Source organism: Calonectris borealis, chromosome 24 (genome assembly GCF_964195595.1).
Source record: "Calonectris borealis chromosome 24, bCalBor7.hap1.2, whole genome shotgun sequence".
Taxonomy (NCBI): domain Eukaryota; kingdom Metazoa; phylum Chordata; class Aves; order Procellariiformes; family Procellariidae; genus Calonectris; species Calonectris borealis.
Window position 1 is genome coordinate 3,596,561 of NC_134335.1, and position 243,648 is coordinate 3,840,208.

The 243,648-nt window shown below is 48.1% G+C and overlaps 2 protein-coding genes across 4 annotated transcripts; both read left to right on the forward strand.

Moving 5' to 3' along the window:
* The first annotated feature begins 68,218 nt into the window (after window positions 1-68,218).
* Window positions 68,219-205,294, forward strand: GRIK4 (glutamate ionotropic receptor kainate type subunit 4). The gene is made up of 19 exons (XM_075172956.1): window positions 68,219-68,350; window positions 126,440-126,604; window positions 133,769-133,866; window positions 137,310-137,475; window positions 143,464-143,642; window positions 146,836-146,889; window positions 159,025-159,186; window positions 166,077-166,229; window positions 167,454-167,558; window positions 175,890-175,997; window positions 177,033-177,236; window positions 186,265-186,378; window positions 194,506-194,615; window positions 196,728-196,901; window positions 197,050-197,215; window positions 199,585-199,810; window positions 201,237-201,365; window positions 204,157-204,275; window positions 204,815-205,294. Exons 1-19 carry the CDS (start codon window positions 68,269-68,271, stop codon window positions 205,178-205,180), a joined length of 2,880 nt encoding a protein of 959 aa, XP_075029057.1. The 5' UTR covers window positions 68,219-68,268; the 3' UTR covers window positions 205,181-205,294.
* Window positions 205,295-217,383: 12,089 nt separating this feature from the next.
* On the forward strand, window positions 217,384-238,896 carry TBCEL (tubulin folding cofactor E like). 3 transcript variants are annotated; one of them, XM_075172964.1, is made up of 8 exons: window positions 217,384-217,480; window positions 221,343-221,492; window positions 223,773-223,912; window positions 227,047-227,228; window positions 228,284-228,540; window positions 231,316-231,442; window positions 231,895-232,011; window positions 237,232-238,896. In XM_075172964.1, exons 2-8 carry the CDS (start codon window positions 221,360-221,362, stop codon window positions 237,548-237,550), a joined length of 1,275 nt encoding a protein of 424 aa, XP_075029065.1. In that variant the 5' UTR covers window positions 217,384-217,480; window positions 221,343-221,359; the 3' UTR covers window positions 237,551-238,896. The 3 variants fall into 3 exon arrangements, with proteins under 3 accessions (XP_075029065.1, XP_075029064.1, XP_075029066.1); XM_075172963.1 differs by lacking the exon at window positions 217,384-217,480 and adding an exon at window positions 217,633-217,999; XM_075172965.1 differs by lacking the exon at window positions 217,384-217,480 and adding an exon at window positions 219,621-220,632.
* Window positions 238,897-243,648: the final 4,752 nt, after the last annotated feature.

Genomic DNA, 243,648 nt, shown 5'->3' on the forward strand with positions numbered 1-243,648 from the left:
TCTGCTTTGTTTGCTCATTGCTCTGTCTCTGTGGGAGATTTGCTGGGGCTGGGAAAAGTCTCCTCGTGTTCCTGGGTGTAGCGTGGCATAAGCAGTGCTGCGTAGGTGGTGTCTAACACGGCTAAGCAACTGTAGGATGCCGAAATGCCTCCCAGGGCAATAAGAGTGAATGGAGGCTGCCTGAGCCCCAGGAGGTATGAGGAGCTGTGGCAGAGAGAAGAGTTGGCTGGGGAAAAGGGGAGTCATTTCCAGGATGTTGAGGAAATCCCCATTTGCAGGAAATTAGCAACGATTGAATTGTTTAAAGAGGAAGTAATGGACCAAAGGAAGAAACCTGGGTGTTGTAAATCAGTAGGACTGGGGATGGTTCATCCGAGGGCCCTGAAGTAAATAAAGTGTGAAATAACAGCAGGTGTTAACATGAAAGGGACAGCTCTTCCTCCTCTCTGGGAAGTTTCCAAGACAGGAACCCGGGCGGTCAAAGGGAACTGCCAGGTACAACAGGAGTGGTTTTGCCACGCTATGCCTTTACAGAAATCAAACCTGAGAAAGAGCTGCGATATCGGGCAGGTGAGTTTTGCTTCTGTTGTGTGCCAGCTGGGAAGGCCTAATTATCACTCAGGTATTTGGATGGGTCTAACCTTGGGGGTCAGATCACCACACCTTGTATGAAGAAGATGGGTGTGCGGTATAGAGACCTACCTTCCTAATGCTGCTTGCAGTTTGGAAAGCTAATGAAATGGGAACTGAAAATGTACCAATGGACCTAATTTATTTGGATTTTTAATTAGATCCACCCAAAAGAGACTATTTTAGGAAATAAATAGCAGAATGTGGGCAATAAATAGCTGTAGGGTAAGGGGCAGAGTTCGGTGCCGGCTTTCCTAGTTAAGCTGTAGAAAATAGAAGCGTAACGGAGGAATGCTGATCGGAGCATAGACAGGTGATTATGTGAAGGCTCCTCACACTGAGGCTAGGCTTATTTATTATCTTTAATGATTTGGAGGTGGAAATGGATCAGAGCTGGGTTACCGAGAGGAGCATGCCAACAACAAAGGGTTTGCTTTTTGCTGCTAAACATTGGGAAGAATTGAGAGACAAGGCTGCTGGATTTGAGCGTGCCAGTGGTTCAGCGCGTGTAGCAGCAGTCAGGGTGTAACTCAGACTTGAGCGTTACAAACATGTGAAAAAGGAAAAACCTGAGCAAATCTTTTCCTAATGATGTAGCCAGCAGTGCTTCTGTGGGCCTCTACCCGGAGAATGTGCAGGTTCGTGCGGTTTGTGTGTGCGGCTTACGAGGCGCAGTGGCTGTGTGGGTACGCCGCGGGTGGCGGGCAGCCCCAGGAGGTGCTCTGGTCTGGCAAACAGTGCTCTCCATCTCGGGCTCTGTGTGCTCCCGGTGCTCTGGGGAGAGTGGTGTCTGCAGTGACACAGCGGTGACAGTCAGCTCTTCCCAAAGCCTCTCACGTCAGACCAGGGATTCTTTGCTGCTGGTCTGCTCTGGTGCCGCTCTGGCTGGGGCAGGGACTGTGGGCATCCAGACTGTGCCAGCATCCAGCTGGACTGGCTGGCTTTAAAATGAATTGAGGGGAGCTTTGCTGAGTCCTGGTGAGCTCCTCCTTGACCATCTGGTGGGACCTTCTCCTGGATTCTCCAAGGGGATAGGTACCATGTTACTGATTTGTCAGGGAAGAAGGAGCCAAGATACAAGCTGTCCATCTACATGGGTGATTTCCTACCCAGATCCACAGTGCCTCCTACCCAGAGACTTGGGAAGTGTTGGCAGTGTTTGAAGGGGAGTGTTACTGTTAAGTGTCTGAAGTGCAGTTTCTGAAGAGGCTGTGGTCTCACAGTGGTGGGAGAGAGATTGGAGAGCCCAGAGGGTTTGTGTTGCTACTTGATTGCAAATCCCTGAGCCAGGTCTCAGTCAGGTGGCAGGGTAACAATATCTATTCTGACCATCCTTTGCATGGAAGCGGTTGCATAATGCAATACCCAAGCAGTGTCTCAACCGAGCACCCGGTGAGCCATCCCGCACAAGGGGATTTTCATCTCTACTGAGATCTCCTGGCTTCAAAGTCTGCAGAATTTATTTGCATCCTTCATGAGGGAGAGAGCCAGGCATACGTTTTTTCCTTAGTCTCTCTGTTCCTTCCCCCCTTCCCCACTCGCTTTCCAGTTTGTTTATTTGGTTAGCTCGGCATCAGCACAATGATGTGGAAATAAAGCAAAGGAGCTTCATCTCAGCCTTATTGCATATGCATAAATGAGAGAAATAGATCATGCTGGCAATCCCTAGCAAAGCTACAGTTAATGGAAATTCTTCTGTGACCTTATAAACCCTGCTTTGCAAGGGTTTATAATGAGTCTGCAAAAATTCATTCTGGGCACAAATAAGTCATCTGAGGTCTTAGACCCTGTGAGCATAAAGTAATAATACTACTAATTTCCCACCCACTCTGGCATGTGCTCAGCTCCTTAAAGATTTTGCTATTTTTAAAAAGCAGGTTTTTCCTTTCTGGGACTGTCATAATGTCTGTGTGTGTCGGGGGGGAGGAGGATGACTGGTGGCAAACAGCTCTTTCCGTGCAGCGTAACGCCGGTTCCCCTGCATCGCCTCCCTTGGGAGAGTCACTGTGGGTCCTTCCCGTGGCTCTACTGAAGCGGTTTACGTCATTAACATTGCAGACTGATGAACTGTGTGATCGCACCTCAGCTGTTTCAGCAGAAAATCAGCTCTTTCTACGTGATCATGACTCTGCACCCTTCTCTCCCCTTCCTACACGGACATCTGAATCGAAGATAGTCTGGGCCTGGATTGTTAAAAATCCCTGCAACATTTTGTTCAGCCTTAACATTTTTTTTTTAACTTCTTGCTGAAAACCAGTCAGTTTTTGGTTCAATGACAGAAGTTGACATTTTTCTGAAGAACGTGTTGCATTTTGATGCTGAAGGTTTTTTAATGGCTCTCTGGGCCTGCTCAGAGACAGAAGAATTGCAAGGCTAGTCGTCACTGATGTTTGAGTCTGTAGTGGGATTCATGTTGGGCATCAGCCCTGTGCTTTCTCTTTGTAGACTATGATGAAGCAGCAAATTGATGTGTCTGGTAGAGTTGCTCTTAATGTGGCTCATCTCGGGTGAAGTGGCAAGGCTGGGAAGTAACCAAGTCAGGGGCAGAGCCTGGCCGCAAACACGCTAGTGCGGTATAGCACTGCTAGTACGCAGTTCATGGAAACCAGCGCCGATCTGCAAACTGTTACATGTGCCAAATCTGCTTTTTTCACCCAAAAGTTTGATCAAAATATATTTTACTCCACCTGTACTCATTGTTTGCCCTTGCTCTTTTCTTGCTTGGTCTCCACTTATTTTCCATTTTTGCTCCACCTTGTGTGTGATCTGGTAACATCTGGTGTTCAAAGAGTGTATGTGTGCATGGACAGCTTTGAAAGCAGGCTATCACATCTCTTTTTAGACTGAAAAATGTTTGGGGCAGAGACTGTGCTAACGTTCACAGAGCATCTGGTCCTCTCCAGGTCCAATTCATCACTGTCTTGCGGTTTGCATTATTGTTCACACCAAGGGAAAGTGGGTGTGAAGCTGGAATAATAATGTTTCACACTTGCTTTGCATTGGTTTTGATATCGAACAGCATTTTAACCTATCAGAAAAGGCATAAAGAAATTGAGTAGTTGGAAGCTGAAAACACAGCTTACAAATAATGTGTTAGTTACCCTTACTGAGAATATGACCCCTGTGCTTGATCCTGTACCAATGGCAAATTTAAAATCAGAATGGGATTTTTAAATTCTAACTTAAGGGTTCAAATCATCACACAGGAATTAGTGGGTGAGGGCAGCAGCAGAGCTCAGTGCAATGGTTCCCCCAACTTCAACCTTCTCGTGCTGTACAGCTCTTCCAAACTTAACTCTAGCCTGGCTGGGCAACAGTGATCTTTTCCTGAGAATGCAGAGAGCCTTGAACAATATCTCTGTAGTATAATATGCCTTGCTCATTTAAAAAGGGGTTGGTGGGAATACTAGTTGTTAAACGTTGGATGTCAACATTGTAGTTTCTTTAATGAAACCTAATGGCATAAACATAGAAAGAATTTAATGCTACATGGCGTATCTGAAGTTTTGTGTTTGGGAAACAGGGCCTTTTGGTATTATGGTAGTTGGACTTCCCAAGGGTCTTTAAGGAGATATATCTTTCAGTGATTTGGACTGACATGCCTTTTGTTCTGTTCCTGCTGAGTGTTAAATAAGATTTATGTCTCCTCAGCCACTATTTAGTTATTGAAGAACATCACAGCTAACACAAATGCAAACAAAACTGTCTGGATGTTTGTTTATGCAACAGATCATTAGAAAGTCTGCAGGAAAAAAAATGTTCTGGCCTGTTAGATAATTAATCTGCATTTTTAAGAATTGTCTAAAGACATATTTGCAAGCTAGTCCATTGAGCTGCTGCTCATCTAGTCAATAATTCCCATATTTAATAGTCCCTAAGAATGTATTTCCATAATGTGCTGCGAACGGTTGAGAAATCTGCATCTTTTTTGTCTTAAGATGTCAGTGCTTGCACATTTTCTGTGACAAATTTTTTTCTGACTATTGGTGAAAAATCCAGGCACGTTAGCTTCCAACTGGTAGGGCTGGGGATAGGGAGAGAGAAGGCTTCTTAAAGCAAACCCCTGGGACCAGATCCCTTCAAACGCTGAATGAGTTTGCAATTTCCATCTGGCGTCGGATGTCAGTGTCATGGCGTGAGCCTGCAACGTGCTGGAAGCATTGCCCAAAACGCACCTCTTGGCTAGCGGGCATGGGGAGAGGGGCTTTGCTGGCTCTCGAAGGTCCCGGCTCCTTGTCCCGTGGGTGTCAGAGAAGCAGGAGCATGTCTCTGGAAGGAGGATCTGAGGTATGTCTTGAGCTACATCTGAACTAGTGCTGTGTTGTAGAGGTAGCTCTGTTGGAAGGGGTGTGAAATGCTGTAGTCCTTGTGTGGTAGATTTATTCTGGCAGGAGCCTGGAGCGCAGATACACTGGCACTGCTTGGCTTTGACTGATGGAGCTTGTTTGGCTCCTGGGAGCTGGCCTTACTGCAGTAGCACAAAGCGCGGCTTGGGACCTGCGGCTGTGACTGGGCAATGAATGCCCTGTTTCTGCCTGGGATCCTGACAGCAGGCAAGTTCGCTCATGGATGGTGGACCAGGCTCTGGTTTTGGGGCATCTGCGGCATAACCAGCTACCCATGTCATCTGAGCCAAGGTAACCCATGTTCCCATACCGTGAAAAATGTGAGGGTTTGAGAAGGGGCGTGAAGTTTAGTCAAGTTATCTTGCATTTATAGTGGAAAATGGGTAAATGTACGGACAGCTCTTGCAGCATGGCTGGCATGTGATAACTTACTAATCCACATTAACGAGAGTAGGGAGTAAAACCCACGCTTTGAGAGAGGAACCCCTGGAAGTCGCTGCATCAAGGTGAGAAGCTGGAGCTTAATTTCATTATCTTATCAATAACTAGCTGGTCTTGTGCTGTGTTGTGAATTCTCAGGAGTGTTAATGCTATTTGGGCTGTCTAAGCAAAGAAATAATGAATACAAGTAGGAAGAGCATTGTGTGCAGTCATGGTATCTATACCTTAAAAATGATGTTGGCAATCTGGCGAGAGATAAGCGAAGAGCTACAAGGATGATGTGAGATCTGTAAAGCATGCTGGAGAGAGAGAGACTGAAGCTCACTCTGTTTCTTTTAACAGAGAGAAGGTTAAGGGTGATTTGGTTATTGTCTGTAAGTACTTAACTAGGGGAAGAGACTTCTGCTAGCCAAAGGTACGAAGGCAGGACATGGTTCTGTGGCTGGATGCTCAAGCTAGATACATTCAGATGAGAAAAAGGCGTGTTTTATTTTTGTTCAGCTTTATATTTAAGCACAGGAGCAAATTACCCAGGACTTGGTACATTTGCTGTTTTTAAATTGAAATGATACATCTTGTGGAGTTCCTTTAGGTCAACTGCAGTCTGTGGAGGCTTGGTGTGGGAAAACTCAGCATGAGTCAGTAACAAGTAAAACAAGATTTTCAAAACGGTCATTATTGTCCTTCAAATCTTTCAGTTACGTCGTGAATCTCTTATCTTCTTTTTCTTCTTTCTTTTTTCTTTTTTTTTTTGGGGGGGGGGAAGCAAAATCCAGCAGGGCTTTGGGCTGTAGTTTAGAAAGGATTGGGTTGGTGTCAGCTGAGCCCGTTTCTAGGTCTTGGACAGCAGCTTAGGCCGTAATAGCACAGTGCCAGAGGTCCTTTTATGTGCTAAACCGTCACCCTTGCTGAGTTTTTGTTTGTGAGGATGACTTCTTTATTTGAACAACAATTAAAGGATCCCCTCTTCCCCCTGCTGTTAGGACGGGAACAGACAGCATAAGCTTTGTCCAAAAACTGACTTGCTTCTACCATGACTTTACAGCTGGGACTTGAAGTGTCGTGGCCAGAATTACTCTCTATGGAGGGCAGAAGGTGGCTAGAAATCTGCAGTTACCACTGTAGGGCACTTGGGACGAACGGAGTCATATATTTACTGTATGAGGCAAGGAAGTTCTGTCCCTTTGGACAATGATGTAGAGCAAAGTCCCAGAGTTTCCTGTGCACTAAATTTCAATACAGTTCTTTTACCCCTGAATCGCCTGTCTTCCTTCCCTGACTGACTTCTCCAGCAAGCTTCCTCCCCTTCCCCTGCTCCTCCCCTGGTTTTCTTCTGTCTGAGAAAGCTGGTGTTCGGACATGCTCAGGGTGGCTGAAGGGGTCCTGCTTTCATCAGATCCACTTTCCTTTTACTCTTCCATGAGACACACCAACCTTCAAAGCCTCCAGCATGTGCCTGCACAGAAACAAAGGATGCTGCAGCCACAAATCCCTTATGCCACCGCCTGAGACATGTTCAGCAGACTCAGGGAGAGAGATTAAGAAGGTATCATTACCATGCAGTCAGTGGCTGGCGTGTTAATTAGGGCTCAGGAAGGTTACTTTCACGTAATACCTAGCTCCTCACCAACTTTAAAGCTGCAAAGCAAGGCAAAAATGGAAAAGGAGCAATGGCAAGAAAATGCAGTGACACGTTGCACCTTGGAACAAAGTTTGTTTCACAAGTGATTGTGGCAGGGGGGTGGCTGAGTCTCTGTCTCCAGGCTGTCAAGCCAGTGCCCTCTTGTAGGACTGTGCTGCCTCTCCCTTCTAGGTGGAAGGTGTTGCCAGGTGGTCATCCTGCAGCCTTGTCTTGTCTCCTTCCACCCCTTTGACTCAGCTCTTTGCAGAATGGAAGGGTATTTCCTTTCAGATGGTAGCATCTGAATTTTTTTCTTTCAATGTTTGATGTTGGTGCATTGAAGAAAATTAAATTAGGGTTATATCAGTATGAGGGAGAGACTACCGTTTGCAAAAACACCTTTTGCTTAAGTTAGTAATATTGAAACTGTTAATTGAGTGTTCATTGATTGTCTGTCACTACTTTGATGTAATCTGTTATTCTCCTTTCAGGCGGATGGCCTACGGCTGATTAAATAGTATAGCTGCTCTTGCACCGCTTAACTGTCTGGACTGTTCAGTTTTTCTCCCCCCAGTGATTCCATTTTATCAGCAGTATAATTAGCATCATCACCTCCTCTTTGGAGTGATCTCAGCCTCCATGCCATCCTTGTTTTCTCCCAAGTACCTTTAATGCACCTAATACTTCTGGGTTTTTAAGCGGCCTGAGACAAGAATTTAAGCAGGGGATGCATTTGAACTCAGTCCAAGACCTGTTGTCTGCGTGGATTTAGGGTCCAAGTTTCCCCAGAAATTGCTTCATTCGTTAGAGGTTCTTTGTTGCTGATGGTTCAATTATGGAAGTGGGAGGCGGGGGGGAAGAAAACCCAAAACCTAGGTCTCCTATGGCATCTTTCCTGTAAATGGCTCCATAGTCAGGTAATGATGGACAAGTCGTTCGGGGTAACTGGTGTGTAGCAATGAGACTACGTGTGTGCTCATGTAATGCTTTTCACTGGAAACCTGTCAAAGCCTTTTTCAGCACTTCAGGGAAGCTCTTCAGGCTCCCTGGGGACGTTGTGAGTGTACAGGTGTGGAAAGATTCCTGTGCAGGATGCACATGCCGGTGAGCAAAGGCAAGGGCTGGTGCAGCAGCTTGGCTGAGCCCTTGCACAGCACGTCGGCGGCAGGGCCAGGCAGATGCAGCAGGCAGGAGAGCAGGGGGGTTTGATGTAGCACCCGCATCTGCAAGCCCTTGAGTCCTCCGACTACTTCTGTAACACAAGACGAGGAGCTGGCAGCACATTCCAGTAATCCCCTGCACTAAACGATGCTCCTCTTCTGTATCCACTGAGTGATCCAACATGTCCAAAGTAATTGCCTTTTTTCTCAAAGAATGAGACTCATGGCATAATGTGGTGTGCTTTTGCATATTCAATTCTTTCTTCTCTGCCAGATTTTGCAGGAAATCTCTAAGATTTACACTGGGCTTTCCTGAAGCCACGGGCTGGTCTTTAAGATCTTTCTGCTGTGTGTTTGGTGGACTCGAGCACTTTTGAAAGATTAATTAACCCTAGGTGAGAGACTATGATTTAACACTTATGGAGAGGGGGGGAAATTAATATTCTTTCCGCCATGCTGAGTATGTTTAAACTTCTGCTTTCAGCTTGTCTGACTTGGAATATCTTCTAACTAGTACAAATGATAGAACAATTTATTTTAGATGATGAGTTATGAGAATATTGCTCATACACCCAGAACATGACATTTTCAATCACATCTTCATTGCACTGGTAAGAAAAAAATGATTTTTGTATCTTGACATGTTTATCCTTTGGAGACTGATTCAATTATCATATTGTGTAAGAAATCACTCTATAGCCCTTAGGTCTCTGGGAATATCATCATGTCAAGAGGAAGATCCTGCAGGGTTTATTCCAGCTGTTATAAAGTTGGGAGGACAGAACAAGTTAAGAGATATCTACAGGTGGCATTCAGGAATAGGAAAAAGACTTAATAAAAGGTGCTGTTAACATATGTAAGTTAGAACCCGTTAAATTCCATGGAAAAGCTTTCATGGGGAAGCAAATTTGTCCTCAAATACTTTTTTGATTTAGCCTACTTTAATTTCATGAGTATAGCCATGCAGACAAAGTCTTAAAGGGACTGGGGATTACCTGGTCAGCCGCTCTGCCAACTTATTATTGCACTATTAATGTCAGCTCCCCTGATAGCAGTGATGGCTCTGGCCATGCTGGGCTGCTGGGGACTTTGTTGTAGGCTCTGAGCAAAGGATGGTTTGCTGCTGGGTGGTCCTGAGAGTCCCTGTGTGCTTCCCGATTGCTCTCCCTCCCTCTCTGGCTCCAAAGTTGGGGTGCAGGTGACTTCCCCCCCGTGCAGTGTGTCAGGGCTGGCAGAGCTTTGCCAACGTGTCCGAGAGTGGTGCTACAGAGTGGCTCTGTGCATCCTGCTGACATCTTCTTTCAACCGTTCTGCGGACGAAAGCAAGGAAAGGGGACTCCTTACAGGAGGCTCCTGTAGGCTCCTGAATCCCTCATCACAGTGATGTTTCTTCAGTTTCCCTTTCCGGTGCACTGAACTTCTGGCTCTCTTTTTGTGGTCTTCTTCCAAATGCTGCAGGGCAGGGAGAGATGCTGGAAAACGATGCAAAGTGGCTGTTCAGGCGGAGCATTCACATCACTGTCTTTCACTGTTGCAAAGATGATGAGCTTGGTCAGCCCAAATATTGATTGGTGTCCCCTGAGAACAGGTCCTTGTATGAGATTACCCAGACTGCAGGACGTGAGTGCTGCCACTTCCCAAAAAGGCCCTGAAAGAACAGATCAGCTTAGAAACAAGCAATGAATTCAGCCTTGTTTATCTTACGTGCCCAGGACGTATTCTGGTGCCCACCTCCTCCCCACTCCGTGGTTACGTCCCGACGCCAGCCTCATTTCAGAAAGCGCGGTGGCAGCAGGGTGCGAGGGGACAGGGCTGTGCTGCACTGGGCTCAGCTGGCCTGACTCGGGAGCACGGGGGAGGCAGATACGGCAGTGTGTGTGCGTGGCGAGCTCGGCGGGACTGGGAAGAAACCTGTAGCAGGGAGGTTAAAGCTTCAAAGAGAAAACAGTGCTGTCTTTTTTTTATTATTTTATTTTTATTATTAATTTCACCTCTTCGGTTTTTGGCGGTGTGCAGCTTTAAACTTTTCTTCAGGGCCACAAGAACCAGAAACTTGCTTTCCATCAGCCTGTTAAAATGAAGGTGGAGATTCTCTTGCAAACTCTTGAGCTCGGGATCCGGGGCTTTTGGCAATATATCAGAAATCATGAGTTGAACGATCAAATCAGCTTTGGCTTAAAGCTTTTTATAGCTCTTAGCTGAGGTAATTGATGGAATTTGTGCATTGCTAGCAGTGGTCTGCAGGGTTCATCCTTCTGCGAATTACAGCAGTTTGGGTTGTTCTTTCTGTGCTGGTACATTTGCTGGTTGGTTGGTAGGGGGCTCTGTACTGGAAAGCCTCTCCTCGCTTCTCTCTGCATGCAAAGCATTGACAAGACTGTGCTCCTGGAACGTGGCAGATAAAGATGGGTCGATGCTACAGGAGGTGGAAATGCTGTTCTGAAAGTACAACTCAAAGCAGTTTTCTCCTTGACTGTTATGTTGAGCAAATTTCCAGTCACAGCAACAAAAATATCTGAGTCCCATTTGCAGACACTGGTGTTAATACAGTGCAGCTGATATGCTCCATTTGCTTGCATAAATGCAGCTTTTAAAGCTGTCACATATGCTAGATAGAGCCACTACCCCTCACCTGCTTCTTCTTGGAATGACAATGTTTAGAAGGGATTCCCAAGACGATGGTGACAATGGTTGTATCTATGCATTTGTGCATATATCAGGACTAGAAAACCACTATTTCCAAGCTGGTGTGTATAGCAACACTTCAGATGAAATGCTCAAAATGCAGTTATACAGATGGAATTTTGAGCTATATACCTTGGCTCAAGTGCTCCTGTTTCTGTGGCTTTGTTTACGTGGAGGTTTTGTGCTGGCTTTTGATTTTCCTATTATTGAGGCTGTTATGTTTTTATAGTGTTGCATTACTCATTGGTTCCCTTTATTCATTTCAAGTTTGCCAGCCATGACTAATGAAGAGTTTTGCTGCAGCCCTGTTATGGAGTGGAGGCTGAAGCTGGATTAAGGGCGGCCTTTTCTTTTGCTTTCCCACCACCAAAATTTGATACTGAAGAGTTGGTGCTTTCAGTGGGAAGCTGCAAGCTGAGAAGTTGTGACTCCTCTCTCCCCCGCAGCCAGCCCAGGAGGGGATGATTCAGGAGTGCTGGTGTGGTGTCTCCAGTTTGGACGTGGCGTGCTGCAGGCTGGTCTTTCTAGTCAGACTAGTGCATCCCTTGGTAAAGAACCATCCCCATATCCTGGGAGTCCCTGACCGAGGGAGAGCTGTGTTTTATGGGACCATTAGGACTCATGATGGATGGCAGGGGTTTGAGCAAATGTGCTACCTTTTCCTGGAGCAGTGGCAAGAGGTTTCTAGTTCACTTTATTTCCATTACTGGGGTGTTTGTGCTTTAATGAAGAGCTCGAATCTGGTAAAGAAATTAGTCTCTTTCTTGGTGAAGGGATGAACTTTTGTTCAAGTGAAAATCTGAAGCATTGAACCTTTCAGCAACTGACCTGGCTTTGCAGTGTGAGGATCATTATCTCCCAAGCTATTGCTGTGGGATGCCTTTGGTGTCACTGCACGTCCTCTCTGTTCCCAGCATAGCTAATAACCTATTTGGGATCATTTAATGCAAACACTGTTGGTGCTTTTTGTTTAGCAGTGGCCACAGTCATGAGCACTGGCCCTGAACATTTTGGCAAGGTCAAATGCAGGAACCCACACCTGTGTTGGGGACAGTTGAGTTATTTCTACTTCACTACTGAGCTGGTGCCAGAATTTTTATCTTTCTCTGCCTCTCTTATGCAAGGCTTTGTCTTCCACACTGAGAAGCTCAGCAGATGACCTGGAGTCTGTTATGCCATCTGTTTGGGTCACGTCCCCATGCCCCCAACTCTTGCTGGTTGAACTGATGCTTTCTTGGCACCATGTATTTCAGAAGTCAGTCAACCCTGGGAATTCTCCTGAGGAATAGGATGTGAGCAACAAAAAAGAGAAGGGAAGTTAACAGTACTTTAAATGTGAATAATTCTCCCCTGCTCCTAAAACACAGCTGCTTTGCCTGGACAGCTCTGCCTTGCCTGTCATGGGGATGTTGTTTCTGCAGGAAACCCTCTTGGTCTGATGGGAGCACTGGAGTAAAGGTGCTTCCCAGCGACCCAGAATCGCAATCTATTGAGCTGGTTGAGCAGCAAGAAAGGGGCAGCAGCTGTTTTTTTGCTGCAGTTGGTGTGCCTTCAGGTGACAGAGTAGAACACTTTGTACTAGAGGTACCTTAAACAGTAGGCCCTGGGCTAAAATTTTGGCATTTTCTCCCAGTTGGAAGACATTGAGTTTATGATGGAGACAGTGGAGAAGGAATAAAACATGGATTGTTGCTTGCTCAGTGTTGATGCCCGTGGGCTGGGGAAGGCTAGCAAGCAGAAGACACGGAGGTGTGGAATGTGGCTGGTGCCACAGCACTGGCCACTGTGCATAGCTGCCAAAAATGTACTGCCTTTAGATGAGGGGGTTGTCCTTACCCCTTTTCTTCACAAAGGCATTGCAGGAGGATGAAGTGATCTGCCTGGGACAAAATGGAAAACCCTGGGGCAGAACTGAGAGTTGAATGCACATCTCCCGATCTGTCAAAATTGGCCCTGCTCATCCCGCAGACCTCCCAAACTGCTGCTGTAAACATGAAGTCACCGCTCGGAAATTAAATTTTTGTGCATGTTTCTTCTGCCAGCCTTTGGCTAATCTTATTTCTTTTTTTTTTTCTGTACCTCCTTCTCTCTGTGTCACACATAGCCTGTCTAACAAGAACTGCGTAATAGACTTTTTAAAGGCCACTTAATGATGCAAACTTAAAAGTGCAGAGAAGGCACGGCAAGACAAAGCAGAGGAGCTTGCACAGGGACAGGGAAGATACCAGGCTCCTATCTAATCTCTAAGAGCCTCCTGTAGTGCAGGTGAGTGTAGGAGGGCCTCACGGGAGCAGGTAATAAACTGTGCTTAGGAGGGCTGTGATCACTGCTTTGCATGTGTAGCATGCTCACCCCGGGTGGCCCCGTGTGCATCCATTCTGTATTCTGGCTTTTTAAACCCTCTTGTAATTAAGAGGGCTGTGGTTGCCACAAGCATCCCAGAGAGCAGGAGCTCTGCTGCTTTTCAAGGCCAGGGCATGCTGATACAAGGCATGATTTACAGGTTGAAGAGGCTTGGGGCTGGGAAAAAGAAGGAATATCTGCAGGTAGGGCTTGGTTGTGTACAAAGGCTAGTTCCTGGGTGTCATTGTGAAAACCTGGATCTAGGTGGAGAAGTGACATGCAAGAAAAAGCTTGCTGGATAGGAGTGACCTTCTCAGGTGACTGTAAATGCCTTCTGGCTGCTTGTTGTCTGTCTCACTAGCTGCTTCATGCACACCAGCTCTAGCAGCCAAACTGAATGACCTAACCTTGAGTGAGATGGGCTACAACAGTACAGGGCTAAGCAAAGCCAGGTCTCTCTACATAGAGAGCTTTGGTGGAGACTAGGAAGATCCCCTTCAGCACTTTTATACTGCCGTAGCATCAGCTTGGTTAGAGGTAGAGGCCAAGCAAGCATGGCCAGGCTGTGGGAGCCTCTGAACTCTGCTGGACGTGCATAAGACCCTAATCTGGTCCTCAGCAAAGAAACCCAGCCCTGCTTCTTGCTCTTTCTCTCCTGTTTGTGCAAGCAGTCCCTGAAGTCCTGATTCAGAAAAGTGCGTGAGTGGGTGAGTTCAGGCGCTATACTTCAAATATCTTTTCTGAACAGGGAAGCTCTTTTGAACTGGGACATGAATCCATGAGCTTTTCTGGGCAGAAGCTGTCCTGTAGCTGTAGAGCACCTACAACCAGAGCACTCTGAGCACCAGTGAGGGACTCTGGTTGCATGGCATCCCAGTACAAAGGATTAAATGGTTGGAAAAAACTGAATTCAGTTTTAGAAAACATCTATGAAGTTCAGTTTTATAATGAAAGACAACCTGAGTTCATTAACGCTTGTGGTATGCTTTGGGGTCATGGCATGTTCGGGTCTTGACAGTGTTAGGAACAGCAAGTGCTGCAAGCGGGTACTGTTTCAGATGGTCTTTCACTCCATCTTCAAAGAACAATGGATATATCTATTCATAAAGGATGTTTTCTTTGTGAGAATTTGGATCTGTACGACCCTATGTCACCCTTTTTAACTGTGAATAATCTGGGATGTGGAAACAGGTAGCTTTGGACAAGCAGGCGTTACTTAATTTCTATTCAAATACACTTCCTATCCTTAAAAGAAGAACAAAAAAGGCAGTGGAAAACAGATGATGAGATGACTTTTTTTTAATTAAAGGAAGTTGTTGACTTGTGTACTTGGATGTTCCCACTGAGATGACTAGCTTTTGAGTTTTAATTCACGGCTCAGTTTTTGTTCACTTTTTTTCCAGATTCTCTTACTGAACTTTGCCCTGTGGGTGGAACTAGTGTTAGCCTTGTTAGAGCATCTAAAACCTCTAATTATTGGAGAAGTGGCTTTCAGTGGATGAGAATTATCAAGCCAGCTGCTGTGTATGTGTTGGCTTTTTTTCCCCCCCCCCTAGGTGTGGATGTATCTACTTAATTTAAACAACAGGGAGCATGTAAGTGTGGCGTGATTGGTGTGTCTGCATTACCGGTCTAGTCTAGCAGAATGAGGTGTACTTGTGTGTGTGTATGTTTTCATGTCGTATATCCACTCCTGTCCAAGAGAGTTCAGAATTGTTTTGTATTTGGGGTATTGTTATTTTGCAACTGAAATGAAGGAACACGGAATTTTTTTAAAAGGCACAGAGTAACGTGGAGCCACCGGGAGCAGTTAGTCAGTGAATACGAAAAGGCACAAGCCCTAATGATGACAGGGGAAAGTTCTTTATGGGATCTGAGAGCAAAAGGCAGGAAACAAATGGATACAGCCTGCAGAGGCACAGGATGGAATTCATCAGGGAAACAGGGCTTGCAAATAATTGCATATGCAGTTGTTAATGTCTCAGGTGATTAGTTAGGGCCTGCTGTCCCATCCTTCTTGGGCAAAGTGCCTGCAAGAAGGAAAAAGAAGGTTGCATGAGCTAAAGAGAGATAAAGAAGCGACACAAAGGGTGTAACAGCATTATAGAGTAGTCTGGAAGAATGAAAAAGAGGAGGAAAGTATTATAATGGAGGCATCTATCTGGATTCTAGCTATTTGCAGTCAAGCAGTTATTGGCGAGATGTTTCGTGTACGTGTGTGAAAGCAAGCCTCCGGCACATAAAATGGGGAGCACAGGACGGTTTGCTGCCTTGTTTTCTTTTCCTGTTTGTCTATGAAAATGCTAAGCTTTTGAGTCCCGTGGTCCTTGCAGTGTTGGGCATAGGAAAGCCAGGCAGGAGAAGGCAGGACTTGCTGATTTAAGAGCAGGGAGCTGGTGAGTGTCCTCCCTGTCCTTAAAGCATGGCACAGCGATGGTTGCTGGGAGGCTGCTACAAATGAGCAGGACAAGCTGAATTGCTAAAGCAATCCTACAGGCTTGTGCAAAGATGTCATTGAGCAGAAGGGTGCTGCCTAGAGGTGGTGAGGGCCGCACAAACAGCAAGTACAGGGATGCGCAAGCACGTGCTGAGGACTTGTTCTTGCTCCCACTGTGTCCGGTAAGGGAGCTCTGGTGCAGTGGAAAATCCTGTTGCTGTTGTGGAGTCGGCTGGGCCCCGCTGAAGCTACGAGCAGCACTGTGTTGGTGCTGCACCTGAGCCAGCCGAGCCGTGGCACGAGTCGCGTGGCGCAGCTGGGTGCAGGCTGTGCGCCCCTGTGGCGTGGGATGCTATGCTGGGGCCCCGAGACAGACAAAGAAATCTCAGGACACACAGTGTAACGTTGCTTGGTGTTATGGGCCAGCCAAGGTTGAGGACCACAGCTCTGCCCTGCGTTGGGGCACAGTGACCTCAATAGTCCTCGGTAGGGGCTGATGGGGAAGGGCAAGGACCACGGGCTGCCTTTGGGTGGCTGGGTGCGATGGGGTCAGCAAAGCAGTGCCATTTCTTTACAAATGAGATGTGGACAGTTCCCTTCATCATACAGTGCTTGTTTCGTGGTGAAATAGAAAGGGTGGCAGAAAGGAGCTGGGTTCTGCGCAGGACCACACGCAAAACTGTCGAAGCGGGCTCTGGCTATGGGGCAGGAGTACAGCCCGGGTCGGCAGAGTCGCGTCCCTTTCGGAGCTGAGTGGGTAGAAGGAAGGGGGCGTAGAGCTGGCTCAGCAAGGAAGGTCTCCGTGCGCAGGGAGGCGTTGGAGCAGAGAGGCTGCTCAGCAGTCCTGCTTCGGCAACAGGTGTGAGATCGAGCCCGTCCCTTTGCACTGTGGTCACCCGGAGCGCTCTGCTTCTCTTTCATTTGCTTCCCAGCATGCTCCCATTTTTTCCACCTATTACTTTGTTTAAAAACTAGCTTGTGCTGCCTTGGCCCTGATTGGCAGTTGCTAGGTCCCAGCTATCTGGCACGGCACTGCTTTCCTCTCCTGGTTTCCCAAGGCCACAAGCCAATGTTTCAAAGCTGGGAGTTTAAGGCTGAACTCCAATGTCCACAGTTTAAGCACAAAAATAACCCTTTGACTGTTGCATCTCTGAAGGTAATTAGCCTGTCTGAAACAGAAACTGATTCTCTGGGTGCCTGAATCTGGGTACCGGGGTCTGCCTTCTCTGTGGCCAGCATAAGGGAAAATTGGGCCAGTGCCTTTAGAGAGTGGCTGTTTCTAACTGTTGCAACTTTGGTTGCCAGTTTGAGACTCTAATACACAGGGCTCCTATTTGTGCTGTTGCTTTAGCTGTGCCATATGCATAGGCTTGGATGGCGATACAATGACAGCAAATTTCTGAGCTGGGCTTGCAGAGGGCAGTTCAAATAAGATGGCCCATCAATTCTGTTCTGCAATGTTTGATTTATTAAAGCATGGGAACCTGCGGCCATCTCAGCACTGAACACATGCCCACAGGAATCAAAGAGAAACAATCTCAAAGAAAGGGAATGAACTCTTCTCAACAGCATAAATTGCAGCAAGAAAAATTGAGGCTGGACATCAGGAAACGTTGTTGAACAGTAAAAATAGTGAAGCACTAAAATAGATTGCTAAGGGAGTTTGCAGAGTATCTGTCACTGGAGATTTTAAAGAACAGATTAGACAAATGGCGTGGAAGGATTGAGGTTGTTGGATAGACGGGGGGACTAAGAGAGCTCTTCATTTACTCCCTGTTTCCCACGCTTCCTCCATCCGTGTGACGGCAACCCGAACTGCCCCAGTGGCGGGCAGGGCACCGCTGCATTTCTCCCCGTGCCTGGCTGAGGCTGTACAGAGAGCGCTTAACTTAACCTCTGCTTGGCACAGCCTGGTTCTGGGGCATACAGACCCCTGGAGGCAGGGAATTTGGGGTTACCTTGCTCTTTCTTAGTACCTTAGCCTTCTGACCGCTGAGGATTCTGTGCCAGGTATCAACAATAATACATGAGCAGCAGCCCTGGGCTACTGCAAACTTAGGTTTAATTCATAGCTCTGCCAGAGACCTCTCATGTAACCTTGGGCAAGTCATATTAACCTCTTGAACATGGGCCAAACTTTAAGCAACAAGTAGAGGCATCCACGTTAGGGATCTGAGATGAGTTATGTTCTTTTGCAGTCAATGGATGATTGAGATAGTGGTGATAAAGTGGAAAAGATCTCGACCTGTGTCCCATGATTCCTGAGAATAAAAGCAGGGCCAAACTTTACAGTCATAAACTGGTTTTGCTCTGTATCAACACCTCTGCACCCCTTCTTGTACACGCTGGGAGTGGTTCTGCTCCCTGTGGTGTGCAGGTTTTATGTAAATTGGGATGGGTGTCATATGAAAACGTTATACCTCAAGACTTTCAGGACCCCTGGAAGGAAAAAAAATACATTTGGAAAATTAAATATTTCTGTCAAGAGCATGATAAATCTTTTGCTGTTTAGGAAGGTGAGAAATTAAAATTGCAAAACAGGCAGCAAGGGAGCAAGTCAGTGTGCGTGGCAGGGTTGTCTGGGGCATCAGCAGAGAGACAGAGCTCATTCATATTCAGAGAAGTCTAAGAGCTCTGGTATGGCATGGCTGTGGTCTTCATTTGCATGTGTAGGATAACGCAAGCTCTTACCATGCAATGCTGAGCCTGCTTGTGTCTATAGTTATTTGACTTACGTATGAGTGTTTTCCCTTGTCTTTGTAGTGCTATGATACGAGAGTGCTGAGAAGACTGAGGGGCATATATTTGTGTCCTTTCACTGTCTGTTTAAATCTACAAAATCTCTACAAAGATAAATTATGGAGTGAGTTGAGTAGTAGGTTACAGATGAAAAACCAATTTACAAATATATAAGTATGGGGAGAGGGAAAGGAGAGAAATGCATTGGTTGTCTGGTGATCTGCTAAGCGCTGGAGTATACTGTATGGCTTAAGGATCGGATGTGCGATGGGGTAACTTCTGACTTGTCCTCCCTTTAAAAGGAAAATCACAGGGTGTTTTATTTGGTCTGGAGAGACTGCATTCTCTGTCTTAGAGGGCTGTGTTAGCACTCTCAATGTACAAAGCACAAATTATGTCCTCCGTGTCTAAGAAAACCACTTCTGTTCAGCCTTTGCTGGTCTGTTGGATCCCTAAGGCCAGGTTTTGCTATATAAAGCAGAACACATCGTTGTGTTTTATTTCAGACTGAAGTACATTCTCGGAGAGATAGCTGACGCGTTAACCTGGGGAGCATCCTTACTGCGATCATGTTCAGTTGTATGTCCAGGCCCTCGAATGGGGAAAAGCCTTTGGAAAACCTGGGTTATAATCTCTGGGACTGCAGTGAGGGGTAGATAGGTGATTTGGTCAGGTCAGAGACCCTGGTCTGAAACATGAAGCTCTGGCTGGGTCCTAAGGGTGGGCTTGGAGCAGGGTGGCAAAGTGGCATTGGTGTCCCCATTTTACAGGGGGATGGAGTGACCGGTCCAGAGTCACTTGAGGACATCTCCAGCAGATGCCAGGGGCTGATTCTGCATTTCCAGGGGCCTCTTCCTTTTCCCACTCTCCCTTTTCCCACTTTGGGGGCCGAGCTCACCCTGCAGAGGGGCTGGGGGACCCCTTACCCATCTCCCCAGCCCTCCGCAGGGTGGTGGCAAGCAGGGTGCCAGGCAGCAGCCCCTTCCCTCCCCTGAAGCGTGGCCCTGGCAGCTCCAGCACCTCCGTTACTCTGGCAACAAACTGCGATCAGACAGCACCAAGCAGCTGAATTCAGCCCCTTGTTCCAGGAAAAATGCTCTCATTGAAGCCGAGCCGGAGCAAAACTCTCCTGCCTTCATTCTGCTGAATGACACCGACATCCATTCGTGCACTTATTAGTTAGTGCGTGTGCGGTGGGGAGCGCAGGAGGAGGTGCCCCGCGGAGAGGGAGCGGTGGGCACAGCCGCATCCTAGTCAGGGCCACCAAGTTGCTCGCCCCGTGCTGTGTCGCTGGTATTCGGAGGTGGCCGAGCCCCGGGGGATGTCGAAAGGAGATGAAGGCTGGGGGAGGCGAGAGTGCAAGAGAGCCCAGGGATGAACAGAGTGGGGAGATGCTGGGGAAGAGGTAAGAGCAGGGAGACCCGCTGGCAGCGCGGGGAGCTGTCACCCAGGCAGAGGGTTTGACGTATGAGGGAGATGGAAATTCTGCCTCATCCCGCCAGAATAAAGAAAGTCTTGCAAAGCACTTCTCTCTCTCTGCTTGTTTGTCAGCTTACAGCGGTAACAAAGGCATTTGTGGCACTGGGGATGTGCTGCTTCTCTGGGATCGAGAGAGCTGCCCAGAATGATAATTGGGTCCTTTTTCATTTTTTTTTTAAGAAGCCAACAGGCTACTGCACAAAGTAATTAACTGGACAGATGGATACAGCAGAATTTGTAAATGTCGACAGCAACAATAAGGCACTTTTTCTTTTTTTTTTTTTTTTTTTTTTTAAAGGCCTTGTGTCAGCAGAAGGACTCCAAGTTGGGGCTAGCTTTCAGGGAAGCAGCTAAAATAAATGAGACTTTAAAAAATTAATAATCTTGATAGCTGCATATGATGCAGGTGTCTGGTGATGGCTGCAAGGCTAGCCAAAAGATGGAGGGGAGAGCAAAAAGGCCAGGATTTCACTATACCTCCTCGCTTGTGTGTATGTTTTGTTTTGTCTATGCAGAACATTCCCTCTTTGTGCATGCAAAGGGGTAGTTTCTCACCAAATGTATGAGAGGACTGAAAAAATATGGTTGCTGCAGTACCAAATCCAACCGATGGGGTTTTTAGATTGTTACCTATAGTCCTGGGACTGTCAGATCTATTTCAAGATGTCTGTAACGGGTGATCAAAATGCTTATTTTGCTCCCGCCTGGTAGAGTTTGCTTAAAGAGGGAAGGCGTGTGTTTCTCCCACACTTGCTAACCAGTCCTTTCAAATGTCTGGGTCTTTCCTGTGCAGCGCGTCAGTCTCTTCAATCCTTGCCGTTTGCTGGTTTCTTGTGGCAGTGAGCCCCACAGGTTTAATTATGTGTGGGGTGTCCTTCACTTTGTGTTGAAGAAATGCCGGTCACTTCCCACAGCAGCAGCCTCCCAGTTGATGGCCTGTCAACATAATACCAAAGGCGCATAAAATACGAGGTGGAGGGCATGGCTGTAGGCAAGCAGCTCATGCAGAGCTTGCATGGGCACCTCTGGACCGTGCTGCATTGTGCAATCAGTCTGACCTAAACAGGAGCGAAGTACTGATGTTGACTTGTAACAGGTTATTGGCTCTGTGCTGATGTGGGTCCCTCCAGCAAGACTTGGAGGATGTTGTCCTCCAGCATCAGCATCCCAGGAGACGGGTTAAAAGCTAGGCGAGAAGCCCATTTTCCCGGACAGCTCAGTGTATATCAGAAGAACATCCAACCTCCAGATGAAACATTGTAGACACAGGGAAAGAAACTTGTTGCAAACGTGTCCCTGTGAATACAGCCAGGAAACAGGTTTTTGGGCTTGTTGGCAGCTCCAGCCCCGTTCCCACCTGCCGGCGGTTGTAGCTCTGTCTGTGGTGCTGGGCTCGGCCGGAGACGGGGCGGCCTGGTGCCCCGGGGGGACCTTGCCCCAGGCCCAGAGGGAGTGGTTTGGTTTTGGGGTTTTGTTTGCTTATTTGTTTGTTTTTAGCAGCATAAATATGTGCCCTCATTAGGGCTGGAATAGTGTGGTTTACGGCATGGGGGTTATGGTAACGTCACAGTAAGCACAAAGTCACCGCAAAGATTTGATTCTGCAACCGAAGGAGAACATCTCCCCGATCATCTACAGACTCTTCCTTTTCTTTAATTAGCAGGTAGGAATTGGGATAAGTTGTACCCCTGTAAGTGGGGGCGTACAGGGAAAGAAACTGCTAAAAACTGGCGTTGTGTTAGTGTGGCAAACTTTATTAGGGAGAGAGGGTGAGTGAAACATGAGAGGCGAGTGGTGTGTAACGATCCCTGCCTGGTGCAACAGCCTCTCGCTGGCAGAGGGAATGCAAAGCATTTGACAGATCAAACCCTGTCAGAGAAACAAGGAACAGCGGTGGGGGAACCTTGCCTAAATCATGCTTGGCTAATCTAGTTAACTGTTTAATGGGATTGTGTTTAGAGCTTTCAATACATTGATGACAGGAGCACCTTTCCTATGGTTTGCACTTCTCGTTTCCTTGTAGAGGTCCCCTGCTTTTCCTCACCTGAGAAAGTTTTGTTTTTTTTTTTTTTTTAAAGACGTGTTTGAAAAGGCTTGGTTTTCAATTTTTTTAAGAGGAAAAAAACTAAAAGTCCTGTCTTTCTCCCCTGGGGAAAAAAAAAAAGAGGAAAAAGAGAAGCATCATGATTTCCTGGGTTTGGATGCAACAGTTCGAATTATTGTTGAAGGCTGGTTTGGTTTTGGTTTTTTTCCCTGCCCTGCTGTAGGGCTGAAGAACCTTATTCTGATGTAAATTGTATTGTCTTCACTAATTTTGGAGATGAATTGAGAGTTTCTCTTACTTTCCACTTTCATTAGTTGAAACTCCTGGCAACGAGGAGATATGTTGGGCTGATGTGCCAGGGATTACATACCCTCTGCAGAAGCAGGGCAGGGCGAGTGCACTAGCATCCCCTCTTGTATTGTCAGAGGGTTTTGGCTGCGGTCTCATGGACAGGGGGCCTCTGCGGGAGTGGGGGCCTCTGCTCTGTGGCTGAGACTCCATGTGGGCACTGAATTCATCTTTTTTTATGTAAGGCAGCGTCTGCCTGCAGACCTGATCACTACAAGATGTCTTTGAGTTCAAAGTCATTCAGACTGGGCACTTGCAGGGATAACGGGAGAATCGGAACCGAGAAGAACAAGTATTATGCAGTCAGGGTTTTTTTTTTTTTTTTTTTTTAAAGAATGGAAATCTTTCTGATGCTGGACGTGGCAAAGGCTAGGCATAATTCTCCCAGGTTAATCTGTTTTTCCTTGCAACTTCTTCCAAATCTTCCAGTTTGATCGGAGACCAGGTCTAGGACTGGGCAAGCCAGCACTCTAGTTTTGTGGAGCAATTTATACATTTTGATGGTGAACTATTCGCTTCTAGAAACTGAGATCCAGCAAACTCATGGGCCACTATACTTCATATAAGCAGCAGGCAAAGGAAACAATCTTGAAATCTTTCCAGCTTTGATAGCTATAAAACAAGCTTTACAACAAACTGTCTGTTGTGGATGAATTGTCTCCAATTAGACTAACTGCTCATTCCCCTTTTATCGGAAAAGCCTCCAGCCATTTCTGGGTGGCTTTACTGTTAAAAGCAAGATGATGTGAACAGGTAAAGTCCCATTTATCTGAAGGCTCTTTCATAGGCAGAGGGATTCCTGGGAGCACAATACCAGTCTTACATCCCTTGGATTTTTGTGCTCTATGCCAAAATGTTCAGGTCACTGATTCATAAGATAAAAGACTCCTGACTTGAACATAATAGCTCTGCTACAAACTGCTTTAGTTCATTACGGTTGGGTAATTAATAGATGCTCTTTCAAATTTACTGAAGCTCAGAGCTGTAGGGAGCGGGGGTAGGTTGTGAGCCTTTCTGCAAAACAGAGGACACAAACCAAAGCAAAAAACTGTCCATGTTCATGCAGGGGCCAGGCATGGCTGATCTGGAGGCAGCCTGTGCTTGTGGCACTGCCTCGGTCCCGGCCGTGCCAGCGTGAGTTGAAACTGGTCCTGGAGCTGAAGGAAGCGTACATCTGCCCGGGCTGTGCTCCAGAGCGCCAGGAGCAGGGGGAGGGTTGGGTTGGAGGAGGGAGGCAGCGGACAGGGACACGAGCACACGTACGTAGCACCCTTGATGGGCTGCTTCTTGCATAGCACTGGGCTTTTTCTTGCAGTTCTGCTGTTTGCTGCAGCTTTTGCCAGTAGTGAATAGATAACAAGGGAATGGAAATATCCTTAGGAATATATAGCAAGTCAGCAACAGCATCTGGAATAAACCTGACTCTGTCCATTGACACCTTTCCTGGGTCAAAATGTGGAGGAGCGTAGCCCAGTAGCAAAGAAGGGCCAGGCTGGGCATCAGCATCCAGGCAGAGGAGAAAGGTTCTGAGCTGTTATTACAGGAAACTTCTTCAAGCCATTAAAGTGGAAGGGAAAGCAGTAAAATTTTATATGTAAAAGTATATGAGTAGTATAATCACCTGGAGGATTAGCTTGTATTAGCAAGCTAGAAGTACTGCTGTGCCCCTGAATTGAGGCACTTGCCTTCTGGGTCACGGGAACAATTGCACTGGGGAGAGGAGGCAAATGCGGGTCGTGTCCCCGCTGCTTGTCAGCCCCCTCCCTCTCCATCTGCTCTGTCAATTTGTGTGCAAATATAGGGCAGGGATAGCTGCTGACTATGAGCATGTTTGGCACCTTCCTCAGAAGGGGCTCTCCTTCTTGCTGTGCTGGAAATGTATATCCCCATCACCCTGCGGTCTCGTTCCTGTGGGCAGGGGAGCCTCTTCTGCTTCAGCCTGGGGCTGACCCAGCCGGGGAGCACATGTGGCACAGAGGAACCCGAGTTATCCCGTCTGCCTCCTGCTCTGTGTAGGCTTGCGTAAACCCCTGAGAGTTGGAGGAGGCTCCAAAATGGCAAAAATACATACATGGAAAAATAGGTGCAGTTTTGGAGGTGAAAAACATGGCCTCTTTTCCCTTCTGCTCTTTTTTTTTTCTTTTTTTAAATTTTTTTTTTCCCTTTTTGGTAAGAGCTTTTGTCTCCAGTAACCCCTAATAAAGGAGATAAAAACTGAGTGTGTTACTTGAGGGGCTTGTGGAAAAAGTTGGAAACTTCTTGGTGAGGGGGCTGAATTGCAAAAATTATCAATTTTTGGAAGAAGGCCATTCTTTTGACAAAAACTATTTGAGAAATTCTCCCCGGCTCTAGCTATAATGTGTTTTGGCCACCATCCTGTGTAATCACAGTTCATTATTTCTGAAGCACGGATGCTGCTTCATCTGAAATATTCCTCACGTGAGGAATGATTATGCCTCAGTCGGGTGGCAGCAGAGACCTGCTCTCCCCTTCTGACCCTGCTGACGAGATGCGATGGCTCCCCTCTACCCCGGACATCTCAGCTCTGCAGGCAATCTGGGAACAATCTGATGGCTCAATAAAACATGGCATGCTTTGCCTGGTGGAGACTGGGCTGTGCAAGATTTCAGGGTCACAGGGATGCTATCAAAACCACTTGGTCGTACCTTCATCGTAGTGTAGCGAGCATGGGCTGGGCAGAGCAGCATGGCTATTGAAGCGACAAGGAGCTCTGTTTGGACCTGGCTCTGTTGCAGAGCGTGGCTACTGTCTTTCCCCGTCTTGCTGCCACCTTCCTTCCCTCTCGTACGAAGCTCTTGGAAGGTTTAGAAGCCAATCAAAGGAAGGAAAAAAAAGGAAAAAAAAAAAAAGTTTAAGGCATGAGGTTCTGTCCTGTTGCTTTGAAGCAGGAGTGTTCCTGCCTCCCTCCCCTCTGCCCCTTTTCCTGCCATCACCTCCCTCTGTCCCAGAAAGGCCTCCGGCTTCTGCTGTGCTCCTGCCTCTCCACTGGTCCCCCCAACCCAACTGAAGGCGCCTCTGCCCGTCTGGCAGTGCGGCTTCCCTGACCTCTGCCTCCGCAGCACGGCCAGAACAGAGCGAAGACATAGTTTTTCTTTGACTCTTGGTGATGGGTTGATTATGCAGTTTAAAGCTCCTTCTATTTCTTCTCCTTGAAGCAGACATGAACATTTTGCAAATGTTTTGAAGTGCCAGTGACAGCAGTACAATACTGGTACCATTCTATTTAGTTGCTTACTCTACCTCTCCTGCCTTCCCCCTCCCCTCAGCCTTCACTCCTCCCCGAACACCTGCCTTTTATCCAATTTAATTTTCACACCTCCTCCTGCTGCTGCTGTGTCCTTGCCAGTTTTCTCTGTGGCTCTGCAGTGGGTGTCTCTTTCCCTTATTGGAGCGATTGCCTTGAAGACTCCCCTCCCATCCCAAACTGGCTTCCATGAGCCCGGGAGATCTGGTCCCTGCTGCAGCTTCCCTCTGTCCTCGGGGAAAACACTGCAGATCCCCACCAAGACAGTACTAAAGCATAAGGTTAACTTAAAATTTGTGTTGAAGTCATGTTGATTTCATTATAAACAAGTCCCTTCATCAGTTTTGTCGTCTGTGTGTTATTGCCAGACTGGTACGGTGGAGAGAATGGCGCGTTCCTCCTCTGCCAACTTGTCTAGTGGTTGCTGTCGGTGCAGCTGCTGTTGCAAAGGCATCAGTCTGGGTACCGATTACCCTGTCTGGGAAGGAGAAGAAACTTTATTGCTAAGACATCTTTAACAGCTCTCTTTGAAGTTCTGATTGTGAATGTGGGGAGAGTGGTTAGCATGGGTTTTCTTAGTGGGGCATAGCCATTTCCATTTCAACCACAGTACCTAACGATTCTCTTAGACATGTGCATCTCTTCTTGATGGCAGTGACCATCTCATAGTCACTTTAGTATGGTTTCATCCTTAAGACACCTGTCTGCTTTTAGTCAGACCTGTCTGTGTTTATTCTCCTCCTTGCTCCTGCTAGCCCTGCAGAAACAGCACAGCAGCTGGAGAAGTCATCATCTGCTCTGGCTTGGGCATCACCAGAAGTGCTAATGAAGTCTCAGCTGAAGGGCCAGGCAATTGCACTTCTATATCCCCGAAAACAGAGCCAGATTCTCCTGGGCCCCGTGGCCTCGCAGGCTGCATTTGGCTTGCGTGATCTTTATGACTCATAATGGCCAAAAAGGAAAGGACCCAGCATGAGTCTCCAGCTCCCATCTGAGTTTGCAGGATTGGCAGTTAAGAAGAGGAGAGAGAGCGAGAGAATGATGTGCTCTTAGCAGAGAAATCTGGGCTCATTTGGGCAGAGTAACTAATGTGCCAACAGGGATGCTTGCTCTACCATCTCATTTTTCAGACTGCTGTTACCTTTTAAACAGGGCTGGGAAGGCAGAGTCTGAATAGCAAGGCCCAGAAAGGCGGCAGGTTGTGCACAACCTCATCTAGAGAGGAGCATCCTGTTTTTCATTAACCTCTGGTTGAGGATTTCTGAGCACCTTTCTTTTACGCTAGTGAGGTGCTCAGAAATCCTCAACCAGAGGTCAATAACAAACAGGATGCTCCTCACTAGATGAGGGACCTATTCCCTTTCAGTTTAGTCCCCAGTGCCCCAGAGAGGATGCAGTAACTTGTGTAGGACTCTGCCTTGTCTCTGCAGAAGACTTTTCCAGCTCAGCTGGAACAAGGCTAGAAGAAATGGGAGGGAAGTGTTGGTACTGCTCTGTGCAGGACCTTGTAACCATTGTCCTCGAGGTACAGGTGTAGTATAGAAGAAGGAAAAAGACTCAAAGCATGACAGTTATGTCCACGTATCCCCTTTTAAAATGGATAACTGTATCCCCCAGCTATTCTTCTAAATAGTGTTTTTGCTCTGTGCATAATATTGAGCACTTGCATGAAATAATGTGATCTAGCCATCACTTGGAGAGGACAGCAAGGATTTCTAATTCGCTGCTGAGGACACAGTGGCATAGAGGGGTGGTGACACCTCCAGGAATGGAGAGGCACCCTGGGGGAGCATCCAGGACTGCTGTCTCTCCAGCCATTGTCACTGTACTAGTGATCTCTGTCCTTGCCTTGCCTTGCCTCTATCGAGATCTGAGCTAGGGTGATTGCAGCGGGACAGCTAGCGTACATGTGCTGCATACTACCTGTAACACCAGGACAGTTCCCTACTGAGCCGAAATCTCTGTGTGAATGTGTCTGCAGCCCCACGCTGATTTATTCAATAAAGGATGCAGTCCGAGATCATTATGAGGGACCTTGATCAAAAAGACAGAGGTTATCCTAACTGGGAGGAAGAAAAGATGGCACCTGCACAGCAGGGCTGTCTGCAGCTGGTAACCTGCCTTACATCCCCAGAGTGCCCTTTCTAACGGGGGAAGCAGGGAAGGGGGAAAATTGCCATCTTTTTGCTAGGATGAAAAGAAAACAAAGTATGAATGGTCATAATTTAGTGGGCTCCTGGGTAAGTTTGTATTTCATTCTGATTATTGAGTGCATTCCCTAATTGCAGCAATAAAAAGGAATAGTTCATCTTCTAAATGCAAACGGTAGTGCTGATTGTTATTTAATTAGTTGATTCCAGTGGTCGAGGGGTGAGCTTGGAATTACAATTGCAGCTTGTATTATTTCACTGAGATTGCTGAATTAATTAGGAGAACAATGGGGTTCTTCATTGTTGACGTCTTAAGAACTTGTGACAATAACTTTAAAACTGATGGAATAACAAAAGGCCGTAATGGGTTTTTCTCCTGACACAGGGAGCACTGCAGAGAGACACGAGGGAACTGTAGTCCCCCCATCTCCTCTTTCCTCCTCCACTGCCCTTCCCTGTTCTAGAAGACGAGATGTTTACAGTGAAGTTTCTAGCCTTGCTAGGGAGAGTGTCGGAGTAATGTTGTAGGAGAGAAGGAGCAGCTCTGCCACTCTGCAGCCATATGATTAGGTGTGCTTGTAATAGCAATAGCCGCGGTGGGCTCAGCATCAGGTGCCGGAGCAGAGCTTGCTGTTGGGATGGCACGGGAGAAAGGAGTCCTACAGCACAGAGGGAGGAGCAGCGTGCATCTCTTGCTCGCCGGTGTGCAAGGCTCGTCTTCACTTCGTCACGCTTTCCCTCTCCCCCGTGGCTGCGTTGGACCTAGGGAAGGTCAGGCAGGGTCAGTACCTGGGCAAGGAAACCTAGTGCGGGAGGTGATGCTGCGATGGCTGGTGCTGGTGCGGGAGGTGACCTGGTTGCTGCGTGACTTTGCTCCGCTTGGTGCGAGGGGGCACAATGCCGCTGAAGCTCCTGCCTGCTGCAGACCCAACTCCCCTGGGCTCGCTAGCTCGTCTGCAGTTAGCCAGGCAGGCAGGAGGCACGCTCTGAAACAGCGGCATAGTGGCTGCAGTAGTTGTGTGGGTGATTGTGTTAGATCTGAGGAGGTTTGCTAATGGGATCTGGAGACCAAACCCTACATGATAAGACAAGTTCACAAAAAAAAATTCCTTTTGCTGCATTTGATGTGCAAGGTTTCCTCTATGATGAGCCGGCAAAAATGTGTGGATGGATCATTCGGGCAAAAGTGTCAGGAAAGACTAGGTAATTTAAAGTCAAACTTGAGTTGCTGACGTGGATTTATTCCTAAGCATCGTGGAAAAATAGCCTGTGGTATTCATTGTCACACAGTATAATTGAAGCTGAGAGTAGATATTTGTGTGGCTTATCAGACTTTTTACAGAGTTGTAAGTGTAAAAGCATAAATGAATAGAAAGTTATAAATTCTTATGCTTCAGGAGATGACCTAACTTCTGCTTAATGAGAGCTGAGCAGAAATTTAACCTCAGGACAAGCTGTCTCTCCTCTGCCTTTGCACTTTCTTCTCAAGTACTCGGTGCTGGCTGCTGTCAGGCCCTGACAGCCAGACCAAAGAGAGCACTACTCTGTCCCAAGGGAGGCTGGGCCCATGTAGGGAAGTGTTAGTTTAGCTTAATCATCTGCTGGCCCTCCACCCCAGAAGGTGCTGCCTTTCAAGGCATCTGACTGATGGTTTTGTACAACTGAGGAAAAAATCAGGAAAATCACATGGAATCATAGAATAGTTTGGGTTGGAAGGGACCTTTACAGGTCATCTAGTCCAACCCCCCTGCCGTGGACAGGGACATCTGTAACTAGATCAGGTTGCTCAGAGCTCCGTCCAACCTGACCCGGAATGTTCCCAGGGATGGGGCATCTACCACCTCTCTGGGCAACCTGTTCCAGTGTTTTACCACCCTCACTGTAAAAAATGTCTTCCTTATACCTAGTCTAAACCTACCCTCTTTTAGTTTAAAACCATTCCCCCTTGTCCTGTTGCAACAGGTCCTGCTAAAAAGTTGGCCGCTGTCTTTCTCATAAGGCCCCTTTAAGTACTGAAAGGCTGCGATAAGGTCTCCCCAGAGCCGCCTTTTCTCCAGGCTGAACAACCCCAACTCTCTCAGCCTTTCCTCATAGCAGAGGCGTTCCATCCCCCTGATCGTTTTCGTGGCCGCCTCTGGACCCGCTCCAACAGGTCCATGTCTGTCTGGTGCTGAGGGCTCCAGAGCTGGACGCAGCGCTGCAGGGGGGTCTCACCAGAGCAGAGCAGAGGTCTCACATGCCCCATTCTCATTGCTGTGCCAGCTAAGGAGTTTGCATCCCTGTCAGTAAATTGGTCAAGAAAACAAGGTCTTGCCCTCTCCTGCCATCATCCAGATGCACTGCCTGGGAATGCAGGCTTGTGGGAAAGTGTATTTCCCTGAGGGCTGCTAATGACCTGCAAAAAGCTATTCCTGAAGTGAAAAACAGAGAAGTCTCTAAGAACTGAGGCAATTTGCAAGTGTGTCCATGAAAGTGATGGGCAAGAAGCATTGAGATTTTGCTCTGAAAATGTTGGCTTTATTGTTTTTTCTCTCTTTTTTTTTTATTTTATTGAAAATGTGTTTCATATAATGGCCTTTCGGCTGGTTTATTGTGATGTGGCTTTTATTGTAGCTGACTGAGTATTTGTGGGGATATTACAGCCTTGCAGTAGAAGAAAACACAAAACAGGTTTTCTCAAAATACATGGGGGGGAATTATTATTTTAAAGTAATCATCTTTCCTGACCAAACTGAGCTTCCTCTTTCATGGGTGCTCTGCAGAGAGTTGTTCCTTTCTTGTGTATGTCTTTGTATTGTCAGGATTAATTTTTCAGAGGGAGAAGTCTTCATAAGCTAAGTGTTATCCACTTCTTCCTTTTTAGAGGCATGAGGTTAGATTTTTTTTCTTTCCCCTGCAGAAATACTGTGGCTTGAATCTACTACGCTGCTCACTTTCTTCCCTTCCAGGGCTTGCTACCAACCTCTCTGTTTTCCACTCTCCTTTTATACAAGTTTTCTGTGTTGATTGGAAGTACTTTGAGGTAGGCTCCTTTCCTCCTGATTGCTCCTTTGTGGGAATTTGTAGGGCCATCTTAGATGGAGGGGAGCTCATGAAAGGCTGGTGTGCCCAGAGTAAAGCAGCTGGTACGGCTGGTCCTGGGGCTGCCTGCCCGGCTGTAGCAGCAGCAGTGGGGCTTTTGTGTCCCGCTCTGCTCCCTCAGAGCTGTCTGAGCCAGTGCGGAGCTGGGAACCCTCTGCCCGGTCTGCAGGTGCCAAGACGGGCGATGCTGAACAGAGAGAGATGGAAAATGATATGAATGAACGATATGGTAAATATTCAGATATTTACCAGGGTGCTCCTTGGCGGGCATTTGTCTTCATCTACTTAACATCGGGCAGAAATGCATCCCCTGCTTTCACAACCACCTGCCCTTCTTCCCCTCCTCTCTCCAGCTCCCGCATCCCCCTGCCCCTCTCTTTGGCGTGGCTTAGCTCTCCTGCTTCCAGCTCATCCCAGGGGTTGTATTTCACCTGCCAGCAAGACCTCTTCACTCTGGCTGTGCTTCAGCTGAGCTTTTAGCCAGGCATGAGTAGCTGCCTGTATCTCAGCGTAGCCAGGAGCTTAGTGAAGGAGAGCTATGCCAGAGCCGCCGGGAAATGGGGCGGCATGTGCAGCCCCGGCCCCGGAGGCTGCAGCCGCAGCCAGGACATTCTCCTGGTACCCTTGACCAGCAGCAGCGAGCATCCCCTGTGATAGGGGAGGAGGCTGGCTGCTTTTTGGGGTTTGGGAGCTAGAAGGAGGTGAATCTGTGGGCTGAGGAGGAGGGGATAATGTTGGGGGCAGGAATGGGGTAGAAATCTGTCTGTGTCCCTGCAGGTTTCTTGGGAGGGGAGAAGGAAGGGCTGAGCAATAGCGGGACTTTGGGGGAGCCTTTGGGAAGGATGGCATGGAGCCGGGTGCGGGGTTTGGGCAGATCTGTCCCTGTCAGGTCTGTCACTTTTCAATGTCTCGGCAAGCAGCAAACCCTCCTGAGCCTAAAGTGTGGTCCAGGAGCCAGGGAGAAAGTGTGTGCCTGTGTGTGTATACACGGGGAGAGGGAGGGGGGCTGCGCTGGATGGTTGGTGTGAGGGCATGGCGATGGGGAGTGCGAATGATAGAGAGAATACAATTTCCCCCTGCCCCCCTCTGTTTTTGATGTTAGAATGCTTCAAGCTCTGTTTGCTCACATCAGAAGGAAGAAGCTTGTGGCATCGGTTTCTTCTCTTTACTCAAAATCGGTTTGTAGTACAGGGCAGAATAGTTTGCAATATCTTCTCTTTGTAGTCTGGTTTCCCCTTTCTGCTGTCCCTTCTTACTTCTCAGCCCATTTTCTCCCCTTAGCTTCTACTTGTACCTGACAAGCAAATGTCTCCTCTCCTTCTCCGCAAGTAACTTTTCTCTCTCCGTTCACTGATTTTTCTCTTCAGACTCCAGAACATCTCTAATCTCTCTTCCCGCACCGATAAGGAAAATGAGTTCTTCTTTTCCCCAGCCAGCAACAGCTCAACTTGAACAGGGCTGAAGGGCAGTTTTGGTCAGGCTGTGATTGATAGGGGATCTTTGGGATATTGTGGGCTGTGTTGATATATTTCCCTCTTTCCCCCTCCCTTCCTCTGGGAGTTTGCCACCTGCAGAAGAAAGGGCAACTAAGCTCTGTTCCCAGAGTGCAAAGAGCAAGGGGAAGGAGACACCGACCCGACAGGGGCATGGGTGAGATCAGCCTTGCTGGGCGTTGGTGGTCATGAGTCCATCAGCCAGGAGCTGTGGAGATAAAGAAACCTCAGGGGAGAGTGGGGTGAACTGGAGAGGTGAAGAAAAGAGAGCAGCAAGGAGGAGGAGGGGAAAAAAAAAAAAAGGCACCCTGGAGATCTGGAAAAGAGCCAGAAAGAGCAGTGCACAAAATACCAGGGAACTGACAGTTAATTCAGTCTCCAGGAGAGAAAAGGGAAAAAATGTCTTTGTTGCGAAGAAGCAAGTGATACAGAAGAGAGTCGATGGTGGTGTGGAAATATGTGGCATCTTCCTGACTCCTGGGTTTTCTCCTCTTTCTCCTGCAGTAGTCCTAGGTGTCCTAGTCAATGCAAATTGCATCCTCCTGAAGATCTGAGGGAAACCCTTGCCCAGGAGCTCTCCCCTGCCACCACGGGGAGGTTCTAGGTTAGACAAAGATAATGGAAGAAATACAAGGGCTGAAGCGGGACCATGAACAGGAGGCTGTTCGCAGTTACAGTGCAAAGCTGGGACTTGGGTATATCTGTTTTTGCTACAGATTGGATTTGAAGGGGGTCATCCCCTGCAGTGGGCACCTGCCCATCTCCCTTGTCCAGCACTGAGATCAAAGCGTGTGCATGTGTACGTGTGGGGAAGTGTGGTTTCTTGTTTCTGTGTCTGCTTCTGCCCCTGAGAGGGTCAGCAGTTTGCCCTCTGATCTGGCTTTAAGCTTTGCCTGCTGCCATTTTCTCCTGCTGCCTTCCTGTACAATAGTTTCTGGATTTGCTGAGCCTTTGCCCAAATACACTCCAGGGTCTGTTCCTCAAGGAACCCCTGGGAGTTGTGCTTGCTTACTTCAGAGCTAGGGTTGACTTTTAACCTGTGCATCGAGGTTTTGAGGGATAAAATGGATCTTGTGTACCCAGTGATGGAAAACCCTGCATTCTTCCTGAAGGTGGCATGCGTCCCCAGAAGCAAGAAGCCTAAAGACAAGATGTGCCGAAGGGGAAGAGGAGAGCAAGCTATAAGAAAAGCAATTTCTTTGTCCTTTGAGTTGAGAGTTCCCTACAGCTCTAAGCTGGAGTTGGAGCGAGCAAGTTGTGAGGCATATGGTGACACACCTCACATCGTGCTGGTCCCTGCTGTTCCTACCAGGAAAGCATTGCTGGCAGTTATGAACAACTGCTCCAGCCCGCCTCTCAAAAGGCTTCCTGGCAGCTGGAGCTCTGTGGTCTCTGCTGCAGGACCGGTGCTCCCTGCTGGGGCGGCACCTGTTCCAGCCTCCCCCTGCCCAGGAGCTTGCCTGCACAGCCTGCCCAGAATCGCTGCCTGCCTCCGTAGCTCCCCATCTCCCAGCTCTCTGGGACCACCGGCTGCTCTTCTGTTGATGTCAACATATATGGCCCTTCAAAGCCAGCATGTCCCCCTTCACTGTAATTGCCGTTTGCTGAATAATTTACAGATTCTGTATTTTTGGCTTAGATGTGGTGTCCTTTCCTGGAGGAATCCCCAGTTAGGTTAACGGGATGCTTTAAACTGGATGAAGCTTTGGTACTCGGGAAGGACTGGGATGCGGTGGTGATCCAGCTTGCTTAGTGCTGGAATTCGGGAGTTTGAGAGTAGCACAGAGGAGGTGTCCAGGTAGTTCATTCGCTGGCCGATCTGGCCTTGTCTCCTTTGATAGGAATATAGATGCAATGGTTCTTTTTCACTCTGTCTGAAATTGCTTTGTAATAACAGCAGGAGTTGGAGAGGCATTTTTATTGATTAAACAATTGAGGCTATTTGTCTTTACAAAACCAAAAATATGGAGGTGTCTTTTGCTTCCTACGTATACATTATACACATTTATTATATGCAGCAGTCTCTGTAATCAAGCTGATGTGTATGATGGACTGGTTTATAACACTGGATTGAGATGGTATAATGTGAACTGAAGGAAACCTGATGTAAATATGCTGAATAACAAGGACTGGAGTCGAGGCAGCCCGTGAAGACAGGGAGGGAGGGAGGCCAGGTGCTGGCTTCTTTGTAGGAGATGTGTGATGCGAGCAAAGAATTATTTTTGAAATGTCTGCTCCTATGCTCTCTCCCAGCAATGTACCAGTGATTTCTAAGACATTCCTTTGATCAAACACCATTTCAGCTATTGGAAAATTTGTAGCTGCATCTGTCTCTTGACCCTTTCTGCCAGTGGTACTGCATGATTGCAGAGTGTCAGTGTTTCTCTGAGGCTAAGGCAGGAGTCATCTGTGGTGCGTGTACGTCTGTGCAGAGGAGGAGCATCTCTGATGCACTCATCTTAGCCAGCTCTGCCTTTGGCACTTAGGTCCTCTTGTTTTGTGGCTTTCTCTGCCCTCCCCATTGTTTGCCTGCATCAGTTTCTAGGTGGTACCTGTGATGCGCCAGTCCCAGAGCGTTGATACAGATCTCACCTTTTTATTTCTGTGTCTGTACTAGCTCATGTGTAACTGAGTGCTTGGGAATTATCTCTGACTGCATTTACTCTTACAGATTTTCTTTTTTGTTTTTCTTTTCTTTTCTTTTCTCCCCTTCTCCAAGTGGGCACATGAGCATTTCTCTGCAAACAGGAACATGTGTGTGATGGAGCTCGGACGCCTTTAGGCACGTATGGACTTTCTGAGGTCAGCCACTGAATATGGTTTGTGTAGCCTTTTCCAGCAGTCAAATATGAGAGCTGTCTTAGCTGTGTGTCTGACTGAATCTCTAGCTTTGGGCTGGCAAAAGGGGCTTATTTTGGCAGGCCTGCATTGCATTGGCAGTAGCAAGTGTCCTTCGGGGGGCCGCATTTCTCCTTGGTTTCGCACTTGCAAGTTCCCTTACCTGCCTTCCCAGGCAAGGAAATGCAGTCCAGGAAGGGACCCGAGCCTCACCAAGAGTGAGGGAGTGAGTGGTTTGCCCAGGTAGAAGTGAAGCAGCTTGAATTTGACTGAATTATTAAGTGATCATTTAAATGTCAACACTCGATGCTGGGTTGTTTATTCCGTTTCTGTAGGGCTTCTTTAGGAAGCTGTGGCATACAGATTGGAGAGAAACCAGTTCAGCATGAAATGCCTTTGTAGGTGTGTTTGTTTATATGGTATCTTAGGTGCACAATATGTCTGTGTATGCCACAGCCACCTTCATCTTGAAGAAGTAGAGGGCTTGGCTGACAACACTGTGTGTGTGGCACATATGTACACGTTGCTCTGTTCTCTCTGTGTGATGTGTTGAAAGAACATTGGATGTAAGCCCGGACGGGGACCTTATGAGACATGCAGTCCCTGCAATCACAGGTACCTGCCTTGGTAAAACTCAGCAAGCACCATCTCAAAGCTACTATTGTTTTTTATCCCTTGTCAGTTTTTGGGAAGGCTATTCTAGATCCTTGCTGCTCTAATGGATGGGAACGCCTTCAGAATGCCAGCCTAAATTAATTCAGAACTTGCTTAGCCCCATTACTTTTTGTGTCATTATTATCCTTGGACATAAATAGTCATATAGAGGAGTTGTCTACTGAACTAATCTTTGTCTGTAATTGTGCAGTAATGTTCGCATCGCGGTAGCATGTGTGTGCAAGCTCACTTGGGTTGGGTTTTGCTTGAGAGTCACTTTCAGCATGAAGTGAAAAAGGTGCCTTTGCCACTTCAGCTTTGCAGGGGATGATTTACGTTTCCACAGAGTCCCCCTTCTAAAGAACTTGTCAAACTTTCCCAGGTTAAAATGATAATGAAGAACAAATACAATTGATAAGAAAGAGGTATCTTGTGAAAAACGTTCTTTAATGGAAAATGTCTTTTTTGATGTGACGAGCTTGTCTGTGTGTGTGTGTGAAGTAATATCACAGCTTTGATTTTTGCATGGTTTAAAAACAACCAACTTTGTCATGTCCTAGAAGTGAGGAAAGGATATGATACCAGTAGAAAGAAGCATGTCTGCTGCTTTGGAGGAAGTTGTCTGACCTCTGTCAGAGGGCCAGAGGAGGGACAGTCAGTCATGCACTTCATGCACCTGGCTGCAGCTTTTAGACTGAGGCCTGAAAAAAGACGGCTGGAAAAATGTCATCTTCCTATATCTAATATTTGAGCATCTTTTTCATTTGAATGCTTTCATAAAACATCTTCAGCAAGCAACAGTGTGGTCCGGCCCTTAGGGCATGGCAAAGGGTGGCCAGAGTGACCACCTGTCCTGACTGTGCTGTGGTCAGCATGGAGACAGCACGGCTCTGATGGGTTGGTGGGGTTTTTTTGGATGTCATGGTTGTATGGGGATTTTTATATAGTTATTGTAACTGTGTATGATTAATGCCAGTATAGGCATTTGCTCAGTAATGGGTGAAAAAAGCCCCTTGCCACAACAACATTGTACTTTTGTCCTTCAGTTTCTTCTGAGCTGAGCCAGTCCTTGCACTGTTTTCCCGTCTCTTGTATTCGGTTAGGGGGGCACAGAAAAAACAGGGTGGTTTAAGTGGCATTTGTGTGTGTGAAGTCGAGGGCCAGCTATAGAAGTCGGCGGTGGAGGGCTGAGCGGCGGTACCAGCAGCACTTTGTGTGGAGGGGAGAGGCAGAAACTGCCGTTTGGCTTTCTGTGGCGGCTTGCAGAGATCAGGGCGCTGGCTGCCTTCTTCCTGCAATGGTTTAGGATTCATCGAGTCGTCTTTATTCCACTGCAGTGTCCCTTGATTCTAGTCTTGCTATGTCTGCCTTAATTGGGTACTGCAACAGTTACATATGTTAAAATAAATGAACTTTTTACTGCAAAAGGGGAAAAGAAGACAGACAGATGATCCCTCAGCAACAGCTGTTTGGAGAAAGAATCCCACAGAAGCTGCTTCCTTCGCTAATTAGAAATCTGCTTTCCTTTAGGAAGGATAACGTCTACGTTCTTGACTCCTGTTCTTGCTTCTAATTACTTCTTGGAGAAGTGAATAAAGACACTGTTTCATATGTTTTACTTAGAGTTGCTGAGGCAGAGAATGTTGGGTGGAAATGTCTTCTGGAGATGGGAAGGAAAGAAAAAAAAAAAAACAATTAAAGATGTCAGATGGCACTTTGAATTTGAGGAAAGGGGGGGGATGTTTATTCCAGCACGAGCTGTGTGAACGCTGGATTAGAAGCAGTGGTAGAGCTGATATGTGGGATCTTCTGGGTCTCTGGGGAGAGGATACTGTTCCTTAGAGAGGACAAATCTGTGACGAACTGGTACATGCGGAAGATCACATTGAGAGATTGGGGACAGCTGAATGGGTCTGCTGTAAAGCCAGACAGCAAACAGTTCCCTCTCCCCTGCAAATTACAGCTTTCTTGCATAGTGGCTTCTCTGGGTAATTTAAGTAAAAAAGGGCAGTGGTGGTTGCAGTAGCTGTGTCCAGCTGCAGGGAATGAGTGATGCCGGGCAGAGGAGCCTGTTGCTGTCAGAAGGGATGCAGGACAGAGGTTTCAGGAAGAGCAAGCAAATGTCGAACCTATCTATGCGTGAAGTTGGGTTTAGGTTTACAGAGGTGTTACTGAAATCAGGAAATTGCAAGGAGGTTTAAAACAGTTGCTGAAAGGAGCCTGTTGCAGGCTGTGGTGGGTGGCAGTGAAGTGAAGGTGCAGCAGTTCTGCAGAACAGCCGCTGTGGGAGGGGAGGAAGGTGAGTCACGGCACAGGCACCGGAACCCGCGCGGCAGCGCGCTGCGGAGGGGCTCGCTGCTTCACCTCAGACCTCAGAGCTGCCTCCTCTGTAGCTCAAGGTTTGTCGCCAAGGAAGGAAAGAAATGGAAATAAGCCCAAATACCTCATACCTAATTGTCGTTGCTTACGGTGGGAATTAACTATGTAGACCACTTTGGGGATCTGGCTTAGTGATTACAGTACAGATGGGCTCCACAAGCGCTGTTTGATATCTGGTGAATAGAGCAACTTCTTGTCAGAAGTTTTCATCACAAAACAAATGCTTAGAAAAATGGAACGTTAAAGCTAAAATTCTAGAAAAGAGTAAATATGCTAGTTTTACATCTTATAAAAAACATGCTTTGATTGTTTTCCATTAAGAAATAATTTTGAAGTGTGTTTCGTCTTTTTATTAAGGTTATAAATACGGAACAAAGCATTTTATTCAACCTGAAACAAACAATTCTATGTTTTCCCCAATAGCTGATGAGCAGTCTGCGAGGCGCAGGGTGTCTCCTGCGGGCTGGGGGGGCTCCCCGGGAGAGACTGCTTGTGCTGCTCTCCGGTGGAAAAGGCACGCAGGGATTTGTTGGCATGCAATGGTGGTGATGTGAGAAAGCCTCTCTCTGTCTCTGCTGAACTTTTTTAAGCCTTGAGCAGGTGTTAGTTTGCAATCCAGCAATTCAATTACTCTGCGCAATAAATTTCAAGGTAAGTGTTGGAAGCTCCATCACTTGAAGTACCAATGTTTTTCTTTTTTCTCCTGGTCTTCGAGGTAGTATCATCAGCAGTGGAAGTAATGAAGCCTGGTTTCCTATGGATTTCTTTCTCATGGTTGGATTCTTTGATAACTAAATAAGTTCAAGCTTTGACTGAATGCCCCGGCCACGGAAAAAGCTTCAGAAAAGCTGTATTTTGCGTAAATTCTCTAATAAGAAGTGCGCTTGCATTGCATCCTGCCTGTCCGTGAGGATGCTGAGAGACGGGCTATTGTCTGTCAGCTATTTTTGTGAAACTTTAAGTATTTGAGGGAGCTGGCTCTGTCAAATCTGGCTGCAGGTGGCTAGTGGGATCATTTATGGCTGTGGGAGGCTGATAGACAGCTGCTCAGGGAAGCTTGTTTCCATGGGAAAGCAGGTTAGAAATATAGGTGGTTAAAGAACAATTTGGAAGATGTACCTTTGATATGACCCTGGTGGAGTCAGTGACACCATTTCTGGACCCCGAGAGGAGGAAGGAGCATTTTTTCCCTTTGGGAGTTGGTTTCTTCTGGGAGTGTGTGAATAAACATGTCCATTAACACGGTGACAAACAGGACTTGGCGTGCAGGGTGGGTAAGTGTGGTGCTTCAATTAAAACTGCTAGTTAACCATGACCAGTGGATGGGATTGAAATGCGTCAGTTCTTGTGTTTGGCTGGTACCGTATCCGCAGTTACCGGAGGGTTAGTTAAATGGCATGCAGTTATTAAAAAATGATCCATTTCTCCACTGTAGATGCAATCTTCCTAAAATCACTTTACCTTTTCAGTGTTAGTCATTTTCAGGAGTGTGCTTAAACAAAAGCAGTAATGAAAAGTGTATGTGTGTTTGGGCAATAAGAAGGAAAAGGAGTGAAATACGTATTTCATCTCTCGCCTAGGAGCCATACAGATGAGTTCCCGTCTGCGGAACCTGTGGTTTGCCAGATGAATTCCCCCGGCTCTAAAGCTGATGGGATGGTGCTGGCATTCTCCAGCTTTGATGTTTAGCATCCAATGAAGAAGTAAAAATCAGGGAGCAAAATCAGTATAGGAGAGCAGAGTGACAAATCTTTCTGTACAAATAACGAGTGATAAGCTGATAACTGGTAGCCCAGGTACGCAATTAACACAATTGGTTAAATTAACTGATGGCAGATATCTCCTTTATGTAGAGGTTTGCCTCAATCTTTATGCCCTGTCTGAAGGCTTGCAGGGAATAGCTGTGGAGGATAGACATCTTCAGAAATTAACAGTGACTTTCAAGCAGAATAGATGATTAATGAGACTTTATTGCTCTTGATGGACAAATGAAGCACCTCCAGTTTTCATGTGAGTGATGTTCAGCTTTCCTTTCTCCAGTAAATGATTCAGCTGCTCAAACTTTTCTAAGAACAATTAGAGGTAAAGAGAGAGGAGAGAAGGGAAGAACTGGCCCCTCAGCTTGATTTATTATCTACCTCTTTTGTAACAAGATTTCCAGTGTTGTAAAATATTAAATACATCCTTATATTCAATATCACATTTTGATACATTTCATGCCTCATTTGCTACTGGAGTCAAGGACAACTTCACATTTTTCATGGCACAAGGCCCAGATTTGTCTATTTATTTATTTTTAATCGCTACATTTTTCTTTTTTTTACCTGTATCAATTTGGATTAAATCTTGGCAACCATAGCAACCTATTCCACTGGGTGGTTTTGGGTCTCGAGAACGTGGGAACTTTTTGGCTTGGCTTATCCGCCATGGGCTGCTGTGCAGTAACCATCTATAGAGGATCGTGGTTAGTAGGGAATGGGTGAGATACGGTTTTGTGCTGAATATTAGACTGAGGCAGGCAGCTCTGTCTGTCACCGGCATTGTCACTTTTAAACAAAAGGCTATTTTGTTTAACATCTCACGTGATATAATGAGGGGGATTAAGTGGAATTTGCTGCCACAGTTAAAGGAAGATGCATGTAACTCTTGTTAATTAGGAGGGGCTCAGTATTTGTGTTTGCCTTGATCTGTGTGGGAGTTTTTTGATTATTGCTTCTCACGTTGGGGAACAACAGCTGAATCCTGTTGCCTTCCGTATGGAGTCACCAGTATACAGTGAGTCTGCTTCTGCAGGTAGGGATGGCATCTTGGGACGCGGCAGAGCCAGTGCTGCATCTTTGTAGTCGGAACATAGGCTCGATCCTATTTCAGTTGTTGGACCTTGGGTGCATCCTTTTAAATTTCCGTGTTAAGCTAAGGAGTTTCTACAGAACTACTTTAACAGCTGGGCTTCCGTGGAGGCTGAGTGGTGACATGTCTGTGTTGGCTAGGGGTTAGATTTTTTGGGGGAGAGCTTGACTCTCATACACGTACCTCGCCCTGGATCCATCCCACTTACCTTCACTGAGGCGTCTCACGTCCTTCGTAAGTCAACGTAGAGGAACTGGACTGTGTTCCCTCTGGAGGTGATATCTCAGAGGTGAGTCATCCTCCTGGGCTCAGGGTGTCTGACTTTCTCTTTACAAAATCCTACTTTTCCTTCCTAGTGGCAAGGTGACTCCAGGTTTTTTTTTGTCTAAGAAAGTACAGTAAGAGCTATTTGCAAGTAAGTGGAGCTCAAGAAACTCTGCCTAGAAATAAGACAGATGCTTTTGAACAGTGAGAGTAATTAGAAACTGTAATATCTCCCCTAAGGCTTGTGGTCAATTGTCCATGAATGGCAACTTTACATTGCGATTGGATGCTTTTCCTGAAAGACGTGCTTTAGTTGAAATTGGAATGAGCTCAAGAAGGCCCATGGCTGGTTGTTTTGGAAGGGGGCCTGGACAACCACAGGAGTCCTTGCTGATCTGTAAGTGGGAGCTGGTTTAGCAAGAGTCGAGTGTTCACAGATTTTTTCAACAAGCTCTTTTGAACTGCTCCAGCTTTGCCACTGAAGCTGAGTTCCTGAAGGAAAAGCCACGAGACGCGGAAGAGTTTGGCTGGATGGAAAATTTTACAGCTAACCTATCAGTGGTGTTGCCCTTCTAGTTCTCAAGAGTGCACATCTCCTTTCAGAAGTGGTCAGCACCCAGAAACTAAATCCTTTCAAGTTTAAGTGGTAACATCTCCGAACGGGCAGGCACTTAGCTACCTTTAGGGGCAGGTAGTCACCAAGGCATGGTGCCCTAAATGAGTGACTTTGAACCTTGGGTCCATTGGCAAAAGAGGCTGTGAAAGATGAGAGTTTCATAAATGATAAACAAACAGATTTTCTCCATAGGAGAGCTTGTATTTGTACTGGAGAATTTCTAAGACTCTGGATCAAAAAAGCTTCAAAGCCCTTCTTTTTAAATGAAAGTATCAATAGGAGTCAGGGGCCTTATTAGTTTAGGGGCTCTTAAAAATCCCACTAGGTGCTTATCTGCCTCTTTCGGTGGCTGGTATCCTTTGAAAATCTGTCCCAAAGTACTTGAATCACTCCTGAAAATGGAACTTACTTCTAAATTACCTGATTGCCTGAAAACACTATCCATAGCATTGGCTTTTTCTAATAGCCACATCAATTAAAAGCCTTTCTGCATCTTGCTGTCAGCAGGCCCTTGTGCTTGGTAGGGAGTGCAGGAGTTTCACCCAGGCTGCTTTTTATGATCCTCATGCTTTGCAAATGAAACAAAATTTAGTGAGGGAACCTGTCTTTGTTCCCCTCCTTCCCATACAGCAAACTAATTGAAAACAACATGAATGTTAATGATGCATTTCGCATTTGGAAGTTAGAGGGGTGATTAATACATTGTACGTTGTATATTAACACCTTCTCAGGGGCATGATGAAGACAAAATATATGCTCTGAGACGAGGTTGTTTATTTCGCGGTGTGTTTCCTGTGTTCCGCCATCCCTTTTCACATTGAAATACAAGCTTTCCAATCCAGAGGGTTTTGTTTCAAAGCATAATTTTAAATCAATCAATAAACTTTTATGTCTTAATCCTTTTTTCCTTCCCCTTTTGATTGGATAGCTGAAACAAAATGCATGAAGTGAATGGAGATGTGAGGAAGGCAGGGAGAGGAAAGAAAAGCAAAGAGGATGACGTGAAAGGCCAGTGATGTGACAGGTTCCTGGCACCGTCTCCTCTTGATGTTGGTGGAAATGGTCTGTTATTGGAGAGAGGGCTAACAAAAGGTAACCTGTTAGAGTCCAGGGAAAGCTTTTTTCCCCTCCTCTGCTCCTTGACCGATGGCTATCTCCAGAGTCCTTGTAATACTTTTTTTAATTATTGTGATAAATTGCTCTTGTGAAGTCTCTGGCATGGCTGGAGGCTGAAGCTTTTGATTAATCTGTAAGGCAGTTGGATGCACTGGGTGCATCCATGTGACGAGCAGAGATCAGTCTCCTCTGTCCCCGGTTGGTACTGGAACGACAACTGCTATCTTAACTGGGCTGCTGTGACCCGTGACTTCTGGACACCCGTGCACATGCTTCCTTGTGCATGCCCGTCTGCCCTTCAAAGGCATGTCTCCTTCCAGAGTTAAGCTGGGACTTTGGCACTGCTGTGGCTGAGGCAATTTGGCCCCAGCCTTGCTCTCCGACTGTCCCGGCTTCTTGCCTGTGCCGCATTTCAAAACCTCTTTGCTTCCAGGAGGGCTTTAAAGAGGGCAGGGCTTTCTCTGCGGCAGTGGTCACAGGCCAGGTAACCTGTCTTTGGCACGGTAATGACCAGCGTCAGTGTAGCTGGCACTGAGCGCCTGACTTACAGCCTGCTTGCAGCCTTGGCGGAGGTTTCAGCTGAGCTGTGGATGAGCGGCAATATCTTGCTCACTCTGCAATTTTGCATTCTAAAAGAGTTCAAAAGTTGCCAGCTTTTGTGGGTTTGGTTGCAGATGGTTGAATGGGCTTGCAATTTTAACAGAAAGTTGCAGTTCCTGGAGTCCTGCTTTCCTTCTCTAAACCTTAGACACAACAAGCCTGGTCAAAAATCAGAAAGAAATTAAGAATGCCAGATATATTGGTATTCATATGTTACTTCATATGATAATATGGGTTTGGGGGATTGTTGCTTTCAGTGTGATTTTGTGTAGTGACATTGGAATTGTTTACTCTGCTTGTGGTTTTGGCCACGGTCATTTTTTAAGGAAAGGCATGCAATTTTTTTATAATAAAGTATGTGTCTAGTTCAATGCCTAGATGCGCTCACATGGAAGTGTGGCATCCATTGAACTTCTCATAAATCTCCAGGGTCGGTGAAGCTGTAACTTGAGAGAGCCTCTTAAGCCCTTCAGGTGGGAAGGCAGGACATTGGTGTTGCATGGCTTGAGTATCAGACGGTGCAAGAGAAGTCAGCGGGTCCGCAACCGCATGGTGGATCAAAACCTTAGCACCAGTTGGCAGCTGAAGCTGTGTCTGAAATCTCGTAGCCCTTCTGGCTAGCCCAGGGAGCAGAGCCTCACAACTAATGCAGATCACTCCAGCCGCTGTCTATGAGTAGGCATGGTGTTTACCTCTTGCCGTGGTTTCATGGACTTCCTGAGGACCATGAAAGGGGATGAGCATCTGTATATTTGCACCCCTCGGACTGCTCACACTAATAAGCTCTGGGAAATGACTGTTTAGCAAGATCCGTCCCTTATGCTGTAATGTTGTTGTCGTAGGTGGAAGCATGTGGTGGTGGCTGATTATGTAACTCACTCCAGGAAGGGAAGGAGATCACGCGAGCTATAACACGTCTATAATTAAGTACAATGAATGGCTACAAAACAACAAACACTTTTAAATGCCACAACTGAATTATTTTTCTCCTTTGGCAAAGTCATTAAAGGGGAAGGGGGGGGGAGGGGGAATGTGTATGTATCAATTCACTCTGTGTGTTTGAAACCTTTTTTTAGTATTTTTTGATGAATGAAAATTAAAGTCTGAGAATGGATAGAAAGACTTGGTGAGAATGGCTGAGTTCCTCTAGGCTGTAGGCAGCCTTTTATTAATAGCACCTGGCACTGCTATTCCCACTGGTTTGGCGATAAAGAACCCCAATTCTGTGTGTTTTTTCAAAAGGGGGGTGAGGAATCAACCCATAGTAATTACTTCTTTGCAAGTTCAGTATTTATTGACTTTCTGAATGGTGATGAATGGAAATGAGCTTATTTACTAAAAGACATAAAATGCCTTTTTTCTTCAGAACATGACATATTTTTCCTATTCTTGCTACCCCCTAACCCTTTTTATCTGCCATTAAGCCATGTGTTTGCATGAAACCAGCTCCATCTCTCTGTTTTGTCTGAAATGATAGTAGGCTCAAATTAAGGCCCTCGAGCTTCCTGATGGCACGTTCTACCGGATTTGCTTGGCTCTGTCTCCCTGCCTTAGGAGCAGTATCCTGTGGCTGTGTATATGATCTTAACGTACTGTGGCTTGGCTGTATCTTAAACGGCTTCCTTGTTTGGGTCTAATTAATCTTCCTTTAGTAACCCAGCCCAAAATATACAGCTAGAGATTTCAGTAGTCCCGTATAGAAAGATATGAAATTTAGAGCGATGGTACCAAGAAAAACCATGTCATCTTTCGGGATTGTGTAATAGAACAATTTTATCCTTCTTCTGTAATTTCCAGACCAGCTGCGGTAGGAGGCAGGATTTACTGCTGCTCTTCTCTGGCAGGCAGGGTTGTTCCCCTGACCTTCTGCTCTAGCAGACGTTCAAACCTGGACATAAATCTGGGGCTATTGCTTCTCCCAGTCATCTTGGTGATCTCACTGCTGCCTTGTGCTCACTGTTGCATATCTGTCTGTCTGCCTGCCTCTCCTCTTGTGCTCAGATCCCAATTTTTGGGGGGTCATGGGGCTGTGTCCTTGCTTATCTGTGACTTGCAGGGTGCTGGAGAGACACATGAGGGGGAGGGTTATACTTTCACAGTTTGGGCAGCATATCTGGTGTGTAACCTGATGTGACCTGAGCAAAACTTGCTGGATCTGGGAACATGGAGAAGGGGTAACTGGCTGGGGCTGGGTTACAGTGAACTGGAAAAAGGGGGTGGTGCAGGAAACTCCAGGAGATGGTGCAGGAGCTGCCAAGGCTTGGATACCATCTATATCCTTGAAGTTAATGATTATTTCCTATAAGGGAAACCATTTTAAAGGAGGAGATGTAAGGTCCTGAATTGCTTAGCTGCTCATGGTCAAAGATTTCCCAAGCTTCTTTTTTGGCGCAATTGGTAGCCATCCTTCTCTGCTCTGGAAGTGAATGTGTTGTGCTGGCCTGGTTGCCAGCTCTCAAAAGCCTGTAAGGATTGCTGATGGCATTGCTCGGTGATCTTGAGATCAGACGGGATGATCTGACGACTGCATCAGCAGTGCTGGAATAGTCAGGCAGGAGCCGTAAGTGACTGCTCTTACAACTACTCACGTACGGAAGTTTCTCTTTCACACCTTGATGCAGTAGCGCAGAGTAAATCCAAACTGTCATCATCCATAAGCGGGAGTCCTCCTGTACAACCTCTTTAGCAGACTGCAAGAGCTGCTTCCAGAACAATAACTCAGGTAATAAGGAGTCCCTAGCTTCAGCTTAGTAATAGCTTGTAATGACTCCCAGGGAGTGATTTCAGCCTCCATAATCCTCCTAGCCATACCCATCTTCTACAGTAGTGTCTGTGAGGAACCACACCTGTGTCATGATCTTGTCCCTTGTTGAAAAGCTGAATGCAATGGTGTTGGTGGGGAGCAAAGGGACAAATTGGGGGGGGGTGGTGCATTGGGGGAGATGGAGCAGTATGTGGGTTTTGTCATGGAGCTGGGCACAGCATGTGGGAAACAGCACTGGGGCAAGGAGGAGGCAAAGGAGACTGGGCTGGCTGACTGAGCAGATAAGGGCACAGACCTGAATGTCATTTTAGAAACCTTGAGCAAAAAAATTCAAACTCGGAGACTATTAAGACCAGGACGAAGACTCAGATCAATATGCTTTGAATGAATTCCTATAAAAAGGAAGAATTTGGTTTTGACTTTGTAGGCACGCTGCAGGAGAATCTAATCCATTGTCCCCAAAGGAGTCGTTCCAACCCTCCTCTCATCAAGATACACAGGGATTTTAAAACCTGCCAGGTTTTAGTGGGGTTGGAAAGCAAAAAATGCGGGGAAGAGGCGGAAATTAAACCGCAAATGTTCACAATAAAATGGTGATAGAAATGGAGGTGGACAGGGAAGAAGAGAGCATCTGAATTTAGTCTCAGGAGATCAGTAACTTCCCAGGGCATTTTTAGCTGTTCTCAAGTCTTCTGCCTGTCTGCTGCAAAGGCCTGTGCAGGCTGAAGTCAATCCAATGTTGGGGCTTTGGCATATTTTGGTGTCAAGCCCTGTGATTCCCGCCTGGGCAAATGCTTGGATGTCCCCCACCTTTCGAAATAAGAGTTGTCCGAGCCTAAAAGCCAGGTACAGAAGTGAGCTTTCTGATGGCGAGCGCATGCCCAAATGTTTTGCTGGAGCAGGGCCAAGGTGTCTTGCATCTTGTCAAATCAAGCTTATGTTCTACAAACAAATAGGTTTTCCACCTTGAAGCTGAACTCTCTGTGTGTGTGTATATGAGAAGCTTACTTTTTTTTAATGGTGATATTTCTTTTTTCTGTGGTGCTTCTCGGCTCTAGCTCCCAAATCTCCTTACAAAGGGAGGTATGACCTTGTCAGTGTATGCATATGTTGTTGTGCACTCTGAGAAAGAGTCGAAGGCATCTTCTGTCCGTGTAGCTGGTAAGGAGTCTTTACAAGCAGCCTTTGAATCCATGTTGGGACTTGGCAAGTGAATGGCGTAACTGAAATGGTGTTTTTGAAGGTCATTTGCATAGATTCATGCAGTACCAAGGCAAGAAGACCTAGTAGGGAATACTTCCAGTTTTATAAAGGGGGAAACAGTGGGAAGAAGGGACAGTGAGTTATCTAAGGATATGGAACAGGGCAGTTGCAGAGCTAAAAATGGATTTCTGGAGTCCCAATTCAATAGACCAAACTATCACGCTGTGTGTGTTATCTTTTACAGGCTCACTGGCAGGCACAAACATGTACCCGCCCACTCGGTTTTAATCTCGGTTGCTGTGTCAGACATTGCTGATGGGTGAACCCTGAAAACTCCATGAGGCAATTTTAGAGGCATTGCCAAAATTTCCCTGGCTGTTAGTCTAAGAATGTCCGCCCCTTGGGTCTACCAAACTGAGCTGGGAACCCTTGGAGAAGCATCTGTTATTTCTAGCGGCGGATTTCCTGGGAAGTGGATTCCCCCGCAGACTGTAGAGCTGTGATTTTGTCCCTTCCGGTCCCATACAGAGCTGAAAATGGGAATGAGACCATGAAAAAACTCGAGCCTCTTCCCCTTGAGCATGCAAAAATCTGGGTCACGTTTTGATGGGGCATCTAGGGTGTGCAGGTGAGACTAAATCCTCTTTGTACTTCCCCAGACCTGCCTTGTTGGCAGGTGGATCAGGTACTGCCAAACCCAAATCATGTCTGAATGCACTGACAATGCTTTGATTTTTTTTCTTGGACCTCCTGGACTCCTGCAGGGTCCAGACACTGGGAGGTCCAAAACTGAAAGAAGTTTGCTAGCTACATTTCATGAAATCTTGTCTGTAGTGTTGTTTGTTTGTTTTAGTGGGAGGATGGGATGTTTCAGGACTTGCAGTGTTATCCAGTGGTTTCAGTTCAGTGTCCTGTCAAGCACGTGAAGGTGGGCTGAGAAGGGGTCCTTGCGTCTGTCGCCTTCTGACTCTTGCTGGTGGCAAGCATCGGGTTTATTTGGACATGGCTGTTCAGAGAGGGCTACTTAGACTCCTCTCTAAACCCCAGCAGATCTGCTGTGGGATAGACACTGCTTGACAGCCGTTACCGCCAAGCTTTGATACTCTATTTACACATGACAGAAATGAATTGTAGACACAGTGGATGACTAAACAGATTAGTTACCACGTTGTTAATTACCTTCATCCCAGCACTGTTCTGGACGATGCTCTGAGGCAGAACAGTGACCTGACGATACCAGTGCTGTGTCGCCTGTCCTGAGCTGTCAGCGGGAGAATTATTAGAATCGCTTGAATTGGTAAATCACTGGCAACTGCTTTTGTTTGGTGTGAGAGAGCGCATCCCTATAGAAGAAAGTTGCCTCGCATAACCCGTTTGGTTTGTGTTTACAATGAACTGTTGGCATTGTTGGTTTTGGAGTGATTTTTGTACGGCCTGTCCCACTGTGGAGGGGAATAGGAATGCTGAGCTGACTGCACCACAGGACAAAAAGCCTCATAAAATTCAGTGGAGATGGGGATGTGGTTAAAAGGTGTTATCTTCTCAGTTTACTAAATATTAGTCTTTTCTCTGAGCGCTGGCTAAAAGCTTAAGCTGTGAAATGTTAATGGCAGCATCTTCTAGTGAGCACAGTACTGCATTGCAAGGGCTGGGCTCTATTCTGTGTTCCCCTCCTGACTTTAATTTGGTGTGCGGAGCAGGGCTTGTCTTGGTTTGGGTGACAGGAGCTTAGTGTTCGGGGACAAGGATTTTATCTGGTGCCTCAAGGATTTCATTTGAGGTGCTGCTGTAGTTCAAATAAATGACAATGTCCAGCTAGGCAGAGGATCAGGGTGTGGGTTTACTGAGGTTGGAGGGAGGGAAACGCATTCCAAATGCAGCTGGAAAAATGCTGCTCCAGGTTTCCAGCCTCCGGGTTATTCCTGGCCAGAGCTAATGATGATATATGAGTCTTACAGAACGCTCTTCATCCTGAGACCTCAAAGCCCTTCACTGGAGAGGTCTGCAACATTAGTCTCACTAGGTACAGGTGGTAAAATTAATGCATTAAGAGATAAAGTAGTTTAGCCAAGCAGGAGAACTAGGGATGAAATCTTGGTGTCCTGAAACAGTGTCACGCTTGGCCTCAGAGGAGCCGTTGCCTTTTCTAGCTCTTGGGCTTTGCTGATGCTTTGATTACTAAGTCAAGCCCTGCTGTTTTGGAAGGTCAGCAAGCCTATACCTCTTGTTCATGCATATGCGCTTGCTTGTCTGTTAGCTTCAGTGAGGCCCCGTAAAGCACTCATAACCCTGTCTCCCAGCATCTGCTGTGTGCTTACAACGACAAAATCAAACACAAGTTTATCATCATCTTCTTCCTTCTGCTGAGCAGCTGCTGTGAATACCACATGCCAGTGCTTTAACTCTCATAAATTGCTCACAAAGCCTGGGCAGAGGTGTCACAAATTTTTTTAGGGCTTTTTTGGGGACATGAGAGCTTCTGCAGCACTCTAAAAAGCCCTGGAAAAGAGCGAGCCCCGTGGCTGTTTTGGGACATGGCCCCATGCTCCCCATAGGGTCACATCTCTGTGTGCAGTGCTGTCTGGTCCCGTTCTTTGCTAGGAAGTGACTGTAGGCACACAGGCATCCCTTTTCTTATTTCTAGCGCTGGGGTTATCTGGGATATAATCCTCAAATTAGTATGGTCAAACCAAATTTAAGGGCTGAATTATATCAGTAGGAGAGTCCAACACACTTGGCTGCTCCTGAAATGCATCCGTATTCCTTTCTCCCTCCCTGGTTCCTCTCCTAGGCCGCAGAGCAGCTTTGTGACCCTCTGCCTTTTTCCTGTTCCCTGCCCTGCAGCTCTCAACTATTAACAGTTGAAGCCAGTTTCTGGCAGCTTGTGGGTTTTTTTCTCCCCCGCCCGCCACCCATGGATCCTGATAAGCCATTTTGCACCAACCCAGATATCTGCCAAGTGTGTACCTGGCTCTCTCCCTCCTCTTTGGCTAACTCTGCGCCACCCTCACTCGAGCATATGTGTTAACTGTGGGCATTTTTCCCAGCCCCCAGGCTGGGTTCAGTTCTCTCGGTCCTCTCCTCTGCCGTGCGCTGCGCAGGCTGGCTGCGGGCATCTCACTTGGTTTGATTTGAGCCTTGGTTTCTCTCCTTTATGCAACACCACTGCTTCTACCCTAGTGCCAGGGTGAATGGTTTTTGGCCATGAGGAAGCCAGGTACCCAACAAGGAGGGGTGGATCAGCACCAGTGGAAGCAGGACCCTGCAGAAAGCCAAAAACATCGGGAAACTCCCACTGCATTGGACGGGAGCTCGTGCTGTGCCCTTCTAGCAGGGTCCCCTTCAGAAGCAGCCCCTCCTGATCCGCTCTTTTCCTTGGCTTCCCCTCAATTGCCTGGTGCAGTTCAAAGGTGTTGGCTCTGCTCCCTCAGCTTCTTCCTCGCCCCAGGGAAGAGTTGCGTCTCTCGGCTGCGCAGGCAGTCTGCCACCGCTGCGGAGAGCCCGGGCTGTGTGGGTGGCTGCCTCTTGCCTCTGCCGGAGCGCGGAGCCGGAGGCGCGTGGGAGAGCGGGCTCTGCATCCCTCCTTTGCACGCTGTGGCTCCCCGTGTTTAGCGCCGGTGAGCTCACCCTCCTGAGATGTTAACGTGCAGCACACAGATGGCCTGAACAGTTTGGGGAGCAGACTCTCTTCATTTGTGTAAAGGCAAATAGGCTTTGAAGTGACTAAACTGCTACAGCAATAGTGAGAGGGGAATTCAGATTTTTTTGGGTTCGTTCTTAGGCTTGGTTCCTTCAGTTGCAGCTAGAGGCTTTGGCACACGTGAGGAAATCCTCTGCACGTTTGCACTTCCCCAGTGGCATCCTGAGCTGCCTCTGACTGCAGCAGCTCCTGCGGTTTTGCTCTGAACTGTGGCATTGTGTCACAGTTTGTCCAACGTCGGCTGATAGTCACTTGGAAGAGGATATTGGCTCTCTTTTGGGAAACTTCTTGTTCATTAAGGAGTTTATCAGTTGAAAAAGTCACTGGGGTGGAAACAGCTATTTCTGCCCTGTGGAAAATCCCTACCGTTTATTTTGTGAGCTAAAGGTCAACTTGGCAATCTCCCCTATTTAGATAAAATATGAAACCTTCCCTTCTCTGCTGTAAGCTTATGCTTGCTGGACCACTTTTTGATATTTCAGCCTGCCTGCAGGAGGGAGCAGTGGATCAGGGGGACTCTGGTGCTCTTTAGGTTTCTTGGAGGCTAACTTGGAGGCTTTACTCACGTGGCTACCGTATGCACAGAGATTGGTGCTGCCGACCATGAGCTGATTAAATGCGATGCATCAAAGTTAAAGAGAGCTTGAGATTACCACTGCAGCTGTGATCGGCTGACAGGATGTGGCACAGCCCAAAATTCTAGTCAGGCTAAAATCAAATTAAAGTTTCCCAGCATGATATTTTAGGAGGGGAAAAAAAAATTAAAAAGAGATGGAAAAAGAAAAACCCAAAACAAAAAAAACCCCCCGCAGAGTTCATCTGGTGGATGGAGTTACATTAAGCAAATGGAAATTAAAGGCTTTTCATAGAGATCTTCAGTATAATTTGATGGAAGACTTTAATTATTTCAAAGTGCCTAAGAAAAGGAGCTTGGAAAGATTTGGAGGGGGTGAGCTCTCATAAAAATATCTCTCTTCACAAGCGTTTTGAGCTGTTGTTGGGCTGAAAGGCTGCTGTCAGCTCAAAAAGAGGGATTTGAAAATCCTGTGCCCCCCATCCTCCCCAGAGACCAATTCCTGTATGAATGACAGTCGGTCTCATAAGAGAAGGCCAGGGAGCTGCAAGGAGGTGGGTGAAGGAAGAGCAAAGACTTCACTGCTGCCAAGCAGCTCCCTTTATCAGCCTTCACAAGGCACGTAGGATGAAGAGGGTTCCTGGCCGTTAACGTGAGGATGGCGGGCTGTGGTTGATTTGGATCTCTCTTGGCGTTTTGGACAGTAGAGCCAGGAAGAGCATCTTCTCCCTGGCACCCCGGGGAGATGGTCCATTGAAGTCATAATGCTAAAGTTGTCACTCATCCAGTTCTTACTTGGACAGCCCAGGAATTAATGGGTCTTTGACTAGTCTCCAGGTTGACATAAATTCAAGTATCTGGAGACCGGCCATTCTTTCCCTGGGACTTGGATGCTTCTCCTGTCTCCAGTCTGCTCACTTTTAGCAGAAATGTGGCCTCTTCAAGCTCTGAATGCTCAGTGTTTCCAACTCCTTCTCTTCCCCAGACATGCCATTTTGAGATACCCCTCTCCACCTCCGTACGCACCTCTCTGGGAGGGTGGCCCGCTGGTGGTGCAGGAAGCTGCAGGCAGCATGGGGGCAGGACCGTGCCCCCAGCCGTGGGTCCCACCGCTGAGCCAGCGGGCCCTGCCTGCGTGCACGGCCGTCTTCGCCGAGCTTCTGCTGGGCTGAGACTGGAGCAGGGTGGTCAAGGCTGACAAAGTTGAGATCAAGGAATGGTTTTGGCTGAGCAAAGTGGCCTAAGGGCAGAGATTTCAGGTTGCTGCCCAGAGCTGCTCTCGCTCCTGCAGATATGTACTGCGCTCCCGGGCTGCGGTGGAGGACGGCAGTCAGAAAAGGCATGTTCCAGTGAAACTGGGAGTCTTGCCTGATTTGCCCAAGGGTTGTGAAGCACCAGGTATTTCCCATTAAACTTCAGGATGCCTTTCCTTGCTATGTCTGTTCTCACCATCCCTTCCGATGGTGCAAGTGGTCCTGATGTTGATTTGACTGCGTGGGGCTGTGGGGGGGCTGCGTGTGCCCTACCAGAGACTCGCTGCGTCCCCTCTGGCATGCCGACCTGTATGTCAGATAGTACCACTGCCCGCCTCTGCGGGGATGCTCTGAGGATAAACACAGCCAAGGAAGTTCATAGCAAAGCAGCAGGAAAGATGTAACTAACGTAGATAAATGGGTGAGATGGGGAGAACAGTGGGGTCCATTCCCAGGGACTGCATTATATAGCAGCAGAGGGCAGGTGCTCACTTCTCCTGCCTGTGAGGGTGGGTGTTTGGCAGATAACTGGCAAAAAGGCAGCGTTGGTAGCTGTGGGGATGGGAGAAGGGGGATGCTCAGCTGCAGGTAGGAGCCAGGACAAAAAGGACAGGCACACATCTAACTGGCCGCGCCAGGCAGCACAGGCAGATGAGCTGCCTCTGTTCAGCAGCCTGTTGTCCTGAGTGATTGCTGCGGGGCTTGGGGAGCCATTGAGCTTGCACGGCTCATGGGTGAAATGGTCCCAGAGAGGGAGCCATTGGGATAAACGTCTACACCAACTATCTAGAGAAATGAACTCTGTTTTAGGAGGCTCGAGTCGTACAGCTTGCTTGCGAGGAGAGAGGGAAAAGGCACTGCAACTTCAGACAGAAGCTTGATCTGAAGGGGCATTGCGTTTGTTCAGCCCTTAATGAGCAGCTCCCTGGAAGTGCTGTCAGGAGAGGTCCTGCAGGGTGGTATATCTGAGGCTGTTCAGGGGCCAGAGTTAATCCAGCACTTCAGTAATAGGAAATTATGCACTGTTTATTGCTGAGAATGTTTTGGTTTTTTTTTTTCCTTGGTGTGTCAAAGGCTTTCTGCACCGATTGTTCTTTGCTGCATTTCCTTCCTAAAGCTGCTCTTGAAGGAAAAGGAGTTTGTGCTGTGCGCTTGGCCAGGCTCCTGCATGGTGTCACTGCAGAAGTTTGGGCTGTGCGGTAAACCATTTCTGCCTTGCTGTGTCAGTGTCTAACCACCTTCCTCCCACATCACATCTCCTGGGCTCTGCCGGCGCTTCTGCCAATGCACGCTTGCAACACTGGGTGAAATTAGAGTCCTCATGAACCCTGTGGGCTCCCGCAGACGACGTTCAGATCAGTGGCTGAAATCCAGGTGTGAAATAGCCTGCCTGATTTGTGTGTCATCTCAGCCGAAGAGCTGCTTTGGTAGAATAGCTGTTAGAGCACAGACAGCGGGGCGGTGGATGCTGACAGCTTCCTAAGCGACATGTCTTCAGGGCAGGGACTATTGGTATAACAGGAAGCAACTGAGGTGATGGCGGTTGGTTTTGTTTTTAATTTAAGGGTCTATTTGCACACACCAGGCTGTCCTTGTTCTGTTAATAATGGCATCTGCACACTGGGGTCACCATCTCACTGCAATCTTTGAGGATTTGTGTTTAAGCAACAGCATTTGTTGGGGGTGGCAGAGAGAAAATGGCCCCTTAATGTTAGTGATTTAACTTCTGGCAAAGCAGGCTGAGAGATGGAGGGGAGGAGGAGCTGCTCCGCATGGGGCTGGGGGGAGAGCTCAGGCTGGAGGTCTGACGAGTGAGCGCCTTCATTCACCTTCAAAATGCTCAGTGTTTTCTGTCCTTCTGGGTGTTTGTCCCTCTCCCACCAGCAGTATCTAAGCTACTTTTGGAAAGGAGTAATGTGGAGTTTAGCATTAATAGCTTTTCTTTTGGGGGCAGGAGAAGATGCGGAGGCTGCCAGGCTGCCATTTGACAGCAGTTAGCAACAATCAACTGGGCTGATGGCTACTGGGCAGCTGGAATAGTCGGAAGCCTGCTGGGCTCAAAACTGGTTCAAAATGAGTTGCGCTGAATTGCAACCGCTCAAAACTTCCTCTGCTTGGAGTGTATCTGAGCTGAAGTGAATCCCAGAGGGTGGGGGGGAAAAACCCAAGTGGTTCCTGTGAGCTGGGGAGTTAAGGCAGCCTGGCGTACAGTTTATGCCTCGTGGCTGAGTTCAGTAAGCTCTAATTGATGATTTTCCCTATATTTGGGGCATGCATAACATCTTTCCCTTGTGGATTCCTTGGTGCCTAATGGGAGTTGAACTAAACTTGCAGTCCTTCCCTCTGTGGAGAAATCTTTCTCTCCTCTCCTAGACTATTATTTCATGAAACTCATAGAAACCGGTAATTTTGTGAGTCTGCATCCCCATGAAATTTGGTTGGAAACTGGGCATCATATTCCAGATTGATTAGGGATGGGCCCATCAATGGGTATTGAAAGCACGACTGTGTAAGCCTCGCTTTCTCTGGTATTGAGACCAAACCAGAAGTGTCTGGATCAGAAAGGGCATAATCAGGATATCAGATGTCTGAGTCCTGTTGGCTCATCTGGCCAGACGGGCTGTGAATTCAGGCTTAAGGATAACAGCTGCATTAGAATATGGTGCTGGATTTTGGATGGATTATAGTTTAAGACGCAAACGTTAAAGTTGGGCTAAGGCTGGTTAATGAGGACAATTTATGCTTATAGCTGGAAGAGAATGATGTGATCAGGGTTTTCAGAGTGCTTAGTGTGGGCATAACTTAGTCCTTTTGTACTTTCCTCATTTAACTGGAATTGATGTAAAGTCAGTGATGAGAACAACTGAAAAGCCAACTCTGAAAGGGTTGTTCCTTGCTCAGTTTGGAAATTGGATATCGCTGATGAGGATGAGTGCTCTGGGAGCAGTTTTGAGAATGCTGCTAAGTCAGAAGCACAGACAGCCTGATTATAGCCAACTTGGAGCAACAGAAAGACAAGGTGGTCAGAATGAATTTGTTCTGTGAACAAATTTGTTTTCACACTGAGGCAATGTCCTGTGCCTTTGTAAGCCAGTGTGTTATGCCTTGTTAATGAAGCCAAGTGATCTTTGCTTGCTGCACATTGAACCCCTGGATAAAGTTTGCAACTGTGGCGTCATTCTTCTGCTTATATCACACTGCAGATAGGAAGGGAATTTTGCACTCGGGTAAGAATGGAGTAAAGGCCTGTTAAGTGTCTGTGAGATTTCTCCCATGCTTAACTCTTCACAGTGATGATAAAATGCAGGCTCCGTTTGAATCAATGGTGGAATTCTTTGGTGGGTGTGGGTTTTATTCAGGGCTTTCCTAAGGCTAGTTTTCATGGCAATTCAGGAGTGCAGGTCCATCAGCACTTTTGGAGGTCTCTGCTGGCCTTTAGTATAGAAGAGCTTCGCTCTCTTGTAGGAGTGACTCTGTCTGGGCAAGGTTTCTGCAGGTGAGAAGGCTGGTGGCATTTGGCTTGCTAAAGGGAGAAATGGTAAATAAGTTAGGCAAAATCATATGTGAAGTCTGGAGCTGTCCAGGAATTGTATATGTTATAGCCGTATCTGAAGCAAAGTGGCCAGATATTTGAGAAACAAAGGATAAGCCAGATGTAGCGCAGTTATCTTGAGGCTTATGAAACTTGAGTGGTGCTTTGTTCAAAAGCACTTCTTGTATCATCAGGCAAGTTGCTCTGTGCCTATATTTCCCGTTACGCAAAAAACTCTCCAAGCCTTAGAATAAATACATTAAAGGCCACGAGACAGAGAGAAGAGGATGGTAAGAAATTGAGAGATGCCAGAGTCAAGGCTGTGGAGAGAAGTCATGTACCTTACTGAATTTTCTGTGCTGTCATGAGGGGAAAAGCTGAGCAGCTTTTTGCCAAGCTGTGTGTATGTGTGTGTGAAGATTTCTCTGGTCTTTCGCCCAGTAATGTATCAACAGGCCTAATAAGAAATTTCCTTTTGTCGGCAGACGCTGCCTCTCTTCTGTCCTTTCACCATCACCACTACAACAGTGCTCCTCCTGCTGAGCCAGAAAGGTGAGGGCTCATTTCCCAGTGAGCTCCTTTTAAAAATCTCTATTGGATTAAATGAAAAGCCTATTTCCTCAGGCTCACATCCTCTGCAGTGACCCAGTGAGGGAGGTTAGCAAATTCTGCCCCTCCTCCCCTCCCCCCGAAACACTGTATGCTTGCACTTGTCTGGGTATTTCTCATGCGGCCAGGACTCCCCTCACTTCTCTGCTGCTGCCTGGTGTGGGATTCCGTGTGTTGTTGCCACAAGCAGGGGAAGAATGCCAGAGCTGCCGCTCTCCTCCATCCCTCGGGGACTTGGGTGTTTCAGCTTGGTAACACAGTAGCACTGCACCTCTAATTGGATGCTTTGGTGTTAAACTGTTAATCAAACACATAGGTTTCTGGTTTGAAATCTTTGTTGTGTCACTTACACTACAAGCAGGATTAAAAGCTTCTCTCATGCAAATTAATGCCTTTTAATGCAACATCACTTACCAGTTTCGACTTTGGTTCTGCTTTCCTGCAGGACTATTTATTGCTACAAGCCACTGCATTACTTCAGCAGCTCTCTTTTGCATCTGGTTGTTGTGTGCAGCTCTACTGTTGCATGTATGTGCATCTCCTACTCCCGTCTTTTCCTTGCATACCTTTAGTTTTGCAGCTTTCCTTGCTCTCTTGTGCAGACTTTTCTCCTCTGCCTCTCCTCTGTCTGCTCTCAAGCCTATCACCCCTATGCTTTCTTGTGCATATTCTTAGCTTGGCATCTGTCCTCTTTCCCACCTCCTTTCAAATGCATATGCTTACTGTCTTCCAAATGCACACCCAAAAATTCTTGCTTCATTAAGATATACAAACCAAGTCTTACAAACATCATCTTCAGCCATTCACAAATTACCTCCTCCTAGCCTCAAAGTACAGGCTTTTTGAGCTTTTATGTATCAAAATGTTCTTTGGGTGATAGATGGGAGATTAATCTATTTATTTCACTTACAGTTTTGGCAGCTATAAAAAGAAGCAAAACTAGCTTTTTTGGCCATAAACCACTTCTTGCAGGTTGATTTGGTGAGGCTTCTTTGTTTTCCTTTCTTTTCCCTCTTGAATCTGCCAGAGACTTTAAGTGAAATAAATAGATTAATCTTCTTTCTGTAGCCCAGAGATCAGGTTGATGCATTTAAGAGCTTTTTCTCCCCCTAGATTTCTGATATGTTCACAGATCCGATTCATATTTTAGAACTTCCTTCATGTGTAAAGAGACTCAGTGGTAGCAGTAATTCTTCACTAACAGCAAATAGGGATTAGTGCTTGTTGGATTTTTCTTCTGAGAGCGCTGAAAATTTTCCATCAAAGCATTTTTGATAAAAGGAAATTTTGTGGAAAAATATCAGTCTTTGGGGGGGTGGAACCCCAAAAGCTGAAGATCTCCTTCAAAAGGAAAAGTTGCGAGACCATGTGTTTTCAAGAAGGTTCAATTACTGCGAGCCAAACAGCTAAAAGCAGATTTCCAAAAGTGTATATACTTATCAAAACAGAACTGTGAAAAAGTGTGGCAGAACTGGAAAAATAATCAGTTTTGAGGGGATAAAACGGTTTTCTGAGCAGCTCTGTTTCCTGTGCCCAAAGGGTGTGCACTGGGTGTGAAGAGGTTTCACGGAAAGGGTTTCTTAAAGCAGTTCAGTCTGAACACAGTCCTTGGCACGTTATAAAGCTGGGATCCTGGTGATTGGTTTTTTCTTCCAGCGTGTGCACTCGCATCACAGCTTAGTGAGAAATAGTCAAGCAAGTTTTAAGAACTGAAGGTTTGATGCCACTGCTCAGGGAAAGATACGGTATTGCTAAAATTGTGTGGTGCGTATGTGTTCTTTCCCAGCATTGCACTGGGAAAATGTAGCTGCCTGGCTTGGCCTTCCCCCCACCTGGCTGGCTCGTGATCTCCAGCCGTTCGCTGGATGAAGTCTGTGTCTCTGGCCTGCCCCTGTAAGGTGGATGTTTGGCCCTGGTAGCGCTCGGACAGAGGCTGACTTGCCTCAGAGCAGGAGGAGAGCCAGTGGCACAGTAGGAAATGGCACTGGGGTTGCTTTTGCACGTTCTCTGGCTCTTCAGTCTTATTTTACGCTTGGCTCTCCTCACCCCCATATACAGGACCCAAGAGAAAGCAGTGTTTGGGCTGAGCTTGTGTCCTGCCTTCATCCTCTTTAAGTGCTCCATATTCTTTAGCAATGACACGTTTTGTGTCAGAAATCAATGGGATTTTCATAGCACCCCAGCCACCTTGTTTCTTAGGAGTGTTGATCCAGGCAAGGTGACAAAAGTGCTTTTGAGGAATGGTTTGACTTGGGGCTGTGTGTACCCTCCAGTGAAAGGAACTTCTTTGCTTTGCATTTCCACATTTGCTGTAGGACAGGAGTGTTGCCGAGGGATATTTTCTGCAAAAGAGCTGGTGTCCCCAATTTCATGCAGTAGCTTGTCCCTGGTTCACATGTTTATGTTGGGTTTGTTCCCTATTGGAACAAAACTGAAATTTCAAAACTCCATTTTTATCTATTTCTTAATGTAAAACAATTGTTGGTTTAAAGGCTTTTTCTTTTTCCTGGTTAAGCCAAGGCTCTGACTGGTTTTATTTATTCAGGATCCCACGGACCTCTTTGCAAGAAGAGAGTTGTTGAGCAATTGAGATCCTGCTCACCTAGGAGTTTCCCCGTGCCACCTCAGCTGGAGAAATCAGTTTGTATTTCCCCTTCCGAAAATGCTCGCTTGTACTTGGCTGCATACTGTATGCAGTGCAAACTAGCCGCTCTCTCCCGCACCAGAGGTGGTTTAATGGAAGTGATGACCTGCAGAGTGGGTAGGAGTCTTCTGCTGAATAAATGTAGTGTAATGCTTGATACGAGAGCCCTGGCCCTTTTATACGGGAGGAACAGCTGGTGCAAGGCTGTACACCGAGGCTTTCGTGAGTGCAGGTGTGGGGAGCTAAACAAAGCTTTTCTTGCTGCTTTTTAGATGATTTGGAGTCAAACCTGTCCAGAAACTTTATCCAAGGTAAACAGCTCTCAGCCTTGTAATTATCATTACCAGTATGCTTAAATGGTTAAAAAATGGAGGTGATGTCATGACATACAGCTCCTTAGATCAGAGGAGCAGTGCTGTGTGGACAGCTCTAGCCCCTGTTTAATGGCAGCTTGCTGTCCTCAGCTGGAAGAAAACCTGCCTTTCTCTTTCCACCTACAGACACTGCCCTTCCCCCAGGCTTGTCGTGATTTTTCCTTTGAGATAACAGCTTCAAGCCAATTAAGAGTGTCTGAAGTGGGTAGAGCAGACGTCGCTGTGTGTGACCACAGTGCTTTTAACTGCTATTGTTTGTTAATAAAAATAAATTGTGGGCACCAGGGAGGGAGAAAATCCCACGTGATATTAGTTTTCTCTTTTTGTTGTTTTTTCCCAGCGAGAAGTGAATTGTCACAGCCAGGGAGGCTTTTGGCAGGTGATCTCGGGAGGGTCGTGCTGGGATGGTTTGGAACCACTGGTCCCGTGGTCCCCTTGCACGTGTGCCCCCCATCTCCTTGGCTTGGCCGCTCTGTGCACAGTGTAAATCATCGCCTATAAGCTTCGATGCCGGGCTGTGAACTGGAGGGGGCTGAGGCACAGGCAAAGCTGGCATTTTGCTGCCTCTGCTGCCGGGAGCCGTAACTTCTGGCAGAGGGACAGGGTAGCCGAAGGCTCTTTGTCACACCGTGAAGCTGGCCAGAGCTCGTCCATCACAGCTCCCTGCTGCAGAAGCATGGCTCTGCTGGCTCTGCCGGGGCGGATGAGGCAGGGCTACACTAAACAGCCCTGTCAAACGGTCCTAGCGCTTTCATATATTGGGGCGTTTTGCTCGTGGCGCTGCGTGCATCCGTCATGTTACGCGCCTTGGTGTCTATTCTCTCAACAGCCATAGGACTTCCTTCGTTGCTGTAGTGCCTGAAGGCTTTGCTGTGTCTTGCGGTGCCCTGGGAAGCAGGGCAGAAAGACAGGGGACAGCAGCACGCAGACTGGATCCTTTTGTGTGCCCAAAGGGGTTTGCCAGTGTGGTTGTACTGGCAAAATTTCCTAGCAGAGAATCAGCTTAAAGCCATTCCTAGAATAAAATAAGCTGCCCCAACAAATGAGTTTTAATGCTATCAAGTCGATGTCTGTAATTGGACTTTTGTAAGCGTGACTCTGAGGGTGCAGGTGGGGTTTTCACACTCGTAATTCCCTTCGCTGTGCCAATAAAGCTTTCAAGTATTGACCGACCCTGGGGGGCCTGATAGGTCGTGTGACAAGCCTGCGGAGGAGTGGATAATTGAATGAAGACGTCCTGTGACTCAGCCTGAAACTGTAACTGCTGAAGTCTCCGTGTGTTCACAGGTCTGTGGTTGATAATGCTGGGGAAAATCTAACTTTGAGATAGCTGAGTCTATATGCAGCTTGTATGAGGAATTAGGATGGGTAGATATTGCTTTTATCTCTGAGCAACGGTAGGAAAAGTTGATCAGGCTTTGCTAATGCTGGGGAGGATTGAGAAGGGTGAGACAAGAGAGAACTCAGGATTGTGGAAAGAGAAAGTTAAAGAAAATAATCCACAGGAATGAGAAATGTCAGGAATACATTCGTCCTTCTGCTTCACTGCCTCCAGAATTCTTTTCTCCTTGAAGTTTCTTGCTTCTTTTTCTGGAAGTCACGAAGGGGGGAAGAAAAAAAGAAAAAGGGAGAGAGAAAAGAACAGCTAGGAGAATTAAAAAAAAAAATCCATTTTATGTATCAGTTGAGCAGGTGTTTATCACTAATATCACCTTCCCTTGAATATCACCTACTCCAGTGCTAACTGAATGACCCTCACGGAGCTGTGCTGTCACCGGTGTGATGGAGAGTCGGAGGTCCTTTTATCCCCCCGACACCTGGGGAAGAGAGATACCACTGGTCTGTCTCTCACCTCAGATGAGTTCATCCCTGGCAAGCCACAGTGCGAGTATTGTGAGGACAATGCGAGAAGAGGAAAGGCATGGTGGCTGGAAGTAAAGCAGGGTCTTTAATGCTGATGAAACCTAAAAGGAGACATAGTTTTTATAGGAACATAGAAATTGCTAGACTGGAACAGAACTGTGATTCATATTGTAAAGTATCCTTTTTTAGTACTAGCTGCTTCCAGAAGCAGTGCAAGGAGGCTTGCCCCAAGGGGTGATTCTTGTAACTCTCAAACACAGGGAGTTAGCCAGTGCCTTTCAGCATGAAGGGTTTACATGCCATCCAAAATCTTATTTTCTCTTTTTTTTTTTTAAACTTTACTATTGTAATTCTAGCTATTCATTCTCTTTACAAACGTCTGATCCTTCTCTCAATCTTACTGAGGTTTTGACTGCAACAATACCTAGTGGTAATGATTTACCCATGCTAATTATGCATTTTGCAGAAGAAAACATATTGTTCGTAGCTTTAAATGGAGTGATTTTTCAGTTTAATTGAACTTACATCTCTGTATCCCTGGGGCAGGCTTGCAATTTAGTTCCCCCCCTCCCCCTGAGACACACAGTCACTTTCTCAAGCCCAGCAACAGTCACCTGTTGAAATGTTTTTCAGGTTTTTTCCCTTTTGTCAGTTCCATTTAAATTTGAGCCTCTCTGCAGATGAAGCTTTGCAAAAGGAGATAGCTCTCTTTGCTTGTCGAAAGAATGAAAAAGGCTCTGTTAAGTTGTTTGTTGATATTTCCTGACAGTTTTTCAGAATTCCTTGCTGCTCTGCAGCTGTTAAATTTGTTGTCTCAGCTGTGAGGATTACTCTAGCTTTGCTTGAGCTGCATTTTCTCACCATTCATCAAGCTTCTGGTGATGCACAGAAAGATCCATCAACACCAAAGCCACCTCCAAAGTAGCAGTTGGGTAAAAGTCTGCCTCCCGATTGCCTGGGTAAGATTGAAGCTGCTGCCAATTTTTAAAGGGTGTTTGTGGTTTCTCAGTGAGCTTGCAGACGATGGCGTAGGGGTTTTGCAGTAGAAGTAAATGGAGGTTGCATCAGGATAAAGCACACTCTGGGGTTTTTGAAAGCCTGGTCCTGGCACTGCCTTCCAGGACCGAGGAGCGAAGTGCCAGTGCAGCTGGTGATCCTGTGCCCTGTCTTGCTGGGGCGCAGCCCACCTCCAGGGCTCCCCAACTTGCTGGGGCCAGATGTGGCAGGACAGATGTGGCAGGGCAGGTGGCAAGCAGATTTTGCAGGGTGGCAGTATCTTTGGAAGCGTGAACAGAAATAGCAATGCACCTGGATTTCTTGAGTGTCCTTGGCAGGTTGGGCAGAGGGAACAAGAGGGAGAGAAGAGAGGTGGCTGGTGTTCAGGGATATCTTCACTATTGGTGTGGCAGCTTCAGGAGAGTTTTATTCTGTGATTTAACATTTTATTCTGCCTTTTGGCTTTTGCTGTATCGTCTAAGAATTTTTCTGCAAAAAATCTCAAAATATCAGGAAGATGTGGCAACAGCAACCAAGAAGAGTACCATCTCACACAGTCATTAAAAATGTATAAGTACTTTCAGAAGCAGGTTGCTTCCTCTGAGAAGCAAATCGTCCATAATTCTGCTTGGTATTTTGAGACTTTTATCTCCAAAGAGAACTCAAAACTACTCAGTATAGTCTTGATTTATTTTATTCTCTTGAATTTTCAGAGCTAAAGATGAAAAAGGGCTTTACAGAAAAAGAATTACATACTCATGCTGTGCAGAGAGAAGCCAGGGCCAGCCCATGATCCACCAGCTATTCAGCAATTCACATACCACCCTGAAGGAAGCTCTTTTCTAGCCAGCCCACTCCTTTTGGGGGCAGCAGATTCAGACTGCTTTATAAACACCTGTCCATTAACCAGGCTCGCTTGCTATCATGGCGCACCACCAGTACAATAAAGAGGAACCGTTAATGCAAGAGCTGTAAGTGTACAGACTGACAAAAGTTCTCATGTTCTTGATGGAAACTTTAGTAAAAGAAGTTGGTTTGATTTATTTCCAGCAAGCTGTGGTGAGGGTGAGTTGGGATAAATCATCTTCACATGCACAAGAATTAGTGCAGTGAGTTGCTAAATATCCTTGTTCTCTTAAGTGTTTTCTTGACTTCTAAGGCTTCCTGCTTTGTGTTGCATGCAAAGAAGAATGTCATCTTCCTTCCCTCTTTATGTGGAATTTCGGGCTGCACTGGAGTTGGTACCCCAGTCGTACCTGTGATTCATTACCGCGCCTGGGCAGAAAGCATGTTTTATGGCTTCTCATGGGGAGATGAGAGACAGACAGATGCACCTCGCAGCTGTAAGGAAGCAAAAGCTGTTGGGAGGATGGCTAGCTTAGCAAGGCAAAAATTACTTTACAACAAAGGGGTTTGAACTGTGTTTGCCACCCTTTCGTGCCTGAATTCAGAGAGTAGGAGGCAGGAGGAACTTGGGGACTGGGGAGATGAAGAGAGCTGTGAGGACTGAAATACCTTTGTTCCTTTGAGAGTAGAAACCTTGATGTTAGGCTAGGAATAAAAATCCTTTCTCTCTTTTCCCTCTCGTCCTATGTCTTGAATTCCAATGTCTGTTCCCACTGCTTGGTGGTGCAGGTGTGATGGTGGGGAAGTGTCCTTGTGTTGCGCTCTCTGAGTATTTTGCAAGCACCTCCATTGACCAGATGGTCTATGGGTACGGGTCGTAGGAGCCTGTGTAGTTCTGCTGTTTGGTGAACCCCAAGGTGTATTTCTATTGCTGACAGCTGTTCCTTGGGTTCGTGCTCAAAAATCAAAGTACTGGGAAGCCATTCTTAGCAGTGGGTAATGCGTTAGGTGAACACAGCATCCCTCTGTGCTCCATGTTCTAGGTAATTACAACCCTGCCGCTCACGTAGCAGAGCACAGCGGGTGCCCTGTATTTATTATTTAGCTTTGCTATTAACTCTAAGCTGGTGATGCAAAGGCAGCTGCTTCTCTGAGAATCTTGTAATTCGCCTCTTCACCAAACCAGGCTGCAAACAGGAGAGGTGGCCTTGAGGTCTGTCCCTCAGAGCTGAAAGTCATGGGACCCTTTCCCAGACCTTGGCTGTTTGTAGTTTGCCTGGAGTGGTTACCCTCATGTAGTTTGTCTTTGCAGAGTCTAAAATGAGAACCACCCATTTTGGCATGGTGATCCCATAGTGCTTTGGCAGAGAACGACAGCGACGTTAACTCCAGCATCCTCCTCAAACGGCAGGCAGGCGTTTTCTTCCACTGCTTTGGCTGGAAAATGTGTTTTTTTTATCTGCCTTTCCTTGCCCTAGTCCAGAGGCACTGTTAGGCTGCTGCCCTGCTTTTCCCTCCCAGTGGCTGCCTTGTAGTTGCAGGTACAAAGTGTTTGCTGCAGGTGGGATGGTTGTATTTATCTGCACAAAGGCATGATCTTAAAACTCCTTGCCAGATGATATGAGACGGATGTGGCCAATGTTATGGAGGAGAAGTGCACACTGGTGGCGGAGGAGAGGGTAGTGGAAGTGTTGCCAAAGGCTGTCATCTCTCATGTCTGTACCAGAGGAACGAGCTCAGCACTGTGGCTTTAGCGCTGACATCTTCTCAGGCCTTTCTGCACCTCCGACCTCTGTGGGTGGTTGCTTCTCTTATTCCTCCTCATTTTGTGTGAGAAATGCTGACGAGTCTGGGTGTTTGCCCCACCTTTCCCTGGGGCCAATCCATACCGCAGGTGCTGTCGATCCCTGCGCCCTCCTCGGCGAGTGCCGCGGGCAGCTGCGGTGGGAGGGGAAGGGTCTGCCCAGGGACGGGGCCGGGAGGGGTGCGGGCACGCTGCTAAAGATGACAGTGCGGCGCAAAGCACCGAAGGTTGCTGCTGGTTTCTGGTACAAACACCTTTTGATGAGTTGCTCTTTGGAGCAAAGAGGTGACTGGCGGATAGCAGCGGGGCCGTGGTGGGGAAACAGCAGGGACGAGCAATTGCCGGTTTTCTCCGTTGTGTCTCGAGATGCGTTTGGAGCCTTTCTCTGCCTCTCTCCCTCCGATGGCTCTACTAGCCTCTTCTAGACTGCCTTGGCCAGGCAGGAGGGGGCAGCGGAGGAGAAAGAAGGCAGAACACATCCGATATCGGATGCTTTGCTAGTCAAGATGCAGCTGTTAATCGCCACTGGCTGGCAAGGGCTGCTCAGGACGTTTCTTGCACTGAAAGCACACCTAGGGTAGTGGTGCAAGAAGTGGGACCTAAAGGGGGGAAACGAGGCTGTGAGTCTTGGGGAGCGGCTTTGGAGCTGATCCTGAGCGCGGTGCAGCTCCTCGGGGTGCAGAGCTCAAGCTCCTCTTAAGGTCCTGCCGGCTCCTTCTCTGGCTCTGCAGGGAAGGTTTGAGAGGGGATGTGTGTGTGCCTGTGTGCGACTTCAGTGCGGCAAGCGCTGGTGCCACAGCCTGGGCTGTAATACCGCTGTGAGGTAGTTTGACGTGATCCTGCTGTTTTGTCAATAACTTGGAAAGTTTTGAAATAACTGCTTCAAAGTGTTCAAATGATACGTTGCTCCCTAATCTGTCTCTGCTGCTGCCAACGCTTCTGAGTAACCAATTTACCATGCGCTTAACCTTTTAGGGCTTTTCCTCCCTAGGCATTACTCTGTAACTCCTACTAAAAAAAAGAAAATTGCCATTGCCCTTCTCAGAGGTGCCTAATGATTTCCAGGTGGTTTTTGGCAGCCTCTGTTTTTTAAAAATGTGTTGAGCACGCAACTTCTGAAATCGGGATGCTCTTGAAATGTCCGACGGACGTTTGAGCATGGGGTCCCTCAATTTTCTCGAAACTGAGAGAACTGGGACTCAGAAGGCTAGGGCTGCAGGTGGGAGCTTCCCAAGAGAGATGGGAAGAGATCAAACCCCAGGGAGTGGAGCTGTGCAGGGGCTCCCTGCTCAGGCCCTGCCTTGCCTTTGTTTCTATGGCCACGTCTCAACATTTCTTCTGCCTCCCTTCCCGATCTGTAAAAAGGGGATAGCCCCTCTGGGGAGTGCTGAGATGAGATGGAGGAAGTCTAAATGCAATCTAAAAATAGCTGAATTAAAAAATTGCAAGTCAAAATCTACGTCTTTCTCACACAAAACTCCTGATGACTTCAAAGGCAGATTAAAGACTTTGCCTGTGTCAGGTCTTCAGTATTTGGCCCAAGAATTAGACAAATGGAATAGTGTGAGAATGTTTGCCAGAAAACTGGAGAAGGGAGAGATAAGGTAACAGATGAAATACTTAAAGTCAGCATTTAAGGACATTGCTGCCTGTGGAGATAATTTTATCAACTTGAGGGACAACCATTTCTCCTATAAAGTCAAGTCTACCCTTTACATAGCTATTTAAAATGGTGTTTGTTAAAAATTTGTTTAACTGTGCTGCGGGAGCCTGCTGTGGGACAACCAGGTCCAATGTCTGTACTAATGATAGGTTTGTGGATTCTCCACCTACTGCTCTTCATTTTGACAGTATTTCGACTTTGAAAATTAGACCTCTGTGTGTTGGGGTGGTGTATTACCTTTTAAGAAGAGAAAAAAAATGGTCCTGCTCTTGGTCTTGTCCTGAATCCTCTTGCGCATGAAAGGGAGGGAAGGAGGTGGTGACTGTTACTGGGGCTGGAGCAGTACAAAGAATTGGTTTCTAGTTTGGTGGCCAGAGTGACTTCTGTCTCCGACTCCCATCCCTCAAATTATGTTTTGGTGTGAAAATGTTTTGTCCTATCCTAAAACCAGAAGTCAGTATTATATTTTAATCTGCAGGCTGCTCTGAGTGGAAAAAAAAGGAGGGGGGGGGCGGGGAAATAAAATTAGAGATGTGACTCAATATTGATTTCTACTTGTTTTTGTGGAAATGCTAAAAATGCCAAGATGAAATATTTGGACTTTTCCTTGTGTTTCTTTTCCATTTTTTGTTAGAAGCTCTTTGCCCAGTTTGACTCCAATTCCTGAATAATTCATAGCCTGTGAATAGCTTCCTCCTCCTTTGGTAAATAGACTCTTTGTCCCAAGTGCTTGGCAAGCACGAAGCAGTGTCATCCTGCTGAGTCGCTGGTTCGAGAGCCGAGGTGCTCACGGTGCCGTGTGTTCTCTCCGCAGAGTTATGTCATGCCCAGACCACCAAAGGGCTCCATGAGGATTTATAGAAGATGCCCCGTGTCTTGGCGCCTCTGGTGCTCCTTCTGCTGTGGCTAATGAAGATCGCTGCCAGCCCCCATTCCCTGAGGATCGGTGAGTACAAAGCTTGCTCTGCCCTGCATTTAATCATCCCTCCCCTCATCGTTTGGGCCACTCTGGGTAGACGTGCTTGGCCAGGGGAAGCCAAGCCTTGCTGGGGTGCATGGGCTCCCTGCGTGGTGGTTGCTCCCCGTTCGGGTGGGGCTGAGGCACTTGCTGAGCTACCGTGTCCCACCTGCATTTTGGAAACGTTCTTTCCTTCATCTTGTAAATGAAATGCAGTTTATATTGAGCATACGTCTTTGCATTGATTTTTATGGTGGTAATGTTACCTGATGGGAATCTCTTCCTGTATAAATTTGACGTGAAAGCTACTCCTCGAAGAGGCACTGAGGGATGAAACTTGCTGCCTGCCTCTGCCCTACCCCCCTTGATGTTCTCCTAAGCTCAACACAAAAGGAAATAGTTTTTTGTCACAAATCTATTTGTCCCCACATTGATGAGCAAGGAGTGTTTGAGCCCAAACTGAGCCTAGTTAAGCGGTGCCACAAGAACATTAATAACTCCAAAACCCTCCGTTTTTAAGAGGGTCCTATGCATTCGGTCTCCTCTGGGCTTTATTAAAAAGTGTTTAGGAAGAGGTCATCTTCGCTTGCTGCCTGTGCGCATTAGGGAAAAGAAATGTATCCAGAAACCTTGTAATGAAAGTTGCTTCATAGTAGTGGCACTTTGCTCTGTTGTTTAGAAAGGAAACTGCTTTACCTGACTTTTCTCTCTGGAGCTACTAGCTGGTTTTATTAACTATTTTTTTGCAGATGAGAAGCTAGTCTATTCCTGTCTCCATTTGCAACTTTCACAGGTGACACGAAGTAAAATTACTTCTCCCCTCTGCTAGCAGGGCATGGAGCAGCTCAGAAACAGCAAGGGAGGGTTTGTGCTGGCAGGTGTCTGGGAAGGGTGGCTGGGTGGTTTAGATCCCCAGCATCTGTGATTCATGTACAGCACTCATGCTGCATAGTCTCAGCTCCGCAGGCTGCATTTCATGTTGATTGGCAGATCCTCCACTTGAGCCAGCAGACGGGGATGGGGATGGACGGTATATTATCAGGATGCTGAAGGTGAAAGATCCTTCATTACGCCTTGTGCCCCAGCCATCTCCTTCTGTGGGGAAAGTACTGTGGGTGCTTGGGAGTGTGAGGGGAAGGGGAGCTCCCCCGGCAGCGCACGTAGCAGCACTGGGCTGCAAACCAGTCTGGGAACTGGCGTGATTGTCCACCTCCACAGTGCAACCCAGAGTGAAATGGAAAGGTGTTTGAGAGGGATGGGACTGTGCTTTTGTGTTGCTGGCTGAGGACTGGAAATGAAATTCTGTGCTGCACCGCTCTGGGGCAACTACCAGGTGGAACTAGCTGCTGCCTTCAGGTCTCAGCTCGGTGCATGCTCAGGGGCTCCCTAAATGGAGTTGATGGTGGCTGCTGGGAGGCCACGACAGCGCTAACCCCTGAGGGCAGGCAAGAAGAAGCCGGAGTGTCTGTGTGTTCAGGGGACACGTGAGCATCTGCGGTGGTGGTAGAAAATCTGTCTCCCTCCATCTGTCCAAATACTAGTTTTGTTTTCTGTGCCTGGTATCTGCTGCTGGGTGAAGGAGATCTTGACACGCTGCTGGGGCCTCAAGGAATATCCATAACAGAAATTACTCACACGCTTGAACACAGGCATGGTTCACATGTCCCGGTCCCACTGCCTCGTAGAGGTACAAAACTGTATGGCTCTGAGCTTAGCAGAGACGCACGGTGGTGAATAGCTGAGCGCACGCTGGTTAAACGTGAGCCTCTCCTCCTTAGCACTGCGCACCTGCAGAGGCCGAGGGCTGCAGTGCCGGTGGTTAGGCTGCTGCGCAGAGTTACCCAGCGACGGTCTGCCGGTGCTTTGGTCTCCATCCCAGAGACTGCTCCACCAGCGGTTTTCAACTCTCTCGCGCTGAGGTCATGCTCTCTTGGACCCGTCTCTCCAGTTTTAAAATCCTCATGCATTTAGAAATCCTTTGCTTTTTACTTTCCTTTGCAAAAATGATGGAGCTGCTCCAGACACAGTTGCTCTTAAAACTTACACCACCGCTGCCTGGTCCAGGATGGAAATGCTGGATTTCCTTAGCCTGCACAGGGCAAGGCAGTGGAAATCTGTCTGTTGAATCCTCCTAGGACTGAAGAACTTGTATTAAGATGTTGCAAAGCGAATGTGGAAGTCAAGATTTCAAAGGAGTAATGTTGTTGAGGGAATGGGAAGGAACTTTCCTGATCCTTCTAAAAGGCACTGGAGGTCGTGGCTTCTATGCCAGAGATCCTGCAGTCAAGTCACAGGTGTCTCCAGGCACCTCCTGCCTCTGGGGAATGGAAGACCAGCAGTCCTGACCTTGGACCCGGCTGATTCCCACACGTGAGCCTAAAGCAAGAATTTACTGAGGAAGGGGAAGCTCAGGTAAGTATGTTAGTACATATCTACTGCTTTTCTTTGCTTATGGCCACAGAGCTAACTTCTCTGAAAATGGCGTCTGAAGCAGATGGGCAAAGAGCTGAGGAGGGGTTTGGGGTTTTGGTTTTGTTTCTTCAAGACACAGTTTTATTTTAACAATATATTCCAGCAAAAAAGTTAATAAAAATAAAGCACAAAATAAAAGGAGAGAAAAAATATTACTAGCAGCCCTGAAATCATTCCCAAGTGCATGCTTTTGGCAAGGCAGGGAGATGTGATATCTAGCAACATAAATCAATGCACTGCATAGAAAAGGAAAACAGACCAGCATGAACATTTAAATATTCAAAGAAAATGCAAGCTAACATTTAAAGTAATTCTGAAAGCCATCTGGTAATGGACTGCTCAGATGCACGGTTATGATTAGTAATGAGAGGTGAACATAGGCAATGCCATATCTGGTTTCTTCACCAAGTTGCTAGAAGAGATTATTGCCAGCTGCGCTTGGCTTCCAGGGTAGAAGGAGGCATGGTGGTGCTGACTCAGGGGCACTTGGCTTGGCTTTTAAACTAAGCTCTGAGCTTCCCTGCTGCTGCTTTCTTGGGGTTTCGGGTGGATCTTGGCCCTGATATTTCTCAGTGGAGTTTCTAGGCAGCAGATTGCTTAATCTTTGAGAGCACAGTGAGAGGAAGTTTTGCTAGCCTGGACAAGACCAACAATGAGTGTTGCATTGCAGTGAGCTTTAGAGGCATCATCTATGCAAAAAAATGAGCAGAATATAGGCTACAGGGTGTCCTTCCCTGTGACTTTGGCTTGCATAGGAACAATCTGTAGCCTATCGTATGCTCTATTTCTCTCCTGGATACACAGGATAAAACAACGGTGCAGACCTTTTTTTCAGCCTCTTCCTTCAGCCTTAAACCCTGTGTATTCCCTTCTGATCCCATCCTGGAGAAAGTCTCCTAGTTCACATTGTTCTGGAGTCCTTTGCGGGGAAAAACGCTGACCCATGTGCTTTATCCAAAACAGTGTCTTTTTACTAAGAGTGTCGACTGTGATCAGGGTGTGAAGAAGCAGGCAGGAATGGGCATGTTCTCAGAAATTTTGAAGAGCTCCAGGAGGTATGTAAGGAATTGTCTCAAGACATCCCGTAGCCCTTGAAAGAGCCAATGTATGTCCTAACAAAATGTCCTGGGAGCAAAACCCAATAGTTGGTGCTTGCCTAGCATGTGCGCTTGCACACAGTCTTGCATCCAACCACACCAAAAGCATGAAAGATATCAGCTCCCTCTGGCCTGCCCCAGTGCCTGGCAAGGAGGATGGCTGGTGCAGTGCGCTGTGGGCCAGCATCTCCCCTAGCTCTGGTTTCCTGCGGCATATACTGGCTGTAGAAGTAATTCTGGCTTTATCTTTTGTTTGTTCACTCATGCTCAATAAAGTGTCAGGAAATTTACTTGAGTTATTTACAGAGTTATTTACTTGGTCTTACAGAGCAGGCCGTCAGAGCCCTAAATTGGTATTCTCTTGCTAGATTCATTGGGTGTACTAACAGCTCATTTAAAATTCATATACAAGCCAAAGTTGTAGTTTATACATGGCATTGCCCTAACTAGCAGTAGGCTCAGTAGTGCTGACATACGATCTACTGACAAACTCCTTCAGCTCTTTAAAGTGCTCTTTTCTGTAATTGCCTCTGTCTGTCCAAATCCCTTCCCTCCCTCTACCTCCCAACTTTGCAAACTTTATACAAAAGGCAAGATGCAGCTCTAGCATTTCGGGTATTTTGTTTGGTGAAACCTAGTGTTCTTCTACCCCATACCCGGTGAAAATGCATCCACCACTTGCTCAGCTGATAATTGAAGCAATCTGCACTGCTGTCCCAGTGATTGTGGTAAGGTTTCATCCACCAGAGAATCAATGTGTGGTCAAAGTCTCCATGAATCCAAACTGGCAGTGGGCTGTCACTAGAAGTGCCAGCCTGGGACATTTGTCCTTGTTTCTAGGCATGTTTCCAAAAATCTGGAATACCTAAAGGGCTGTGAATCTCCTACATCTGCTCTGATAGTGGAACGATAATGTCAAGAAAATGTTCTTGGGATCCCCCAGAGCATGCGGAGTCGTGGGAAAGCACTGGCATTTAGCTGTGCATGCTGAAGTAGGTGGGAAGAGGCAGATTGGAGACATGCATCCAGCTTTTTCTGCATCACTGTGATTGTATAGTGCCCCTCTATTTCCTACCTATCACCCTGGCACAGACCTGTGTGGCAGAGCATCATTTGTGTGGCCTTGCATCCCTGCCTGATTACCCTCCCGAGGTGTTTATGATACTAAGCCACTTGTGTAGTGAGCTAAAGGTCCCATAGCTGCACGGTGTGCTTCTGCCCTCTCCAATGCTGTTTGTACATTGGTGGGTCTGAGCTGGAGGCTGAAGCAAGGAAGAAGCACTGAGCATTAAAAATGTGTAAGGCAAAAATGAACGATAATGGCAATGAACAGAATTGTGGACCATTTAGTTCAGCTTCCCCCGGTCCCAGAGGATATACATAATTCTCCTGAAGGCACTGCAGAGAAGATCCCACAAGGCAGCATGTTATTTAACATTACCAAAGGATGACAGTGCCACTGATGATGAAGGTGCAGTCAGTCCCCTGGATGCTGTAAGAGAAAAATGTCGATGCCAGCCCCCGTGGGCAGGTACAAATGTTTCCTCCCAGGGGTGCAGTCCGAGATGGGGAGAAACACGACTGTGCCCTTTATGGCAGGCGGGGAGAGCTGCGGCTTTGTGGCAGGTTGGCTTGTGCCAACCCCATATCCTGATGGCAGCTTGCTGACACGGCTTGCAACTCCACTTCTCTCGCCTGCGTGGAGGCAGAGGAGCGCGTTTTACACAGACAGGCAAAGCACAAACTCCTTTCCTTATGCAGTGCTGCTTTCTGGCATATCCAAGGCCCTTGTGGATGATACCAATGCAACTGCAATAAACTGCTGTCCCCCAATTCGCTGTACCCCAGCAGAGAAATGGCCTTACCCTGGCTTTGAACCCAGCAAGGCTGCTGCGATCAGCTTAAAGCAGAGAAACAATCTCGGAGTCTCACATGGTGGTGCTGTTGCTGGAAAACCTTTCCGCTTGTAATTACGATTAGTGTTTAAGGAAACAAAGCTTCTGGTAGGGGTTAGGTGACTCTCCCTGGCTGGCTGTCCCTCCGGCGGTGGGAGCAGAGGCGTTAGGTGCTGCCTGTGCAGGAGGGGGCACAGCTAATGACTCCTCGCCAGAAGGCAGCAGGCTGGAGGGGAAGAATGGGCTGGAAACAAAGCAGGTTGCTGAGACATGTACGATTAGCTGGCTTCTCTGTGCGTGGACCTCACTGTTTTTAAAGGATTAAAAGGAAACCTTCTGCGCTGGTCACCATTGCGAGCTGCAGGGCCGCAGTGCCCGAGGCCGTACCCGCACACCTGGAGGGCAACAGCGCGTGTTGGACAGACGCTTTCAAGTCCCGTTGTGTTTGGACTGTGATAATACCAGTCTGGCTTGAGGAGTGGGGTGTCGCTGCTTTGGGGGTCAGGTCGAGGGGCACCTTGTGGGCATGAGGGAGAGTGGAGGAGTTAACTGTTTGCAAAATGTTTGCCAAATTGCATCTGGAGAAATAAGGCATGAATGGAGGGCTGTCCCCATGCTGCGGTGACGGGAGCAGGTGTGGGCTGCAGCTAGATTGACATTAAACGTGGGTAGATGGTTTCCATGTGTGTGCTGGGGTCCTAGTCCCTAGGAACCCCAGCTAGAGGCTTTCCCAGGGGTGCCCCATGGCTCCCCTCAAGTCCGCACAGTAGTTGCCCATCTCCTGGAGACCTGCCCTACGGTGCTAGGAAGAGTGGCTAACAGTGCCCCATCTCCTAGCCGTACCTTCCCTGTCCTGGGTGGTCTTGTAAAGGCAACTCATCCATGAAGGCTACTTCCAGGATAAAAGGAGCCTTTTTTCCAGGAAAAGGCAACTGAAGCTGTTCAAAGAGGGGCTGCACGCTGCTGGTGACTGCTGCGGTCTCTTATCTAACCCCTTCTTCTCTGAAATGATCAGGTGAAAAGTGTTTTTCTTGAATGCTTTCAGACGCCAGGGCAGAGTGTTCAGGCTCCCTGCACGTGTGCTGAGGTTGGTATCTGAGGAGAACGTGGTCGCTGGGTGGTCACCGTGTGCTGGCAGGGTTTTGCATGCTGTTCCGACTGGCTCTGCAAACGTGAGTTTTCCTGGGGATGTGCTGGGCGGCTTCGCTGCCTGCAGAGGCAGGAGGCTTGCTAGCACCATCGAAGTGCGAGCGAAAACTGCGGGAGGAAAGCGAGCGCTTCCGAGCGAGGAGCCCTGGGAGAAAGCGACTGGGAATTGGGTTGAGCTGCAGGCAAGTACTTGAGCAGTACTTGAGGGATGTAGATGTCCTGCATCCCTGCTTCCTTGCGCTTTGATTTTAAACAGTGAGGGGCCTATTTGGCATACTGGCTGAAGACTGGATACCAAAGAGGGAGAGACTGATGGTTTCCTCCACCACAGAGATTTGTTTCTGCATGAATTGCATGTGATCAGGGTTGAATGCATTTGGCTTAAAATGGACTGCGCCGCATGCTCCAGGCAGCCTTCATGGAAGAAAGAGGGACTTGGTATAAAGCGGGGTGACCTGCCCTGCCGTTGATGGCTCTGCAGGAGGAAGGTGGCCATGCCATGTGCCAGGCAGCCCAGCGCCCGCGAGGCTGCGCCCCGGGGCAGGCAGTGCCCCTTGCCTCGCCTGGGAGATCGGTGTGTGTCTCTCTAGGCTGCAGTTTTGCCACATAAAACATGTTGAGCTCCTGGTCTACAGCTAAGGAATCCAGCACTGTAATAATATGAATAATAAATAATAAGCAGATTTATATCTTAGATCAACGCTACAGGGCATGGAGTGAGGAGAGGTGTGGATTCAGCGAGACAGACCCTCTCTTTATGTGTTTTGCATCTCTGTGGCAGAGTTATTTTTACTGATCTGTTCCTGTTCATTAATGTCTGAGAGGCAGACTACATTGTACATCCCAAGAGGCCTTAAGCTTTGTTTTGATTCATTATATATCCGCATACATATTATATCGGTATAGATCTCTGTGTGCAGAGCATCTGGATGGGAAAGTCAGCTGGTAGTTATGGAAAAGAGCCATGTTGCTCAAGTGGCAAATCAGCGTAGAGGTCTATTTTTTCATTTGCCTGTTTAATGAAAGTTATTTGCTCACCAGCACAGGTAACACCGGTGCGCCTGGGCACAGCAGCCAGCTGCTGCCCTGTGCTGTACTGCTTTGTAGGTCTGGAAGGTGACTGGGTTTAAGTAGGTGCTAATTCAGCAGGAAGAGGAAAATGTGCTTTAAGGAGAGGGGCCAGGGAGAGAGGGGCTGGTGACTGAAAAGGTCATATTTACGTCTCTTGCAGGCACAGCCCTGTGCAGTCGCAGGGGCAGCAACAGAGAGCACACGGACAGGTGCATGCTCAGAGTTTTGCTTCAGAGGTCTGGTTTTTGGCTTTTGTTCCTGAATGTTGAAGATTCTCCCTGAGCCAAGGATCAGGATCTGAGAGCCATATAACCTGTTTTATATCTAAATACTGTTACTGCCCCTGGGCAGCACTTTGTGTATTTAGCCACTGAGACGTTTTAGATACAGATCTTTTTGTTTCATAGAGTGAAAGCTATTCATAGCAAGAGCTACTCTGTCATTTCTTTCATTATTTTTTCACATATATATGAGAATAAAAAAGTCAATTACGTGAATGAAAGATGCTTGGTTCCCTGCCTAAACAGCTGCCAAAATTAATTCCAACTCTGAGCCAAACTCAGCAAAGCTGGAATTTCTGCAGAAGGCTCCAGTGCGGCATGAGATAGGCTTGTGCATTCGTCTGCATTACAGATTACTGCTGCCCAGCCTCTTGCCCTTGGCTATCCGTGTAGGCAGTTGAGGAAGAATGGATTTCACACACTCTGTGGTGAGCTTGACTTCACTGCAGAATAAGCCTGAATTAAATATCCTTAGCAGACCCTTGCTGGAGTGAGTGCCATCACACTGCAAAGCAGTGCTCACTTGATAGAGAGCAGCTGTCTTGGCAGCTCAGAGCACCTGAAAACTTAGTGCCAGCATCAGCAATACTTTGAGCTTCAAATTTGTTCCTCCCCATGGACCAATTAACTTGCATTTAAAAAACCACCTGAATTGAGCAGGAGATTTTCTGGATGTGGGCAGGAGCTGGGTTGAGTTACAAAATTTGAATAAGCAGGCAGGGGAAGCAAGCCCTCCATCCAGGCAGCAGCCGCTGGTGCGGGAGGGCAGGGAGCAGTTATAAGGCTGACTACTGAGGATGGGGCACCTGTGGATACATGGCTGAAGAGCATGGTTGCTTGCTTTTAGGGAGATGCATATCTGCAGTGACTATGACGTGATTTGAAGGTCGTTTTAGGAAGTGAAGTGGAGGATAGCTTTGCAGATTAAGGAGTGGCCCAAGTTTCTAAAGGTGAGTTGAGATAAAGCCAAAGTTGTTACCTGTGAGCTATTACAACCTTTCTGAGAAGGCAAACTGGAGGATGGCAGATGGGAGGAGGAAGACAGCAAGGCAACTCCAGCTTGTAAAGTCTGCTGGAGCAGAGCTGAGATCCTCACACTGTGAGTGTAAGGTAGGGTTTCTTTCTGTTTGAAACGATACGCCTTGTGCTCAGAGGTTTATTCCTCGTTCTCTTGCTGTGTAACTCTTGGCAAGTTCACTTTTCCTTGCTCTGTAGACGGGTGGACTGCAAGCTCAGGGGCCATCTCTCGTGGATGCAATGTGTGCAGTGCTCAGCTCAGTGACGTGTTAAAGCCCTCTTGCTGGCATTAGGCACTGCAGGGCTGTTGGGCAACCTTCCCAGAAAAGGTGCTTTTGACCTGAAAGGGCACTTATCTCAAGTGCCCCTCTGCAGTGAATTGCTTGTGGCTCAGTTTAAGGTAAACACACCCCTGTGAAGCTAAAAGCCCAGGTTGTCCTGGCTTGGATTCAGAAGCTCTAGCTCTTGGTATCCAGGTGTTTTGGACCTACAGCATTTGAAAAAGTCCTAACCCCAGAAGCAGAGAACAACCTGCTGACAAAGCAGGTGAGAGAGATCCTAGCTCCCTGCATGCCGGGCCCTACACAGGGCTCCAGCCTCTGCAAAGCGTAGGTCCTGCCCTTCCCTGCAAAGCCTTGCACCTGGCTTTGTGCTCTTCTTGCTCCTCTTCTCCCTCACAAAGACCTCACTGTGGTGAGATTGAAGCTACTGGCTGAGATTGCTGAAAAAATGCTGAGGAAAAAGGGAAGGATGGAAAAACTCGAAAGAATGAGTTCTGCTTTTCTGTAGGGTATCTGCTATGAAAAGCACAGAGCTGTAGGCTGCGCCGATGGGCAGGAGAAGCAGTGTGCATGTGGGAGAGAAGAGGGCAACACCCAGGGCACAATCCATACCTAAAGCAGCTGTGAGCAGGCAGGACAAATAGGTTCCCTCAGCCTGCATTTTGTTTGTTGCTGGGAAAGCCATCCAAGAAGATGACATCGTGTTAGGGTAGCGTCATTCTTTGGAGTGTTATCTCTGGAGGGGAAAGGAGTGCAGGACGCCTGAGAAGCAGAAGGTAAAGATCCTGGCTGGAGGAGAGCTCCTGAAATGGGGAAGATGTGGGAGATGCATGGAGATGGGTGCTCATAACCATGGCCGTTGTGCCCAAGAGTGGTAACCTGGAGCAGTAGCAGGGCATGGACCACAGGGCTCTTGGGGCTGGCAGAGACCTCCCTGCGGGGAGGGACGTGCAGACCTGGTGCTCGTAGGGCTGGGGGGAATGAGGATGTGAGTAAGCAAACAGGGTAAAGACTGCAAGATTTTAGCTCTGTGGCCCGTAGATAAAAATGAAACGCTAAGCTCAGCGGGCAGAGAAGCAAAGAAAGCAGATGCTCATGTGTCAGCACAGAGGTGGACTTGAGCATGGAGTTAGAGGGGAGCAACAGGGGGATCTGCAGTGGAGGAGCAACTTTGCCCGGTATTTGCCAGCTCTGACTCGACCCCTGCTAAATGAGGACTGTGAGTGTAAGAAGGCTGCAGGGAGGGATGGCTCATTTTCCCAAAGACACCACTAATGAATTCCTCTTGCACCTCCAGACACTGTAGGGGTTTGGAGAGACTAAATGAAACTTTATGTGAAAATGATGGCTGAATGTCAATTCTGCTGTCGAAGCCAATTTGGGAGCCGGAAAGTGCTAAAAGAATTAAGGTTGTTAAATGGAAATAAGTCTACTTGGTTGAGATGAAATAGGGCTTAAATGAGTGAAATTATCTGTGGATTACCCTTGTTAGAGTACTGCCTTATTTAATAAACTGGGTTTTAATCTGCTGCAGGGATTCCTGAAGGAAAAGCTTAGCCTACGGGGGTACATGCATGTGATGAAGGGGAAGGACTGGCTGTGCTGTCATCCTCCAGAATGGAGCCACAAGAGTAAAGGGGAGGTAACAGTTTGCCCATGAGGGCTTTGTACTTTCATGAGGATCTTGTTTGCGGCTCAGTAAGTGGTTTGATCTCTGTTCAAGCTTCTTAGGTAGTTCTTCTCTTTTGCTGGCAGAATAGGAGGCCACTTCTTCTGGTTAGGTGATATCTGTTTGGGATACCACGTGTCCCTGTGGAGCATTTCTAGCGCAGGGCCATGCAGCACTTCATGCTTCCTGGGGTAAATGTAGTCAGACCTCTCCTTGAGCACCGGAAAGGAGTGCTGCAAGGGAACAAACTCTTGCTGTATTTAGGAGGGAAAGAGAGAGTGCTAGAAGTCCTGAGGGCTGCAATTTCATTGCGAAGAGCGAGTCTAATAATTATTAATGGGCATTGATTATCTGCTTCTGCAAGAGCAGATCTGTTGCATAAGAGCAACCAGGTACTCTTAGCTAACTTTAGCTGGCCACCTGACTTAATGCAGATGTCACTTGTCATCTCGCGTGTGTTTCTGTCCCATCTCTCTTTAGTGGTAGTCATAAAAGCATAACTGCTCCAGATGCTTCTAAAATAGTCTGTGGAGGGAAGGACCTGGTCTTAGCGCTGAGCAGTCATCTTTCAGCACTGTAGGACTCTGCTCTTTGCTGCTGGAGCCGGTACCTGAACGCAGGAGCTTACGGGATGCAGGGGGGGCACATGGCTTAGAGGGGAGGTTCTGAATGTGAGATACAAAAGGCTAATGCACAAGGAGGGGTGAGGCTTGATTTTCCTCTTAGTCATGTAATTCTGAGGTTTCAGAATATCTTATGTTCTGTACTTGGAAAATTCAAGAATTTTCAAGCTGCTTTCAGACAGTTTTGAGAGAGAAATCAACTCCAAAGTCATTGGTGGGTTAGGAGTCTTGGAAAGGATGTGGGAGATCCAGGATCAAACTCCAGCCCCTGTAGGAGTCCGTGGGTAACCTGTCTGGGTTATGCTCCTATCCGTTCAAAGGAGACTGTCTTCTGTAAATATTACAGCTTTGGTAACCCTTGTTGTTGTGGTTGTCAGGAGAGCAAATCAAACTGGCTAGCAGGCAGAGCTGAGCCATTGCCTGCTAGAGCCTTCCCATCTTATATTTTTGCCTCTTTTCCTGGGACTGTCCTGACAACCTGGTCTCTATAATTTTGCATCTCATGCTGCTAAAATTGTGTTCAGGGAGGAAGTTAGAGCTGGGATAGCAGGAAGAAGGCAGGGAAGGGGCTCTATTTGCCCATATATTTTTCCCTTGCTGCGGGGATTGCTGTTCACTACCCTGTGTTGTAGCACAGTGCAGACTCACTGCAGCTGGTCTGTATGTGCCATGTCATCCGGAATTATTCCTGGTTTCATATTGTAGGGGTGCAGACCAGGATGAATGCCTGAGATCTAGCCTAAGGCTCATCCCACATGAGCTTAAGATTTCTGTGATCTTCTTGCCAAGCGCAAGAGATAATGAAGTCTGAAAAGTTGTAATGTGGTGTCAGCTTGGGTTTGCCTGAGGATCTCTACATTCGTTACAGATTCCACCCCTTTCCCAACCCTGATTTGTGGTTCTTCTGCTTGGCAAGAAGGATCCACTAACCTGTATCCGATAGGATCCGCTGCCCCATCTCCCTGCTAGAGGGTTTTGTACTCTCCAGCATCTTACAGAATTTGTGCTTATGGATGCACGTGTGTGCACGCCATGGTGGGTGTTCAATAGCACATTTGATAGCCTCCACCTTGTACCAGATCTGATTCACAGGCATCTAATTTTACCATGGAAGGATACCCCTAATCATACTCCTTCGTTCACCGTGCAGCTGGTTGTGTTCAGCTGCCCCACACATCTTCCCATTTGACCAGCAGCAGATGTCCGTTCTGTCGTTTGGCTTCGGCACTTCAGAACATTTTGTTCTTGCACAGAAGATAGCTTGGCAGTTGCAGACCTTTAGCATTTATTACCTGTTGTGTTTCTATCTGTTTCAGTGGTATGTGGAATTTTTTTTGCGTGCTTGTTGCCTTGAGGGCCCAGGTACAGTGGGAAGAAGTGCTTTATTGTTCCAGGCATGCTCAGAAATAACATGATCTTAGAGATCACACCAGACAAAGCAAAAGAATGGTTAAGTTGTCAATGAAATATCTTGCGGTACTTGTGCAAAGTCTTAGGTATCCCATGCAATAGTCACCCCAGATACCTCACTAGCCCCAGTTGTGCTGCTTCACTGCAGAAACTGGTGTTGGGCTTTTGGGGCCAGGTGAGGCTGCAGTGACTTTGCCCAGGCAGCAAGCAGTACCGCGAGCACTGCAGCTCTCAGCAGAACTTGCCTCAAATTCCCCAGCATGACCATTCTTTAAGACATAATGCTATGGGATAGCTGCCTACCGGGTCTGGCAGAAAGCAAGCACTGTGGTTGTCCAGTTTGTCATGGCTGAGGAGCGTTACCGGGGTAGGACAGGAGTCTCAGCATTTGGGTTTTGGAGCAGAAAGCTTGTTTTCATTGTAACGGCTGTGGTTGAAAAGCCTCTTCTTCTCTCATGCGTTTAAATCCCATGGAGCATCTCATTAGAAGCAAATGATGCCTCAGGCAAGTGGAGCTATAGAAAAGTAATCTTTATTAAGCATCCTCAGTGGTCAGAGTTACTTGATGAGCTCCAGAGTTTTATTTGCAGGCAGCTTGGGTTGTCGTTTAGCAGAAAAGTGCTTTGAACTCCCTCCCTTCCCGGTCTCTAGGTTACTGTTTTCTATTTCTGTGTGTTTTCAGTCCCTACAGCCCTGCAAATACTGCTGGTAAAATTGTTGACACTGGGAACAAAATGAATGGAAGAGACTGGGTGTGCATAGGTCAGGAACATGCAGCCACGCTTGGAGAAAGGGATATAGGGTGCCTGCAGCGCACCATGAGTTGCCCTGGGTGCAGGGCACAGGCACAGCCATTTCAATGGGAAATGGTGTACAGAACCCACAGATTGATGTGGGAACATCTGTGGGAAGTTCTGTCTCTGAATGCTTCATTTCTGCATATTTGGGGTAGGAATGGCCACCGGGAGAGCAGCACCTCCTCTTGGAGCCATCCTCTCTGTCTCTCCATGCTGGCACATACAGTAAGCTGCACGGCTGGTTGTCTTTCATCTCTGGACTTTGCAAGTTCTCCACAGGTGATAGAAAATGAGCTATAAACTGTAAGCAGAAAGGCCAGCAAAAAACAAAATAATTTTAAAACAGCTTCCTGCCCGATGTTTTGCTTTTTGCCAGATAGCTAGAGGGAGAAGGAATAAATAGCTCGGAAAAATAAAGCAAGACATGGGGTGTGAGCGTGAAGGTGTTGCACACCTCAGCTGTGTAGCTAACCCTGATAGTCTGCTGCTGCACAGTGCTGTATGGGATATTTATAGATTGATGTGGAGGCAACCCCAGCCTCACCCTCTGCTTGAGTGATATCAGGGCATCTCAAGGTAAGTCCGGGAAGAAAAAGGGAGAGAGAAAAATTAATCTGTGGCGACCGTACTTGGCTTTATGAAAAGGAAATGAAGTGAAGGCAGGAGACTCAAAAGTTTGCCTGTGTCTGTCTTGTCAAGCAAGCTGACACAACGATGGCATCATTACAGGCTCCCGTGTAAATACAGGCTCTTTCCCCCCCTCCCCCTGCCCATAACATGTCTCATTCACTTAATAGTCTGTAATTGCGCTGGAGGAGCAGTCACTGTTTATCAGGTAAGAACCTCTTGGTCATGTCAGCCAGTTTTAGCATTCATGGTCCATAGGAGCTTTTTGGCATCAGAGTAAGTGCCTCTGGGAAGTGCAGCAGCGAGGAGGGCTCAGTAAGCCCCTCGCACAGAGGTCTCTTGGCAGATGCTTGCAGTCCCCCAAGCTCTGCACGGTGACAGGGACCTTTTAGGAGGAAGACATTTTCTATGGTGCTGGGGGCAGCTGTGCATTGCTAGAGATGGTTTTGAGCTGGTCGTGGTCCCTCTGCTGCCTTCGCTTCTCCTCCTCCTCATTGCCTGGCTCCTGCCCTTTTGGATGGCAAACTGCAAGGGGTCAGTGGCTGTTTGTTGTCCTGGGACTGTCAATTTTATTGCACGGAAATGGGAAGAATTTTCAGGCATTGGCTAACAGCACAGAGAGCCTTTGAGCAGAAGTTCGTGCCACTAAGCATGCTTTTGAAAGATGTGTCCTGACGCTTAGGGAATCAATTAACCTCGAAAAGATTTGGTGGCTTGGTTTAGAAGAGCACCGGCTTTGAGAGTTTCCTCTCCTGCTACTGAAACGAGCCACCTCTAGCATGAAGCATGGATGCTTTCTAATGAAAGGTGAAGCAAGAACTAAACTAAAAATAAAAAAAACACAGCAAAACTCCAGAAGAAATGCAAGAAAGAGCATCTGTGTGACTAAAACCCAAAGCCCTCCTGAAAAACAGTCATTTGCTGAATATAGCTGTACACTTTTGTTTTAAATGTCCTGTCTCTATTCTTTGCTCTCCCCCACCCCCCCATCTGGAAACCCTCCAGCATTATTCATGCTTGAAAAGGCAGAACTGGCTCTCTGTGCTCAGCTGCCCGAGCTACGGCCAGCACCTGCAGGGACCTGTCCAACAGCTTACTGTCTGCTTGCTTTTTTTGCAGCCTTCTTAAGGGAGAGCAGAGCAATCTGCGTACAGGAGTGTGTGCTGTGGGGATGTGCATCCTCACCTGCTCCGCTTGCACGGGTCAGTGCAACCTTTCAGGGCTAAAGCTTGCTGCTCTTCTGGGAGCTGCCAGAGTGCAGGCTCCACTGCAAAACGTGATAGTTCATGGTAGTTCACTCTTGATGCTTGGAATATCATTGCTTCTCTGCTAGTTTTATAGATCTCTACTAGAGCTAAATTAAGCAGGTTCTCCAGTGCCATGGGGAAAAGTGTCACTAGGTTCCTGACCAGAAGTTTCTAACCACCAGGAACATCCTTTCCAGTTTTGCAGTGGGCTTGAATTTTGCTTTCAGTGGCAGACATGGAAAACACAGCGAAATCAAATGCAGGCATTACTTTTTCTTGCACCTCTCCTCCCTTTCCCTTCTGATTCTGGCAACAGACTTCAGCCAGGTGTACACCTGGGTTTTGAGACATCTGGGTTGTCTGTAAGATGTAGCCATTTCCAGGAGAAATACCAACCTCTGTCTTTCCCTTCTCAGAAAATCTCTCCCCAGGTAGTAAATCTGAATGTATTCAGTTAAAAGCTGAGAATCGGGAAATGTAAAAATATTGGCATTGGTTTTATGTATTTTCTGGCCAGGATATGAATGCCTGAGTGGTGAGACCAAGTAGATGTCATGTTGCGCAGAAGAGTTTGTCTCTCGGAGAGCAGCAGGGTCCAATAGCTGCGGTTGTGGTACAGGGTTCTGCTCCTGGCTGGCTTTTTTTCTTCTTTTTGTAAGCCTGGGCACGACACACACACGCTTTAGATTTCAGTCTCAGCTAGCTAATCTGCTTTCTGACCTATGGTAGAAAATAGCCAGTAATTATTTGTTTACTTTGTGCAATTCAACTGCGCAAGCGCTTCCTTAGAAGAGCCAGGCTAGGTGATTAGTAGAGGAGGTTTATTTTATTTTGTTTTCCCTGTCACATTGTCTTTTAATTTGGTAGGACTGGATTTCTTGGTTTTGCCATTTGTAGGAGGCCTGAACCCCATTACTGCATAAAATCTGTAACAGGAGGAATCAACAGCAAAATCCCTCGGTCTGAAGCAGAGAGGTGTTGTGAGGGAACGGAAAGTCAATGTGTACGTGCTGTATCGCCGGCGCAGGGAGACGGGCGCTGGCCAGCCCCAGCTGAGGCAGGTGAGCAAACCAGCCTTGGCTCAGCAGAGCAGTAGCGCGCTGACGGAATGGGATGGGACTCGAAGCACAGTGTTTGCTGAATCGAGTTCCTCTTTCCCCACGTTGTTCCTCAAAGTCAATCTGACCCTGCTTTGCACTGTATTTCCATGGAAGCTGGAGGGTGCTGAGCATCTTGCAGATAACAAAAACTCTCTTTTAGGCTGGGATTATTCAACTAATCTCGTGATTATGGTGATAATCCCCTTTGCAACGGTGCCCCTCTCTGAGGAGCTCTTCCCTCGGGGACTTCCAAGTCCCAAATCGCATTTTCTCCTAATGCCGAAGTGCTCTGTATTAAATTAAGGCGCTCTCAAGGATCAGAGGCGTGCAAGTCCTCCAGTATCTATAGCTTTGGAGCCTCTGGTGTATTGTCTGTTGCCTTACTGACCCCCTCAGGGCTTGGGGTAGGGATGGAGGCTGAAGGGCTCTCCTGTTGGAGAGGAGATGGCTTTTCAAGCGCGAGCCCATGCCCTTGCAGCAGTGTGAGCTGGAGCTGACCCACCAGCCGTGGGCACCGTCACAGCCTGGTCAGTGATGCCTGGGGCCTGCCAGTTTGCTGGCTTTGGAGGTCGGATGTTTTCAGATTGGATTTTGCTGCAGCCAAAGAGGGCAGGCACCTGATGTGCTGCTGCCTCCGAGGGCAGGCAGGGAAAGCAGCACTGCTCTCCAAGCTGTAATCCCTTCCCACTCCTGCTGCCAGGTGCTTGGCGGCAAATAAATATTTTGCTCACAACTCATTGGAGGTGGCATCTAACCAGATGTGCTCTCACTTGGTACGGCAGGAGATTTATTTGGTTGTCCATTTATAGCTTATTATTTTCTTCTGTCTCCCCCCCAACTTAATAGCAGTTTGCTATCCACCAGGGTATACATTTTCTTCTGATTAAGTGCCATTTAGCCGTTGGCTGCTTGCTCATTTTACTTTTATAGACACATTTACAGCGGCACAGACAGAGGCACAAGCGCCTAGGAGCAAGGGTAAGGAGAATGGAGAGTCGCAACAGCTTGATTAGATTGGATTTTAATAAAGTTTCCAGCTAAGCCTCATCACAACTGTTCCTCACAGCGGAGATGTTGGAGGTGCTGGGGTCGCACAACTTCTCACCTGGTGGGACAGCCGGTGGGACCTCCTCACCTGGGTGGGAGTCAGCTGGAGGCTTCTCGTGAAACCCTTGACCATGGGATGTTTGAGTTCTGCGTAGCTTGGAGGTAGTCTCTCTAGGGTGAAGAGTGATTTCCCAGCTTTCGGCAGCTGCTAATTAGTTGCAGATGATGAGATAATTTATAAAAATTAGGAGCGATTTTCTTCATTGTGCTAATATTGCTTGGCAATAAAACAGCTCTTTTAAAAGGGTGACTTTTCTCTAATGTAGGGATCAAGGCTAAAAATATATACGTGTGTATATCAGTAGAGCGAGAGAGCATGCTTCTTAACCACACGCGAAGAAGTATTTCAGAAGTTCATTTGAACCGTAAGAATGAATTCAAATTGAAATGCAAATTTCAGTGTCGCTTAGAGCACTGTTTGGAAAAAATGTTTCGTTGTGTCACCTTGGTGGCAGGGCAATAGAAAAATCCTCTCCAGCATGCTGTGGAAGGAGGCTTTAACGTGGAACAGACAGCTTGCATTACGTGGGGGCTTTGGCAGTGGACCAGCAAAAGGAAGGTCGCTTTTCTCCCCCCTCCCCAGGAGTGACGGTGACTCGTTGCCAGTTCATAACGTCATGCAGGAGTAGCGACTTGTCATGCAGGAGCAGTGGGGAGCGTCACAAGAGGAGTGTTTTGTCCCTTGTGAAGAGTGCCTGGGGGAAACAGGGCGCATGAGCTAGAGGAAGACGTGGAAGCAGAGCAGCAGGGAAAGGCTCAGCACCCGGTGCTGCTTATCCGGGGCCTTCCCATGGCTGTGGAGTTGAGATGCAATGGTGGGACCCCATGCCACGTCGGTGTTTGAAGGGAAGCCCTGTGTGGCGACATTGCTGCTGGACCTCTACGCTTCTCATGAGCCTCAGGCATTGTTTGCCCCTTTAGCTGGTCTAAGAGTAAGCTGAGCCCTTAAGCGTGTGCGTGCATTTCTGGCTGGTCTAGTGGGAACGGAGAAACAGGGGTGTTGCTGTTGTAATGTTTGGAAAAAGACATCCGTTTGGCTGAAGAATGAATTTTCCGCAAACTCAGGCGGCCTCTAGTACTCCGTCAGGTTTCCAATGATTTTGTGATGGTGTTAATCCCTCAGGTGAGTGGCAGCATTTTGATATCAGCAAACAAATTACGTTTCCGCGTAGATAACCCAATACGGAGTCAAGCATGAGAGCAGAAAACAATTCATCAGCTTCTAATGGGGCCTGCAGATTTCAGGCAGGGCTGGATTCAGCCGTGGTGCGGAAGGGAGCCTGTGCCTGCAGTAGCCCTCTGCAAGCCCTGGGTGTCCAGGGAGCGCGTGTCTGCATGGGGCAGCTGTGCAAGTGCACACAGGCAACCTGGTTTGCCTTGTGACGATGCCCAGGGTTTCCGGCTGACGTGGATCACCCTCAGTGTCCCTTGCTGTACAGCGTTATTTATAGCGAGAGGCAATGTCTGTACTGGAGAGTTTACAGGAAGGCAAGTCATGAGCAGAATGGAGAAGGTGGAGAGGATCAGCTGCTCTGTGTCTCTCCTGGTAGGAGAACGAGAGCTCGCTGAATGAGGCCGATAGGAGCCAAGTTCAGAACAAAGAGCAATATGTTGGCTTTGTGCAACAGGTGATCGCTATGTTGAGCTCAAAGGATGTTGTGAGTACAGAAAGTTTTCATAGATTTAAGGGGAAACTGGGCAAGCACAGGGAAGAGAAAAGCACTTCAGAGTTATTAAATATATAAACAACATCAGTTTCAGAAGTTTCCTAACCTGAGAGTAGCTGAAGGCTGGGAGGCTATTAGTAGGAATTATTGGATGGACTTTTGGTTTGACAGTAACATTCGTTTGTACGATCTAGATATGAAGCAAAGGCACAGAGAAAATGAAAGGGATTGCCTGTAGCAAGCTCTCAAATTAGCACCTACATCTCCCAAGTCCCGGTCTAGTGTACTACCCATCAAGACTGAAAGGTGCTGAAATCCGGCTGGGCTGTTCGCAACAGGCAGTGGAAACTGGTGGCGGCACTGAACTGTGTCTGTGGATGCAGGTGCAAAGGGCCAGCAGCAGGTGTCAGGGGATGGGGGTAGGTTTGGGAGGTGGAAGGGGGGAGCAGTTTGCTGTGTGCAGATAATGTTGATGGTATCTGTGTGCTGAGCCACTGCTGCTCCGAGCAGCCGATGGTAATTACGTGGGAGCCTGCAGTATGCATGCACGCATAGGACAGCAAACAGCACTATGTGAGCATGAAATTGCCTTCCAAGCCAGGGGGGATGCCGGAGGGCGAGTGTATATGAATGGAGTAGAGCCCTGAGAGTGCATCAGCGTGACAAAGACCAGGATATGCAGCCGTGTGTGCAGGGTAGCTGTGAGCTGCGCTGGGTGTCCATGTGTGAAATAAACTGCAACGGAGCAGGCGGGCACAGGAGACCCGCAGGAGGAGCAGGACTGGCGGCAGCTGCTTGCTGGTAGGAGCCAGACACTGAGGTGTGCCAGCAAAACCAGAAGCGCCTGTTTGCTCTAGTGGTAGCAGGAATTGCCAGGGGACTGTGATGCTGGCGTATGTCTCGGTGCAAGCAGGGCCCAACGCCCCTTGGGATCTCATGGTTGAGATGAAACGAAGAGGCCATATACCACCAAGGCTCAGCCAGCACACGCTGCACCTCCGTCATCGGCCACAGAGCCACAGCGGCTTCCCTGGGCCACATGGGCTGTTGCAAACGGATCTGCAAAGCCTTTTGGAGGAGGTATTTGCACAAGCTTAGCACTGGAAACTGCTGCTTGAAATTATTCCCTGGTTTTGTGGAAGCAGAACTAGTTTAAACCTGAGTTTGTTTTTTCTTATACGAAACAAAACATACTTCTCCCATTTCTGTAGCTCCATGTTCATTTCTTCTTTTTAATGCCATCCTTAAATATCTGCTTCATCTCAAAGTGATTCTCTCTTGCACTTTATGGTGGAGTTATCTCGCTCTCCCAATCTCTCCTACCCTCTCCATGAGTCAGTTTTAGTTGCCACTTTTCTAGGAAAAGCATGTTATGTTCCTTCAACCTCTATGTAGATGTTGATACATCTTGTAGATGTTTTTCAGCATTTTATTAGCCTCCTTTGGATTCCTTCTAATTTAAACGTCTTTGGTTTTATAGTTTTGGGTGCCTTGTGTTACCTCTCTGTATATACACATAGAGCTGTGAGTGCAACCTCATTGAGACTCCATTAGGAGGACTTATATCCTGGCCTAATCTTATCTGTGATATGCCTTTGAATCTTTCCTTACTGCAAGTCCTTTTCTAATTCAATCTCTCATACGTCTTTTCTTCAGTCTTGTTTTTCAAACCAGAAGTCTTCTGATGGCATTGCCTAAAGCTGCGTGGCTTCAGGCTGTGGTCTTGTCCAACATGACGTGCTGTGTGAGGTCAGCTGGGGCGGGACACGGGCAGCATGGACTGCAGCAGAGCTACAGTACTGGGGCAAGGTCGCTCAGCGTGGTCTGTGAAAACATTGCTTGAACCAATGCATGGTGTACTGGGAAGCTCCTGTTACTTGTTTGTGGATGCCTCACATGCATCCTGATGCCAAAGGCCCAGGAGATATGACTTTGTGATAGGCACACATAGGAACTTTCCTACCGAGTGCTGGGAGGCATGTGCTTTTCTCTTCTCTGGAGTTTTTTGGTGTCTTACTACTTGTGTCCACCCTGATGTTGGATGCCTGATAGCTGCTGGAGACAGTATGAACTCTTGTAGTCCAAAGGAATGATCTGAGCAATAGTTACTAACACAAACATCAATGGCAAAGCCTTGGAATATTAGCCAGGATGCCCTGGGCTTGCCATCAAAAGGACCTTGTTTTAATTTTCCAATTGCAAAGACTTCATCAGCTCCTGCCCTAAGTGTGTAGCTCTGCTAGGTGTTAGTAACCAGCTTATGCAATAGATGGAGTCATCTCCTTTATATATAACAAGCTCAGGAGGATCATATCACCTGTCTGCTGGCTAATATGGGTGTTTCTCAGGGTAAATTAATCTTGCGGCACGTACCAATCCTTTTGCTGCCATGATGCTTTGTATAAGGTAAAAGACTGCTCTGCTCTAACTCATCACAACACACTGACAAGGGTCCATTTTTGCAGCATAGTTTTAGTGCTGGAGCCTTTGTTGCTTTGCAGAGAAAGCGTGGACCAAATTCAGGCCAAAGGGGTTGGAAGTTATTTTCTTTACCACTGTACACTGTGAATCTTGGCAGCACTGCTCACAAACCTGCTAGTTGAGCATTATGTTGTGTGGTCACTGAAGTCAAAGAAGGGAGCTTTCCTCCCCAGTACGGTCTCCTTTGAAAACCTCTTTCCAGATCCACAGTGGGCTTGTTACCCTAAACAGAGGAGCTGTCGGTGGTGCCTACTCTAGGAGAAGTTTATAGATAGTAGGGAGGTGTGTATTTGAAGCACAAAGAGGCTAGAAGCTGGCACAAATCCTTTCCTAGCTTTCCAATTTGACAACTGAGCGGGAATGCGGCAGACTTTGTTCATCACTCCTGCAAAAATCCTGGATAGCATCTGTCTCTGGCCTCGTTGAAATGGATCTGAGTGACTACTGTGTGTTTAAAGGAACAAAAGGCAGGGCAGGGGGAAGCAGCTGATGCTTGTATAGGTCCACCTTCCCAAAGAAGGATTTTACATCAGGCTTCTGCAAGGAGGCAAGTCCATCTGGTCCAGAGAGGGAGGTCTGCTGTGGGCGGGTTAGGAAACCTTCTGTGGCCAGAGAAGCGTACAGACCTGACCGGCCGTGATGGCAGTGTGAAACGGGTCAAGCTGCTGTCTGTGGGTTTCAGCTGTGGCTGGACAAAGCAGAGGAGGGAAAGGTGAAGCAGAGAGAGAGTGAGGAGGGAACCAGGCCATCTCTCATTAGCAAACGATGCTTGCTTTTTAAAAGGACAGAACAAAACATCTCAGTCCCCTTGCCCTTCAGGTCAATAAAATGAACACTTACTAATGGCTGAATCAGAGATTCAACAACTTCATTACATGTGTAAAATCAATCGCCATTATCTAGCTCTCTTTCCATTGATCCGTGCTGCAGTATGTCAAAACATTCTGGCAGATGGCTACGAGCAGACGTTGGTCTGCTTAATATGTCCAAGTGCTGTTTTGCTGAGGCCCGTTAGAAGACACACTGAACAGACTGGTCTCTTCCTGATGGGTCAGACCTTCCTTGGGTCTTCCATCCGGGCTCCCTGCACAGCACACGGGTGGGCTGCTGGCCAGAAGGTGTCCTGGAGCAAAGAGGCCACAAGCAAAGCAGAAGGGTCAGCTTGCAATGTAAAAGGCCATGCAGTGTTGTGAGAAGGGCTACTGAGGCGAATTTGTAGCTTCTGGACTGCTGCTGGGAGCCTTGGATGTAAATGACAACGTAGCTAATAAGGTCTAATTGGCTATTAAAGGAGGAAGCGGCCCCAGAGATGCTAAGGGCCAATTAACCCTGGGAGCCGGGAGCGTGACACTGAATCGCTGTGCAGTGATGTGTGCGTGAGCCTTTCATAAATGGATATAGAAAAGGAGCAGTGGAGGTCCTTACCAAAATCCTTTTGAAATAGCTCGGAACATTTCAGGCATACAGCAAGTTAAGTGTTCACTCGCTTTTGTAGCGGACTGGAGACTGGATCGGTGGCTGACTAGCATGGGCATACCCAGCACAGATCTTACTTGAAACCCTGTGGGGATCAAAGGGGCCCTAGTGAGATGAAACATCTCCGGTGGCTTTTTTTTTTAATATCTGCTTAGGTCTGAGGAACTAAAAGCTGTGTCAGGTAGGACGGATCCACGGGGAAGCCATACCGCGGTGTGTTGGCATGTGTTACCGGCACGTGCTGGCGGTAGGAGGATGCGCGGGCTGTGGTTGAGCCTGGCGCTGGGTGAAACCGGAGGATGGTCACGCAGCTGGGGACCGGGAGGGAGGCAGCTCTGCTCTGACAGGAGACGGGCCTTGGAAAGCCGAGATCGTTTCTTGAGCAGTCCAGTCCGAAGCCTGCTGAAGTCTGTGGGCGGCTCAATCAATCATTCTGCCTCAAAACCTCTTCTGAGATCAGGGCCATGGGGAGCCGGTGTTTTGACACAGACTTGTCACTAATTTGAATAAGCAAATTGTGTCTAATGGTTTTGGCCTCTAATGATGTCACTGCCTTCTTATTAAAGGAAAATGGAGATATTTAATGTTGCAAAGCAAGCTACCTATTTTCATAGGCTATTTTTCTGCTAGGAGCGTGCAGACAAAAAATGGGATTGGGTGGATTTGACTAGGAATTGGGACCTGGCAGTCTCTGCATAACGTGGGCCGTGTGGCATACGTCGGAGTGTATTGCTTTCCCAATCTTTATTGCATGAGGCTGGCTTTGTGTGTTGCTGGGTGGTGGTCTTTCTCCTGTTCCTCTTCCTCCCATTGATTTTATTATTTCTGATTTCTGCATTTTTGCTGCTCTGAACTTTGGCCATTCTGTACTGCAGTGAGTTCAGTCCAAGCTGAAGATGAGTTCGACAGTAGGGCTCAGCTCATGGACTTGGAGGAGCAGCAAGGATGATATTGTTTGTCTTCTGCTTGGCTTTTTGCAGAGTAGGTAGAAGGAGACCATGACTGTAGGATCTGCCCTACAGCAGCACACCCGTGGTTTGGCCTGTTCCAGTGGGAGAAATAAGGCTGATATACTGCTAATAGCACGGTTCTCACCATAGCTGTCCATGAAAAGCAGAGCTGAGCAGAAGGAAACAGTTGCTGTCCTCATTTGCTGATGATCCCCAAGGACATTTCTCTCTTGTGTTCAGGAAGCAGATGGGAAGAAGATCTAGTGCTGACCTCAGCAGTATGGACAAAACTGATAAGCTTCTTTAAACCTGTCTAACCATCTTTTAGTCTGTCTGGGTCGTGAGACTCCTACTGATGATCTCTAGATCGCGCTTGCTGATTGGGAAGTGAACTGGCCGGAGCTGGAGCTCCGTTCCCAAGAGCCGGGCGGTGTGCTGGTGCTGGGGCCCGCTGCAGCCGCTGGTGGACAGGGACCAGCCCTACAGGTGGGGGTCTGCTGAGCCCCCGCCGGGCCCCTTCTGGGGGGGGAGAGGGGATTTGGGGATCGACTCAGGTACAAAGGAGACAAAAGCTTCTTTTAGCCACATAGCCTGAAGCGCTTTGCTGAAATACGTTCTGTTCCCTTTTATCTGCCTCAAAGGAACACTTTAAAAATCATCCTGCCCATAGCGGGTAACCTGATGAGTCTAATTTGGTGGTATGAAAACACAGCCACTTGGAGCCTTCCATTCCATGTTCTGGCTAATTAAATACACTTCCCCTGCTAGCTTTTGCCCGCTGTGCAGTGTTGTGTGTGTCCAAACACCCTGTCAAGAGCAGGAGGTGTCTATACATGTGCATTTTGGCTCATACATGGAGGTGGGAGTCGATATTATTAATTGTCAACCCAACAGAAAATAGGATGTACCATCTCCAGCTGTAAAGGCAGCACGCACCTCGCTGGTTCCTCCGCCTTCAAGAGCCTACAACCAACAGCGTGTGGGGGTGACATCGTAGTCTGCTTTTCTCTTTTGGCTTGCAGTTTTATTTATTTTAGTAACCCGTGTTTGCAGGTAACATCGGAGAGGTTTTGAGGGGAGGAAGGATAATGTTCTCCAAGGGGAGCAGGGGTTGGGAGTCGCTCACTGTGGGTGGTAGGAGACTGCGGTGGCAGGGTGAGGATGCGAGTGTGGCAGGACTCCAGGGCTGGTGCCTGGGCAGCAAACACAGCAGCTCTGGGTCACTGCCGCTTCCGATCAGTAGACAGAGGGGATGATGGCATCCCATCCTGTGGAGACGAAGCTGTGCACTTGAGGGGACCGCTCTGTAAGGCTGGCCGTAACTGTGCAGCCGATGCCTCTAACCCTCTCAGCATTTGCATTTACAGCTGTCAGGGTGCATTGTGTTTGGCATAGAGATGGAATTGAGTGACCAGTTTGTGTGCGTCTGGATGCAGCATGGGCTGAACGAGAGCTGGCCGTGCACTGGGTACAGCTTGCATGTCCAAGTAACACTTCCATCCCTGGGGCTGACACTTTGGTGCCTTTCCACCAGCACTGAATTGCTTTTGAAAATAGACTTTGTTAGAGGCTTGCTTGTGGAGAAAGGTGGACCAGTTTTTCTTAGGAGATGACAAAGCTGCTGGTTTCCCTCCAGGATGGAAAATTTCTCTGTGCTTCAATGCTAGAGGAATAAGACAGGACCTCAGAGCTCCGAGGAAAGCTTACTCCCCCACCAACAGATTGTTTCGTGTCCACTTACGGATGCCGCCAATGCACCTCCTGCCGGCACACACACCTTCTAGCACAGACGTCAACTGTGGGGAGAAGGCACAGAAATTCAACAGGATCTGGCTGAGTTTTTCACCTAGGCAGAAAATAAATTGGCTGTTGCTGCTATTCTCTTTTCTAAATTGGCGGTACGTGGAATAGGGCCAACTTGCTTTTTCTTTCTGTGGGAGATGCCTATTGCTTCTCCAGGGAAATCTCCAAGGGGACCTGGGGAACAAGATTGGCTTGTGGTTGTAGCAAACAGTGGGATGTTGCAAAGGTTAATTGCATCCAGCTGATGCGCTACTGAAAACCAGTATTTTGGGATGAAAAATTACTGCAAAACTGAATCCCTGGTGTCGCAATAGCCTCTGCCCTAGACGTGCACGCGTTCCCGCCTCTCCCGCTCTGTAGGGGTAAGCGGGCACATCATTTAGGTGCCTGGGCAGCAGTTTACAACAATGGTCTCGTACATGTTCATACCCAAGCTCTTCCACGGGTAAGCGTTCATACACTGATGAGCCTAAGAATATTATTGGTTGTGCCTCTAATGGCCAAGCACATGTTGCAAATTTTTGCTTAAACGAAATCTGATGTGTTCAAAAGCTGCACAAATCTCTTAAAGAAAATGAGATCTTAGCAGGAAGTCTAAAACCAAACAGAAGGCTCTTTATTGACCATTGGATGCTGTTTTCGCAAGGATACTGCAGGTGGTTGTTTCTGTGTAGTAAAACATGTAGGGTTGGTCTGTATGTGTTTTTTTTCAGACAGTTAAGAAACCAATAAAGTTAAATTGGTAGAACTGTCTAATGTGATTACAGCAAGATGGGGATAAATGTGGTTTCATTAGATCTTGTTTTGAAGTAGGAGACTGTCATTTTCTGATGGAAAACTGAGATGACAGGGAGTATTGGTATTTGAAGTGCCTTTTTTAAGAATGACCTGCTCTGTCTTTTTGACATAAAACATATGTATGCAGAAAGAGAGCACTGGTTTATTTTTTTCTGGTGCAGCAAAAAATGGAAAGCTCCATTTTTAGTCTTAAGTTTTCTATCAAAGAATTTCACGAGGGAGGGGAAAAAAACCTTAGACAGAAATGCTTGGATGTGTTGTTTATAGTGGGGCTTGTGTGCAAAACCTGGACTTGAGCTGAGACCACAGTTAGGTGCAGGCATCTGCCATGTAGTGGCTGCTGTGACCCCAGGTATAGCCTGCAAATCCCAGCTGCAGAAGGATGAGCCATATAGTGCTGTACTGGTCTGTGAGGTGCTCATGGAGGAGGGCGAGTCCACTACTGGAGGTGGCTTCTGGCTACAGGTCCATGCATTCAGGGTATCTCAAGTCACATATTATTAACGGCAGGTTTTAGTTTTGGTGGAAGCTCCTGAGTTGGTGGCACGTGCAGGACAAGCCACATGCTTAGATCTGACGTTCCTATCTTTGAGGTTTCAGGGAGATAGGGTCTATGTCTTGGGATAACTCCAGTCCTTGACCGCTCTGGAACAAGGAGTCTGAGTTGTAAAGATGGTTTCCTCTAGTGCAGATGGTCTCCTTGCCATCGGCCTTGGTAAGAGATCCAGAACTTGCCCCTTTGGTGCCATATGTACCTGCCTTGTCCCTTTTAGGGAGAGGGCTCAAAGCTGACACTCAGCTCCAGTCTGGTTTCTTTGCCTCCTGGGTCTAATCTTGCTGTTGGTTATGAAATGATTCACGACAACTTCCCACTGTCCCTGGGATGTTAATTAAAAGATTTCCAGCCTTAAGAATTCCTTTGCACTGTTGGTCTTCTGCAAGAAGCTACAAAGTAGATTGGTGCTTATGCTATTAATCCACTGGTATCTCCAGGAGGCCAGCACTGGCTGGAGCCACATACAGATTGATTTTTCTTGGTGGTTGGGAAGAGAGAGAAATGCAATGTCTGATACCCCCTGGCCAGGAGATGAAACCTGGGCGGCTGTGGATAGAAAAGCACCAAGGAGGACAGGAGAGAAAAGGGATGGCCCAGATCCAGTTATAGCAAAGATGATATGCCATCAAATGAGTAATGCTGATGGAAAATGTAGCAAATGACTAATGTTGCAGCCAGAGTAATTGTTTGGAGGACTGGCATTTCTAGTATGAAAAGATTTAGAGTGAGCTTTCAGTAAATAAAGGAGAAATTGGCCCTGAAGTTCAGGGCAAGATTTGGCAGCTGAGATTGAAAAAGGGAGGGGTTGTTTTATGTATTTTAAGGAAAGAAAATAATTTTTCAAACTGCATTTCACTTAATTGAATACCAAGAAGAAGGGCTAGACTGAAAATCTTTATTCCATAGAACAAACAGAACAAGCATCATCTCACCTAGGCTGCTCATGGCAACCAGCCCTGGCCATCGAACTGTGCCCTGCAGAGCTAAAGGGGACCTTCCGCATCCCTGCGGGTGTAATCCCATATAATTATAATTTCAGTTCCCCTTTTTGCGCTGTTACAAACATTAACTAATTCACTCCTTGGGCAATCTCTGGTGTAACTGCTGGTGTGAGACTGCTTATGCAAGGTTTTCTGGAGTTCACTGTGTGCATGGTGGCAGCAACAGCAGCTTTTCTGAGCAGTGGATGCTTCCCTGCGAGCTGGGATTAGTTCATGTCCTTCACGGATGTTGGGTAGCCAGGGCAAGGTAGAAATCCCTTTATGATAGGCTGGCTTTATTGTAGTCCATAACTGGGATTTGGGGCTGTCTAGAAGAGCATGTTTGTGTAAACTAATGATCCCATTTTCTTGCTCCCTTTATCCATCTCATGATCTTTCTGCTCTCTTCTTCAGCAGTACCTTTTCCACTGGGTTAAATCAAAGTGCAAAGCTCTAGTTATCCGAGTGAGTTAGTGACCCTCAAGATACTTAAGACCAGGGCAAATGGGATGCCATCAAACATCAGCTTTTGACCCTTGTTCTTTAAGGGTTTTACTGTTTATGTGTGTGGATGGGTGCAGAAGAAGGGGTTCGTTAACGGGAGCAGAGCAAAGGTAAGCCATGTTCTAATAAGCTGCCATATGGAGCTTTTATAAAGGTCTGTGGAGCTTCTTGTGGCTTCCAAATGGGCAGGGGTCACCCTTTTCTTCCTCATTTCTTTCAGGCTCCTCTGGTCAGGATCAAGAGAGCACTTTAATGTTGAGGATACAGGTCTGGACGTGGAGCCTCAGGTTCTGGTCCCAGCTGTGCCTCAGGCTTGTGTTGGGACCAGGCTGGGAATGGGGCTGTCTCCTCTCAGCCATGCAAAGATCAAAGCCAAGAGCTGATACCAGGAGCTCAGGGGTACCTTGGGTATGCAGAAGCTGGCAGGACAAGAGGGGAAGCAGATGATGGCAGACAAGAGGGGAAGCAGATGATGTTTTCCATTCAAGGCACATTCTCTTTGCACCCTTGGTCCCTTTCTGCCCACAGTGGGAAGGACAGCATTTCCAGTGCAGAGGAGCTGGCAGGATGCCCGTCCCCCTCTGCCTTTGGCAGCCCACAGGTTAGGAGTGTGTCATGGGAACCCGTGAGCGTGGAGCTGAGCTCCAGGCTGCTGACGCTCTGATTAATACTGCAGCAGGGCTTGTTATGCTGGAGAGGAACCTTTACTCCAGAGATATTAAATATTAATAGCAGCAATAGAGACACAGATAAACAAGAGCGAGTTATAAACTGTTCATTTTGAGGGCACTGGTGTTAACTCTGGCAAACGTGTGTTACAGCCAGCTCGGGAACTTGGGCCAAAGGCTGGTGCTGCATTTAAATCCCTGGATTTCCACCTGTCCTTACAGTTCCTGACTGTTTGCCCAGCTCTGCCCTGCAGAAAAAACCTTCCTACCCGTGATCAGGCCCCCGCTGCAAAGTAGCAAGGTCTTTAACCTGAGTTAAGCTTCCCCAGCGGCTGACATCTGTGCATTGTGTTTTCTCATTGTACTTCAGTGCATCTGATCTGTTCAGGAGTTTGTTCTGCAAGTTCCTAGATAGCTGAAAACTTACCTTCAAAAATCAGACAGATATCTTTAGCCTTGTATCTTGCCAAGTCATTATAAACTATCCAGGCTGGATCCTCTCGGTGCATCAGGATGGGGAGGACAGCCCAGCTCTGTGGAAGATGGCAGGGATGCTTTGATAGCCACGGGCTGGTCGCAGCTGGGGCTAAGTGCTGTGTTGCTGTAGGTGTTCAGGTCCCTACGGGGCATCTATGACCAAGTGCCCTTGCAACGCAGACCACCTTGTTTATTTGAAAATCCTCCCGACGCACGGTGGTAGTTTTCAAATTGGACAGGGTTTTGCATGTTTAAAACTTACCACTTAATGGTGGAAATGTCTAAGGCTTTTGTGATGATGTTAGCTGTGTGGGCTGGGCAATCATCACATAACTCCAAGAGCTGGGCATATAGGAAAAACACCAAATATTTCCAGTGCGAACTGAGAATCAGTAGCAAGCATTGTGTTTACTACTTAGATTAAACAGCTTTCAGATAAGAAATTATTGTAAACCCCTATTTTAGTAACGCAAAGTATTATTGACTGAATTCAAAGTGCAGTCATTTATAACATGTCATGTCAACATTTCTAGTGTAATTTATAATGGATTCTTCTTCCCAAGGGGTGGGAACAGGGGAGACTGTTGCTGGCTGGCGTGTCACACTGGAAGCAGCTGCGTTTTGGTGTTTTGCGTGTTTTTGGGTGCACTTTTGGCTGTACTCCATTATTTAGGGAGGACCGCTGGGACCTGGAATACATAGGGAGATCAGAGGTGATGAGCCTTTGGGCCAACCTGCCAGTCTGTAAAATGCTTAAGGTGCCTCTTTGAACAAGCAGGTCTAGAAACTGCTTCTTGTTAAAGAATACGAGGTTGGAGGGAGAGTTCCAGCTCCTCCTGCAAAGTAAGATGATGAAGCACTAATTGTGCAAAACCACCTGGGCAATGAAGTGGTCATCTCGCTAGGTGACTTGGGAAACTCCAGTGAAGCAGAACTGTGGAGCTGACCAGCTGTTGGCACGCAGAGCAAAAATAATAATAATTAATGTAAAAGAAAACAAAACCCAACCAATGACTGCAGAGGGAAAAGAGCAATAAAATGAGCACTGCTCTGCCATCCAAAAGCTGACCAGTGGGGTTTAAAATCCCCTCTTAATAATGTATGCAGCAGCAAAGAAAATCAGACTGGGAATCTAAAGGTTCAATATTAGGAAAAAATCAGGCAAATAAATCTTTGTTTAAAAATTTGCTCCCCTTGTAAGAGAATTATATTAAGTTTCTTTTTTTAATGCTATTGGGACAAATGCTTACTTTAATCATAGGATTTGAGCATGGCCAGACTCAATATATTAAGGTGGTATTTGTACAGACCCTTTCAAGCATTAACAGATGGTGAAGAGAAGATGCTGAGTTTTTTGGTTCAAGATCTAATTAGTCCTTATACACATAGTCCTTATACTGCTCAACTGGGTGTCACCACATGCTACAGCCCTGGTGAGATTTCTACACTGTCCTGGAGAACAAATTAATGGTACTAGTTACCTACCTGGGTAGCCTATACAGCAAGTGGCTATAAACACATTGCTAATCAAACCATGCTTAAAAGTAACCTGCAGAACTCTGTCGTAATAGATTATCTGTCTTCAAGGCCTGTATCTGTCTTTTATTGACCTTAGTATTTACACAGAATATGAAGGATACTTTCTAGCCCCTTTTTTACACATGGCTGATAATCCATATTGATGAATCCTACCCTGGGTGTCTAGCATTTTTAGAAAAGCTTCAGTAATTAGCTCAGTAAAGCAATACTTCATCTTCTGTTTGAAGGAGCTAGTAGCTGGTATGAAATAGAATCAGTGTGCATGCTTGGCCCTTGCTGAGGACAGCTTTGGCCATTCAAACAAACTGTCAAAAAGCCTGTGTAGTCTCCATCTTTCCATGTCCTCAGATCAAGAGTTGGTTCCTTTCTGGAAGGTCTGTCTGAGCGGATCGTGGGATGTTGGGTTTCCTGTGCATACAATGTGACAAGATGGTGGGATCTGTGATAGTTTGCCTCTTCTGGCCTACTGCATAGTAGTCCCCTCTTGTCATAATACGTAAACTCAAGAGATGTGACTCTCAGGACTCCGATACATGCTCAGACTATGGCAACAACTGTTTTCCCATCAGGTAGACGGGCTTACTGTTTGCACGGTTGGGTTAAAAGTCTGCCATTGATTGCTGGTGTTGCTTGCAACTGGAGAAAGCTAGGTTGCGTTAGGTGATGGTAACGCAAAGCTGGGAGGCAGTGAGCTCCCCAGGTTCATGCACTGCTGTGGCCCTGGTTGTGTGGCAGTTGTCCGACATCTGACCACCCTTCCTGCCTGAGCTGTTCTCGGCCCCTGGCAGCTTCCTGCGCGTTTCCGTGCACACCGTTGCAGCTCCTGGAGCCCCGCTTTACAATTCACGGAGAGACGAGTGTTTTACAGAATTGGATGGCATGCTTAGAAAATGGCCCTCGTCACTTATATTTATGTTATTAATTCACTCTTCTGTGATAATTGGCGATTGTACAAGGCCCCTGTCATCTTTTCTGGTTAGAACACTTGAATGTAGTTTGTCTTAACATGATTTATGGCAGTGGCACTTTAAAGGTAATTGAGATTGCTGCAGCAGTTTCTTGAAGAAATTCTGAAGGATATTTTGGGTGGTGGTGGGGAATGAAGGGTACAAGCAGGCTGCAGTTAGATATGGGGCTCATTTTTCCCTCGCTACCCGCGATGCTGGCAGAAACATCTGGAGGTCGCCTGTGCAGAGCACCTGCCTCCGCCCCAGAGAGACACATAACCACCTCCTCCTGCACAGTATAAAACTTACTGTCTTTTCTCGAATGAGACAGCTTAAAAGGAGAAGAAAAATATGGAGCAAAGTGTTTGGCTAATGCTCGCTTTCAATGCACCAAGACTTGCTATCATTATTTCTTCCAGGATGGCTTTTGGTGGCATGGTTGGGAGATGGATGGAGCTATTGTGAACATGGTGATGGGAGTTCAGCAGTGTGGAGTCAGAGGGAGAGGGCTGTGAATCTCTTGGAAGTGTATTTCAGCCAAGATCCTATGTAGGCAACAGATGTTGTACCGGTTTAACGGTTGATTTTTATAAATCCATTTCACCCTTGTTTGAATCTGTTGGTAAATTGCTGCTGTTTATAGCCACTGTGGTAACACGTGAGTAGCCCCATTTACTGTTAGGTGCTGTACAAATCCAGGCAGGGAGGGGAACAGAACTTCTTACTGTCAAACGGTGAGGCACCAAAATAAACCAACCCAGTTAGAGTCAGATGGGGTAGAGCATTGTGCTAGCTCGTGGCTTGAGCTGTTCGTTTCAACTCCGGCATTACAGCAGAGTTATACGGACAGAGCCCTCTGCCCATGGAGCTGCAGAAGTCATTGACATTTGCAGGCTCCATGGAGAGCTCTGGTGTCACCTTTCTGTGTACTCAGTGTTAGCTGGCTAAAGTTATTTGTGCTTTAGTTTACTTTTCTAGGAGTTTAATCTAGTCAACCTTTTCTATTTGGAGCTCAGCTATTGATGCCCCCCACATCGTGTCCACCCGAGCAGGGGTGAGCTACGGCAGCGACTCGGGTGCCCCACGCTGCCAGGGAGCTGCAGAGACTGGGGTCTGCCCTGCTCTGCCTCAGGAAGGTGGTGGGACGGCTGCTCTGGCTTCTGCGCTGGCTGTGCCCAGGGCAGCCCCCTCCCTCTTCTTCCTCCTGCGAGGCTGATGGTGGTGCTACTGAGCAATAAAGTTGAGCACAAAAATTGCACAGAGGTTTGTTTTTTTTTTTTGTGGCCCGGAGGACTCAAATGAGAAAGAAGTAGTCAAGAGTGAAAATTTGTAAGTTGAGGACATTGATGAAAAAATTAGATCCAAGAGACCAGAAACTCTCTCTGGGTGATTTGTGATCAATCCACATATAATTGAGGCAGTGGAAAAACCTCTGTTCTTCTCCCCTTTCCCTCTCAGGGATCAAAGTCAGGAAGACTCCATCAGCCGACAGAGCAGGCTTTTTAAAAATCATGGTGTGAATGTTGCTTGCACTAAAAACAAGAACGTTAACGATAGCCATGCCTGGAGTCTGAATTATTGTAATACCATTTGTCTTGGTTATTGCAAAATATAATCTGGTTCAGAGCTTTGCTGAAGGGTTCATAAAGTTTGTGTGAAAAGAGCTGGAAACAAAACAGAAAAGGGTTTTACAAAACAATAACGACATCGGCCCTGGCTGAGAAGGAGGGCACGCAGGATGGACTCTGCAGTTGTCAGATCTGTGGCAATCCTGACACTTTTGCTTCTTCTCCACTGCACCTTCTCCATGTAGCTGAAATAACCTGTCTCTGCCTGCCAGGAGGTCACGGTCCTCTCTGCCCTTCCAGGCTGAGCGGCATCCCTGCACGCCTTGAGCCGCTCGTGAACAGCGTGCTCGATGCATCTGGCTTGCAGAGTGTGGGGGAAATGGCAGTGCTGCCTCTCTCCTTGAAGCAGCTGGGACAAGTCCTCGTGCTCATCCTGGGCCCCACAGATGTGTGCCCAAATCAAGTTGCTGTCACCCAAAGTCTTGGGCCACTGTCTAGTTCCTGTAGGGTGCACAGAGCAGGCGTGCACCTGGGCTGCAGAGGAAGCCAAACATGTGTAGGACCAACAGCCCTTGTGCCCTGTCTTTATGCCGACTGATGGGCTTAATCCATGTCTTCCAGGGGCTCAGCCCGTGAGCCTCTGCCCTGCCAGCATCCCCCTTGCTAACCTTCCTTTCTCACCCTCCTCATCTCAGGATCTGAGGGGCTTCTGGCAGCCTGTGGGTCCTGCTGGAGCTGTACCGAGAGGCAGCAGGCGAGGTGTGGAAGAGGAGGGGACTGAGAGGCAGGGTTGGCATCTGTGAAGTGGCTTTGTTCAGTCGGCCATGCCAAGAGGTAGGGTCACTGCTGCCGAGCCTCCCCTGCCCTGATGCTCGCTGGGCTGACCGTGCCGTGCCTGGTGGGTGAGATGGAGGAGCAGGTTTTCAATGAGGGCATCAGCGAGATGGAGAGCTGGAAGCCCCAGCCGTCCTCCCCGCTCTGCTTTGCAGCGGGCCAGGGAGCAGTGAGCGCTATCGGAAAGTGCCTGCAAACGGGCTGGTACTGTGCCAGGGCCCGGAGCATATGGAGGAGCAGTCGAGTGCTATCCAGCAGCAGAGGCAGAGGAAATTAAAAATGTGACGTGCAGTCAGGGAGCAACGGCTCTGGCGTGGGGGCCAGCCAGGCCGTACTGATGCCGCCTGATCTCCCGTACCGAAGTGGTGCCTTCGGGGCCGTGCCAGCCCCGCTGCCCTGTCCTGGCGGTGCCCCTGCACGGGACGCGGGGAGGTGACGCAGCGGGGACGTCGCGCTGGCGCCTGGGCGAGCCCTCGTGCTCGGCCGGCAGCGATGCAGGGAGTCGCTCTGGTTTGTGCTTGGGTTTTGCCCTCTCTGAGGGTAAGGTGAGCTGGCACCTCGAGCCATCTGAAGATCCTCTGCTGCTCGTTGGTTAGTCGCTGGTGAGCTGCCCAAAACTCCTGTCACGCGGGAAGACGGGCGGCCCGTCCGCATCTTTCTGAGCTGTTTGGTAAGCGGTGCCGTGCTCTTGCAGCACCTCAGGGGGACTGCATTTCCCCAGCGCCTTTTTTTTTTTTATTTTTTATTTTTTTAACCCAACTCTAAGGTGCATGTTTAACTCCCAGGCTTTAGGGTAGACTACTGGTAGACCCCTTGTGATGGGGTTATTTTAAATGGGAAATAACTTCCTTGTTTGGACTGTTCTTTTTGAAAGTGGCGTACAGAAAGTTCCTGCACAAAAGCATGGTTTGATTGATGTTGAATGAGAGTCAACCTTTGAACCTGAGTTTGTGCATCTTGTTGCAGCTGGTCCAGGTTCAATGCAAGAGGTGACTTTGGATGAAAGTGGTGCATTTGTGAAAAGAGGGATGGCCTTAAAAAGGCCTTGGAGACAGAAGATCTGGGCTCCTCTTCTATAGCATTGGAGTCCCTAATATTTGTACCCCAAAATGGAAAGGAGGAGGTAATTGCCACGCAGCTTCCTAGGTTGAAATGCTTCAGAGAATAGCCCCGAAATGAAATGTATCTCCTGGAGGAAACCAGGAGTTCTCCCCTGTTCCTCTTCACATTTATTTGTAGTTAATAACACTGCGTGCTTGTATTTGGATCTATCCCAGGCTGAAACCAGGCTATAGATTTTGCAGTACTTTGTAATGGGAAGCCTTGAATGAAATTAAATTTATTTATTTCAAGCATCTATGTAGACCGGCTACCTGGTAGCAGAGATGAAAGAGGAGATGTCATTTACTTTTTGCTTTTAAAAAGGAGTAATAAAGAGATTCTAGGTGATGTTACTCACATGGTAGCCTCAGACAGTTCTTTGCTACCCAGTGGCGGCATGGTGTGATATATATTGTATGTGTTACTTTTTTTGCTTCAGCCATAGTTTTGTGAATCTGTTCCCTGCATTGGGTCTTCTCTCAGACCCAGAGAGGGTCAGGCAGGAATTGACAGTGCCTGAGCTCTCACAGGACGGTGGTTCATTTCCACACAGGGGGCACAGGCTTGGCATTGCCCAAGTCCCGTTTAAGCCCCAGGGGTGCACCTGGTGCATTGGCTTCTCCAGGCAGAGCAGGATGCAGGCAAGGACCAGGTGCTGCTTGTACACAGAAAGTCTCAGCTCTGCTGTGGAGTCTGTTTTCGCCGGCATCTTGTCCTGTGTTAGATAGCTCAGCTCACTGGGCTCCTTGGAAAAATCATGGGCTTAAATTGACCGCCTGCCTGTCCCCCCCAGCCTCTGCTTTCAAGGGTTGTTTTTATTGGAAGCCAGGCTGGTTTTTGACAGTGAGAAAAAGATTTCAGTGGTGTCAACAGTGGATGTGAGGATAAGGGCAGCATTAATCCTCTAGTGACAGCACCTCCAGCTAGGTTGTTAGTCCCACATAAGTCTTCACATGTGCATAAGCTTGAGACCACTTCCCTAGCGAAGTCCTAGGGTCAGCACTGTACCCTGGCTGGTTGGGATTCAGAGGTGGAGATCTGGTCCAGGTCAAGTACAGAGCAGTGTCTGTAATTGCACCTATAAGGAAAAGCATTTTTCTTTCGTCATTGTTGGGCTACTTACGTTTGTCAGTTGTAGTCCCGCTCCAGAAATCAATAAAGAATGGAGCTTTGTTTGGCTGTACTTGAGAGAATTTCTACAGAGTCTTCCCTTGGCCCCGCAGCAAATAATAGTAATAACCAATCTATATTTCTGCTCATCGTGTTTTCTTTTTATCTGGATCTCTTTAGTGAGATAACATGGGGAGCAAGAAATGTAGTGTTCTCTCTTTTTTCCTTCTGTCTATGTGTTTTCATATTTTTAAATTAACCTTATCGACTCAAGTATTGCAAGCATTGCTCTGCTAGCTCCTGGATGCCAGGTTGTGCGGGAGGCTGAGAGGCTGCCCGAGCCTCGTGGGAAGAGCAGAGCTGTAGCAGCAGCTGTAGTGCTCTGCTGTGGCTGGTGCCTCTTCTCTTTTGCACCTATAGCCACCAGTCAGCTTGGTGCATTTTCATATATGGAGGCAAAGTCTGTTCAGTGCCATCGTGAATTTTTTTGCCCCTTTAAAATCAAATCACCTCCAGTGTGTGTGTGCTGGGTGGATGCTGGCTGGTAGCGGCTGGCTGTCTGTGCTCCGCAGCAGGCAGTGCTGGGCCACACTGTCAGGGGGATGTCCCATTGACCCCACTGGGCTCTCGGAGCAGGCACGTCGTGGATGAACCCTGGGAGGGATCAGGGATCACCCTGTGCTGTTCCCTGTGCCCGGGAATTGCCTCCCTGCTTCCTTGGGCGGTGAGAGCACTTTCTCATGTTTCTGTCACCAGCGCCGGTCTGTCTCTCGCAAACTTTTACTTGTCCCCGTGGGAGAGTTGAAGCTGTACTGAAGCTTTGTAGGACATGTGATTCTTTTTTTTTCCCTTTAAGTAAGCAATATATATTCAAGACTAAAATTAAAGATATGCAGGAAATGAAATTGCTAGCATTGCTTCTGCTGGGTGGGGAAACTCTTTCCGTCCCTGCTAATGGAGGAAGGGGTCCTTGCTCTCAGCTCCGGAGGGTCTGAGGTGGGGGCACAGAATTGGCAGCAGCCGCACAAGTAAGAGAGAGGAGAAAGGTAACTAAACAAGGCCGGGGAAAGCCTCTGAATGTGCTTGCGTATTGGCTGTGTTCAGGCTGTGCTCGATCCCCCGAGGTTTTCCTAACATCTGGAACAGCTGGACACACGCCCATCCCTGGATGTAGAATTATCACCAGGACCACTGCCGAGGAAGCCCCCGCCAAAGGCTCTGCGCGGCTGATGGATTATCTGCAGCAAGGGATAAACCTCCTCGAAAGCCTTCCAGAGGAGCAGCTGATGCTACTGTAGGCCCATGTAAGCTGACAGGCTCTTAACAGAGGGATATCCCTGCCGTTCCCCTGATCTTGGGTCAGCGTGCTTTAGGGAAGGGCCAGGGCACAGAGGAAAGAGGTGGAATCCCGAACAGGCTATGAGTCCTCCAGCCTCTCCACGGGAGAGCGGTGGTTTTGCTGGCTTCCCCTGCAGACAGACCACTGGGGCCCTGGCAAGTCTGTGCCAGAGCTGTGCAAATTTCTGACTTTGCCTCCTGGGGCGGGAGGAATTAAGAACATCAGGTTAAATAAGCTTTTTTGGAAAGGAAAATCCTAAGAGTGAATGAACTTAAAGGCAGGGATTCAAGTTTCTATTGCTGTTGATTAATTTAATGTGAAATACGAAGAGTGAGGATGGAAGGGAGTTCTGGAGTGATTCAGGATTGTCTCTAAACAAAGCCCACTCCAATAGCCTGAAGGCGACATGGAGATGAGCAAGCTCTGTGAGGTCTATATAAGAGTGGAAAACTGGCAGCTTTCTGGCCAGCTACTGAAAAAGCACCTCAGACAGCTGGTGCTACATGAGAAAGGAAAAGCCAGGAAGGACACTGAAATACCTGCCGGCTGCAGGCTGTCTTGGGGGTAGTCGGGTTGATGCTTCAGACCCTGCCTTTGCTCATCTGCTAAAAACTCTCATCCCTGGGCTCGTCGCCCAGCTGTGCCCCCATCACGCGGCTGTGCCCGGCCCACAGCGGGACCCCGGGGCACTGCAGAGACCCCTGCTCCTAGGGGAGAGCCGTGGGTGCCCGCAGACGTCCTGATCTCGTGGAGGGTGGGTAAACCCCTGGCAGTGGCTGGGAAGATTGCTTTATTGGTGCAAACCATCAGAGCACACCGCTGGGAAACGTGGAACAGCTTTATGTTTTTTGTTGAAAACTACGTTAATGTGGCAGTTTTAAAGAAAATAAAGAAATAAGGCTGGAGGTGAGAAAAAGCACATATATAATTTCTCAGTTACAGCTCCCAGAGCTTTTTCGATTTGACTGTTTCCCCTCTGATGTGTGAAATCTGAATCTGAATCCAGGCTTTCTCTGCTCCCTCCCTGTTGACCTCGTCAGAAACACTGAATGCAAGGGAAAAAAAGAACAATAAATTGCTCTATGTAACTCCAGACAGGAAAACCCTGCAGTTACCCTCACAGGCAGTCTTTCCCATCTGTTACCTCGCTGTGCTGCCTCTGGGTTACCTCAATAAGAAAACTTAATTGAGGCAATGTCATGTCAGGAGAGAATGATACATCCATTTTCACAGGCTCGCTTTTGTAACCTGTTTCACTCTTAGCAGAACTACATTGGGCTTCATGTCTTGCACGATTTTTCCCGTAGTCTTTCTAATAATAAGCTCTTTTCATAACATTTTTCATTCATACACATTCATATATTTCATAATATTATTCATTCATACAGACAAACATTTTTGTGTTGTCGCTTCTTTTGGTTTTAATGGCTGTGTTGCAGTAACTGTCCTGTGCATAACCACATGTGTTTAATGCATAGATGCATAATGAGGGAAAGTCTCTGCTACTCACAGGTTGGACTAGATAAAGTGTGCAAGAACAGAAGGATTATCCCCTTGCTTTTTCAGACAGGGAGATGACATGTGGAGACTAATGGGAGGTTTTTTAAAGCAGTTAAAGACTTAACAAGCTGTGAGCATTCCCTTCCTGTCATTATAATCCAAGGTAGGGAGCTGGTGTGCATTCAAAAGTTATGGCTGAGCCTGTCCTGCACACCTTCTTGATGGCTGGGGCTGGACCTCCATCGTTTTTAAGCACCTTTGTAGCACAGGAAGCATGGCTAGTTAATTTAGCTGCCTTAGAGGCTCCTGTTTGCTCGCTCCCTTTTCAGGGGCTGCGTCATCTAGGGAAGAGCAGTACGGACGGGCAGCCAGGAGCTCAGCACTCTGTCTCCTGCCTCATGCCTTTAAAAAACACTAGTTTTTTAAAACTAGTGAACTTGCCTGAAGAAGAGATCAGAGACGGTGGTGGCGTGCAGATGAAACCCTCCTGGCTCCTCAGTGCTTGCAGGCTCATGAGGAGGAGCAGAAAACGGGAGGGTTTGGGGCTAGGGTTTTGGGCAGGGTTGCCCCCATACCTTGCCCCTGTCATCTCCCGAGAGCCCTGGGACAGCCCTTTGCAGCCAGGAGGGCGGCAGGGTGTGGGGAGCTGGCCCTGCGGTGCAGAGCCCGGTGCAGCACAGCCCGGTCCAGCACCTCCCCGGGGCATCCTTCTGTGCCGAGAGGTTTCTTAAACTGCTTTTCAGTGAGAAGTCTGTCCATGTCACTCTCATCCCTTTTCAGAGTCAATATTGATAAACGGTAGTTGAGTGAGTGGGGGAGCTGTGTTTATCCCGTGGATGCCAGGCAGACAATGAACCTCGTCTTGCCCAGATGGCACAGGCACTCCTCCAAGCAGATAAACAGGGCTGGTGCCATTGAAAAGGGCCCAAACACGCAGAGTTACAGTGATCGTATGGTAATTACAGTGCCTCCAGTGACCATCTGGACACACAAACTGATTTTCTATTTGGATAATAAAACCTCTCCTATGTCTCCAATATTAGCCATGTAAGGGGACGCTAATTGATTTAATTGAAGCTCTCAATGTTGAGCCGTGGGTATTGCCAACCTTTTCAGTCTAGGTACGTGGTGGATTTTAATATCTGTTTGAGGCAAGGAATTTGGGGTGTGCGTGCTCTGCTCTTGAGATAGTTGCAAAAGGAAGGTCTGTTGGAGGTCCTGGAGTCTGGGACTTGCGAGGTCCTGCTCCAGGGTGAGGGGAGACGGGGCGGCTGCTTCTGAGCTCCCATAAGCAAAGGGACAGAACTTTGCTGCTCTTGGGAGGGCTGGAGTCTCAATAGCTTGTTGGTTGATTTTAAACAAAAGTTGTCTTTCCATGGTTTATTTATACATATACACACAAACCACATATTAGATTTTGGTTATATGCAAAATAAAGTCATGGCCAAGTGATTAATATCCTTTATTTTGTGCTTTGGTAGCATCTCGCAACTCTGGTCACAAGCCACATACAAGGTCCTGCACAAATACCGAAACACACAAAAAAACATGAGTTTAGAGGCTTCCAATATACTGAGAGCCTTCTCTGTACCTTTGAAAATATTGTTTACTGGGATTGTTTTCATGAGAAATTTTCATTTTTTTCATGGTTTGAAAATCACCAGTTTGGGCCTAGAAGACATTGTCAGGGGTTCTCATGCCAAAAAATTATCTGAGTCTGTCTCTTTTTTTTTTCTTTATATGACCTTTTTCTACTAAACAAACAAAAAAGAAAAACCACAACCTTGCAGCAAAGTTATCCACCTAAGGAAATAGCAAGAAGTGACCTCTCACAGAAGTGACATAATCGGAACCTGTTGTATTAGAAACTATTCCCTGATGACCTCAGGCTATTACTTAGTACCGGGTACTATTCCTGATCATTAACGCACTTCGCTGTGTTAAGGATACGTAGTAGTGTAACATCTGTGGTATGTGTTCCCCAGGATAAGCGATGTCCTTAGCTCTTCCCCTATAGCTTCTTGCCACTCTTCCCGAGGGAAATGTTTTGGATTTTTTTCCTATGCTTTCGCTTGTTTAAAATAGGAGAGATGTAGTGGCTCATGTTGCCTTCATTTCCTGTTGATTTTGCTCTATCCAGATTCCTCATTAACTGTTTAATCAGGAACATGGGAAACCCGGCCAAGCGCTTTTTGGGAAAGGCATGTTCAGTTTGGAGGGAGTAAAACAGCTCAGAGGAGGCACCTGCAAACAACCAAATTATTGGCCTGAAATCTTTTTATCCCAGTAGGCAGTTGATTGGGAAAGGGGAGATGGTCATGGTTCTGCAGAAGCGGGGGTGGGACTTTGGCAAAAGGTAGGAGGATATAGTTTCTTCTCGCCTGGGAAACTGGTGGCCTCTTTTTGGCCATCGGAACAGCAGGAGCTGGGGAAAACCAAAGGATGGGAGCGTCTTGCTCTTGAAGTTTGGTGGCATCTGGTGTGAGCAGAGCCCAGGCTCGCTGGTACCGCTGGGTTAGTCCCTCCAGGTCTGCGAGGGGGCACCGCAGCACCCGCTGCCCTCGGGGGGTCTGGGGGTAAAGCAGTGCTATAAGGCCAGCAGCTGATCAGAACAAGAGTCGGGGCGACTGCTTTGAACAGAAAATAGTTCTCATACCCAGTGCTTTGCATCAGGCCTCTGCACAACTCATTCCCATTAAGCCCTATTTGAAGAGAGACAGTGACACACAGATGTCACGTGGACCTCTCCGCATAGGGCTTAATCCAGAAGGAAGCTACTGGGTGTTGTGGGACATCTCGCTGCTTCCACACCCAGTAACCCTCAAGATCGCTGAAAAGCTGATCAACTGGTAGGTGTCTAGTCAATACACCTCAGAGATCCTGGGCTTCTAGGATCAAAAAGCTGTCGCAGGCAGACATTCTCCAACACGCAAAACATCCGCCGTTGCCACCAAAGGCAAATGCTGCAAGATGCGTGTTGCGTGCTGTGGGGCTCCCTGGGGAGGATCGTGTGAAGAGCGATGGCAATCTGCTGGGGAGTTTACTCGCACTTCTCAAGGGTGTGGAGGCTCCTGTCAACTGGCTCTCGCAGGAGACTTCAGAAATAATCTTCCCTGATGTCAGTGCACATGTTAATTGGACTTGACAGATGATAATGAAGAAGAGGCTGTAACTGAGAAAGGGTAGAGGGAATGTCATAACTCTTGGGGGAGGAGGAGAAAACAGATAAGTCCAGATGTCCAGAAGTTACATGAGGTAACTCGAGACATTAATCTCTGCTATTTCTGGTGCCAGAGGTGGTAGATGCAGGGGAAAATGGGTAACTCTAAGGTGGCTAGCCTGCGAAGATTATTTTCTTTATCTCCAGTTCACATTCATGCTTGGTCTTGCTGTTAACTCATTTACGGAAACGAGTTTTCTGGTGAGGGATCCTCCTCTGTTGAGAATGTTGTTGCAGCTAATGTACCTGCACGTGGTATGGGGTCACTGCTCACCCAAGGGACTGAGTTAACAGTAATTCCTGGCAAATGGGGATGGGGAAAGGGGGATGGCTTCGTGGGTGCTCTATCTTCAAGCACAGAGCGTGTAAGCAGAAAGTAGCACCGCTTCCTGGAACTGTGGTTCCGTGCCCATGTGCCTCATGGCTAATGCGTAATTAGCCTCAATTAGCTTCCTTAGTCTGGAAAACATTTTTTTTGCCTTTGCTAGAAGGTCAGCTTGTCTTCCCCTTGCTGGATGGACATTCTGGCCTGGTGCTCTTGGCAGCGTGTGAGCAGGACCCCAGCGATGCCGGCAGAGCCATGCTGGCTGGTGCACAGTGTACCGCGTGGTGCAGCTCGGTGGCCGCGGCATCGGAGAATGTCTGCCAGCCTGGGGCCGGGGCAGGGCTGTACGCTCTGGGATTTGGAAGGTGCATCTTCAATTCTCTCTCCCAGATGACAGGCAGGTCCTTTAGACCCTTGAGGCTTTTTAAGTGCCTAACTCCCACTTTAATAAAACTCCTGCAGAGACTAGCTCTTTGAAATAGGTGGGATTTTACCCCCTCAGGGGCAGGATTGACATCTAAATGCCACTGCAGAATTGGGCTGTATCCGTTTTCTGCCTCTGCTCCCCATGAAGTGGGAGTGACAGCACTTCTCCCCTCACTGCTGACAAATGTCTGCAGAGGGGCTTGCCTGGAGCGCTGCAGGAAGGGGTATAGGCTGTTTCAAAGTCCGGTGCAAATGGTTGATAGTTGCAGACTCAGTTGCCCCATGATTGTGTAATGAAAAGAACAGCCTTGTTTATCGTCATCAAATCAGATAAAAGTGGCATCTGGCAGTTGCATTTGTAGTGTGCTCAAAAGAGGATGCCGTGTGTCAGAGGCAACGTTTTCCCTGTGCTAAGAGCTTGCACAAGGACCCAGCTCTGTTGAGGTGACCGTCACCCTAGCATTAGTTTAGAATAACATCTTCAGCAAAGTCATTCTGCAAGGTTTCAGGGAGGGCAGAAATCCTTCCATCACAGCTCCTTCTGATGTGTGTTTCCTGATTGTGGGCTCTCATATTTTTCTTGTAATTACCAGCAAACTGCCTGAACAAGAGCTGAAATGCTTTCCCCTGACTGGCAGGAGCACAACACCCACTGATGAGTCAGAGGAGGAAGAGCTCCTACTTCACGGGAGAGGGTATTGGGGGAAAGGGAGGGGAGAAGACAGGGAAGAATAGCTGCCAGAGAGTTGTGGAATAAATGACATTTGTTTAAAGACACATTCGAAGATTAATGATGGGAGTTAAAGTATGAAAGCAACAGGGTCTAAGTGTAGTATTGATGGAACCCATTTTCTTTGCCATCTCCTGCAGGAACTCTTTGGAAGCACAGAAGGGGGAAAATCACTTTACAGTAATAACTGTTATTTATATAAGAGAACAGGATTGGATGTATCAAAATGGGAGGTTTCAAGGTAATAACTGGACCTTCACAATCATTGTTATCCATTTAAAAGGCAATTTCTGTGATGGTGAAGAGATGGAGGAAATAGCCCCAGTCCTGCAACTGATCGTAAACGAGGTTTATTTTATTATTATTTTATTAGTCAGTTCCCAATCTGGTAAGATTGTGTTAAGAAAAAGGGAAAAGACTGGGAGAGATGAAGGAGCCTATAATCATCCTTGCAGAATTTGTTTGGACCATTTGATGGTCTCATTAGTGACTTAGGGCCTCGTCTTAGCTCCCTCTAGAGTTGATGTCAAATGCCCCATTGCAGTGTCATTGATTCACATCCCATAGAGAGCAGCAAGCAAACAGATGGCATGATCTTGTAGCCTCAGAGAACTGCTCCTGTCCACCTGTAATTCACGCTGGTGGAAGGTGACTGCAGTGTCGTTGCAAGTACAGGGTGAATTAATAGTGCAAGCCAAGAGGGTAATGACGGCTGTACTCAGTGACTGTCTCTCTCCTGATGTTAGCTGCGTGCACATCGTATAACAAAATCACATACATTCCCATCCCAGAATTTGCAAGTGGCCTTTCGCAGGAGTAGCCACGCGCACTCCACCCATATGGCTGTTCACGCGTGGTCACGCAAGAGGGTAATGGGCCATGCACCACACGGATTGTCTTGGCAGGTCAGCTCAAGCCAAGAGGCTGTTTCTGTGTTTCAGTGTAGGTAAGGTGAACAGGCTGTGGCTCTGCTCCACAGGCAGAAAATCTGTTTTGCACAAAGCACGAGCCCATCCCTTTTGCAGGACATATTCATGAATGATTCATGAGGAGGGGTTGGGGGTAGCAGGGAAGGATGATGATAATATTCTCCATGTGGTCAAAATATAACAATAATTTGACCAGCTCTGATTTTTAATAACCACTGGGTTTGTGAGCAGATGTGATAGATGAGCTTGAGCAAACCATAGCTTCCCAAGCTGGCTTTTCACTTCAGAGCAACTAGGCCACTCTCTGAAACACTAGAGCTGTGTAAAACCTCTCAGGCTCTGGGAGGAAGGACTAGAAAGTTGGAAAAGAGAGAAGAAAGAGTCTGTCCTATTTTCCATAATATTCCAGTTAGAATAAGTGTTAGACATAAGCCTCAATTCCTCCCAGGTCAGAGCAGTGCTTGAATGGGAATTTCGTCTTTAAACCTCAAGTTTCATGGAGTGAAGCCTTTCATAAGGGCCAGGGTTTTTCCCTTTTAACTCTGCATGCGTGGCGTTAGCTTGAGCATGGAGGCTCGGACTGTGATGCATGAAGTAAGCGGGATGGCGAGGAGGGGGGAGCTGACGGTGGGGGAGGTCTGGGTGTTTGATGGTGAGGTAGCAGTTTGCTGTCCCAGAGCTGGCCCTGGACATCTATCACGTTGGAAGAGGCTGGGGAGGATGATAAAGCAGCCCTGCTTCTGCAGGCAAGTTCTGCTAGCTGGGATAATGAAAAAGAATTGGATGCGTGAGGGCAGCTGACACAGCTCGCTGTCTCGAACATGTTTTCAGCGTTGTGTTAAGACGCCTTTTACAGACTTGGAGAACTAGGGGGAATGTGGTGCCGCCTGTAGCTAGCAACTCTAACTCTGTGACAGCACCAAGAGCAAACCCCAGCGGAGGAGCCTGGACCACCCACTGAAATGCAAGCTGGTCCCAGCCTTCTCTCGGTGGGAGGGTGCCTTGGCAAGATCCCCTGTCCTCCTGCCCTCCCCTCCGGTGTGTGCTCGGGCTTGCAAATGTCAAATCCAAGTGGCTGGATTCAGCTCTTGCAGGTATCCTCGTTAAGGTGGTTGAAAGTAGGAGGATTTAATGATCTGAACCATGACTTAATTAATCAGCATAAATGTTGCTTATTTATAACAAAAACCACAGCCTATGGATAACTCTATTGTTTAATTAAGCTTATCACTGTGAACCTGATCCAGTTCCTTGCTGCATTAGGGTAACTAATTCAGTATCCTCTCTAAGAAGCATCATAACAAACTACAAGGGATGTAATTCACTCCACTCATCCTCTGCTTTACAAGACAAGTGTGGCTGGTTCTGGTATGTCGCATTCATGACTCAGTGTTGGTACCGATTCCTCTCCGATCCCACCAGCCACTCCTGCCTTAGCGTCCTGCTTCTTCCGTCACACCTAGCGTCTGGGAGTCTGGAGTAGCTTTTCCTTTGGGTTTCTTTCACCTTGTTCACTAAGAATTTTTGTGTCTGATTTAATTTAGTCTACGCAGCTGAGCTTTTTCTTCATCCTTGCCTTTTGCTTTCTTTTCTTCCTCTTCACTCGCCCTTTCCTGTTTCTGTGTAGCATGTTTCAAACTTCTCCATGTTGCACAGATGTAGGGGAATCTGTAATGAGCTCCCAAGCTGAAAGCAAAAGCTGCTTACCTAGAAGTTGTTCTTTACCTACATTGAAGAGCATTGTACTAGAAACCACAGAGATTCTTTGGGAAAAGCTTGAGTAACTTTTAAGGATTTTGTAGTTATTTTCTGTTGTACCAAGGATTCTCCAGGCAATGTTTGTCACCCCACAGAGGGATGGTCTCCAGAAGACGCTAAGACAAATTGCCTCGAGTGGGGGTGTTACTGTGCATCACTTCAGTCACTTAGGTCTCTGTAGATCCTTCTCTCAAGAAGTAATCTAACAACAAAGTGGGGCTGCTTTTTTTTCCAAAGGAGAGCATCCACATGACAGTTTAATGTACTGTAACTGGTGCACATTACCTTCAGCTCTTAATTCATTTCAGCTTTCCTGAGTATCTGCATGTTTCTTGACCTCTTCAAAATGGGCATGGTAGTGTTTCTTTTCTTCATGGAGGTACTGTGAGGATGAATATTTGAGAAACTCACAGATTGTGTTAGAGACGGTGGAATTTGCAGGAGGTGCCAGAAGGCTCAGTGGCCAAGGCAGAAGATGGGCTTCTGGAAATCTCAGTGGTGTGGCTGAGCTGGTTCAGCTCTAAGTCTCAGAAGTGACCGTTTGGCTTGGGCACTGAAGTTCTGCCATCACGCATTCAGCTGCAGTGTGGATTCAGTACAAGGCGGGTGGGCACAGGTGCTGATTTGGGGTTGAACAGGAGCCACTCTGTACACAAGCAAAGAAAGAAAAAGCAGTTCTTTTCCGGTAACATATCATCATTTTCTTAGCAAACAAGTATACAAACTGGGATTAGATTAATTAGCAGTTTGCTGCTAAGATGGATGGAAAGGGAGGGAAAACCATGTCGGAGTCCAGGGAAAAGAAAATTCCTGTTTTTTTTTCCCATCCAGAAGCCAGGGGAAGAAGTCGTCAGGGAAAAAAAAGGCAGTGAGCAGAGCACACTAAAGAGGAAAAGCAGGAAGACATTAAAGTAACCTATTAAATTGCTGAAGGCTGAGTGGCAAAAAATAAATAAATAGAGGCTGTGTAGATTGATGGATATTGGATCTGAAGGGCTTCCACATCTGGTGTGGCTCTTTAGCATCTCATTTCAGTGTGACTCAGCAGGAAAAGTTGTTTGTTCTAACAGTAAAGCAAAGAGCTGAAAACAATCCAGAGGCACGTCAGTGAAGGGCTCGCATGTCATTGTTTTGTAATTGGATCAAACTCTTTTGTGTAGTTTAATACATCTGGATCTTCTGCGATAGGGGTGAGGTTTCTAATGTCACCTTTTCCCACCCTTGTTCATCTTCTGCTCAGCTTCTCTGTGATGACCTCCTACTCTTAGACCACAATCTCTTCCCTTGCACATCTGTGCACCAACATCTGGGCAGTGTGGGGCTAGAGAGGTGGTGAGAGGTAGGTAGTAAAGTTTCCTATGGAGCAGGTGCATAGAGAGCAGTGACTTTAAAGGCTAGCTTGTTAGGGACAAATTATTACCCGATTTAGGTGCTCTGAATTGCCCTCTGTAGGTTCTGACCCTCTCCACTGACTATAAAGGCTCCAAACGTAGTTTGACTCTCCCATCCGTGCTGTGCTCAGCCGTGTAGCATTGACCCTGGTGTTCATTTATCTTCATACATGTTTCTTTTAATATGCTGCTGCTTCTGGAGGTTCCTGTCTCCCAAAAGCTCTGTTAATAGTGCTCACTTGGCTTTAGTGATGCACTTGGATGCCTGTAGATTGAAACAGAAGTGTCAAGTTTCAGTGCCAGTAAGTAAAAAGGCTAAGGTGCTAAACAAGGGCTTCTGAAACCTCTTGGCATGTTAACTCCGTTTATTTGCCGTGTGGTCTTGCAAAACCTTGAGGAGTCACTTTATTTCTTTGTGCCTCTGTTCTTCATCCATCATAAGAGAATGAAAGTCATTCCACCTATCATTTGTCTGTCTCATATCTTTGAAGGAATTGTCATATCTGGTAGCTACATCCAGCATGGTAGGTCCTTGTCCTTGGATCCATCTTTTAGAGATTTGTAATAGTAGCAATGGCTAATGATTTGTAACAAGAATAGAGCTGGTGCAAAATATCTGTAAGCTCTCAATATTGGTGAAAGCAAAAACCTAGATCCTGTCGCTACAGCAATTTTTTCCCCTTCTCACATTGACACTGGGGATGCGTCCAAGGCTATTTGCTATCTCTGTGTATGCAGTTAATCAGCTGGCTGGGGGAAGCCTGGAACGGGGGCCTGGCACTTATGTACTCCATCATTTGGTCTAAGTTGTGCATCCTCTGCAATGCACTGGTGTTTGCCAACCTGGGAAGAATCAGCAAGTGGTGCCAAAGCCCTAGCATCCTTGAAATAGGGACGTGCTGAAAGACGGGCGACTCCACTGTAAATGCTAAGATTCCAGGAAGGGTTAAGAGGAAAATGGGCACTGAAGGCCCCACTTATATAAATGGAAATCCACTGGCTTTAGAGGGGCCCCAAATTCCTTTAATCCTGAAGCATGCTGGAGGTTCAAGAAACGGCTCCCTCTGTAAGAGGAAAAGTGTCAGGTTTGGAAATGTTGCTCTCCTTACATCACTGTCAAGCCGTAAATCCCAAAGTGTTCCGGAGAGTTGTGCGTGTGCTGGAATAGCCTTGGCTGGCACTGAAATACAGCCACCTCTGGGGATGGAGCTCTGGGCTTTTGTGGTCATCTGTCTTGTAGGTACAGAACATGCTTATTGTGGGTGTGTGACCAAGAAAGCATCTGGGGCTCTGCAGCCGTTTCCTTTCCTGCCTCCCATCCTCTTGCAGCGTCTTTCCCACAGCGGTGGCTGCTGCTGCTCTCAAACACAGAGTCCCACCGCTGCATTGTTCATTGCCATCTCTCAAATCTATGATTATAACTATAAATCCTAGCGGATTTTCCCCATTTGTTTTTTGGATTTTTTTTTTTTTTAGCTTAGAATTTTACCCATTGTTTCTTCCTTCCTCATTCTTTTTGTTTGCCTGGAAGTGGCACTTGGGGTTTGTGTGGTTATTTTTCTTGTATTTACACTCTCCACTGACTTAATTAAGTTCTTGCTTGTTTCCTGGTCCTGCCAAGTTTACTGGCCCCACCAGGGCTTCCCAGTCCTCTCCTCCTAAAAACCACAGCTGCTACCAGTCACCTGAGACCATGAAAATGGGCAGAAAAACTTCCTCTTGAAACTCAACTTGACGTTATTGAAACAAAAGACAGACAGGAAAATGATGTTCCCAACTTCGGTCAGTGTTTTTAGGCTGGTTTCCTAAGAAAATAAGATTTAGGCACTTAGACTGACCTTGTGTGGATGTGAATGTGTCCATCCAGTAGCTTGAATTTTGTGGCAAACTGCGGTCCAGTTTGACAGATAGGCTTTTCAGAGGTGCAGAAAGTCTGCACTAGAGAGCACTGCTATGAATACCTCCTGCTGTGAGCAAAGCTTCAGGGAAACAAAAAGGCATCCCACCACACCATGTACACACGTGCAGAAACAGGCTGGAACTGCCTGTTTTCTTGCTGGAAGATTTCTGACGCCCCGAGAGGCTCTTCCCATCTGGTGCCCATTTGCTTCCATGCACCTTTGGTAGCAACATTCCTGGACGGTGTCCGTGGCTCTTGGGATGCCTTGAGTGAAAGGTGTCCCACCATGCCTTCCTGTCACTCCATTTTTAGCGTTAGACCTTCAGCTCCTTCCCTTTTCTGACCTCAAAACCCTGTCCACATGAGATGGAGAGCCTTTCTTGTTCATTCTTCCAGCCTGTCCTGCTGGAGGCCTCGCACATCCCTTTCTTTCAGAGCATAATAATTTATTCCCTCAGCCCTGACCTTATACCTCAGGAAGGTTAAAACAGTCATTCCTCCTTCTCCTTGCTTTTCTCTCCTCGCTTTTGGGAAGTCTCTTGACACACTTTTCAGCGGATTAAGTGGTACTTATTGCAAACATACTATTTGAATTCACAGATCAGGACTTTGTCCACAGCTGCAGCGTGCCTCAAGTCTGTGGCTGTGGAAACCCGTAGGAGTTTCCCTGTTGGCTTTAAAGGACCTCAGTTTGCTGCCCTGCTTTTGTACGAGAGGATGGCTTCAGATTGCATTAGCCCACTCTGGACAGGGCATTTCCATTTCAGACCCCTTTCTTATCTCTTTGTGCTCTTTTGCTTCAGTCTTCATGCTAAGGGTGTTTGCTGGCTGCCTCGTAGTGAGATTTGTATTCAGAAAAGCAGGTAATCTTTATCGGAAGAGCAAGACCTTGTCTCATTAGTGTGTTTTCTTCCCCACACATGAAGCAAAGGGGTGAGAGGCGAGGCGAGACCTGTCTTGCAGATGCCTGCTTTCAGAATGGCAGCTGAAGTGTGTTCCCCCCTCCCGCCCCATTTTGGATACGAACAGCCATCTCTGTTCCACGTAGGAGTGTGCGGAGGCGGGAAGAGGAGTCTGACAGTGCTTTTACCTGCCTGGACCAGAGGGACAATGTTTGCTGGGACACAAAGATGAACTGCCCCCACTGAGGCGTTGCATCCCAGCACTGTGACAGGTCCAGCATGGTTGACAGGTCGTCACCTTTGCAGGCTCAGGGAAGACAGAGGAGAAGTGCAATGGCACTCTCTCTCTTTCTGGAAACTCCCGGTCTCAGAGAATGTTATTCTGATTTTATGTACACAAAGCAATTATTAAAGAAGAGAAAAGAGGTTTTGTTTCTAGCAGTAGAAACTAAAGCCCTCAGCTGTTTGTTTCATGCCTCCCCTTCTCTCGTTCTCCTGAATTCACTCTCTCTGGATAGCAGATAGCAGAAATGAGAGGGAAGCTCCATTTAAATGCAGATTTCAAATGTTGGCCAAGAGCAATAAATAGCCCTCTGCTACACTGATCAGACAAACATTATCAAGTCTCTTTGTGAAGGAGAGTTTATGTTGTTAGATTTTCTTTTTCCCTGATGAGATCCTCTTTCCTCTCAGAGTAATAGCGTATTGATAGCTTTTTATTTTATTTTTAAGCAGCACTTCAGAGATTATAATGGAAACACAATCCCACCTGTTTCTCCACTGAAGCTATACTTGAGAGCTCTGTAATGAGGAAGCCTGCAAATTTCTTACCCTTTACTGTGTTGACAGCCTGAAGGGTTAATACCATATTCAGCAGAGGGGAAATGTGCAAAATACGGCAATCATTTTTAATCAACTGCCCCCTCAAATGCATCTGCAGCCTCGTGGTTTTGGAGCTAGTTTGGGGCTCATGAAGTCGGGAGCAGCTGCAGGTGGGTCTCTGATGACAAGGGTAGCGCAGGGGGTCGGGGAGCAGAGGCAGGAGCAGGAGGAAGGGGAGATGTGGAGGTCTGGGGTGGTTCCCCCACGTCACCTCCTGAGGCTGGTGTTCCCGAGACATGGGTGTTTGAAGCACGGTATGTTTTTCTGGTATGCATTTGATCTGGAGGCTTCCTGGTTTTGAGACTAAGGACTGACCAGCTCCAGTGGTAGGTATTGGATCTTCTACGTGTCTCAACCTGGTTGAACTGAGGTTACAGTTCTTAATTTGAGAGTCCATTCATAATGGGAACATAGAGGATTTGAGGACTGTGTTTACAGTATAAATCAGAAGAGGTTGTAGGTGTGATCTTAACCTGTTGGAGGAGACCCCTGAGAAATATTGCGGATGGCTTTATATCTTTTTAACTTGGAGGGACAGGTTATAAGCAGTGAAATACCATGTTTACTAAGCCAGTGCTTTGCTAAATCTACATCTTCAAGCCACCGGACCTGAGATGGCAATTGTGTTTCTGAGTATGGCTTTACATCTCAATGGTACGGAAGGCATCTAAGAAAATGTAACAATACTTAATAAAGTTAACGGGGAAAGGTCAGCTGAACACTGTTTGTTGCAGCAGTGTATAAACCTCCCGGTAACATCTGTTCCCTGTTATTCTTATAAAAATGCTACTTCATTAGATCTTGGTTGGATCATGAATTAAGTAGCGATATGTAGTAAAACTTGCAATCATATTAGGCTTGTCAGAGTGCATATGTTGTGAATCTGGCTGGTGGCGGGTAGCACTCTGGGGAGCCACATGGCCTGGGGGAATGGGAGAATGGAGGCTTTCTGCTTTTTTAGCACTGGTTGAAACCCAACTGAGGGTGGAAAGGATTAAATTTCAGTGTTGTCTGTAAAGTGGCTGGTGCACTTAATAGGATGAGTTGCTGTGCCTCAGCCCGGGTCCAGGCAGACAGCTGTCTCCACTGCTGAAAGCACACAAGCTGACAGCACTGCCTGCCACCCCCCCCATTTGCTGTTTTGGCGAAAAGGAGTAGGACTGAATTGTTTGGGGTGAGAAATGGATGTCCTTCCTTCTCCTGGAGAAGTTTCTCCCGAGTAAGAGGAGAAAATGCAGAAGAGTTTGAGCATCTGCCCTTCATGCTGCTGTGGCTGCGCTCTGCTTGGGTGGAGTGAAAATGCTGCAGCCAGATGCCACCTCCTCCGGCTGTCCCTCTGCGCGGGGGCAGCCGCGTCTGCACGGGCTGTGGGGCCGGGGCTGATGGAGTTTAAGGAAGCCGTGTCTCTGGGCAGCCCCCTGTCCAGCTCCTGCCTGGACGAGGCACTCACAGGTACCCTATGCGCTGTATCTCGCTCGGGCAGGGCTTAGACCAGGTGTGCACTAACACACATGCGCTCACACGTGCATGCATGCGCACACACGTGCATACATGCGCACACACGTGCATGCATGCACACACACGTCTCGTTGGAGAGCACCGACTCCTGCCTCCCCGTCCCCCATCGTGTCTGCCCGCCTCTGAGGGCTGGAAAAATCACTGAGGGGGGGACAACCTGTAGGAAAGTTCTTGAAATCTGTTTTTCTCAGAGGGCACCATCATGTCATCTTGCATTTCTTTGGCTACCATCAATAATCTTTTTCTAGTTCTTGCTGTGAAATCATTAACTTTGAGTGTTGCATTTGAAATTTGTGTTCGATGGAAATTTGCAATTGAAGTCACTTGTTGCTTGAATCTTGAGCAACTGTAACCCAACTATTTTAAATGCATATCCAAAGAGATAAATTCTTCTGGTTTGTAGCCTCTTGGGTTTGTGGGTTTTGTGTTAAGTGTAAGGAAAACCTGGGCATATTGATTAAAAAAAGAATTATTACTACATAAAGGATGTTTATCTATCAAGATTGGAACATCCCGTGGGAAAAGATGTTTCCAGCCAGTTCTTCCTGAGAAAATCTCAGCCCCTGCCAGTCCTTGCTGACTTCACTTGACGTTGTTTGACACTCAGTCCCTGTGAAATCCTAGGCAGCCCTGAATCGGGTATCACAGACCCAGGTGCTCCTGACTCCCTCTGAAATATTTTTCTCACGGTTCATAGAGAAGGCAGTCTAGATTGGAGACATTTATTATGATGGGGAAGATAGAAGTGATTTTTGAGGCCAGCAGAGTTCAAAGACTTTGCTGTAAGTTTTCAGGATTAAAGATTTACTTGATGCATCTTCCCATATTTAATAGAAAGGAGTAGATGAAAGGGAATTTCTATAAAGATTTTCGTTCATACTTAATGATGCTGCTATTAGATGAGCTTTGGCACTGTGTCCCAAGACATGAAGTTTTAAAACCAACCTTTTTTAAACATTAAATGACCTTTTTCATCCGCCAGCTTTCATAAATAAAGATTAGTTCAGCGTCATTGCCTAGTCTGTTCTGGGGGCTGGTTTAATACTTGGTAAAACGAACTAGTCCCCCAAAATGCAAGTGAACAAATTCTGCTGGTTTTCTATCACACACCCTGCAGGGAGATAGGAAGCGTTAATGTGGTTTGATTAGTGGCTGGGCTCTAGGAGTGCCACCGCCACCTCCATCCTGGGATTCAGGCTGTCCGGCTGTGTTCCTTTCCTTTCCAAAACTTGCCACTTGCTGTGGGCACTTTCCCCTTCCTCGTGTATTTGCTCCCAAAGTGGGCTGCAAAGTTCAAATTCAATCAGAGCTGAGTAGGGAATAGGGTTTGTTGGTTGGTTTGGTGTTTATTTGTTTTCTCCCTTTCACCTGTAGGGAAGTTTTCAAGATTTCCAAAAATAAGAACAGAAAATCCCATCCTGAATAGAGAAAAAAAATCTTTGTGCAAACATTTGTGCCTCGGTGGCCTGAGGAAATTATTTTAAATGCTTTGGTTTCGACTCTTCTAATTTTAAAATGTATTTAACTATACATTAGTGGAAATGAATTTTGTTTGAAAACTGACAATTGAAGAACATACTTGAAAACGTTGTCCAATTTAGTGATTTTGAAGCTTTAAATTAGAAAATAATTAATCTAAGAACACTGACATACACTCCCCCCCACTGATCTTTAATTTTGCTCTGTCAGCACCTGGAACGAAAGAAGCATTTTGTGATGTTCATCAGATTCAGCACATTGCTTTACCCTTCCCTGGAAACAGGGCCATAGCGAAAAGTTTACACACATCAAACAGTTTTGTGTATGAGAAAGTGGGGCCTGTTCAGGACTTTTCTCCTCTGTCTGCTGCTACTTTCTTAGAGAAGCGGGGGATTGAGCAAGCTGCTTGTTGGGACACACTAATCTCCCAGCTTCTTTGTAATTAAGGGGAGTCACCAGCCATATCGATGTATTAAAAAACCTGTGATCTATGCTCCTGGCCTTAGAGGAAAGCACAACCTTTTTTCTTGCATAATGAGATTAAGATTAACTGCCCTAGCTTTGCAGATAATGATGGTGCTTGCGTGTTAGCGGAGCAGAGGAGATGGCGTCGCCTGAAGGACTGGGAATGTTCGCCAAGACATCTGTGCGTATCGTACAAGAAGTATTGCTGTGTGTTACTTTATCAGTAGTTAGTTCAGTTTAGCTCCCATAAAACTGGGAAAAAGTAGGAAGAGAAGGAGTTCTTGAGTGGATATCATCAGGATACAAAGTAAGTCAGGTTAGTATGGACCACCTTTGCTTCACCAGTGGATTTGGTATCTAGTTACCTTCCACAGCTGGGGTTAGGGCAGGACTGGGAAGCAGAGATGCTCTGCAGTTTTGTCATGAGAGAAGAGACTGGGACGAGCATAGCAAGGCTGAGAAAAGAGCCCTGAAATGCGGTGCAAGGTGGTTGTTGAAATTGGGCTATGCTTTGAGATTTGGGTGGGTTCAAAGCAAGTCTCAGCGGCAGGAAAGCCAAAGTAAAAGGAGCCTGAACCCAAGGCAGGTTTCTTCCTTGGGCTGGGCTGTGTCGGAGGTTCTGTGTGTTGGTGGCAATGAAGGATGATCAGTGCCCATGCATTGGAGGAGTGATGAGGACCTCTGAGGCACAAACCAGCCCTCTGAGGAATGTGGTCTCAGTCCCACGTAGAGCACATCACCATGGTTCTTGAACAGTGATTGCGGTTAGCTATGTCTTCAAAATGTGTGTATCCTTGGACTCTGCTCCTGGGATATCTTGGACTCTTGCTCTTAGGGAGGTGGGATACCTCCCGTTTATAGCCAATGTGCTTTACTTCAGCTGCCAGCCGGTTTATGTGTTTCACTCTGGTTTTCCCTATCTAAAAAAAACCCCAAACCAAACCTGCCGCAGCACAACGACATGTTTCAAAGCTTCAACAAGGCACCTAGCTGCTGTAGTTAGTTCCATGTTTCCCCGACACACAAACCAGCAGAGCCCCACTAATCCCTGCTTTGCTAACCTATGCAGTGTGGGGCCTGATTCGGCGCTGAGCTGCGCCTCCATCTACACCTGAGCAGTTCTGAATGGCATCGCTCCCTTTGGAGTGATTTTTGGGAACGGAAGATAAGCATTGGTGCCTTTCTAATATACACAACAAAAACCAGCGCTGCTCTTCCCCAGGCATGACTGAATAGCTGCATTCTGGGAGGAGACCTCCTGTTTGCAAGGATAAACCCACTGGGGTGCAGAAGTTGTGCCAGCTCATAATGAAACGCTGTGATTAATGCTTGACTGCAATTTCTCTTTGCCTTCCATCAAGAAAATAAAAATAATACCCCACACTATCTCCCTCTGCCTAACACAGATTTGAGTGGGCAGGCCCAGGAGCTGAGTTCAAGAGTCAAGTGCTTTCTGTTTGAAAAATATTTGTCCCTTCCCACCCACGGCTGCCCACGTGCTTCCTGAAATATTCCAGCTATCAGCACCGTACCAACGCTTTCTCAAACGAACAAACTGAGGCTATATGGGGACGTTCTTCCTCTGTTGGGATGCGGGGCAGCACCCGGATCCGGGCTGCTTGGGCTGCACAGCTGGACGTCCCTCTCTAGGGGCACCCAGAGCAAGCGGGCGGACGCCTGTGCTGCAGTGGGTGCTGGGCACCGCCAGGACCCCAGCAGAGTAGGTGGCTGTGTCGTGCTACAGCGCGCTGGCAGGTAACACGGCCGCTGCTGCAGAGATTTCACCGCCCACGTGTCTGGCAAGACCTGGGAGGTGGGCGAAGCGGCAGGAAAGGCCGTGCGTGGGAGGGAGGATGCGCTAACAATAGTGGTGGCAGGAGCAGAAGTGCCAACGCAGCGGTTGCTTGCGTGGCAGCGGAGATCCCGAAGGGGTGCTGGGGACGGGGGGGCGCGCGGAGCCGGGCCAGGTCCCTGCCAAGCCTAACCACTGCCAACGCCTTTGCCTCCGCAGCTGCCATCCTGGATGACCCCATGGAGTGCAGCAGAGGGGAGAGGCTCTCCATCACCCTGGCCAAGAACCGCATCAACCGCGCGCCCGAGCGGGTGGGGAAAGCCAAAGTGGAGGTGGACATTTTTGAGCTGCTGCGAGACAGCGAGTATGAGACGGCAGAAACCAGTAAGTACCCCTCCATGTAGCTGGTCCTTCCCCAGTTCTTCTCCCTGCCGGCTTACAGGAGGTGTCTGGCACACTGCGCTTGCTGCAGAGGATAATTGTGCTATAGTCAAGGCGAGTACGCAGGGTAAAAAGCACTTCTTGGATCCTCTATCAGCACTTGAAAGATCAACACGTGCTAGCATGAAAGTGGGTCTCTGCAAAGCCCCAGGCTGCCCTGGCTGCCCCAGCGCGGTCAGGTTTGGTGCAGGGGTTTGGTACGGTCTGGATGCGGGCGCAGCATCCCCTCGGGAGGTGTGTGGGACCTTTAGCAGCACCCGCGCTGTGTTAGCACCAGCCACGCATTTGCAAGGGCTGGCCCTGCCTGGGTGCATCCGCCGTGGGGGCACAGTGGCACGTAAGGGGAGGTTCGGCTTGGAGGGCGAGTGCTGAGACCAGTTTTCATTTGAGGGTTTAGCGTGGTGTTGTGAGGTGAGCCCTGGACTGCGAGGATCTGGGTCCCCAATAAGCTTTGCCACCTTCAGCTCAGCGGCTTGGGACAAATTATTTTCTTTAATCTGTGTGTTAGTAAACAGAGGTAATGATACAGGAGGTGATGCTCCTTTGTAAAGCACTTAATGGTGTGCAAATAAGAGACTCCGGGCAAGTTCAGTGCAATTAAGTTATTTTTAAAACCCCACAGAACACCATGTGTCAGCAAACATGATAGCTCTTCCAGTGCTTTAGATTGGCAGCAGATTTGTTTGCACAAAGTGAAGTTTTCAAGTGATGTTTAAAATCATGTGGAATAAAAAGAGCTAATTTTGAAAGAGCAGTATGCTTTCCACGTTGCTTTGAAGTCCCTTAATGCAGTCAGGTCTATACTATACTCTTCCTCTAGATGCCCAACATGTCAGCCACAAGCTGATGAATAAAAAAGGAATTGATGGTTAGTGTCCCACAGACCTCTCAGGAGCCCGAGTGAAAGAAACCAAAAAAAAGATCTATAATAGCTTCTTCCTGTAAGAGGGAAAATCCTTTGGAATAGGATAGCTTCCCTTTAGAATAATTTTTAAGACAACCTTTAATGTTCAGGGGAGGACCATGATTTTTTTATTACAAGCTGGCTTGAAAAAGCTGGAGAAATTATTTTAAATAATAGGAATTTTAGACTTGTTTCCCAATGGTTCTCTGTTCCAAGCCAGTGTAATCTGCAGGGTATCCCAGAAAGGTGGTAGTATGTTGTGATCTAGAGTGGGCTGGTTTCTCACACAGCTTTGGTGTTTGTTCTGCACAGCACTGAGCATCCCTGTGCCTGGGAGGCCCCGCGGAGCCGCGTACCCGGCGCTGCTCAGGAGCAGGTCTCTGGGTAACTGGCAGAACGGGCTCAATAAGCCTGCGAGATTAGCAGATCGCTCCTTCATTTCCTGAATTAGCGTTTGCATTATTTATAGAAGCGTTCAGTTAATAAAGTGCATTTCAGCAAGTACCTGTAGGTCTATTTATAGAGCCTGTCACCCGTGAGGCAGTCTAGATTAAGATCATCACATGCAGCATCACAGGGACCGTTTAAAACAGCAGTTCTCCACCTTTTTGGATCCCTCATCTCTTTTAACTTTTTTCGGTCTTTAAAGCAGATGTGTGCATCCTGCTTTACCCTCATTTGGCACAGCAACAGGGCGAATCCAGTTTCACTGGCCGGGTTATGCAGAAGGGATTGGGGCTGCCTGTGTTTCCAAGTGCATTCCCAGTTTGCCCCCAAAAGTATCCCAAATCTCCCAGCGAGCCTCCTAGGAAATGAGAAAATTGCTTGCTTGCCTGAGCCTCCTGTGTCTTTGGAAGAACCAGTAGCATTTTTGGTTCAATTCTTTTACTTTCTCATGAATCTTGTGCATGTAGCAGTGTTTCTGTTATTTACCTTTGCTCAAGAAACAGGCTCGACTGCCAAGTGACCCCAGAGCTGCGTTAAAGATCGTGAGCAGGATTTCTTTCTCACTTGCACCCCTGTAATGCGGCTCAGAAATTTTTCTGTTGGATCGTTTTTCAAGCAGAAGAATACTAATTTGCTGAGAATGAAGTATTATGCAAGAAATCGTTGATTTCAGCAAACGTGGTGTTTGGGGAGTACGTGGAAATGCGATAAGTGAGGAAGAGGCAGTTTTCCATTTCGAATTTTCACCTCAGGGTGATTTTCTTTGTTTTCTTTACTTTGACTTATAGAATGTAGAAAGTAGAAATCGGAGCAAACTGATTTGATTTTGGTGAAGTGAGTATTCACATAATTTTGCAATATGTTATTTGCCTTTTCTTCAGAGGGAAGAATGTCTTGAAGCATTTCTTACAAAAGGAAAAATCTGGATTCTGCATGGCTCTGCTATTAATGTCACTGAAGTTATTCTTGATTTATACTGGTTGCAGAGGAGAATCAGGTCCTTTAACTTAAATTTCAAGGCTTTCATGGCTTTCAAATGTCTGACTTTCTCATCTTTAATATGGCACTGATATTTGTTATCACATGTAATATTAATAAAAGCAGTTTAGATGTTTTAACTTATAACTGCAAAGCTGTTATACATCTGTTTAATACTGTTCTCAAATTTCACGCCCTTTGAATCACCCTTAAATATCACAGCTAGCATGCTTAGCCGACTGATCTAGGAATGCTGTGATTACACCCCATCAGTGATATTCCGTGTAAAATTAGTGCTTCAAGAGAAGAAAGACTTTATGAGAGTTTTTATTTTAGTGTTGAGCTATTTTTCTTTATTTTTTTCCTCCTGACTGACTCAGGCATCTTACTGTTAGGGGGCCACAAAATCACAATTGCTATAGCAGGTAAAATATGAGTCAGTCTTAATCAGAGTCATGCCTGGTTTGCCATTTCAGCTTTGTATATGAATGAAAACAAACATTGATGTTCCTGTATGCAACATCTGTAAAGTCCTGTGTTTTGAAATGAGTTTGCAGTGAAAGGTTATGCGTAGAGCTTTTTTTGCCGTTGTAAGTAAAGCCTGTTCTCTGTTTTTGATGTTTCAACTCCTTTTATGGAGATCCAAAATGACTTGTTTAATCATGTCTTTATCTAAAACACCTTATTCCTTTTGATGTCCAGGGAGGGACAAATTTTCTACTTGTCACCCTGTCCCCTATCATCTCATCAGTCTTTTAAGCATCTTTCTGTTGTTAATCCAAACATCTCATGGCAGGTCAGCAGTCAGAATGAGCGAGCAACTGGAGGATTTTTAATTTTTATTTATTCACACCAATATTTCAAAGTGCCTGATACATCCTTTCAGTGACATTGGCTCAAATGTGCTATTAACTGTCCCACCATTTTTGTGATCCTGTTGGATTTCACTTTTAAGCCTGCTCTGGTTGCGGGTTCTTGTTAAGAAGCACAAAAAATGCTGCAGGGAGCAGTCTTGGAGCCACGGTGCAGGGTGCACTCTCTGTAACGCCGTCTGTTTATGCATTTGGTGTTTTTTGTATGAGAATCCCGTCCTGACCAGTCCCTGTCATTCAAGATCCTCTGATATGTTTTGCAATCATGGAAATGTTGAGGTAGTTGCATACCTTCCCTGCTCATTTATTTTCAATTAGAGGCAGGAATCTTCTTTGCATGCTGTTTGAAAACCTTGTATGGGGTATCTGTATGCAGTGAAAGAGATGCTGTGTTCCGCACTGTGCGTGGATGCTCTCACCGGAGCGCTTTCAGCCAGGCTTTGAACAGCGGGAGTCCGTGGGAATGCTTGCCAAGTGCCCTGGGATCCCAGGAGGTGAAAGGCACTGTCTGACCATGACCAAGTGCACGTACATACATATATAATGTGAGAGCTACTCATTTGTTGTTGTGCTTTTTCATGTTCAAAAATAAGCACATATCTCCATCTTCCTTTAAAACATATCTTGCTGTTTCCTGAGGGTCCAGACCTGTACTTAATTCCTAAATATACTTGTGGAAACCATTGAACACAGCCCTTTCTCACTTACGTGGCAGGGCAGACCTGCTAGTATGAAAGGAGGGTCGCCGTTTTGCATTGCCCGGTGAAAGCACACCTGAACTTGCGTGAGGGCCACCTCCTAGCTCCAGAGTGTAGCCTGTGCTGGGAGGGGGACAGGAGCCTCTGACCCCACTCCCAGCTTCAGGGCAAAGCCCGTAACTGCGTAGTCGGAGGTACCGCATCGGGACATCTGAGCTGCGCAAGCAGCAGAGGCAGAGAGGTCCACATACAAGTAGAAAGGCAGCAATCATCAGCTCCCACCTCCGAGGAGTTGCTCCCGAGTGATGGCAGGAGGGATCCTGTCCTGCCTAGAGCAGGATGAACCTGGGATGTTTCGTTCACCCTTCGAAAAAGGGTGAACCCTGGGATGTTTCGTTTCCAAAGACTTACGTATTTTAAGAGTGTTGTTAAGAAATCTCTTCGCTAAGCCTGTTTCTTGTTTTTCTGTCCCACTGTCCTCAAGGGTGTTAACTTAGAACAGCTGAGTGCAAGCAGTCCGTAAAAATGGCTGGAATAGGAGGCCTTTGGAATCAGGCCTTCGGGTCAAGGACGATCAGTAGTACCCACATCCCATCTCACGATAAAGAGGTTTTTAACGTGATGTCACTTCAATGTCCAGTATTTTTTGAGGTACGGAATTCTAAAAACCATAAAAATTAGACACTGTCTTGGGCAGAGGTATCTAGGTCTGCAGCAATCAAAAATGTGTCCTGCACAGTATATAGCTTACACGGTGCCCATGTGTTGAAGTACGACGAGATTTGAGTGGCAGGGGCTGTGCCAGTATCTGTGGTGTTAGTCCGTGCAGTTATCGGGAATGAATTTTTGGTGCAGGACCAACATTTCTATATCCCTGCAAGTGCTTGTCTGAATCCGCAGTGCCCAGGCAAGGTTGAGCCTTTTCTCCCTGTGGAGACTAACAGCATCAGGTAATGTTCTGAAATAGGAAATGTGTTTGGATTACAAGAGAAGCTTTCCAAACATGGTCGAAACCTTTGCCTCGGGCACCTCCGCTTTGTTTCCATTCATTTTGCTTAATTTTACTGGATGTTTCACCCTTGGAGTGATAAGCCAGGTCTTTTTCCTCTGACAGTTGTTGCAACTCTGTTGCTATGACTACTTAACCCACTTTTTGTTCTCGATACCAGAGATGAGAAGAAAAGTGCTCACTAAACTTTTCCCTGCATGCACAACAGAATTCCTCCCAGGACTTTTGCTCTAACGATCTGTGGATAAAGAGGACTTGGAGAAGCTCCTTCCTCCGAGATGCTGAATTGCAGAGCACCCGAAGGGTCTGCTGCAGCTGAGAGGGACTGACGAGTGCCGCTGAGATAGCATGTGGGGTGGAGGGTTTCAAATTGCTGGTGCTCTTATTTAAAAGGATCTTCTGAAGAGGTGTAAGTGCCTGTAAATTTTTAATTTTTATGAGGAGAAGCAAGTACTGGATTCCTTTGAAGATGCAGCAGAAAAATATCACTCGTTCTGTAGCAGATTGAGATGGTGGAGGGTGAGAGAGCACAGAAGGAAAGACAACCCAAGAGAAGATGTTTGCATATCATTGGCACTTTCTGTAAGAAGTCAGAGCAATCAGTATGTATAGGGACCTAGTAGTATATGGAGTTTTTCCTTCAAGTAGCACTTGGAGAGAACCAAAACCAGTTCCCCAAAGTGACAAACTAAGTCCTCAGCTTTTGGCCTCATATTCCAGTCATGAGGCTATGGACAGTTATGAAGGCTAAGGCCAGAGGTGACCACCTTGATTAGCTGATCTTATCTTCTGCAGAAAATGGACTGTAGACATTCACTTGCTGAACACTACACTTAGCTGTTCTAAAAAAAAAAAACCAAATGCAGTAGAAGTTCTTATTTCACATCCAGTCTTGATCTAAAGACTTGAAGTTGGTAGAAAACCTGCTCTGACATGAAGTACGACAGTTTTGATGATGAATTTCCCTTCACTACAAAAAATATGTTCTTGTTTGAAATTTTCTAGCTCCTTTTTTCCAGCCGCTGAATCTAGATAACTTTTTACAATCATCACAAAAGCTTGTCTGAGATGTAAGGCAGGGACCTGCAGTGAGGGTGGTGCTCTGAAACAGACCAGCCATTTGATAGTGAAGAGGCTCTATCTTTAAAATCTCAGCTTTGTGATACCCTGGTTTAGTTTTTACATAGGAAAATGTTGTGAGCTTGCTCTTGCCAGAACTGATAAGTAGTTGCGGTGCCTCCTTTCTCCCCCCGCGGTATCCTCTTTCTTCAGAAAGCAGTCACTGGATGCCAGTTGAGCAAATGCGGCTTTGTCTGTCCGGGGAGAAAGGAGCCGAGTGCATGGCGATGCTGAGGCAGATCTGGTATTCCAGAATAAGCCGTGGCTAGCACATGTTCAGACGAGCCTTTCGGAGTCTGGGGGTTCAGGCACGAGGGGCTCTCACCTTCTGTTCGCAAGGCTTTGCCTGCGCAAGCTGCTCTGGAGCGACATGGCTGATCGGGATGGCAGCGGGGAGGTGAAACCAGCTGGGGTAGTCCTTGGAGTGCCATTAGGCTAAATTTGTGCTGTGAATTAAAAGGACAAAAGGTTGCAGTTTAACTCAGGAAGCTTGAGGGAAGAGATTTAACTTCTTCATCTTGTCAGGGTCTTTTTATTGTTCTGCTAACCTTGGTGGCATGGAGCCAGCAGATTAACTACTGCCAGAAAAAAAAAACAAATGAAAAACAGTAATACGATCCTTATTATTACCACTGAGCTCTGCAGAGGATGAGGGAAGAAATTCATACAGGTTTGTTTGCTGCTATGATGCTTTGAAGCTAGGTCACTGCTGTGTTTAGCATCTTCCATAAACTTTGGTTAATGTTTTATCTTGGAGCAGAGCAGATGGGGCCAAAAAGGGGTGTTGTAAGAGAGAGACCCCAGTTCTGAGTCAGAGATGAGGATACCAGGGCTTTGGGGAGAGTTCAGGTGGGATTTAGAAAGGCTGGGGAAGGGCAGAGAGGAGGGTGTCACAGGCAGGGTGACAGTGCTTCAGAGGGGACAGCGGGATTTTTGGCGGAGGTAAATGTCAGGGAGTATGTTGTGTGAAGGAGAGAATACTGTGTCCTTAGTAAGGTGCAGCAGGTACTGTAAGCACGACTGTCAGCTGGAAATTGAGGTTGAAGTCTAATGCATGTTTCCTCTCTCTGATGCCTGCAGTGTGCCAGATTCTCCCCAAAGGAGTGGTAGGCGTCCTCGGACCTTCCTCAAGCCCAGCCTCAAGCTCTATTATCAGCAATATTTGCGGGGAGAAAGAGGTAAGCGGAAATGTCCCATGTTGGAGGAAGTCTATGCCCTTGCGCCGACTGCCTTGGCCCCAGCGCCCTCGCGCCCGGCGGCTGCCCAGGGTAAGGCAGGAGCCCTGGCCCCTTCCTCCCGGTGGTTCACGGCAGGCCTGGGGCGAGAGCGGAGTTGCCCACCGTGGGTAAGGGGCGCCGCAGAGATCCTGACCCCTTCCCCAGCCTCGCCTTCTGCATGTTGTCCTTCAAACCGAAGGTGCTCTCGGTGGGCTCTGGTTGCAGCAGTGCTTCCCGCTGGCTCCCTGGGAACACAGCGTTTTGCTGGTGATTTAGTAAGCATGGATTAGGTTTTTTAATTTACCACGATACTGAGCAGCAATGCCTTCTGTGCAGATCCCATGCAGAAGGGCTTTCTGCAGCCTTGAAGGATTTCGTCTGAGACTTTCCTGTCTATGCCAAGTCCCAGCTGCAGCCACACAGCTCGCTGCAGCTGCAGCTTCCAGCTCTGCCTTATGCTGCCTTCTCCCTCGCCTGGGTCTGCCTCTTGCATTTCTCGTTCAAGTCTGGTGCTCTGTTTCTCAGTCATCGTTTCTGTGTACGCACACCTCTCCTTTCCACCCGTGCTCCCCAGACCCTCTCCAGCTGATGTCCATGTGCCTCATCATCCCCAGTGTATTCTGTCCTCATGTCCCAGCTGCAAGGCAGAGCAGGGATTCATTAGACAGGGGCAGTGAGGTACTTCCCTATGGTACTCCAGGACATCCTTGGCAAAGATGACTTGCTGTAGTCATCTTACTTGCTATATTGTCCTTCCCATGCTCCGCTATGGCTTCTAATGAGTAGAGTTGACAGCTTGGTTTATCACCCCTTCTCCTAACGCACATATTCTTGCAGTTTCTTCCTTTTCCATTTCCTCTCTTTTTCTGCCTCCCTTGTCCTTGTTTTCATCTGTATCACCTTTTACTTCAGCTTCCTTCACATGCCACACCAATGCGAACCATGTATCTGCTGACTGACTGAGGGGTGCAAAAACCTCAGCTTGCCCTGGCGGATGCGCATCCCGGCCAAAGGGCCTTTGCTTTGTGACATTACTTTGTGCACATACTGGGAAAGCTGCACCCCTTTCTGTTTGCTGCTGTTCCATCAATGCAAACCCTTTTTATCTGTGTCCAGACTATGTGCCTGATTTAATATTTTACAAGCCTTGAACCATCTTACACTGATCTGGCTCTGCTCTCGGGAAAAGAAATTGAGTTCTCTTCTCATAGTTCATCCCTTTAAAGCCAGATAACATCTCTCAGCTATTCAGTGGTCTCTCTCTGGAGCCCAGCCTCCGAGGAGGGGAGTGCCTGGAACTGAGCGCTGTAAATAACTTGCATTCACAAATGACTGCTGTTCTTTGTTCCCTGAGAATCAGAAGTGTTGAAGAGATGGAAGAGATCTTTTAGACCTAGTGCTCGGGGCTATAGCAGGATGGGTCTCTTGAGAGTATTTTGTAGTGCTTTCTCCAGTTAAATATCCCAGACATGTGCTCCATCCCAGGCAAAGGCAACTCTGCAGTAACAGATTGCCAGTGTTTTTCCCCTGAAATTCATATTCAGTCTGAGTCTCTGATCTAAGTCTCTTCATTTTTTTTCAGAAATAAAAGGTGAGTGCTAGTGTACTTCTAAGGTATTTGATTCTCAAGCTTGATCTCGGCTGCCCTCCTAGTGATGTAAACCTGCAGTAACTCCTTGTGATTTATATCGCAGTAGCATCAGTTGGTGCCGCTGTGTTAAACGTGATACAGCAACCCAGCCAGAGCCACTGTACTTACAGCCATCCATCAGGCAAAGGCGGGTGTCCCCATTTTACCACCGAGGCACCAGAGGGTGGAGTGCCTGGCCTGATGTTCACCTGTGGTAAAACTGGGGGATGAACCTGTCTCTCCTCTGTTACCCCTCTAGTAGTGCCTTTGGCCTAAACAGTTCCTTCCCTCCTGTCTGGGGAGGGGTGTTGCACTGGGGCAGAGCTCTTGGAAAGGAGAGGAGGGCTCCGGGGCTGAGGGTGAGCTCTGAACCAGGGCCGTGATCAAGGCGCTCGCAGGAGCTGCTGTGGTGGTGGCTGCCTTCACCTCCGTCGTCGTCTCTCTCTTCTCTGTTAGCGGTTGTTGCCAGTCTCGGGTTCCATCGGGAACCTGAGTGATCAGCAGGCTGGTACTGGAGCTGCCCTGTCTGCTCTGGTTAAAGAAATTTGCCTTTTGCTTACAGTCTGCTTCTCTCCTGTTAACAGAGCCAGGGATGAGGGCTGCAGAGTGAAATCAAGGCAGATAGCAGCTTATTACTCTAACTTTCCTATTGCTAACCAAACAGCTTATGCTGTCAATAAAGCAGCCATCACAACCTACTAATAGCCTTTCCCAAGAGCAGAGAGGTGGGAGGCATGGGATGATAGCTTCCGGAAGGACTAATAATGGAGGAAAAGAGGACTTGACACTCCTCTAATGAAGTCGAAGCAGATGTTTCCCTTTTTCTGTCTTCTATTTCTTCCAAATAATTCACTCAGCAAAAGGAAAACAATATTCCTTCTCCTTATTTGGCTGAACCCCTGGTGTCTGAGCTTCATCTCTTTGCCCACCATTCCCTCTACACGAAACTGCCAGGTGTGCAGCAGAGCTGCCTCGGAGGGAGCCCTCGGGCTGTCCCGCCGTGCAGCTTCCCTGCTCCCCCTTCCCCAAATTCCCTGGGAAACGGCATCCCACTCCCGCCTCCTGCTCCGCTGTGTTAAGGACAAGCGCAGTGTTATTAGGACTCATGGTTACGGTCCCGTTGGAGCTTGCCCGCTGTACGGCCACCTGTTACCTCTCCGCTGATCAAAAAAGCCCAAAGCTTCTGGCTGCTGCATCTGTTCCTCCCTCTCCTGAGCCTTGCCAGAGCAGGGTCATTTTGTTCTTCCCTTCATCTCTCCTAATTACGAGACGACACATCGGTACTGCAGGCAGAGGTGGATTTGCAGCACTTCATCCATCTAGCACGCAGCAAAGGTCTGGGGGTCTCCAGCACGGGCTGTGTAACTCCCTGCCTGCCTGCAAAGCATCCTCTGTGTTTACCCAGGCAGCAAGCCCAAAATGAGGTGTGGGCCCGGCTACAATTAGTGCCCAAGCTAATTAGGTTGAACTCATCGGGAATGGTTTCCTGTGCTGTAATCACAGCCCCTGTTGCCTTTCTCTGAGTGGCTCAGCAAGACTTTTCCTGATCCACTCCTTCCTGTGGCTTCTTGTTGCTGCAATAATTATTTTCCTCTGCTATTGCACAAATCCCACCCTCCTCTCTTCACTCCGGTGATGCTTCTGCAGTTTTATTGGGATATTTCACTTTCTGCCTGCTGTGCATTTCACACCAAAGGTCCTTTATGGTAGATTTACTTGTTTCTATTTCTTTTTCCTCTTTAATTATGTTTTCTTTCCCCTCCTCCCCACTTAGGTTCCTCACTTCAAAGTGGCACCAGAGGAGTTCCTGAAGCTGCAGCTCCAGCGGTTCACCACCCTCAACCTCCACCCCAGCAACACCGATATCAGCGTGGCCGTGGCAGGAATCCTGAATTTCTTCAACTGCACCACGGCCTGCCTCATCTGTGCCAAAGCTGAATGTAAGTCATTGCCAGGCTGGGTTTGGCTGCCCCTCTGCTCCCAGTGCCTTCTGTTCTATCTCCTCCTGCGTGTTTGGTGCCTGCTGGAGAAGGTCCCACAGGCAGCGTGTGAGAGCTGCCTCGCTGTTGCATCCCAGGGTGTTCGTCTCGCCTGGGTGGGGTGGCAAGGTCTCTTCTGTTGGCAGCAGGCAGGGTCAGAGCAGCCCGAAACAGCGGAGACCTGCAGGGCAGGTTTTCCACCCTGTTGCCCTGTGGAGGTGTTTGCGGTGTTTGTGAGAGGAGGAAAGGGGATGGGGGAGAGACTTGCCTGCCTTCTGTTTGACAATCTGAAGAGTGTTTTGCTTGCACAGATGGGTTTTTGAAATGAAAAAAAAAAAAGGCTTAGGCTTGTTTCTGGAGATTATTTTAGGCAAGTAAAGCTTTTTGAGATGTGTCTTTCCCAAACCCACGTGCAGTTTGTGGCCTAAAAGCAGGACTTGATTAATAGTCAATACACTGCACACCCTCTTGGGCTCTGCAGCCATACATCTGCTGGTAATTGTGCATCTGGATGCTGGAGCATTCACCTCAGCAAGCCCATATTCATCTCTGCATAACTCTCCTAACATGGCAGGAGCAGGCTCTGCATCGTAGCGGTTAGAGAGCGTGTGTCCTGTGCTTTTTAACGTCAGCGTGTATGTAGGTAGCTGGTGTGTAGTAGCCACTTCTATTTTGCTTTTATTATCCTGTAGCCAGATTCATTAGCACTAGAGATTACCGTAATAAGCAAGCCTAGAAGAGGAGCTCCAGTGAGAGCTTTGGGGACGCTGGCAAGAGCTTAGCAGTCTCTGCCCATGGGGCCAGGTACAAAGGAAAGGCTTTCCTTTCCAGCTAGCCCTGGGCAAACTTCACACCACCAGCTGCGCTAGTAGCGCAGTGTTGTGGCAGATTCCTGCACAGGGACAGAAGGAATAAGAGTGTTTTTGCCTTTTCTTTTTGCTTTATGTACCCTGAGAAGACCAAATCCTCAGCTGATGTAAGTCAGTAAATTGCCTTCAGCAGGAATGCTTAGATTTACCCCAGCAGAGGACCTGACCCTAAATTATGCAATTAAAATCATGCAAATGGTCTCCTGCATTACTTCTAGTGATGGAATTTTTCATTGTCTAACCTTAAGCAAAAAGAGGAAAAAAAAAACAAAAGAAAAGGGAAGAAAAAATAATTAGGTTTTCTCACCTGCCGTGCAGCATGCTCACAGCTCTGTCCTCACGCTGCTGCCAGGCATGGAGCACACGTACACATCAGCACACCGCTGTACACCCCTGCCCTTCTCCCCAGTTACGTGCCAAAACATGCAGGTGCCTCCCATTGAAATATGAATACCTCCCTGGCATTAATATTATTCTTCATTTAACTGGATCAAAACCTTGGGAACCAAATTGCTTGCATTAAAATAACACCCTTTTAATTGAATCATTCCGGTTTATTTTACTCTGGTATTCCTGGATAACTCAATATTTAGGATGTGCTGTGCAACCCGAGTCCTTCCCAGACCCAGGGAAGCAGCGGGACGGGTGCTTTCATGCATCCGTCTCTTTGTGCTCAGTAAGGACCTTATCTGAGCTAGGCTTGAAGCATAACATGCTCTGACTATAACGGAGTGCAGAAAAGGCATAATCCAGCTTCACGTAGGAGCACAAGCCCTCATTTTCCCTTAGGACAAGCAGGGCTCCTAAGCACAGTCCTTAAACAACCAACTCAAGGTACTCTGGGCTTTCGGAAGGTTCCCTGGAGGCAAATAAGGGGAGCATATGAGCTGTCTGCTCATCAGTGAGGAAATGCCTCACTGATGAGGGATGTTATTATTTAGATCCCAAGAGGGAAAGTCATAGCTGTTTTGGTTTAAGTACAAGGCTGTGTGATGGGACTCCTGGGTCCTATCCCGTCACGCTCATACTATCACTGTGAGGAGTCACATCCTTCCTCTGGGGACTGATAGTGGTTTCCTCTGGCAGAAGCAGAAAATGATCCTCAAAGTCAATGGACTTAGGCCAGCCTAAGTGTAATGCAATGGTGAACAGAATAAGATTATGTGACTCAGTTTCTCGGCGGTGTGGAATAAATAGCTAGTTTGTGAATTGCTCTGAAGTTCTAATGTGGAAGGCTGTGTGTGATTCCACAGAAACCTTAATCCGAAAAGGCAACCACAGACAAATACAGGGGTGCATAGACTTCACAGGAGCTACTCTGTACGCTCTGATTGTCAGAGGGGAGGAAATAACACCCAGTGCTTAGGAAGGGAGACCAGGGCACTGAGGTCGAAAAGCTTGTGCATGCCCTAGGGCCACAGGGAGATGTCTGAAGCAATGCTGTTGGAGTAAGAGCAAGGCTGGGTGATGGGAATCACCATTTCTCTTCCCAACCGGTCAGGGTCAAGAATTGCACCTGCACAAATCCTGTGCAACCATGAACAGAACTGCTGGTCAGGAAAGCTCCAGTAGCCTCACAGGTAAGAGCAATAAGCAGGGATGTGAGAATTCACAAAAGCCTTCAGGTCCTGCCTTTCCTGCTTCCCAGCGGCGTTCCCTGGCAGCGGGCTGTAAGGCAGCGGGCTGGAGGAGAAGCCATATCTGCAGAGGGCTTGGGGATGGGCTACTCCTGTCACCTCCAAATGTTTGCATAAGAAAAGGAAAAATAAAATAAGCAAGGTCAGGACTTCCCACTGGCCAGCTCAAACCACTGACCTGCCTCTGTGCATACCTGTGGGCCCCATAGGACTGTTCAAACAGCGTATGCCTGATGCAGCCTCCCTGCGCGCGGTGGTCCTCGCTTTAGTACTTCAAAGCTGCCAGGAGGGGTCTACACACCCTTGCTCATGTTCAGCTTGTGGAGCAGCCTTCTGAAGTGCCAGTCTGTCAGCAGCAGCATCTCACATCCTCTTGTCATCAAACAAAGGGGAATCTCTTCAGATAGTAGAGACTTCCCTCCACACGGCAAGGGGAGTTGCAAGCAGGACTGATGAGGCTACAGGTAGGATCTAACGTGCTGGAAATGATAATTTCCTAAAGCCAGAGGAGGAGATCAAATGCTTCCTTTTCCCCTGGTCCCACTTCCTCCTCTCTGTGCCTGATGTGCTTTAGAAACATAGCAGCTGGGCTCTGCCTTGCCCACCGCAGAGGCCAGGGTGGCTCGTGCCCCAGCGAGCCGTGGGCTGGGGGAGCAGGCAGCAAGGGAGGTGCGGGTGTAGTCAGCAAAGAGAAGAATGAGGAGGAAGCTGAGGGTGTGATGTGAATCACAAACTCATAGCAGTTGGCAGAGGGATGCTCTCCAGTTTGAGTCATTAACTTACAGCTGAGAAATACAACCTTTGGAGTTAAGGAGCAGGATCTAATTTTTTTTCTGCAGGAAATTAAATAGAAAAGGTACATTTCCAAAGGGGACGGCTGAAGATTTCCCTCCACACATCCCCCTTTCTGTGAATTTCTGTCCCCTTGAAAGCCATGTCATGGCGTAAATCTGGGCTTCTCCCTCCAGCAGGACGGTGCGCAGAGTAGCGCAGCTTTCCCTTTCCCTTCGGCTCTGTCTAAAGCCGAGCGCCGCAGGGCCGCGAGCTCTGGCAGCGCTCCGTACCGACTGCGGTGCGAGCTCTCCCTGCTGCCAGCCCGTGCTTCACCGTCATGTTTGCCTGGGAATGCTCTCCAAGAGCAGCAGTATTTTATGTTCAGTGATAGCAGTTCGTGGGCGGTAGTGCCGGTAGCGGTGGGTCCTGGTGTCAGCGGCCAGGTGTGCTCAGCCCTCATCACTGGCTTAATTGGGGGCAGGTTTGGTAGTGAGTGCTTGGGGAGCCGCGGCTAGTGCTGCCTCCCCTCCTCCTAAACATCCACTTCTTACAGAGTACAGTGTTAAATGCCATGAAATTTAAATCATTGTTGGAAAAAAGGGTAAGTTCTCATATCTTTTCTTTTTACTTCAAGACTTCTATAAAGTTAGCAAAGTGCTCTTAAAATCTTCCTCAGTTTTGCAGCAGCAGATTTTGCTGGGATGAGCTGGAAGTAAACTTGGTATTCTTAGGACTGTTACTTGCAGCAACCTGTCTGGTCCCTTGCAAATGTGGTATAAGGTGAAAATAAACCTTGCAAGGATCAAACGAAGGGCTTAGGTAAAATTTACTGTTTACTTGAGCTAGTCTAAGTGTCCTGTACACAGAGTGAATTCACTGGCTAGTGAGAAAGAAAAAGAAGCTGGTGTGATCCAGAGAAGTCCTGGCCACTGCTGGTTTTGTAGTCCCTTGCTGAGTTCCTACCTGTACTCAGAGAAAAGGTAAGAGGCGGATGCATTGTAAAGAGCTCAGGGCAAACTCAGCTTGCTGAAAAACTCTCACTGTGAAGGAGAGGCTCCTCATCTTGGATGTATCCCTTTTAATGCACTGCTTTGTTACCTTTGTGGAGTGCTGGGAGTCCTTGAAAGCAGCGCTCTCTGACGCTGATCACATCACATCGTATCGCTTTCCCAGCCCCTGACCTTCTGGTGAATGAGCGGTTTCATGTCCAGAGTAGGCGAGGTTAAGAGTAGAGCTCTGACTTGAGAATGGGTTTGCCCCTCCACCAGCTGGGACGTGATCTGCTGACAGTTCTGTTCTTGTCAGTTTCCTTCAGCTTTCCCCCTTCTTTCTGGCTTGTCTTTGCGTAGGGACGGGATGTGTGACCATGCTGGTTGTCTGTGTCTTGCTAATGATTACATCTGGCGGTCTCTCTGGTCAATCAAACCTGACAGGAGGTTATTTCCTGATGAAACTCAGCAGCTGGATAGAGGAGACAGACTCTAGCAAATATGCTTTCTTGACTAAGAAAAGCTGCAGCAGGAGCTTTGACATCTTATTAGACATCAAGAAAGCCGTGTTGGAAGGAGCCCTTGCAACGATCTAGCTGCAGGAAGAAACTTCAATCAGAAGTGCCGAAGGCAATAGGGCACAAGTCCAGGGAAGTTGGGACTCATCCATGTGGGTGCTCACTAATTATTACTTCTTTTCTTCAGCTCCCGTCTGAAGGGAGAGCCCCGTCCTGCAGACTGCGTGGGGAGTGCCGAGGTAGCCAGAGTCCTGGCTCTTTCCCCTGGCTGATCACATCCGGACGCTGCCCGAGGAGGCGGAGGGCTGTGCTGTGCTGGGGCACTCGGAGGGCTCGGGGGAGGCAGGAATGCAGATGGCAGGGCAGAAAGGGGGAGGAGGGCTTTGACGTGGAGGTGGAAGGTGGGTCTCCAGAGACCTTGCCCAGTGATGGAGCCGTTGGACTGCAAACATTGTCCTACTTTACTCTCTAATTTCTCCATAAAGCACCAAATATGCTGGTTGGTTTGTTTGTTTTATTATTGGCTTCTGTGTTGCTCTAGGAATCCCCAGTCCACAAGTAATTCTGCACTGTGCTGGGACCATACTCACAATTTTTTTTCACAATTTTTTAATGTAGACCTAATGATGTATTTTTGCAATGATCTCTTCATTGTCTGACTCTCAGCAGAGCTTCTCATCCCCAGGAACGCATGCCCTTGGAAGATAGCAGCTCCCCATCAGAGTGCTCCAAGATCTCCAAAGTCTATCAAGTTGTGCCTTGCAGGGCACTTCGTTTGGGAGGTAGTGATGGAAAGGCTTAGGAGGAAGAATCGTCCTCCAGCAACCAGTGATAACCAGAACAACCCAGCATGCAGGAAGATAATGGAGAACTTATCTGGACTCTGGGGTCCTGAGCGAATTTGTCTCAGTGATCTTATCTCTTCCCAAGAGGCCTTTGGGGCCACTTTTTGTCTGGAGAACAGCTGGAGTAGCTCCATCGTTCCCCATTCCCTGCTGGCCCAAGCCTGTGCTGCAGCCCCAAATCCCTTCCTTTGCAGTGCATAGACACAGAACTGCAGGAGTGCTTCCTGCCGGGGATGACTGTGGGCCGTGAGAGAAGTGACTTTTGAACCAAGCATAAACTTTAAAGGTATCTGTTTTTTTCTCCCTTTTATTTGAAGGCCTTTTAAACCTAGAGAAGTTGCTTCGGCAGTTCCTCATTTCCAAGGACACACTCTCAGTTCGGATGCTAGATGACAGCCGGGATCCTACCCCGCTCCTAAAAGAGATCCGAGATGACAAAACAGCTACCATCATTGTACATGCCAACGCTTCCATGTCTCACACCATTTTGCAGAAGGTAAGTGTCTATTAAGCGTCACAGTTGTACATGCAGGTGCTTCCACTGAACGAGATACTGCGTGCAGTACATGAGCATGCACGTGCAGGTGTTGGATGATAATGGAGTAAAAATTCCTGCAGCAACACTGGAAATGGTCTCTGCTGAGAGGGGAATTGTCACTGAATGGAGTTTCTGGGGAAAATAATTTGCCCTTTCTTTCCAGGACTGTATCTGTAGAAGCAATGGTTTAATTGCTCTGAGCTGATGTGTTTGCTTTCGAGAAGTGGCGCGTGCTTGTGGCTCCTGTTGCCATCAAACAGCCATGGAGAGCCGCTTAGCGCTCTGAAATTAGTCAATCAGTGCAGTAGTTTTTTCTTTTTTTCTCCAAGTACATTTCTAACTTTTTGCTTCCTTTTTTATTGTCTTATTAACCGAGATTTTATTTTAATCAGGTTTATTTTTAAATGGTCTCTTGCTGCAGTTTTTAGCATTTGTTTTGATAGTCGACTGCAAAATTGAGCAGTGGCTCCAGATGGAGTCTAAAGTTGTGTATAGTTTTCCACATCCTGGAAGGAACAAAAAGTACTTTCCTGAATGGAGGCAGGATCCAAGGAACGGGGTCCCTCCTTGGCTGTTGGTGCAGACATTGCACACGGTGTCCTGGCTGCAGTATCAGGAGTCAGTCACTCAAGGAGGTATCAGATTTATCCCTGATGACAGCCAGCAGAAACCGTTAGAGCTGTTTTTATTATTCCCCCTCTCCGCCCAAGATTTTTATTCCACTGCTTGCAATTTTGCATTTCTAAATAGGTGGGTTTGGGGTTTTTTTGGGTTCCTTCTATGCACAGGGGGGTGTGGGGGGGTGTTTTTTTTTTTCTTTCTCCAGGTCCCTGTTGCGTGCTGCCTGGCTGCTGAGGGCTGTCCCCCTCCTCTGTTGCTATAGTGACTTCCCACAGGCACACAGCAGCGCTCTTCAGGCACCCGCAGTCTCCCTTCCCGGCTCCAGCATCCTTCTGCCACGACTGATAAAGATGTCAGAGATTGCCACGATTTTTCAGCAGTTCAGTAAAACCTAATGTAGTCTTGCCGGCTAGAGGATTGTAGGAATGGAAGGTAATAAATAATGAGCTTCTCATCTGGCAACTTCCTGCACCTTGAGAGGCTGGAAGTATTTTTTTATAGAGGTGCAACCAGAGTAGGGGTGAGGTTGCGGTGAGCAAATAGGTATATCCTCGGCCCCTGCCCACAGGTCACCAAAAGCAAGAAAAATGCACTATTGGTTTGGAAGTGCTTCGTGTCAGACCTGTCTCAGGAGACCAGTCCTGGTCTCAGACAATGAGAGAAATTGCAATTTCTCATCTCTTACCCTCCGCATATGGTCTGGAGACACATGGTTGCTTCCTCGATTACCAGCCTGTCCCGGCCGCCCACCTGCCAGCGGGCACGTTAAATGGATGGGAGCGATGCTCACAGGAAGCGCTTTGTTGCTCGCTTTGATTTTCTGCCCTTGAAATCAAATGCACTGACTTCAAAGTGGGTCAGAGGGAGAGCTGACATTATCGCTGTCCCCAGGAAAGGAGAAGAGAGGGAAATGGGTGCCAGGTTTTATTGTGTAGGGGCTTAAAAACGAGGCAGCTGTCTGGAAGGCTGGCTGAAAGGCAGGTCGGCAGCCTCCTCTGGAGTCCTGCTCTTTTGGTCAAATGACTTTGCTGTGTCCTTTTTGGCACCTGCACAAGGGACAGGGTGACAATGTGCAACCGAAGGGCTGGGCACAGCCAGATCTAAGCCGCCGTTGGTCATCTGTGGGCATCTAAAGCTTTCCCCTCTGTCCGTGCCTACTGCCGCTGTAGTGGTAGTGACCTCAGTTTTGCCCAGAAATAGATAAAGAATAGGTGGGAATAGGGAGAGGTGCAATCTAAGCCTCCGCTTCGCTGTGTCTTTCCTTCACTCACTTTCTGTTGTTGCCATCCTCCAGCTTCTGGGGGAGATGGAAAGGGACTAAAACCAAGTAAGGAGGTGCTGCCTTTGGTCCTTCCCTCCCTGCCTCCAGTTCCTCTGTGTGGTCTGGAGTGACGGGAAAACCTCTTTGCCAAGGTCCGGAAGCATGATTTGAGACCAGCTGTGCTTGGCAGTGAAACGGGCTTTCAGGAGGATCTGCATATTAATCCCCCACTTTCCTGAGCATCTGTTCCCACAACCAACTCCTTGTTTACTGAGAATTTTGAATTTTGGAAAAGGACTTCAATGATCTGGCCTGTGGTCTCTAGAACAGATCGGGCCATGGAAAAATTTGTGTCCTTCTCTCTGCATCTCCATACACTTTTATCCTCTTCTTTCTATTTCTGTGGCCATCACAACCCTGTCTAAATTCTGGAGAACAAGCTGAGTTACTAGGTTTCATTCATCCTAATTAACTTGCGGGACTGGAGCCCAAATCTGACTGATACATCTGGGAAAACCACTACTGGGCTGACTGTCCTTTTTCTGTAACTCCAGAAGAGCTTTTTCTGCCTTGCTTTCTGCGTCGCATTGTTTGTAGCGAAAGGAGACAAGCCCTGAGCGCTCTCAATTGCTGCTTTCCCTCATGATGTTCAAAAAGCAGCATCCATTAACAAAGCAGCAAACCTCAGCCAACCTCGCTTTCCTCCAGACACAGCGCACCCGTGGAACTGCTCATCCCAAGGGGCTCTGGAGGCCGTGGGCTGGGGCTGCAGGACCCTTCCTTGCCTTGCCGGGTTCTCTACGGGCCGTTGCTGGTGGGGGTGCAAAAGCTTGTACTTCCAATGGACGTCTGCCTTCCAGGTTGTCCTGGGCTGGATGCACCCGCAGGATGCAGAGATCCCCGAATGTCACCTTGCACCGCGCCGCAGAGGGAGCGGGGGTGACCACGGGGGTCTGGAGCTGCGGCTCACGCAGCGTTGGGTGGTTTCTCTCTGCCAGGCAGCCCCTGTGCAGGTGCTTTGTCAGTGCTGTCGCGGAGAGGAGATCTCAGAGGTAGGCTCAGTCCTGCTGAAAAATTGGTTCGCCAGACTTTAATTTCACAGGTCAAATTGTGTGGCTGTGTCGCACCCTTCCCCGCCTGCGGGAAGACAGCAGCGCTTGCACGGAGCGATAAGGATGAAAAAGCAAATGTGGCCCAGTCTCTGCCTTGCTGGAGTGGAGATTGAAGATCGTCAGGCTCTGGTCTAATCTCCTTTCCTCTCCTTCACAGGCAGCTGAACTGGGAATGGCGTCTGCCTATTACACGTATATCTTCACTAATCTGGTAAGACGTTTTTCTCGGCTTTTCTCCCGTGTGCATGTAGAGTCATGTTAATGGGAGCTGATCTCCCCGGCCCGTGGGAGCGCAGGGAAGAGCCGCGTGCTTGCGGAGCGGGGGATTCGCGGCGCAGGGGGAGGGAGGCAAGGAGGGGTGTCCGCCGCAAACCTGAGCATCAGGCAGGGGAAGTCTTGCCCCGGCCTTCGGGAGGTGAAAGCCGACAGGTGCCCGGCGGCACCGATCCATCCCGTGCAGCTGCCGAAGGCAGGATTTGTCGACGCTGCGGCCGGAGCCGGCGCGATGAGATGTGCGGGCCCGTGGGAAGCACCAGCGGTTCCTGACCGAGGGCTCAGGAGGGTTATGCTGGAGGTGTCAGTTCCCCGTGTGGGGGAGAAGGGCAAGCTGTGCTGGGGCGTGCGTGCAGCGGGCACCACGGCCCCGTGCTTTTCTGCTGCGCCTCTGAGAGCAGCTGTGTAAGACAAAGGAAGGATGATACCATAAATGTTGAGAGGCAGAGCAGGGTATATCTTCAGCATGGCCCCTGGTGATTTGGCTTTATAGCTACTAATAACATTAATGGGGGGATCGTGTGGTTAAATCCCCGAGTACTGTGCTAAACAAGGAGTAATGGGCTTAGGCGGCAGCAGGGGGAAACCCAAAATAAACATCAGAGAAACTTCTCTTGCTGCAGCAGCTACAAGGCTCTGGAACAGGCTGCCAAGTGGCGTGGGGGAAATGCTACGGCCGGGGAGACCAGATACCTACCTATTAATGCTGGTGTGGGGACGATGGAAACCTGAGTGCGGCAGGATGGGCTGGATGATTAAGTGGAGGTGCCTTCCAACCCCAAATGATACTCATATTCTCTAATTTCTATTAATATTTATGCCAGGGTGTGCGTGTGCCAGGAAAGCCGAGAGCTGAATCACACTTTGTGTTTGGGTGGGAGACAGACGGGAACGGATGGAGCCAAACATGTAGGCAGGAGAGCTGGAGTGGGGAGGAGGAGGGGGAAGGAGTGAAATGGAGGGGTTGAAAGCCAAGAGAGCAATTGGTACAGAGAATGGAAAAGAGATAGGGAAAGGAGATGTCAGAAAAGAGAAAAATGCAAGAAATAGAAAAAGCCACAAGCTTCCTACCTGAACTAATAGCATTCTGATTCCTGCTTAGTGCTCGATCCATAGGTCTTAACCTTGCTCAGTATCAGTCCAGCAAGAACAAGCTTCACTGCTCCTGTTTATCCCCATGCAAACAATCGGCACTGGGCAGGAAAGCAAAAGGAAGGGATGTACCTGGAGGGGATCAGCCAGTGGTGGAGACTGGGGGAAGAGCTGCGGCCTCAGGAGGTGAAGGTCACTTATTTTAAGGCAGTGGCTGCTGCTTTGGGATTTCTCACCCCGAGTGCCAGCCCCGAGTCAGGGTGTAGCTGTGCTGGTGCTGCTGGTAGAGCAGCTAAGGGACAGTGGCCGTCCCCATCAGATCCTGCTCACAACGCTAAACCACTCCAGTCATTTCCCAGTCCCAGCAAGTAGTTTTCCCGTTGCCCTCTGGTCCCAACAACTGTTTCTTCTTCCACTTGCCCTCCCCGGTCACGGCAGTCGCTGTGCACCCCACGGACTGGCACTATGCACGTAGTAAGGGATTTCTATTTGCGCATCACCAGCACAGTGGAGCCTGTGTTCATAGGTGGTGCTCGGACAACAGAATTAACTGTAAAAATTAAGCTCCCCACTGCCACCGCCACACTAGTTTTGAGCATGGGTGTGATTAAGCATTTGCTCGAGGTCAAGAGATGAAATTTGTCTTTGAAACCCATTCATCTAGTGTAATGCAGTTATGGCAGGTGAGGCAGGTGAGAAAGAAATGAGTTTTGTTGCCATTCACTCTCACAGGATATTAATCTGTTTACCCAGGTTATTTTACCACTTTGTCCAAAAGACCAGCCCTCAGCAGAACTAACTGGATTTTTGGCAGGGACCGTTAAAGAAAGGTGACATCACGCAAAATCTGGGCAGATGGAAGAGATGTTTAAGGAAATTAGTAATATTTAAATGGGGATGAGAGATGGGAGTGAGCAATTTAGACTAATAAATCTGGAGGGATTATCAAGCTCCTAATGAACCCTCTGAGGTTTTGCAATCACTGCCTAATAGAAAAGATAAAATCATAGTGAACTGCTGTCAAGGGGAGCAAGGAAAAAGATGGTTTTAAATGGAGGGAGAACCCATCAGAAAGGGAATAGATAGTCTGTATAGCATTAAGCTGCTTGGAGACGCAAAAAAAGAAGAGAAAAGGGGATAAAATGCTGAATTAAACACCTGCCCTGCGGCACTAGAGGGGAATTCTGTTTCTGTCTTCTAGCATTAATTCTATTTAATAAGCACATCCCATCCGACAGCTAGTTGTGTGTCGCAGCTCTTCTCTCTGCGGAGTGTTAGATGGAGGCAAGTTGCTGCAACACCCCTGGTGCCAGTCACGGGGAGAGCGATTCGGGGGTGACGGCTCCTCCGTAGCCAGCCTGATGACTGCAGATAGCGTCAGCGTTGCTCTCCCTGCCGTTCATCGGGAAGGCAGAGCGGTGTGTGAAAGCAGATGCCAGCCTTTGGCAGGAGATTGCGGGAGCAAATGAGGAGGAAGTCCTGGGCCCCCAGTGCATTTCCATCGGAGCCGAGGCGAGTAGCCTGATGTAAAAATATCCACAGGCTAATTTACTGCGTGCGAATTCATTATCAGCCTCCTTCAGCCAGCTCAAGGGACCCTTTTTGTCAGCAACAGAAGCTCAACAAATTTTCCAGGAGCCCTAATGAAACTCGCAGAACAGAGCAAGTCTGTTGCATTTTTCTTCCCCACGTCCATCATCTGTGTACGGGGTTCTCGTGGCAACTGAGCACCCCTTGTCCTCAGTCCCCTTGCAAAAAAATCCCAATTTGACCCAGGTTTCTTTATGGCATCTCCGCACGGTGATAAACTCCCTTCCTCTGGGGCTTACCCTTCTTGGGAGGGCTGAAATTTCCCGGTGATGAATGGCAAACGCTGACCCAGTGGCCAGCTGCTCCCTGCGCCTTGGCTTGTGCAGTGCTGAGATGAGCTCAGAGCTGCTCATCGTCCCTTCCCAGCTCCCCGGCAGGGCACAGGGTTTCTGTGGATCCACACAGCTTATGACTCTGTAAAAGGGCGATGGTGTGCTCCATAATAATAATAATAGTAGTAGTAGTAGTAGTAGTAATAATAATAATAATAATGCCAGTGCATAAATACAGCATTGCAAGCAGGCTGTTGTGCGTAGAAAAAAATGTTCCTCCTAGTGCTGGAAATCCTTGAAATCAACAGTGCAAAGCAGGAGGGGTGTTAGATGCCTCCAAAATCCTGTGCTACAATTAATTCTTTTAGCTTGTTAATTCTGTGTAGCTTGTCGGGTTTGTCTTTTTTTCCCCCCCTCTCTTTTTTTTTTTTTTTCATATAACTTATGGACCTCAGGCTGGGTTTAAATTTCAAAACATTTATCAAAGAGATTAGATGGAAATAATTGAAACAATTAAAATTATTACTGTAAGAAGGAAGGTGTAAAGGAGTTTTACTAGTGCCTTGAGTCAGATGCTCTATTCATTGGATGCAGTTTTGTTCCCTGACAATATTGTGCGGAGGTGTTGTTGCTGATAAAACAGCTGCCGTATTCAATTTCCAGAGACCAGATAAATCAGTTTGGGTTTGGTTTTTTTGTTTCCTGTTTTTTCTTCTTTGTTAGTGATTTCTAAAGAGGTTGGTCTTCATACAGGATGAGGTTTTCAAAGCCGAATTGTCGCTCTGGATGCCCCGTTGGAACTGGTGGGGAAACTAGTGTCCAAATCAGCCAGACAAAAATCACACGTTTCAGCGGTAGCTTGCCATTATGGTAACATCCTTTGGAAGGAGGGAATGATGTAAAGTAAAGCAGAGGGAAAGCGGACTATGGGTTACTTATGGCTGGGACTGTAGAGCTTAGGTTTTTAGTCCTGCTTTGTGAAATTACCTTCTCTTGGTGAAATGATCTTCTCTTTCCACGTCTGGTTCTGCGGCGTGAGCGCCAGCACGGGCCGTGGTGTTTGGCCTCGCTGCACCAGGTCGGCTGGCCGCAAGCACCCTCGCTCTCCCTTGCGCAAGTCAAGAAAGTGGACTCTCTTGTTACGCTGTGAGAAATTTTACCTTGCAGTCCAGCCAGCCTTCCTGATTCCCAGTAGATGCAAACCTTTTTGTAGAGCCCCGATTATTCCCTGGATTTATGGTTCATATTTTCAGTGGCATGTGGTAGCAGGGCAAACAAATCAGGTTTTTGCAAGGATGCCAAAGCAATCTCTCCTCATTCTAGTTAGCATGAGAAAAGGAGGATTTAGACGAAGCAATAACTGTACCTCCCTGCGTTTTGCTGCCTGTGCTACCTTACCTGTCTGGGTCTTCTTTATGCGTTGTTCAGAGTCCATCCTGTGCTTGATTTCCAGTTCTTGAGTAAATCATTCTTTCAATTACAGCCCAGGCCTTCTGATGTGAGAGCAAACCCCTCTCTTTTCCTCTGCCCTCATGCTGTCTTGTCCTATTTCTCTTTCAGACTTTCTACCCCTTGTTTTCCAAGAGCCGTACTTTTCAGGTCCCAACATTAGCACTTGACCTCTTTGCTCTTTGAGGGTTTGTCACTCTTCAGGCTCCCCGCGGAGAAGTTGAAGTAAATTGCTTTCAGTAAGGATGTGGGCAATGTATTTTCCTAAAGTGCTCTCGTTTGAAGAACAGCCTCCAAAATTTAATAGCTCTCCTTGCATGAGGAGGTAAAAGACCCATCCTTACTAGTACGTGGCACACTGATGCTTGTGTGATGCGTCAACTTTGTAAGAGCAAGCAGATTATATATGGGCAGTTCCCCTAAATTGTCCCTGAGTTCATTGAGATCACAGTTCCTCTTTAACTACATGAATGACTGAATAACAGTGCCTTGGGTAGATCTCCCACATCCACTTACCTACTTAAAAGGCCACAATTTGTTGCTGTGATGACTTTTTTTTTCTTCCAGAGAAATTGATTTTCACATGTGGCCCATTATAAACTTATTGACTCTGTCAATAGTTTATAAATAAACTGAGCCTTTCAAGAAAACCATAAAGCACTTAACATAATATTGTCCACTTGAGTAAATAAATAAATGTGTTCTTAGAGGAGCTTAGGAATGATTAAAAGACTCGGCAACTCAGCCCTGAGGGCAACAGGATCCAGAGAGGCAAAGGCAGGTATTTTCTCCACTGCTACATCTAACAGAGGAAGCCCGATGATCTCAGGGGAGAAATTGGTCACTGGTGCCAGACTGTGAAGAACTGACCGTTGCAGGGGCCAAATGTCCCAGTCACGTAAGGAGCACGCAGCCACGCGCAAGGTCGGTAGTGATGCTCGGATGGCAGTCCCTGGTGTGCCTCTGTTACGGAGGAGGGTGGGAGGTACCACCAGTCTCCTGGGAAAGCCATTCACATTAATTTGTGTTTTGTGTCCTTTGTTGATTTGCACGTTTTTCTTCCTTCTTGTACTCTTGCTGCTGTTAATGATCTCCATCAGTACGAGAGCACTGTAGGGGACCTCAGTGACACAGGAGCCTAAAGTCTTTTCAAGCTTCTTGCAAAGAATCCATGTTTTAGCCATTTGTTTGAGTGTCCCTGGAGGAAGAGTAGTCCTTCTGCTCCCCTCTGTCAGCGAGTCTTGCTCTGGACTCAACATGGGGTTTGGGCCTGAACTGTGAAAACCTGGAGTAACTGCAGAGCAGTGGCACCAGACCTGCTCAGTGTCAACAGGACCAGGATGGTACTCCTGCCCCTTTGGACTAAGTGTACTAGTCCTGCCACCCCTGGCCTGGGGAGAGACTGCCGGGAGAGAGTTTTGTTTGCCCAAAGAACCGGGAGCTGAGATACTTTATCTCCGCTGGTTAACCCTAAAATGGTGAATAATGACGCACACTGGCATCCAGTGATGTCAGCAGTGAAGTCACTGCGCTGACTTTGCACTGGCTGAAGGTTTGGCCCTTGCATAAAAGCTGCCAGGCAATCCCAGTATGGGAATTGAAAGTCTGGGCTTGGAGGGGGGCAGCTTTTCTAAGCACCAAATTCTCTTGAAATGGAAGTTTTGCCAGAGTGAGGGCTTAATAGAGAAATGGAAGCCTTGGCCCAGTATTCTCCTTCCCATCCCACATAAAAATAGAGAAGGAACAGTACAGCGTGTTCTGGACCCACGGCGAGCCTGTGCCTGGTGTAAATCAGCCTTTGCTGCCGTCAGAGGGCCGGATCCTTGGCTGGGACCGAGGGAAATGAGGTCAATGCAGCCTGCTGAGCTTACAGCACCAGGAGTTTCTCCTGCTGAGCATTGGGCAACGGCAGCGTCAGAGGGTGTTTTGGAGGCTGCTAATCAGCAGATCCAAAAATCCAATAAAGTCCTGGCAGTAATTAAGAGAGGAAGATAACCACGTGTGTGTGTGAGCAAGAAAGAGGAGGGAGGGAGGGGGACGTCTTACTGTCAGTGTAGGTTGAATTGAGCATATCCTTTTCATTCCAGGGGCTTGGGATGGGGTGAGGTCGAGCAGGGTGTGGGAAGGTCTTGGCATCACTAAAAATGAAACGAGCCCATTTTTATACTTGTCTCCAGTGTGCAGGTAGTGGTTGCCGTCTCCCTGCCTCCCGGGTGATCTAGGTTACTAAAAATGTGATAAGAATTGAGTCAGGGAGTGAGGTTCTGCGCACACAAATAGGATGCAGAGCAATATCACCAGCTAAATCGATAAAGCTGGAAGGAGCTCAATAGCTGATGCAGAGTGCTGAATAGCAAACTGGCCATCTCGCCGCTGCGGGGTGAGCAATTACCAGGAGCCACTCGTTGAAGTGAGACCACAGCGTGGCAGTGCCGGGGAGTCTCGAGGGTTCGCAGCTCCACACTTTAAAAACCATTTGCTTCTCAGGCAGCCTGTATGACACTAATAATCCCCTGCTCGCCTGGCCCTTTCCACACAGAAGTCTCCAGCCTCTTCCCAGACTTGGGAGGGAGGGTGTGATCGGTGGGAGTGGGGCCAGTAGTGAGGCAAGACCTGGCCATCATTTGTGGGGTCTACTTTAGTCTGGGAGTGGATCACTTAGGTGCAGGTTTGGGAGGATACTTCATTAACTACATGCTTAAATATGAATGCTGGCTTTGACACTTTGCATTGTAAGGTATGTTGTTAATCCATGTTTCCTTTAGGCTGAATTGTGCTGTCAGGTTTTTAATTGCTTGCCATGTTTTGCTCTGTGCCTCAGTTTCCTCCTCTGTATTCTGGGCATAATAATTTCCTGGCCCACCCACGGGGCAAGGCAGCAGTGATTTTGTACACTGCCACAGCATTGGGCTGTGACAATGTGAGGAGCAGCATGTTGCTGTGTTGCGTTGCGGAGCCGGAGTGAAACGGGCAGGGCAGGAGGGGGATTTCCATCAGAAACCCACCGGTGCGCTGCGGGAGCCCCGTCACCAGTGGGGGCTGAGGTGGGAGAGGGCTTGCGGGTGCCGAGTCCTGGTCGGGATCGGCTGGCACACGATCCGAACGTGCAAATCAAGAGGCTTGCCCTGAGTAATACGCTTGTACCTTACGGGTTTATGTTCCTAATGGAATGGAGACTATGGCCTGTAAATCTTCCGATCGTAACTCACAGCTAGCGATGCCAGAAAATCCAAGCTCGTGGCTTTAAAATCATGAATTACAGAGCTTGGCTGCGTGGCTTTTATTAGCCAGGTTCTTCCAATGATCTAAATGTTCGGGTCACTCCATAGGTTTTGTCTGCTGCTGTAAAGTGAGAATGCAGGTCGAGTGCCGCATGAAGCACAGAAACCCAGGAGTGACTTCATCCTCTAATAACTCCTCCAGTGCTGTCTCCCAGGGAACCCCTTTGTATTCAATTAGCTAATGTGTGCCTAGCACTTTGAAAATATAGAGTGCCATAGAATTGCTAAGTGTTGTTATTTAACAGCACATATTTAGTGGTGCAGCCCTGTAGTAGAAGTCAGAAAATCTACACTGTAATTGCCTGGTGCTGCTGCAGAATTTGCTGTGATTTGAGCAAAGCCTGGGGATTTTTCTTCTGTAAAACTCCATTAACTTTGGCTGCAGACCCTCAGGGCCTACTTTTTCTGAGATCTCATGAAACAGAATATTGACTTTTGGTGGGTGCTTTAAAAACCAGACCGAAAGAGGGGGAAGAATTCAAGCAGCCAGGATTGGTGTACCTGAAATTAGCCTTGACGTGATTTTTGATGGTCTTCTCTGTGCCTCAGGTTGCACTGGTTGGCATAAAGGAGCTGGACGGAGACCGAGGGCAAAGTGCTGGTCAACTGTTGCAATTGTTCCAGTGTAGGGAGGGGAAAAAATCCATTGGCAGTGAAATAGGAGGTAATGAGGGAAATGCTGTTTGCACCCATCTCTTTGATTCGCACCCTCTTGTGTTCACCAGGTACCCTGATCTTGCCTGGGAGTAGGTGGTTACAAAACTGTATTTGTGCAGAGGGAGGAGGCTAGGACAAGGCGCACCAGGGCTTGGAGTCCCCCATTAAACAGAATCTGCTGACAAGTGTGAGTTATTTTCCTAATGGCTCCTTGCTCTTAGTGCGTTGGAAAGCTATCTTCTAGCCTGCAAAAGTACTAGCCAGCACTGCGGGTAAGGAAGAGAGAGGAGATGGCGGCTGTGAAACTGTTCTTGCGTAAGCACTAGCCCCACCAGCTTTCTCTAGCAGTCAAGGCAAGGTCAGGTATGTATATCATAGTTGTGCTCGGACTGTTTAAAATTTTTCCTAGCTTAGGCAAAAGTCAGCTTCAGTTCGTCTCAAAGAGAAATCCTTGGATCTGACACCGAATCCCTGTGCACCCGCTACAGAGCCATTCACGTGTCTGAGTCTCGCTTCTCAAATACGAACAGTATTTCTCTACCTCAACCCGATCTTTGAAAAGGTAAATGCGTTAACGCTTGCATGCAAACACATGGTGAGAGGAGCCATCTGAGATCATCTCCAAGAACAGGGGTTTCCTTTTTTTCCCCTTTTTTCCTTTTTTTTCCCTTTTCCTGACCACGCTCGCCTCTTGCCAGGCAGCATCAGAGGCTCGGCCGTCGCTCGCCATCGGGAGGGCAGGGCGGGAGGAAGGACCAGGGCTGACGGATGGGGCATCAAGCTCTGGAAGTCAGCTGAGTGGTGCAGACCTTGAATGGCAAACGAGTTTGTGTTTGCAAAGCGTGGGTTTGGAAATGTCAAGCGTGGTGAATGACCGTGTAGGAAAGGAAAAAACCAAACAGGGACAGAAGCTGAGCCGGCAGCTACTGAAGTATCCGGATGCTCTCACCCCGTTGCCCTCCGTAGCGAGCCTGACCTTACCAAATCTCTCTTGTCCCGTTGCAAATGAAGTGTGTCCCCCAAGGACGGTTTGTCTCCATCTCATTGCATAGGCAGCTCATGGCTCATTTCCTTCTTTCTGCCCTGGGCTCGCAGAACGCTCGTGTGCACGTCTGAGGGAGAAACATTTAAAGGCAGAGGGTTGGAGCTGGAGCGGAGGGAAGGGACAGGGAGCAGTGCAGGGAAAGAGTCGTGTACAGGCCATGCCATCCCTGTGTGTTACGGAGGTGGATGCTTTATGAGCGTGACAGCAACAGAAATGAGGGTTTGTGCAGCTGAAGGCTTGCCTAGAAAAAGACAGATACGGAGAGCGTTGGCTGTAGAAGACCAAAGCTTGCAATGACCATCTACCACTAATTGGAGCTAGGAAAAAGATGCTGTTAACCTTTGAACCAGAGCAAATTGTTGACTCCGGGGGGAGCGTGCCCGGGTCTGCCTGCGACCGCTTTGTCAGGCAGCGAGCCCCGGCAGCTGCCTCCATCCTTGGCGGGGCACGGGAATTTCCCCAGGAAATTGCGGACAGGGGTCCTTCCCAAAAGCTGCCCAGGGAGCCGAGCCGGGGGCTGGGACTGGCCCCGTCACTCAGCCAGCCCGAGCAGGCTGTACTCGTGGGTTCAGCCTTGCGACTGCTGCGTGACCGGGGCAAATCGCGCCTCTGCCTCGGTTTCCCCCATGTGAGTTGAGACCAGTGGGGCTCATTCCCTCACCCAGGAATTGCTAATTCAAGGAGTAGAGCGTAGCAAACCTGCCAGGGCCTGAGCAACCTCAAAAGCTGAGAAGTTTTTTCAGGGGAGAAAAGGCGTAATAAATAAAGGCACTAATTTCAGCTTCCTTGAGATTGGGGCAGTCTGGCCTGGGACTGACGCCTTGGACTCTGTGGCTGTTTTGGTACATAACATCTCATTTTCCTTCTGCTGTAACGAAGCCAAGAGGGCAGTCGGGCAGCTGCTTGTGTTGTGCCCCGAGCAGTTTGCCTCCTGGCTGAGGCTGGGGGGAGGTAGTATTTTGCAGGGGCTCAACGTATCTCCTGCTGCTCCGCTTGCATCCAGGATCTCCTCGGGCCCAGGTCATCATTAGCCATCTGCCCTCGTTGCGCGGGTTGACAGGATGCTGTGGGTAAATGGATAACCTGTCAGGAAGGCAGGAGGATAATATCATTCAAATGAATCAATAGTTCACAGGCAATTTCATGTTACCTAACGTTAATGCGGTTGTGTCCAAAATGCACTTAATCCTGTGTCTGATCACATTCTCGTGGGAGTTTGCCGTGCTGGAATAGTCTTGTAACTCCATGTTTTGGAGATTTACAGACATTGTTCCTACGTGCACGCATACGCAGGAAAGATAAAAAATGACTTGACTCGCAGAGCTCTCATAGTCCACAGAGCCAAAAGACATTCGTATTAGTGATGGAAGAGAATGGGTATCCAGCAGTTTCTGAAACTATTACTCCCACCTTCTCACTCCATTGTAGCAATTAGCAAAAGAGAAATTAGTGGGGAAGGCACCATTATTTTCTGCTAATAGGACAAGGAGGGCTGGACTCTGCTCCAGGAAACTGGCTTTGTCGTGTAACTGCTTCCATTGACGTGAGTAGCAGAATAGAGCTCTCCCTTTTTGCTTTTATTTTTTTTTTTCATACAGTCATTTTTATACATCTTACCACTTTGCTCTTCAGAAATGCAAGAGGATGGGCCCTGGACCAAAGCCCACAGTCAAAGCACCTTCCCACCCTCCGCAGGGGCATTAGGATGTCCCGTGATTGGCATCTCCTCCTGGCACCTGATGGCACGAAGGAGGAGGGCAGGATTGCCCTGTGGGGAGGAACTGAGTTAATTTAACAGTTTAAACTTTGTATCCCTGAATTGGCTATGGTGGTGGTAAAGCAACTTCACTCAGCAGATAATGTTTGCCACCCAGGCTGGGGTCCAGTTCAGCGCGCTCTCAGAGGAAAGTAAAAATAGTAAAGACAAGACATTAGTTTCTCTCCAGACATGGGTCTCCACAGTCTGGTGGTCTTGGCGGCCTGGGGTTCCCTCCTGCCCCAGGTTTGGAAGGAGAACCGTTGCCCGTGTGCTCGCGCTGTCTGGGGCTCTCAGCCGTAGCGATACCCAGGCGCAGAGGTGTTTTCATGGGGAACAAAGCAGGGATCTTTTTCTGGGAGCGCCTTGGAGAGAGCGTTGCTTGGGAAGTGTAAATCTGCTAAGGAGCTCTGTGCTCTGGACCTCCCACAACAGAGCTGACCTTCTCTGGCCAGTTATAGCAGGTTATTGGCTTCGTCTGAAAAATATCACCCACCTCCCTGCCTGCGCTGTAAGCTCTGTGTTACAGGGAACCTCCTGTCAGAAGAGTTGGTTTATAAGCCACAAAGAATAACACCACACTCGGGCAGGGTTGGCAGGAACCACAGCTCAGACATGAAAAGTTCCCAGAACCCTCTTTGGAGGGGTTTTGGTCTTTTTGTGGAGCTTGGCCCATAAAGTACTGGACTTGGCTGACATCTTCATTAAAAGCCTGAGACAGGCAGCCCGCTGAGTCGAGCCATGGTTAGCACCCAGGCTCCTCCTTACCGGCCGGTGGGTGGATTTCAGCCCAACTTGGAGGTGGTAGGTTCCACGTGCAGGTTCTTGTAGCTGCGTGGTCACGTCTTCTCTTCAACGGTATTGAGTGGTTCTGAAGATTTTGGTGCCTGTTTTCTTCCCTAATCCTGTTTTCTGGTTTGGGCTGCTTTAGGAGTTTTCCCTCCAGCACCTGGACAGCCTGCTGGACGACCGAGTCAACATCCTGGGATTTTCCATTTTCAACCAGTCTCACGCTTTCTTCCAAGAGTTTGTCCAGAGCCTCAACCAGTCCTGGCAGGAGAACTGCGATCACGCTCCTTTCACTGGGCCAGCAGTAAGTAAAATTCATTCCCATCGTCCACAGCCTCCCTGAGTCAGAACCTGCTATAGCCCATCAGGAAAACCTCGTGAAAAGAGCTGCAGGCTGGTTCTGAGCAGACACTGGCGATGCAGTGTGAGTGAAGACCATGCAGAGGTATAAACTCTGGTCTCAAGTGTATGGGTGCATGGTATTTAATCCAGGTAACCTTGTGCTAAAGAGCTCGGGCACATCACCAGGCTGCTGGTGTACTGCTGTACCTTGGCTTGGCTTTTGTGGTTGTCGGTCTTGGGGAGATGGCGGCCCAGGAATGGGAAGAATGAACCAGACAGAGCACCTTAGTTGAGTTAAGTAGGTGGGAGAGGACTTGAGGTGTCAAGCTGGGACTTACAGGGGAGCCTCCTGGTCTGGAGAATATTAAGGCGATCCTGAAAGCCTGTGGTCACCCAAAGGAACCTTGAGGAAGCATGTGGGTATGGAGCTTTAGAGGGCTTGTCTGTACTGGAATGGCTGTACAGCTTTAAATTCAAGCCTAATCTTAATTTGAATTATATTTAGTATGTGAATGCAGGGGATGATACAGCCTTGATTCAGTGTCTCCCTTGTGAAGTTTGTCCCTGTGCATGGGAAAATGGCTTGAGGAAGAGGGAGTCTGGATGCAAATAGCATAGAAAGGGCCGGGCTTAGGCAGATGCCAAGGGGCTGTGTTGTTGCGTGCTCTAACATCTCCTAGATGAGCGTGCAGATCAGCACTGAAATCTTCCCTAGGGACTCTTAATAACTGGGAAGGTTTGCCAAATCGGGGGTGCAGGGGGCCGCGGCTGGAGCTGGGGGAGGGGAGAGAGAAAATGCCGTCATTGGAACCCTTTGCATCATTTTTAATGAACTCAGAGTCCCCTTGACAAGCTGAGGCAGCTGTGTACTGCTGAAAACCTCCTTATTATCACTACAAAGTGATCTTAGGCAGGCAAAATAAGGAGCTTTTTGCGCTTTGTGCCCACATCCTATTGGCTTGGCCGTGGTTGGTACGTGCCTGGGACCATCCTGCTCTCCCTCCTCCCAGCCCTCCTGGGTGGAGGCGGCTGCAGCGAGCTTGCTGTCTGCCCTGCTAAATCTCTGCAGATTGCTACCAGGAAGCTTCCTCTTTGGATGACAGTTGCAGGGACTGTTCTGAGGCATGAAAAATAAATTTCCTTCTAATAGTACAAACAGAAGACAGTAGGAACAGGAGCGTTGCAGGCGTGATGGGGAAATAATTGATCTCATTGCGCTTCTTACCGTGTGTTTTCTTGAACAACCAGCAAAGTCTGCAGGTGAAAGGATGTAAGAGTATGCCCCATTGCAGCACTTTTTTTTGAAGGAGTGCAGGGCTGAATGGAGCTGTTTGGTTTGTGAGCCTGAGCCTACATCACCCATCAGTGTAATATGAAGCCATCTGGTTGCTCTTCTCATTCATTCATAAAGCACAATCAGCCATACAACAGGCTTCTTCCCAAGGACACGCCTAGAGGGAGGGTGCTCAGCCACACTGCATCGCCCTGATCTAAACCGCTCCAGCCCTGCTGTCCTCAGGGGACCTTCCCGGGCGCTGCAGTGGCTTCCCAAGCACCTGCCGTGTGGCTGCTCCTGGCTGTGCTGGGTCGCTCCCCTCGTGCTAGGTGGTGGTCAGTGGCTCAGGAGGGACTGTTATTGTGGTGTACAAATGGGAAATTGAGGCATGGAAGGGAAGCGACTTTTCCTGTTTGATCAGAGTCAGGGAATCTACAGCACGATTGGAAAATGGGTTCAGTTCTCCCAAACCCTAATGCAGAGTCTTAACCAAAAGATGATTTCTTTTTGATGATGCGAAGGTTCACTCTACGTTCGTAGCAAGGCTCCTGTCACCAATGTGCCATGTCCCAGGTGGTGAGAAAAGTGCCTTGCCCTAGGTGGTGAAGGTACAGAGCAGAGGTGAAGTGAAATATTCCCAGGCAGGGCACGTGTTTCCTCTTTCGTGTCTGCAAGGGAAATCCAGTACCATTTTGCCATGCATTGCTCTGCCGTTGGAAATCTGGCAGGTCTCATCTCCCAGAGAGCATCTCTCTGTGTAAGAACTTCCCCTTTTAGTCCTGGGAAGCAGATATTTTGCGGGATAGCTCATACTAAAAAGAAAAAAGGAATCTCAACAGCTGGAAGTGACAGGAGGGAGGTTTCCTGTGAGCTGCAAAATCCCAGGGCTTTCTTGCTAGAGCTGAGAAAGCGTCTGAGGAAGGAGGAGGGAGCTGCCTCCTCTAATGCCATTCTCATTAATCACATTGCAAAGAAAGGAAATCAGAGAAAATCATTCAAATTACAGATGGCTAGATTAGGTAATTAGAATTTAGGCTAAAACAGATGTTTGTAATTAAGTGTTTATGTCATTGAATAAAATCCAGATTGTAAAGTCTATTTCACAGGATTTTAATGGTTTTAATTCTCTGTGTTATGTTTGGGGGCAAAGATACAGATGATAATATTTTAGGAAGAAAAGGAAAAAAAAAAAGCACATAGCAAAACCCAGACTAGCCAAACCTGTTCGAATTTCCCTGCAGATCAGTTTACCTTTAAACATGGCCTTTACGTGGGAGATTTACGTAAATAAAAAATGAAGTGGGATCTTCCACTCAACCATGCTTAACCTGCTGTTAGTTTCTAGAGGGGTAGATCTGGTGTTGGGAGGAAGGTGTGCTGCATCCAGCAAGGAGCTGTAGTGAACCGAGGTAGAGCTCAGGCATTCCTGCTCCCAAGGCGCAGGGCATCAGGTAGCGTTAGTTGTCTTAAAGACAGTGGTGAGAATAGTCCTCAGTGCCAGCTGATGTGCACAAGGGCTGGAGATCTGTTTCTTGACCCTTTCTAGTTGGTGGGTAGTTCCCAGGGCTTTGTGTCGCAGTTGTACCCTGCAACGCTCCTTAGTTCTTGGGTACAGCCTCTCCTCGTGCAGCTGACCGGCATGCCAAGGGGAACGTGGCAGTGAGCCCGTCTGCCCGGCCCACCATCTGCTCCCTTTTCTGGAGCCTTGTTCTGATGAGGCATCCATCAAGTGGCAATTTTTATCAGCAACTTTCATTGTCAAGAATTAGGCTGTAGGGATAGAGGGAAGTCCCCCGAGACCCGTGAACCTGCGAGTGGAGGACCACCACTAAGCTTACCGAGTCTTTCATGTGCAGCCTGTCACGGAGCTCTTATATTGCAGAGACGGTACAAAAACAACAGGGATCTGCACAAATCAGACGATGCACGCAAGGAAGAGAATCAATTTGTTAACAGGCAAATTGGCTTTTTGTGACAGAGTGACAAAGCTGTGGTTTAAAATGAGAACATAAAAGTAGTGAGAGGTTTTATAGGCGACATGAAGAAAGTTGAGGCGATGTACACAGGAGCAGTGACAGATCCCCCTTGCTGAATCTGCCTGGAGGAAGTTAAAAAGGCGCTGCCTCCAGCTCTCTCTCCACTCCTCTGCTGAAGGTGATGGCCCCAGGGCCATGAGAGACCAGGTGGCTGCTCTGCATCCGTTCCAGTGCAAAGTCAAGCAGCTTCACTTACCGCACCACTAACTTACGTGAGCCTGCAGGGCAGCGGAGTGGATGTGCTGAAGTGACCCAGTGCTCATCTGAACCTTCTGGGCTGCAGGAGATAGCTGGAAGCAGTGAGCTTGTATTAACGCCCCCAGTTAACCTTGAGAGAAGACACTTGCCTACCTACAAAAGCCAGAGGGACCAAAGAACCCAGAAGAGCTGCTGCACTCCAATGCTGTGTAATTGTGAACGGTTTTCTCCACAGAGCCTGCATCCCAAATTACCCTGCTGTGTTGAAGATGATTTATTAGCGTTGCCGAGTGACTAGTGGCAGAGGGAGATGGCCACTAGGTAGGTGGTGTAGGGCCACAGAGCAAATGCTGCATTGGGTTGAGGTGAGAGACAAACGGGAGAGCGGCAGCGCTGCTGGTGGGCTTGCGGGTGGAGGTGGAGCAGGACGATCTCACACCAGCGACCTTGGGGAGATGTGGAGTGCCTTAGAGGACTTTGGTGCCAGAGGAGCAGAGGAAGGAGTAGAGTGAAGCCATGAACCTCCCTAGGTCTGAGCCCTGGTGGCTGCTCAAGAGATGTTGAAGGGGGAATCGAGGTAGGTGTTTAAAAGGAGGGGCATGGGTCTGTTTACTCGCACGTTGCTGTGTTGCCAGGCTCCCATGTGTCCACATGCCATGCTCCAGGGCCCACTAAATTGAGAGGCTGGCAAAGGAGCCTGGTTTTGAGCCCAGTGGGGCAGGGAATGGCTGGCATAAATAATAAGCAGGATCAGGAATGGAAATGCGGAAAGTTGTGATATTTCTTTTTAAAAAAGGGAAAGGGGTATGTTGAGAGTATGGGAGGGACTCCCATTCCCTACCAAGAGGACTTGATCCTGTGCATCACAACCCCCTCCCCAGTCCCTAAATTGCTTGGAATCTTAAGGGGGCTGCCAGAAATCCTAACAAATTGTTCAAGGCTAAGGAGTAAAATATTCCAATCAATAATGTCAAATGCTTCACTAAGATCTACAAGTCTCTTGCTCACCAGCTAATAAGAGATCATTAACTGCTCAGGGAAAATGGAAATGAAAACCCAACAGGGACAATTAAAAATGCTGGGCCAATATTGTGATTTGGTATGAGATGGTGAAACTTCGGGGTCACAGGGCTTGCGTTTGCTCTCGTAACATTTTCATTTGGCCAGCTGGTATTAACATGGTTCCTGATTCAGGAAAGCAATTGCTAATTGTGTATGGTATCCTGTAACCTGAATGGGATTCGGTCCACAGTTAAAATTAAGTATATGTTGAAGAGCTTCATGGAACAGGGGCCGAGGACAGGACAGGCTGGAGAGGTCCTATTAGGAAAGGAACTTGTATTAAAGGTAAAAAAGAAAGGTAGGGGGAAGGATATATCAGCTCCTTTAAGAAGTTCTGGAAAATGCTTCCCAGGAGGGGAATGTTTAGGTCAGATGTGAATACTAAGCAAAAAACAGTAGCAGATTTACCCCCGCACAGAAGGGAAGAAGCGCAGGAGAGAGGCTTGCTGCTGTTGCAAAGGGAACTGTGGTATCTCATAGCTGAGGCAAGGATAGGAAACAGGATACCTGATTTCTCTTCCCACTCTGCCGCCAATTCCTTGTGCGTCCTCAGGCTACTCACCTCCTCTGCTGTTACACTTTACCTTCTGCAAAATAGCTGTAATAAAACTTCATAGCTCTGGAGCTAGTCAATCATTATTAGCAGAAAGCTCTCAACATATATGACCAAAGGTGCTGCCCGTTGCATGGGAGAAGGGTGAGATGCAAGACTGACAGATGCCAGTTAAGTTGCTCAGCGCTCACTGGAGAGTCTCCGGATGCTATTTGTGTAAAGCAGATTAAACTGGTACGTGCAGGAGGATGTGACAGAGCAGATGTGAGTCTGTACCAGGGTTGGAAAAGTGAGGGGTTACTGGTGCCATTAGACTAGTGTTTGGGGTTTTGCTAGCTTTGGGCTGGAATCATGCCTTTTAAGTTGTGCCGGCTTGTACATTTTAAGGTTTTGTGCTGCTTGTTAACTGCCTAATCCCGGGCCATTGTGGTCAATGAGGTCTTACCACTGATCTGAGTAAGATCAAGCAGGGTTAAGTCTGGCTCGCTGTGTTCCAATTAGTAACGCAATTGAAGCCAAAGGTTCGTTGGGATGGTTGAACTGGGCGAGAATGTCCCTTCAGGGCCACTGGCAGAAGTGAATAAACCTGATCAGGCTTTGGGAGGAATAGGCGCTGCGGATACTGCTGAAGTGCCATAAGTCACAAACAGGGTAAGGTGGGGGAAAGAAGCCCCAGGCTAGAGACTGAACCCGTTGCGGGAGCTGGGATGGTAAGAGGATGCTCTTGGAAGTAGCCATGAGGAAAATGTACTCTTGGTAGTAATGAGCTGCAGCAGCTTAATTCCAGCAGAGTCAGGAGGTGACAATAATTAAAACTGAAATCTTAGTCACAACAGTGAACACGAGAGAGCAAATGGCTGATTATTAATTAGATCAAAAACATCAAAATGGTTGCGCATGGGTGAAAAACACGGTTTGTGAGGCTTGATGGACAAAGAAATCTGATTAAAGGCAAACAAAGCAAAGATGAGAAGGAGAGGGGACGAGCTCTGTGATTCTGGACATTGCTTCAGCAATGCCATTACAGAGCAGGTAGCACCCAGCAGGAAACTGGAGGCTGTAGCAAGGGACTAGATGGTCTCTATCGGGTCTGAAAGCCAAGACTTAGTTGTTTAAGAAGCAGATCTAGCAAAACCTCATTTCTCGTGGATCTGCCTTTCATAGCAGTGGTCGAAGTAGGACACTCTGGTGCCTAATGAAGGCTGAAGCAGCACGGTCATCTTTCCTTCTGTGGGTGCAGGCACAGGATCTTTATTCTGCCCAGCCGCCTCCTGATGCTCTCAGGAGTGTTCCCCCTGGCCAACAGATTAATCAGGGGTCACCAAAGCATCAAAAAAACACAGCTTGATTAGAAAGGGTTAGAAATCCCGAGGAACAAGCAAGCAGAGACATAGAGGGTAAGGAAGCAAGCAAGAAGAGAAGGAGAAACATAACACACCGGGAGTGGGACTGGAGCTGGCAAAGGGATTACACAGGCACAGCAGTTCAGGGCTACCATTGCCTTTGTCTCCCTGTCCTCAGATGGGGTGCAGGGTGTTGCTGGAGCAGGACGGTAGGCAAGCAGGGCGTGCTATCTGCGCGGAGGAGGCCAAGGATTCTGCTCCTTTCTGAACGCAGCTGAGGTTGTGGATAGAGCACTCTCCTGCTTGCTGCAAAGTCCTGAAGGCGCAGGGGAGGCTCGACTTTTTGTCTTCCCGGCTCAATTTTTTTCTTCCTTTTCCCCACAGCTCTCTTCCGCCCTGCTGTTCGATGCTGTGTATGCTGTGGTGACGGCCGTGCAGGAGCTGAACCGGAGCCAGGAGATTGGTGTGAAGCCCCTGTCCTGTGGGTCTGCCCAGATCTGGCAGCATGGCACCAGCCTGATGAACTACCTGAGAATGGTGAGAAGGGACTGAAATTTGCTGGTGTGTTAGGAGCTAGCGCTCATCACTGCCGGAAGCAAAAGCTGTGTATGTACGTGCTGGCACAGTTCTCAAGCACAGTGTCGGTCTGTTTGAAGGTAGCACTGGGAATGAAAAGAGAAGAGATCTGAGGGCTGGTTTGTCACTGGCCTTGGAACGACATGAAACTCTCAATTTTTCTGGCTTTGCTGCAGAAAAACTGGAATTCAATGATTTTTTTTTTAAAGTATGAATGTTTCTAAGTGATTTGAGCTCTGTTTTGAGTGAACTTGAGTTGATATAAGGTCATACAATACAATTGGCAAGAGATGAGTTTCCCTGTGAAGGGGTTTGCGCTCCTTTGAACCCAAAAGGGTGGTTGCTGGAACCGACCAAGCCTACTTCTGGCATGAGAACAGATCCTGAAATTTCAGCCTTGTGAAATAGTTGGAGTTTATCAATGTGATTCCTCAGAGCTGAGCTTGACCATGCAGAAGTAGCATGTTTTCTGAGTCTGTTTGGGGTGAACTGAAATGTCATGAGATTTTTTGTTTTTTCTTCCCCCAAAAGAAGGCTCAGCTGAACCTGAATCTTGTGCCGCTTTGGTCCATGCATGTGAACCCTGCTTTAAATCTCAGCCTTACTCAGAGACAACAAAACTCTTCAGCTTCCCTTGGCTTTGCTACTAGGAGACCCAGTAGCTTGCCCTGGTTACTGAAGAGGTGCTCCAGCAGCAAGTGAGCAGTGGTTAATCTGCACAGTGAGGCTAGACACTCATCCTGGCTCCGTTGCAACATGGTCTTGTGTTAAACGCCAGCCTGGTGCAGTGAAACAGCGTGTAATGGTTTGTGGAGGAATCCCCAGCTAGTGGTTTGGTGCGACACGGCGAAAACCTCGTGCCTGCCGCAGAGCAGTGTTAGCCTTGGGATGGCGGGAGGCGGTGAGGCGCTGCGGAGGCGGTTGTTGCAAAGCAGCTGGTGCAAAGAAATTTGGGGAGCCCTGCACCTCACGCTGCTGATTCTCCTGCTTCCCTCCACGTCTCTCAGTGCTACCCTAGCCAGACTCCGAAAGCAATTAGGAATGAAACACAAGGATTGCATTGCTGTTGCTGCTGGGAGGGTGGATGGCCGGTGTGCGGGGCCGGCGGCCGCCACCCCCGGCTCTGCTTCAGGCGGTGGGGTGAGCCGCCTCGATGGGCGCTGTAACTCATTCTCTCTTGGACAGGTAGAATTGGAAGGTCTCACCGGCCACATCGAATTCAACAGCAAAGGTCAGCGATCCAACTACGCCCTGAAAATCCTGCAGCACACGCGCAATGGCTTCCGGCAGGTGAGCGCAGCCGCGCTGCCCGGGGGACGGTGCCCGGGGGACGGTGCCCGGGGGACGGTGCCCGGGAACGGTGCCCGGGGATGGTCTGTGCATGGCCTGGCAAGGGCTTGGCTCAGGCTGCTGCTGCTGCGGGGTCCGAAAGGGGTTGCGGACACCCCCCCCTTTGCAAGATGAGGTGTTCAGCAAGCGAGAAGCGCAGCGTGGACGTCACGGTAGCTCTCGCTGGGCCTGGGTTGGCAAACACATCGTGTTTCACTTCATCAAGAACGTGTCTCAAGATAATTTAGATTTGTCTTAACGTATCAGGCCCCTGAGGTGGTGATGTTAGAGCCAATATCTGTCCTGTCACAGTAACGCACCTGCACAGGAGATCATGCAAGGCATAAAGAGTGTGTGAGATACAAGCTCACGCTCAAGACACTTTTGTTCTTCAGCTTGTGGAGACGCATGTACTCAAAATTATTTGGATGGGGAAAAATGGGAGAATTTCCCATGAAATGGGCAAAAAGGGTACTACGAATCTTTCCAAACAACTGCTTCTGGGAGGGAAAGCGAAGGGGGCAATCCCGTGCCAGGAGCTCCCCACTGCCTCTCCCCAGCGTGGCGTGCGGGAGGAAGTACAAGATAATTTACCTCTCGGTTTATGGTGCATGTTCCTCTGTAACGGGTTTGCGTAGCTCGGACTCTCATTTGCTTTTTGTCTCAGTGCTTGTAGATTCCTCACAGCGTTGGTCCTTTTTCTGTTTGTTACTCTCTTTCTGTCCAAAGGGTATTTTCTGGCTTCAGCTAAGGTTAAGGATAACTGTGTGGGGCCACAGATATCAAACTGTTGAGATTACAAGCCCAAGGAATTAGGGTTTTACTGGTAAATCCAAACCTTCTTCAGGAAAAAAAATGCAAGTCCCAGAAAAAGGCTTTTCATCTGTCTTATTTCCCTGCTGACAGCTCCACACCTGCCCTTTTCTCTGAGATTGCCACTTCTCCTAGACACTGGCAGAGAACAAAAGCTATTGTATCTTACCCCACACCGACAGAGCATTTTGGCATTAGGAAATCTCTCCTGGTCTGGCAGCAGTGAATTTTAGCCTTGGCAAGGATGTAGCCTGCCAGTTCTTACCTGTCAAGTGACAGCTCAGCTTTGATGCTGCCTTTAGCTGAGTGAGCGGGGGATCAGGATGGCATTTTCCCCACAGTAAGATCTCTCATAGCACCAATGCCCTTTTAATCATTTCTCAAACCCATCATACTCTGAGCAAAAGTGACAGATCCAAGCCCATCTGCATTAATAAGAGCATGCATTCAGCTGGAGCAAAGGAAGCAAATGCTGTAAACCGCACTACAACAGCTATGTTTTTGATGTGTTTAAATGTGGCAGGGAGTTCACACTAAACGCACAGGTTCTCTTGGAGCAGTGCTTCTCCCAGAGCTCTGCAGAGAGCTCTGACTGCAGCCTAATCTGCAAAGTCTCAGCTCTACTCCTCAAACCCAGTCTGACAGGAGAAAACCTTTTTTGACCTGTTGCATGCAACGGCTCAGTAAATAAGCAGCTTCATGTTTCAGAGGTACCCAGGAAAGCTGCGCTGGGACTAAGCTTTTCAAATTTCCCATCGGTGGGAAAAGCGGTGGTGATAAATCACTTCCAGCCACGGTAACGAGGTGTTGGAAGGACGGGGCAGTCCCTCGGTGTGCGCAGCTGCCTGCTGAGAGCCTGGGGTGGCTGTGAGCCCTCTCCTGTTGGAAGCCCACCACGGAGGAGTTAATTTTCATAAAACTGCTCCTGCAGCAGCCTTTCTGCCATCTGCTTTCCCCTTCTCGGGCAGTCCCCTCTCAGGAGTCTTGCTGACTGATAGCAATGCCTGGAGGGGTGTTAGGGCTGCAAGAGTTTGTCGTGATGTGCCCGGCTGGGAAGGGCATCCCCGGACAGAGCTGTGAAACCTGGGCAGGGTCCTGCCTGGTCCTACCTGCCCCTCTCGGTCACTGCAGAGGGAAACCAAAGGCCACTCTGCTCTGCCATAGATGATTATTGTCTTCTCGCCAACCCAGCTTCTTGTAATAAAAATGACCAAATAAATCATTAGAAATCATTTAATTAAGCCCACCGTGAGGGGATGGGGTAAAGAACAGACATTCACATCCTGGACACAATCTTGTTCCCGAGAGTTATATTAACTGATTTGCTCAGGCTCTTGTTTGAAACACTCCTGTTCCCTCCTTATTTTTAGTCAAGCTCACGCTTTCTGCCCATTTCTCTCTTTCTCCCTTTCCCTCTCTCTCTTTCTCTCTCCCCCTCTCTCTCCTTCCATCTATCAATGCCACTGGGACTTCCAGCTCATCAGCTTTGATAGAGAATTCACCGAATTTTGAAGCTGATCCAGCCAGCAAACAAATTAGAGACACTTAGATTTTCTAACTTGCTGTTGCTTTTGGGCGAGGAGAGACAGGGCTTTTTGACATCCAATTTTTAATACATTTATGTAACGCACCAAACGTGTCTTTTCCTGATTTAGCTTAACTAGTGGAAATTTTTCCCCAGCCATATGAGAGCTGCTCTCTGTTCATAGGATGTGCGATAAAGCACAGACTCATTAATGTGTTGGTGATCCATAGATCTGACAAGGACTGAGTTCGTAAATGTCATCTTTTTATTTTCTCTCTTTCTTTGCCCCTTTAAAAAACATTGCAGCACACCCCTCCGGTTTCAGCACAGTGATTTGCAGTAAACCAAGAGCTAAGGTTTGGCAGCTTAACAGGAGAAGGGAATGAAGAGGGGCTGTGATGGATAGGGCCCCAGGGAAGGCAGGTCTGCAGAGGAGAGGCAGGGGAAGCCGCTGTCGGGGCTGGAGCCCTGCTGTGGGCACGTTGTCCCCACTCTGCCTGTGACCCCTTGCTCTTGCCCGGTCCTAGACCGATTAGTTGTTGTTTAGCTAAAGGCTCTGCTGGTGTCCTGAGACAGAGCAGTGGAAGTGACGGGGGTGTCTAATTGGTATGTTGATGAGATACAGATGAGTTACCAGCCAATAGCTCTGAGACTCTCCGCAATGCCCATCACATCAAACCTTTTTAACTTAGAAGCGGCTAATCAGTCTCAATAGGGCTTTAGCTGTTACCCCCAGCAAGAGTTCAGGGACAGATCCTGCCAAAAGCTGAGTGTCTTTTGCCCCCCAGGACCTGGAGAACTCGGTGCGTGTCACCATCAGGTCCTGCTTGGGCTATGCCAGGTGCCAATGCTGTGGTCTGAAGGGGACGTCTGGGCAGGAAGGGGATCACGGGGGTTGCTGCGTGGCCTCGGGTGGGTTGTGTGTGTGTCTCATGGTTCTACAGGTTTTAATAGTTGGTGCTTTCTGTGTCCTATGCTAACTTCTTTGGAGGAAGCTTTTGCCTGCTTGCCTTGCTGGCATCAGTCTTGCAGTAGTGTTCTTCAGGAGTGCCAACCATGTGGCAGACCTGTGCAGTGTCCTCTAAGGGCTTTCCTTCGTTTGTTTTATTCCTTTTCCCTCCCCAGATGCCCCTGAATTCCCTCCCCTTCGGGCCAATGCAGGCACCATGTACCAAGTATCTACTTAATTGGATCTCCTCCTGGCACAGTCTCTTTCCCGTTAGTGCCGACAAGGCTCTCCAAACGCAGACTTGATGAGAGATGATAGCATTTTGCAATCCTTCCTTTTCCTGGGGACACAGAGGAAGGCGAGGTGATGGATGCAATCTGTAGGACAGTGCTTGCTAATCAGAGCCCAGAAGGTATCTGGGTTTGTTGCAGTGGTGGTCTCCTGCCTGTTTTAAGACACCCGTATTCAGGGCTGGCTTTACCTTAGTTTTTAGCTGGGGAGTGGGGGTGGTAAGTACCTGTGGTGCCTCTGAAGCTTATGGAGAGGTCTTGCCATGTCATCTCTCCCTGCCATCAGCTGCCATTCCGGCCTGCAGGGCACTGAGCAGAAGACTTCATTAAAATCATTAGCTTGAGTGGTATTTTGTCATCTCACACCATAAGGAGCTTGAAAGCCCAGGCTTTGCTAACGTGGCTGTGTCTGAACGGAGAAGCTGAAGGATTGGAGGAGCAAACTGGGAATGCCGCACTTCCATCGCGTTAGCCACTGGTAATTTTCCTCGGAGATGTGAAATCTTTAAGTGTCACCGATCCAAATAACGCCTTTTGCAGAGCAGCTAATTTGAGGGACCTTGCCTGCCTGTGGGGATGGGGCAGTGTCACGAGCAATGGCACTTCCTTGCTTATTCCAGACTCGAGGCTCTTTGGGCTGGTTCGCACTGAAACTGTGTGTTTGCTCCCTGCCTATAACAAGGACATATAATAAGACAGACCTCCTGCCTCGAGACGCTTGCAGGCGTTGCAGGCAGGACGGGCAGAGCGGGGCTGGCTCTCCCTACGGCGGAGGCAGAGGGGCTGAGTGCAGGGGGTGCAAAGATGACACCATGGGGGTCTGCGGTGGGACCACACAGCATGAGGACATGGAGGGAACTTTCTCCATCGAGGCCATGGGCTGTCACCTGCCACGAGGGTGTACCATCTCTCTTGCAAAGGTATCGAGCTCCGACTTGCAACCAGGTGGTTGTGTTGCCTTCGCTGCTTTTCTGGGAAAGGTATGCCATCACTTCAGCTCCTCTGATCATTAGAAACCCTCTTCTAATTTTCAGCCTGTTTATTTCTCGCTCCTTTATATCTATTTATTTTTGTGCCAATGCTATCACTTTAGCTTCAAAAGCTGTTCTACCTCTTTGCTATGGACCTCCTCCACCTGGTGTATTTATACAGACCAATCATATCCACTACTAAAAAATCCCGAGTCCTAAAAACTCTTAAAGTCCTAGTCCGGAGCCTTGACAACAGGATCATCTTATTCATGTCCATGTAGAGCATTTGATTGTTTTCTAACACATTTTGCAGATGAATATGTTTTCTGGTTTTCAGAGGCTCTTTATACGTAGATAGAGATGATTAAAATCACCTTGACATCCATCTTGCAAGAGAGGGAGAGATCTGAGGATCCCAGACAGCTTCTGACAGATTACACTTCAGAAACAGCGAACAGTGTGAGGAGTCAATTAGTGGCTTTATCATCTGGGAGGGGGACAGTGGTGAGCTGGTACGAGGCAGGATGGGGTGGAAGTACCCCGGCACATGGGAGTGTTTGGCTTTGGTGCTGTGTTAAAAGCAAGGTCAAACCCACTGCGCTGTCAGAGGAGGAGGCAGTCAATTAGTCTCAGTATGCCAGCAGGGGAGGGACAAATTTGAGAACAGTGAGGGCTGTTAAAATTAAAGTTAATCTGTCACTAATCTCTGGTTGTGAAATCTGGGAGAAAAAAAATTAGGCAATGTTTATGACTGATGACTCGCTTAGAGAAGCAATTGCTGCAGAGGGTCTGTTGTTTAGCAATCACAGCCGGAGGCAAGCACCTTTGTGCAGATTTGAGGAATACAGCCAGGATAAATCCATCCCATCACACTGATGCAGACCCTGCGCAGGCCAGTTAAAGCTGTGCTTCAAGGACACGGTAAATCTCCCAGTTTGGGACTGTTGTTCCCAGAGATGAGTCCTGCACTACAGTGTCACCGTGATGCTATGAGCTTGGTGGTAGTTAAGCCACAACAAGCTGTCAAGAGAACAGGATGCCCACGATCTGCTCCTAGCCTGTTCTGATACACCGTCCCTGTGCCTCCACCTCCCCGTCCGTCAGGAGAGGCTAATAACCCCCCAGTGCCTCTCCTGTTGGTGGGGGGCCTCCGAGAGTTAATGCTTCCAACACATTCGGAGGTCCTTGCCACGACAGGTGCTTTTAGCAGAGCATTGTTAATGTTGGAGAAGGGGCTGGGCTGACAGCTCGGAGGAATAATCTCTGTTGTGTTATCCGCAGAGTAAACAAGCCCCCCCCAGGGACTCAGCTGGCTCTGCCTGCACTGCTGCATGCCGGTGCCTCGACTCCAGCCAGGGAGGAGAGCAGACACGCACGTGACTGTCCTTTGCTCTCCCTGCTGCTTTCCTTCTGCAGAGCCGTCGAGTGTAAGCTGTCCTGTGTGAATTCCCACTGCTCCTCGTGCGTAGCGATGAGGAGACTGGATGTGGGGCTCTTCGCAGGTGGCCACTTTTGTACTGACTTGTCAGTCGCTTGGGCTGGATTTGCACCAACAGCCAGGAGAGGAAAGGATTTGGCCCTTTCCTCAACATCCAGAGCGATTCAGTCTGCTGACAGCGTAGCAGCATGGCTGCAGTTTCAGGTCGAGTTTGGCTCAGATGCACGAGCTGGGAAGTGACTCTGAAGTCCTCGAGCCATCAGTCATGCCAGAGGCAAAGCGCTGCCAAGAAAAGCGACTGAGTGCATGGAGTCAATCCTGGAGTGGTGTAAATCAGCGTGCCTCCCATTCATTTCCCTGGCAGTGCACCTGCCTGGCCCATAGCTCTGCATCGCCTTCTACCTACCTCTTTGAACATAATAAGATTACTCTTTGACGGAAGAGAAATCGATTTGTTCCTACCACCCTGACAACCGTAGCACAGCGAAAGGATAACCTGCCTTAGACCGAGAGCGCCCGAGACAGCTCATGTCAGTGCGAGGGAACCAGGGATGGATTTCTTCTGGCACCATGGCTACAGAGGAGCCATGAAGACACCCTACACTACCTCGCAGGTCGCAGCAGCTCGCTTCAGTGGTGCCAGAGGACTTAGGCTGTGGCCAGCAATCCAGCATGCAGAGGGCTCGACCTGACGGGGGCAGAGAGGCTTTGCAGGAGAAAAAGGAGAGAGAAGGGGTCTTGGAGGGAGCTGGCCTCCCTCAGCCATGAGAAAAAACAGAGACTTTTCTAGGGAGCGTAAGAGAGCGAGAGCCTAATTTGCATGCTCTGAATGAGCTGCTGGAGGTGCTGAACTCCCTGCCCTGAGCTCCGAGGGAGGGAGATTAGGCTCTTGAAGTTAAAATTAGGTTTTGTTGAATATTCCTTCCCCTGGCTGAAGGCAGCAGCTGGTTGCCTTGCGTCACAGCTGAGTCACAATGTTCTCCCGAGCACTGGGGGACTGGTCCCCACCACCGGTGGTGGGAATTAGGTTCGGTGCAGTGACACTGATGCTTGGATGGGTGAATTAGGCTGTCTATGGAGCTATTGGGTGTGATGAGCCTGAATCAAAGGGTTTGGAAGAACTTAATCATAGTAGTTGGCATCCATTATAGCAGATAGAGGAGATGAGTCACGGTGCAGCACCGCGGAGAACGCGGCTTCGTTTCACCACCTGCCGCCAAGGTGGAGCTGCTGGTCAGGGCTGGAAGGCGTCCACCCCACGTCGGTGCTGCTGCTCTGGCGATTGCAAGGGAAGCCGCGATGCTGTCATACTCCCTGTGAAGTGGCTTTTCCCTCCAAGGAACTGACAGTGGCCTATACCAGCCTTAAGTAATGGCAGTGATGCTCACAGGAGGACAGCAGGAGGTTTTGCTTGCTTTCAGGCAGGTGAAACCTTTGTTCAAAGTTACAGAGACAGCGTAAGGCAGGACAGCAGTTGGAGGCAGGAACCCTGTCTCCCCATTTCTGGGCTTTCACTGTGAAATCATGAGATTTCAGCACTTCCTGAAGTTCTTCCGAGCTGTGTCCATAACACACGGTGCCCGTCTGAAGAGCTCAGTGTCATCAAGACCCTGCAGTGCGTGCTGGGGGTTGGGTCTCACTGGGGGATGGTGCAGCCGAGCCAAACCCCGGCTATAGCATCGCCTTTCCGGCAGCCTCCCGTCAAGCACCTCAGTGCCCTGTCCCCTTTAGGAGTTGGCCTCCAGAGAACTGAGGAGGTGAAGGGGTCTGCCAAAACGCACCAGGTTGAGAGCGACAACCGAGTCTTCATCCTGTGGCCGTGACGTACCTGCCATGCCTTAGCGTGAGGGTCGGCAGAGGCTCCCAGCCACAGGAGGGGAGGGACGAGCTTGCAGATTTGGCTGCGTGGGGGTTGCTGGGTAAGATGGACCCGTCTTGGTGGCATCAGGGGACAAAGCAGAAGGCTGCTTGGCCGCCGCGAGCCCCGGGGAGCTACCCACCGCACAGCTCTCTCCTGGTGCAGGGCTTTGCCGCAGCTGCAGGGAGGACGCGTGGGAAGGCAGCGCTCGCCGTGAGCAAGGACAGGTTTTTGGCATTGTCACGTAGGTGGGGGTGTGCCGGGGCTGTGCACCAGCGGGTTAATCTCTCTGCTGGCCCGTTGGAGGGGTGCGTTGTAAAGGTAATGGAGCATTCATAAACACCTCTTCCAGGGCCAGCTTGATGGTTGTCAGTCACCAGAGCCATATGGCGGGTGCGTACAGTAATTTGCCCTGTAAATTCCCTTATTGTGCTGTTTATCTCTCCAGATTGGCCACTGGCATGTTTCTGAAGGACTCAGCATGGACAACAGGATCTTCTCCTCCAACATATCAGACAGTCTGTTCAACACCACACTCATTGTCACCACCATCCTGGTAAGTGAGGGGGTCACCTACAGTTCCTATTAGCTCTTCGCCAGCCCAAGGCTTAGGGGTGTCAATCAGCTAGAATATTATTCCCTCTTCCTACCCCCCTCGGCCCCCAGCATGCAGCATCGCACACTGATTTCATAAAGGACAGACGATCAAATCTCTAATTACAGCACTGAGGACAATTCATGACAGTGTAATTAAACTCAAGTTGATGTTTCATATGGAAATGATATTTGATGAGTTCAGAAGCAGCTGGGGAGAGGGCTGGGATGGGGATAAGTTGCCATTTTACATTCATCTCTGAATGATGTTCTTGTTTTGCGTACAGCCGGTAAGTTGGAAGGGACAGTTGTCCCTTCTACCCATAAAATTACTGAAATTGGCCAAGATGGGTACAACTTTTATGAACCAAGACTTCACATCTACAGGCACCTCCGTCCTTATTCAAGAAATTCCCCTTCCGGGCGCTACTTGTCCCATGATTTTTTCCAAAGCCTCTGCTCCTTCCTTAAAGACACGCAAAATCCTGAAGAACTCTGGACGCTATTTCCTCATGTCCCACAACGTTTGTTGAAAAGGGGGACAAACTGGAGAAGTGGCTATATGCCAAGAGAGGCTGGGATCTATATGTCTTGCCAATAACTCGGAGCAGTCACTGGAATGCTCTGGCCTGTGCCAGTTGGAAACAGCCCCCAAAGCATGACCCCTTAGCTCTGCTTCATATCCTAAACTGGGATTTATCCGCTGCACCTCCAGCCCATCCCTGACACAGCAGGGCCCGATGAATACCAGTGTAGAAACAGCCCTGCTAGCTTTACACCACTTTGGGTATCCAAGTGATACAGCTTTCCGTATCTCTTATACCTTTGCCAAGAGGGATATATCGGGACGGGAGGTTGGCTTGGGTGCCCCTTATCAGATTCTCTGCCATCCCGGTGCTGCCAGGGAGCCCACTGCCCTCTCTGCCCCGTGCTCGGCGCCGTGCTGGTGGGATGCCTCGGCTAAGATGGGAATGACAGCTGCCCAGTTTCAATGCAGGAAAACCCTTACTTAATGCTGAAGTGGAATCATCAGGAGCTGGAAGGCAACGACCGCTACGAAGGCTTCTGCGTGGACATGCTGAAGGAGCTGGCAGAGATCCTGCGTTTCAACTATAAGATCCACCTCGTTGGCGATGGTGTGTATGGAGTCCCTGAGGCAAACGGCACGTGGACAGGGATGGTCGGGGAGCTGATTGCTCGGGTGAGTGAGTTAGCTGCTCCTTTTAACTGTGCTCTAGTGGGACTTGGCAATGAAAAGCCCTGATGCTTTATTAAGTGCTCTGGGATGATACGGATGGATGGGGGTTTTAGTCCACTTGTGAGACTTTGGCCAGAAGATCTCTATTTAATATGTTCTCCCAATGGCAAATGTATTTGTCGTGTCGATGTGACAGCATGTGAAGCAGCGCAGGAGTTAGGGCCCCTGGCGCTCTCAGGGGTGCTCGCTTTGTTGGAAGGGAGGCCTGGACTCTGGGCTCCCTGCGTAAGAGCTCGATATGGAAGGGATTACTTTTTTTCCCAGTGGAAAAATTAATGAAAACTTGAAACAGGAAAATATGCAGGCTCTGGCAGGGGTGTTGGTAGAAGCTGAAGAAAACTTACAAAAACACACTGAGAGGGAAGCAAGAATCACACTTCTACCCAGAAAAGTTTTGGCAGATTCATTTGAGCTCCTTGATTTTGAGTATTGTTTTTGCAGAACAACATTTTTTGTTCGCTTGAAGTGCATGGATCGAGATTTTTTCATGGCTCTGCTTCACCGTGTTGCTGCACAGCAGCTAGAGTGAAAGCTGAATGCCTTTGCTGGTTTGACAACACTTTTGTGTACGTGTGTGCTCAGTCAGCCTCTGCCCCCCTCCCTGCTCTTTGTTTTCCTCTGCAGCTAAAGGTAGTTCTTCCCCAGGGACCCTGAGGCTTAAATACAGTTCGTGAAATGCTCTGAGATCCTTAGCAAAATAGGCTTAGCCAAAGCTAACATTGATTGATGTTATTTAAAGCAATACTTCCTCGCTCTACCCTGCCTTGTTATTACCGAAGCGCCTGTGAGAACCCAGCGACAGTTTCTCAGCTGGTGGCAAATCCGCAGTGAGGTGTATTTATGATAATCCGCAGCACTGAGAGAGGAGCCCCTGAGCCACCCCATCATTATCCTCGCAACAGTGGCACGTCCTGCACAGCGGAGGAACAAGGGCGTATCCGTCCCCTGTGGCTCCAGGCAGGGCTGTGGGGTCCTGCCGCAGCTTTCCTCCCGGCTGCGGGAGACGAGCGAGCATCTCTAGAAAATGCCCTCCGGCATCTGTCTGCTGCTTCCCTGGGTGGCGAAGGGGACCCGGCTGACGCTCGTCCTACCCTCCTTAGGAGCTTCAGCTGAGTGTCTGAAGTCAGGTGGGACAACCCTAGGTCTAAAAGACTTGCTGAGGGGCAGGGGCAGGGCACAATACGGCCTGGAGATCCCTCCTGAACTAGCACCCTGTCTCCTGGGTCGCCCTTCCCTGATGGAGCAATAGCTCTTGACGCCAGCTGAGATCCCACCTCCGTCTGCTTCTTCTAAAGAGCCTTCTGTACAGTTGTTTGCAAATGCTCTGGGCTATTGGCATAGTTTTTATACATATCTCTCTCTCTTTCTCTCTCTGTGTGTGTGTGTGTGTATATATATATACACACACACAATTATAGTTCTGCAACGTTTCTTTTGGGAGGCAAGAAGGAAGGCACAGAGAGCAGCGTGTGATTATGCAAACAAAGGAAGGGAATAGCCATCAAATTTTTGGCCTACTAACCTTGGCAGTGCCTCCCCATTAAATGGGATCTTCTGGAGGGTGGTTTTTCTTTAGTGATAAGTGTTTTAACTTCATCTTCACATAGAAACCATTTGTTTCTTCTGCAGCTCGAGCCTTATTTAGGAGGATTTTTACTTCTGCTTCAGCAGGACAGAGCTGGCAAAGCCTGTGTGAGGCTGAATCAAAAATTGGAGAAGAGAAAAAAGCTTTCTCTGTTTTGTTCCTTCTAGGCCCTTTAGAGTCTTTATAATGGTTTCAGCGAGTTTTTGATCAGTCCCAGGGACTGGCACTTTGGATCAGGTCAGCCAGGGCAGATCTGGCCGTGTGCATGCTGTTGTGTTTATTCAGGGCTGCCTGTGACGCTGCTTTCTGAGGTCATTTCAGAGCCCAAGGGCTTCCTCTCCTTCCTTGACAGTCAGCCCCCAAGGGGCTTTGTCCTCAGTTCCAGCCCCTTGTTCATCCCCTATACCGCTTCAGGACCGCTCGAAGCAGAAGAGCCAAAAGATCCTATGTTGGGCACACACGTTCCTCTTTCAGTGGCTTTATTCCTTGGGCACTTTTCTCCATACAGCCTTTAGCACAGAGAGGGCATTAGTTGGGACACAAACCTGTCACGCAGGTCAAAACTTCCCAAATCCTACCCAAAATAAAAGCTCTGCGCCTGTCTCTTCGTGCAGTGCTGTATTATTGTAGGAAACTGATTTTTTCTTGACCCTGATCAGCCGTCAGAAAGTGAGGTTTGACTCACATGCACTTAGTGTGCAGGACCAGAAAATTATCCAGCTCCGTGCAATCCTTTCCAGCATTTTTTTTGTCTCTGTAATTCCCCCGTGGCACTGAATCTCTTCAGAGCGACTATAGGCTATATGGGAAAAGTGTTTCATTTTATTGCTCCTAAATTAACCAGCTATTGATTTATTCTTAAGTGCTGAAAATTCTATTACAGCTAATTGTGCACTATGATATGATTGAGAAGGATGCTATATAAACATAAATTTGTTGTTGACCCAAATTCACCAGTACATATCTTATCGACCTGCTCACAAAACTAATTAAGAGCTAAGGAAGAGGGGGACCGGGATGGCTTGGGGGATTAGTGGAAGAGCTGTAGAGACTCCTGTGTCTAGGTCAGCAGTCTGACTTGTTGTCAGATCAGGAAACCTGTAAACTTTGTGATCAGCCGATGGAGATTTGGCTTGGGAGAACTCACTGGGAAGGACTCGAGCCCGTTCCTTAGTGAAAGATGTCACAAACTCAGAAAACGCCGAGCTAATTGGTCCCTCTGTGCATGCAGGGCAGGGAGGCTGAACACCCTGCTCATTCCTTGAGTGAGCAGAGGAGTAAAGCCGCTCTCCGGCTGGGCAGATCTCCCCCGTTAGCCTTGCCGGCTCTGGCACAGACAACTGCAGGCTCCAGCGGTTGGGCTGACACCGTACATATGTGCTATCCCTAACAAGCAAACAAGGGGGAATAGCAAATCTTCCCATCTTCTATTTTTTGGCGTCAGAGCCTTAGGGGACAATAGGGCTGGAAGAATTACGTCTTGCTCCTTCCCGCTGCAGTACAGTCTCTGGCTCAGAGTCCCTGACGGTTGTCTGGTCTTCCCTTTCTCTCTCTCTCCAGCGCGTCCTCGAGCTGAAATGAATTCACTAGTCTGATACAAGCCAATGAATGTATTTTCAAGGCATCGTGACAGCTTTCTCCTTGTTCTGCCACGCCTGTATTTGCTGTCTTGGTAGCGTAGTGCCGTGGTGGCTGTGCTCAGTGCCTGTACATCGGCTCACAGCGAGCTGGTGGTGCTCGGCTCCCTTGCTCCTCCCTGAGGAGATGGGCTTGTCTCAGCAACAGTTCCTGAATTTACCCATCTCGGGAATGCCCCCGGCGAATAGAGCTGAGCTAAAGAAGAGATGGTGTGGTTTGGTTTTGCCAGGAAGCTTTGTTGGCAGGAATCCGACGCTGCAGTTTTGCTATAAGGCCTCTGAGAAACTTCCCCCTGAGGCAGCCGGGATCAGTACCCTGGCTGGCTGGGTACCAGCGCAAGGTGACGGTCCCCTCCGCAGAGGACCCGGCCCCCTCACCTGCGGCAGGGTGCGGGGGACGGGGAGGACGAAGCAGCCCCAGCAGGAGCACGCTCCATGCAGACTGACCGTGTGTTTTGGGCAGCTTGTATCAGCTGCCCAGGCTTCCTTCAGCATTGTTTAAATAACATCTCACGTTCGGTGATGGAAACACAGCGGATCCCTGAGTGCTTCCAGGGCAAGCGAGGCTGGTGCTGCTGTAGAAGGCACGGAGCGAGGAGGTGCATGGAGTGAGGAGCGGGTGATTGGGGACAGCAAGCTCCTGCTCTTCCCTTCTGTGCAGGATCATTTGGGGAGTGAGATGCTGTGGAATAACGCTAGATCTTTGGTATCTGTGTCAGTGGTTTGAATCTGGCTGGGATCAGTGGTGGTCAAGGCTCTTTTTAAAGTGAGGGAGATGAAGTTGTCCATCTCATGGAAGGGTCTGGCCTCAGGAGCAGCAACACCAATAACTGAATTACCTCAAAGCTTTGGGGTGATGTTTTTTCCAGCTTCCTTGCTGGTGACCAGGTGGTGCTTTACAATCAGAGGCACTCTCCCTTCAACTGCTCCAAAGATGGGGAATGGCAGGAAGGGGAAGGAGGGAGAAGATATGTCAGAATTGGCAGAGTCCTGCTCTCCGCTCGGCAGTGGGTGTTGGTGTTCAGCGAGAAAAGCTGTGTGTGGGTGAAGGGAGGGAGGGGGAGTCTGTTCGCACGCTATCGTGCTGGCAAGTGTGACGTGGGGGGGCTTGAGAGGGTGGGGAACGAGGGGGAGTGGGGAAGCGAGGGAGCGTGGGTTGTTGAGCAAACACAGCGAGGGTATGGACAGAGAGGTTTGCATCGCACTGCTGATTTTGCCAAAATTGCACACAAGACGCTGGGTGTGGTGTGAGCTGGTTAGGTCTTGCTACTGTTCCCTACGGGCTTAGGGTCCCCTTCCTGGTGCTTCACCTTAACTGGCTTTTGCCACGGGCATGGTGAACTCCTGGCACAGACTTCTTCCTCCCACCCCTAGAGATAGTCCAGGTGAAGAAACACCAGCGAAGGCAGACTTGAGGCTGACATCTGCACTGATTTCTGGTCCTCCCATCCCTGACCGTGGCTTAAATGGAGGGCTGCAGCCTCCAGGGCTTTCAGGCTGTCACTTTTCACATGGCAGAATTAATGCGCATCCTTAAAAAAACCCAAACCGCAGTTTTGAGTGATCTTCATCTGGCCCTGCTTTTAAACGCAAGAATATGCATCCGCGTACACAACCTGGCTGCCGCTCGCTCCAGCGGGAGGAGCCGCACAACCCGAAATAGCTCCTGTCAGATCAGATGGGCAGTGGAAGCCATCAGTACATTGATCCGGCGGCCGAGCCGTACCCATCGTGCCGTGGGACAGATCTGCAGGTGCAGAGAGGCGGCTGCGTCATTGCCCCGGCGGTTCGGGAGCTGCTGCCCAGGTGAGCAGGCTGCTTGTTTCGCAGAGTTGCACAGAAGAGCAGAGATCGGAGGGGACCTCTGGAGATCATCCAGTCCAACCCCCTGCGCAAAGCAGGGCCACCTCCAGCCGGGTGCTGAGTACCGCATCCGGACAGGTTTTCAGTGGGGAAACGTCTGCAGCAGCAGAGCTGATGCCGACGGGTCTGCATTGGGGGTAATAGCTGGCGGTCAGGTGGGTCCTGAGGGTCGAACGCTGATTTCAGCTTTCCAGAAGACCCTCCAAGCACAGGGACAGTGTAAGAAATAGCTTTCCCTGACCTTGGCGACGCTGTCAGTGCTCTGTGGGCCGTGCTGGTGAGAAGGGTGCTCTCATATGCACCCAGGGGATGTAGCATCCACGGTGTTGTTCAAGTCAGGGACTCCTGCTCCTGGAAGAAACCCCAGCCCTGTGCTCCCAGAGCTGTCCTTCAGGTTTGCGTTCCCTGCGTTTGACACGGAGGCAGCCCAAAGCCTCACGCCACTTGGACTTTCTCACTGTGTTTTGTTTCCGTGGCTTGACAGGAGGCTGTGAATCGCTGCGGGGCCGGAGCAGGGCCAGTCTCCCGGCCGGTCCCCAGTGCGGCGGGAGGCTTTGGCGGGATCCTCGCTGCCCGGGCTGAGGGCTGACGTCAGGCCCCATTCATCACCATTAGCGCCGAGATGAGCCTTGTCAGCATCCGCAGTGAGGAGGCGGCCGCCTCCTCTGGACTGGCAGTCCCTGCAATTTGCTTCTTAAGGCTGCTTAATTGTTGTTCCTCTTCAGGAGCCCGGCTCAGCCCCCGTGTTTAACATCCTTCCCAGTGGCAGCGCGAGCCTGTCTGCTAATGCAGGCAGATCCCACAGTTAATGCCAGGTACGGCGGTGGCAGCTCATGCTTTTATCTCAGACACCAGCCCACCTGGGCTTCCTCTCGCCTAGCGAGAGTTTAAGCAGTGTTTTGTTAAAGAAGTGTCTGTCTCTACTCCCAAAATGCTCTGGGTCTTTTCCTAAGCCTGTTTCACGCTGACATTTATAGCTGTGACTGTGCTGGAAGGATGAAAATCAAACAGCGTTTGCCCCCTCTTCCCCCCATCCTTTGCCTCTTGTTTTCCCTTTCCCCAGGGCCTGGTTGCGGACGGAGTGCAGAAGCACAAAGCAAAACCCATTTCTTCACCCAGTGCGTTGTTTAGCCTATAAAATGCCAGCTCCTACCCGTGCTCAGGCCAGGAGGGTTTGCAGAGCTCCTCTGTAGCTAAGATACGCTGACCTCAGTGAATCACAAGAAGTTTTGTGAACATCAGGAAGCAAAGTCGAAAGCATGAAATGGATGATATTCAGGCAGAGAATACATTGCATGCTGTTCCCAGATCAAGGTTTATTGCTGTCAGGAATCAGCTCTTAACTTGCCTGACTTCTGAGCCTGCACAGGGAGAGAGAGAGAGAGTCTTTGACAGAGCACAGCCCCAGCTGAAGCCGTGAGGAGCCGGGTCTCTGCTGCAGGGAGCTCTGGCACGGGAGAAGGCAGATGTGCATGGGCAGAGGTTAGAGCAGGCTGTGAGCTACTGTAGCTCTGATGCTGCCAAAAGTCCTGAAAGGACAAAAGTTGACCGGGCAGGGAATGAGCGGAAGGCAATCAGCTCTGATGGAATGGCAGGACCCTCTGGAGACGAGAGAGGGGACTGGGGCACAAAACCTGTGTGCCCGGGGAAGGCGGCTCTGCTGCGCTGAGTTTCTGCTCCCTAGGCAAAGGGGAGGGATGGATTTGCATTACATTTTGCGTAGGGAAGAGCAGCTTTCAAGATGTTGCTGCCTACATGATCTGGAAGGGTCCCAAAGGATGATAGTTGGGGGAATAACCAGAGAGCACAAAGTTCTCTGACAGCATCCATGTCCCGAGAGGGTGGGGACAGGCGAGTGATGGTCACTTAGCTGGGTGAACCTGGGGGCTGCGCCGCTCCTTTCAGCAGCGCCTTTGTATTGGCCTCTGGATAGGAATGGAAATGTACTTAGAGCTTTTGCATGAAACACCTTTGATGTGGCGTACTTACCATGTATTTAGTCCATGACTTTGCTGGTAGAATTGTATTCAGTATAGAGAACTGGGAGAAGAAATCCATTGTTAGAATAATCTGTATCTTCATGAGGGGCTTTGCTGGGAGAGCTCTCCCCAGAACAATAGTACCTGCAAACCCTTTTAAGTATAGACAAGAGAGGTTTAGGAAGCTTTAGACTTTCCTTGCAGATAAAATTCCTCACATGCCATGTTCCACAGATGAACTGATCCCGTCTTAGTGATCTGCTGGTGTTTACGTAGGGCTCAACTGCTCACACACCATGTTGTGATTATTGGTGCCTTTTAAAAACCCTGTGGGTAAATGTCTGGCTAGGCAGAAATTCTCCCTAGCTCATTATTCATTCCAACCTGAACCTCCTAGGAATCTGTAATAACTGCTTGGAAACAATTGCAAAAATCTGGCACTGGGCTTGTCCAATAAAGCAGTCCTGCATGGACTGTGAAATATCACCTTCTCCGTGACCCCCCTTGCTGAGCAGGCTTGCAGATCACCTTGCCTTTCTTTTCCCTTTCCTTCTTCCTGCGGGCTCCAGCGGTGCAGCTCTTTGCTCCTGCAACTCCAACCTTTCGCTGGCCCTTCCTCCCTGCCTGCCTTTAAGTGGGCAAGTCTGTTGGGGGTTGGAGGGGGGGAAAGAACCGCGGCAAAGCTCTGCCAGGAGGAGATTAGTCCTCTTTCTCTTAAGGAAAATAATCCAAGAGCAGCAGGGTCAGAGAGCATGGTAAGAGTGATGCACCCACAAAATTTCCTGTGTGTGGTACCTTTACAACTAGTGCATGGATCCAGGGAGATAAGCTGCATGTTTTACTGGGTCTTGGGGCTGACAGTGCCTTGGCTTCTGCACAGACTTCATGAAACTCAGGGACAACAAGTGCAAATAGCTTTTCTTCTCCCCCCTTCTCTTTTTCCACTTGCATAATCATCATCCTGCAAAGCAGGCAAACAAATGTGTAAAGGAATGGAGGAGGTTTCGTTTTTACAGAAAGCAATTACAGACTTTAAAAGAGCTATAGTAATAAAAAAAATATTTAAAATTCAAATCCCTTATCTATATTACAAGGGTATTAACATTGGAAGAAATTCTTTTTATTTTTTTCCCTTAATCTCATTTGCTTTGCCAGTCAATCTGGAAATTTTTATGGCAGTCCTCTAAATTTTTTGGAGACTGATCTGCAATTTTGGAAGTCTGGGGTTGGCAGGCTTGTAAACTTTATGGCTCAGGGTACGGGGTAGTGATGCTGCTTTATTATGCTTTCCTACCTGTGGCGCTTGCAGGTAACAGCCTTGTCTGGAAGGGGACAGCTGTGTTCAACAGGGGCTTTGGAAGGGGGAGGTTGTATCTTCTTTAGATTAGTACAATATTTATTGTCTCCATGGCTCCTGTTTTGCCAGGTCTTAAAGCACTCAACGAATAGAAACGGCAATCAGGCTGTGAGCGCTTGGGGGCAGGGGCTGCTGTTTTGTTCGTTGTTTGTTAGTACAGCTCCTAGCACAGCAGGCTCCCCACTGGGAGCTTTGTGCTTTTCCAACCTGTAAGTATAGAGATAAAAATGCCCAGGTGAGGAAAGGAAAAATGCGGAGAATGGTCTGGAGCACAAGGTGGGTTAAGGTTTGGAGAGTGTTTGAGCAGGGCGTATGTGAAACCCCCCCGGGGAAGAGGGGTGCAGAGCATAGTCCGAACTAGTGGACATCACCAGCAAAACTCCCGCGGTTTCCACAGAGCCTGGGTTTTGCCCTGTCCCAGAAAGATGGGACATCCATCCTCCAGGAGCGGGTGTCTTACATGGCCCCGGACACGGCTTTGCTGCTTTCCCTGCCCCGCGCCTTTCCCAGGCTCGGGGTCCTGATCTTCTCTGCTCTCCTTTCTCTCCAGAAAGCCGATTTGGCTGTGGCAGGGCTGACGATTACGGCGGAGCGGGAGAAGGTGATTGATTTTTCTAAGCCGTTCATGACTTTGGGAATTAGCATTCTCTACCGAGTTCATATGGTAAGAGACTTATTTTATAACCATTTATGTCCCTCCGTTATTTGCATGCAAACGTGCCTAGTTATAGAAGAAAAATTAATGACTCATAAAAATATTTTGGTTTCTTATTTAAACGCAAATGTGTTTGACCTTTATTTCCTTCTTTTCACTGTCTTTCTGCCTTGTGTCAGCTTGGTGGATTCGACTCCCGTTGTTCAACCCCCCAGCCCCGTTGGGTCCCCTTCCCCGTCCTCCCCAGGCACACAGCACTTCCAGGCGTGGTGGGGGGCCATGAGCAGAACCCTGTCAGACCCGTGCTGCCAGGGGAAGTGTGGGTAGACATCAGCTTGTCAGGTTCTGCTTCAGGCCCAGTGAAAGCCACAGGATGGCTTTAGTGTGGTTTTGAGCCCGCTGTGGCGAGGTGTGCTGAGGGCAGGCTAGGCTGGAGGGTGCAGCAGCCCAGCAGCGCGGCTGGATGGCTCCGCAACTGCAGCAAACCTGGCGTGGAGTCACCAACCGTTTGCACTGACGGTGGGGAGACTGCCTGGGAGGCTGAGCTGGGACACCTATGGGTGCACCTAGTTGGTGTCGGTGCCCAAATGCCCTAATCTCGGCCGTGTTCCCAGCCTCTGTGGTGTGCAGCCTTGCTTTCTCACATCTGAGAATAAGATCAGGCCAGGAAGATATCTGGGATTGCTTTCTTTGCTGCAACCTCCTGTAAATGCTCTACATGCAGATCAGTCCTCTGCTTTCTTAATGACAGGCAGGAAAAGGGCAAAATGGCACTCCTCGAGTGGCCCAGGGCACTGCCCCAGGGCAGGCAGGGCGGCAAGCTGAACTCCACTGCGGGCAATTAGCTCCTTGCCCTGCGTGGGCTCTGCTTCTCTCCTCTCAGCCCTTCTCATTTGCCTCGTCTCAGTTGTTCACCCTAAAGATCAGTGGGCCCCGCAGCCCAAGGAAGGCTCCTTACTCTTAGGGTGCTCCCTGCGGGAGCTCCCTGCCTTCCCGGGTGCTCTCAGATCCCCTTGCTTCTGCATTGGCCGGGGAGGAGCGAGAAGGGAGGCACGCTGTTGTTTAGCAGCTAGCTCTGGTTGTCACTCGCTGCATTCAATAATCTTGTGCAGCTCCGGCGCAGCAGCGGCGTGGTTAGCTGCTGCTGCCCAGAAGGCAGGTCAGGCGTTACACGGTGGCTGTTTAGCACCACGCGGGCCCGTGGCGCAGAGCAGAGCAGCTGTGAATCCGCCCAGGGGCTTCACACGTGCAAGCACGTACGTGGCCTTCTGTCACGTCTTTGCTTAGACCACACTTGTTGTCTTAAAATCTTACAGATTTTCTTGCATTCCCATTTCCTGTTGTTCTGGCTTCTTCCCGAAGCTCAGGAGAGGACGGATTTTCCCCAGCTACGCCCATATGGGCCAGGCGAAGCCCCCGGTTCCCCGGTGCCACAGGAGGCGAGCTCTGGCATCCAGGTCCTTTGCAACAGGATGTCGTATTATTCCCGATCTGCGTTTTGGAAATGTGCTCTGTACGGTGCCGAGCGTGATGCGAATTACAGTCTTGGTTTCCTGTCAGCTCAACAATAGCAGCCAAAAGGATAAAACAATTAAAGCTGCCTCTCCCAGCCCCCTCTCAATTCGCAAGGCTGTTAAGGATGCAGCGTTTGGTACGAACATAAACAAACTTGCGCATACATCTCTCTGTGCTGAGTGGCTCCTGCCAAGAACAAACAAGTAATTAAAATCTAGTTAAAATTCTGTTTCCCTTGGTACGTGCAGAATTTAGGATCAATGACTTAACTGATCAAAAAGGGTCAGATTCTTCAAGCTCCCGGAAATCAAGTGTAACTGTCCCTTCCCCGCTACACTTGCTCTTTCACACCACCAGCTGCCCCGTGGATCCGGGAGGTGTTTCTGCCAGCATCTCTTGGCTGGGATTATAACCAAGTTTCTTGCTTTCTTGCATGCATTTTTAGAGTTTGGGGATTGACTACCATGCGTGCTCTGCCTCCAATTTGCACCATAACCTTCAGCAAGTCCCTTAACGAGGCATCGTTCCCTGAACAGCGTGAGGCTGATGTCGCTCCCTCCAGAGGAAACATAGGAGTATTGGTGCAGGGTTTGCACGTGATCTGCTCTATAAGTGCAAGGCATTTGCTGCTGCCTCTGTGCGAGCTCAATATAAATGTGTCTGACACATCTACTTAGAGTGTAAGATCTTCAGGGCAGGGACCATCTGCTGCTCGCGCTGGTACCAAACTAACACAACACAGCCGTGCTCCAGCCTGCCCTTCAGGCATTTACCAAACTGAACAGGATTAATAATTACAGTCTTAAAAAGTATTTGGCAAATAGTCCCCTGCCATCAGTCAGGACTCGGTTTTCAGCTGCCCGACAAAGGACCCAGTTAGGACTTTAAGTAGGGGAGCTGCCCAGAGACCCAGGCAGGCTTGCAAGGCAGACGCAGGGCTTCTCCCAGGTCAGGTCACCCCGCAGCGAGCCCTGCTTTGCTGCATCGAGGCCACGAGGAGCGGTGGCAGGGCTCATGCCCTCCCCAGGCACAGGGAGGTCTCCCCAGCAAGGAAGCTCGGAGCACCCTCTTTTCTCTCCAGCACTTGGCCCCTCTTTGTCCAGAACTTTCCTGCTTAGCTTGAGGAGAGTTTCCGAGAGCTGCATGGCAATTAACTAATTAAACTGGTAAATATTTATTTAAAAGGAAAGGCAAGATAGCTAATTGCTCTGGTTTTTCTTTAAGGATGTGGTTTGCAGAGCAGCGGAAGGCAGCCCCACAGCCCCATCTGCTCCTATCCCGCCCCCCCTTCCCTTCCCCATCCCAACAAACATCTCTGCAATGTCAAAAATTGCAGCTGACGTATGTTAATCACGGCACAGATCAGACGTAGCCTAATAAACAACCACAAATAAATCTCTTGCTGAGGAGTTGCCTCCATGCCCTGGTCTCCTCCCAGTGTGATGACATTTTATTTTAATTTTCATGTAACTCCAGTGGCAAATGATTTGTCCCCCCTTTCTCCTCCCCACCCCGCCAACCCAGCCACCACAGTGCATGTGTCTCTTATCACACATAACCAAATATGGCAGCTTTAAATGGGGCTGTCATTTTTCTCAATTTCACTTGTTGTGATATAATCAAGTATGGATTTCTGACACGGGGACTCTAATAGGCTTTCTGACTTGCAGGCTGCTAAGAGAGAAAGCTTGCTTTGTTTTATTATGTTCCCATTCTGACCAGCTGGTGGGACCCGTGGAAGGCAGGAGATAGATGACAAGTCCTGAGCACTCACTCTGCTTGGCAGAGGGCTGAAATCAGGTGCCCAGATTTCTGCACAGAGGGATGTTGAAAGTCAGGTTTATTTGTAGCATACCCGTGCTTTTGCTCATATACCTGCCTCTACGGCAGGGAATGAGCAACAGCTAGCACATGATTCTGGTTCATCAGCCCTGAAAGTCCTTACTGTGCTTTACCTTAAGATGAGAAAATGTAGATTTGGTGAGTACACTGGAATAGGTGAGTTCGGGCCAAGTGAACTGAGGCTTAAAGTGTTTCTACTTGATTGCTGCAGAAGACATGAAATGGGAAGGACCGAATGAGGAGCTCCTTCATTCCAGCCAGAGGAGGCTCGACAGCCGAGGCCGAGGAGCTGAGCACGCCTCCTGATAACCCGTGCTGCTCCAGCAAGCCCCCTGCTTCACTGACGTGGGGGTGGGAGCAACCGCTGGCCCCAGGCGTGCCCGGGGCCGTGGTATGTGTTAGTCTGTTGGTTGTGGACCATCTGGTGACCCCAAATTAGGCTCAGGATTCACAGCAGCCTGTGCTTGGGTTTTGCTTATCGACTCCAGAGAAAGGACCCTGGAGAGGGAGGGATCTGCATCTGCACCTGGATCAGCCATGGTCATCCCAGAATATACACACTTTGTTTTGGTGAGACCAAATGCACTGCAGTTATACCTAGCATGCATCAATATTTCTGCCTTTCCAAGCTGAGTTTTCTTGCTTTCCTTCTGACTTACAGAGACAGAAGAGAGTTCTCTTGCCTGCCTTTTTTAGGGACAAATGTCTATGAGAAATGACATAGGTAGGGCTGACTGTTTCTGCGAGAGGGAACAGGCAAGTGCCGAGGTCCCTTCAGGCTGTGTGTGTGTGTGCAGGGCAGGCAGGGAATCATAAGGTCCCTCACAGACCTGAACACAGACAAATCCAGGACCATGCCATATAGCTCCACTCCTCCTCCTCTTCCTGGATGTCCTGCACGTTCAGGCTCTTCAGTCACTGGTATCTGCCCAGAAAACTGGTTCTCGCTGGCTGAAAATGAAGACTTCCAAGAACGACTGAGGAGGGTAAATGAATCTCTCCTGCTTCCATCTGAGGATTTGCAGGAGGCCTTCATCAATTATTGGACACTTTGAACATTTCTATTCCAGGGAAAATAGCTCTTCCAATTAACAAAGCTGTATTGGGACCGGCTAAAAATATCTGACAGACTCCAGATATTGTCATTCCCATCTTCAAAACAGAGAGATAAGAGAGAGTTTGTGCCCTCTGTGGGAACAGAATATCTTTATTCTTATCCACAACTGTGAATGAAAAGAATATGTAGCAGGAGCCTGAAAATGACTGTAGCTGAAAAGAACCAGAACTACTACTACCGTAAAGTCACAGAAGAGAGTCATTGCCAAGCCTGAGACTTAAAGCCTCCAACGCAATTTCCTTAATGAGTGTAATTTATTGACAAACTGCCCCAGAAACATAGAGAAGACATCAAGGCCTTAATTACAGAAAGGAACTATGTTACAGGAGCACCTCACGAGGGAGCCCCAGCCGAGGCACCGCCAGTGCCTGTGAGTTTCCTGCCAGCTCTGGGATGCCGGGCAGGGATAAGCCACCTGGAATGATCATCTGCTTGAGAAGCTCCAGTTTGCTCAGCCGAGGGCAGACGGTGCCCTTCACACCTTGCAGGTTCCCGTTGCCTCATTTCATTCCTGAGCATGTAAACACCTGTGGAAGAAGAGAGGCAGCTGAGCCAGTTTAGCTCTAGATGAAAAAGAGAACCAGGGGCCTGTGGGGCACCCAGGAAAGTCATGCAGCGGCTAAAGAGAAGAGCTTTGACATCGCCTACCTTTGGCTTCCCGTTGGCATCGAGGAGTCCGTGATCCTCTGGATGGGATCAAAGGGAGTGCACCTTGGAGCCCGCAGACTCGTCAGATGGTCTGACCTCTCTGAAATAGCGAGAGGAGCTCCAGCAAGGTGAGCAAAGGATGTTACTGGAAATGTGAATCCCTCCGGGATGCTGGGGGTGTAGTTTCCAGCAGTGTCTCTGGCTCTAAAGGCCCTTGGTTTGGGCCCAGATGCTGGCTGTAGCAGTCATTTGGCTCTCTCTGGATTTCTGGGAAGAAAATAAGGAAAAGCAGAACACAGCAGCAATTGACCAAAAAAAAGGGAAAGGACAAAAGAAGAACATAGTATCTTTCACTGTTTGTACCTCACCTGCTTGTACCAAGCACAGTAAGATAACCCGCTACGGAAGAGAGACCTTGACTTAAAGAGAGACTCTGGAATTATACCCAGGAGAACCTGAACCTTTGCTTGGGAAGTGACTTTAAATTAATCTGAAAATGGACGCAGGATGGGCTGAACCACTGATTCTTAACTCATCTATTTGTGGAAAGGCTTAATACGCCAGATTCTCTAAAAATGCTAATGTAGATCCCAAGTTCAAACTCATCTTGTCCTTAAGGATACAGGGATCGGAGGTTATGGTGCGGTGGTCCTTTACTTCATGCAGGGCAGAGTTTGCTGTAGAAGGTTTCTGAGATGTTACAGTCCCAGCTGGTGACTGGAGCTGAGAATATCACTGTATCCTAGATATTTTTAGTAGAGGAAGATTTTTGTGCAACAACTATTGCCTTTTCTAGCAACAACTTAGTCTTCAGAAGAACTGCCAAGACCTTGTGAAATTCAGGTTTTGCATAAGATTAGGAATACTTCAGTAGTAAAACAGTGTTTTTTAATGGAAATGAAATTTAAAGTGCTGCTCTGAGTCAGGGGAAGGAAAAAAAAACACACCAGCTATATTTGCTGGGGACTTTTGTGAAAACAGAAAATTATTCACCGCCTTTGGATTAAGCACAGCTCTAAAATATCAGGACTCTGGTCTTCGATGCTCTGGGTTTGCTATAGCAATTGAGGTTAGGTTTTATTTATTACCAGCTATTATTAGTTTACGTGGTTTCACAGATGGGCAGGGTAAGGCAGTGGACTAGGGGAAAAATGAGGCCTCTGTGTGTCAAAGATGATCCCCGGCAGCAGCTTTTGTGTAAAGCGAGCAAACTACAGCGGAGCAGCTGCCGTGCTGCAAGTGCTGGGAGACGGCTGCTGGAGCGAGCTGCATTGAGCAAACGGTGATAGATGTTTTCGGCACACAACAGAGCAAGGTGCCAGTAAGAAATACGCTGACAGCCTGGCCGAGATGCGATAAAAGGCTGTTTCCACTTTGACTTTACAGTAAAAGCCTTCGCAGGAGCTCTGACTCATGGGCAGCTTCCCAGTTACAGGTGCTTGGGGAAACTAGAGCTTGAGGTTTTGTGATGCCAGGACTGACTTTGTGGTTCGGGGCGGAAGATACAGGCTCCTGTGAGCAAAGGGGTCACATTCCCACGGGGTTAATGCAACCCTTTAGCCCTGCGTTGGGAGTTCGTGCTTTCGCTGGGAGTCTTTCAGAGGAGACGGTAAGGAAAGAAGGTGCCTGAGGTAGATGAGCATTGCCTGAACTCTTGCAGCGTTCGGAGTGGGAGAGGTGCACAGTGCCGAAACAAAGCGCTTTCTGCTCCACACGGATATTAAAAATTGCACAGAGAGCAAAAGAGCACTTTTTAGTCCTGCGGCTTGTGCTCTGTTTTCACCTCTCCCCCTGCCCCCCACAGAGGGTTGAGTGCACGCGGAGGTAAATTAGTGGCTGCTTTTTCCACCCTGAAGAGGAGGCTGTGTTGCAGAGGAGCTGCACATGCAGAGCTGGTGGTGGCAGGAGAAGGACACTCATCAAAATGGGAGGTGTTCAGCTTTTGAGAAACTTCTCCTAGAAATTAATCCTCCTTTTGCACAAATTTTGCTAAATTTGACAAGATTTTAATGGTGGCAGTGTCCTTGTGAAAATTAAAGGTACTTTGAGAGAAGATCAACCTGTTTTTTTCTTCTAGCAGTGAAGCCTTACTTTTCAAGGAAAGGTGGTTTGCTGAGAAAAAACAGGAAATTCTGACGCATTCTGGAGATAAAAATATCGTGTTCCCTGAGATAAAAGTAATAATTTTATTGAATTTTGTAGAGAGGAAATGTTTCAAGGATGAAGAAAGAAAACCAGAAATACTGCAAACATCTCTTTTTTCTTTCCTTTTCTGCACAAAAATATTTTTTCCCCGCTCTGCTTCGTGCAAAGGATCCCACCCACCTCCGAGCTCAGGTGTGCTCTCCCAGGGGAGCCCCCTCCTGCCCAGCAAGCGTGGTGTGCGCCTGCTTGGGTGGACAAAGGCTCCAGATGGGGACTCCCCCCTCGGAGGCCCTGCAGGCAGAGTCCTGCGATTGTCTCAATTTTTCTATCAATTCACTTCTTCCTTTGCCTGGAGAAACAAAAATGGATGAAGTGGGGAGAGGAAGAGTCTTAGGAGATGAATCCCAGCGGGGAGATGCTGCAGGACTTCGTCATTTGTTGCATTTGGTGTCACCTGTTTCCCCTGCAAGGCTTTTGCAAAGTCCCGTTTACTTTATTTCCCTTCTGTTGCTCCCATCCGTTGTCAGCATCAGGTCAGGTGTGTTTCTTTGTGTGGTTTTCAGAGTGGACTACTGAAAACACTAGTTTGATTACTAGGTCAAACTCCTTTGCTTGGGGAAACTGTAGAGCTTGAGGTTTTGTGATGCCAGGACTGACTTTGTGGTTCGGGGCGGAAGATACAGGCTCCTGTGAGCAAAGGGCTCACATTCCCACAGGGTTAATGCAACCCTTTAGCCCTGCGTTGGGAGTTCGTGCTTTTCCTGGGAGTCTTTCAGAGGAGACGGTAAGGAAAGAAGGTGCCTGAGGTAGATAAGCATTGCAGGTCAAACAATACAAGCAGGTCAAACTCCTTTTTGTTTCCCTTCCAGGGCCGCAAACCTGGCTACTTCTCGTTCCTGGATCCCTTTTCCCCTGGCGTCTGGCTCTTCATGCTGCTCGCCTACCTGGCTGTCAGCTGCGTCCTCTTCTTGGTTGCTCGGTAATGTGACTGACGGTGCCTTTTCCTTCCTCGCGGTGCCATCTAGCGTCACGCTCCCGGACCCGTGGGGGGATGCGCAGTGAGGGGCTGGGCACGGGGACACGGGGACATTCCCCAGGCCACCAGTGTGGAGGATGCGGTAAGAGGGGACAGAACGTCCCAGCCTCCTGCCCTCCGCCAGCTGGGGACTGGGGCTTCGCCGCTGAGTGCGCGCGCAGGCACGTCACCAATGCGTATGGCAGCCCCGGGATGGCCGTTGGCATGGCTGTGACAAGGCTGGCAGGAGCAGCGTGCCGCGATTCAGGAGTGTGCTTGGCCGCAGCGGTGCGTGCCGGTGCGGAGAGCTGCGTGGGAAGGGTGGGAGGAGGTTTGGGAGTAGGGCTGGTGCTGTGCAAATGGTGCTGCTCCCTGTAGATGCTTGATCTGCAACAGATAAACCAACCACTTGTCTTGAACAGGAGAGTGGAGGCTGGCAGGTACCGGCAAACGCATTCAGAGATATTAATGCAAATTCCAGTAGTGATGTTTGGTTCCTGCGGCCCTGTAAAACCCAGTGTGTACAGAAAAAGGAAGTTCATTAATATCTTTCAACAGCCTCTCGGTTGATGTGCAGAGCCTCACTTGACAGCTCTCAGTTCCGTTTCCCTATGACTAATTTAAATCAGCCTTAAAATATATCACTGAGTGCTTGTCTGCAGCGTGTCTCCCATCGAGGCCCAGGGTCTGTGCTCCGTTGCTCTTTTCCCTGACCTCCTAACAAACCACTTATGGTTGGTGGCATAGATGGGCCTTTTCAGACAGAGTTGAACTGTGTCCTGGCAATGTGTACCAAAGGCATGCTCAGGGCTTGAAGGCTGTTTCGGGACACGGTTCATACCCAGTTCTCATTACAAAAATTGGAACTGTGCTGTCACTCGGTCCCTTAGCATGGCTGAAGTTGTCAGCCTGACAGAGCTTTAATGGTTTCTTCGAATGCCATTACAGTCTCAGAAACGAAGAAACCATTGAATAATGCAGTCTGGCGCTCTCTGCAGACTGAGATTTGGTGCCCCTCTAGCCCCCTCGTCATGTTTTAAACATGATCCTCCAAAAAGGTGCCTTTATGTGGCTTCCCACTGGAGATGGAGGTTTGGACGCTGCTCTCTGCTTTGCTCGGCAGTAAGGAGCTTTCGACCCAGAGCAGTGTTTTTTACTGCTTGATCCAGCCATAGAAAGTCTTCAGGAAAAAACCTCCACTTCACTGGCATCACAGTGAGGTAGGAGATGCAGAAACGAAAATAAACACCTCATTTTGGTTAAATGCTGCGTAAGCTGGCAGGGCCCTGCAGCTGTACTGGCAGTACCCCCAGAATGACCCTCCCAGGCACCAGCTTTGTTAACCATTAGCAATATAATGAACTGCAGCAGAGGAATTGGAAGACTTTTTAGCAACCAGGGAACTGAGGGTTGGAAACAGCAAAAAAAGAGAGCTAGGCTACAGCCACTTCAGTGACCAGCTGTCAGTTATTTCAGATTCCCACCTCTGTCCTGTCCCTGTGAGCACTGAAAGTATGTGATGCTTTGAAACACCAGCACTTGGCTTCAAACTAGATCTGGGACCTAGAGCTTGCCAGGGCAATCAGACCTTCTCAGAGCAACCATTTGCACCAATACAGTTATTTTTCGTGATGGTGTCGTGCAGTCAGGTCTCACACACCTCACTTTTGAACTTCCCATTGATGCTCATTCTCCAGCAGGGAACACTGCCAAAGATGTTTGACTTCAATTTCACATCAAGTCCGTGAACATCTGGAATTATTGTTGTGGTTGTCTGCGGTACGAATTCGCACACAGGGCTCCAGCCTTCCTGCAGCCCATGCCCAGATTTTCAGCAAAGCCTCTCAAACTTTTGCAAATCTTTACAAGAAAGCTTCTGGCTTCTGAGTCTTAGAGCAAGCATTTCACACAGCTCTGAGCCCTGGGCATCAATTGACAGCAGAGAGTTTCCTCCTCAGAAAAATCTGCCTCCGGGAGTGTTAGGGCTTTACAGCTTTTCTTTTTTTGCTTTTTTTTTCTCCAAAGTGCCCCATTTCCCAGTGAATTACCTGAGCTACCTGTTTCTTGTCATTTTAGATTGACACCATACGAGTGGTACAGCCCCCACCCCTGCTCGCAAGGCAGATGCAATCTTCTCGTGAATCAGTACTCTCTCGGCAACAGCTTGTGGTTTCCAGTCGGGGGATTCATGCAGCAAGGCTCCACCATTGCCCCCCAAGCATTATCCACGCGCTGTGTCAGTGGAGTCTGGTAAGGAGGTCAGCCCTCCTCTTAAGGAAGGCTTCTCTGCGGGTCTTTTCTGGGCAGAAGCAGATGGAGAGGCAGAGGGTGGGGATGGAGATCAGATTCAGTCCACGGGGAAATCTCAGGTCACTGTCTTCACGTCCCCTTTCCCTAGGTGGGCATTCACCTTGATCATCATCTCCTCCTACACGGCCAATCTGGCAGCCTTCCTCACCGTGCAGCGGATGGACGTCCCCATCGAATCCGTAGATGACCTGGCTGACCAGACAGCCATCGAGTACGGCACCATTCATGGCGGCTCCAGCATGACCTTCTTCCAAGTAAACCCCATTCTTTTGCTAACTGGGCCAGGGGGTGCAGAGGGCACCCTTTAATCAGATTTGGATATGGCCCCAGCCTGTCATGTCTGTTTCATTCTGGTTTCTGGCACAGAGGGGACCTTTGGAGAGACCCCTGGCTGCTTGGTTGCACAGGACTGGGCTAGATCCACAGTGGGTGATGATGGGATGAAAGGTGAGGGAGGCATGGCGGAGGACAGGGAAGGCAGGATTTTGTAACACAGCAGCTGGCACGCTCTTGGGATGCTGGAGGACTATCTGAGCTGGACCCTGGAGGAGCAGACTTTCCTGCCTGCCCTTAGAAAGCAACTTAACACTTGGAGTGTCACCACGTGGGTGGGAAAGTGGTCCACATCGCAGTGTCACAGTGATGACATAACAGAGTCTTCAGCAGATGAGCATTTGCAGTCAAATTTCCATGGGTGTCTATGCAGTTTTGATGTGATCTTGGCTTTTACATGACAGTCCCTCAGGTTGGGTAGGCAAAGAAATGTTTGCAAACCCCAGGTAGGCTAGCATATGTAAAAATGCTGGAGTCTGTATGTGGTCAGTGGCACTGAAAACAAGTAACTCAGGTGTATGCAAACCTATGCGTGCCATTTAGCCCAATTTAATTTTTGTCTTCCCTATTCTATTCAGAAGGGAGATAAATGAACGAATCTTTTCTGCAGTGCTCTAAATGCACAAAGAACTGCTTGAGGATTATTTATTTATTACATGTTGAAATTCCGAGAGGAGAGAAAGCTTTTATCACTTTTTTCCCCCTCTGCGTCTGAACTGAATTGGGAAGCCCAAGAAACCTCTCGAGTGAGCCTGAGCTTTTCAGCCCAACTTTAGACCCTTCAGGGGTTTGGCAAAAAGCTACTTTTAAGCAGAACGTTACATCTAAAATGAGCTGAACAGAGCCCAAGTGACTAAGGTGGTTGTATACGAGGCGCTTGCTTAGTTCTTTTCAGGAAGACTTTCAAGTTTAAAATCCTGACTGTGGCTCTGCGCTGCCTGGCGGGTATTGGAGTCGCTGGTATCGGAGAAGAAATTAGCAAAAGATGTTCTTGTACCACTTGCAACACTTTAAACTATGTTGGGATCCGTTTGCCTCTGGTGTAGCGATGGTGGGTCAAACGCAGTGATGGATTAAGCAGGCATGGCTGAGGCTGTCGTCACCACCCCACAGCTCCTGGCTGCGTGAGACGTGTGTCTGCTGCTGAAGCACTTGCCTTGTAACCTGTCCTGGCAGCAGTTTCCCCTGACACTAACATGCAGGATTAAGGTTTAAAAGTGCAGTGAATCGGGAGCAAACACACACCCTGTTCGTCTGTCCCTTGCCCAAGTGACGGCACCCAGAGGACAGAGCTGGACAGACGAGGACAGTAACGAGGTCAGCAGCAGATTCCCTGAGGCGCTCCAGCATTGCTCACCAGCCACAGAAAATGAGCCCTTGAAAGCGCGATGGCAGGGGGTGCCTGGCAGCACCTCACCTACCTGCTGCGGTGGCCAGGAGGGGAGGGGAGGTGGTGTAGGGGATTCCGTGTGCTGCAGAAATGCAAGGGTGAGGGGAAGGGGGCAAATTCAGAAACTCCTAATGTAGACCAGAGAGTGTTTATCTTCAGCCTTTGTGCAAGCAGGTTTCACTCTTTGCTCAGCACAGGCAAGAGAGATTAACCGTAGTCAGCTTTTCTCTCAGTCAAACCAAGGTGGGTTCAACCACCAGCAAAGTCTGAGGATTTGGGGCTGGTTGAGCTTTAGTTTACTGCAGTCAATGAAAAGACTCCAGTTCTCTTAAGCAGGTACTTTGATTTGCCTTACGAGAGGGTGAACCAAAATCCAGATTCAGGGAGCAACAAACTCCAAAGAGCTTTGGCTCTGCCCCCAGCCCTCAGTGCCCTTCTCAAGGTGATGGTGTCTGGCTCTGACGCTGGTGAACTGCTAGGCACAAGGTTACAGTGACAGATGATAGGGTGTGAGCTGTACGGGGAGCATTTGGTTGTTTGAATCAGTCACACACGAGCTATTTCTTCTGGCTTTTTTGGTGTGTTTTTGATATACTGTTACGGAAACTACGTATTTTTCTAAAATTGAATTTATGCAAAGAGCTTTGCTGGAACCTATTGGAATTAGGTATGCATTTCATGCTCAGCTTTGCCAACAAAGTCTCAAATCCACCAAGATATTTGGCCCTCTAAATCTCATTGGGATAAATGGAGGTTTATCTAAATGCTTTTTGAATCTGGCACCAAATCTGCTTTGACTCCTTTCCCCATTATGGCCTTTTCATAGTGGCTTCTAATTTGGGGTTTATGTTGCAGGAAGATGCTCCCACCTTAGCTGCATTTGCCTCCTTTCTCCTGCAGAACTCCCGCTACCAGACGTACCAGCGGATGTGGAACTACATGTACTCCAAGCAGCCAAGCGTCTTTGTGAAGAGCACGGAGGAAGGGATTGCGCGCGTGCTGAACTCCAATTACGCCTTCCTGCTGGAGTCCACCATGAACGAGTATTATCGTCAGCGCAATTGCAACCTCACGCAGGTCGGGGGCCTTCTGGACACCAAGGGCTACGGGATTGGCATGCCCGTCGGTAGGCAGTGAAGAAAAATTCTAGTCCTTCTCAGCTGTCGGCAGAGGACCGGAGCATTTGAAAGGCTGAACCGGCTCTAAAGCCAATGTCACGTTTCACGGCTCTGCCCAGGGTCATTTTTTACCTCAGGAGGAAAATCAAATACATTGCAATTGCCCAAGGTGCACGCTCAGAGCCAGATGTACGAGACCCTGCTCTGGTCCAGAGCCATGTGACACGCGACTGTGGCTCTTTAAATAATTCATGTGAAAGATGTTTCAAAATTGCTGCTTATTTTCTGCATATATGCTCTTTGCTGACTGCTTCCCTTTTGAACCAGTGTTTTTGAATCGTTTTGTGCTCCTTGTTTTATCTCAGAAGTGCTGTAAAAGTAAAGCTGTTGCAACTCTTGTAGTTTTTAGCACAAGTTTCTTAACAGCTGGTGGTTCTTAAAACTCTAGGACAGAGAATTCAGTGACTACCTCAGCTAATAATCAGGTTTAACAAATGCAGGGGTTTTGTCTCTCAAATATGAGAGCTAGCAAGAGAACATCATCTCCCAGGGCAGCACAGAAGAAGGATGTAGTAGTTGTTATTGCAAGCAATCGACTGATCTTTCGGCCAGTCTCGCAGGCTCGGGAAGCCTTGTTCTTGACCTTTACGCACCTGCACTTAGCAATACAAAGCTAAGGTGAATTACATAAGAACTGTCACACAAACAGTCACTATAGTTCAGCTAACATGCGTAAGCTTGTAAAGTCACAGTAACCTGATCGTGAGTACAAATCCTTACTTTCAGGACTAAATTTGTTCTGACATTGTCTTGTTAAACAGTGAAACCGTAGCAGGTAAGAAGAGCAGAAAGCTGCTCGCTGGGACAATAGTGCAGAGTTACCAGGAGAACTGCGGTCTTTCCCACGGCCCTTCTTCGGGATCTCTGGTAGCAGACATCATCAAGACTGCAGTAGAGCTCAGTACCGAGCGCAGAAGTGAGCCTCCTCTACTATGAACACTTGGGCTTGCGTTTAGGTTGAACCTGCTGCTGTTGCAGTGCACCAGTTTGAGGGAAGGAGTGTTAGAGCCAGGTTGAAGTTGGAGGCAGAAGGACAGGACCTCAGTGGTCTGGAGGAGCAGCGGTGCGATACTGAACTGCCTGGTCAGACCCTGCCCCTGAAGCCCAGGCTCCCCCTTGTAATGGACCTCTTTAAATGGCCTGTGCGGGTCTTGGTGGACAGGCGAAATTACCATCTGCAAATAACATTAACCAGTTGACAGTCCTAGCAGGGAGGCTGCAGGTTTCAAGGGCTTACATGGACTGAAGTCCCTTCCAAACCCTTCCAAGATGAGGTTTTGTAGTTGGGCACACTGGCAGGGCATGGTGGCGGGGATGAGCGGGGAGGAAGGCTGGCCGAGGCGGTGCCTTACCACGTACCTCTTGGCATTGCAGGCTCTGTGTTTCGCGACGAGTTTGACCTGGCCATTCTCCAGTTGCAAGAGAACAACCGCCTGGAAATCCTGAAGCGAAAGTGGTGGGAAGGAGGCAAGTGCCCCAAAGAGGAGGACCACAGAGCCAAAGGTAAGCCACGCCGCTCGCTGGTAGCGTGCTGAAGGGACCAGGCTGTAGAAGCGTCCTTGCCAGCAGTGCAAGGATGAACGTCCATCTGCACGTGAGCGCTGCCAGTTTTCTGCCTGAGAATTACTTTTTCCCCTTCTTCTGACCTGAGATTCCTTCCTTCACAATTCAAGGAGAAAGCCAAACAGCTCTGCTGTGCCTCATGCTGTGTGTTTTTGCCTGGGGCAGAGATAGCAGGAACAACCAAATGACAAATATTGGAGGCATATGGAGGGTAAATTAGCTTCTAATGAATGTCTGCAGCATTACATGGGAAAATGGATGGCTAAAGGGATCAGACCAAAATCCTGGGTTCCTTCAAGGGAGATGGATCTCCACCACAGGCCCGCTGGTTAATGGCTCCAAGTGAAAGCGCCTTTTAAACAGCCAGGGGAAGGGACACAAGGACTTTATTAGTACATCTGTAAACTGAGGAGCAAATTCTTTTGGGTAATGCTATGCAAATTGCCATAAAAGCTACCACATTAGGCTGATGTCCCAGCGTGAGAGCAGTTGCCAGCTTAACGCAGTTGCTGCATTTTTCAGTTTTGGCAGTCACCCTTTCCTCAGCAAGTGTTTTCTGGGAGGCCAGCAGGTCCCCCAGTTGAAAGGACAGTCCTCTGACCTTTCTGAGCACAGAGTTGGAGAGCCAAGCTGGGTCTATAGTAGCTTGACATTGCAGCAGGTGTAGGTGCATGTGTCTGTGCAGTTCGTGAGCTAGGCTGGATGAGACCCTGCGGGGACTGTCAGCCCGTGCTCCCTGTTGGGCAGTGCTGCACTGCAGGCAGCCGGGCTGTTAGTCTCAAGATAGAAGTTGTTGGCCCAGTGTAAGACATCAGGCCTCAGGGCAAGGCGACAAGCTATTAAAGAAGTTACTTTTGAAGGTGAGCAGGCGCATGGGAGTCTTTTCTTCCGTGGACTGTGCAAAAAGCAACTCTGAAGTGGAATGTAGTCTGTGGGCTGTTTTGAGATGGCTTTGGAAGGGGAGGCTGGGAAGCAGGCTCCTGGGCTGTTTCTGGCACTACGCGGCATGCTCTGTGACCCTGGACAAGTTTTTCTGCTGTTTGTGCCCTCTGTCATGGCTCACTTCCTCAGTCTGGGAAACGAGGAAGGCTGTAGCCTGCTGATATGTGTATGTGGAGGAAGGAACTACCTCTCGGGTGAGCTTGGGAATGGGTGTCTGAGGTGGCACCCAGATAGAATGATAGAAGGATGTAGAGAGAGGTACTGGTCCTAAATTCAAATTTGAGAGCTGCTGAGAGGAGAGGATGGCCTTTATCATGGGTCTAAACTGTGATTATGGGCTATGTTTTCTGCCCTGCAATTGCTGTTTTAGTGGAAACATCTCTGCGAAGTGCTGATTTACAGAGTCACTAGATTGCTCCGGAGGCAATGCCAAAAGAATGACGGAGGAGGAGGGAGAAATGTGACCTCCTAAGTTTTAGAACAAAACAGGTCAGCGATTTACAAGGATTTTGGTGAGATTTTACGTCTAAAAGCCACGCAGAGATTAAGTCAATAAATCATTGGTTCTTACAGTTTGATTTAATGCTACAGAGGGGAGAGGAAGATTTTTATAGATGTTCTTGTTGAGTAATGGCCTCATACAGTCACCTCAGTGCAAAGCACCGCATGCTTTTTAGTAATCAGTCCCATCAGGGGCCCAGTCCGCTTGAGACCCAAAACCAACAAGCACCGGAGAGAAGAGCCGTTTCTCGGACAGCGTGCACTGCTCCCCAGCTCCCCTCACCGTCCTGTCCTGCAGCACCGGGCAGAGGCACAGGCTGCAGTTTTGGGGACGGGTCGCGGTGGGAAGCGAGGTGACAGCCTGGGCACACGGAAAGCTCAGGCCAGGTTCCTGAGGGGTGGATTTTCCTTCCGGCTGGTGAGCTTTTTGGAGTGCAAGCTGTGTAGGGCAGGGCTGGCCGCTGCCATGCGTGCGATTTGGTCCCTCCCCTAAGTGAAGCTGTCTGTGTGTGCGGCGTTTGGCCCGAGGTGGCTGAATGGCTCCTATGATCAGTAGAGACGGTAGTCATCCCGTTGTAAGCGAGTTGTCCAAGGGAGGTGAGATGAGTCGCCCCATGGAAGGGGCTGTTTCCTTCTCATGGGCCAGAGGGTGCTGGGCAGAAACCACTCAATCCATTACCAGGTACTCCTGGGTGGCAGGGACCCCATTTGGCCACTGTATAGCGTGAAATGGCGTTGGGTCCTGGTCTTGGAACCTCTCCTTGCTAGTGCAATACAAGCAGCTGTAATCATTTTTCACCAGCACTTTGTAATGCGATCAAAGAAGCTTTTCTTGGTGTCAGCTTCCTTTAAAGTCCTTTCTTGTCGTCTTCACCTCTGCTTCTTTAACAACATTGCTCATCTTCCTTTGCGGAGTTCAAAGCAACTGGAGCTGGGTGAATAATTTGCAGGGATTAATGTGCCCAATTGATCTCTCATTTTTTCTCCTGTTTTCAGTTTGTCCACAAATTGCTTTGTACTTCCCTCCAATGTACTTGCTGTTTATCTGCAAAATCATCATTTCTGAGAACGCATCTTCGATCGTGCAGTTATTGCAAGTCATTCAGTTTGCCATCTGAGTCATGCGGTTAGCTATTAATAGGACAGTGCTGGCTATGTGTTTTTAGTCCCTGGCTGCATATATGCAATGCCAACTAAACAGCAAAGATTTGTGATTTCTGTACAGCGATGCCTGCAATTTATGTTGTGTCTGCCTCTCTACAGCATTGTCTCTTCTGCTTCATTTTAGGCCTGGGAATGGAGAATATTGGTGGAATCTTCGTGGTTCTCATCTGTGGCTTAATCGTAGCAATTTTTATGGCAATGCTGGAATTTTTGTGGAGCCTTCGGCACTCTGAACAGTCAGAGGTAGGACCTGAAAGTGTCCTGAGGGGATAGTGTGTGTTCATTGCTATCTGCAGGGTGCTCAGCAGTGCAGTGCTCTGGAGCAAGTAATGAACCCAGGCCAAGATGAGCATTCCTAGTAACGAGACCTCAAACGCACGAGAAGGCTAGATGCATTGGGCAGGGTCTAAAATGCACGAGCTTCTCATGCACTCCTACTAAGATCGAGGCTGTAGGGATGCTCCAAGGGCTTTTGAAGGGATCAAGGATGTGTACGATGTCCAGGTACCTTTCCTGGAGATGGGATCACCTGAGGCTTTCTACCTGCAATAGGTTTGGGTCTCGTGTTGATTTGGGGATCCAGAACACAGGAAGGTCTCTGACAAGAGGCAGAATCTGTTGGGCTAAATCACGTGTAAATGTCCAAGCACTGGTGTCGAAAGCCAGTGGCCAGATTAACGACCCAGTCCGTAACACTTTGGCTTCAGAATCCAGAGCAGACGCAGCGCTGCTGGGCTCGCAGCTTGCTTAGGTGAGCAGTATGTCTCGGGTCTGCCTTCCAGGTGTCGGTGTGCCAAGAAATGGTGACGGAGCTGCGCAACATCATTCTCTGCAAGGACAGTTTCCACCCTCGTCGGAGGCGAGGGGGAATGATACGGACTCGCCCTGTTATCCCCGAGGAACGCCGAGCCCGCAGCACAACCACGCTCAGCAACGGGAAGCTGTGCAGTGGGGGCGAGCCAGATCCCCTGGCACAAAGACTGGCCCAAGAAGCCGCCCTGGTCGCCCGAGGGTGCACACACATCCGGGTGTGCCCCGAGTGCCGCAGGTTTCAGGGCCTCCGGGCACGGCCGTCTGCGGGCTCGCCCGCGCAGAGCGAGGAGAGCTTGGAGTGGGAGAAGACCACCAACAGCAGCGAGCCCGAGTAACGCTGGGGCGGGGGGCGTTGGGGTGGGCCGAGAGGGTCCTGTTCCATTTTACAGAACATGGACTTGTACAATGTCAACTCGTTTTTAAATTAAAAGCAGTTACCCAGCTTCTCCAGAGCAAGGCGGACCTTTGGGCTGGCGCGCAGGCCTGGCCGGAGGGTCGGCTTTGGTTTCGGCGTCCGAGAGGACGCGCGTCTCGCTGAAGCCTGGCGCAGCAGGAGCGAGGTCCTCTGGCCGGCCTGTCTCCAGCATTGTCTCCGTGCCACCGCGCGGCGCCGAGGCGGGAAGGAGGGACGTGGTGGGGAACTGGCGTGGCAGGTACTGCCCGCCCAGGGGCAAGAGCGGTTCTTGGAACTTCTCCACCCCAGGCCAGGAGAAAGGACGCTGGTGCTGTCTCCCCATCACGTAGACTTACTGGGGGATGTTCTCGAAGGGCGGGGGGAGGGTCTTTTTATTTGACGCGGATAAGGGACGGGAAGGGAGGAGTCATTATTTTGTTCTGGTTTATTTTGGGTACGTCAGGACCTAGTCTCCAAGGCACCAGGTTTCAGGTGCTGAACTCTGCTTCCTTTTCAGAGTGTGGCAGGTGGACTGAGGGAGGAAGGGAAGGATGGGATGGGGCACGCTCCCCAGGAGAAGCAAGCGTTTGCTGGAAGTCCATCTGAGGAGTTGTTAAAATACATATATATAAATATATATATATACACATAGATATATATATATTAAAATGCCAAAAACCAACCAACAAACACAGTGAACTCAAAGAGGCCTTGAAACGCCTGGAATTTCAGGGGTTCTGTGTCTTTTGTTTAGTTCTGGGGTTATCTTTTGCTTTTTTCCCTTTCTGTTTTTGGGATGCCGGTGGGGGAGCCTTTTCAGAAGGTGAGGTGGGAGCGGGCGAGAGCAGGGAGTGCTGGGGAAAGCTGCCCTTTCCCGCCAGCGGAGGGAGGTGGTCCTTGCTGCCCACTGTCGCTCCCCAAAGCGTCCGCGGCCCGTGCTCCGCACGCTCCCGAACAAGTGACTCTGAGCTCTGAGTTCCCCTTGTCCGTGACCCACGGAACACCCTCAGCTTCGAGGGTGACTTACAGCCCATGTCTAGCAGCGACGATGCCGCGCAGCATTTGAGAAAACCATTAGCCCGGGATATGATGTAAGAAAATATTTACTTCCCTAGCAACAGCAGCAGCTCACCCTCTGCTTGGTACAGACGTGGGTTTTACATTGACGAGTTTAATTTTCTGATTGAAAACAAATTCTATGCAATTTCTGATTGTAAAAGGAAAGAGACGACAATGGAGAGGGGCAGGGGAGATAAGCCTTGAGTGAAGGTACATCCTGTTCTTGAATTGTTTTCTTTTCTTTTTGTCTTGAATGTACTGAAATAAAAGATGTCCTTGTATAATCACGCTTTTTTCCCCCTCTTTCCTTCCCTGTCCACACTCACAAAAGTCACGAGACAGTTCGAGGCCCATCTGCTCAGGGAGAAACCCAGCAACTCCCCGGCTGAAAGGGAAGAGGTGCTTTGGCTGTTGCAGGTCTCTGCTGCCTGAGTGTGTCCACACCCGTGGTGTTACCGTTATCTGTAGCTGAATGGAAACAGGAGGGGAAAAAAAAAAAAAGGCCAAAAAAAGCAAGCCCAAGATACGTGGTGGTAAGGGGGGAAAGAACCCCTAACTAACAGCAGTGCAGTCTGCCCGGGGGGCCCAGGTTTCCATGCGATGCGCACCACAGCAGTTGGAGCCTTCCCAGCCCTGCTGGTTGGAGCCCGGTTGACCAGGGGCTGAGGGTTAGGTACAGCGGATCCATCATTCAGATCCAGTCAGATCCATCGCGTTATCGCGGGCAGGAGCCTGTCTCCAGCAGATGTTTCTGAGGAGGATGTGCAGGGAACGGGGCGCGATGCCATGGTGATGGGCACGTTAGGGTTATTCTGTTGTTTCCAGCAGCCTCTGAAAAGAAGCGTCTGCCACACAGCAACAGTAAAATGTGCACGCTCAGAGAGTGCTCGTGCAACAAGGAGGAGAGGATTTTAGAGCTTATTATGCAGGATGTCATATGAGATGTTCATAAAGGTCCTTTCTGGCCTTCATATCTGTAAATCTGTGGGATGTTACCCTCTCCCTGACCAAGCAGAGCAGTGAAAGCGCGAGCATGAGATGAGGTAAGGCTTCACCAGAGCCCGGGAATCCGGTGCCATGGGATCGGAGGGGCAGATCCTCAGCTGAGGTAAGTCAGCAAAACCTCCATCCTCGCACTCTGCAAGGAGCCAGGCTTGGGCTTTCAAAGTACTGACAGCAACAGTACAGACATCTGAGTGTGCCTGTGTTGTGTTTAAAGGCTGACATGTTTTTACGAGCAGCAGAATATATTCATCAAAAAGAAGCTGCTTTTTAAAATTTATTTACAGATTAGCAGAAGAAAAGGCTCCATGAATCATTTATCAGACCTCGTGTTTTTTCACCCCTTCACCACAGTGAATAAAGAGGGATCTTGACAGAGTCAGACATTATTCCTCTGCTTCTCCGAAGATCTTGCAGTCATCTGCTCAGACAGAGGATGTCAAGAAAAAAATGATGAGAAACCACCTGGTTTCTTTGCTTTTTATCTATCCTGTTAGCTTGCTCCACCCATATGGAGCAAGCATATTTTATATCTGGGTCTATATTTTAAGGAGACTTTTTTCGTGTCCCTCTTGCCCTCTTCTCTCTTTTTTTTTTTTTTTTTTCCCAGATGTTCAGAGTGTTTGCACTCACTCTGGACCTCAGAAGAGGATTGGATGGATAAAAGCTGCTGTCATTTGGATGCCTTTTCTAGTGTCTCTGTAGGTTCTGTATTTTCTGCTCACCAGTAAATACCTGCAGGTTTTACATTGGAGGGACCCCACAGCAGACAGCATTATGCATATATATGCCTGGGTGCGTACTCGTATGCATTTGTGTGCCCAGATGGGTTTACATCTTACATGTTCCCTCTCTCCCCAGTTTTTGCTCTCATCTTTGAAACCATTGTGGGGGCCCTTTTGCTCAGCCAGTCCCAATGCTAATGCAGTTCAAGAGCTGGAGTGGTTTACTGTGCAAAAGGCACCTTCCCAGTATTGCTGTCTCCTGATAAAACTTGAGTAATTCTAGTAAGATATCTCTGCAAATTCCACTGGGAGCCAAAGATTAGATCAATTAAAATGTAATACTTTGCTTTATCCCCTCTAACTGTTTTGTTTGATCCTCCTGCTGCCCCGCTGTTCGGGGAGCCCGGCAGCGGGGCCGAGGGCTCGCCTCTCTCCCTGCGGTGACAGCCAATTCGCCAACCCCAGCTGGGTCAACAGCAGTCTGGCAGGTTCCTAACTAAAAGGCCTGGGATCTCTCCTCATGCACTAAACCCCATGTTGGTGTTGTTATTCCAGGCAGCTCCATTTTCACCTAATGATAAAAAGCTATTTTCTCCCCAGAGGTTGCATGGGAGAAGGTATTAACAAGCTTGGACTAGCCTGGGGGCACTTACTGAACTGAGTGGCATAAGTAAAATAGAAAAGGGTTGTTCTGTGAACCGTGAGAGCCCACAGGACTCTGGGAAGAAAGACGGTGAGCTATAAATTATAAAATAGAGACCCTTTGTGGTCCTGAGGCAGGCATCTTTTTAACCATTTCAAAGCAACCGAAATCTTCCCTGCTTCTACCCTGCCAAGTCCGTTTCTCTCCTTGAACCCTAAGTGCCTCACCAGGTAAGTGACCCAAAAGGTGAAGGAAAAGGCAAAAGGAATAGCTATTGTTTTGCTTTGCTTTTTTTGCAGAGATCCTGAGTTACAGAAAGGGTCTGGAAGGGGCGTGAGTCCCAGCAGTCATATGTAAGCTGGTGGAGATACCTACAGCAGCTGTGGGCACAGGGTAGCTGGGCTAGACACAGGAATGTGGGTAACTGGTTTTGATGGTTCTTGGGTGATGACTCTGAATGGTAAAGACATCCCTTAGGAAAAGGAAGGGACCTGTGGGCGAGGTCTCCTTGGTGGAGGCTGGTTGATGACTGGTTTCTAAGCTTATGAAAGAGCAAAGAAGCAAAGATGGGCTGCTTTGGTGTTAGGTTTGGGGTGAAGCTGTCACGATTTGGCTATGAGAGGCTGGCATGAGTGACCAAAGTCCCCTCCATTGGCTTTTGTTTCATTTAGCTCTGAGATTAATTACCTGCAAGATATGTGTTTCTTTCCTCTACTTCACTTGTGTATCCAATGAAGGTGATGAAATTTCTTGTGGTGGCTTTGACTATATGGCTTTGACTAGAGGGAAAAAGTAGCGCTACCCGTCAGGAGGAGAGCCTGCCAGGGAGGCACCGCTCCAAAGCAAGGGAAATAGCCCTGACGACCTAGAGGCATAAGCGGAGGCGCAATCAGGCCAGTGATCTGCAAAAGGAACTGCAAGCTGCCGTCAGAAATGGTAAAAAGTAAGTCTGGGCTCACACGTGACACTTGCAAGTCTGCCGAGTTTTGTCCCTCCTTGCTGAATATCTAACCGTGAGGGGACAGCATGGCTGTCTGAAACGAGGAGCTGCAACTTGAACAGAGCTAGCAGAGCAATGGCTCAGCGTGCCGAAACGCCTGCTGAACAGAGGATAAAGCACTCACAGTTCCAGAAACCCCATTAGAGTTCGATGGCCACTAACTGATTGAAAATACAGAGCTGAACTCTTCTGGGTACAAAGTAACACTGATGAATTCAGTATTAAATAGACCTGTCTGGAACTTGATACCACACTGGGAAAATCGGCTCCGTATCAGCTGGATCGGACAATGGGCAGGTTTATGCATCTTTCAGGGAGATTTTTTTTCCCTCCAAGGGGGAATCCGCTGTGCTCCAGTTGAGTTAATAGTCTGATTTGTGGCAGGACTGCAACATTTCATCCCAGAAAGCATTCCAGCCAGCAGATGAGGATCGCCTGCCTCGCCACCAATATGCGGCTGTCTCGGGGGGGTGTGCGGCAGTCCATCACCCGCACAAAGGGCCACACAACAGCGGCTCTCTGAAAGCTCTGCCGAGGCCAGATCAGTAAGGAAATGAAGGGAGCTATCTTAATTAACAAAGGCTTTCTCCTCTGCTGTGTTTCAGTCTGCGGTTATCAGTGTAGCTGGCAGTTCTCAAAGACTGAAATGACAGTAGTTGGCTGTAAAAGAGATAACTGTCAGATTAGCCGGTACATATCTTCTGCCTAGGTTTTCTATATCATACCTATCTTGAAGCATCTCCATGTATCAAAGGGACTAGTTGGCCATTTGCCTTTAAAAAGTACCCTTTCCAGTGTGATAAATCACAATAGAAAGACAATTGAATAGACAATTGTCTATTGCAATGGAAAGACCTAACATTTCTTGTTTCTTGACTTAGGCTGTTTTGGAATAGTATTTTTCGTGCTTTGATCAATTTGTACAGACTAATCTTCTCTGTTGTTTTTATTGTGGCACTTGTGTTTTCGGTTTCTCTTGTATTGAGCTTAGGGTGCAAGGGAGAGAAAATGTCTGTTGCCTCTCTTACTTTACACTCTTACTGAGTGTAAAGGCAGTGAGAAGGGCCGTTCCCGGCAGACGGAGGTTCGTCTCACGGCCCGTCAGGACTCCTGCAGAGTCGCATCCTCAGCTCCTCTAAGTCAACTGGGAGCTGTGCCGGGCTATGCCTGCTGGGGAGCTGGTCCAAAGTGGCTGCTAAAAACCCAAATTGGTGTGCAGCATGGAGAACAGAGAGGACTCGCTGCTTTGTTTGGGACAAAATGTTAACTGAGGTAAGGGGGATTTCATTGACATTGGTGAGGAGAAGGCAATTTAGACCAGTATGGGTGAGACCCGTGCTTTTTCAAACCTGTTATCTTCCTCCTTTTCTTGTCCTCTATTTCTGCCTTCCAAGCACCTTTCTTTCCTATTCATCCCCCAAATACTCCTCCTCATGTTGCTCAGTCTCAGAAAAAAGGTCTCAGATTGGCTTTTGCCTGAACTCCCAGGAAATGTTCATGAACGTAGACTTCTGGCTTTTCAGGCTTAGCTCTTGCTGAGCTGAGATTTAAAGCAATTTATTTCAAAGCCAAAAGTGAATGCAAATGAGGAGAAAGAACTAGGGGAGGAAAAGAAAAAAAAAGACCTCTTATTCCCAGGTGAGCACTAAGATGTCTGATCTGCCTGCCTAAAACTGATTGTTCTTCCAGAGTCTACAGTAAATACCCTTGCGTGTTAGTGAGCACAGCTGTAGAGGATGCTCTGATTATTGCTTGCCGAACTAATCTGGGACAAGGAGGTGAACACACAGCCTCTGGTTTTATTCCCGAGCCATTGATCAGCCACAACATCTTTAGCCCTCAGACAGCTGAAATGGAGGTCACGACGTGGTAGGGAGCCACACATTAGCAGGAGGCTACCAAGTGTCCGCGCTCTGAGGTCCTGTGAGCCAGATTGCTCTCTTCTGCGAGGAAGGTTGGTTTCTGGCCGTTTCACATGGCCCCAGCACGCTGCTGGCCGTGTGACTGGGTCAAAGGGATAGGTGTTTCTTCGTGAAGCTAGACCTTGAATGTAAAGACGGAGTTTTGTAAGGGAGTGTCTTTGTGGGGGAATTCTGCTGGTTTAGCAGACGTAATAGTTACTCTGACCAAGCTGTTTCATTATAACTCCCCTATGTGGACACTGTATTTCAAGGGGGTATCGTTATTCTGGAATGAAGCCCCCTTTCTTCTGGTTTATTTTTGAACAAAATCATGTCCACAAGGAGCTGTTAGAAAGCAGCAGCAAGGATGGCAAAACCAGATGGCAAAAATGCCACCGAGCCGTGGCAGGCACAACGGGAGATGCTCTCACAGAGGACGCTACGCTCTGGCTGCCCACGCTTTGCTCACGGTTATTTCTGTCTGTGGTGGCCGTTGTGTCCCAGCAGCGAGAAGAGCAGCAGAGCTATCGCTCCACCAGCTCGCTGATCCGCGTCGGGCTTTGGGCTAAGCCTGCATCCCTTTCCTGCTTGGGCTTTCTTGACAGTGAGATAGGGGTGAAGACCTGCCAAGCAGAGGAAGGATGGCGCAGGGTTTGAGGCGCGGGGTGGGAGGCCACAACCGCTCACTATTGCTGCACCGGCAGCGCTGGGGGTTTGGGAATGTCACTTTACCCCCCTGGGCCTCCACTCCGCATCGTAAATGGGGATTCCCAACCTCACCATGTTTACTAAATACCCTGTCAGAGAAGAGAGGTGGAGGAAATTCTTTGGATTAATATGTAGGACTGGAGGGGTCTGGCAAAGTTTAATCTGTTCATGTTTGCAGAGGGCTCCGAGAGCTCTGGATGAAAGCGGGTGGAGATTTGCCAAGTGTTTGCTAACATTAATGGTTAATTATTATGAATGCTGGCAGCCTACATACTCAGCCAGCATCGTTCTCCGAGTGAGATCCAGTCCTGTAATGGAGTTGTTACACACACAAGACAGGAAGAGACAGCTTCCCACTCTGTTTTGTCCTGTTCTCCCAGCCAAAGTCCCATTCCAAAATCAGACAGCAGCGGCACTTTTCTGCCTCATCGTAACAACTAGTTACGAATCCAGAGCATTTGGCAGAGGAAGACCTAGCCATTTTCATGTCTGGACTCATCTCTGTCTGCTGGTGCCCTTTTTGTCTGACTGAACAGAACGGGAATTGTGGTCCAAAATGAGACGTGTCCCGAACGGGGCAGCACATGGGTGCCACGCTGTGCTGCGCGGCAGGGACAGATCCAGAGTCGACTAGAGAAGGGCACCCCGCGCTTGCCGTTCTTGCTGCTCAGGCTGGGTCAGCGAGCACCCGGCCGTGCCGCGGCACTTCCCAACGCGTGAGGTGCCACGCTGGGGGATCAGAGGAGAGGACGGGGGCTGCCACAGCAGATCACACGTGGGTATGGGGAGTCTCCCGAGGGCAGCAGGTCAGCTGAAGAAGAGTGAGCCTGTCAGCTGCATCCCGCACCGCGCGCCCAAGTTTGGGAGAGAAGCTCTGTCGCGATGGAGGGGGTGAGACAGCAGCCAGCTGAGTGAGTCCAGCCCGAGTGCGTAAGATTCGATTTGCCAGACATAATTTGATGGCCAGTACCATTGCAGTGGTACCTGAGAAAGCCGCCTTTATCTAATAGTAGCCATCCAGAAAATGAAATCAAATGAATAAAAGGGTCAAGGTCCATTCGGTCCTGTGAACATGACTAGCAATTGCCAAATTATGAAAATCCACTAGATCTTCAGACTGCACCAGTACTGATTTTTTTTCTTCTTTCTACGTTTGAATGTGCAGTCTGAGTTTCTGAAGTTGAAAGCTGCATCGTTCCTACCTTGTGGCTACTGATAATATTTTAGAATTATGACTGTGGAGTAATGTTTGCTCTAAAAGGTAGCTTCAAGGTGCATTAGTCTCAGATAATTGACAGAGACCGAGGAAGTGATTTGGGAAGCGCTTATGCGGAACCAAAGATCTTAGTGAATTGTTACCTTAAATTAATGGCGTAGCAAGAAGCTGCTTGGATTTGATCAGCTGGCGGTAGTACTAAATGAAGTCAGGCTTTAAAGTTATTAGCAAAATATCTATGAGACAGCACTGCTATGGATTTATACGCTAGCATTGTGTCTTAAGGGGCCCAAATCTGCAATCTGCTCTGAGTCCATGGGACTTCCCTGGCTTCGATGGGAGCAGAGAGCACTCAGTATCTCTCAGGATTGGGCTCTTCAGCACGCTGGAGGTCAAGTGAGGCCAGTGCGGCTAACAGGATTCACACCTTTAACTCCTTTCTTAATCCCCAGATGAAATGAAAGGTCTTCTCTCAACATTTAGCAAATCTCCAATTTTATTTCTCATTATTAAATCATGAAATTGGCCAAAAATGTTTAAATTAAGTGAAAGGAAGAGAGATTTGTGAGAGAATTGAAGTCTTTTTGAGGAATTGAATAATCTCCAAGGATGAAGAAAGTTGCAGTTGCCAAACCCAGAAGCAAAAGGATCAAAAAGCTACAGAAAAGAAGTAGAAAATTGCGTATGTTTCAAATCTTCTCCCCCAACCCTCCCCCTAAAACCTCTGCTGATTTAAACATAGGGAAAATTATTCTGATAAGCAGCAGAATCTACTAGGTGCTCCTTCCTCTGCTGCTGCCGCTATCTCCATGTGTGACGCAGAGAAATTCTGTGATCTCGGTGGGTCTGTGTCCCCCCTTGTGACATTGATGCTGCTTCCCTGAACGCAGCGAGATCTGTCGAACGTTATTCGTGTGGGTTGGGAATTAATTGGGTTTAGGTGCCTCACTCCGACTAGAATGAGGCCTGCTTTTTTTTTTTTTTTTTTTAATTAACATGGTGAGTAATTAACTGTTTGATTTTCTGCAGACTGTTTGATTCTTCGTCTCAGGTAATTTTTCAAGAGTACATGCCTTTTTTTTTTTTTTTTTTTTTGACTGAAAGATCTGCACCAGATCAGATGGGAGTAAATTAGGTGAGTTTGCGGCTTGTATTCTGGACGTTAATAGTGGTTCCCTTCTGGCCTCAGTATGTACGAACCCATGAACCTGCTCAGACCCTGCTAAGTGCCCCCCTTGACAGTGGGTGACATTTATTTGTGGCGCATTAGAAGCGTGAGTAGTGAGGGAAGATCGTGACCGGAATTTTTTCAGATATTGAGGATGTGTAAAAGTTTGAAAATAACAGAATTGGATTTAGATTGCTCTGTCACCTAACATGGATATGTCTCTGGGGTGAATGCCGCTTCAGTGGCACTTGTTCTGTGTGCGTGAACTAGCTCCAGCATAGATCAGCACCTTTGGTAGCCCCTGTGTGACCAGACAGGGAGGAAGCAAGTGGAGAGGTGACTCCAGTTCCCATGGCCTGTTTAATCCCGGGGGAGGCGGTGGTGGGAAAGAGGGGAGCCTGCCGGGGAGGAGTCACCCAGGATGGCCAACGCTAGTAAAAGCTTCGGCAAGCAGATACTTATCTGCCAGGAAGGAGCAGATTGAGACCCGTCAAACTTATTTCTCTTGAACAATGAGACAGCCAACAGATGATAAGCACATTCAATCACCGCTAGCTTGGGCTGAATTCAAACCCGAGGTGAAAGACTATACTGTGTTAACAATTCCCTGACTTGTCCCATCTCCGTTTAAATGGTCTTTAATGTAGGCCCGGGGATACACCAGTCACTTTCTCACTCTTGCAGCGCTGACCCAGCGGAGGTTAACACGGACATCTGGTATATCCAGTTGATCTGTAACTACTATGATCTGTAATTACTACTTCAGAAAGCAGTAACTGAAATGTATTTCAAATCAAAATGTAGCCTGCGGTGCCAGTTACCAGCTAAAGTATGCTCTGTCTGCCTTCTAGCAAGTAAATAGCACAGGTAGGCTGTGCAAAAAACATGAGGATTGTTAGTAAAGAGGGTAGCCTCTGAATGCAATGGAGTTCTTTATCTCACTGAAACAGATACGAGTAGGGGGGGAAGGAAAACCAAACGGAGACAAAGCTCTCTCCGGAATGTATTAAAAGAACCAAATAAGCCATTCAGAGCATGCGGGTAGATGTTTTTTTACGGAGCGTTAGCAAAGCAATGTTCATCTGTGCTGGCCCGCATAGGAACAAAATAAAACCAATGTTGTGTCAACAGGGTAATAAGAAAGAACACCAAAGTGTTTTTCTCTCTGTTAAGGTGAAATCAGTCCCGTGAAAGCCGTGCATACATTTCAGCGCTGACAGCTTGGGCTGCCAGTGCTGTGCTGTGAGGAGTCTGGGGGTGACGGTGACACAGCAGAATTACAAAGAGATAGTGCATGTGATTTGGACCATGCCGCCTGAAAACCCTGAAGGCTTTCACATAGCGGCAGTGGTAGAATTTGCCCCAGGTGTTGAGCAGTAATGTGAATCTTTCATAATCCTGCATCAGGCAAGGTTGGGAAGTCAGTCAGTCTTTCTCCACCAGTGTCTTGAAGATACGTACCCAATGCTTTATTTAAAAAGCTGCTGTGTGTGAACCAAGTCCCAGCACCAAGGAGAAGCAGGGAACGGGAGACAGAGTAGCTGAATTTTAGGAGTGGTAATAGTCTGGGGCACCTCTGATTAAGCCTAATACAGCTTTTAACATTGCAGTTGGGGCTTAGGTAATGTGCTGATGGCTCTAACTCTGCCACTGGCTCGCTTTGCTTCTTGGGATGGTTATTTTCTGCTGAGAGATCCTTACTCGAACTGGTTTAGCTCCAGGGGTCCCAAAAGAATTGTTGTCTTGGCCTAGCATGAGTTGTCTGTCTCCTGACCGTAAACCTGTGGGTGCAAGCCTATGCCCCTATGTAAGTCTAAAGTGAGGCAGGAAATACATGGCAGAGCAGGAGTTAAACCAGTCTCTCAGCCCTAGGCTGCTGCAGAACACATTTTCTTGTCCTCTACCTGGGTAGCACCCATAATGCTGCTATTGTATTCTGCTGCCTCGGTGGAGCGTGCATAAATTGGGTAAAATAACAAGGATAAAGTTGTCCTGATGATGTTACAGGCTGGGGAGAGCGTGTAGATGCGTTGTGGCTATTCGGCCATGACTAACACAGCTCTCCTCCAAACTTCCCTACCTGCGGCAGCAATGAGAGGCTGCGTTTCAGGCAGTTTCTGATTCTTATCATGTAATCCTGGCAAGGGTGGAGATGGGGAACCAGGCAGGCTCGTTGCTAGGCAGATTTGTCCGCCACGGCCTTACTCCCTGCATGATTTATCATCCTTCCTTCTGAGGTCATGACCAGCCACCGCAGAAGGATGGTGCCACCCATGAGCAAGTAAACAGGAGAGAAAAGGGCAAACTGGTAACGAACGGCCGGGCACTGCCAGCAAAGGGCCGCAGCTGCCGGAGCAGTCGACGCAGGGCGCGCGCCACTGCCATGACACGTCAAGAAGACGCAACATTTACCTATTTGCAATTTTGACGTACGGCTGTGTAGCCAGGGCCTCCCCTCCAGCGGGACCGGGGGCGGGTGTCTGGGGTGCTGGGCCGGCCGGGGAGTGACCCCTGCCCCTGGGAGGCCCCAGAGCTCGACCCTGGGGCTGCAGGGATCTTGGCATCATCTCTCTCTCCCCCCCCGTCTGACGTCACTGATGAGGTCAGGTGACGTCAGAGGACGCTGCCCCGCGCGGAGGGCGGGCGCGGTGCATGCCGGGCCGCGGGAAGACCGGGCCGCCGGGGGCGGCGTCGTCTCCATGGCAACCGGGGCGCCGCCACCGGCCAGGGCCCGCTCACGTGACGCGGCCCGGTCACGTGATGTTTGGCTGCCGCGGGACTGCTTCCGGGTCAATGCGGGACGCGGCCGCCGGGCCTGGGTGAGCGGGGCCGGGGGGGGCGCGGGGCCGCGGCTGTCTCCGGCCTGCTGTGCGGCGGCGCCGGCGGTGGCGGCGCGGGGCCGGAGCGGGGGAGGCCGCTGCCACCCGGGGGCGACGCGGGGCCCGGCCCGGCCGCACCGTGTGAGGGGAGCCAGGGACGCTCTAACGTTTGTGTTCGAGGCGGCCGGGTCGGCGGTGCTGCCGCGCTCGGGGGAAGGCCTCTGGGGGTTCGCGGCTGGGGACCCCGACCTGCCGGGGTGCAGCTGAACGCACGTCGTACCCCGCCGCGGGCCCAGCAGCACAGGAGGACGGGCAGACGGGCCCCCCACCGATGTCTGCGGGGGAGTGGGTTTTTCCAGTAGCCCCTGAGGGGGTGGCTGGTTCGGTAGCATAAAGTCCGAGTCCGGGCCAGAAGCACGCCAAGTGACATGCCTGGCATCTCTCGTGTGGTTTCCGATCTCCTGGCCGCAGTCCCTGCCATTAGCATTGGCTGCTTCCAGAAGTGTGGTACTGTGGCGGGTGAGCACGTAGTTACGCTTGCTTCGATGAAGTCCCTGGCAGCGTTTCGCATGCTTGGGTAGCTTGCCCTGGTGGCTCAGGGTCAGTCTGTCTACCCTGATAACATTCATTCATCTGTCTCTCAAGATCACTTCAAAATTAATTTCCCTGAATCGTGTTTTAGGAAAAGGACATACCAGCTTCTTTTAGTCAGACGTTTGTTCTGTTGCATCCGCTCCTTACGCTTTGTTTTTTATGTATACAAGGATGTCAAAATGCATTTGGTGTGTGACTGGTTAGGACCTGCTCTGAAGGCGTTCGGGTGGCACTGGAATTCTTTAGGATGTCATTAATGATGTAATTCTCTTGAACGGTCTCTTATTCTCCTTCTAGGCTTATAGCACTGGGATAGAAATATTTTTCATGTCGTTTCTAGCGTTCTCCTTTCACTTCGCTCATCAGCTGCAGCAGCCCGCTGGGTTTCCCTTGGATCTCAAGTCAGGGTCACGCTCTTCTTTGCAGACGCTTGCCATGTTGTATGTCACTGGGGCCACAGCCTTCCAGCGGAACGTTTAAATACAGATAACAAAGACTATTCGTTGGCATCTTTCGAAGACTGAGAACATCTTTTGCAACCTATGCTGTCATTTAGAAAACCCAAAGTTATTTTAGGGTATGAATTGTTCCTTGTGCTGTCAGTAGGAAAACACTCAGAAATGTGCACCTTGCAAATCGTCCTGTCCTGCCCTTGTACAGACAACATTCACTTGAAATGTGTCATGCTTTCTTTGCATATTCTGTTAATCCTTGCTCTCAAGCAATTGTAGTGATTCAGAGAAGCCACGTGCGTGACAGATGATTATAGTGAATGTGAAATCCGACGAGAAGGGAAGTGGAAAAGGTGACTGCCCGCTCCCTGACATTTTTGTCATCTGGCAATGGCATTGGTGTGCAAAAGTAAAGCTTGAGAAAGAAAATGTTTGTGATTCAAAGTTGTTGAATGTAAATGTCATTAGGGTTTTTTCTCAGTTCTGGATTGCCCTCAATACTGCATCTGGAAACAGTTTTTTGTCTCTATGTGATGTTAAGGTGACTTTCTCATGTGGAATTTCCAGCTGATGTTTGCTCAGTGGATAAAGAGGAATGGAGCTGATAGAAAAGCAATGTGAAGGACAGAAAGCTTTATGCATGGGGGCATTCCAGAATTTCCAGACCAGGAGGTCTCAGTGTACGTTTGGAAAGCAGTATCTGTCTGTCCTACATACTGAGCTCCCAAATCACCCTGGAATGAGCCTTTTCAGCCTAAAGCCTTGGCTGTCAATGCAAATTGTTCCAGTAGCATGCGGGATGTTTTAGCGTAAAATTAAATGCCTTATTCCTAACACAAACTTCAATTTGAGGGTTTCTTGTTCGATCCTAGATATAGTGACATGAAGTTAAATTTGAGATACAAATCAACCAAGTTGTTGAGGGCTGAAAAAGGTGTGGGTTTTTTTTTTTAAGACCAATCCTTTAAGTACCTATTTGTGACATGTAAACTTTATATATAATGTAAAAATTATAACAGGGTTCAGTCAACTTGCTTCTTATTTTACGGAAGTCCTTTATGATAGAGGTATTTTAGGTAGTCCATTCATGAAGAAGTAAAGTAGAGCTTGTTAAACAGGTGATTCTCAGCAAAGGGAACCTGAACCATAGTTAAATCACTTTTGTTCAGGATTTTATATCTATCCTTGCCTGTAATAAATCTAAAAGAAAGTTTATGGCAGCAGGCAGAGACTTTAATTCGGCATTGGTTAGCAACATCGCTTTCAACATACGTGTGGCCCCACCATGAACTCAAAAGTATGGATTTCCACCAGGAGTCCTGGAGGTGCAGGTTTATGTGCAGAACGTATGTATCTCTGTGAGCCGGGTTTTGCTAGTACACTAGAAAGGTAAATACGCAGTACTTAGTGAAAATGCTGCTCCATGACTACTTGTATGCTGTAGGAAATTTGCGGTTGATTCCTGCAAGTTTGTGCCTTCTGTTGTTAGAACGGGCGGATGCAGATCTCTCCTCGGTGTCCGTGACGGGTGGCAGGCTCTCCTTTGGACTACAAGACCTCTGTGAAATGTGGGAGCAATGTGGTTCCCTTTCTTTGTGCATGTATCAAGCTCAACTCCTTTATTATCCAGAAAACCATAAAACATCAAGTTCAGAGTACGTGCAGGAAAGTAGGACAGATAAGCTTAGTTCCACCTAGGGTACAGCAGAATGCCGGCCATCGCGGTATCTTTGTGCCAAATATACTTCCAGCTGACACTCAATATCTTTCTAGGCAGGTCAGCAGCTCGCAATGTGGCAAGTCCTTTTTCCTGTACTGTTCCGTTCTGTGACATGTGTAGATATGAAGGGCATGTTTATCTTCCAGATACATTAAGCAGCTGCAAAATTGAATTGGCAAAACTTACTTTTTGGACTGGCCAAATGATGTGCTCATGTGTCCTCGAGAGTGTTTTGTGACACAGCGGTTGTGTTCTAATTAGAAGCTCAGGTTTGCAAGCAGGACAGAAGAACTTTGCAAATGTCAGAGGAGAAATATGATGCTCCGTTTGAGGCCAAAGCTTGCTTTGAATGAGCCACTGCTGTCAGTGAAGATGAGAGCCCTGAGGTATCCTGAGTGAGCTTACTATCAAACTCGAGTATTTCCATGACACCCTGTGGGCCAACTGATGGAAGTCTGCTAGCAGAGGGTATTGAGCTCTGGGCTGTTCACAGCATTGGCCTGATTTAAAAAAAACCAAACCATAACCTGCTTTGCATAGTGTTTCTTTATAAACAGTTAGGGAGCTTTTTCCTTTTTTTTTCCCCATTCAAAAAGCTGATCTTGACTGAAAGTCCTGAGTTAGAGGAGAGGGAAGTTAAAGGATGAAAACATCTGTTCGAGCAATCTCTTACTCATAAACGGCTCTTCGCTCTTTCTCCTCCTTGCTGCCCTGGAAATGTATTTGAGAATATCTATGAATATCTCACAGTCCTCTTCTGAGGTACAGAAGTCACCTTTTGCAGCTTGGGGTGTATTGGGAACTGTCCTGGAAGAGCATGTGGGGCAAAGAGGCCTTGTACTTGGCCTGTAACGGTATGATTGAAAGCATGTTTGTGTAGCTTGGGCCCTCTATTTGGGTTGGGTTTCTTTTCAGGTAATGTTTTACTGTCATCTTGAATTTGAAATATGACCTGTTAGACTAATCTGCAGTCCAGAAGAAGTACAATCTGTGACCTGGCTGGTCACTTTCTGTCCTGTGTTCCCAAGGATCACTACTGGAGATGATTATTAGTTGCTGACTGTTTATATGCTCTGTTTTTTTCTGCATTAACTAGAAGTCCAAGAAAGGAGCATGGACCAGCCCAGCGGAAGGAGTTTCATGCAAGTTCTTTGTGAGAAGTACAGCCCCGAGAACTTCCCTTATCGTCGTGGACCTGGTATGGGGGTGCATGTCCCAGCAACTCCACAGGGTTCTCCTATGAAAGGTAGGGTTCTGGTCTTTCTGAGCATCTGTGGGGTTCTGGGTGGGATCAGTTTCTTGGTTGTTCTTGCTTATGTTGAAAGAAGAATTGCCCTGAATTGACCAGAAAAAGAAACATCACAATGTATTATAATGTGTTTCTAACTGAAGAGCTGAGAGACTGGAATCTAACAAAAACAGAAAGTTGATCTAGTGACTGAACCAGTTGCTGTAAAAAACAAGTGAGTTTCCCTACCCCTGTCATTGCCAGCATAACAGAATCGGAATCCTGTCACTGAAAGGTGGAAATAAGGCCCTGTGCAGTGCTGAGTTTTAAGGGTTCAGCAGTCCCTGGAGCTTATTTTCTTCAGGCTAGTGATGCTAACTATTTTATTAGTGGCTGCAACAACATGTGTTTTGACAGAGATGGCTTAACAAATACACAACACCTTAATCTAAATTCGAGGTTGGTCCACATGCTAGTGGTGTCATGCAGAGCTGTCAACTTGCATCGATGCCTGCAAGTACATAAGGAGGCCAGTGTTAGACAGGAGTGGACCATATTTCAAGCCAAGTGATGAGTCGTTGAATCTCCAGCTAAGTTTCTTTTGTGACAAGTGACTTAAATAGATTTGTGGTTTACTTTGGCTCTCTTCTCAAGGCATCAAATGTTCTCTGACCATGCCTATGCTGACCTCTGTCCTTTGCTTCTGACCTCACTGCCTGGAGGGAGTTTCAGACAGATGTGTGTCTGAAGCGCTGTGCTGCTCATGTATGTCCTTGAGCCTCATAGACTGCAGAATCTGTGTCACTATTTCCTGCTCTTTGAACTGAATCCGTTTGACACCCTTTGGTCTTCCCTCACGCTCTGATATTAGCATTTGGTTCTCGGTTTGTACAGATGGGTCTGGGATTCACATTTATCCCACCAGAACTGCCCCTTCTTTGTGTAACCTCTTGCCCATCTTGATCTGTAAGTGTAGTTTAAATTTCCATCAGGTCAATTTGTATTGTAACCAGCCCCGAAGGGGAAAAATAGCTGTGGAAGTTAGCGGAACGAAGTTTACAGTAACTGAGTTTGACAGAGGAGAAAAAAGGGCCTGAGTTCAATTGAGGATAAAACGTACTGCGTGTTGCTCAAAATTAATACGAACAGAAAATTGGCCCGATGGAATATTCAATCAGTGCCCTCTCTCCTGTGTGTGAATACCCACTTACCTGAGCTGTTTGGATGCTGGAAAGAGGGCACATGTTTATAAGTCTTAAAATGTGACGAAGCTATGGCTTACAAGTACGTAATGACTAATTCCCAAAGTACAACACTATCCTTGAAAGAAGCCGAACACTAATGAGCCAGGAAACTTGAAAACTCAGATCACTCCAGATAATTGTCGGCTGCTAGAATCCCTTTCTAGTTGGGTAACTGTTGAGTATTAAGGAGAGAGAAAAAGGGCCACCTTTCTAGGAAAAAGTTTGTTGTTGTTAAATTTTAACAGATTTTGATACTCCACAAAGGTGGTAGAGCTGTATTGTACACGAAAGAGTGTAAGACTGATAGCTTGCCTTGCCTTGCCTAAATGTGGATTTCTTGTGTTGAAATGGTTTCCTGTTACAAATCCACAGCTTTTAACTTTGTTATGTTTTGGCCTTAGCAAATCAGGCTGTGATTGTGATCCAAGTCCTTGTCGGTGAAATAGCTGCGAGAACATTTACCTGCATGAGAAGGAACTAGAGCAAAACCGAAGCAGAAACATAAAAGGCAGAGTAGAGACCTAAGTTTTCCAGGATGCAAGAACGCTAAACATTCTACATTGTTGAAAAGGGAAAGCTTAGAAAAGAAATGTTTAAATACATCCTTGCTGTTCCTGACCCCAAGTGGGCTAAGTAGGAGAGGATAAGGGAGTCTGAGTCTGTGCAGCTAACAGTCCACCTAGTCCTGTATCCTATCTGCAGATGCCTGGGGAAGAGCATAAGTTCTGGCAAGAACTGATATGAGACGTACTATAAACTACAAAGGACTGGCCTGTCCTCGCTGCAATGTGGACAGAAATGCATGTACTAACTGAAGAGCACTGATACTGAGTGGTACTTCATGTTTAGACACAAGAAGACTTCTTGATTGACGTTGGTCACTTGTCATAAAATCCATGTTTATCCTGAGATCCTTAAATAGACGTAAATTGTGGAATTACTGGTAGATCTTTTCTTTTGCTGAATGTCATGCTTGTTTGTGCTTGTTGTTACCTTCTCTAACTAAGCAATGCAATGCTGACCAGAGGGCATCTTTTCTTATTCCGCGTTTCAGATCGGCTCAACCTTCCAAGCGTGCTGGTACTGAACAGCTGTGGCATAACCTGCGCAGGGGATGAGAACGAAATCGCTGCCTTCTGTGCTCATGTGTCTGAGCTAGATCTTTCTGACAATAAACTGGAAGACTGGCATGAGGTAAAATGGTTACATGTGCATCTTTCTGAATAAATTTGATGGCTATTACTATGACTGCAAATGCATTGCAGGTTATAAGAGTAGTTCGTTCATTTAAAATAGAGAGATTTCAATTTTTTGTGGCTTCTTTCTCGTCTTTGAAGCTGATGCTTATTTGCTTTGACAACAACTGAGCAATAAACGTGATGAATTTAATTCATTTGGGTACTTCACTCCATTTACCTCATGACTTACAATCTTGGCCTGTGGGTGACAAATATATTATCATGCAAAGCACCGGAACTGCCGTTTCTAACATCAACAGGTTAATGAGCAGTGTAGTTTTCAACAGAGTAAGACCTGAGGAGGTCTGAGTAATGGGAGTTGATTCCCAGCTTTGCCACCGATTCTGTGATGCTGGGCAAGGTATTTATTTTCTCTCTGCTTTTGTTTCCCTATCTGCAAAACAGGTTTAATAACATTTACCTCAAAGAATATTTCTGAGGCTTCATTAATTAATGCTAAATTCTATTATAAAATCCTCTGAAGTGCTTGGATGAAATATGCTAGATAAATGCAATGTAATACGAGTAAAACAATTGCAATCTGTTCGAGTGTTGTTAACAGTTCCTCACTGGCTTATGTTCTGCTTTTATGTTAGTGTTTATTGTTGGAAATATGTGGAAAAGAACAGGACGTGCAACATGAAAATTATCATGTGTTTCTGTTGCATCAAGCTCCTACGTCTTTAAACAGGTAGCGAATGCAATGTTTGCAGAAATGTCCCAGTTCTGGCACGGGGGTCGCAAAGTCAAATGTGGGATAGGTTTCCCTGTTTCTGTTACTTCCTTGTTAGCCTAGAAGGTATTAGCTCAGCGAGTGGGAGAGAGATCTTAGGCTTGTCTGTTGAGATTAGAGCCAGGGAAGATGGTTTTGTACTGAGGGCATATTTGCTAAGAACTGGGATGGTGTCTCCTGACTTATTTCGTTCTGACGCTGAAAGGCCCCTTCCCACAGTAATGAGGTGCTCCCTCTCCGCTCCCTGTTCTGCCTCTTATTGTCAGCGGGGCTGGCCTCACAACTGGTGAGCAGCTGGGAGAGCTGCACATACACTTGTCGCTCGTAAGCTGCATGCTCACACCCTGCTATTTGTTCAGTCTGTTTAGGCTACCCTGCACAGCACAATTTGCTGGCTTTTGCATGAGCCGCAGTAAAGCAGGAAATGAAAGGCTTTCTGTGTACTTTGGCCCCTTCCTCCGAGACGGGATTAAGTTTTCATAGCCCATCTGCAACAGATAAATATCTACCCAACTCTTAAAAACTGCCAGTGATGGTGTTTCCAGATCCCTGGGCAGCCTGTTCCCATGCTTAGCTAATAACCTCATAATCTAAACTATGTAACTTAAGTCTCCCATGCTGCAATTTAAGCCAATTGCTCCCTGCCCTGTTCTCAGCAGGCACGGAGGAGCATTCATCGCTATTCCTTGTATGACAGCCTTGTATACCCACAAAGAAGAGCTTTCATGTCTTCTTTTCCTATTTTAGTATAATACTGAAAAAATCCAGTTCTTCCAATTGTCCATCGTAGGCCGGTTTTTCTAAATCCTGTGTTGTTTTTGTTGCTCTGATGTCATTCCAGTTTGCCTACTTCATTCCTAAGGCATAGTGCCCAAAACATGACATCACCTACGGTGAGGTGCGAAGTGAGGCAGACTAATTACCTGCAGCATCACGTATGCAACACTTGAATTCAACCTCCGCATGAGACAAATGCCCTTTGCTAGCAAATGGGCCTGGTTATTGACCTGTGGATGTCATGGTCTGCCCCATCTCCTCCCATCCCAATCGCTTTGTGGAGTGGAGCTCTCTAGCTAGGTGTTCTCTGACTCGTAATTATTTTCTGGATGAATGTTAGTACTTTGACTATCCTTCAACTGAACCTGAACCCGTCTTACGGGTTTCAGATGGCTTCGCTTTGGCCTCTAGTCTTGTACTGCAATGTGATGGCAGCCTTTCCCACCTTAGTATCACCCGCAGATTAAGAAAACACATAGCGTTCAATTATTCTGGTCATTGAAAACGTAACGAGTAGTATTCTGCTAGAACACTCCCTCGGTATGTCTGCTAGCTTTGTATTGAACCCTTAACTTACAGTGCTATCCCAGGCACTGTAAGTCCCCAGTTTGCCTATGCGACTGGTGTGCGGATGGCGTCGGAAGCTGTCGTTCCCTTATACTACTTCCCACTGAATCAGTTACCCAGTCGAAGAGGAAAATTAGACTGACATGATGTGTTCTTTACAAATTGATGCTGCCTGGCTGCTCTCTTCACTTAATCATTATTAGATGACTACAAATTGATCATATAAATAATCTGTTCCCATATCTTTCTGTGTATTAGCAGTATCTAGGTCAGCACCTACCCCGATCACACGATCCGTTATGTATCCCGCACTCCAGAGCTGTACAGTCGTCGTCTCTGACTTTTCTTTCTCTTTCTTGAGCTTTTTTCCTTACCTCTCTGCTACTTTGCCCTCACGTGCGCATCTGTACGCACAAAAAGACAAAGTAGCTCCAACCAGAGTTACCTGAACATTTGGATTTACTGTAAGAAAGCTGCTGTTTTCAGAGTAATGGAATCGAATAAGAAATTCATTGTATGTGTACAGTGAGCTTCTATCTGTCTTTTACATTGGGCAAAATGGCGAGGTATGTGGCTAGTGGGGAGCAGTGGAAAGCTGAGCAAGTGATCAGGATGTTGGCCATAAACTCAAGATGTGCCCATTGCCTCCCTGCTAAAAGAGGGGTTCGGCATGCTGTGTCCTGTAACGTGCTGCTGCTTAAGCTTGGTGTTGAGGTGGATTTTATGACCTCTCCCAAGAGACTGGCTTTCTCTTATCAAGCTGCTCAGATAGTGTAATTAAATGAACTGTTGAGGTGAATGAGCAATTAACCAATCAATCTAGATCAGCGAATAGCTGGAGTATGAATTACAGGTAGTTATCCAGAAGCCTTATTTTTTTCCCCATATCATTTCTTTGGCTTGTGGTGATTCCGAAGGGCCCCCTTTTGGGAGACGGGATATTACTGCATGAGGTCCGATTACTGCCTGATACGCATTTCTTTCTTTCTCTTTTTTTTTCCCTCCCCACTTAGGTCAGTAAAATTGTGTCCAACGTTCCCCACTTGGAGTTTCTAAACTTGAGTTCCAACCCTCTCAGTTTGTCCGTTTTAGAGAGAAGGTGTGCTGGGTCTTTCGCTGGTGTTCGCAAACTTGTGCTCAACAACAGCAAAGCTTCCTGGGAAACAGTCCACACAATCCTGCAGGAATTACCAGAGTAAGCATGGGGAGTTGGGCGTAGAAAGGGGTGCTCGCTGCACGCAGGTCAAGGCTGGCTTATCAAATCACATGGTGAGGGATGAGAGGGGTGTAAGGATGCAAACATGATCAGTAGAGAAAAAGGGAGTATTTTTCTTTGGGAGCTTGGGAACTGGCCAGGTGAATGCTTTACATTATCTTAAAAGCTGAACTTGTGTGACGCTGCAAAGCCCAGGGCTTCTCGTCCAAATCTAAATGGATAATCACCCCAGCAATGTAGGAGGTGACACGCTTTCCTCGGAGTCGCTGCAGAATGAATGGTGCAGTGCATACCTATACTAATAGCTTTTGAATAGGATGTAAGTCTGAGGGTCTGGCCACTTGTCAAGTAATATTTCATCATGCTTTTCTGTGCAAAAGTGTTGATTTCTGTGGCTTGGCCACGGTCCACCTTGGCAGTGGCATTCTGCTTCCACGAATGTCCTCGGTGGCTACATTTTGATAACAGCTTCCTCTTCATACGGCTTTGTAAGCGGAGATGATGGCAGCAGTATATCCTGCGTGGCCAGTGTACACTTTCCTGGGATTAGGAGAGCTAGTTCAATTGTCTGAAAACTTAGTGGGACCTGTTCTTTCTTTAATGGGAACCTTCAGCAGAACCAGTGATGTGGGGAAAAAATTGTCATCTGTGTTGTATAAAAACACCTTTTTGAATTAAGCGGTGAGCATTCAGAGCAGGTACCAATCACTATTGGAGTTGGGTTGGTGGCTTGTTGGGCACAAATGTGGAACACCACCCCGAGCAATCTGTTATACAGTTAATACTGGGAGACTAGGGGAACACTTAGAGGTGTTTTTCATCTGTGGAGGAAGTTTACAGATGGGAGGAGAGACGTAGTCGAAACACTCCATTTGGAGTGCTCAAAGGCCTTTTCTACACCAAGGTTTCAAATCACATAAGAGCTGTTACAGAAAGTCGTGTTAAAATTGCGTATGTATGTCCCTGTACCCGAGAGGGTAGCTCTTTTTCAAGGTATATTGAGATGATGATACGATCTTTCTTTCCCTGTGCAGCTTGGAGGAGCTCTTCCTGTGCCTTAACGATTATGAAACAGTGTCTTGTTCTCCAGTTTGCTGTCAGTCTCTCAAATTACTCCACATAACTGACAATAATCTTCAGGACTGGACTGAAATTCGAAAATTGGGAATTATGTTTCCATCACTGGACACGCTTATTCTGGCTAACAACAACCTCACGACCATTGAAGAGTCAGAAGATTCCCTAGCAAGGCTGTTCCCCAACCTGCGATCCATCAATTTGCACAAGTCAGGTGAGAGCCTGGAAGCAGTATGCTTTTTGTTCTCAGCATAAGTGACGGTTCTCAGCGGTTGATCGGAGTCTCTCCTCCTGAGTAGGTGAAAAACACACTTGTTTTGTGCTCTTTGAAACTTTGGCCTTGGGGTGGTTGCTTCTTAGGCCTGTGTTGGCACTAAGTTGCCTGCAGTCACCATTGCTTCCTGCAAAGCATGAGAGGGGGCAGGTGAAGGCAGAAGTGCTGAGCAAGAGCCTAAACCTTTGGGATAGTTCTGTTGCTGTAGCAGAGATGAAAATGCCCAGTGACCTTTGTCCCAGTCTATCCTGGCTTCTCGGCAGAATCAAAAAGCTGTTGATAAATGTAGTCCCAAAAGACCTATCATGTTGAAGTCCAGTTTCCTAATGGTGCTAATGCAGGGCCATGCAAGCAGATGTACTGAAGCGCACTGACCTGAAGAATGTAGCGTTAGGAGAGGAAAACAGGCAAGAAATCAACTTGCCCATCTCTGTGGGCTTTACCTGCTGCTTTTGGTAGTTAGTTGTTATCTAAAAGATGAGTCAGAGTAGCATGGACTGGCAGTTATTCAAAATGAGCTGGCAAAGGTTTTTTACGTTAGTAGTTTCCCTCTGTTCCCTGTCCCTGCCTCAGGTGCTCCTGGCTGGAGAAGGATAAATAAATGTCTGGCCATGGAGGGGATGAAAGAATCCCATTTGCCTTTTATTCCCTGTTTTATCTTGGCTAAAATGAGCGTATGTGTAGGTATGTGGCATGTAAAGGCCAAGCAGTCACCAGCAAAAGCTGTCTGTCATCTGTGCTCAGTTATTAGAAGCTCACCACGAATGATGCTAGGGGCTGCTTTTACACTTCAGCCCCAGAGAATTTTTAGCCAACGTTCCAGAAAGAGAATAAGCATTTGGTATATCGGGAAGGGCACCCTGTGCTCAGAGAGAGGGAGTTGCAGGGCAGCTCTTGAGGGCTGTGACGTGTTTGCGAGATGACACGTACGCCAGAAGTTCTTCTGCAGGAGTACTTAATGCGTCATCATCTTTTGTTCTTTACAGCTTTATATGCTGTGCAAGCCATACTTAAGTGTTAGCCAAGGTAGAAGGTACTTTATTAATATGCTCTGCAATGTAAGCATTAAGGAATCCCTATAATAAAAGCTTAAAGCTAACTAGAGGAAGAAAAGCCTGTTAAGCTGGATTTGAAAGCACTGTCTCACTGAGGAGCAAGTGCTCCTGTGGTAAGTAGTTTTGCAATTTTGATGCCAGGTATTTAAGAACTCTGGATTCTGTATTGCATTTTGATGTTTGGGGAGCTGAAAGTCAAATAGAAATCCCAGGAGCATGTTAAACTTTTTTTTTTTTTAGGGAAAGCTGCTGCACTCCAAAATTATGTCACGTGAAGACTCCAAACTGGTACCTCTTTTTGCAGGCTCTTCTAGCTTCGTGGAGATCAGAGACAAGCTAAAGATAATGGTTTTTAGTGAAGCTATAGCACAACAGGGTCACGAGGGGATGAACAGATTTTCCCGCTGAGGTGGATGCCACGGCTGACAGCAGTTTCTCCTTCAGAGGCAGTTGTGTCTCTGCGCTAGCTTTCTCCCAGCTACAAGAGCTTTTTGGCCCTTGCAAAGTGGCATGATTCAGAGGGGTACCGGCCACTCTTTGGTGACTTTGCACCCCAGAGACCAGGTGGAAGAATTCTCCTCCTGTCACAAACTTCTACTCAGTTTGTCTGTAAATGTGGCTGATGCTGATAGCCAGAGGATGGCTTTAGGCATAGGTGACCTTGGCAGAGGTGTTTCGAGCACTATGGGGAAAAGAAACTCTCTCTCCCCGCCCCGCACACACTGCCGTGATACTTACAGGAATTTTGTTTCTGCTCTGAAAAGACCCTCTTTTGACTTGTGGTTGTGACACACGGTTTGGGATTGAACTTGGCATTTCCTGACAGGCGTAGCTCAAATGAGACCCCTGATTTTGTTTGAACCGATAATTTTTCTGTTTTTTCACATTTTCTGTACTGTGTGGGTGAAGCTGATGAATGTTGTTGAGAGAAACCAGTTTTCTAACTTGCATTGCCAGTGTAAGCTTCTGGAACAGTCATCGGAAAAGCATCGCGGTAAACGTTTCTGCAGTCGCAGCAAAGGGAAGCGAAGATGAGTAGTGTTGATCTTGCCACATAATCAGGGCTGTACTGTTGCTTGATCCTCAGCTTTTTTATTTTACCCTCTCTGCTTGCCTTGTTATCCTAAATATCAGGTCTTTAGGGGGCTGAAATTGAGTTAAAGCCTTTTTCATTAAATGGCTGGATGGCTTCTGGGACTATTTTACCACTGGGTTTGAGTGGAAATGGGGCCCAAGGTGGTCATGTGTGCGAGGTGAAGCCATTTGATGGCTGTTTAGTGACGCCTAGAATGACAGAAGTCCTGACGACTTTAATACTACTTAAGGCAGCATCCCTTTATAGATGCAGCCATCATAACTGATGCTAGACAGTTCTCGGCAGTGAGGCCAAAGACTGAATGGTCCATAAAAGCTAAGCTCCCTAATCAGCCATGGAGATCATCCTTCTAGACTTACAAAACAGCATGAGAGAATTTAAACTACTCCGTCTTGTAAGCAAATGAAGGAGATTTTTTGCAGTGCATCATGAGCAAAAAGCTGTCTTCTAAAGAAACAGCAGCTGACGCTCGCCTGTCATGTATGTTCTTTGGCTATGTCTGATTATCTTGGATACATGATGTATTATCTGTGTTTGTTTAAGCAAGTCTTTTCTTTCGAGCAGGTTTGCATTGCTGGGAAGACATTGACAAGTTAAATTCTTTTCCCAAGCTCGAGGAAGTGAAATTGCTAGGAATCCCTTTGCTGCAGTCCTACACCACTGAGGAACGCAGGAAGCTGCTAATAGCCAGGTCTGTTGCTTGTTTATTCTGCTCAGCAGAAGCGTTACATGGCATTCAGTGGCTGGGAGTGGGTAATTGGAGGAAGAGGCTGTTAGGAGATGGGGCTTTGTATGAATTCAGTGCTCAGAAACATTTGAACCTTTTTTTGTTGTGTGGGAAAGTGGGAGTAGTGGAAATGTTAAGTCTAACTTCTCTACTTCTCAGAGAATTTTTTGAGTCTCGTACATGCCAGTGCACGCGATGCATTTATGTGGCAAAATGAACATGCTTAATTTTGAATGTGCTTGGAGAAACTGCATGGAACTCGCCCTTTCTGTCTAGGGGACTGAGGCATAAGCTACCTGGCAGGATTCTCCTGCTGTTAATGTTGTGGCACGTAGCTTTTGATGGTGACTGTCTTGTTGGTCACCCTGTCTGGGTTTCTCTTCTTGCTGACTGTATTTCTTGATGTCTGCTTGCAGGTTGCCATCTATCGTCAAGCTCAATGGAAGCATTGTTGCCGATGGGGAGCGAGAGGACTCGGAGCGATTCTTCATCCGATATTACATGGAGTTCCCAGAGGAGGAAGTCCCATTCAGGTATGAATTCTTTGTTGTGGAATGGAGAGCAGGGGCAGAAGGGCGGCGAGGCAAAAGGAAAGGTGACTGAACAGATGATGTTACATGGGAAATCTGGGCTAGCTGTTCCATGAAAAAATCATCCCTCGCCTTCCTCCTGTCTTGCCTTCCTCAATCTGTTTTAGGTAATGTCGTTATATTAGAGTGTTGTCTGATGACTTGTAGAATCACTTCTGAGTCAAATTTGGTCTTAAAGTGTCCGCGTCAAGTGCCATTAAACAACATGACTGCTCAGTTCATGCTCTTCATTGCTTCCTGGCCTCCCCGATGGCTAGCTTCGTAATCCACCTGTGTTTGGGAGTCCCCAAAAGCCAGTACAGATCGTGCTCTCTGGTGCCAGGCCGGGACGTCTAATTCTCTTGACCATCTGGTGTGTGGAATGTGACTGGCGATGGGAAGCTGTCCCCTCAGTTTCAGGCCCGCAAATCGCAAGTCTGATGGTTTTTCTTTGCCAAAAAAGTATGCCCAATGATCCGCTAATCTTGGTAAACTAATGAACTTTGACAGATGCTGTTCAGTCGGTATCTTCTCTGTGCCAGCATCTACTTACTGCTTCTTAATGGGCTGAGGAAGCATCATAGAGCCACTGCATTTATGTGCTTTTTGCCCTAGAGCCCTCATGCGCTTTTCAGACAACAAAGCTTCATAGCCCTTTCTTTACAGAAAGGGGGTAGGACAAGAGTGTGTGTGTCTGGAGGGACAGACAGAGGTAGGGACAAACCGAGGTAGAGAAGGTCGAAGGTATGGCCCAGTATGGATGACAAAGGTGCAAATGGAATCTGGCCGGTGTTTACATTGGCTGGTCAGTGTTTCCCCCAGCTTAACTCTTTAGCTTTCCGAAAGCAGTGTGTGTGTGACCTGCCAGTACCGTAAGGGCATGGGAAGGCTGGAATGGGGAATGAGGGCATGGCATTTTGCATTAATACTAATAGGTCCAGTGATTATAGTGTTTGTTAAAGGCATACTGGGGTCAGTTCAGAGGCGAAGGGTACTAATGTAGTTGGGGAGACAAGACAGCTGGTGATCCCTCTTGTGCCTTTTTCTGAGGACAAGTCCTGGCTTGTAATTTTAGAAGGCCTTGAAGCGGAAAAATTGAAACAAATGTTGGAAGGGATAGCAGCAGAGGCGTAGAATGCAGGGGAGAGGAAGGGGAAAGGGAGACGGGGACTGCGAGCTCATGGTGCTGCTCCTAAAGTGGATTATTTTCCGTAACATTTTATTTCTAAGAAAACTGTTTTGTGTCTCTGTGTTCATGGCTCTAGAAGGGGAGAATAGCAGGGCAGCTGAGCCCAACAGCTGCAGCGGAGTCCTGCCCTTTGGCAAACAGGGCTTGGGCTGACCTGGAAAACCAGCCAGGAGAAGGCAAGCAAGGCCCTCGCACTGAAAGCGGTGTATTCGGTTGCAGCCTGGGAGGGGAACTAAGGTGCAAGTAGCGCTTTGATCCCAGTGGAACAGGTGAGCCGCCCTGAGCTCAGGAGGAAGGGTTTGCGCACGAGAGGGAAGGCTCTGAATCTTTTTCTGCTGGGTATTGTGGTGACAGGTGCCTTGCATGTCCAGCACCCGTATATTGTTGAGAAGGACACAGTGGGGTATAGCTTTAGACACGCATGATGCTACTGTTGGGGCGTGGACTTTGGGAACAGACTGTGTGCACCCATGTAGTTACACAGTACCACACACAACTGGGGTCAGTTTCCAGGTGGGAGCTCATGTAAGAAATTACTAATATCTCACCCATCCAAAAAAGCTGGCTGATCTTGACCAACATGCTAGCTTTATGCTATTTTGGTAAGATAGAGGAGAATGACCTCCCCCTCTGATTTCTTAACCTTTAAACACTGTTACTGCCCTTTCTGTGGTCAATGGGCTCTTTGTCTGAATCCCTTCATCTCTGCAGCGTTTCCAAGAGACTTGTGCAGCTACTAAAGAGGGTTGTTCTGTTCTGGAGGAGTTGTGTACCACTACAGACTATTTTCTAATGAGGCTGCAGATGGCTGAGAGTGTCCCTAGTGCCGAGGGCCGGGTTTCAGTTCCTGGACCCGTACGCAGCAGCCCTTGTAGGAAGGGAAACCTGGCATTCTTTGCAGAGAGATTTTGTGTGTGTTTGTTGCTAAAGCTGCTGCTGCTTTGCTCCCAAATCTGATGTGGTCTCTCTGAAGGTGGTTTGTAATTAGAATCTAATTACACACACATGTTGTTGCTGGGGGTACGGCATCTGCATTGCAGTGCTGCCTCAAGCGGAGGAAGAAGACACACTTGGGCACGGAAAACTTAGGAGTGTAAGCAGCCCCCCTCAAGACTGTCGCGGTGTAGCGTGCGATAAGCGAACAGCGCGCTTTCTCACGGCAACCCCCCCTGCTTGTATTCATGTCATCATGGGCTGCAGCTTGAAGGGATCGGAAAGGGAGGGAAATGGACAGAATAATTTCACTCTCTGGATGTCGTGGATTAGAAAGGAGCGCCGAGTGTACAATCCAATATTGGCTGTCTTCTTGAGTGACGTCTCTGTGTCTGTGGGTTTTTAATGAGTCCTCTGCTTGTCTGGCCCGCTGTTTATCTGCAGAGTATTAGAGACACTTCAGGTGCAGTTCTTCAGCATCTTCTGCTCTGGCAGTCAGTGTCTGCGGGGCTGCAAGGGTGATTATAAAAGTCTCGAGGGTGCCTATTATCGGGGTACAAAAGAACCATGTGAGCAGTGTGCCTTTGTCTTTATTGATTTGAGGGAATCCAGTCATTCAGACTCCTAACTTTCTTTGCAGGCTGCAGGTAGCATACAAGGAGCAGGCTGTGAAGCTTGTTCTGCCTTTCCTTGACATAAGAAAATTTAAGACAACATTGCCTGACCCTCCACATATTAACAGCATGCGTTTGGGTAGTCTTAGCCCACTCACGGTACTTCTGTCTCTCAGCTTGCTTGAAATTTGTCCCCCTCTTTCTACTCTTCCCACCATCAGCCCTGTTCACTGCAGTTTCCCTTAGCACATGAATCGTGGCAGTACTTCTAGTCGGCATGTGAGAAATTGTTGCTGGTCTGCAGCATGCGGAGATGGTGAGAGTTGAAGGGACGTCCCAAGGTGGGCTGAGGGCCTGGGGCAGCAAGGGACGCGTTTGCTCTCTCCACCTCTCCAAGTCGGCCGTTGCTGCTGACCGCATCCTTCCGGAGGTGGTGGAAACTGCTGCAAAGAAACCCTCCTCGTCGGCGACACGTTGGCTAGCACTCACTCTTACTGTGGGCCGTAGCCCGGTGGGTAAAATATGGGGAGCGTGTTGTCTCCTCTCAGCATTAATGCCTTTTCCAAATAAATAGGCCTGATGCTATCACCCAGGAGACTGTGAGAGCAGGACTTTGGACACTCTGCCCCGGTGAAGGCTTGTTTTGTCTGTGAGACTGGGGAAATCCTAGTGCGTTGTGGCCCTTACCTCATTTCCCAGCAGACAGAGGGTCTGCTGTTCTCCAGGAACATTCCTGCCTTCAGCAGGACTCCCTGGGGTCGCCCAGCCTGCCAGGTCCCATCATCTCTCAACAGGGGCCGTGACACAGCACCGATCACATTCAGCTCAGACTCGGTCCGGCAACAAAAAGAGCTTTCTGTACGGAGCATAGTGGAGGGCCTCTGAAATGTTACCTTTTCTCGGCAGCTCTTGGTCTTTTGTCATTTCAATCACATTGTGTTTTGTGTTGCCGTTTCGCCTCTTTCCCAGCCAGACAGGGGAGATGCAGCCTTGCCTGATGGGAGCGATACCTGCTGAAGGCGGCGGGAGGGTGAGATGGGTTTTCCATTGCAGGGGATGGCTCCCCGCGACGGACCTTGTGAAGGACAGTTGGAGAACTAGGCTCCAAGGAGAAAGTGATGGTGGAGCGTGTGGCTCTGCTAGTAAAATTCCCATGTTGTTTTAGAGTAGGTGTGAAGGGTCAGTTGGCAAGAAGTCCCCCGTTTGTTGCCAGCTTCCAAACTGTACGGCAGCTCGCCTTGATTCGGTGATCTTAGTGATCCCGTGCTCAGTGGAGTGTAACATTTGGGACCTAGATGGCCTCTTGGAAAACAGCAGGAATGTCTGAAAATCGGCCAGGCTGTGAAGCCACAGATACTGGGAATCTGGACTGAGAGCCGTATCCTTTGTGTGAGCGCTAAGCTTGGTTCTGGCACTCTCTAGTGAAGTGTTTTCACTGGAGCAGGAGGTGTAGAGTCTCACAAGTGTAGCTGTAGCATCCTCTCTTTCTTCCAAATCTGCAGCCACGGCTGGGGTTTCTGAAATTGTAGGAGCCCAGTAGAGAGCTTCGCTGCTCAGTTTTGTTCAGGAAGCTGTTTTGAGACCAGTCGACTCAAACGTCTCAGGTCGGTGATAGAACCATAGAATCATAGAATAGTTTGGGTTGGGAGGGACCTTTAAAGGTCATCTAGTCCAACCCCCCTGCTGTGGGCAGGGACATAACTTCACCTTCCTCGGCTCGATACCTCCTCCCTAGTCGGATGCTCACTCGGGTTCATGCCAGTGCCACAGTGCAGCTTGGGGACTATGAGACAAAGTGACTGGAATGGATGGGCTTTCTATTTTCTCCTTTTCAGCATGTTGCCTGAGAAACACTGTGTGCTCTGTGAAGTGTCATGCTGGCAGGGGAGAAAACAGGATTCATACCATCCAGATTTATTCCTAATGGATGTCTGTTCAGGTCATCGGACTTGAATCGGGGTGAATGTTGTCTCACATGAGGAACATTCAGCTCCCCAAAGTGTGAGAGATTTTGGAGAGAGGCATGCACTTATGGGCTTTGAATGCTAGCACAGCGATGTTCTTTACTTGTGGGAGCCTCATCCATCCTTCCCTCCTTGAGTGAAGTGCTGGTTAAACTGAGAGATGTTTCTGAAGGGCCATATGCCAGCTAGTCACTGACATGGAGGATGGGGACAGCTCATTGCTGTCAGGGTTCTGGTTTTAGCTCTCATCAGAGTTCTGGGCTTTAGATGAATCGCGCCTTGGAATCTGCGCTTACCCTCTTGTCATCCGGTCACAGTACTCTCCATGCAGATGTTCGTTTATACTTTGCAACCTAGTAGTGTCCTTGGATGATTGCTGCTAAAGTGGGGTGGTATCATGATGTGAAACGGAAGCTGACTTGTGAAACGTGCATTGGCTGTACGAGCAACTGTACTGTAATTCTGGACTTGTTTAATTTTTCAGGTATCACGAGCTGGTCACGAAGTATGGGAAGCTGGAGCCCTTGGCAGTTGTGGATCTTCGGCCACAGAGCAGTGTGAAGGTGGAGGTTCACTTCCAGGATAAGGTGGAAGAGATGTCGATCCGTCTCGATCAGACTGTGGCAGAATTGAAGAAGCAGTTAAAAACTGTGGTGCAGTTGTCAACAAGCAACATGCTGCTCTTCTACTTGGACCAGGAAGCTCCCTTTGGTCCTGAGGAAATGAAATACAGCTCGCGAGCACTGCATTCTTACGGCATTCGGGATGGGGACAAAATTTATGTGGAGCCCAGAATGAAATAGCCTCTTTTGACCTTGTGAGTGCACGCACGTGCACACATCTGCCCCCACACACCCACACACATGCATTAAGGAGTTTTTGCAAGGTTTTTATTTCGGTCGGTTGGTTGAGGTTTGGTTGCGTTTCTGTAGCAGGTAATTTCGTAGCCCGGAGGGAGTGCCCTGATCTGAGAACCATGCCCACCATCCACTGCAGGTGACCTTGAGGTGACAATTGACTTCAGTGCGTGTGTTTCAGTGTGTGCAATACCTTGATGTTTTCTTCGATGCTCCGGTATACTCGTGATTTGGCATGAATGGTCAGTTGTTCAAGCTAAAGAATGCTAGGGCCTGTAAGGGAGAAGATAGCTCGGTGCAGAATTTGACCTGGTTTTTTCTTTTTCTAAATTTTTGGGTTTTTGGCTCCACCAGAGCACCCTTTGGCCTAGCTATCTGACTGTGGCTCGAGCTTGCTGAAGTATTTTTTTGCAGCTGGGTGCTCTCTCAACTTTTTGTTGCGCTCGAGTTCACTGAGAAGATCTAAAACAGTATTCCGCTTGATTCTGAGCTCAGGTATTTAGTGCATCCACTTAACTCCACTGGTTTGGTTTGTATGAGTGCACAAAATGGGGGAAAGAAAGAGACCCTGTTAGAAAGAAACAATTTATTTTCTCACACAGTGTCTGCAACCTGTAGCACTGGCAGTCTGGAGGCAAAGGGACCCTCGCCGCGTGTGTTGCAAAGTGAATTTTGGAAGGCGGTGGATGGGCCTTGCATTGGAAGGACTTCTAGAGTAGCAGGTCAAAAAGGGGTTGAAGAGCAGATTCCCCTATTGGCCGTGATTCATCCCCGTGATGCTGAAGAGATCCTCCAGTATGCACTCAACCTTGTACCAGTTTGTACCGAAAGTGGAATGGCTAATATTGCTCTCCTGGGAGAGAGTGAGAGTAAAGTTGAAGTTTGTGTTTATTGCTGTTGCACCAGAAATGAAACCTAGCACTTTCCCCGGGGGCCCCTGGCTGTGGGGTCCCTGCTTAGGGTCCAAACTAGGAGAATGTGTTGGCTCGGATCAGTCTCTAGAAGATGAGTAACAAAGCAACTAGACTCACATTTATTGTAAAGCAGGTTTTCACTATCTGTATTGGCTTCCCCCCACACGCACCTTGTAGGCATCGTGTGCTGCTGCTTAAATTAGCCCCTGTTTTCTACTGCAGAGCAGATTCCCTTTCTTGTGCGATGAAATCCTCCTTCCTTTCTATCTCTTGTTTCGCTTTCCTGTGTCCTCCCTTGTTCCTCTGTCCCCCTGACAAGTTGAAGACTTCAAATTACCTTGTTATAAGCAGCTGCATAAAAGTTTTTGAAGCTGTGCAGTGAGGGCTCTAGTTACACATGAACTTCTGACCTTAATTTTGAAATGCTCCGTTATCCCCACGTGCACTTTCTTTCCCCTGATGCTTTTGTCCACATCACCGAGCTCCTTTTATATTCTTGGAGTTGTGTATTTCTCTTCATATTTTACCTAGATCGTGGGGTGGGGTAGGATGGGGAGGGAACAAAGTATTATCTCATAGTCTTCAGGTTCAGGATGTGGGGACCGTTCGGAGGGGAGTAGTTCCGCATCCAGAGTAATGATTAAAAATGGGAGGATTTAAGACAAGTTAATAATTTGTGCTTCATCCCCCTGTCAGAAATGTCAATCTCCTGGCCCCATTGAGATGAGCAATAGGAAATGGAGCAAGACTCGCCGTAGGTAGCGTAGAGGCCGTGGCATGTAGCTGCGGAGCCGTGGTACCTGTAAAACAAAAGAGCGGGGAGATGGCGGCAGTGTAACATAAGATGATGCTTTTATAAGCTAGAGCTTTACTGAAGATGTATTTTCCATTTGGGCAGAGAAAGGCATTTGCTGCCTTATAGCAGAATTCTTAAGCCAACACTTCTGTATGATATATACATAACACGCGCATAGGAAAAGTTGTGTTTAATAAGATATTTTGTTATAAAACAAAGTTTTATGAAGATATGGTTGTTTAATATTAGAAGCCTATTTCTCCCCTTGATCTCCAGTTTAAGTAGGTTATCCCTCAGTCGCTGCAGTGTCAGAGGTAAGCGACTGACGGGGATGCAAAAGTATCTCTGACCTAATTCTATAGAGCAGTAATCGCCTATGTGGGTATATTTATGGCATTGTAACTGGTATTAATGAGATGCTGTAACTATTGACCAACTTCCTCAGCACAATTAAATGTCTCGGTTTCAGAGAAGGAAATAAACAAAGACCATTAAAGAATTGAATGGGATGTTAAAGAAGACCCAAGTATGTGCTTGTAAGTTTGTTCATCCACAAAAGGTTAGCCTGTCCGCGGAGGGAACGGTGCTGTCACCGCGCCGGCTCGGAACTGTCAGTAAATCATGCTTTTATTTACGGCGGACCTGGAGGGAACTGGAAGATGGAAAAAGAGAACATCTACTGGCATACGAGGTCGACAAGCGCCACGTAGCTGCTAGGAATTCGGTGCTAACTCCCAAACCGGCTCCCCTAGTCTGTTCGGGTCAGCGGAAGTCACACTACGAATATCGCCGCCTTGCCGCTTCGTTAGGGGAAGGTTGTTTCTGGACGACATTCTCAAGCCATTCACCTTCTGCGCAGCTAGCAGAGCACTCGTCGGGTGGAAACCAAAAATCTTGGTTGGCTTCCCAAGGAGAGAGTTGCGTCCAAAACCCGGGGACAGTTTATACATCCAGATGATTGACTTTGAAAAGCAGGGCCAAATGGCGTGCAACCGATGTGGCAAAATATCCCAAGCTGGCTCACTTCCCTTTTGTAATACCTTTTGGGAAAGGGTCTTGTATTGTGCCAGTTACCACTTAACAGGGGACCGTGTCTTGGGGAAAGAGGGGAGGGCTCGGAGTGAGAAAAAGGGTTTGGGGCCAATGGTGGATGCTGAGAATCTGGGAGGGTCCTGAGGGGGTGGACGGTTTGATTTAAATCGATGCAATGTCACCAGGGGCTGTGTCCGGGTGTTGTTGGCATATACCCACTGTAGCAAAAGGTCCTGGGTTCTGTCACGTTCCTTTAAGAAAACAAAATAGATTTGCAAGCTTCTCTAGCTTTTGTGTCCTCCTATCCGAGGGCTACTTTTGTCAAGAACTGTTTAGTTGTTCATGCATAAAAGTCTGCCGCAGGCAGCCTACGCAGTGGGAAAAGCACCTGATTCGGAAGGAATTAGGTGACAGCTATATACCAAAGTGTCGCACGGCTCCATGTATTGAGATTAGATGCTGTGCCGTTGTGTTTTTGGTTACGTTCCTATTGAATATCCATGTTTTGACCAGATGTTTCAGGCGGCTCGCCTAACTGGCGATGTTACAAATATGCATGGCGTGGCGACTGTCCTCTGCTCCCTTGGTGGGATTTGTAACCCCCTTTATGGGGAGTTGCGTACATCCTGGTGGCAGATGATACAGTGCGGCCCGCGGTGGCGTGGAGCAGCTTGGAGGAACTGTGCCTAATGGTGCTCGTTGCTTCTGGGGAGAGGCTCTCGGTTTGCCCTTGCCTACTTGGGTCTGTAATCTGAAGAAGGTGACGTGGCGGCTTGGCCTCCGTGCGTTGCCGTTTTTGCTTGTAAATGAGATTCTGTAGGTTCTGTTCGTGTGCGGATTTGAAAATGCAAACGAGGTGCTGAAAGCAGCCCAGAGGCTAAAATATGTATTCCTGGCAGCTGTGCCTCCCTCATTTGAATGTGGCGCTTCTGTAGGCGGTAGAGATGCCTTCCCCAGAGCAACGTTAGAGGGGCTTGAGCCCTCCCGGGCCTTTGCCTCTGTCATTCCTTTTCTGCAGTTACTGGAAACTTCAAATATAATTTAAACATGAAGGTCTATTCTTGCTCCCTATTAATGATGCATCCATATATCATTTTAAAGAAAAAGGAAGACCTGTAAGTCCATCTCGTTTTTTATTCTGGTTTCTCTCACGGGGAATATACTTTCCCGCTCCCACAATTTGCCTTTGGTTTGTTCGCAGACTTAGCGGTGGAATTCAGGCCAAATAGGTAATTGGTTTGGATCAGTTCAATAAACTTATGTAAGTTTTTACACAAGAAAAGTGTCCTGAGTTTTGCACTTTTGTATTCCCTGAAGCAAAACGTTTCCCTCCGTCTCGCCCACACACTTAACACGCACCTTCGGGAGAGTGAAAGCTGCCGAGATTTTTGTGTTCTGCTGACTGTTCGTGCCGGCTGTCTGCCCGGTGAGCTCGGGCACAGCCACCTCACTTGTGCGAGATGCCGCTTGTCGAAAGGAGTGCTGGAGGACCTAGTCCTCTTCTGGACTGTATTTCTGCGTGGCAGTGACTCATCTCCACTTCCAGGTGATGAACAAAGCTTGAGCTCACTCTCCTGCTCGTGTCCTCGGTGGGACCGGCCTCGTGGTTAAAACGAGTTTCCCCCTCGAGGAAAGGCTTGTAGTTGCTGATGGGGAGGGCAGTGTGGCGCACTAAGGCAGTAGTCATGGGCTTAGCCCATGCTGGCCTGCACCTAACAACCCTGGGGAGAGGCAGGAGGAGGGTGGGACAAACCCCTCTCCAGGGCGTCTTCCCTGGGCTGGCCAGGTCCCTTGAAATGGGAATGCGACAAGGCGCTGCCTGCAGTTGCTCTGCCAAGGCCAAGCAGACGGAGACCCCCTCGTCTCACCTTTCAATGCTTGTGTTGCGGTTTAACCCGGCAGGCAGCCAAACACCACACAGCCATTTGCTCGCTCCCCACCCCCCATCTCCCGTGGGATGGGAGAGAGAATCGGGAAAAAAAAAAGTAAAATTCGTGGATTGAGATAAAGACAGTTTAATAGAACAGAAAAAGAAGGGATAATAATAATAATAATAATAATAGCAGAATATACTGAGTGATGCACAATGCAATTGCTCACCACCTGCTGACTGATAACCAAGCAGTGATTGCTAGTTCCTGAACCACACCTCTTATTTACATACTGAGCATGACGTCACATGGTATGGAAGACCCCATTGGCCAGCTGGGCTGGCTGTCCTGGCTGTGCTCCCTCCCAGCCTCTTGTGCACTTGGCAGGGCATGGGAAGCTGAAAAGTCCTTGACTAGCAGGGTACTTGGCAACAACTAAAATATCAGTGTGTTATCAACATTCTTCTCATACTAAATCCAAAACACAGCACTAGGAAGAAATTTAACCCTATCCCAGCAGAAACCAGGACAGCTTGGATTTTCTTGAGGTTGGGCATTGGAAGGAAGTTTTCTGCTAGAAGGAAAAAAAAAAAAAAGAAGTGGTTGTTTTGTTCAGCTCCAATGTGCTTAGCACTGCATGATGGGAGCATCCCCTGCCAAAAGAAAATAGCCTAGAAGACAAAGTCTTCCCCAAAGAGGCACTGAAACCTAATCAAACTTCATCAGTGTAGACTTGCCCAGGATGAACAGCACCAGAATATTAAACTGACAAAGGAGCAGAGGCAAACGTATTTTCACCAGTTTTCTCTGTCTTACCAAACAGGATGAGAAGAGTCAATTGATTTTCCTGTAGCTGGTAACATTTAAAATTTGTATGGGAGGGAAAGGAAGAGCCAGGGAACGTGGAGTGGCAGGCTGGAAGTAATCTGCCCCTGGAATATCAGTCAGTGCTCTATAACCGCCCCGGCCTCCTAAAGTAGTTGTTGGTTTAGACAAGGAAAAAAAATAAATTAAAAAAAAAAGAAAAGAAAAGGAAAAGCTTCCTTCCAGCAAGGCCATGCTTGGAGGATAAAGAGAAAGCAAACTCTGGGATTTGCTGTGGAAGCGGTGTACTGCCCGGTGCCCTGATGTACTAAAAGAAACTGCTGAGGTAAGATATGGCACTTAGGGGGTAAACTTACTAAACACACTTCTAGGAGCACCCGGGGTCCTGGAAAAAAGTCTGAGCTTTTAGGTGCTCCTTGTTTGGCTGCTGGCATTCCTGTCCCCTCTCCATTCCTGACGAAGGGCGGGGAGCGGGTGTATGGGGAGCACAGGAGGGATACCTCCCTCCTAGCAGGGAAAATAGGTAGTAAAAGGCCCCCACCCAAAAAGTCAGAAGGGAAAATCCTTCTTCTGCCACGGTTCTGCTGTGCGGTTATGTCCGTGAGA

What these genes read in the sequence shown, in the direction of transcription:
- GRIK4 (XM_075172956.1), top strand. Translation starts at nt 68,269, where the DNA reads ATGCCCCGTGTCTTGGCGCCTCTGGTGCTCCTTCTGCTGTGGCTAATG. An exon ending in CCCCCATTCCCTGAGGATCG is followed by an intron (nt 68,351 to 126,439) that starts GTGAGTACAAAG and finishes TTGCCTCCGCAG; the next exon opens with CTGCCATCCTGGATGACCCC. An exon ending in CGCGCAATGGCTTCCGGCAG is followed by an intron (nt 167,559 to 175,889) that starts GTGAGCGCAGCC and finishes TTATCTCTCCAG; the next exon opens with ATTGGCCACTGGCATGTTTC.
- TBCEL (XM_075172963.1), top strand. Translation starts at nt 217,909, where the DNA reads ATGCCTGGCATCTCTCGTGTGGTTTCCGATCTCCTGGCCGCAGTCCCT. An exon ending in CATCAATTTGCACAAGTCAG is followed by an intron (nt 228,541 to 231,315) that starts GTGAGAGCCTGG and finishes TCTTTCGAGCAG; the next exon opens with GTTTGCATTGCTGGGAAGAC. An exon ending in AGGAAGCTGCTAATAGCCAG is followed by an intron (nt 231,443 to 231,894) that starts GTCTGTTGCTTG and finishes GTCTGCTTGCAG; the next exon opens with GTTGCCATCTATCGTCAAGC.